The sequence below is a fragment of the Myxocyprinus asiaticus genome, chromosome 29 (assembly GCF_019703515.2).
Source record: "Myxocyprinus asiaticus isolate MX2 ecotype Aquarium Trade chromosome 29, UBuf_Myxa_2, whole genome shotgun sequence".
Taxonomy (NCBI): Eukaryota; Metazoa; Chordata; class Actinopteri; order Cypriniformes; family Catostomidae; genus Myxocyprinus; species Myxocyprinus asiaticus.
The window spans coordinates 18,442,931-18,692,930 of record NC_059372.1 but is presented as its reverse complement, the minus strand read 5'-3'; the positions used below and the strand labels follow the sequence as shown (position 1 = coordinate 18,692,930).

General features: G+C 39.3%; 5 protein-coding genes and 1 pseudogene across 11 annotated transcripts; 3 read left to right on the top strand and 3 right to left on the bottom strand.

The window, feature by feature from the left end:
* The first annotated feature begins 6,145 nt into the window (after positions 1–6,145).
* On the top strand, positions 6,146–9,377 carry LOC127420215 (glycoprotein-N-acetylgalactosamine 3-beta-galactosyltransferase 1-A-like; annotated as a pseudogene).
* Positions 9,378–9,937: 560 nt separating this feature from the next.
* On the bottom strand, positions 9,938–12,557 carry LOC127420162 (tachykinin-3-like). Of its 2 annotated transcripts, none has more exons than XM_051662212.1 (7): positions 12,433–12,557; positions 11,768–11,883; positions 11,560–11,659; positions 11,411–11,437; positions 11,245–11,298; positions 10,513–10,585; positions 9,938–10,281 (listed from the first exon to the last, which is right to left on the bottom strand). In XM_051662212.1, the coding sequence occupies exons 2-7, from the start codon at positions 11,867–11,869 to the stop codon at positions 10,263–10,265; spliced, it is 375 nt and encodes a 124-aa protein (XP_051518172.1). In that variant the 5' UTR covers positions 11,870–11,883; positions 12,433–12,557; the 3' UTR covers positions 9,938–10,262. The 2 variants fall into 2 exon arrangements, with proteins under 2 accessions (XP_051518172.1, XP_051518171.1); XM_051662211.1 differs by having other exon boundaries at positions 9,947–10,281; positions 11,411–11,443.
* A 33,528-nt stretch (positions 12,558–46,085) lies between these two features.
* LOC127420136 (zinc finger protein 385A-like) lies at positions 46,086–207,803 on the bottom strand. Of its 5 annotated transcripts, none has more exons than XM_051662171.1 (8): positions 207,675–207,803; positions 94,888–95,033; positions 83,070–83,180; positions 74,461–74,632; positions 64,634–64,963; positions 54,738–54,922; positions 54,489–54,581; positions 46,086–50,437 (listed from the first exon to the last, which is right to left on the bottom strand). In XM_051662171.1, exons 1-8 carry the CDS (start codon positions 207,781–207,783, stop codon positions 50,210–50,212), a joined length of 1,374 nt encoding a protein of 457 aa, XP_051518131.1. In that variant the 5' UTR covers positions 207,784–207,803; the 3' UTR covers positions 46,086–50,209. The 5 variants fall into 5 exon arrangements, with proteins under 5 accessions (XP_051518131.1, XP_051518132.1, XP_051518133.1 ...); XM_051662172.1 differs by lacking the exon at positions 207,675–207,803 and adding an exon at positions 201,328–201,405; XM_051662173.1 differs by lacking the exon at positions 207,675–207,803 and adding an exon at positions 183,595–184,034.
* Positions 207,794–212,944, top strand: LOC127420145 (baculoviral IAP repeat-containing protein 5.1-B-like). The gene is made up of 4 exons (XM_051662195.1): positions 207,794–207,920; positions 212,234–212,343; positions 212,571–212,688; positions 212,857–212,944. The coding sequence occupies exons 1-4, from the start codon at positions 207,795–207,797 to the stop codon at positions 212,935–212,937; spliced, it is 435 nt and encodes a 144-aa protein (XP_051518155.1). The 5' UTR covers position 207,794; the 3' UTR covers positions 212,938–212,944.
* A 10,634-nt stretch (positions 212,945–223,578) lies between these two features.
* LOC127420140 (neurogenic differentiation factor 4-like) lies at positions 223,579–226,754 on the bottom strand. The gene is made up of 2 exons (XM_051662186.1): positions 226,594–226,754; positions 223,579–225,333 (listed from the first exon to the last, which is right to left on the bottom strand). Exon 2 carries the CDS (start codon positions 225,325–225,327, stop codon positions 224,275–224,277), a length of 1,053 nt encoding a protein of 350 aa, XP_051518146.1. The 5' UTR covers positions 225,328–225,333; positions 226,594–226,754; the 3' UTR covers positions 223,579–224,274.
* A 14,977-nt stretch (positions 226,755–241,731) lies between these two features.
* LOC127420144 (myosin light polypeptide 6) lies at positions 241,732–249,519 on the top strand. Of its 2 annotated transcripts, XM_051662194.1 has the most exons (7): positions 241,732–241,871; positions 242,370–242,397; positions 243,952–244,095; positions 246,058–246,231; positions 247,531–247,608; positions 247,830–247,870; positions 248,979–249,519. In XM_051662194.1, exons 1-6 carry the CDS (start codon positions 241,869–241,871, stop codon positions 247,856–247,858), a joined length of 456 nt encoding a protein of 151 aa, XP_051518154.1. In that variant the 5' UTR covers positions 241,732–241,868; the 3' UTR covers positions 247,859–247,870; positions 248,979–249,519. The 2 variants fall into 2 exon arrangements, with proteins under 2 accessions (XP_051518154.1, XP_051518153.1); XM_051662193.1 differs by lacking the exon at positions 247,830–247,870 and having other exon boundaries at positions 241,733–241,871.
* Positions 249,520–250,000: the final 481 nt, after the last annotated feature.

The following is a 250,000-nucleotide window of genomic DNA, read 5'->3' as shown; positions in this document are numbered from 1 at the left end:
GCTGTCTGTTACAAAACAGTTAATGAGCCTGAATACCTACCACACACACACACACACACACACACACACACATACTGTATATTAACAATGGCTGCAACGTTTAAACTGTATAACACACATTGTAGCCATTGTTTCAGCCAAAATAAATTACTACAGATTATACTGCTGCACAATTATAATTATATAATTTGAGATCTTATTTAAACATTCAACACTTTTTTATTTATTTTTTTTATTTTTTTTAATGTCAGTTATGGCTATAAAGTTACCACAGATTTTACTGTAGTAACAGTAACTGTATTAAACCAAACTATGATATTCCTGTTAAAACTGGTAAATACCATGTGTGTTTTAAGCAGGTGTATGAGTGGTCAATTTGTAAAAAAAATTCAAGGGGGATGGTGGTGTTTTTTTTTTTTTTTCTTTTTTTCTAATATTTATGGTTGTACTTATGTAATAAATAAGGTTGTCTAAGGTGTTAAAATTAGAAATCTTTAAAAAATCTAGTTTAAAGCACTTGTGTCAAGTTCTCAGAAATGTAATCTTTGTGTCAAATTTTTTTTCATACATTTTTGAAAAACCTTTATAGCATTTTCTACAAAAAATAGTTAAAATTTGAAAATTGTCAAGTGGTGTAACCATCAAGTAAAAAATATAATAATACTTTCTTTGCACCTTGACTTCATGAGAGTATAAACAATTTTATCATTAATTTCCAAAATGTTTTCAAATAAATTTTTCAAAGTATTACATATATATATATATATATATATATATATATATATATATATATATATATTATGAATTTGAGTCAAAAAATAAAGTTTTCTCAAGGTTACACCACATGACTTGAACAAAATGTGTCTTTTCATAAAAATGTCAAAATAAACAGATGTTTTTTAATACTTCACGCTCACTCTTGAGGGTCTAAAGGTGTCTGCTCTGTTTTATGGTTTTTATGGTCAACATAAACAAGAAAATGGCTACCTATATGTTGGTTACACCACGACTTTGTTTTGGTGTGCAAAAGTGTTTTTAAATATGAATCATATTTTAAAACACAATTGTTTCACTGCTTGATATTTTAAGAAATAACAATAAAAAATATTATTCTGCACTAGTCATGCCAACATTTCTTTTTTTCAGGAATTTCAGCTTTTAATGAGACTTTAATTCAATTTTATTTTTTATTTTATTTATTTTTTTTTTTTTTTGCTGTCACTGGACACCACGTGATATTTTTTACTTTAAGCCCCAGAAAAAATATCAGTATGACTTGAAAATATGAAAATGTGCTCATTAAAGAAGAGATCTATTCAAGTAAATGGTTTGTTTAAATTGCATCTTTTTAAATGTATTTTTAATTTAATGGATCTGGACCATTTCATTGACTCTTAGGAAACATGGCCATAATATGCACCTGTTACCCTCTGTTCTACACACAAAAGCGTTTTATGGGCGAAACCCTGAAAATTGTTTGAGTTAAAAACATGTTCACGTTGTAACTGAACACTTGTCATAGCAAAATCTTACATTCTGTTCTCTCTCTTTTTTTTAAAAGAAAGACAAAATATTTCCTTCTACTATTCCCTTGGCCATTTTTGAAAGTGTGTGAAACTTTCAAAAACTTGTATTACCTTCAGTGGCGTAACTTTCATGTGAACACTAGGAAGGACAAATCATCCCATTGCTAAACTCCAACATACCTGGCCATATGACAAGATTTGATAGGGGGATTTCACCTGTAGAAATCTGCTAACTTTACACATGTCGAAATCTAATTCTGACTGGCAAATCACTGTTATTTAAAGTCTGTTATTTATCAAATGTAGAAAATTAAATATTCTACTTGCATGATTAGTTCTAAGTAATACATGACACAACCTAAAGGGGATGGTAGATTTACAAGGGGGATGGTTTTTGGTATTTCTTGCAACAAGGGGGATGCCATTCCCTCACATCCCCCTCAGCTCGAGCCCTGGGTGGAGCCATAGCATAACCATAAATGAAAATTCCAAAAACTGTGTATTACCACTCTGCAAGCATCTTTCTTTATTGCCATACAGAAATCTGATATATGGCCATAAATTAATGTATAAGAGGGCCTGGGTAGCTCAGTGAGTACTGACGCTGACTACCACCCCTGGAGTCGTGAGTTCGAATCCAGGGTGTGCTGAGTGACTCCAGCCAGGTCTCCTAAGTAATCAAATTGGCCCGGTTGCTAGGGAGGGTAGAGTCAAATGGGGTAACATCCTCATGGTCACGATTAAGTGGTTCTCGCTCTCAAGGGGGTGCGTGGTAAGTTGTGCGTGGATTGCGGGGTGTCATGCACAGCGAGCCACGTGTTAAGATGCGCGTATTGACGGTCTCAGAAGCAGAGACAACTGAGAATTGTCCTCCGCCACCCGGATTGAGGTGAGTAACCGTGCCACCATGAGGACCTACTAAGTAGTGGGAATTGGGCATTCCAAAATTGGGGAAAAATGGGGAGAAAAAAATAAATAAAAAACTTATAAAATGATTGTTCTCCCAGCTTGGCCCATCTTAAGATCAACTATGTTCCAAAAACACAGCTACCAGCATAAACTGGATTTTCCGTCATGAAAATGGCCATTTTTTTTTGTTTTTTTGTTTTTATGTTTACATGCTGATTTATGTGTTGCATTTATGTACAAGTATGTGACTTTTTATATCAGTGAAAACCTTACATGAACATATATTTTATATACTGTATGGTTTTACATATGGCCATATGTCAGATTTCTGAATGTGTTTTATATTTTATTATTGTTGAACTGTAACAACAACAACAATACTGTTATGATGATGATTATTGATGGTAGTATTTTCTGCTAGTATTGATGCAATATATTGCTCATAGAATTGCCCTGAATGCCTGGAGGATAATTTTTGTCATCCCTCTTCAAAGACACGTCTAGCGAGCAAAAACCCCTAAGTAGGCGGGAACTCCATGACCAGAGATTGACAACAGACCGACCATTCAACCAAACAGTGCGTGATGCTGATAACGGTCCTCGTTCGTGATGACTAAGAGGATCTGTTGTCCAGAAAGGCCTGTTAACGCCACATAAAGGTGAAAACACATTGCTGAAACGACTGTTTAATGAGACAAAATAAGTCGGATGACTGGCACACAATTTTCGTTCTTAAATCGTCTAGGTGAAGAACAAAATACTCAACGTACATCATATCACGCATTCAAACGCCTCTCAGGTAGGCTCGCGGGTATCGAGAGGTGTATAAAGACTGAAGTATGAAACTGAACGGAGGTACGTTTCACAGCGTTCTTTGGGACACTTCAAACGGCCTGTGAGAGGTAGTGATGGGAGGATTGGATCATTTAACTGACTTGAATCTTTGAGTCTCGTTGAAACTTATTCAAGTCATTTCGTTCATTTGAGCAGAATTAAATTAAAATGTTAAATTTTCAATAGCCAAAAACACGTCTGCTTACGCAAACTTTGATTATTAGTCCCAATAAGGAAAAATTGATAATGCAGCCAAGGACAAATTATGAGAAAAAGAAAGATTAGTTCACCTCTGGAATCTTCTTGTCTGAGTCGTTCATTCTTTTGTCACGTGACAGCCGTATGTGCATAGCGTATACGGCTGTCACGTGACAAAAAAACGAACGACTCGGACCAGAAGACTCGAGAGGTGAACTAATCATTTCTGTTTCCTGTGTGAGCAATGCATAGTGTATACGGCTGTCACGTGACAAAAGAACGAACGACTCGGACCAGAAGAGTTGAAAGGTGAACTGATCATTTCTGTTTCCTGTACAGCGCCTATGCGGTTTTCATGTAACAAACGAACGGAGTTTGCACAATGCACGTGTGGCCAACACAAAATGAACAAATCACTCTCTGAGTCTACTCGTTCATCTGAGTCACATAAGAGATTCGTTCAAAATGAACGAATCGTTCATGAACGACCAATCACTAGTGAGAGGCCTGCAGAGTGGAGACAAAGACTGCAAGGAGCGGGCCTTTGTGCTAGATCTCTGATACACGTGCATGGTGTATTTGTTTGTCTTGATGCATAGACCATATAATTTCACAATATTACAGAATGTTTTTTTCTTCTTCTTAGGGTGTATTCACACTTGTATTTCGGTTCTCTTGGTCCGGACCAAAAAAGAAAATGATACTTTTAGTCCTGGTTCGCTTAGCATTCACACTGGCATATTTAACACTGAACCTAACGATACAAAACCAAAGGCATCAGGAAAAAGTCACAACTTGATTGGACAGCTTTTATGACGTATATTTTTTTACGGAACTTGCTGATCATCCAAAATAATGCTGGCTGCTGGGCGAAATGCGCTCGTTATATTTATATGTGTATATATGGTGGTGTTTTTACCAGCTGAGAACAAACGAAGAGCTAATAAAATGTGTAAAGGAGTCAAAACAGCGCCAGGAATTCCTCTGTTGCACGCACAAATGAAGATATGCTGCAAGGACGGCTGACGGCGGTTCTGACGCCTGTACCGAACTGTAATGGGCAACATAGCTCCTATGATGAGAAGAACCAGGTATGCTTGAGGTCAGTATTAGGCAAATTACTTCCTGTTTTTGGTCCGTTTAGATGTCTTTGGTCCATGTTGCATACATATATCAATCGAACCGCACCAGAGTTCGTTTGGAAGCGGACCGAGACCCACTATTCAGGCGATCTCGGTCAGCTTGTTTGGTGCGCACCAAGGTTCGGGTGGCAGTGTTCACACTTATTCAAATGAAACACACTAACAGAGCAATCGCACCAGAGTTCGTTTTAATTGAACCAAACCTGCCAAGTGTGAACACACCCTTAATATACTCCCTGCATAGGGAATTAATATTTGGTGTGTTCTTTTTCATTAAAAAATCCAACTTAGACTTTGCTGTATTTTGCAGGATCTTTGCTGTATTTCCTGAGGACATACTCAGCAACAGGGGTGGACTGGGAAGAAAATTCGGTTGCCATTGGGTTGCTGTCCTTTTCTTCATATCGCTGCCCCCTTCTGCATATCGCAGCGTCGTTTTGTGGTGCGTTCTGCATAACGCAGTGGCCCATGTGGCCCCATTTCGTGGCCGGCCCACTGGGAAAAGTCCCAGTTCTCCCAATGGCCAGCCCGCCACTGCTCAGCGATAGAATATTTAATTAGTCAAAACACACATAGACAACAATAAATTAAAACAGTTGGCTCCTCTGTAAGGAAAACGTTAAATACACACCAAGGAAAATACGTTTTTTTTTTTCTACTAGGCCTAAAAGTAAAAAAGAGTTCTTGTCTATATTTAATATTGTTTCAGAAAGTCTTTCATCTATCTAATCAAGGCCAGCCTGTGCAGCAGCAGAAAAATTCTTGTCTTGTCACTTATTAACTTTTAAGTGAATATTTTTTTAATTTTCGGATGACAGTTTCACACACACTTGCTATATGACTTAAGGCCAGGCAGCAGCAGGTGTCTAATTCTAGGAAATGAGGGTAAGAACCAAGATTTATCAGTCACCCAAGGTAACCAGCTAATGCTGTCGTTTTTTAGACCTAAATGCTAACCGGCTCAATGTAGGCCTAATTGACAAGATTTTGAAAAAGAAAAGTGTTTCTTTAACATGTAGTTAGGTTACTCATTAAGTAACATACCTTTTTTTATATATTTTATTTTTTTACATGCCAATCTATTTAGGTTTTAATTCAAAGAGTAACTAACAGCATATAAATTATTCAAGTTACCAACTGAAGTTCATTTGTTTTTGTTTATACCATATTTTTTCTCACTGTAAATAAAATAAAAGTGAATAACTTGGATGTTCAATGACCTGAATCATTTAAACGGTTAGTTAATCCTATGCTTTATGTTCAATACCTCACAAACACCACATGCTTTCAGATTGTTTTACTGATACTTAATGTAGCTGGTTACACCACAGAATTAGTATCAAAACAGCAAGAAACATGTCTTGCACTAATACTTATAATGGTTAACTTTATTAGGGAGAGATCCTGCTTCTTTTTGACTAGCCTATTTAAACAATCACTGAAAATAAAAAGCTACTAAAGGGGAAAAACTAAAGTAATCAGTGTTCTCTTCAGCCTTGCAGTGACCGTTGTGGGCGGGCTCCCTGAAGGTTCACAATGAAAGGGGGAAATTCAAGGTGTGCTTTTTCTCTGGGCTTCCTGGTGGGCAGCTGGACCTTGTACGTCTTCTTGAGACAGGTGTATTTTGAGGAGAGCTTCACCTGGCAGCGTGATGGCAAGAGCAACCTAACTCCACTGGGGCCAAAGCAAAACACCCACAATCTAACCTGGAGAGTGGAAGGATCTGCCCTGATCAACCTCAGGCAGCCTCACCAGTCAGGTGCAGAGCTGGAATGCCCCCTAGTGCATAATTAATGTAATGCAACATGATATATAAAGCATTGTAACATTATACAGTGGGTGTAGCGCTTTTACTTTCACAGTTATTGTCTGAGGGATGGTTTTCATTTGAGAAATGTTTTATGAAGGTGTATGGAGAATATAGGCAAAGTGGGACAACTGTGTACTGTATATTTTTAAATTACTAAAATCAGCATTAGGTTCATCCTAAACTAGTATGGGAGAACATTTATGAAGCCATTTGGATCATGTTTTAAAAACAATGTCAATGAGAAATAATCAAAAAGTGTCCCAGTTGCATTCACCCTACTCTGTAGTAACAACATGTCAAAGTTATAGTTAACCCAAAAATGAAAAATCAGTCATCATTTACTCACCCTCATGTTGTTCCAAACCCGAATTACTTTTTCTTTTATGGTGAAAAACAGACTGGTTCCTCAAAGCTGACAATGACACGTTCATTGTTGTGGACAACTTGCGCTGGATCTTGTCTAACTACACGGCAGAGCAGCCATATACTTTAACAAGAGGTTCAAGCCATACACCAAGCAGGGCTACATGAGTGGCGGTGCAGGTTACATGCTCGGCAAAGAGGCTCTGAGAAGGTTTATAGAGGGTTTTAGCACTAAAATGTGTACTCATACCACCTCAGTGGAGGATCTTGCCATGGGTCAGTGTTTGGAGAAAATGGGGGTGTTAGCAGGGGACTCGAGGGACACACTGCACCGAGAAAGTTCTCCAAGACCTTCTGGTACTGGAACTACTGCTTCTATCCTATTGTAGAGGTAAGTAGTGTATTTTCATTGTTTATTTAACAACTCCACTAAATATATCAGGTGAACCTCTTGTTTGTAATGCAACATATGCAGTGTGAAGCGCTGAAAACAATGCTCTCATGTGAACACACATGCCCCAGTGAATGAGCTTCTCTCATGCACTCATGAATGCGAAATGGACGTCAAGATTTTCACTGAAAATTACTTAAATTTGGGTGTTTTTTCTCCCCAAAACTTATCATAAGTCTTCTGAAGACTTGGAATATGACGTACAAGGTGCATGGACTATTTTGGGTAATATTTTAAGTTTTAAAGTGAGGCACTATCCACTGACATTTTATTGAAAAGACAGCCTGCAGTATTCATTTAAACATCTCCTGTGCTACGCATAAGAAAATAAGTCATACGAGTTTGGAACAACATGAGGGTAAGTAAATTATGACAGAATTTTTTATTTTAGGCTAAACTAAGATATTATTTTTTCCTTTGTGTGCTTCGTGTTAATTCTCTGTATTTCACTGCTTCAGTGAAGACAAAAAAAAAAGTCTGTATATCTGTTTGCAAGCAACATCGATGACACACTGTGAATGTTATCATTCTAGTAATGATTTCTCACATAAAACTTTTTTTTCTGAAAAGCTTTAAGAACTCGAGGACCATCTGTGCCTAAGAGGAGAAAACAATTGAACTGTCAAAAGTTATTTTCCTTTCAAGATGTAATCTTTTAAGTATGAATAAAAATCAACATTGTTTGAAAAAAAAAAAACAAACACAAAAAAACAGAAGTAATTTAATCTTTTCAGGATAGTGAAAAGGAGAAAAAAAGCTATTCCAGGGTTTTTATAGAACAAAATGTAACTAACCTCATTATTCATGAATAGAATTTTATCTTTCGTTTAAGTATTTCCTTAAAGGCATAGTTCACCCAATTAAAATATTTTATTTTTTTACTCACCCTCATGTTGTTATGAATTCATATGACTTGTTTTTGTGGAACACAAAGGGAGATGTCAGGCTAAATGCTAGCCTCAGTCACCATTCACTTGAGTGGGAAAAAAGGTGCAATGAAATTGGATGGTGACTTAGGCTAGAATTCTGCCTTTCATCTCTTTTTATGTTTCACAGAAGAAAGAACGTCAATGCAATTTTGGGTGTACTGTTGCTTAAAGCTATTCATGGACAACTGTAGCAGCTCTAGCCTCTTTTGTTTAACTTTTGCTTTTGCATTGCTGCTGCAGTGCTTACTTTTGCTTTTGCATTGCTGCTGCAGTGCTTATTTGATGTGGTTGTGATGTGTAGAACTGTTTTGTAATTGGATTTGATCACACGCCATTCTTGTTCTCTTATGTCTGATTTATATTTTCCTACAGGGCCCACAATGCTGCTCTGACCAAGCAGTGTCTTTCCACTACATAGACCCTGTGCTGATGTACACTCTTGAGTACTACACATACCGTCTGAGGCCCCATGGCTATCAACACTGCTACCAGCCGTCAGTGCCTGCTGTACTGTCCCTGGCGTCCCAGACTGTGAAGCCCACCAAAGAAGTTCAGAGATTAAATGAGCGTGTTAATGAAAATTTCTGCAAACACTATGAAGCCCAGACCTGACGCAGAGAACACTACTGAAACAAAGATACAAATGGTACCATGGAGAGAAAAGCAACAGACAATAATTCAGCATCAACACCACAGAGCCAATGATAGCCTCAAGGCTCGAAAATTATTATTTTTAATGTTAATCAAAAGAAAATCTTCAATGAGATGGTATACAAATTATTGTACATCCAGAATGAGAGCAACATGGAGCAAAACATGGAACTTAAAAATGTGAATGGTGAACTTGTGTTGCAGTTTAATTTGTCCAGACTGTGTACTGTGCAGACTGGATGGTGGGGCATGATGGGGTGTAGTGTAGTGCTTGCAGATCTAGCCCTATAACCAAAAGACAGTCCATGAGCTAATGCCATTTTTGCCATTGAGCAAGTCACTTAAACCCAGGTCTCTCCAGAGATTGTGCCTGTAATAAATGCACTGTAAATTGGTTTGAATTGGTTTTACAGATTTGTTGATAAGGTCCCTGCTGCAGTTTATTTTTTTATTTTTTTAATGGTCTGTTTAAATAAATAGTTTGCTGCCTTGTGTTTAGTATGATTAAGGTTCCACTATATGCTTTTTAAATAGCTGTTTTAATCACCTTTGGTGATTTCTGAATTTTGCACTTTTTGTTTAATTGAAAATGTTATTCCCATGAGAATACCCTCTGTTATGTAATATGGCTATTGAGGGATGTTATTAAAACGGGATATTAAAATGTTTATCGGTTCTTGCCACTTAAGTTTTTCCAACTTAGTTAAACTACATGTGTTTTATTAATTGGCTGTATCACTCTATTCTCTCCTCTCCACCAATAGCTGGTGTGTGGTGAGCATACTGGCGCATCATCCAGGTCCCCCTATACTATGTAAAGCGCTTTGAATGCCTAGAAAAGCGCTATATAAATGTAAGTAATTACGTTTTTCCAACTTAGTTAAACTACATGTGTTGCACATGTGGTGTGCAGTTGGTCATTGTTGATTTTTTTTCTTTTTCTTTTTTCTCGGACGGGTACAGGGAAAATAAGTTGACTCCATAGGTTGCATTGCAAGATTTCACAGTCACTTCTATTTTATTGCATAGTCATGATATGATGGATATACCTCTACCCTCTTATTGTGCTGCTTTGTATTTTTAAGTAAAAAAGCATTGTGAGATCAGATAGATATTATTTTTATTTACAAAAATCATGTTTTATACATTAGACAGCAATAATAACTTGTAAATGAATATACTGAAATGCAGGGAATGAAAGTGGAGATTTAAATCTGCTTATATACAATCTAGGTAAATGTAAAATTTGCAGTAGCCTACAATGAAACAAACCACACCATAGGAAATCATGTTTATTTGATTACTTTTATATAAATATTTACTCTCGTTCTATCGATTCTGTAAAATAAATTATGACTTGCTTTTGCCTCAAAGAAATGTCTTGAAAAGAAACTATAAAGACAGGGTGGTGCAGACGATTCACTGGATATGAATATGAAATTCCTTTGCCTATAAACCACGCCGAAACCTGAAACAAAAAAAACAAAACAAAAATAAAATATATATATATATATATATATATATATATATATATATATATATATATATATATATATATATAGACAGTTAGTAATTTGAGAATAATGGGCAGACATGTGGGCACAGATGCTGCAGATTTAGGAAATTAAGTGCTGTGAATGGGCACATATCTTCAAACAACATGGAGGTGGCAGTACAGGCTCACTAAAGTAGTACTTGCCTCAGTTTGCACTTGTTTAAGAAGATGCCCCCGTTTTTTTCTGGATACTCTTTCCTCCACGGACGCCCAGTATCTGATAACAAAAATACAGTAAGTCTGAGATTTGTTGATTCACAGGTTTATGACCAAACACTCGATAAATAATCAGACAGTTAGTTTTGACAGGGTTCAAAACAATTGAAGCTTCATTAACAGCATGGAGTAATGTAACCACAAAAATATTTACACTCGTTCTTATTTAAAATATGTTCAAATACACACAGTTTCAAAAGTACATCTGCAAGACTCATATACGTGTTAGCATGATTTTACAGTGGAAAAATAAGAGATTTACCGGCGTTACATCGTTTAACAAGATTACAGGGAATATCGTTCAGCGTTACGTCGTGTCAACGAAGTTGTAATACTGTATACCTTTACATAGATAATATTAGTAAATCATTTTATCACACTAAAATCATGTTAACACGTATAATGTTTAAGTCTTGTGGCTATACTTTTGAAATATTGTGTATTTTAATGTATATGAACTGGCCCCATTCACTTATATATATAAACAAAGTCGAAAATAATTTTATGTGGTAAGCTAATCAAATGCTGTCGATTGGACTTTCCTTTAAACATTAAGATTGGGCTGCTTTACGTTTGCAGTTATTAATATACATATAAATGCTTTAAAGACCGTCAAAATATATTTCACAAATGTCAGAGAGTTGAAGAGAAATATTTTACCAGAGTCAGAGCTCCGTCGTCCCATGAGCCCAACAAAAATGTCATGCATTTCCCCTGAAAGGACAAACACTTTTTCAAACAATGTTTTTTTTTTTTTTTTTAAATAAATTATTTATATGTTAAAGAACATACAAGGAAATGACACCCAAGGGCCAATATGTCTTACTTTTACGTTGAGGAGGTATGCCATCATCTGTGTCTAGTGAAAATTGTGCAAACATTTGAAACGAGTCTCAGGAGAAAAATAAAGTTAAACTGATTTAAAAAAATAAAAAAAAAAAATAAAAAAAAATAAAAAAAAATCTCTTCACTTACCGGCGTTTCTGCGTCCCATTAATCCGACGAAACTGTCATAATCTATGTCATTATATCTTCTCAGCAAGTTATGAGCCGACACTCGAAAACTTGGACTCTCCTGTGCGTAAACGATAAGAATTAAACATATGATAAGAAAACTTTTGCAAACTTTTGGTTTTACGAAGACAGGCAAGACTATGTCTAGACATTATAGGCTGTCACTTACGTTTGAAACTGATCTTTGCGACTCTGACTGCTGGCAGCTTGATTCACTCCATCGGGTTTCCAGCACCAAAACCAAGAAGAGTAACACTAATCCACGATACATCTTTAGGGGTTGGTCTGAGGGAAAATATGTAACGTCAACTGTGCACATGTTCATTTCAACTGCATTTAGCAACTCGTGCATAGAGGATCATTAATATACACCATACTCCGCCAATTCAAGTCAGAAAATGATAAATTAAATGCACTTTCAAACGTGAATACATTTTTGCAGTTAGAAGTTCCAACTGCAATCTTCCCAAAATGTTATAAATGTTTAAAACTAAAAGAGTGGGCAATACAAATTCTGAAGCAATTTACAACATTTCAAAGTGTGCATTTGTTTTCTGCACTGATTTACATTAAAAATGAGAGCTCTGCATTGCATGTGCTATTTTTAAATTATGACACATGAAGTTTACCATCTCCAATCATTTTTGACTGGAGAGGACATTAGAATTTATGATTGGCTTGTCTAATATCACACAAAAGTATTCAATATAACTTATCTGAACACATTAAGAGGAGAAAAGCCTTTTGATAAATATAAGAATGGATTGTTTTTAATAACAATAATGCAAAATTAAAATTTGAGATATGTACAACCTTTACAGGTATTTCACTTACCTGAGCTGAGGATCTGTAGAAACAGGTGAGAAGCACTGCTGAATTACAATGTATGGTCAAGGAGTTAAATCCTTTTGTCATGAACTATCAGATGAGATAATCAGAGAGACAGTGATTCTCTCCTGTGTGATTGTTAAATGATAGCAACATGTGCCTAAGTCCAATCAGATGTCGCAGAGTAGGTGTGGTTTAAGGGTTTGTAGTCTGCATCAGTGATGGCCATGCAATCAAGATCTTGACATCAGAGGCATAAGGCATTCCTTAAAAGTACAAAATCATAGCCCCTTTTATCAAACCCCTATCACCACTTATTCAGATTTTGAACTCTTTAAACATTATATAACCTTTATTTGTAACTTTGGCAGATTTGTTTTCTTTTTTTTTTTTGGATCTTAAACGTGCCTTGGCAAAGTTTAGATTACACACTTGCGTGAGAGCATATACAAATGTCATGTTTGTTAACATGATTAAGTTGAAATCTATCTGAATGCTTATTTTGTCTGCTAAGTAGGGCCTTATTGTCATATTTTCCTCCTGACTGCCTAATTGGTTGTGTCACTGGCGGGAATGTTATCTCTCAAGGAAGCAATTACACAGATGGAACAGCGAATGATGAGAACGGTGTCTTGCAGACTCTATGGACATCTTGAGGGGGCATCTAACTGGCCTGGCGACATGCAAGGTTAATTAGTGGGAACATCCATTAGTTGCTGCCCACACTCAGTATGCTGCATGCAAAGGACATCTGTGCTTTGAAGTTCATGTTGGAGAACAGACCTGATCCATTCAAAAGCAGTAGCCTGATAGCAACAGCCCACTTCCACATCAACGTATTAAAATATGCCTTTATGACACTATAATCATCATCATCATTATTATTCTTATCATTGTTGTGGTCTTGATTGTTTTTGTCATAACGACTGTCAACTCTGACATTATTTTCGGAGGATGAACAACTTTGAATGGTATTGATCCTTTTCACAGAGTGTGATGACGCATTTCCGCCTTAATTTAGTAGTGTAAATCTACCAAACTTTTTTAATATATATATATATATATATATATATATATATATATATTATTATTATTATTATTATTATTATTATTATTGAATTTAAATCTTTAACATTATTCTTTGTGTTATATTACCGTGGCATTCATAAAAAAATAAATTAAAAAAAAACAGTGTTCAACACAGGGGTTGATACAATGAGTGCTTTTGAGGATGAAATTATTATTGGATTTGCCAGATTAGTGACATAAAATCTTTTAAAGATAATCAGAGTTTCATCTGAGGCACAATGTAGCAAGCAAAGCGAATATCCACAAGCATAACTGTTTACTTAGTTATGTCTGTGAAATTGTCTGTACTGAGGTATTCTGTGCTCTAGATTCTCTACACATTTTCATCTATTTTCTTATTTGTGTCTTCTGCACAATCCCTCATGGAGACTGTTGTGCTATTATACTGTATAAATATATATATATATTTTTTTTACCACACCAGTTTTTTTATATATATATATCTCAGATAATCCTGCCACTAAATGGCATGTAAAGACATAACAGACTGTAATTAACCCCTAATGTGTCAAGTGTCATTTAGATGGCTCTTCCGGTCTAAGTGGCCAGTTTAAACTCAAATAAGCCCCAGACCTTTTGCCATTTTATTCAAAGGTCTGGCTATGTGAGAACCAACCCGATCTCACAAGAATTCATCACAATAGTACATGAGGTGGTGAATTCATCTGAGTTATACACCCACCAATAAGAGAAGCTTCCCTCATGTCCGTGTAGTTTCCGATATTGCGCTTGTTCTGTGTTAACTCAAAACAAAGCCCCATCCCTAAATCTAACCATAAAGTATAACGCCTTACCGTACTCAGAGCATAAACATAACCATGATATTAATGTTAAAAGCCCTGATATGTAAGACGGACGAAAGCGACACTTCTCGGATCTGAACGTGTGTTTGTGAAGTGTATGTAATTGGTTAATATATAAGTATGTTTAGTACAAATGAAGTCGTACAAATTGTTACGAATCCACCACCTCATAGTATTGTGACGAATTCTCATGAGCAAATGTAACACTTTAACGCATGTAATGAATTAATCACGATTTACGCATTTTCCATTAATACAGCATAAACCAGCATAGACACTGGTTGGAAGGGTGGAACCTTTGCAAATTGTCCACCCGGAGTAATTACACTGACGCACACAACACAAACACACACAGCAGTGATTCAGTGTCAGTGATTTGTCATAGAATACAAGCCTAGATGGAACTTGTGACATAATTCAAGTATTTTTCAGCCTATGTAAGGCACATTTGAATTAATGAAGTCTTAACTATCACTAAAACACAGACTGAGATGTTTTTGTCTGCAAGTGCTTTTCAAGTAGAGTTCAAATCGGCACTTGACGGTGGAGCTGGCACCCTGATGCGAATCATGAAAGCAGCTTTACGATTGCTGTAACAAAGCAGATAGGCACAGTCTACCAGCAGATTCATATTGTGAAGGATGAGAGTTTAAGAGATTTATTGCGTTTTGCAATGAATATGCAACCTATGTGGGGACTAGTTCTTTTAATTAGTCAAACTCCCACTTAGACTTTGGGAAACGCTTAATGTTTCTTGAATTGTTGCTATTTTAATACATTTCTATCGTTATACTCTGGAAGGCTTTCTTTGGAAAATGTTAATAAAGCATAATATTGTTACATATTGTTTTGTTTTCTTTCCTAAGAATCAGAATCAGAATCAGAATCAGAATGAGCTTTATTACCGTGTTCTCACGTACACAAGGAATTTTTTTTGGTGATAGGAGAAGTGCATACAGAACATTACAGTGAGACACAGAATATAAAACAAAGTAAGAGTATAAACAGACATACAAATAATAGGACATATAACATAGAATGGCGTATGTACATGCGCAAGTGGTAATGTATATGCAAGGTAGGGGTATGTACAGTTATTGAATTAAATCTGAGTTAATTTACATATGTACATGAGATATGTATTTACATTATTGCACTATGGGAATCCTTAGGCAGTTTAATTGTTCATGTGGAAAATGGCCTGAGGGTAGAAACTGTTCTTGTCCCTGGATGTCCTGGCGCTCAGTGCACTGTAGCACTGGCCAGAGGGCAACAGTTCAAAAAGGGAGTGGGCAGGGTGTGTGGGGGTCCAGAGGGATTCTACCTGCACGTTTCCTCACTCTGGAGACGAACAGATCTTGGAGGGTAAACCCGGAAAGGAAATAAATGCATTTTGAGAGGAAAATAAGTATATTTATATTCAAACTTTAGCACTTTTAAAATCTGTGATTAATCATGATTAACTACGAAAAATTATGTGATTAATCATGATTAAATATTTTAATCGATTGACAGCACTAATGTAAATGCATAAAATTAACCTAGCTTTGATAGGGGAGGATACATATCTGATTATATTATACTCATCAAATAGAGGACACATTATTATTTTCTTTGCAGAACAATTTTTGATTTGGAGCTTTAAAGGAATATTCCAGGTTCAATACAAGTTAAGCTCAATCAACAGCATTTGTGGCATGATATTTATTACCACAAAAATCAGTTTCGACTTGTCCCTCCTTTTCTTTATAAAAAGCAAAAATCTGGGTTATGGTGAGGCACTTAGAATGGAAGTGAACGGGGCCAATCCGTAAACGTTACAATACTCACTATTTCAAAAGTACAAGAACATGATTTACGTGTGATAAAATCACTTACTGACCTTTTCTGTGTAAAGTTATATCCAATTTTACAACTTTGTTGCCATGACGACGTAATGGCGTAAACCCTAAAACATTAAAACAAGCGCAAAAAAACTATTTAAACAACTTTAAAGCTCAAATAATAAACAAGTTTTAAAAGTAGAATTAATATAAGTGCTTTTATAAAATTTTAAGTTTCAAACTTCCTGTTATTAAACCCTCCAAAACATTGGCCACATTCACTTCTATTTTAATTGCCTAACTGTAACCTTGATCTTTGCTTTTTTTAAAGAAAAGGAGGGACGAGTCAAAATGTTTTTTTTTTTTTTTGTGGTAATCAACATTATGCCACAGATGCTGAGCTTAACTTGTATTGAACCCGGAATATTCCTTTAATTCCCTTTTAAAATAGCCAAACAGAGAAAGCAGCAGAGACTGTAGGGCAAAAAAAAATATTGTTAAAAATAATGTTCAAATATTTATATTCCACATTTGTTAAACATGTTAAAACCTGTAACAGGAATGTCTTTTTATGCTGACAAAGTTTATAATAACTATACAATTCAACAGTCAACTGAGCCAGTACAGTTCCCACATTCCAATTATGTCTCACTGCAAGGGATGTGTTGGTGAATACGCTGTACCTCTACTATGCAAACCATGCATGTTTCACAATGCTTTTGATGCAGATGTTTAAGGTTTCATCCCTGGCTGTGTTGAGCCACAGGGGAAAGTCACTGACAATGCTCTATTCAGACTGAGCTTTGAGTTGTGGGGACATGTCGCCTACAACAAAGGGCAGGTCGGAGTTCCAAATGGCTGGCTTTCCCAAAGGTTAACGAATTACCATTCTGATGTTTTAGTAATGCACATCAACCCATATATGTCTCTTCCTGCTCTGCATGGATCACGCAGTGGGTCACATTAAGGATATGGGGAAGGATGGGAGACAGATCTAACAGCAGTAGGGGAAAGGAAAAGTAAATAATTGCATTCTTCCATAATTAATGACTTTTTTCTGTCCCTTAATCACAGAGCCACATCCTGGGAGTATCAATGAGAACCCAGAGGAGAACACCATAGGGCTGTTTATTTAGAGCATGCTAGGGTGGAGGGCCCCTGCCGAGGAGTGGATGATGACAGGAAGAGGGTGCCTTTGTAATAAACTCATGACAACATTGCTGTCAGCATTAGATATCATTCAGACCACTCAAAATATGAGAGGGAGCCATATACTGTACTGCTGCCAAGGAAGAGTTACAACAATTATCTCGGATCGTCATCTAAAGTGTATGTTTACAAAAGATACTCCCGAGAAAACATTAATCTGTATCGAGATCATAAGCAGTCCTGCATGTTTCTATTTGATTTCGTGTGAGACAGAACTGCTTTCTCATTTAGTGTGAAATGGAGTAGTCACTTTATTTATGGAAGCTGGTGTTTGGAAAGTGCATTCTTATCTGTACCTGCCAATGTCATAAGCCCCTAACACTTTTTGTATGAATTGTTTGTTTGAACTAAGTGAACTCTTTGTAAGGGCTCACAGTGAGTTAGTGACATTATTCTGGGTTTTCAAAGAAATCAGAGATCTAAAAAGACCACAGTTTATTCACTTACTGTACCAAGAAACACATTCCTGAGACTGCAATCAACTTCACTATAGTGTGTTGAATAGCTAAATGAATTTGCTTGCAAATAATGGGGTTGTTTACCCAAAATTAAAATTCTGTCATTATTTACTCACCCTCATGTCACTCCAAATATGTATGACTCCCTTCTGTGGAACACAAGAGGAGAAATTGTAAACAATATTGACGTTTATCTTTCCATACAAGGAAAGTGAATGGTTACTGATGCTGTCAGTCCTTAACATTCTGCTAAACATCTCATTTTGTGTTCTGTGGAAGAAAGTCAAATGGGTTTAGATTAGAACAGAATAAGTGTAAGTGATTCTCATTTCTGGGTTATCTGTCCCTTTAAGTTGTAATGCAATGGTGTGGTGTTGGAGAGAAAGCAAATGAGATTTGACACGTGATGGAATAGTTGACACATGATGGAATAGTGTCAGACAAGTCAGATGCTCAGTCAGGAACAGCAGGATGTTGGCGTCGGATCTGACTGGCGCAAAACATCTAGAAAGATCCATATGACGTTAAGTGAAGACTGAAAGGGGAATAAAAACTAGAATGAAATATTACAAGTGGGACAAAAGTTTTTCCACCAGGAAATATTAAACATTATACTGGGGCACAATTCTATTCCATTACAAATACAAATATAATAAAAACTCTTTAAATGTTTATGCTATTGCTATAACATGGAGCAGATATGTTTTTAAAATTATAGATACTAATCTGGGACAATCCCCAACTTTGCGTATTTTACACTTCACACAAATACAGAGGATCTCACATGAGTTGTTTTTATACAGACTTACTGATATCTAGGTGAGACTATTAGCTTAAAGGCATAGTTCAACCAAAAATAAAAAATATCTCATCATTGACACACCCTCATGCCATCCCAGATGTGTATGACTTTCTTTCTTCTACAAAACACAAAGATTTTTAGAAGAATATTTCAGCTGTGTAGGTCCTCATAATGCAAGTGAATGGGTACCAACATTTTGAAGGTCCAAACGTACATAAAGGCAGCATAAAAGTAATCTATAAGGCTCCAGTTATTAAATATATATTTTCAGAAGTGATATGATAAGTGTGGGTGAGAAACAGATAGATATTTTAGTTCTTTTTTACTATAAATTCTCTGCCCTACCCAGTAGGTGGCGATATGCACGAAGAATGTGAATCGCCAAAAACAAAAGAAGAAAAATTTGAAAGTGAAAGTGGAGATTGATAGTAAAAAATTTAGACTTAAAAATTCATCTGTTTCTCACACACACTTATATCACTTCTAAAGACTTTGATTTAACCACTGGAGTCATTCAAAGTTCTGATCACCATTCACTTGCATTGTATGGACCTACAGAGCTGAGATATTCTTCTAAAAATCTTTGTTTGTGTTCAGTTGAAAAAAGAAAGTCATACACATCTGGGATGGCTTGAGGTGTAGGTGAGTAAATGATGAGATAATTTTCACTTTTGGGTGAACTGTCTCTTTAAAGATGTATTGAGAGAAGCAGCCTCAAATATCCTCATCTTTCAAGACCAGAGTAATTGGGGAAATCTACCTCCCTACCCAAAACCTTAAACCTTAACTTAAAAGATAGTGTCATAAAAACGAATGCAATTGCCAAAGCAACCACGCCATTTTGTGGAACTTCTATAACACTTCAGGTTCTCATGTAGACTCACGTGCTCTTCAGGACTTGTACATGGTCCTTTGCATTGCAAATGCAACACTCTATCAGTTGAACTACCGTGCAATTTGATTGCACTCAAACAAGCTTAAGTTGGTTATGTAATGCAAACGTTAAAATTTATAATTTATAATTAAAGTCATATGCTATAGTAAAATTGTTCTGATTTCATAAAATAGCACTGTGTGAGGAAAAGGGCAAAAAGTAAGTGTTTGTGAACTGATAATCTGCCCTTATACACATGATTTGTGTGAAGGAGGATAAAAATCATTGTTTCAGCGCCTCTATTGTTTATTTTACTTGGAAACTGCCACAATGCGAGCCACGGAATAATAATTTTCCAAAAATGTAGATACAGTATAGTAATGTGGTTCTTTGTGCAGATATTACACTAGTCTCTAATTGTAGGAAAATTTACTCCAGTATCTCTTTCTTGTGGGCTTGTTTCCAGATAAAATGCTGTTGAATAGTGTTAAAAAGTTGTGCCCTAGTTTACTACAATGAAACGCACTTGTTCGAGAACATTTTACGTAAGTGGAGTGAATCACCACATACATAAGTAAAATTCAAGAAATTAATATTGGAAACCTAATCTAACATCCTGACCCTAAAGTCTGTGTGCAGATCACTTCTTTAATGTGGCAAATTACGGAGGCAGAAGGTTGTTGTTCCTTGCCTTTGCTGTGTGACAAGGGCTGTGGAAGACCACGAGACCCCTATCTGTACAATATTGTCTTAGACTTTTCAAATTACAGTTTAAAGACTTGTGTCTATTGTAGCTCAAGGACAGAATGACACACTTACTGTCCTCACTTACTTCCACTCTTAGGTTTGTGCTGGCTTTTATGGATGGAGGAGGAGAGCAGCAAAGTACCGAGTTTAAGAAAGTGGGTGGCAGATGCATGAGAGAGACTCAAGATTTATTGAATGCCAGGAGGTGGAGTGTCATTGAAGCTGCGAAGCTTAAGGGAGCTGAATGTGAAGACAGGCTTCAGCAGGGCTTCCAAGGGTTGATAGCCAATGAGGTGTTGAGGGTGGCAGCAGTGTGTAAGGGACGTGTCTGACAGTGGGGTGAGCTCAATGTAGCAGAGAATCCCCCGCTGCTCATGTCACCTAGAGGCGACACAACAGAACCAAAAATAAAACGAACAAGAGGAAGCCCAGTCCTTTCCACTGTATGTGTATCCTCACACACATGCATTATACTAATTTGATTGATTAGCTGTAATAATGTGTGAGACTTAGTCATACCACCTTTAGAGCTTCTCCTACCCAGGGGTCTTTTGGGGTAAACTACTATATCACTTTTTTCCCTCTTGAATTTCCCTCTCGATGTGCTTTCAGAGTTTTATGGTCATCTAAATGTTAATTCAAGTCTGATTGTATCCTCTTATCGAAAGAGTTGAACGTGATGCACTTAGAGACATTTAGGGTTGTTAGGCAGCATAGATTATTGTGCTCTCATGTTGCTGAGACACATCTCCCATCTGTTTTATACACATATCCTCATCTGTGATTTGCCACAGAGTTTAACCTGACAAAAGAATTTAATCATCCCACATAAGCGGAAATGCAACTTTGTATTTTCATTTGGCCCTTCAGAATTCTATTTAAGATGGAGATCTTAGAGTCTTTGCTACATAGTCGACTGAGAACTGTGTTGCTATATCAAAATATGATGGCCCTGGTTCACACACATTTGGCTCTTCAGTAATCAGTGTGTCTTGCTTTGTCTCTAACTAACGTTTTTCACACTTGTTTGTGATTGCTGGGCTTTCTCCTATGAGCAAATAATCATCCATTTAAGATATTTTTTGGCTTATCACTGGATTGCCCCAATTGACCAAAACACTAGAATATTGACTCAGTCAGTTCAAGTGTAATGCAAAAAGAAACCAGTTTTGCCTCACCACAATTGTTGAACGAAATACCCACAAACCTTAATTGATTAGAAAATAAATTCAGAAGTACCATTAATATATTCCGAGAAAATAGCCTTTTTCCCTGGCTCAGAAAAGATGAATTATATTATTATATAATTGACAATCACCAAACCAACTGCAGGTTCAAACCTAGCAGAGGGTGATCCAAGAGCCATCACCATTGTACCCTTGAGCAAGAGACATAATTGCAAGTAGCTCCAGATGATTTTCCTTGCAGCCCAACAAGAAAATCACTTGATTACAACCTGAAATGATTTTGCATTTACTTAAAATGTATCTAAAGTTTTTCCTTGAAATAATGTATACATTCACTAAGCACTTTATTAGGAACACAATGGTCCTAATTAAGTGCCCGACATTGTCTTCTGCTGTTGTAGCCCATCCGCCTCAAGGTTCGATGTGTTGTGCATTCTGAGATGCTATTCTGCTTACTACAATTGTACAGAGTGGTTATCTGAGTTACCGTAGCCTTTCTGTCAGCTCGAACCAGTCTGGCCATTCTCCATTGACCTCTCTCATTAACAAAGCATTTCCATCCATAGAACTGCCGCTCACTGGATGTTTTTTGTTTTTGGCACCATTCTGAGTAAACTCTAGAGACTGTTGTGCGTGAAAATTCCAGGAGATCAGCAGTTACAGAAATACTCAAACCAACCCATCTGGCACCAACAATCATGCCATGGTCGAAATCACTGAGATCACATTTTTTCCCCATTCTGATGGTGATGCAAACATTAACTGAAGCTCCTGACCAGTATTTGCATGATTCTATGTATTGCACTGCTGCCACACGATTGGCAGATTAGATAATTGCACGAATAAGTAGGTGTGCAGGTGTTCCTAATAAAGTGCTCAGTGAGAGTATTTCACATTTTCATAAATTGATTTTTTTATATTATCATTTAAGGCTGAATTTAGAGTAGATATAAAGCATGGTCATATTTTATTTTATTTTTATTTATTTTTTTGTGTCCCTTGAACATAATTTGGGTCTGTATGGGTAAAAGAAACCCATTATACATCATCAATCCACAATAAAATGTATTACACTAGGTATGAAAGAAAGTATAAAAACACATAAACAGCCCTTCGCCATCCTCAACTCCTCCAAATATAATATAATATTAAATCATATTATGTGAGTGCCACAATATCAGCACAGAAAATAAATGATCTCAGAAATCAATGCAAAATTTGTTTCAACATTTTCCTTCGAGCATAAAGCTGGGTGATGTGTATAAATATGAAATATTTCAAATGTAGTTCTCTTTTTGTGGTTAGAATAGTAGTGCTGTTTTATTTAACAATGCACAATTAGAAGAATCTTGGGTTACTTAGAAGCTAAAAATCAATACAATAAATGGAAATTTCAGAAGAAGACCTGTAATACAGCCTCATCTCTGTGTTATCTTACAATTAGGACAAGTTAGTGTTCTTACAATTCTAACAAATAGTGCATTCAAGTGGAAATTTTATCAGGGATATAGTTATCTTTCATAAAATCTGTTGCACTGAGGTGGTTGCTTATTTTTCTTAAATTGAGGCTTATTTGTTGTTACTTTGCCTATTGTGCTGTCAAGCTTTTACCTGATAATTACTGAAAATTTGAATGACGTTTTGTAATGATAAGCTGTTGGAGATCAACATTCCCAATATACCAACAGGACCAAACTTTTTTTTAAAGTACAAACTTTTATTGCAATCAGAATGTACTGTAAGTGCATCGTGAGCCATAGAGACAAAGATCAAGTCAATATGTTGAAAACTCTATGATTCACTCATGATGTCCTTTCTTACATGAAACGCACAAGGAGATGTTATGCAACATATTAGGGACTGACAGCTTCAGTCACCATTCACTTTCATTTCATTGTATGTAAAGAAGCAATGAAATTGAATGGTGACCAAAGCTTTCAGTCCCTAACATTCTGCCTAACATTTCCTTTTGTGTTCCAAGTAAGAAAGCAAGTCATACAGGTTTAGACCAACATAAGGGTGAGTAAATGATCACATAATTGTATTTTTTCAGTGAACAATCTATTAAACTGTATTTATAATGCATTGTTTCACACTTTTGCACTAAAGATTCATTTGACATGAAATTCCTTTTTGTGCCTTCTTTGATAGACTAGTCTTCATGTAGTTCATTGTCTCAAAATTAGATCACAATCCAAAATCAGCCACGAGTCACAATATTCTGCGCAGATCTAACGCCATACAGGCTTTTGATGGCAATGCCCTTTGAATTATTTGCTTTTCGGTGATCTGTAATTAAGGTATTTAGGTGTTGATTAAAGCAGCAGGGACAGGCTCAGTGACAGTGATTGTCACAGTAAACAGATCCAGTGTATTGAGCCAGGTTTTTTTACAGAAGCCAGGCATCACATAGATGACAGCAAGTATGGCTGCAGTACTCTATAAATAGACCGACATGGATTTAAGAGAAGTGAGGGCTTTGTAATGTTAACATTCATGAGTAATAGACAAGGTGGAACTTTGTGACAAGTTTATTTTAATAAAGGCCAATCTGCTGATTGGGGTTTGTTTCTGCAAGAAATATCTTGAAAATGCAGTGGAAATGTCTTTTTGGCTTTTAACCAATTTTATATTGAAAGGTAGATAGCATGTTTTCAGATTGAATTCAGAAGAGTTCACCTTTGTTTCTGTGTGCTGTCCTGTTTCTGTCTGAAGATGAATACATTTAGACAAAAAGGCTCACCAGCCCAGAGAAAATATATTTTAAGTCTCCATGAAATCAAAATTGGAGTGTTGTGGCTTTTTAGTCCATGTCTACAGTTTGTATGCCATTAATAAGCTAGTGTTCTCTCAAAAGTGCACAAAATGAACCAGTAACACTTTACAATAATGTTCCATTTGTTAACATTAATTAACAACATTAGTTAACATGAAATATCAATGAACAATACTTATTAAGCATTTATTAATCTTAGCTAATATTAATTTCAACATATAGTAATACATTTTTAAAATCAAAAGTTGTAATTGCTAACATTAATTAATGCACTATGAACTAACATGAACTAACAATGAACAATAGTATTTTTTATTAACTAGCATTAACAAAGATGAATAAATTATGTAAAAAATATATTGTTCATTGTTTGTTCATGATATCTAATCCATTAACTAATGTTAATGAATGGAACCTTATTGTAGAGTGTTGCCAATGAACCATTAGCAGATATTCAAATTTAAAATTCCTAGTCATTGTTTTCTGGGAAAACACTAAAAAAAATGTTGATAACCACAAAACATTATTTTGACTCATCCCTCATTTTCTTAAAAAAAAAAAAAAAAGCAAAATCTGGGTTACAGTGAGGCACTGTGAATGAAGTGAATGGGGCTAATCCATAAATGTTAAAATACTCACTGTTTCAAAAGTATAGCCACAAAATGTAAACAATTTGTGTTTTAACATGATCTAGTGTGATAAAATTGCTTACTAACCTTTTCTGTGTAAAGTTATAGCCAATTTTACAACTTGCTGCCATAACGACATAACGCCGTAAACACAAAAACCCTAAAACGTCTCAGAAGAATTTATGTAAGTGCTTTTATAAAATTATGAGATTCACATTTCTGCATTTAAACCCTCCAAAAATTTGCCCCATTCACTTCCATTGTAAATTCCTCACTGTAACCTTGATTTTTTTTTTTTTTTTTTTGTGGTAGTCAACATTATGCCACAAATGCTGTCGACTGAGGTGAACTTGTATTGAACCCGGAATATTCCTTTAATCTGTCAAGGAATCCAATTTATTCTGTTTATAGTCTTAGTCTTAGTCTTATTAACCAGTTCTGTCAAACCTTGCTAGAGGTTTAATGATACAGTAATAATCTACATGTATGCTGTACTGCCCTTGTATCCAACCCATTTCACCTAGAAACTCATTGCGAGTTAATTTATTCTCAAAGTCTCAAAGTCATTATGAAGACTTCCTTTGATACCACCTATCTTGATTCGAGCCTATTAGAAGGCTTCATCATGTTACTGATGAAATCATACATCTGACTATCTAAATGGTCTTCAGATCTACTATTTTTTATATTTACTATATTTTGTCCTTTTTTAATGGAAAACAGCAATGTTAATTCACATGGTTCTAAGAAGGAAATGGAGATTCATCCCAATAAGTGTGGCCCAGAATATGATGAAATTCTGCTCTTATTACACCAAATAACCTTGTGGCTTTTTCCAGTGATATAACACCATTTGTGCTTGACCAATCCCTTTCCAACCAGCCCCAACCCCCCAGATAAGGGCCCCAGTACACTCAACTCTTCTATTTATCTTATTCCTTCTGGTCTCATCTAAAATGTTTTAAGGGAAATTGCAATACAACGGGGATCAGGATAGGCCAAGCAATAACTGCAAGTCAGATGGAAAGGATTAAACTTGTCTGCCTGCCATTATGCATTCACTGATTGCAGGAGGGGGATCAATCTTTAGCAGATTTCCTCTCTTCTCTGCATCTTTATAATCAATCTGTTCCAACACTGATGTTGCTCATTGTTTGATACCTATGGGCCACAGTTCTTTCAGTGTCCAATCGGTGGCACTCAACGACACACATTAAATATTAAGATGCCTCTCAATCCTGCAATTATTCAAGAACAATTGCGTCTACGTAACTTTAGATTGGACTAAACCGCTAAAACTGTCCCAAAGCTCCATTTTGTAATGATCAGCATTGTTGGCGTTGGAAACCAAAGAGTTCAATGTGTCTAAGAGATTGAAGGATGAATGCGGCAATAAACAATGTGGTCAGACTTGTGAATAACCAGTAGGCCCTCTGGCTCTCCGGAAGGTGATTTATTGCTATAACAACACACGGCTTCTCTAGGGGTAAAGGCCATGGGTGTAAAAGTAATTTCCAAAGCAATAATACAGCTCTCACCTACTCATTACTTTTGACATTTTTCTCTTTTGTTTCCTTTTTGGAAGAGGACAAAAGAATTGAGTGCCTATTAAAGACATTATTCATGCAGCTCTCTGGACTCCAGATCCATTACATACACATGGGTATGATTATTGCTTTGGAAACATTTGGAGACGATGCTTAATGATTTCTGACAGAACACAGGGGAGAACTCCACCTAAAGTTCTGCCCTTGAATCTACTCATTAAAGTTATCAAATGAAGCAGGGGTCATATTGGACATACAGTTCGAAAGTGAGCTCTGGTCCATCAAAAGAGCTGTCATAATAATGTTTTCCACAAAAAAAGATATTAAGAGATCTGTCTTTCTCATATCTTTGCTTGTTGAGCAAATTCATGGCTTGAGGCAAGGCTTTGCACTCTATGTTCTCTTTATGTCTGCGCTTCCTTAACAGTTAGGAAACAGAATATGACCAGTCGTTTTAAAGGGATAGTTCACCCAAACATTTAAGTTCTGACATTATTTACTCACCCTCATGTTGTTCCAACCTCATTTGACTTTCTTTCTCCAGTGGAACACAAAAGTAGATGTTAGGCAGAATGACAGCCTCAGTCACCATTCAATTTCATGCATCTTTTTTTTTAATTATTTTTTTTTTTTCATAGAAGAAAGAAAGTCATTGGGGTTTGGAACAAGAGGATAAGTAAATGATGACAGAATTTTCACCTTTAGGATAAACTAGTCTGTCATTTTCTAGACAAAGTGCATGTGATCTGTCTTGGCTTCACTTTGTTGTTTGATTCATTGACATGCCTGTCAGTTAGGATAAAGATGTTCCATGATGCCCAGTGTGTGAATTGCTTTTGTAGGACTGCGATATTGATGCTTTCAGCTAAAGGCAAGCTTAATTGATGTCTTTCAATTGCAGGGTCACACTGGTTGAAAAAAACAAACAAACAAACAAACAAAAAAAAAAACATGATAAAATTTATGCAGCCTTGATATACTGTAAATAAGATACCTCAGTTGAAATGTAACAGTGCAAAGATGATGTGTTACCATGGATTGAATTAAATGTCTTTACTGTAATTCTCCAATATATTGTACAAGCTGTTCTATTTGTGAGCACAGTGGAAATGTCTCATTAAGTTGTCTGTGCAAACAATTGCACTCTTTAGCTCATTGTCTTCTGCCTCATTAACTAAGTTAAATTTTCAATTACAGATGTAGATGACAATGTCTCCATGTCACTTCATATTACTGCGCATGATGACAGCTCTGTGTCATCTCATGTATTTGCAGCTCTTGCATTGTTTATTATGCAGAGAAACGGACTATGATGCTCGGAACCAATTGCCAGTTTTGCTTGTTTATTCTAGATCTTTATCGATACATTGTATATTTGTGATGTACATATGGGTAGAGGATCATTGTGTGCTTCTAAAGGTGATCTCATTAGTATTCTGTAGATATTTGTGCATAACGTTTACACGTACATTGTTGCATGTTTGGATAGACACTGAAACGTACAATATGAACGTACTGACAACATCTAAAACGTAGCTGCTTTTAGGTATGTACAGCTTCAGAAATCTACAAATCTTTACAAATCCTCTAATGGCTGGTTAAAATGGAAAAATTTTACAAAAAGGTTCCATTCGTTAACATTAGTTAATGGATTAGGTATCAAGAACAAACAATTAACAATATATTTTTATTTATTTTAGTTAATGTTAGTTAATAAAAATACAATTGTTCATTGTTATTTTATGTTAGTTCATAGTGCATTAATGTTAACAAATACAACTTTTGATTTTAAAAATGTATTACTATATGTTGAAATTAACATGAACTAAGATTAATAAATGTTTAATAAGTATTATTCATTGTTAGTTCATGTTAAATAATGTTGTTAACTAATGTTAACAAATGGAACCTTATTGTAAATTGTTACTGTCTAAACAGTCATTCCTGTAACACACAAATTTATCAGCCTGATCTCAGGAGCAATATGTGACCATGGCAATATTTTTGCAAAACAAAATTACATGCTATATTAAATGTTTCCTAGTGTAATGTCCAGCGGAGGGTGCCAAAAGTGAGTGAAATAGTGTAGTAATCAGACAAGGTTTTTAAGGTAAATGTTAGATAACCTAAATGTAACCGATAATGTCATAAATGCAAATGAGAGGTAAACAAAACAGACATCCTTATCCTAAACCAATACCTGAACCTAACCGATAGTGTGGAACATGCAAATGCAACATGAAAAGCACATTTTCTGAAGCAAACACTTCATTTCACTTTCGTCTCACATGTCAGCTTGCATGTTTGGCTCAGTCCTCTGAATCCAAAGTCCAACACTCTATCAGGTAAGCACACATTGGAATACGTGTGTTAATGTAGTTGGGACTATAATTTAAGCATAAAATTTTATTCTTTTTTAAATGGTGCATTAGAGTACAAGTGTTTCAATCTCATAACATAGCAGTGTGTGTGTCATAGTGTGAAAAATAAATGTTTATAAAGTTAAAATCAGCCATTGCAGTTGTGATTTGTGTGAAAAGTGAATAAATGGCCATATATTGTAGTGCCTCTAGAGTAAATTTGTTTCCTGGAATCTGTGGTGAAACATGTAATGTTCATTCTATGAGACTAGTTTGGAATTTTTTATCATCACAGCTCAAGTATGAAATATACACTCACTTTGCACTTTATTAGGAACACTATTGTCCTAATTAAGTATCGGACGTGGTCTTCTGCTGTTGTAGCCCATCCGCCTCAAGGTTTAAAAGTGTTGTGCATTCTGAGTTGCTATTCTGCTCACAACAATTGTACAGAGTGGTTATCTAAGTTACCGTAGCCTTTCTGTCAGCTCGAACCAGTCTGTCCATTCTCCATTGACCTCTCTCATCAACAAGGTGTTTCCGTCTGCAGAACTGTCGCTCACTGGAAGTTTTTTGTTTTTGGTACCATTCTGAGTAATTTCTAGAGACTGTTGGTCGTGAAAATCTCAGGAGATCAGCAGTTACAGAAATAGTCAAACCAGTCCATCTGGCACCAACAATCATGCCACGGTCGAAATCACTGAGATCAAATTGACCTCAAAGGGTCCTTGCCACTTGGTGAGTATTTTGGAGCTAGACATGGGGAGTAATACGAGTATCTTATCTCCCGGTGCAAATTCCCGTAGCCGAGTTCCCCTGTTATACAGTCGGCTCTGTCGTTCTTGAGCTTGGAGCAAATTCTCCTGTGTTAGTTGCCCCAAGTTGTGGATTTTTGCTCTAAAATCAAGAACGTATTGAATTTCATTCTTACTGTTTGAAGGTCCCTCCTCCAAAGCTTCGCGTATGACGTCAAGCACGCTGCACGGGCGCCGCCCATACAGCAGCTCGAATGGGGAAAACACAGTGGAGGCTTGTATCAAAGACTCGTATTGCGAATAACAGGGGAACTCGGCTACGAGAATTTGCACCAGGAGATAAGTATTACTCCTCACATCAAGCTCCAAATTACTCACCAAGTGGCAAGGACCCTTTGAGGTCACACGACAAGTGGGGGATCTCGATTATGAGGTAAAGCAAACCGATAGAGGGGGCGCGTGTCAAATTTATCACCTCAACCTCCTGAAATTGTGGAGGGAGGCAGCCCCTGTGACGTTGGCTATGGTAATTCCGGAGAGGGCGGAGCTCGGGCCGGAGGTAAACACAAAACACACAAACATAAACACATACAGGGCAGCTGCCCATAGTTCTCACTCCTTCTCGAACTGCCGTCTCCGGTCACCTTTATCACTTGCTCACCTCATCAGGCTGATTGGGGTCCGGGCATGCGTCATTCTGGCCCAGCCCCACCCTCCTCTGCGCTACACTAATAAAGTTTAATGATAAACTTAAACAAAAACACACAAACATAAACACATACAGGGCAGCTGCCCATAGTTCTTCTCTCGAACTGCTGTCTCTGGTCACCTTTATCCCTCAATCATCAGGCTGATTGGGGTCCAGGTGTGCGTCATTCCGGCACAGGCCCGCCCTCCTCTGCGCTACATTCCCCCTTCTAATGGTTGATGTGAATAATAACTGAAGCTCCTGACCCGTATCTACATGATTTTATGCATTTCACTGCTGCCACATGATTGGCTGATTAGATAATCATATGAATAAGTAGGCATACAGGTGTTCCAAATAAAGTGCTCAGTGAGTGTAAGTTAAATGTTGCCGTGTAATATTAATGTGCTTTATATAGGCCTATAAGTGTGCCTTCAAAACTGTTCCAAACTTTATTTTTTTTTTTTTAAAGGATTCATAAACATTTGTACATCTCAAAAGTTATTGAAAGTTGAAAGGTATACGTTTTAGATACTGTAAATACATTGATATTGTATGATTCAGTGTCTATAAAAGTGTATGTATGATAGAACCATACTTTACATACAAATACCTATGCTGGCCTATATGTTCTTTTTAGGCTTTAGAATGTTCCAGAGGAAATGCTGACAAGTTGCTGATGGCATCATCCCATCATTCCCTAACATCTATACTCTGCACGCAAATATGAGAGCACACATACATACACAATGCACAGACCATCACACCGACAGACAAAATTGATTACCACAGACTCCCCAAATGGTTGTCACACTGTAATAGACAACTGCCATCCATAACAAGTAGCCTAGTGCATGGTGATTTGATTATTGTCATAACACACACACAATAGTAAACAGCCTTTCCTCCATCCATCTATCACAGACTGGGGTGTTGTAGGACTGAATGTGTAAAAAAAAAACAAATGGTAAGAGTCTGTCAAGGCTCATGGTTGAGTAAATAACCATTTATACAATAAATTATTATTACTATTATTATTATTATTTTCTACCCTTTTCTCCTCAGTTTGGAAAGCCCAATTCCCAATGCGCTCTAGGTCCTCGTGGTGGCGTAGTGACTCACCTCAATCCGGGTGGTGGAGGACGAATCTCAGTTGCCTCCGCCTCTGAGACCGTCAATCCATGCATCTTATTACGTGGCTTGTTGAGCGTGTTACCATGGAGACGTATCGCGTGTGGAGGCTCACGCTATTCTCCGTGGCATCCACGCACAACTCACCACATGCCCCACCGAGAGCGAGAACCACATGATAGCGACCAGGAGAAGGTTAACCCAACGTGACTCTACCCACCCTAGCAACCGGGCCAATTGGTTGCTTAAGAAGCCTGACTGGAGTCACTCAGCATGCCCTGGATTCAAACTTGTGACTCCAGGTGTGGTAGCCAGCGTTTTACTTGCTGAGCTACCTAGGCCCCCAACAATAAAGCATTATTTAAATCAGTGTTTTTCAAACTTTTTTAAGAGTGACCCTTTTTTTTCTTTTTAAATTTACACGACCCATATATACAATCAAGTCAAGCAATCAATCCAATCAAGTCAAGCAATAAGAATACTAATATTCTTATTGCTTGACTTGATTGGATTGATTGCTTGATTGCTTGATATATTGTTATATACAGTATATATACACACATACGTGTGTGTGTGTGTGTGTGTGTGTGTGTGTATAACTTACTTAATGAGAAGGGTGAACCTGCTTATTCTGAATAATCTGCCGGTTCGCAGGACAACAGGGCAACACGCATGTCCGGAGAAGCATTCAGTTTTTTTCGATGTTTCGTCTTCATTTTGGTTAAAACTGAGAATCCAGTTTCACACATATAGGTAGTTGTGAAGGGCAGTAGCAATGAAATGCTTGCTTTGCTCAGCATGGGATACTCGGTGGAGAGGCCAATCCAGAACGAAGACAATTTTTCTGTTTTGTGTCGAGTTTTCAATGTGCCGTCACAGGTTATTTGCAGCATTTCTGATTCTTCAGGAGTTAAATTCAGTTCAACGATTGAATCAGGAGTTTCAAAGTCAAAGGGATTTTTCACCCACCGTTTGTCTTTTAATTCATTGAACTTCTCCTGGGGAAAGTAGCGAGAAAAATTCCCCATCAGCGCATCCAGATGTGACTTAATGAGGCACGTCAGGCCAGCGACCGATTTCTTTGACACACCATTTTCTTCAGTGTGTTTCATCATTGTTGGGAACATATAGTAGCTTGGAGCTTTGAGTCACAGCTGCCAAAGTTCGAGTGACTTCTGGAAAGCCTGAATTTGTTCGCAATGTCTGAAAATATTGTCCTCCCTTCCTTGTAATTTTAGATTCAGTTTGTTTAGAACAGAAAATATGTCAGCAAGGTAAGACAGGGTTAAAAGCCATTTCTCATCACTGAATGAGCTTGCGAGAGGAGACAGTTTCTCAGTTGTATTTCATCCCTCAATTCATACACTCGGCTGACCACCCTGCCCTTCGACAGCCATCTCACATCTGTATGAAAGAGTAAATGTGTGTGCTCAGCTCCCATTTCAGTACACAGGGCCTCGAAAAGTCGGCTATTAAGAGCATTACCTTTAATATAGTTCACAACTTTAACAATGTCTCTCATCACCACTTCAAGCTCAAGTGGGATTCCTTTTGATGCCAAAGCTTCACGATAAATAAAACAATGATTCCAAACAATGTTCTGTCCTGCTGCATCCTTAATCCTTCTGACAACTCCGCTATTTTTTAAAAATATTTTTTATTAAATGTACCGAACATAAACCAATAACGTAGCGCTTGATGCAATGTCAGTGCTCTCGTCCAGCTGATTAGCAAAATTCTTTGCTGACTTCAGTCTCGCTATAAGCTCTTCCAGATTTTGGGCAATATCCCCAATTCGCCGTGACACAGTATTGTCACTAAGAGGTATTAGTTTTAGCTTTTCAGATGCCTTTTCATCCATAACTGTATTAACTATGTCTAGTGCAACAGGCAATATTAATCTCTCTGCAATTGTGTGGGGCGCTTAGGCAACACGAACATATGTAACTTTATAAGATGCCAAGTGCAATTTGTGATTGTGTGTTACGCTTCCTGGCATGGTTGCACCAGCTGTGCATAAGTTCTCAAGTATGTTAGGACGTAAAGTTCACACTAAGGGTTTAGTAACTACTGGTTAGTTTGTAACTAAGTCAGTGCTTAATTTGGTTGCACCACCTGTTCTTAAGGCAAGACTTAACTAGTAGGTCGTAAGCTCTCCGAAAAGTGATGCATAGTCACATAATATGATGTTTACCTGTATTTATCCAATAAGCAGCCTTAAAATTTGTACACAGAAGTATTAAAAAGCTGTGTATTTCAGTTTTATCTCATTACAGTTGATGTTCAAACCTTGTCACGAAAGACAGCGATCGTGACCATCTGAAATTGAGAGGTAACGACCGCAACCAGGAATAACACACAATCGGAAAGGCATCTTTAAAAAGACGTTCCGTGTGTGCCGCTCTTTTAGAGAAATATATACTTTCAGGAAAATATACTCTCTTTTTTCTGCCGAAGCACCCAGGGGCGTTCTCTGCAGTGCACTAGTGCAGAGGAGGGAGAAGCCGCTGAAATGCGCCGTCAGATCCAGCAGAGGTGAATGAACATGAGAATTCAGCTCAGTGGGCATGACCGTTCGGCTCCGAAGAGAAAATCTGAATGAGTGGTTGCATACCAGCTCCTTTTATACCCATATGTCTGGGGGAGTGGCATGCAAATACCACTCGCCAATTTTCATTGGCCTTTTATCAAAGACCAGAGGTGTTTCGGGCTACCAAGAGTAACCCGTAGTGTCATTACATTGACACAACGTCGAGTGAGTGACGGGTAGGGAACTGAGAGATTCCATAATGCTGTTGTGATTTTATCCTCGGTGAATGCTGGGTGGAAAGCTGTGTCCTTGAGATGTTAACAGATGACATCCATTAGAATTATATTAAGCAGAGTGTATAAGATACCAAAACAAGTCAACTCTTTTCTCAGAAATTGCATTTCACTACAATAATTGGTTTTACAATAAGTCTTGGGAGGCTCAACTGCTTTAATATATTTGCAATGGGATCAAGCTCTGAGACTTTATTTGACAAGTCCATCATTGCAAGCAACACTTTTCAACCTACTGTTCCTGGAGCAAATCTAACAGTATGTAATTTCCTTCTAGCTATGTATACATGTCTAACAATCTAACAATTTTTCCATTTAGGCCCCATTGGGATTGTAACCCTTTTGTATCATCTTCAATATTGGCTGGGAATGTCTTGTTGCACCAAACAGACAAATTTTGGCCTGCAAATTAGTCTATTACAGGCTGATTCATTTGAAGCTTTGGAAGAAAAGGTTTACAAATGTTTGCATGTGCCTGTTGCATCCCTTCTAAGAAGATTGGTCTAATTATCAGTGTAATGAGCACACACCTGAACCTGCCAACTTTTATTGTTTAGCTGGAGTATCTAAGGAAATCTGAGAGAGATTACATATCAGAGACATCTAAAAACCCACAAACATGCACACACATGCATACAGGTAGAAAAATGGAACAACTTCTGTGAGAGGAATAGATAATAGGTAGACAGATAGGAAGGAATATGGGAGGGAGAAGAGAGAGAGGAAAGATATTTCAGTATATTCAAGCTATACTGTACATCGTACAAGTACGTATGTTTCCTGGGAATCACACCCATGTCCTTGGTGTTGCTAGTGACACAGGAACATGGGAGTGAAAGGAGGGGAAAGGAAAGATACAGAAAGGAAAGAAAAGAAAAGAAAAGAAAAGAAAAAAAAGAAAAGAAAAGAAAAAAGAAAGATACGGAAAGGAAAGGAATGGAAATATAAGGAAAGGAACAAATAAAGGGAAGATACGGAAAGGAAAGGAAAGGAAAGGAAAGGAAATAAAAAAAGGAAAGATATGGAAAGGAAAGGAATTGAAAGGAAAAGATAAGAAAAAAGCAAACAAAAGGAAAGGAAAGGAAAGGAAAGGAAAGGAAAGGAAAGGAAAGGAAAAGGAAATAAAAATGAAAGATATGGAAAGGAGAGGAATGGAATGGAAAGGAAAGATAAGAAAAAAGAAAAGAAAATAAGAGGAAAGGAAAGGAAAGGAAAGATAAGGAAAGGGAAAAAATAAAGGAAAGATATGGAAAGGAAAGAAAAGAAATGAAAGGTAAGAAAATAAAGGAAAAAGGAAAGATACAGAAAAGAAAGGAATGGAATGATAAGAAAAAAGGAAAGGAAAGGAAAGGAAAGGAAAGGAAAGGAAAGAAGAGGAAAGGAAAGGAAAGGAAAGGAAAGGAAAAGGAATGGAAAGGAAAGGAAAAGGAATAGAAAGATATGGGAAGGAAAGGAATGGAAAGGAAAGAAGAGGAAAGGAAAGGAAAGGAAAGGAAAGGAAAGGAAAGGAAAGGAAAGGAAAGGAAAGGAAAGGAAAGGAAAGGAAAGAAAAGAAAAATTAAAGATACGTAAAGGAAAGGAATGGAAAGGAAAGATAAGAAAATAAGGAAAGGAAAGAAGAGGAAAAGAAAGGAAAGGGAATGGAAAGATAAGGAAAGGGAAAAAATAAAGGAAAGGAAAGGAAAGGAAAGGAAAGGAAAGGAAAGGAAAGGAAAGGAAAGGAAGAAAGGAAAAGGAATGGAAAGATAAGGAAAGGAAATTAAAAAATAAAGGAAAGATATGAAAAGGAAAGTAAAAAAAATAAAGGAAAGATATGGAAATGAAAGAAAAGAAAAAGGAAAGATATGGAAAGGAATATAAAGGAAAGGAAAAGAAAAGGAAAGATAAGCAAAAAGAAAAAGGAAAGATATGGAAAGGAATATAAAGGAAAGGAAAAGAAAAGGAAAGATAAGCAAAAAGGGAAAGGAAAAGAAATGAAAGGAAAAGGAAAGATAAGAAAAAAAGGAAAGGAAAGGAAATGGAAGGAAAAGGAATGGAAAGATAAAGAAAGAAAGGAAAAAAAATAAAAAAGAAAGGAAAAAGGAAAGATACAGAAAAGAACAGAATGGAAAGATAAGAAGAAAGGAAAGGAAAGGAAGATTGTCTGATTGGTGAATCTCTATAAGCAATACATTTCCAGGATATAGTGAAGACAATACAAATGGAATACAGTCTATTTTAAAAATTGTTCCCTTGAAAGTAAACGCATGACCTTGGAATTAATCTGCCAGTTTAGCTATTATGGGGTGGGGAAAAAAATCGATTCAGTCACAAACTGCGATTCTTGAGACAAACAATTTTAAAATCTACATAATGAAAAATCGATTTTTCATTTTATAAAAACAAGAAAACTTTTAGCTTAATATGCTTATACAATAACTCCCGCTGTGTGTGTGCTTTGTTTATTCCGTGGTATTAAGATGCGTTAAGATGCATATTAACCATCTCCATTTACACCTGGAAATATGTGTCTCTTTTGACCAATTGTGTTTGGATTTCGAGGAGAGGGTCTCAGATTTCTTGACTGAATGCATCAATCATTACATCAGTGTGCATGATAATAAAGCTCAAAAAAGTATAATAACAAAAAGAAAGCGCCAAGGAGTGGTGCATTGTTTTTAACAATTAGACTTGCATTTAATAAAAGTGCAATCATTACATTTAGAGCAGAATTGTCAGTTATTTTAGTAATACCTGTATTAACTGAGCTTCAGAGATGTGTGTGCTTTTCATATGTGACACTTTATGCTGAGATCAGGCACACTGAAAAAGTTCTGTTTTAGCGCAGTGGTAGATTGACTGGTAGAATATTCACCCCAGAACTCGTTGGTTTCACCAGGCTCAGGGGAGTCAAAAAATATATCTCATAGGTCTACCGACTATATATGCCAATATAATGAATGCTATGCCCCTGAATGTAGCACTAGTACTCATAGAATGAAAACTTGTATAATGGAAAAAATAGACCATGAAGGAAATTTTAGTCCATCAGAGTGACGGATAAAGATTTTCTCTACCACAATCTCTGAACATGATGTCATGCACAAACATCCCTAATAATTTCATCTCAGCACATAACACCACTGAAAGGTACACACAAGTTAAAATGTTCAAATGACCATGAAAGCAAACCAGATATAGGCAAATCATCAAAGGTTGTGCATATTATCTCACTAATGCATAACAGCATAACAAAACAAATCAAAACGAACAAGACTCAATATTTAGCAGTTATTGAAATCTAATACAAATCAATGCATCAACACCACAAAGCAAAGACATAAAATTCAATGAAAGGATGAGCAGTGCGCTTTAACTAATCCAACCAACAACATATTAGAATAAATATAGCTTTTAAAACTTACCAAAGAAGTTCACTATGCAGGTCTGCACTCAAGAGCGGTAACTTCTCAGGACCATGTCAGCTTGACATACAAATTATCAAAGCTTTTGACCGGCTAAAGGGCAAAGGCATATGTGCCCCTTAGGTTATAATTGAACACTTGCTGCATATGGCCACGACGTTCTTCAGATCTCCCTTGATTTACATGGAAGATGATGGGCTAGCCCCACACATAGCAAATGAGAACAATTACATGGCTTTAATGCAATAGACCTTAAGGATAATAGAATTTCTCAAAATAGTATCTCTTGTCTCATCTTGTATAATGGACATAGAAAAGGTTTAATATGTGGAAAATATATTTCCTAAAATAAATGATTATGAGTATGATTATGCCATGCATTTTGCACAAAAGCACCACATCTGGTGGGGTGCACCTGGCCCTAATGTAGAGACACCACCGGATAGATAGCTATATCTCACAGAGAAGATTTGTCTCTTTAATTATTTATGTTTATTCCTTTAATGCAAGAAAGGAAGATGGGAGGAAAAGAGAGACAAGAAAAGTAAGGAAGGAAGAAAGGAAGATGGGAGGAAAAAGAGAGACAAGGAAAGAAGGGAAGGAACGAAGGAAGAAAGGAAAATGGGAGGAAAAAGAGAAACATGGGAAGGAAGTTAGGAAGAAAGGAACTAACAAAGAAAGAAATGAACAAACAAATAAATACTTGTGGTAAAAAATATGGAAATTAAATAAATCAAAAGAATGCGGGAGGAAAAGAGAGAAAAGAAAAGGAAGGATGGAAGGAAGGAAGGAAGGAACGAACGAATGAACAAAGAAAGAAACAAACATACAAATAAATACCTAAGGTAAAAGAGATATGGAAATGAAAATAAATGAAAGGAAGGGAAGGATGGAGGATGGGAGGAAAAAGAGAGACAAGGAAATGAAGAAATGAATGAAGAAAGGAAGATGGTAGAAAAAATAGAGACAAGGAAGGAAGGAACAAATAAACAAACATGGGAGGTGTCACACATGAGACTTTTGCCCTAGCGGCCACCAGAGGTCGCTAGGTGTTTAAGATAATTTTAATTTGAAGTTTTGTTTACCTTCTTGTGTTGCTGTTCCTGGTTCCTGCCCTGATTGTTCCCAGCTCTTTCTTGTTTACCATGTTTGCCCCAATGTATTTAATGTCCTTGTGTTTGCTTGTGGCTTTGTCAGTTGTTGTTTCCTGTTACCCCCATGGATGTGACGTTTGTTCTGTTCCCAAGTTTTAGTTTTGTTTTGTTCCTGTGTTTTCCAAGTTTTGTATCTGGACTCATTTTCTCCTGACCCTGTCCCGGCCCTGTGGCAGCCTCCCAGGCCTCCTGACCCAGTCCCTGCCCTGTGGCCACCTCCCAGGCCTACTGACCCAGTCCCGGGCCTGTGACCACCTCCCAGGCCTCCTGACCCAGTCCCTGCCCTGTGCCCGTCTCCCAGGCCTCCTGACCCAGTTCCTGCCCTGTGGTCACCTTCCTGGCCTCATGATTGTCCGCAGGCTCCTCCTTGGTCTTTTGGCTGTCCGCCTGATCTGCTCTGGCCACCTTGGTCACCTGGCTGTCTGCCTGATCTGCTCTGGCCTCCTTGGTCTCCTGGCTGTCCGACTGATCTGCTCTGGTCTCCTTGGTCTCCTGGCCGTCCGCCTGATCTACCCTGGTCTCCTGGCCGTCTGCCTGATCTTCACTGGTCTCCTGACCATCCACCTGGTCCACCCTGTCCTGTTTGGTCTCCTGATCCACGTCAGTCTTCGGACTACCCATCCATTCTGCCTTGGCCGCCTGGTCCGTCTTGCCCTCCGGTGGTCTCTCTGGGTTCACTGGTGGCCTTCAGCCCCTCTCGTTACCCCTGTGCTTTCTGGGACTACCAATTCCTGTAATGTCCTGCTCCTCCCATTAAAAAAATAAAATAATTTTTTGGTCTTAAGTTTAGGAGCACCAGGAGTCGCTCCTTAAAGGGAGGGCTATGTCACACCTGAGACCTTTGCCCTAGCGGCCACCAGAGGTCGCTAGGTGTTTAAGAGACTTTTTGTTTGAAGTTTTGTTTACCTTCTTGTGTCTCTGTTCCTGGTTCCTGCCCTGATTGTTCCCAGCTGTTTCTTGTTTACCTTGTTTGCACCCAATGTATTTAATGTCCTTGTGTTTGCTTGTGTCTTTGTCAGTTGTTGTTTCCTGTTACCCCCATGGATGTGATGTTTGTTCTGTTCCCGAGTTTTAGTTTTGTTTTGTTACTGTGTTTTCCAAGTTTTGTATCTGGACTCATTTTCTTATTAAATCAAAGCTGCACTTAGATCCTGTTCTCCTGCACTTCCTGCATTCGTTACAGGAGGTAAGAAAGAGATAAGGAAAAGAAAATAAATAAATAGAAGAACAAACGAACACGGGAGATAAAAGTGAGATAAGGAAAGGAAAATTAAGAAAAGGAAGGAAGGGAACAAACACTGGAGGAAAAAGAGAGATAAGGAAAGGAATGAACGAAGGACGCAGGAAAGAACCATCTAAAAAAAATTTTTACCCACATTTGCCTCCTCACTGTGATACAAAACATTAGTTTACATGAAGAGATGCAACCCACTGAGCTTCTATTTAATCAAGAGCCTGCATTTGTTTGTTCATTGAAACAGTATGTGGCCCTCACACAGTGGCCACTTAAGGCAGAGCAAACTGCAACCTGGGATATTAATTCATCTAGAGCACTATAGAAGTGTTATATCATAATGAACCTTTTTGCTTTTCATTATATAACACATTACACACTCTCCAATTATCAGGATTGTTCGCTTTCCTTTGAAGCTGGATAGCAAGATAAATGCATAATCCAAATTGATCATTGCGGTAGCATCACTCAAAATAATCATGACGGGGAGAAAAAAATCCTACCAAATTTTCTTTTCAAACTAACATCAGAACACCCCCAGCCACACAGGGGCATGAGTTCCTTCGGTATTGTTGCTCTCTCTCTGAGGTGGGTGTCACACAGCGTAGCTGAAAGCTCCAGAGAAGTGTAGCCTCCAGCTTTCTTGTCTACATGTTTGCTGCCACTGCTGGGATGTGGATGGGGTACATAAAGCCATGGATGGGAGCAATCAGCATGACATGTCAGAGGAGAGCACGTCTCTATGGGAATGAGGAAGTGTGAATAAAAGGAGGTGGGGAAATCAATAGGATACAATTTATGCTATTAGAGAACATGAATGAACTGCACAAACAGGCTAATACAGGGAGTGTTTGAGCCTGGAATTCACAAAGATATGTTGCAGATATACAATTAAAACATACATTTTTGGAAGAGAGTCACTGAGGATTTTAAAGGAATAGTTCAGCCAAAAATGAAAATTCTGTCAATATTTACTCACTCATATGTCATTCTAAACATGTATAACTTGTTTTCTTCCATTTAGGCATTTGCATTTAGCAGACACTTTTATCCAAAGCAACTTACCCTTATTACAGGGACAATCACCCCGGAGAAACCTTGAGTTAAGTGCCTTGCTCAAGGTTACAATGGTGATGGCTGTGGGGCTCAAACCTCCACTGCTTACTCGTTCAGTCGTTTGGCCCACTACGCCACCTACACTCCCAGTTTTCTTCCCTAAAGCATAAAAGACAAATTTTTGAAGAATATCCTGGCCACTCTTTTCCATATTATGAAAGTAAATGAGGCCTGGGGCTGAAAAAAAGCAATATAAAAGTACCATGCTGTCTACATGGTCCATATGACTTATGTTTTATATTCTAAGTGTTTTGAAGGTATGCAATTGCTGTAATAAACAGACCCGAAATCGTGTTTGGAACGACATGAGGGTGACAGATTTTATCACTGTTCCTTTAAGCTCAGTAGCCAAACAACCTCAACACATTTTAAAAGAGGGTCACGTTGTGAATGTGCACCACAGTGAGACATAAAAATCTATTTGAATCACTAAAAGGAAAACAAAGCCTCTTTCAATGGCACACTATGAGGGTTCAATTTCCTGGTAATTATCGAATGTGCAGTGATTTGCAAACACAGCAACTACAATTAAATCCATTCCTTATGAAATTATCATAAGGAAGGGATTTAATTATCATTATTCTTCATTGTTGTGAGGCAGCTGCGTACATACACAAAGACCTTGTCACATGCAACGCTGACACTAGTGCATTTTGTTTTACCATCAATAGTAGAACATTTTGTAAGTAAAGTGTCAAGTATATAATGCATTATTAAACTTACACCTTCAACTGACTCTTTTTTTTTCTCTTGTCTTTCATTCTTTGTGTCTTTCACCTCTCATGGACATCACTGCTCTATGTATGTGTTTTATGTTGTGTAATTATCCCTACAGGCCTATTAGGTTAGCCCTAATATCTTTGATAAAAGCTCATTTTGCAGCTGATGGAGTTTTCCATTTGCCAAGCGCAAAGCGTCAACCATTCAAACTGTGGTACTCTCCTTTCTCCTCTTCTCTGCACCCGTCATCTCTACCCCCATCAGAACGTGTTTTCAGCTGTGCTCTGTCTCACTCTAGTATCATGGAGAGGATTATAGCTGTAATAACGATTCCAACACTGTTTTTATTCCACCTCATTAGTTGGAGCCAGAGAGCTGGATTTGGTATCTCATATTCCTTGATTTAAGATTATGATGATTCAAATCTTGAAGTCAGACTGGTTCAAACTTAAAGGTCATTTAAGGTTAAATTTGGGTTCTCTATCAGAAGAACATAAGACTGCCCACATGTACATCAACACGATTATACTGGTTCACAAGCAGTTATAATATATATCTGGAGAGAGCTATCTATTAGCATTCCCATTAATCTCAGAGGCAGTTGCTCGGCTGACATATGCAGCCCTGGACGTACAGTATGTGACCTAGGTGTTGCAATCTTTGCTTTATTTTTAGCAAATCTCATGAGCCGTAAATGCCATATGACTGAAGACTCTATATTAGAACTACTTAAAGTGTGTTTATTGCTCTTTGAATATGTTTTATTATTATGTATTCATAAAGTTTACAATCACTAGTGCAAAGCTGATGACACTGTTGTGGTAGGTTTCTTTTATAATGGCAAGGCGGCTCTTGATACAGACTCTTCTAACTGTGGCTGTAACATTTAACATGCAAAGTGATTCAATGTTTATAATAACAGAAATTTTATTTCATATTACCCCCTGTCTTGCTATGCTTTATTTGAAAATGAACATAACAAAATCATAAAAAATAAAAACAGAAAAGGGAAATTCCACAAATGAATGCATCCAATTAGCATTAATGTTATTCATTGTCCTGAATGCTAAGCTGTGAGTAAACTATTTCAAAGAATACCATGGTAGAACCATAGTACATGTCCAAAAAACACTTTTGTTAGTGTCATTTTGTTATCAGACCGTAATATGACATACATTTCAGAAGTTTCATCTGTTCTCCTCAATAATAATAATAATAATAATAATAATAATAATAATGAGATGACATAAAAAGCACTAGTTAATATAAACTCAGTTTCATAATCTATTTAATGTATTAAAATAATATTTGGTTAATATTTATTGCAGACTAAAATAAAAATCCACAGTGGACTGGGTGGATCACTTTGTTTTGGTGCTCTTGATTCACTGTGAGTAACCTGTTCTTACAGTGCCATCTAGTGATAGAATTTGCATATGAAGCAGATGGGATGCAAAACTGTTTAAATTATTCACTCTCTGCAATGACCTACTGTCAAAACCAACAACAAACAAAAATGTGTGATCATTTAAATGTATTTATTTAGCGAATGCAAAATCCTCGAGCCAAGCAGTTGCCTCATGATCTGCTGCATGGAGGGTGACAAAGCCTCCTTTTAGTCTTTGGAGAGGGCAAGCTTCAACGATGTATTCCATTGTTTGCTCCTCTCCACATGCACACAGTGGGCTTGGACTGCTTCCCCACCTGGCCAAGCAGAGGCCGTGGCTGGTCCTGAATCTGTTGAGGGCTGACCACTGTCTCCTTGGGAGGTTGGTGCCAGGGACCTGTTGAGTGGGATCTGACACCAGATGTTTGTTTGGGGGATCCTTGGACTCCCATTCCTTTTCCCAAGCAGATTGGGTGGTAAAGTCAGCTGGTGGTGTTTTATTCCAAATTGGTCATCTAGATGGGAGACGGGCAGTAGGTGGATTGAAGATGTCTGTGTGGATTTGTAGATGGGGGAATCTTTGACCTTTTAGAGCATCCTTTGAGTAAGTGCGACTCGTCGGATATGTGGGGGGGGGGGGGGGGGGGTTATGTTGGATAGGACAGGGAGCCAGGGGAGTGGTGTTGAGTGAATAGTGCCGGTTATGATTCGCATGGTTATGTTAAGCTGGGCATCCACATGGTGTGTATGGGATGACCTGGACCAGACAGGGGCACAGTATTCTGCTGCAGAGTATGCAAGGGCCAGTGCTGAGGCACGCAGTGTGAGGGCTGCTGCCCCTAATTTTGAGCCTGCGAGCTTACTAAGCAGGTTGTTTCTGGACTTCACCTTTGCTGCCATTCCTTTCAGATATTCCTTAAAGGACAGGGTCCTGTCAAGGCTCACTCCCAGACAGGTTGGTTTGGGGGTGTGCTTCATCTTAAGTCCGCTCAGTTGGATGTTTAGTTATTTGGCAACATTTGCATTTTGAAGGTGGAATACACTAGAGACTGTTTTTGCTGGGCTTGGTTTTAGGCACCAGGTTTTGCAGTATTGGTCCAGTTTTGAGAGGTCTTCAGTGAGGACCTGTTCCAGTGAATCAAAAAATGGTGCTTGGGTTGCCAGGCAGATGCTGTCGGCGTAAATTAATTTGTGGGATTTAGTGTTGGGTAAGTCGTTTGTGTAGAAGTTAAACAGGGTTGGGTCGAGAACTGATCCTTGTGGGAGCCTGTTTCTCTGTGTTATCCATGTGCTTTTATTCTGTCCAAGTTGAACTCTGAACCTCCGGTTGGTTAGCAGTGTTGCCCAGGCGGGGAGTACTATTGTAAGTTTCAGCAGAAGGCCTTTGTGCCAGACAGTGTCATAGGAGGCTGTGAGATCGAGGAACACTGTTTCTGTCTTCAGCTTGCTCTCAAAGCAATTCTCAATGAAGGTGGTTAGGGCCAGTACCCAGGTCCACCTGGGGAAACTAATGATCCTACCAGCAGACTAAATTCCAAGAGAAGACGCCTTAGAGAAAATTCAAGGAATCCTAGTCACAACCCCCAACCCCCCCCAACGCATTTCTTTAAAGGGATGGTTCCCCTAAACATGAAAACTCTCTAATTTACTCACCCATATGCCATCCCAGATGTGTATGACTTTCTTCTGCTGAACACAAACAAAGATTTTTAGAAGAATATCTCAGCTCTGTAGGACAATGGATCCTCCGTCAGTACCTAGGTCCGCCTGGGGAAACAAATGATCCTTCCAGCTTTCTAAATTCCAAGAGAAGATGCCTGAGAGCAAATTTAAGGAATCCTAGTCACAACCCCCAAGCCAAAAGCAATAACAATAAACAGCCCCAAGAGCACTTAGCAGTAGGACCTGCCCTCTGAATACTACAACTTAATGCTGAAGGCTTGTCTGCAGCCAAGTGAAGCCTCATTGAAGTCCTCACTTCCCATCACTCTATTGATGTTACCTGCCTCCAAGAAACCCACGCTGGTACAGAGGAAGCAGGCCGCTACCCCATCAATGGCTTTGATCTTCTATGCTATTCACCCCCTGCCAAACATGGACGTGCCACCTATGTGTAAACTAACATTGTTTAAATTATCTGAGAGAGACTCATTTTACCAAAATAGCTAAATGGTTTCACCATTACAAGACCGAAAAAAAAAAAAAAAAATCTCTGTGGTAGGCTATTATTTGCAACGCATTTGTTTAAAGGGATGGTTCCCCCAAACATGAAAACTCTCTGATTTATTCACCCACATGCCATCCCAGATGTGTATGACTTTCTTTCTTCTGCTGAACACAAACAAAGATTTTTAGAAGAATATCTCAGCTCTGTAGGTCCATACAGTGCAAATCATATTTAAGTATTTTTATTCTAAATTCTCCTCCCTCTCCGATAGGTGGCGATATGCACAAAGAATGTGAATCGCTAAAAATAAAATATGAAGAATATGAGAGTAAAATTGGAGATTTATATTAAAAAAGGATTAAATATTGACCACCCAGACCTATCATTTCGCTTCTGAAGATATTGATTTAACCACTGGACTTTTATGCTGCTTTTATATGCTTTTTGTACTTTCAAAGTTCTGACCACCATTCACTTGCATTGTATGGACATACAGAGCTAAAAATGTGTGTTCAGCAGAAGAAAGAAAGTCATACACAACTGGGATAGCATGAGGGTGAGTTAATGATGAGAGAACTTTCAATTTTGGGTGAACTATCCCTTTAACTATCTTGCCCTTGTAACATTAGCTCAACCAATGGCGTGATTTTGGGGCCGGACTGTATGTTTGTCGACTAATGATAGATGGGGATAGTGTTCTACTTGGTGACCTAGTGACACAGAAATTACACACTTCACCTAAACAAAAAAGAAAAACAAGTACAAGACATGAGTTTTAATATTCTTTATTGATTTATAGACATTGATTTTTTTTTTCCCCCTGTGGAAACTCCAAGTTTCTCTGATACCAAGTATTTCCATATTGTTCTGTGTTTAATTTAAATTACATCTATAATATTTTACTCACATATGCATCTATTGGTTGATTTCCTTATTTCAGTAAACAAGAGTACCCAGTATTAGTTCAATATTGCTACGTTCCATCACACATACTGTTTTCCCATCTGACAATTCAATTGAAAAATAACTTTATTGGCAAGACGAGATTTTGACCAAAGCTTCTCCATTACGCGTCCGCTCCTGGATAGGCCTGGAGTGGAATAAGGCTAAGGCTAAAATAGACTTCACCGCTAACATCACACCTGCCCTGATAGGTTGAACAAATCTATTAAAGAGCTCTTGACAATTCTGTACAATGATGACGCTTTTTTTTTTCAGAGATGACTACAGGATGAACATGGTCTTTACAGTGTTGATGGAGGGGTTTAAGCAAGTATGTGTTAGCAGTGATGGGCTCTCAGATTTCATCTGACATGGTTTCAAAGGGGCACTGGACACCCAGTTTTAAACTACAGCCTGTGTCAGTGCACATAGTGTTCGTAATATAGAATTCCTTTGAACTGCACATCTGAAATCACACAAATACATTGCCTTCTTATTGTTTTAATTAAGTTTGGGATAGAAACTGCTAATAACAGATTTGCAGTTTAAAGGAATAGTTCACCCAAAAAAATCTATATCCTATTGTCATTTACTCACCCTCAAATTGTTTAAACCCCGTATGACTTACTTTCTTCTGAAAGGAAACTGTTAGGGACTCTGCTAACATGCTTAACACCCTGTTAAACTTCTGCACTTTTGAGTTCCACTGAAGAAAGTCATGCAGGTTTAAAACAACATGAGGTTAAAGGGATAGTTCATTTACTCACAAATTAAGATTTTTAGAAGAATATTTCAGCTCTGTAGGTCCATACAATTGAATGGGTGCCAATATTTTGAAGCTCCAAAAATCACATAGGTCAGCATAAAAGTCCATATGAAAAATAATCCATATGACTCCAGTGGTTGAATCCATGTCTTCTGAAGTGATATGATAGATGTGGGTGAGAAACAGATCAATATTTAAGTTGATTTTTGCTAGACATTTTTTCCCCTGCAGAGAAGGGGGTGTATCCATAAAGAATGTGAATCACCAAAAACACAAGAAGAAGAATGTGAAATTGAAAGTTAAAGTGGAGATTGAATGAGCAGGGAGGAGAATTTATAGTAAAAATTGACTAAAATATGTATCTGTTTCTCACCCACGCCTATCATATCACTTCTGAAGACATTTATTTAACTACTGGAGTCATATGGATTACTTTTATGCTGACCTATGTGATTTGTGGAGCTTCAAAATATTGGCATCCATTTACTTGCATTGTATGGACCTACAGAGCTGAGAAATTCTTCTAGAAATCTTCATTTGTGTTCTTCTGAAGAAAAAAAATAATACACATCTGGGATGTCATGGGGGTGAGTAAATGATGAGAGAATAAAAATTTTGGGGTGAACTATCCCTTTAAAGCAGATTCTGCTTAAAAAGCAATGAGCTCCATTAAGCCCATTGCTAGCCCCTATGCTATCGCAAATGTCTTTTTCCAGACCGGGCTCTGTTTGTATGCACACAACACTACACGATACACACCAACATGAACTACAGCACTCTAGTGCATAAGAAACTAATTAGAAAACAAACAGAGGTAAAGTCCATCAAAAGCACAATGGTGGATGCTAACCACAGTTAGCATGAAGTAATGGCATAATCATGACGTAAAAAACCTGCTTCCTACACAATGCAAACAATGCCACAAACAAACAAAAAGTAAAACTAAGCTACATATGCAAAGGATATGGCTGTACACATTGTTTTTTTTTATATTTATACCACTCAGATATCGATAAGACCCTTTAATATGAAGGGCCAGTTCCTGTGGGTGCCCATTTCTTGCTCAGAATTCCCACCCTCAGTACTGCAAAGGCTAATATCTCTGTGGAAGAACATGGAGGCCTATCAGCAGGCGTACATAACCATTTATAAAACCTGGTACATTATGTTTATGCTCATCTAAAACAAATAATATAATTCAATTGCTTATTGCATTGCAATATCCAAACAACAGTAAGACATTGTTGCACTTTGCTTGTCAATGAAGGGCACTGTGTATCTCCAACAGTACTAGGTGTGAGAAGTGTCCTTGCTTGTTTTTTTGTTTTGTTTTTCCATTCAAAGGAGTATTTCACTTTGTCCACATACATTATCTACAATGAGTAGGCCATTTCGATTTCTCCCAAGTGCAGGTTTTCAATCATCAATAAAAAAATATTCCTATTTTTTCTTCAATATTTTTCCTCAGATTTTTCACAACAATATTTGTTCAACATAACAGTGTGATATGACAATGAACAAAAAATAACAACAAAACATTAGCATTGATTAATCATAATAAAAGAACAAAAATAGTATGCTTTGCATGGCTTTAGATTCAAGACAGGAAGTTCATACCAAAAAAGGGGACATTGCACAGTCATGTCCTCTGTGACCTTGCATCCTCTGTTTCAGCCCACATTTTCTAACTAAACTTTGTTAATTTAATTAATTTTCTTGCAGGCTGCTGGAGTGGCTGACAGTCCTGTGGTGTCAGTCCCTTGCTGGGATGCAGGCAAGAAGTTGGACAGAGAATGAGAAGGGGGCCATAATATTGCTTGTTAGAAGCTTCCAGACTCTTTTTTATTTTTTTGTAATTTTTAATTTTTTTATGGGGTTGCATAATCTCCATTCTCCATAGAACATACAGAGACAGAATGAACTGAGGACCCTATATGTTAGTCCAAGTGTGTGCTTACATTTGTTGCCTTAGTACCCGTCCATCTATTTCAGCGTCAACTAACAGTTACATCATCCTCTACGTACATATTTAATTTCTGAATATTTTCTTTGTCAACCAGCTTGGATGTTTTGAACTAAACTATGCTACACAAGTGACAATAGAATAAATAGACATCTACTGGTCTTCTAAGATTTAAGAGGGGTCAGGGGTGTTTTCAGTCAGACACATTACCTGCTTTTAACACTAAGGGATATAAAAGCTACACAAAAGAGATATGTTATATCTCTTCTATATCTCTCCTTTCCCTAGAGAGATGCAACTGATCTGTCTGAAATCTTGCTTTTTGGAGAGAACATTTTGACAATGCAGTCCACTGTATTTTGCTTCTCACACTAGATTTGGTGAAGATGTGTTGCCAAAGTAGCATCAAGCCAGCATTCAGAAAGTGTTGGGCATCCTTAGACCATGCCTACCCACAGTTTCCAACTTGATATGGAAACTGGTGGAGTTCCATTGAAGATTGTGGTGTTTCCATCTTGTAAAGATGCTTTCTGAAGCCAAAGCCAGACAGGGAACAAGTTGAATAAAATAAACTTGAAACTTAAAACTTGAAACTTGAATACAGCTAAGACTTCTAGAAGCAGCTACCATACTGATGTAACAGGGTTTCTGTTATTTTTGTCAAGGTGCATAGGGTTTAGGATGCAGAACCAGAACGACAAGGTACCGTGGCACACAGCACATACAGTAACTGGAGTCTTTGTGTGTTTGTATGTGTCTCTTTGTGTATTTGTGTGTTTTGTGGGCTCTCTATAAACCTAATGACCTAAGTCATTTCCAGCATGTCTGCTCACAGTATGTGTATAAATAGAGGGAAGAATAGAAGATAATGATCAAGGACATAAAATGCATTCAGCATACAATATTGCTCTATTCCAACAATCCTTGCATTTGTCCATTCATTCATCCATCCATCCACCAATGATAATTACTCTATACAAAAATAACGGAGGAGGCAGTTAAGGGTGATGGAAAGAGGGTTGGAATGCCCGTTGGGTCTTTTCACACCCTCCATCTTGGTTTCTCTCACTTCTTTACCCCTTCTGCTTGTTTTAGTAGTTGACTTTTTTTGTTGATGAGTTGATTTGTGTCATTGCTGTGGTATTTCACTATTATTTTATTCTTCACAGTGTGCTTTTGGAGGTGAGGCTCCTGACTGGCTGTGGTTGGCTAAGGGGGTGGGGGCGAAGTTAGTACGGAGAGAAGAGGATAGGCCCGTGTGAGGTGCGTATGGGCCCAGGAGCTGGTCTCAAGATGGCATGGCTGAGGGGCGGACCCTGCAGGAGGTGATGATGCGGATGGTGGGTGGGAGCTGCTGCACGGAGAGCCAGCGGGTTGGAGGAGGCAGCAGCTGCCATTGCTGCGGCAACAGCCAGAGGACTAGGCAGGAGGCCGGCGCCTAATGCTTTGGTGAGATCCTATGGAAAAAGAAACAAAATTGTATTATTAGATATACTTCCATTCAAATGTTTGGACACACTTATTCATTCTTCTTTAGTATTATTTTCCACATTTTAGAATGGAAGTATGGGAATTATTATGTAGTGACCAAAATGTTCAAACTATTTTGTATTTACGCTTCTTCAAAGTATCCACCCTTTGCCTAGATTATAGCTCTGCACACTCTAGGCATTCTCTCAACCAACTTCATGAATGTGATGAGGAGGAGGGCGGGATAAAGATGAGCCAGAGGTGCCAGTTCGAGTGAGAGAGAGACGCACGTGGCCGTGCTGTGTGTGTCTGTGTGTCTTTATGTTTTATGCTGTTTTAAGTTCATTTATATCATTAAATTTTTTGTTGACTGTTCAGCCAGTTCCCGCCTCCTCCTTGCCCATCCCTTACACCGTTACAATGATGTATCCACCTGGGATGATTTTTTTACTGTATTAACCCTTTAAGCTCTGAGGGTGTTTTTAAAGATTTCCTGTTTCAGTGGCATACCCAAAATTTAAGGCCTATAACTGCTAAAACTGCAAAAAAAAAAAACAACAAAAAAAAAAAAAACCTTGAGCCAAACATTTACTTTTCTTTTCTCTTATTTTTCTGATTTTACATTATATATCTCAGGGTGTAAATAAGGTAGCTCCGAAAAACTTTGTTTTGTTCCCAATCATGACACCTGTAACTGAGTAAAATTTTGTGTTGATATAACAAAGTAATAAAAAGTTCTAGCATTGCAAATATAATTTATTCTAATGTCCAAAAATGTCTCTAAGTGTCCAAAAGACTCTCCAAAAAAATAAAACATAATAACTGTACATAAGAACTAATTACACATGCAAATACAGTGCATCCGGAAAGTATTCACAGCGCTTCACTTTTTCCACATTTTGTTATGTTACAGCCTTATTCCAAAATGGATTAAATTCATTATTTTCCTCAAAATTCTACAAACAATACCCCTTAATGACAATGTGAAAGAAGTTTGTTTGAAATATTTGCAAATTTATTAAAAATAAAAAACGAAAAATATCACATGTACATAAGTATTCACAGCCTTTACATGACACTCAAAATTGAGCTCAGGTGCAGCCTGTTTCCACTGATCATCCTTGAGATGTTTCTACAACTTGATTGGAGTCCACCTGTGGTAAATTCAGTTGATTGGACATGATTTGGAAAGGCACACACCTGTCTATATAAGGTCCCACAGTTAACAGTGCATGTCAGAGCACAAACCAAGCCATGAAGTCCAAGGAACTGTCTGTAGACTTCAGAGACAGGATTGTATCGAGGCACAGATCTGGGGAAGGGTACAGAAACATTTCTGCAGCATTGAAGGTCCCAATGAGCACAGTGGCCTCCATCATACATAAATGGAAGAAGTTTGGAACCACCAGGACTCTTCCTAGAGCTGGTCGCCGGCCAAACTGAGCAATCAGGGGAGAAGGGCCTTAGTCAGGGAGGTGACCAAGAACCCGATGGTCACTCTGACAGAGCTCCAGCATTTCTCTGTGGAGAGAGGAGAACCTTCCAGAAGAACAACCATCTCTGCAGCACTCCACCAATCAGGCCTGTATGGTAGAGTGGCCAGACGGAAGCCACTCCTCAGTAAAAGGCACATGACAGCCCGCCTGGTGTTTGCCAAAAGGCACCTGAAAGACTCTCAGACCATGAGAAACAAAATTCTCTGGTCTGATGAAACAAAGATTGAACTCTTTGGCCCGAATGTCAAGCATCATGTCTGGAAGAAACCAGGCACCGCTCATCACCTGGCCAATACCATCCCTACAGTGAAGCATGGTGGTGGCAGCATCATGCTGTTTTCAGCGGCAGGAACTGGGAGACTAGTCAGGATCGAGGGAAAGATGAATGCAGCAATGTACAGAGACATCCTTGATGAAAACCTGCTCCAAAGCGCTCTGGACCTCAGAGTGAGGCAAAGGTTCATCTTCCAACAGGACAACAACCCTAAGCACACAGTCAAGATAACAAAGGAGTGGCTATGGGACAACTCTGTGAATGTCCTTGAGTGGCCCAGCCTGAGCCCAGACTTGAACCCGATTGAACATCTCTGGAGAGATCTGAAAATGGCTGTGCACCGATGCTCCCCATCCAACCTGTTGGAGCTTGAGAGGTCCTGCAAAGAAGAATGGGAGAAACTGCCCAAAAATAGGTGTCCCAAGCTTGTAGCATCATACTCAAAAAGACTTGAGGCTTTAATTGGTGCCAAAGGTGCTTCAACAAAGTATTGAGCAAAAGCTGTGAATACTTATGTACATGTGATATTTTCGTTTTTTATTTTTAATAAATTTGCAAAGATTTCAAACAAACTTCTTTCACGTGTCATTATGGGGTATTGTTTATAGAATTTTGAGGAAAATAATGAATTTAATCCATTTTGGAATAAGGCTGTAACATAACAAAATATGGAAAAAGTGAAGCGCTGTGAATACTTTCCGGATGCACTGTATTTATACTAAAGTAATATTCAAAGCCGTGCTGGTCCATAATGGTAACAAGTACCCGTCACTTCCCCAGGCTTAATCGGTGTACCTCAAAGAGGATTACAACAGCATCAAGACCTTGCTGGACGCCTTGAAGTATGATGAGTATGGCTGGGAGGTCATAGGAGACTTCAAAATGGTGGCATTCCTAATGGGTCTCCAAGGCGGTTTTACCAAATTTCCCTGCTATCTTTGCCTTTGGGACAGCAGGGACACCAAGGCGCACTACCACAGGTGGGACTTGCCACAGCGGACCGAGTTCTCAGTGGGGAGGAACAACGTCAAGTGGAAGCCGCTGGTGGACCCCCGGAAGGTGCTGATGCCACCACTGCACATCAAATTGGGCCTTATGAAACAATTTGTCAGAGCTCTAGATAAGGAGTCGGCAGCCTTCAAGTACCTTCAAGACTTCTTCCCTAAGCTGTCTGAGGCAAAGGTCAAAGCCAGTGTCTTCGTCGGACCACAGATAGAGAAGGATTCATATGTTGTTTTTTTTCTGACTTTATGTGAACGAGAAGACACAAATTCGCCCGTTTTCTCATTGGAAATAGGTAAATTTCAAAATATCACTGTCCTGGTCACAAAAGCAAAGTTTGTGGGGAATAATAGCCATTTTCTATACTTCTGAGGCATAAGCAATTAGGAAATAACACTTACTACCCAGGAACAAAAATTGTGTTACATAGTGTTATCAAAACGGAACACTTCTGAGTTGTCTGCAAATTTCAAAGCACTTGTTTAGTTTTGGTCATAATGCCAACATGCATTGTAAAGTAGAGCATCTAAGTTTTAAAACAATACCAATTTTGTGTTGGTCAAGACCAAAAATAATTTTTGTTTTCTCACAGGCCCACAGACTGTCGGCAGGCCCATCCGAGCATAAAGGGTTAAAGGAGTTCACATGTCGGCTGGCCAATTTTGCTGCTTTTTCTTCACTATCTGGTCCAACTAATCAGTTTTTTTTAATTAAACATTTGATATTTTTAAAGAAATTAATGCATAGGCACAATTTTTATTTGTCTACAAAAAGTCTTGAGATCAAAAGGTTTTTAGGATTATGAGAAACATAAATTCAGTCAAGTGTATCTGCACATTTGACTGGTAATATATCTTATTTTAAAGCTTAAGTGTGAAATTTCTGCCATTGTGCCACTTGTGCCATTGAACGGAATTGCAAAAATAAACATTGTTTTCAAACAGCCCCATCTTTTGTTGATCGAACAAACAGAAAGTCCCACCCCAAATTCATGCCATTGGTTGTGTCACATCGTGTTATTGTGTCAGCTGGATGGGACATTTCTCAAGAAATTTAACCAACTAATGGCTTACTTATTTTAGACTCTGCATGTTAAGATGGGATAGGAGAAAATGTTTTAACTCAATTCAAGTATTTTAGATAAATTCAATAAAAAATATGACTTTCAGTGCATTTTAGCACATTTCTACTGCGTTGGCAGGTCAGTTGTGCCATGCTAAAGGGATCCAAAGGTTGTAACTACAACTGGGATTGGTTACTACTTACAGCAAGGTCAGCTCCCCTGTGCTTCTTGTGTCGGCTTAGGAGGGGGTTGGGCTTTCCTGCCACCCCATCCCGGTGCCTTCGACTTGATATGTGCTGCAAACAAACCAAATATAAAGGAAATATTTTAATGCCATTTTATAACTTATTATCAATAAGTAGGCATATAAAATTATAATGAACTTTTAAAAGTACACAGATCAGTGGTATTTAATCAAATATGGATTTATGTATCTGTCCAAAGTGGTGCACCTGTTTGAGCTGCAGTTCTGAGTTGACCCGCACGTTGCAGATCTCACAGTGGAAGGTGCGTTCCTGAGTGTTGGGGTCTGTTGCCCCTCCTCCCTGCTCCCCACTGGGCTTCGGACCCAAACGAGGGTATGCCTTAATGGGGCCCAGTCCGCTGCGGGCTTCCAGAATGGTTTTGTGTTTAGTGCCTGAATAGCAAAGAAAAACATACAGGTGGTTTTATAGATTAGTATAATTATATTAAACACATGCACATACAGTACAGTGGCCCCAAAACGTACCACACTTAAAAAATGTCTCAACATAGCTTCTGCAAACAAATTATGCTTTCAAACATTTTTCTCACTTTTGAACAATATCTGTTGTTTTATTATTTAAAACCAAACAAACCTCTTTTTGAGATTTTTTTTTTTTTCTTTAAAAAGTGTGTTTGTACTGTATTTCATTCAAATAAATATAAAACATTCACACACTAGTTGTGTCTTCTGTGTCCTATCTAGTCTCTGCCACTAGAGGGAACTTGAATCCTCCACTTTGAATAGGCCTTGAATGCGGCTGCTCATGCTTGACAAGGAGATTTTTTTATTATTCCTGTCTACACGTTTCCTATTTCATCACCATTCTGATGGGAAGATGCACCTTCCTTTCATTGGAATGTTTTGCATCTGTAAATTACATCCTTTTTTAATGTAAAACACTGACATGCAGGTTCAATTATTATATGCTAATAAATCAGATAAGTCTTTGCTGAAATGTTTCAATTTCAGTCTTTGTTGCTAAACTGAATTCCTCAAGTTTCTGGGAATGTTAAACTGGACTGTCTTTAATACAATGAAGTTAATCAATTTGCCATTTTCTGTGCTTGGAGCTGTGTAACACATGGTTTTCCTTATTTATTAATTATTCCTGGCCTGTCGATGAAAACACAGCTTAGATATGGACAAAAACAGGTGACATCCACATGCTTGGGCTCCAGAATGCTTATGCCTTTGTTTTAATCTCGAACAAACAACTTAGGGAATTTCTACACTTTTTATTGCCAAACCAAAAACAGATTTCATTCTCTCACTTTGACTAAAAGTTTATCCTTTACTCCAGGGTCATAACTTGAAAGCATATGGAGGAGACAAGAAAAGGCAAAACCCTGCTGAAAAGACCAGCTGCAAATATCATGAATTTCCAGGCTGGTTTATGCTAGTTAGTGCTAGTTTGGTTCTGGTCTATACAGTGGATGAGCATAGCCACGATATTTACCAGCAAAAAACAAATGCTTGTCAACCAGCATGATCTTTCTGGTGAAGCTAGTTGACCAAGGAATTCTTGCTGGTTAAGCTAGTTAATAAGCCAGGTAGAGACAACAGCATCCAAAACCGAATTTGTGCTGGTTACCTATTTTCAACACGAGAAATCAGAGTGAATGATTTCTGTTGTCCAAAACTTTGCACTAAATTTTTCGAGTTAGATCATAAAATGGTCATTCCTAACATTCCTGTCTGGCAGTACATTGAATCTGATAAATAAACAAACAGATGATAAAGGAATTGACAGCTGGATATACAGCTGCTATATAAGCAAACAGCCAGTTTTCCCTATCTGTCACTCACTCGACATTGTGTCAATGTAGTGACACTAGGGGTCACTCTTGGGAGCCCCAAACACCTCTGCTTTTTTTTAAAAAGGCCAATGAGAATTGGCGAGTGGAATTTGCATGCCACTCCCCCAGACATACGGGTATAAAAGGAGCTGGTATGCAACCACTCAGTTCTATTCATTGAGCTGAATTCATCCGCCGAGTTCATTCATCTCTCTCTGCTGGATCTTATGGCGCATTTCAGCGGCTTCTCCCCTTCTGCATCTGTGGTTTGCAGAGAACGCCCCTGGGCGCTTCGGCAGAACATTTAAAAGAGTATATTTTAAAAGAGTATATTTTCTTCTGAAAGAGTGGCACACACGGAACGTCTTTTTAAAGACGCGTCTTTTTAAAGATGCTTTTCCGTTTGTGTGTTATTCATGGTTGCGATCGTTATCTCTCCACCTGTGACGGCCACGATCGCTGTCTTATGTGTCTGGGCACTGCCCATGCAGAGATATCATTCGTGGATGAGTCATGTCCTCATTGCGAGAACATGACCATGGCAACGTTGCGGTCGCGGCTTGCCCCGATTGGGCTCTCGCACGAGACCAGCGGCTCGTCTCAGCGCGAGTTCAACTTCTTGTTCGGCGCTCCGGAAGACAATGAGTTATCGAGCGCAGCATCGAAGAGTGGGCTCGTCCAGTCTGACACAGAGGCTTCGGCTCGGCTTCCTCCTTCGGGAGCGGTTGCCCAGCCTCACGCTGACACGGAAATGACGTACGTGCTTTCTTGGGCGGCCGCGAGCGTCAGGCTAGAGTGGAACCCTCCACTCTCCCCTGAACCCTCACGGCTCAACGATCGGTTCCTGGGCACGGGGCGCCACCCACGGCCACGCCCCACCCCCGTTCCATTCTTCCCGGAAGTGCATGAGGAGCTGACAAGATCATGGGAGGCACCTTTTACTGCCCGGTCCAGGTCTTTCAGCTCCCCCGCTCTCGCTACCCTTGATGGCGGAGTGGCCAGGGGGTATTCGGTGATCCCCCAGGTGGACAAGTCGCTCGCGGTGCACTTGTGTCCACAGAGTGCCACCACCTGGCGTGGGCGCCCGAGACTCCCATCCAGGGCCTGTAGGTTTACGTCATCCCTGACGGCTAGAGCCTACGGTGCCGCTGGACAAGCCGCCTCCGCCCTGCACGCCATGGCTCCCCAGCAAGTACACCAAGCCAAGGCTCTAAAAGAACTGCGCTCAGTGACCGACCTCGCTCTCCGGGCGACGAAGGTCACGGCGCGGTCTGTCGCCAGGCGATCTCCACCCTGGTGGTCCAGGAGCGCCACCTTTGGCTCAACTTGGTCGAGATGGGAGAAGCGGACAAGGCACGGTTACTTGACACCCCCATTTCCCAGGTTGGCCTGTTTGGCGACGCCGTCGAGGACTTTGCCCAGCAGTTCTCGGCGGTGAAGAAGCAGATGGAGGTTTTAAAACATATCCTGCCCCGGCATGGCTTAAGACACTGCACCCTGTCTGCTCGTCACCAAGGGCGTCCTCCTGCAACAACAACACCGCCTCCGCAGGAAGCAGATGCCACCTGTCTCGCGGCCGGCCGCTAAGAACCCGAGGAAGGATTCAAAGTGCCCCTGAGACGGGCGACATAGGGCGAGGAGATCCACTTCTCTGGGGCTGGTCGACAGACCACTCCATCCCCCGGTGGAGGGCCGGGAGGAGAATCTTTTGTCGCCGCATGCCCAGGAGGCTGCGGCACCCAAAAGCCTGACAAAAGAATGGTTCCCTTGTCTCCTGGGTCACATATCCGGTGCGCACGGCCGTCGTCACGACCACTGTCCACCATCCCATTTTTGCAGGTATGGTGCTCCAGCGGCAGACCCCCCACCCCTGTGCGCCCAGCTGTGGCACAAACACGCCCACACGGGATTGGTTCCAGTGGACTACGGGGACAAGATTCCTCCTCCCCCCTCCTCGAACAATCTTATGTTGGGCGGCAGGAGCCAGCTTAGTGCTTCGATTTCCCTGGACTCAGCACGGCCATGGGACTCGAGTCCCCTCGACGTAGCACGTCGAGCTCTGCCCCGCCACAAGGCCCGACCTGCCGGTACGTCCGTCATGATCATTCCCTTGGTCCCCCTTGCCCGGAGTTTGGGCGCATGGCTCGCGCTTTCCAACCCGTCACGATGGCTGACCAGAACTGTCCGACTCGGCTATGCGATTCAGTTTGCCAGGCACCCGTCCAGGTTCAGCGGCATCCGCTTCACCTCAGTGAAGGGCGAGAATGCCGCTACCTTGCATGCGGAGATTGCTACCCTTCTGCGCAAGGGCGCGATAGAGCCTGTCCCTCCAGCCGAGATGAAGAAAGGGTCCTACAGCCCTTACTTCATCGTACCGAAGAAAAGCGGTGGGTTGCGACCAATCCTGGACCTGCGAGTACTGAACTGGGCTTTGCACAGACTCCCGTTCAAGATGCTGATGCAAAAACACATTCTAGCGAGCGTCCGACATCTAGATTGGTTCGTGGCGGTAGACCTGAAGGATGTGTCCTTTCACGTCTCAGTCTTATCTCGACACAGACCCTTCCTGCAGTTTGCCTTCGTAGGCCAGGCATACCAGTACAAGGTCCTCCTCTTCGGCCTGTCCTTGTCCCCTCGTGTCTTTATGAGGTTGCCGAGGGTGCCCTTGCCCCGCTAAGGGAAGTTGGCGTCTGCATCCTCAACTCAATCTCGATGACTGGCTTATCCTAGCTCACTCTCGAGAGTTGCTGTGTGCACACTGGGGCTTCGGGTCAACTGGGAAAAGAGCAAGCTCTCCCCGGTTCAGAGCATCTCTTTTCTCAGTCTGGAGTTGGACTTAGTCTCGATGACAGTGCGCCTCACGAACGAGCATGCACAGTCGGCGCTGAACTGTCTGAAGGCATTCAGATGGAGAACAGCGGTTCCACTGAAAATTTTTTAGAGGCTCCTGGGGCATATGGCATCCTCAGCGGCGGCCACACCGCTTGGGTTGATGCATATGAGACTGCTTCAGCACTGGCTTCAGACTCGAGTCCCAAGATGGGCATGGCACCGTGGGACACATCGCGTGGCCATCTCACCGATGTGTTGCCGCCTCTTCAGCCTGTGGACTGACCTTGCATTTCTATGGGCAGTGGTTCCCCTTGAGCAGGTCTCCATGTATGTCGTGGTTACAACAGACGCCTCCAAGAAGGGCTGGGGTGCCGTATGCAATGTGCACACAGCCGCCGGCTCTTGGACTGGCCTGCGGCTGCGTTGGCACATCAACTGCCTATAGTTGTTGGCAGTACTGCTCGCCTTGCGGAGGTTTCGGCCATTGATCCAGGGCAAGCACGTGTTGTTCTGGATGGACAACACAGTGACGGTGGCTTACATCAACCGCCAAGGTGGTCTACGCTCCCATTGCATATCACAACTCACCCACCGTCTCCTCCTCTGGAGACAGCAGCGCCTCAAGTCGCTACGAGTCACTCACATCCCGGGCGACTTCAACATCGCAGCAGACGTGCTGTCACATGAGCTTACCCTCAGGGGAGAGTGGAGACTCCACCCTCAGGTGGTCCAGCTGATTTGGAGTCGATTCGGTCGAGCACAGGTAGACCTGTCTGCTTCCTGGGAATCCTCCCACTGCCCGCTCTGATACACCCTGACCGAGGCACCCCTCGGTATAGATGCACTGGCACACAGCTGGCCCCCTGGACTACACAAATATGCATTTCCCCCAGTGAGCCTACTTGCACAGACCCTGTGCAAGGTCAGGGAGGCCGGGGAGCAGGTGATCCTAGTAGCACCCTACTGGCCCACCCAGACATGGTTCTCGGATCTCACGCTCCTCGCGATTGGAGTTCGGTCCGGTTTACTCTCACGTGATCCTGAGACCCCGACTGGGCTATGTACCCAAGGTTCCCACGACCCCTTTTAGGGATCAGGTGGTGAACCTGCAAGCGCTGCCCCAGGAGGAGGCAGACCCAGCCATGGCATTGCTGTGTCCGGTGCGGGCTTTACATATCTATTTGGATCGCACGCAGAGCTTTAGAAGATCTGAGCAGCTCTTTGTCTGCTTTGGTGGACAGCGGAAAGGAAGCGCTGTCTCCAAACAGAGGATCGCCCACTGGGTCATTGATGCCATCGCTATGGCATATCAAGCTCAGGATGTGCCACCCCCTGCAGGGTTACGAGCCCACTCTACCAGGAGTGTGACAGCCTCCTGGGCCCTGGCCAGTGGCACCTCTTTGGCAGACATCTGCAGTGCAGCGGGCTGGGCAACACCCAACACCTTTGCGAGGTTCTACAATCTCCGGGTTGAATTGGTTTCATCCCGTGTAGTGGCAGGCACAAGCAGGTAAGTTCCGGGACAGCTGGCCATGTGTACCGCTTGCGCATAGCGCCTTTCCCCTCCCTTGAGGGGAAGACGTGCGCTTTTGACTCCCAGTAGTGTTCACAGACTGTGATCCCTGGATGACTTCCTCCTTAGCCCTGTGGCAGTCGAGTTTGTGGAGAAACCCGCTGCCGGCTCAGTAAGTGCACTGGTAAGGCCCTGTACTGAGGTAGGTGCTCCGCATGCAGTGGTTCCCCATAGGTAAACCCATGTGTTATATCTTCCGTAAAATCGTTTCCCTCTTGGTAAACTACATCTTCCTTGAGCAGAGGGCCCTCTGCTCCGGTCGCCATGCTTGTAGAAACTCCTCCCCCCTTGGGTAGGACCTACCGTGCGACTCTCCACATGACATACTTCCGACAAGTCTCGGTAAGACCATGTGATGTATTTCCACTTGAAGTACCCCCCCCCCCCCTTTTTTGGGTGGGATGTGGTCTCCACAGTGTCTTCCCTTGGGAGTGACACCCCCCCCCTGACATAGACATTTAGGGCTTCCAGTCAGTTAACAAATTCCACTCTTTTTGGGGAGAAAAGAGAAGGAAAAGAGGCCTCGGCTGGGCTAGCCTGTCCACCTATTCGTTGGGCAGTCGACTTGTTCCTGAAGGACTGTTCGACGCTCATAAAGAGCATTGGGCGAGGTTACGTGATGGCCTGGTGAGCTGGCTACAAGGCACACATCAGTCTGCCCGTCACACACCACCACTTCACATAACACCATTCAGTTAGTTGTGCCATTTTGTATATGGACCCCTAGTGTCACTACATCGACACAAAGTCGAGTGAGTGACAGATAAGGAACGTCATGGTTACTTTTGTAACCTCCGTTCCCTGATGGAGGGAATGAGACATTGTGTCCCTCTTGCCAAAATGCTGAACTACCCGCTGAAATGGCCGGGACCTGGTCTCGGCTCCTCAGCACAAAACCTGAATGAGTGGTTGCATACCAGCTACTTTTATACCCATATGTCCAGGGGAGTAGCATGCAAATTCCACTCGCCTTTTTTAAAAAAAGCAGAGGTGATTGGGGCTCCCAAGAGTGACCCCTAGTGTCACTACATCAACACAACGTCTCGTTCCCTCCATCAGGGAATGGAGGTTACGAAAGTAACCATGATGTTTTTAGCTTCTCAACCCAAAATTCTCCTTCCACTGCCAAGCTATATCTGTGCTTGTCTGCATAACATATGATTATACTCTTTTGACCTTGGTTTAGAGTTGTATTATGGTACTGTATTGATTCCAGATTGTTCTCCTAAACATAGGTCATGATTATTAATTCACCCTTCCCTTCCCAGAAATATTCAGTTATCACTCATTGCAGTGTCACATAGTTGTGCTCCAAGAAGAATGACTTGCATGTTGCTCCTAACTTTGAATGCTTATTCTTTAAATTTTCAGAGAAGATAAACTGTTGTCAAATACTTTATCTTAAGGCATTAATTTCAGTTAGCCTGTGGAAAAACTGGCTTATGTTCAGATATTTAATGAACAAGCTCAAAATTAGACATTTCTAATCAGGTGCTATAAACATAGGCCTTACCGGGCTTATTCACTAAACAGTTGTGCTACTTTAGTGTGTGCAGTTTTTATACTTCAGCATAGAAACCTTCGTCTTATTCACTAACCACCAGTAAGGCAGTTTAACCAAATGCGCTGAAATAGAGCTGTTCAGGTTGTAGTCCAAAAACCTTAAAAAAAAAAAAAACACACACACACACAGCAGCTTCAAAATTCACGTTGGAGGTTATGAAAGTGTGTAAGTTATGTAACGTCCACATATCTTCAAGTAATGTTTACCACAGACCTTGTTTTACTCATCAATCCAAAACTGCCATTATAAAGATCCATAGGAAATTCCTTAGGGAACCCATGGTGAATTAGCCTTCCAGGTTCAACAGCTCTATAGTGCTGCATTTTAAGTATTTAAACGTTATTTGTATTATTTTCAGAATAAACATGTCTCCTTTATATGTAAAATAGGCTTATTATAGATTGCACCTGATTTACATATCTCAGCGCTATTGGTCTGTCACAATTAACTTCACAATTTCACCGCTCAAAAAAAGCAGGCATTAAATATTTTTGTTTTTTAAATATATGTTTGTATACATTTTCTACTGATCATAGCAGCAGTGAATTATAAAATAATGATAAAATAATGGAGAAAGCTTTATAACTGGTGGAGCATTATAATAAATAATACATGCGATCAGCGGGTGCAATTCATTCTTTGCAAATTCTCCCTTATGTCTTCTAGGAAAAGAGTGACTGCTGATTTTTCTGATAAATAAAAGAGGAGATCAATAATAAATAGCCAGATAGAGTTGTATGCCATTCGGTGCCTTGCATCAGAGAAAACTGTCCTCAACATGCACCTTCGTCTTATCAAACAGGGTTGTTTGTGTTGACACAAACTGAATAATACAGCAGACTGGCATACATCTCTGCTCAGGCATTAGAACCAGAAGAAATCAAACACTACTCAAAACACTACAAGCCACTCTGCAATTCAAAAATCATCTCCCTCATTCATTTTTATGCACACCTTTGGGGCAAACCAAGAAGCCAAGCAGTGTTATAAAGTTGTATATAAATTGTGAGAGAGTAAAAGCTAAAGACGTAAGATGTAACTGATTTCAGAAGTTTAAAGGGGTTGTTCAGCGATGGACATAATTCCTAGTGTTCTCTTGTGAGTTGCCTTGAGCTACGCAAAGCATATTTCTGTAGCTTGCAGAACAAGATAAATCATGCATTTTTTTAGCGAGGCAATTTCTTAAAATAATTATGTCTTCAGAGGTAATTTTCGCCAGTAATGAGATTCGTAAGAAAGACATGTAGTAATATTAACACAGCGGAGAAACACTATATGACACCTTGCATCTGCTCTATCTTTTGGAATACTGTTATGGAAAGTGCTGGGTTTGTTGCAGTTAGACACCTGTGCTGCATTTGAAATTGTGGAGTCCCAACTCAAAATGACTTTTAAAGGTGAAGTGTGTAATTTTGTTCAATGTGAAAATAATGTCTTCTATCCCAGCTTAATATGCAGAGACAACAGGGGGCCTGGGTAGCTCAGTGAGTATTGATGCTGACTACCACACCTGGAGTCACGAGTTCTAATCCAGGATGTGCTGAGTGACTCCAGCCAGGTCTCCTAAGCAACCAAATTGGCCCAGTTGCTAGGGAGGGTAGAGTCACATGGGGTAACCTCCTCGTGGTCGCGATTAATGGTTCTCGCTCTCAATTGGGTGCGTGGTAAGTTGTGCGTGGATCGTGGAGAGTAGCATGAGGCTCCACATGCTGTGAGTCTCCGTGGTGTCATGCAGAGCGAGCCATGTGATAAGATGCACAGACTGACTGTCTCAGAAGCAGAGGCAACTGAGACTTGTCCTCCACCACCCGGACTGAGGTGAGTAACCGCACCAACATGAGGACCTAATAAGCAGTGGGAATTGGGCATTCCAAATTGGGAGAAAAAGGATAAAAAATAAATAAAACATATGCAGAGAAAACTACAAGAAACCCATTGATTTTCCAGATAAATTTAAACATTGTGGCTCTGAGGTGCTTACAAAAGCCCAAAACAGCTACACTGACTCAAACAATGGCACGAGTTTGGTGCGAGATTCTCTGTTTTTCCAACAAATGGACTGTTTAGAAACTAGTCATTATTTTTGCAATTCCGTTTGGTGACGCTAGTGGTGCAGACAATGACACACTTCAGCTTTAAACTATAGCAGAAAAAAGTCAGACCAGTAAGACCTCTCTAATAGGACAAATATACAGGGAGCTTTTGAAATTATGTTTGAGCTATCCACCTCTAACTGTCCAGTGGAGACACTTTATTCCGTTGACGGATGTTTTGTGTAATAAGTCAGCACAGTAAGTTATTGAATTTAGATGAGCTGCCACTAAATTAATCTTCACCTTTATTGTGGGCCTCCAACTGGGAGAGCGAATTGACGGCCACTTTGCACAGTGAGCAGTAAAGCAGCTTTTTGGCTTTGTCCTCTTCAGTCTCAGGGTTGCTGGTGGTGGCTGATGGTGCTCCAGGGACCCCAGTGCCTGCCTGCTCTGGGTTTGCGGAGCCACAGCAGGGGGAGGAAGAGGAGGCTGGGGGCGGTTGAGGGGTAGTAGGGGTTGGCAGAAGGGGACAGGCAGAAGGGCCAGGAGAATCTGGGGTTGAGGGAGCAGAAACAGCTACGGGCCCCAGGCCCACCGTGGATCCATTTAACTGTAGTGTGGGCTGTGTCTCATCTATAAAACAAAGCAAACAACAAAATTACATTCAAATTGAGTATTTATGGAAGTTAATAGTTTTTACATTTTTAATCTATGTAAATAACAAAAGCAGCTGAAATTCAAGTGCATTCAGTTCACGGCACATAAAAGTGTTGTTTCCCGTAAATCTTAAACCAAGCATACCACAAACCTCTGGTCTTGCAGTGCGCAAACCTAGTTTTTATGGACCACATTAAAAACGAGTCTTAAAAAAGTTTACTTCATAAAATATAATTATTTACATATGTTTGTATTTTTATGAGCCTCTCCATGTTGTTAATGGAATATTCCAAGTACAATTTAAGTTAAGCTCAGTCAACAGCATTTGTGGCATAATGTTGATTATCACAAAAAATTATTTTAGACTCATCCCTCCTTTTCTTTAAAAAAAAAAAAAAAAAAAGCAAAAATCTGGGTTCCAGTGAGGCACTTACAATGGAGGTCAATGGGGCCAATCTGTTAATGCTAAAATACTCACTGTTTCCAATGTATAGCCACAAGACGTAAACAATATGCGTGTTAACTTGATTTTAATGATAACATCGCTTGCTAACCTTTTCTGTGTAAATTTAAATCTAATTTTACAATTTTGTTGTCATGACGACGTAACACAGAAAACCCTAAAATGACTGTCAAAATTTAAACAACTTTACAGCCCAAATAATACACAAGTTTTAACATGAGGACTTTTATAAAATTAAAAGCTTCACATTTCTGTTTTTAAACCTTTTAAAAATTGGCCCCATTTACTTCCAATGTAAGTACCTCAATGTAACCTCGATTTTTGCTTTTTATTTTTAGAAAAAGAGGGACCAGTCAAAATCATTTTTGTGGTAATCAACATATGCCACAAATGCTGTCGATTGAGATTAACTTGTGTTGAACATGGAATATTCCTTTAAGGGTTGCTTATCATTTCTCAAGTAAAATAAGAGAGATGTTCAGGAATATGTAACCAGACAAAGTTGAGAGTTCAGGACTCAAAATGTTAAACTTTTTACCAAAGGGACCATTAATCAACGAAGTGGTCGTAACATGTCTATCTGATAAGATGAAACAACCTGGTCTCATGAGTCGTAATAATAGTACGAGATGGTGAAATCGTAAGAAAATGTACGAGTTGAATCATACAAAGATGTATGACTGTAACGTGTGCTGGCTGCTGACAATGATGGCAATGACGAAGACGTGAAGATGAAGAACACAAGTGCAGTTTATTTTCAAACGTGAACACCAATAACCCTGACTACAAAACAAAACATGAACATGGATTAAACTAGACTTGACATGGCTTGACCATGGCTTGACCATGGCTTGACCATGGCTTGACCAACACATCCGATAACATTCAATACTCCACAAATAGACAATGCAAACATGAGGGCTTAAATACAAGACATGGGAGAACATAAACCAATGAACAAACAGAACTGATAACAAGATAATTAAACAATAAACCAATGAAAACATGACACATGAACATGGAAGGAAAACAGAAATCACATGACTAGGGAAACAGGAACACATGACATGAAACAGGAACTAGAATTTCAAAATAAAAGACATGAATCAACAGAATACACCTGACATATCCCCCCCACTAAGGGGTGGCTCCTGACACCCCAACACATAAACAAAACACGTAATACATGACATAATTCAAAGTTCTGTAGGGAGCGGGGGGGGGGGGTGTCTTGAGGCGTGAGGCGTGGCGTGGCGAGAAAGGGCGAGGGGCATGGGACCAGGGCAATGTCCGTGGGAGGTGAAGCCATGAGAGGCTCGAGGGACGGAGCCATGGAAGGTGGAGCCATGAGAGGCTCGACGGGCGGAGCCTTGGAACGTGGTGCGCGGAGAGTAGCCGAAGACACGAAGGGCCAGGGTGGAGCCGATGGCAGGGAGGACCAAGGTGGTGCTAGAGGCTCGAAGGAGCAAGGCGGAGCTGAGGGATCGTAGAGACAAAGCGGAGCCAGGTGACCGACAGACCAAGGAGGAGCCAGAGGGACGAGGGACCCCGGCACAGCCGACAGGCTGAAGGACCGTAGTGGAGCCGAGGGAACGCCGAGCTGAGGCAATGTCGAGGGACCAACAGGCCAAAGCGAAGTCCAGGGCTCAGAGGGTCCAGGCGAGATCGGAGGGCCGAAAGTTCCCCTTGCCTAACCCCCCACGTTTAATGTGTACACTAGCCAAACATAAAGGTGACAAATTCCACGATTAATTTGTTTGTCATTTTATGGGCAAGTGCGAAGTAATAATTTGCTCATAATAAGACGACATCCTCAAGCGCCACCCGCAGCTTAAGAGAAAACTGCGAAAATTCTGTCAGAACAAGATGAAAAGTAGTTTTTCAAGTTAGGACAATAGTTAAGTATTGATGTAACATTGAACATAATCAGAAATACGTGAGTACTGTCTATCAAAGTGTTGCTTACAATAAAGCGCTCTATAGCCTACTGTTGTATGTCATGCACTTAATGTTTCACTGTCCAATCCTAAATAAATAGAAAGACATCAATACAATGAATAGTGGTCAGCTTGACTAATATATAGATTTTTTTTTTCTTTTTTTTTTTCTGTTGAAACTTTTATTCACAAATGAATGAACCAGTTACCATGGTAAACATAGATCTGCCAAAATACTAAAGTTGCTGCAATTATTGTTAACAGTCCTACTATTAAAGCATTCAGAATCTTTCTACTTTTTCCTGAATAAAAGGTAACCACCAGTTTTATCTTTTTAAACACTGTTATTTTATTTTATTAACCATAAGTGTAGTAACTATGGTATTTTATGGTTTCTATGGTAAATTTTTGAAGGGGTTACAACATATAAAAATATATTTTTTCTTTATTTATACAATTTGAGAGTGTGCATGTTCAAATATTTTTTATTAGTTAAAATGGTTTTGTTTTATAGTTTGAAAGAATAATAAAGATTTCTTTAATAGTCTGTCTATATCACAATTATTTTAGACATAAATAAGTGAATAAATTAAAGGATATAGCAAAAATCATATTGCACGGTTTTGTAAATGTGGGTCCCAAGTAAACACAAAAATTCAAATTTGGGTCCTGGGCCGAGAAAGTTTAAGAATCCCTGCTCTCTGGGAATTAAATTCATATTGTACATTTATAATAATACGTACGAGATGGTGAAATTGTCAAATATTGTATGACTTGGTGACTTGGCTTGTACGATATCTTACGATTTCAACATCTAGTATGAATTATTAGTAATTTATGAGATTATGTTGGATGGAACCTAAAGAAAGAGAAAGTAGAGAAACCAAAATAATTGCCTGAGATAAAACAAAAAATATGAAATACACTACCAGCCAAAGGCTTGGAGACATTTGACTGAATTTATGTTTCTTGTGATCTTAAAAACTTTTTTAATTTAAAGGCTTAAAAATTTCATTTAAAAAGAATTTTACTTAAATGGCTGAAGAGTGAAGGAAAAGCAGACAACAAGAGCCCAGCATATATGGGAACTATTATATTATTAATACTATAATATTGTTATTATTTTAAGTAATATACAGTATGTTACTAATATTATTCTAAAATGTGGAAAGCATTTATCATAAAGGATAATGATTGTGTGTCCAAACTCTTGACTGGAAGTATGCATGGGCATGGGTAATTTTAACCATGTAATCAGCGGGCGCAATTCATTCTTTTGCAGAAGCTCTTGGCGCAACCCTTTATGAAGTGGGGCACACTAAAGACCTCCTAAATTTGGTTGGGATTCATTACACAGTTACGTCTGTCAGTAAACACTGGGATATCTTACCACACCATAGGAAATAGCTAAAGGCACAAGGGCAAAATCCATCCCCCAGATTATGGTTTCACAAGGACTATAAAAAAGTGTCCCTCTGGGAGCAAAGTAACAGTGATTTCACTGATCAATTTCCTTGCAAGGATCTTGTATGTTTTTGTCATTTTACACACACTTGACAACAAGGTCTTAGATAAAGTTTTGTCACTCCAATACAGTTGTATCCTTCTCCATAAAAAAAAAAAAAAAAACCTACTGTTAGGATTTTATTCACAATGGCACTTTTAGTCCAACAGCCTCTGCTATGATGGCAAATCCTGAATGGCAGGTGGATAGAGCTGGTAAGAGCCAATCAGAGCCTTCTTTCTATATTTGAAGTTTCCAGGCAGATTTCTCTCTTTGGAACACCATAAGGGTGATTAAATGATGACAAAAGTTTCATTTTAGGTTGAACTATTCCTTTAAGACATGACGACATTGAAATGCCAATTCCCTGGACAGTGCACTGACAATTGAACTAGAGTGCTGATTGAGATGCACCATCTATTTGTTCTCTTGCTCTCTGTCTCTCTCCATGTTTGTAGAGCAGATGAAAGTCTGTGCTTAATTTCTTTTAGGTCCAAGCAGCTTTCAGAGGCTCATAAAGATCATCTGGATCAAAGCACAGGGTGATGACATATTGCTCTTTTGGAAGTTACAGGACATAACAGCAAAGCCCATGACCCTTCTAAAAACACCACAAACTAATGGCTATTACTGCTTTAGAATGGACAAACCGGAGTATTGTACTCAGCGCAGGTGTGGTTCTTAATGGCCTGAAATTTCAACTCTGAGCTAATATTCCCAGTACTCCTTTTCCACTACACAACCATTCCCCTTTAGACCCCCACCCTCTAACACACACACACACACACAACACACACACACACACACACACACACACACACACACACACACACACACACACACACACACACACACACACACACACACAAACACACACACACACACTATGAGTGTGCAATGAAAAATGTAAGTCTGTCTGTGTGCATGTGGCTTGTGTTAGCAGATCATTGTTTCAGGGGGTGGAGAGTGTGTAATGGGGGATTTCAGAATCCTCCATCCTCTGGATGGTCGCCATCCACCACCATCACTGACATGCCCTTCATGTTCACTGCAGTGTGTGCCTGTCTGCCCTCCATTTATTCTGGGCTCTGCATATTTAAAAGTGCACTCTTGGAGGACTCATATTTAATGCTTAATCACACAGGCCTTCCTTCAACTGCTGAAGGAGTTAGACACTGTAAACATTAGCAAGTAATGATATAAATATTTTAAAATAAGTTCAATAGTGCAACCCTAAATATTATGTTCTAACATTGCTTTAAGAAAGCAAGCACTACAAACCAAAAGTGGGCATGGAATGTGATTTTAGCAGAACTACAAATTAGCTTAGTTACAAACTTGACATACAGACGATGCTGAAAAGACCAGTTTAGGTCATCTTGAATTTCCAGATTATTCTAGGCTGAACCTGTGAGAACAATCTCTTGATTTCCAGACAAAGTAAAGTCAACCTGCTATTAATGCTGCTCAGGTTTCACAGCCATTCACAAAGCTATAGCAGAGAAGGTAGTGTTGCAAGGGTCTGGTTGTGACCCGTACAGGTTGATCAGATGTTCTAGGGGTCAGGTAGAAGAGAGGCCGGCATTCACGTCACTCCTACGCAGCCCATCATCAATCTTGAAACAGGACGCAAGATTTAGCACTGGGACTTATTAATTATGGAGTGGGGTGCATTAATTTGCCTCGCTCTGATCGCTGTTTCCCAGAAGCATCTTGCATTCAACAGAGCAGGCCTGTTTACAAAATGATTGTCGTCATTTTTATTGAGTCTGTGTGTAAGCATGGTGATTCTGACACTGTAGCTAAAAGACAAGGAGTAGTGACAGAAACAACAGACAAGGCTAATTTTACGGCACTTCAAAGCTTCTACTGTGAAATATGGAGACGCAAGATTAGTGTCGTGCTGCCTGCTGTCTCTATACAATCTCCAGATGTGGTGCTTGAGAATATCGCTGGATGCGATGATGGAATATGGGCTTGCTGGAGACATATGGCTCTCAATTTTAGCAGCAGCCTTCATTAAAGAGAGCAATTGTGCTGGAGTGGATTTTGTGTAGCAAACAAAGTGTTACGACAGTTCAATGCCAAACTTACTGTGCCTCCAGCCAAGTCTTAGTGGCATTACAGGCCTTGTTAGCCACATTCAAACCTTATAACAAATCCTCAGGGGTGTAAAATTGTCTCCACAATAGGAACTGTAAAAAGATGACAATAAACAATATGCAAAGCCATATTTAGACAAACCACTACTAAAAGGAGCTAAGAAAGCAAACTATAGATTTGGTATTTATATACATAAGAATGTGAGCATATTTTTCCCATTCAATGAAAGTAAATGGTGACTGAGGTTAACATTCTACCAAGCATTGTTAAGAACAGCATGAGGGTAATTATATGATGTTATATGAATTTTCTTTTTGGGTCAGTTATCCCAAGCTGATAAGGGACTGTTTTGTGGTCCACTGAAGAAAAAAGTTATATGGTTTGGAACAACAAAAGGGTGAGTAAATTATCAGAGTATTTTCATTTTTGGGTGAACTATCCTTTGAATGTCAGCTGAAATTTCATTACTGTTCAAAAGATGTTAAGGGAACATGCAGTAGCCAACTGAAACTCAATAACCACTTAAAGGGTGACTACAATGGTCTGAGTATTGTCTTTCTACCTCTGACAAGAAGCTGGCTGTAGAGATGCATGAAAAAAAAATCAAATATTTTACATCTATGGCAGCCTAAATACAACACTGCCTACTATTTCTCCTGAAGCATGGGAATTCTCCTTCTGTGAATTCACACACACACACACACACACACACACACACACACACATGCACACACACACACACAGAGGGCAGACATCAAGATATGTAGGCAAGTGAAACAAACAGGTTAGGGCCGAGCCTTGATGCATACCCAGCATTTAGTCACATGCATTCAAATTTACACAGACTGCAGTGGGAACAAAAGACTGGAACATTTAAGGGGAAAAAGCCTGTGAGCTCCGGACTTGTGCAGATTGACTCTACACTGTTCAATCACACACAGAGACACATTTATTTCTCCTCCACTTATAGGGCTTCCAATGTCCAGATGGAACTGCAGCTGTTAGGACTCTAGGGGTTAGCAGCTCAATGAAGGCTCTGTTGTGAAAATAATATTATGGGAAGGCATCAAAACAAAGCAATTGCTGGGATATACAAGCAACCGAGTGACCGGCCCGCTAGGGGTCGGGGTCACGGGAGTGAGCTTTGGATGGAAAATGGCATTCTTTCAAATGTATCTAGTTTCACATTTAGATCATGGCCGGTTTGTTTTGGCACTCTCCCGCTGGAATTCTTTCTGGACCTTAGGACTTTTCTATGTTCAGGCAAATCCTTCAGTCAGAGACACGGCTATACTGTCCTCCACTGTCCTCTCGCTACTCTGTGACAGAGATGATGAGCAAGACATCAGACAGAATAAAGCAATAGAAGTACAGCCATGCTATATATTGTTGGAGGAGTTCGACTGTCAAGGCGTCTACATTGACCTCCCTGCTGAAAAGACCACCACAGATGGTTAACAGCATACTGTATGCTTGTCTCCAGCATGGGTGTCCCCACCGGGCTTTTTTAAAAAGCTTAACCAGCAAGACTTATTTGGTCAACCATCTTCACCAGAAACATCATGCTTGTTGAGCAGCCTTACCAATTAAAGGAATATTTCACCCAAAAATCTAAGTTCTGTCATTATATACTCATCCTCACATCGTTCCAAACCCATATGTCTTTCTATTTCAATACAATGACAGTTAAAAGCGACTCATTTTAAAGCTTTAAAAAGGACCCAAAAGTAGCCATCCGTGTGACTCATGTGACATATTCCAAGTCTTCTGAAAGCATACAGTAGGTTTTGGTCAGAAACATTCTGAAATGTAAGCCATTTTACTGTGGAAATCTTGAGAGAAAAGCAATCTTGAGAGAAAAGCAAAAGCATAAAGCACTGTTTTTGCTTTCACTTCTTATGAATCTACTAAGGAGAGCTTTGGAAGAAGTCAAGATTTTCACAAAAAAATGACTTAAATTTTAAAGGATATTATTTTTTTATTATTTTTTTTAGGCTTTAAAGTGAGTCTCTATCAACTGCATTTGTATTGAAATCAGTAAATATGACATCCAACTACTTTTATGTTCCGCATGAAAAAGAAACATGACGGTGAGTAAATTATGAGAGTACTTTTTTTTTTTTTTTTTTTAGTGAAAGGCATGGCAATGCTGGTCCACCAGGAAGACCAGCTCTAACATGCATTATCCAGCGTAGTCTAAGTTGGATTTTTCAGGGGTTTTTTATGTCCAATGTACAACTGCAGGATTGTAAAGGTGGCTATAGTACATGCATAGAAGCTGCACATAATTAGAGCTAAAAGGTTGCAAGAGGCGTTAAATCGACGGTCCTTCGGAGGCTTTTAATATGGATTTCTTTGGCATTCATGGATGTAGTTTAAAAAAGGAATCCAAATACTTGTTTTAAAGCCTCTCATAAAAGTTTGATTCAGCTCTGGGCAATGATGGGAAAATGGAAAGGGTATGGAGAGAAAGAGAAAGAAGGTGGACAGAAGACATAAAGAGGTCTATGTCAACTGTAAATGAGTGGCAGGGAACAGACATAAAAGAGAGTCACCAACCCTCTGCCACTTAATGAACTCTGTGCCCCCCTTTCATTTCTCCACCATAATGATCTGCCAGTGTTTAATCACTTTTCATTACAGAAAGATCAGCTGTGATGTTTCCATCCTACCCTCCTAGTTAATCCTCAAACCTCTGAACTTTTTTATAACCACAATCTACCTCTCTCACCAACTCCCTCCCAGCCTTCCTAATCTCAAAGTTTATTCTGATGCAGAGACAAATGGGTTTCTAATCCCTAATAACACTGTAAACAGCTCCATAAACACATCAGCTAGGCCTTTGTATTAAAGCTGTAAAACAAGTGCCATGTAGTGGTGACAGTGAAAGTCACACTACTCGTGTAAAATTAGGCTCTGAAATGTATTGAGGGAGTCTGGCTGAAGGTCTAAAACATTGGCCTCTCCATTCAGAGTAACAACAAAGGAATGCTCTGTTTTACACTTAAAAAATCTGGCTATTTTGAATCTTGTGCTGGGCCTGAGGGATGTTGTCTTTGTATCTCTCTATTAGGGACAGGGCTATAATTGCCCTGTGACAGACCCCAGACCTTCAGTGATGGGAATGTTCGATTGGCTGCTTTTTACAGTACAGTCAGACCACACGCTTGGAGAAGACTGACAATTTGTGGTGTTTTTGTGTCCTAGTTTTGGTGGCTTGAGTCATAGCCTGAATTACAGGGAAATTGTTCTAGCATTGCACATCTTTTGAGAGTTTTTGAGGAATTGAGTAAAAAAAAAAAGTACTGCCTAGAAACATGATTGAGTGCTTCATATTCTTTAACTTAATATAGCTTGCTATTTTACAGAACAGTTCCATGTGAGTGCAGATGGGGGACCAGATTTGTATTCTAATTGTATAAAATAGCTTATGTTCGGTTAACACCTAGAAGTGACAAGCTCTCACCTGCTTTGCTGGGGTCAGTGTCCAAGATGGCAGGCAGGGGTCCTGTAGGTGAAGGGGAAGAGACGGGCCCAGGAGTAGGTTTATCGCTCTCTTGTGGGCGGCTCTTGGAGGTCTCAATGCCTTTGACTCTCCTAGCATGGCGGTTCCCCTTGTAGTGGGCTTCTGCCTGACTCTGAAAAGAGCACAGGGAGAAAAAAAGTGTGTTACAATGCTGTTTGACATTCTTTGACAGCAGCTTTCCAAATCCAAAGGAGACTGGAGTCTAGCATCCCTTAAACCGATCACATTGGGACTTAACCTGCATACAAGCGCTGTCACAGAATGAGGTTGTGAAGCTTTGGACCTTTGTATTCCTACATACTTGTCTCAAGACTCTGACTTCACATGCCATGTGGTTCCAGTGACTGTGATTGTGTGACTCTGCTTTAGATGTGAAGGGAGAACTGATCCGGAGGAATGTTGCTTCAGTGGCCTGCACCATCTTATCCTTGTCCCTTCCTGCTTTTTTTATTTTTTATTATTATTAATTTTTATTTTTATTTGTTTAATTTTTTAATTTTTTGACATTTTTATTATGACAAAGTACATATCTGCCACATTATCTGCCACATTAGTAAGGCAACAACAGCCATAAACACATCCCCCTGTTTATAAACCACAAACAGCTGAACAGTTCTGTTCCCAATGTTACACTTTTACATATGGTGTGGTTTGCCAAGTGGTCAATAACTTTTGGAAACCTGTCTCAAAGCTTTCACAAAGATATTAGGTAGGAACACTCCTTGTAAACCTAATGTTGTGTTAATGAATGATAGTTCAGATTTGAATCTTACATTTAAAGGGATAGTTCACCCAAAAATCTAAATTCTCTCAAAAATCATCCCAGATATGTATGACTTTCTTTCTTCTGCAGAACACAAATGAAGATTTTTAGAAGAATATCTCAGCTCTGTTGGTCCTTTCAATTCAAGTGAATGTTGGCCAGAAATTTGAAGGTCCAAAAAGCATAAAATTAATCCATGAGACTCCAGTGGTTAAATCCATATCTTTAGGATGAGAAACAGATCAATATTTAAGTCCTTTTTTTTTTTTTTTTTTTTTACTATAAATCTCCACTTTCACTTTCAGATGTGAAAGTGAAACTAAACAGCCACCATATGTGACTTTCAGATGTGAAAGTGAAAGTGGAGTTTACTTTTATGCTGCTTTTATCTGCTTTTTGGACCTTCAGATTTCTGGCCACCATTCACTTGCACGGAAAGGACCAACAGAGCAGAGATCTTCTGTTCCCATGTTTAATGTTTATAAACAGGGGGATGTGTTTATGGCTGTTGTTGCCTTACTAATGTGTCAGATAATAGGTGGTTGATATACAAAGAAGAGTTCATGTCATTATTTTAAACATTAGTCAGAGCCATGGTGTAGCGTTTAGCATATATGCGTTTAGCATTATATTTTATCTAACAAAGCAAAATAATCCTTTTTTTTTTTTTTTTTTACAAAATAGTTGACATTATAAAGTTGTTTACAGTAAAATTAACATTGTAATTATTTCATTTTCCTCCATTCACTACACCATTAAGCACATCAAAGAATTTCAGGACTTTTTCCATAGTCTCATTATTGCTTCTATTTATTTGTAAAGATTGAGTTGAAGAGATGCATTTGAAAATGAGACCATTGTTGAGCAAAAGGATACATTTAGCTGCCTCAGTGGTCAGTGCACAAACAGTGGCTTGGTTGAGTCACACTAAGAAAAACACAAAACAGCTGACTATTGTGAAGCTCTAATCTGCATAAACAATTCCAATGTGGCAAAATCTAGCCCAGTCATCCATCAAGTGGTTGACTCGACCTCTAGTAGGAACACATGATGGGATATTTCCAGAAATGCTCGTACAGGAGCTGTCGCCTATAGTCTGTATCCTCGTTACAGGGAAGCAGGCTGCCATGCGGCCTCCCAGCCTTCCTTGAGCTCAAACAGCCCTTGTCCCAGAATGCATTCCATCAAAAGAACCTTGATGATTATTAAGTGACTGGATTATCTGCTGTGTTAAACTGAGAATGAGTTGACAACAGTTGCTGCAGACATTGAAGCTACACTAAGAGAGCCATGCCAGAGTGTAATCCTGGGCTTAGACACTTATATAATTAGAAAAGAGGGCAATATTACATTTTCACAATATTTTTGTGTTCTGCTATTTTATTTGCTGGTGTCTGGTGATCCATCCATCCATCCATTTTTCTATACCTGCTTTTACAATGCAGCCTATCCCAGCTATCTTGGGCCGAGTGTGGAAAAGATGCCTTGATTGTTTTTAATTCTATATATATTTTAGTGTCCTTTTTTTTTTTTTTTTTTTTTTACATTGATTAAACATTTGGAGACCAAATCATCTAAAGGCTGAAAAATATTGTGTTGTTGTTGTTATTTTTTTTTAGGTAGTCCTATTGTAAAACCACAGATCCTCAAGGGAACAGAACAGACTAAGACAGCTAAGATTGGCTCACAGAGGCAGTTAGGGAACACTTGAACTGAGGGAATGGCATTAGGTTGGCCTTCCCTGTCTCTGGTGGCAGGTTGTGGGTTGTACGTAATGGGTGATGACAGAGCCATATATAGCTGGTGGTCTGTAATCGGCACCTTCAGGGCTTTGAAGGAGCTGCCTGTCTAAAGTACTGAGATCAGTGTGGGGGACGCTGAGGAGGTGGCAAAGAAGAGCTTAGAGAGCACAGATCTCTGGGATCATGGAGGAATGAGAAGACATGCGGCTTTCATAGCCTTCACCAGAGCTCCATGGATACAGGGCTAAAGCACAGATGCTCAGAATGTTGTGGAGATAGGGACTTCTCTGGTCAAGTCAAGGTCACACAGACCAAGAAAATGGAATGACAGGACAACAAATATGAGTGGAAGTATGTAAAGCTGATAAAAAAGGACAAGACTTGCAACTCAGTGAAGGAAAAAGGCAGAAAATAGAAGTACATCCAAGAACAAATGAAATACAGTTCATTCCATAACCATATGCAATCTTCTGTCTCAAAACAGTCTAGAGCGGTAATTATAACCATGAGTTCGAGAGATGTCAATATGGGTGATTCCAAGTACATTTTTGTGACAGTCTTTGAGTGACAGCCTGTCTGATAGACACACAATCATTCTTTAAAAATTTTAAACATCCCTTTTGGTAGCTGACCAGTTTTGACCAGTTCTTAACTTGAATTCTTTGTGAAAATGAAGTAAGTAGATGACTGTTAGCAATACAAACTCAATTTTCATGTTTGAACCCTTTGAACCCTCATTCAGAATTCATTTTTTGAAATTCGTGGTGAATGCTTTCCTAATGAAGTGACTTACAAGAGAGTGCATATATTATATGTGAAGAATACCTCAGCCATTAGATATGAATACAAATGGAGTATCAAGCCAAATCCACGATGTGCCAATAAGAATGAAGTGCACATATGAATGCAGTGCTATTTATAGTATACGGAAATGAGCAAAATTTTTGCCCAGATGGCAGTGTTTTAAGAGAGATGAGTTAGATTTGAGAGCGCAAGTAGAATTCTTCTAAGCACAAATATGGAAAAAAAGTAAGCACACAAAATTTTTCCAAGGACAAATTAGGACACAGCATCATGAAGAGTCCAGATTGTCCACATTTTATTGAACCACAATGTGAACAATATGTAAAGCAACATATGGCAACAAAATGGAAACAAACAAACTTCGCCAACCAATTTTGCCATGAACAAGCTTCTCTCATGCACTCATGAATGCAAACGGACATCAATATTTTAACTAAACAATGACTCAGATTTTGGGAATGTATGCTACATAAGACTTGGAATATGATGCATGAGTGGCTTGAACTACTTTTATGATACTTTTCAGTCCCTTTTTAAGTTTCAAAGTGAGGCACTATCCACTGCTATTAAATCGAAAGTGCCGCAATTTCCAATGAAGTCATTTGCAATAATCAAAACAAGCAAGTACTTTTTCATTGTGATGGGTAACCTCTTTGAGGTGATGGGATTTGTACATGCACAGGTTATTCTGTTAATGTATGACACATTTAATGATGTACCTTTAATTACTTTCAAAATGAATTATTTTTATTTTTATCATAGTTTTGATTCTAAATTCTGATTGGAGGAGCCACATTCAAAGGCATTGTAAAATGACTGTAATAGCAACCCTGTGATTAAACATTACATAATAATGTTCTATATAGCACTAATGTGATATACAATTTGCTACATTGCTTGGCAAATGCAAATAGCCAACAGTTTGCTTACTTGATTCATTTATTCCGATAATTAAGAATACATTTAACTGTTTATTGAACATAGTGCTACTATTTTACCATGGGTATGGGAGTTTTAAGCATTCTGCTTCGCTAAGGAGTTTTACCAACAATAATCTATGATAAGATTACTGGAAAGCAAGGCCTCTCCTTGCTTATTGCTTTAGAATAAATGTTTGGTTGCTACCTTCTATGACACTGGCTGCGTAACACACCAGAAATACAAACTGACAAGTTTTAAATATTTAAGTATGCCAGCAGATCAAACAGTTTTTTTAAATGCCAGACAAAGGTCTTTGACCAAAACTTGCATGATTTAATGGAGATTTGATATATTTGATAAATGATATTCTATTTTTCCACAATAAAATGAGAAAGTACTGCACAAAGAAGATTGACAGCATTGGCCATTCCGAGCTCAACACCACACATAGAAGGTTAATTTGCCCAAGTGATGGAAAGCCAGCCAGTGAATGAGGGAAATTGTGAGAGTGAAGGGCCACTGCGGCTCTGGCAGGGGGAGGGACGCACATTCAACCCTGTCCTGCAGAAGCGGTGACATCACTTCTGCAGCGCTGCAAGGTTATACCTCCATCTTGCACTAGAGAGAAAGGGACAGAGGGACACTGGCTACCTGCGACAGCACAGCATAACATGACTGCAAGCTCCTAATTTGATGAATGCATCAGATAATGTATGCCGGCAGCCAATACGCTTTTTCCACAATAAATGTGCTCAGTTATCAGCAACGGGGGTTAGGAATCTATGAATCCATAATGAAGCGTGAAATGATGATGGTGGGGAGGCGAGGGAATAGATATTTTCAAGGAACATATGCATTGCTTCATTCAGAATATAGTAGGGGAAGATAAAGTACCTTCATTGCTCTGTGTAACCATTTAATGAAATATGGCATAGTGTAATTTAATCTCCTAACACTGTTGAATAGTTTCCAGTGCAAAAATACATGGAAGATGCAGCAAAATATCTAATTACCCATCAGAACGTGCAATTCTTTGATGTCTTTTCTTTTGATCTATCAGTCACTGCTGATTTGATGCTTTACATATTTGATGCCTGGCATTTCTTTAAATAAATATACTTTCAAAAGAGTAGTTCACTGAACTAACCCATCATATACTCACCCTCATGTTGATCCAAACCTGTTTTACTTTCTTTTTTCCGTGAAACACAAAAGGAGATGTTAGTCAGAATGTTAACCTCATTCACCGTTCACTTTCATTGTATGGAAAAAAGATGCAATGTAAGTGGTGATTAAGGCTAACTTATGTCTCCTTTTGTGTTGCATGGAACAAATTGAGGGTGAGTAAATTATGACCGAATTTTCATTTGTGGGCGAACTATACCTTTAAATTGTTAAGTTAATGACAAAAGAATGTGTTTGTTGGTATGTGGTCTGGATGGATTGATGTGTATGTGCATCACAGTGTGTTTATGTCTATATGTGCAGTGGAATGCAAAGACAGCAGGCAGGGAGACAACAGGGGTGTTGAAATTATTTGTGTCTTTCACAAACCAGGGCAGGTGCTGGTGTCAGAGATGGCCAATCAGAGGTCATCTGCTTGATATTTTATTGGACAGCATCCATTAGTATTTACAAGCACACTTGTACATCTGTCAAAGCTCGTTTGACTTCAGGGTCATGAAGTTACATCTTGTAACAGATGTGTAAACTGTGTTATGTGTAAATCAGATGTTTATTATAATTGTCATACTGCTATGTTGCTTGGAACCGCACCCAAGACTTTCACCCACTGTTGCACTTGTGCATATGGCTGAGTGACAATAAAGGGATTTGATTTGATACTAAGGGCTTATTTGGATGGCACTCTGGGGTGTGGAATTTATAGCTCAAATAACAAACGATGTCTGGGACATTACTGTAACCCAAAACAAAGCAACACTCGATGATGAAGAAATAATTGCTTTACACAACTTCAATCTAAACTCTTAAAGGGATAGTTCATGCAAAAATGAAAATTAACTCAACCTCATGTTCCAATCCTGTATGACTTTCTTTCTTTTCATGGAACAGAAACGGAGATGTTAGGCAGACTGTTAGCTTCAGTCACCCTTCACTTTTATTGCATTTTTTTTTATTTTTATAAACTGACAGTGAATGGTGACTTACATTCCACCAAACATCTTCTTTTGTGTTCCATTATTTTCACTGAAGTAAATCATGAACTATTTTTCATTTTGGGGTGAACTATCGCTTTAAGTCCAGTTGTTTCACAGAATTACTGTGTTGTCTCAAATTCGCTCCCCATAAATAATTAAAACAGTGAGCTAGACTACCAGCTAATTTTGCAGGTCTCCACAGACAGGCTTGGCCTCTTCGTCTTCTCCTTGTCTTTCATTGTCTATGACTGTGGTTTAAAGAGGGCCATGCATCTGCTTGAGTGGAGGCCTGAGATTACAGGCTCACACCAAGAAAGCCACTTTCTGCCTATGATTACAGAGCTTGTTAGTAAAAATAGTGCACTCTAGTAGGGCACTCCCAGGTCCTGCTCTGTTACTAATCTCACATATGTCACAATGTCTGCACAGCTGCAACTGAATTCAACCCAGAATATTTCAGGCTTAAGTTTCCCTAAACAAGCGTAGCAGCTATTTGGCGCATAAACAACGAGCATAATTGCTTTCATTAATGTGCGTGGAATATTGGAATGACAAAATGCACGATAGGGATCATGAAATAAAAGACTGTGGCATGGAAAAGTTGAACGTTGTTTTCGTAGGAAGGATTTTTGGAATGAACTTATTATGTTATTCCTGGCTGAAATTGTCCGTTTGCTCAAGACCTTAATTAACACTCTATGTCGTGTGGGATTTTATTTGAAAAGACTCTTTAAAATCATAGAAAGAAAAAGAATTCTGTAAGCTGCCACTTTGAAATGCTATGCGGATATAGTACTTCAAAGACGATTTTCCACTGGCTATTTTCAGACTAGAAAGCAGAGTATGCAAAGGATCTCAGCAACTTAAACATAACACCCATAAAACATAAAACTCACATAAAGAGCTCTATGTACAACTCATCTTCCAAAGTTAAAGGGATGAAAATTCTGAAATCATTTACAGTACTCACCCTATGTTGTTCCAAACCCGTATGGCTCTCTTTCTTCTGTGTAACACAAATGGAAATGTTAGGCATAATGTTAATTCTCAGTCACCAATCACTTTCATGGTGTGGAACAAAAATAAAAATGCAATGAAAGTGAAAGGTGGCGGAGACCATAAAGGCCCAGATATACTTCATACGAAATCAAGGAACGAACGGGTATGACGTTATTTAGAACAAATATGGCCAAAAAGAGGTGTTTTTGCGTTCGTTTCAATGGTTCGTAACAGCTCGCCAAGGCGAACTTTTAGGAAAACTTCTAACCATCTGCTGAAAACGTTCTTGCTGCCATTGGTAAACATCATCGGAAGGTGTGACCTGAAGCCCCACCTACTACTTTGTTTATGTTTTTCAGTCAGTATTCAAAATGAAGATCTATAAAAGCAATCAAATCTACTCAAATACTCTTAAGTGCCCATTCACTCATGTGCCATCTGCAGCGAAAGTCATTCACACATCTGCCCAAAAGTAAGATATGCCTCATTCACCGTTGTTTTGTCTTTATTCTGAATATAAACACTCTTTTATAAACCTATCTTTGCAGTAGTGTCAGTGTCATCATAAATTACAATAACAGATTGTAATCGGCGCATATTATGGCAACGTATACGTGTTAGCGCATTATCGTCATGAATTCAGAATCTAAACAAGACAAACTGTGCATTTTCTACTGCATACATATTACTTTAAATCATCATCGAATAAGCATCTTTTACTGACCTCATGTGAATTCTACTCATAGAATGAGGCATAAAGTCATTGATAACACATTTTAATGTCACAGTTATGGTTTTACTGAGCATCCTCATATTTAATTGTACCTCTAAATGCCTCCCACAGTGGTGTAGCATATGTCTGAATGTTCGCAAACAGTATACTGTTGCTCGGCTGTTCATTACTTCTTTTTAGCCCTGAAAGAAGAATGAAGAAGAACTTCTCTGGAAGTATATCGGGGCCTTAACATTCTGCCTAACATCTCCATTTTTGTTACACAGAAAAAGTCTGGAAAAAGTTTTGGAACAACATAAAAGAGTGTAAATGATGGCAGAATCCTCAATTTAAGGTCAACCCCTTTAACAAAAAAATACATGATCCATTTGAGTAAAAGGCCAAACAGAACATGCATAAAGCCAAACAGTCCATGTCAGATACTGTACCTCTGAGTTGAATCGGATCTGGCAGACATTACAGGAAATTATTGGCCGTTTGGTCTTGATTAAAGGGACTCCAAAGGTGTGGTTGATCACTGCCTTCTGGACAGGATCCATCTGTATACATAGAGACAGAAAGAGACAGAGGGAAAGGAAAAAGAGAAAGGATGAGTGAAACTAAACTCTGGTCCCAGCTCCAATTAGACAGACAAGGTCATTAATCACATTAATGGAGAGGTCTAGGTGACAGTACAGTGGCAGCATAGAACATGGCTACGGGCAGCCATATGGTGCAAAAAGTCAGGACAGCTGTGAGATAAATTCTGGGTGAGCAGCTCATCTCTTGCACAAAAAGTTTCCCATCTGTATATACAGTTACAAAATATCAATGTCTTTGCTAATAAAAAAAGACAATCTAATTACTTACTGATACCTGAGAAGTGGCTCTTTGTCACGTTACTCCAGATCATTGCTTAATAAGCTATTAACTGCATAACATAACATTTGTGAGTAAAGCCTATTGGTTATAGGCATAAAATTATTTAAAAAAAACTATTTACTGTACATACAGTATCCCTATCAGCACATGACTTAGAATTGATAACATAATATCCTACTAATGACCCAGTTAAAGACAGCTTAAAACAAGCCAAAGCTGGTTTGCTGGTCTTATCTGGTCTCCCAGCCTGGTCAGGCTAGTCTGCTGATTTAGAGGGGTTTTGGGAACTTTTCAGCTGGTTGGACCAGTTATACCAGGTGAAGCAACATGATCACAAAGGAAATCAACATGCTGCTCCAGAATGTTCATGTACCCTGAAATCTACCCCATTCTTACAAATTAGGCTTCATCCTCCATCAAACATTTTTGCATAAATTTAAATGTGTTTCCCTTTTCCTGTGGCGCTACTAATAGCACGTTGCACGATAAATTTCTGAGACACAGGTTCTGGTTCAATGGAAACCAGGAAGCGATAAGGTTCACATAAACAATGGTGAGCATGATTCGAAGGTTGCATTTTCACTTTAAAATTACGCTGAGTCACCTAATCAGCCAGGAGGGGGATAATGACGAGCCAGGGGCACCAGAGAGAGAGAGAGAGAAACACGCGGCCGCTGTGTGTATGTGTGCGCATCTACGTGTTTTATGTTATGCTTCAGTTCTTTTATGGCATTAAAGTTATGTTGACTGTTCTGCCGGTTCCCGCCTCCTCCTTGCCAATCCTGAACCCATTACAGTCCTGATACCATTTTTTGAGAACAAGTACGAGTACTGATACTTCCTTTTTTTTATTCGCCGATACCTAGTCCGATACCTGTTTTTTTTTTTTTTTTTTTTTTTATTCTGTATCAACAGTTTAATTCAGTTTTATCAACAAAATGGTGTTTAAATAGATGAAATCAAATGAAAATATAACAATTAATTTTTAACATAATATTGTAATATTTTTATACAGTTCTTTTATACAGAACCTCACAGCACAATCCAAAAAACAACATTGGAGTTATATTTTGTCAAATAAAGTGCTGCAGAACAGAGCATCATAGATGTGAGATGTTGCTTAAATATAATGCAATTACTATTGATTAATTATTATTATTAGTAGTAGTAGTATTACAGTAAATAATACATAACTATACAGTAGTGATCTATTTCGGTTGTACTTTTTTCCAATTAAATGTATTTTTTTTTTTTTTTGGCGGTCGCTACATGATTCAAAGAGATTATTAAACCTGCTATTTAATTACATAAATATGTAGTCTGTATGTGCCTCATGCTACAAAGTGTATAAGCGCTCCTCCTGCTGTCATCTGCTACAAACAGAGTGTGCAGTGCTCATGATGGTGTTTTACTTGTATAAATCCAGTAGCACTAAAAGGAATGAGCACTTTGTGTCTTCATGTCGGCACAACATCGGCTCCACACATTCACAAGCACTCACATTTGAAGCATGCAGCACATTCAAACTATAATTTATCTCATTAAATTGCAGTTGGGACATAATGTGATTTTAATTAGTGCACTGAATGTTTACGTAATGACATTCATACGTTAGATAGTGTCGACTTTTTGTATCTGAGTATTTTTACAAGTACATGAGTGCAGTATCGGGCTCGATTCCGATACAAGTATCGGTATTGGGACATCCCAAGCATTATATTATTAACAACTAAAAATATAATCGCAGTGCACCCTGTCGACATTTCACCTCAACAAAACTTCCAGCTTTAGCCACTGGGGGCAGTGGTTTGTATTTCGACAAGTGCAGACCGATTTCAGCAACAGAACTTTTGACCTTCTGTCATTTAATTCACAGTGTGTTTAGTCTCGCTGAAGACTAGCTTGGCCAGACTGAGAAACCAGTTAAAACCAGCTTAGTCTGGTTTAAGATGCTTTTTTTAGCTGGGGAAAAGGAAAAGTTGACCACTGTAGCCTAATGCTTTTATATTTACCCCTCAAACTGTTTCAGCTAAGGTGTCTTTACACAGCCAAGTTAAGGCTGCTTTGAGCCTGCTCAAAATTCTGTGTAAAGACACAATTCCACATAAAAAAACCAGACTAAATTATGCCTGCTCTGACCCTCCTTAGCCCCAAGTATCAAAGGCAGTTCTGATGCTGCTTTGGTTTTGTGTATGTTAAATAAAAAGCAGCATCAGAGCAGCTTTAATCTTAGTTGTTGTCGTGATATAGCATACATTTTATAATTTATAGTTTCATAATTAAAAGTATAATTTCATATTTCCATTAATTTCATAATTCTATATTCATAATTTTATATTTAAAACATTCATCTCATAACATAATTTATGCAGTTGTAATTGCTGTCTAAATGCATTTATGCCACCTCTGTGCAGCAATCAACAGTCTGTGTAAATACACATTTTTATTTATTTATTTATTTTGGGTATTTATTTATTTATTTATCCTTCTGTGCCATTTTTGCAGTGTAAAAATGGCTTTAGATAGTCTCCACCATGTGAGAAATCGGGCTTTAAAATTTATTGAACTGGCTAGCTAAGTATCACAGCCATAGCGACATTGGCTAAGCCTCTGTTTATGACAAGCTTAAAAGCACAAAGCATGATGGTTGTAGTCCAAAAAATATTTGTGGATTGTGGTCTGCATTCATTGTTCTGAATTATCATCATTCCCACCAATTATTTTAACACTACTTTATTTTCTGTTTAATATAGTTGCATATCATTTTGTGGTATGACTTGTAGTGTTTGGGGTGAAATGTTCATTTGATACAAATCAGTTTGCAAATCTGTAGTGATAGTTCAACCAAAAATAAAATTCCTGTCATCATTTCCTCACCCTCATGTTGTTCCAAACCCGTGTGACTTTCTTTCTTCCGTCGAACACAAAATGAGATGTTAATGAGTATGTTAGTCTCAGTCACCATTCACTTTCATTGCATCCTTTTGCCATACAATGAAACTGAAGGGTGAGTAAATGATGACAGAATTTTATTATTTGGGAGGAACTATCCATGTTACATAAATTTAGACAACAAATCAATCAAAGAAAGTTTTCTTTTTGGAAAACAGTTGGACTTACATATAAGAATATATTTTGTTTTGTTTAAGACTAACAAAGAGGAGCTGGCTAAGATGTTCTTACAAACATGCAAAGCAGTTACGTACCACAAATAAAATGTTCAACCTTTCAAAAACAATATTGATCTTACAGAAGAACTTCTCAGAAGAATAGACTATGACAGGCCAGTCTGTAACATTCTCTTTTGGCTGGGAAAAGGGGGGATAAGCTAAAATGAATATTCTCTTACTCAAACAAAAACATTTAGAAAATCTGCACATGGATCGTATCCAGGCAACCCCCTTACTGGAAGTAAATACACCGATGGCTGAGTCATGGAAAATAGTGACAGTGCACACCATCAGAGCGTTTGCGGGTCTTGCACCGGACATCCTCAGATTTTTCCTTCTTATCTCTATTGGCACGGACCCGAAAAGGGGTTTCTGTTCTCTGCTGTAACCGCCAAGGGACCCGATACAGTTGTGCATGTGCAAAGTCCACACTACATCAGTCAGACAGGCACTGGATTAGCCACAATGATGTTGTTTTATGGCTTTGCCTTCATGAATCTCCAGAGGATTAAGTGAAGCTGGCAGTTAGCTGGGTAATCAGAACACCTCCAGCTAGAACACATCAATATATACAACTGTCAGTACTAACAGCCTCAGACAGGAAATAAAGGGGGAGGAGGGCGCTCTGATGGGCTGCACAGGAAAATCAAAGCTTTGTGAAGGCCTCTTAAAAAAGAGATTATTTTTAAAGGCTTGTGTCTTTTTTTAACAGCAAAACTGCACTTTTTTAAGTCCTTCACAATTCACAACGCCCTTGTAATGAAGATTTAATAAAATGCAGAAGTTTGAAGTCAAACTGCACCTCCAGACCAAAATCTTGGGTGTTGGACCATTGTGTAAAAATAGCACTGCATTGAAGTGGCGTTCTGCTTTTTTGTTGCAAAAGATTTATTCCTCAGACCTACAAGAGACATCGTGGTTCATGACTATCCCAATGAATTTCCTTCAACTCAAATGATGTTATGATACAGCTTTATGATACAAGAAGTCAACTAATAAAACTCCTAAACCACAAAACCACAACTGAAAGATGCCCTAAATGCCAGTATGTGAAATATTGCTGAGGATTTATTGACAGCATGCTGTTGTATCTTTATTTTGTTGGCAGATTCAACATCTATGCTAATTATCAAAGCAAGCAATTAACAATGTATGTTACATTTATTTAGTTGGCAAGCAAAGCACAGTGTCTGTCATAAGACCTCCCTCTGCTACTCAAGAAGTCAACCACATTCCAAAAACTGATAAACTAAACATATCGAAAATAGTCAGCTACTTTATATTATAAAAATCCCAGACTCTTAAATGAGTCCTTACAAGAAACATGCCTATAAAACATGTTAAAACAGTGTCGTAATGTAACATAGATAAATAAAAATAAAAAATAAACACCCTCATATTGTTGCAAACCCCTATGTCTAACTTTCTTCTGTGGAACACAAAAAGGAGCCTCGGTCCCCATTTATTTTCATTGTATTGCAAAAAGAGCATCCTCTTTGTGTTCCAAAGAGAAAAAGTCATACAGGGTAGGAAGAAAATGAGGGTGAATAATGACAACAGAATGCTAATTTTTGGGTGAACGTACCCTTTAATTCTAGTTTGATTCACAAGAATCTGCCCTTAAATTTTTTATACAATATCTTTCCTCTCAGTTTCTGTAATGGAAAACAAAGAAAGCACTAAATGCACTAAATAAGCCCCGCAACGAAGGGGCCAATCCAGATAAAACATCCTTTGAAGCAGATGCAAGACTCTGAATGCCATTCAGCACCCAGTGCTTGAGGCACAGAGAAAAGCAACTTGCTTTGCTACCTGCCTGAGCTCCTCATAGCTGCAAGGCACACTCACCTTCATATCCTCAACACCGTCTGGACCTCCCAGCTGCATTGGTGTCCCTGGTGTGGAAGCTCACGTTTGTGTGTGGAAGGGTTTGTGTGAGTGTATCACCCATCCAAAGGGGATCTTCGTTGTCCTAGTACACCACCTGATTCTCCCACGCTCTCTTGTACACACACTCAAACACACTTGCATGCCCCCTTCTGGGTCCAGCAGCAACTCTGTTCTGATCGTTGATGATTTAATGATATCCTCTGAATTTCTGTGTTTCGTTTTCTCCACATTTAGTTGTTACTCTTGCCATTGGGGGTAAGTTTCTTGCTCTCCACTGCATAATGTCATCTTCCTTCCTTCCATTCTTGTGCCCTGATACTTTACAGTACGCCAAGACTACATTCCTGGTTGGATGTTCTGTCTTCCTTTTCATCTATGCCTCTTCTTTCATTTTCAATGTTTTTTTTTTTCATAATGAAACAGTCCTTTACTGTGTCTTTCATCCTATCTCCTTCTCTCTGTCTTACATACTGATTTTGCCCAGATGTCTTGCACTCCCTCCTTTTTTCTTTTTTTTTTTCTTCTCTTTATCCGTTCTCACTCCCCAAATATCTCCTCCACCCCCTCATTCTATCAAAAGCACTTATGCACAAGCTGCAGAATTCACCCCTCCTCCGGCTCCCCCATCATGACTGTTCTCTTGTCACATACCTCTAAAACTCACGTGGAACCAATATAGCAGCAACTGGGTCTCAATTAATAGTTAGAACTTAGATAAAAAAAATAAATAAAAAAAACAAACATATTAAATCAAAAAGCCTAGCGATTTATATCTTCCTGCTATTAAGGCTGATCTAAAAAAATTTGAGTAATTCTGGGAGGGTCATCAGAGGTAAAGTGCATGCAGCCAAAATATTTCAAAAAGTCCACGTGGAGTCACATAATTCAGTGAGGAAAACTGGCACAGGGCTTTGCAAATAAACACTGCCTGTTTTAATTGAGAGAAAGGGAGGATGGCTTGAGTTGAAGGATGCTGCAAGTAAAAGGGTAAAAGTCAGCGCATGAGTAATCTGTTTAAACACCTCAGAAATTCCTGATTCTGCAGAATAAGCAAAAGTCTGGAGAGACTTCCATGCCACAACCAGCTGTTTTGTATAAATTATTCAGGTGCCTCGCTGCCTGCAGGCACATTGACTCAGACAGGCAGGTAGAGGCCAAATCTCATTAAAGTCAAATTACAGCTGGACTGTACAGCTGAGCAAAGGAGTGGATAGAGATAAGATGAGCCGTTCAGCTGCCATAACTCTATACTCACCTGATAAAAATGATCAAAAGTGATTATTTTGGCCAAACCCACAAATTGTAAAATACTTTGAACTGAATTGCAGTTTAAAGTTTGTTTAAACAGTCTGTATTGTGTTTTGAGGAATTCTATTAAAACATGAATTCAAACAAAAGAACTTGAGCAGAGCTGATTAATCTTATGTTTATTAGGTGCTGTAATTCACTCAGTGAAAAATGTATAACTTAGGGCTGTCGATTTGATGCGTTAATTTAGTGCTATAAATTTTTTTTTTTTAAATGTCAAAAAATTTATTCACACCCCCTGACCCATATGTACATTTTGTAAGGAAAGTAGGCATTTTGCTGACATCTGAGCAATTTAAAGGGATAGTTCACCCAAAATTTGAATTCTCTCATCATTTACTCACCTCAATGCCATCCCAGATGTGTATGACTTTCTTCTTTCTGCTGAACACAAACAAAGATTTTTAGAAGAATATCTCAGCTCTGTAGGTCCATACAATGCAAGTGAATGGTAACCAGAACTCCAAAAGCCCCAAAAAGGAGATAAAGTCAGCATAAAATTAATCCATACAACATGAAAAAAAAATAAAAAAAATAAATAAAAAATAAAAACTTGTGAAATGATCCAGTTGATTTTCGGTGAGAACAGACCAAAATACTTCTTTTTCACTTTACATTTTCTCATTGCAGTCTCTAGGCACGGTCATGATTTCAAGCTCGATTACACTTCCTAGCACTCGAAGCATTCTCAGAGTGCTAGAAGGTACTATAGGAAGTGTAATCGAGCTTGAAGTCATGATCGCCATTCACTTGCATTGTATGGACCTACAGAGCTGAGATATTCTTCTAAAAATCTTTGTTTGTATTTAGCAGAAGAAAGAAAGTCATACACATCTGGGATGGCATTTGGTCAGTAAATGATGAGAGTATTTAAAATTTTAAGATTGAAGAAAATGTAATTTCATGCTTAACAGAGCCACGTCAGCAGGGGGCAGTCCGTTCGCCTCATAAAACCTTACAAGCAGCATAGCCACAGAATGGCAATGCGTTCTTGATTGCTGGATAATCATATATTATATAATAGAATGCTCAAGGTCTCGAGACATGAATTTCATAGTTAAAACAACTTTTAACTTTCCAAAGCATCCTAAAAACACAGCGTTTATGATGCTGAATACCAGTGAGATGCCCCAAAATTGTCCATCTGTCGCAAATGTACATAAACAAAAATTAAAAATAGTGCAGACGCAATGCAAGAATGCTTCCTGTAAGAACAGGACAGAGACCAACTCAACTGCAAAATGGATTGCTTTCAACTGTAGACTTGTTCTATTATATTGTAATAAAACAAACAATTTATTGACTTCTAAAGTCACTTTTTGTATTTTCTAATCAATGCTTTACTCGTCTGCCACAACAATACAATATGTTTCAGTCTGAATTATTATATTTATTATATGTACTATATTTATAATTATTTGAATTATAATGTATAAGTTATATTGAATCATCTTTATTTGGTGGCCTTTCTCAGCAAATATTGATATATGCGACTTATTCAATTAATTAATTGGCATGCCATGTAATTCATTCGCTAAACAAATTATAAGTTCTCCTCCCAGGCCGGTAGGTGGTGATATGCACATATAATGTGAATCGGCCAAAAAAAAAAAGAAAAAAAAGAAGAACGTGAATGTGGAGATATACTGTATATAGTAAAAAAGGTCTTAAATAAGTCTGTTTCTCACCCACACCTATCATATTGCTTCTGAAGATATAGATTTAACCACTGGAGTCGTATGGATTACTTTTATGCTGCCTTTATGTGCTTTTTGGACTTTCAAATTTCTGACCACCATTCACTTGCATTGTATGGACCTACAGAGCTGAGATATTTTTCTAAAAATCGTTGTTTGTGTTTAGCAGAAGAAAGAAACTCACATATCTGGGCTGGCAGGCAGGTGAGTAAAGGATGAGAGAATTTTCATTTTTGGGTGAACTATCCTTTTAATAGATTGACAGCCCTAGTATAACCACAAACCCATCTGCTTAACTTCGTTGAGGAGTTCCACCAAACAACAAAGTCCTTGACAACAAAATCAAGTCTTTTGGTATTTAGAAATTCTTTCCCTTCATCTGCGCTAGGTTGGCTGGAGACCTGATTTTAAATGGACCTGAATGTTTTTGCATTACATCATGCACATTTGTTTGAGTTAAATACCATACTTTATGAAAATTATCATTTATGCAACAAATGTATACCCTGGATGAAGAAAATGGTAAATGTTGTTTATACTCATATTTAATCTTAAATCAAACAGCAAGTACATAATAACTGTTTGGAAATGTATGTGCCATAGCACAATATGTACTCATATCCACACATATACTTTAATAAACCACAGGACTCACAGCAGCTGTTAGTTTAATCCTTCAATAAAACCTGTATATTACTACCTGTGTGGGAGAATTCTTGTAAAAGTCAGTATTCCAGACAATGGCGTAAGCACTGCAGTGTGCTCTCAGCAGTGTCCGAGTGGGAGGTCAGCCTGTCCTTCCAGCCTCTCCAACATCACCCCCTACTGGCTGTCAATAGAATTTCCCATTGGACATGCAGCCACTCACATACAAGCCTCCATGATGCCTTTAACCATTCTGATTTATAGCCGAAACTACCACAACTTAAAGATTACAGCTCAGTGCTAGAATATCAAACAAATGGCATAAGTAAAAGAGACAGTAGTTAAGCTCTTAGATGTTGACTCTTTTATGAGCTCATACATATTTCAGAATATTTAAACATCCCTTGGTTTTTACTAAAAATATAATAATGTGGCCAAATTGGAAGGCAAAAGTCTGATGTACATTTATTGAGCTGGCATGGTGTTTTTTGCCTTCTCGTGTTATGAGGCAGAGCCAGGGCAGGCCATCTTTCACACTGGCAACAAGTGCAAGCAAATATTTTAGTCATATAGAGAATTTAAGAGAGGGGATACATAAACCAGAAGGCTCTGCACTGGTTGGTTTAAACATATAGCGGACTGACACCACAGGCACACAGGCTCAAACGACTAAGCTTTCTCTTTCATTTTGCTGACCAGCATCCTCATTTCCATAACAGAATGCAATCTGGGAAATGTGCATATCTGACTCAGTGTAAAAGTGCTGAGAGAGTGAAATGGGCTGCATGCTAATCAAAATGATTAGCTATAAGTCACAGTGACATGAGAGAACTCATACAGTATTCTTCCAACAGAAAGTAGTCAGGCAAATTCAAATAAACAAGCAAGCTGTTTCAAGCAGGGTGAGTAGTGAATATTCAAGGAGTATTAATATTTAAGAGTATCTTAACCTAAGTAATGTGAATAGAACATTTGTATAACCATTTGTACAAATGAAGAAGCGTATTTCGTAATCACATTACTTTTTGGAATTAACGATGACAGTAATGCATCACTTTGTTAAATTGCTGTAATACTGAGTTACTTTTTCAAATAAATAATGCGTGTTACTTTTCTATTCATGTTATTTATTTACAGACAATAGAAGGCAGATATAGGCCCACACAGTGCTTGACATCGTATTTACACTGCAAGAGTGTGGCATCAGGTGACGCAACAAAGCTAGATCTCTCTCATTCAGTAGTGTAGTCTAGGGCATATGCAGGCATACGCAGTATGCCCACCTATCTTTCTTAAGATTTTGCATATGCTCACATCAAATAAGTGATGATGCGTATGGCCGCCAGTACAACGAGTAGGCTTTTGACCCGGAACGTTTTCAATCTAATAGCGCGATGCTGCAGCACCGTTGAGTTAATTTTTATTATTATTATTATTATTTTATAGTGTAAAGAGATTCTCTCTAAACGCGCATGGAGCAGCAGGAGGCAATACAAGATAACACGTTAACGTAAACATTACTACACTCATATAAGCTATACTATGCTTAACCGTTTATTGCATATTATGTATGTATTAGTTTATTAATTACAGTAATATTCATAGTAGCCTAATGAAAGGAACATTAATAAAACCTACACATTTAAATACATATTTAACATTAAGTTACAATACCATGGTTCTTAGTTGTTCTGTGCACCATGCCAGCAAGAAACTTACCCTGATATACATTTTGTATATCATGTGGGACTATAATTAAACAGCAATTATTATTTTATTTTTTTTACACATTTTTTATATGTACTGTATATAAATGTAAATATATTAATTTTAGAGACCAGGTGCATGTTTTGTTTTTTAGGGGGGGTCCTCCATAAATTCACAGTATGCCCACCTCTTCAGACACTACTACACCACTGCTCTCATTGCTCCAGCTAATGATAAGAAGTAAAGCAAAATTAACATGTTCACACTGAACCCGTTATTGCGTCTGTCTGTGCTGTTTCTCAACACACTAGATGGACGTTTTTAACAGCTGCAACGCATCTCGCTGTTTTTCAGCATCTCGCGAAGGAGCGTCACGTTTTGTTAAACAGCATGTCAAGTTAAAAAACACTTGAACTGTTAAAAAAGCATGTCTGGCCACCTGCGTTCATTTCAATTTGTTGTGTCTAGCTTTTTTGAATGCGTTAAGTTTGAAACAAGGTCAGCGATTAAGGGGCTTAGGGCAAAAAAAGCCCCTGTATTGATATCCTGTTTTTCAAAGTATCATCTGATACAGTTCTTAATATTCTTTAATAGTCCTATTTGTAAATATTATCACATAGATGATGTTGCTTTTTTTTGTTTGTTTTTTGTAAAGGCTAAGAGTTAGACATAGAATTACTATTAATAAACTGATTAAATTTAATGAGAATTCAAATGGATGAAACAATGTTTGTTTTATATATTTAGAAACAAAATTGCCCTCATAACAGTAAAAAAAAATATCCCTGGAATTGCCCCTTAAAGTAAAAGTTTCTGACAATGGTCTGAACAGTAAATGTAACATAATTTTTTACTTTTTGGGGATAATGCAATAATGCAACATGTTACTTTGAAAAGCAGCATTCCCCAACACAATGGAGGTGTGTGATGCAGTGAGAATGGACTATTTCTCAGAGGCTTAATCTCACCGCATTGAAATTGTGGAAGAGCCCAACACTGTGTGGAGGAGCAGTCTCCATTGGAAACTGCAGAAAGGGCTTCATATCCAGATGAGGCTGGATCACTGTGGGGGTCCGCAGAAATGTGGGGATGGCCCCTGTTCGATTGATGCTTCCTGCAAAGAAAATAAGAATACATTTTAGTAAAAAACAAGCAAATATGCCATTTCTTACTTTAAACCTGTGTGATAAGCTTTGAATATTGTCATCAAGTTAAATTTGTGCTGTCAAGCTTGAAAAAAACATCCTTTGCTCAAATATTGGCTTTGATGGCATAAAGAGGTGAACCACAGAGGCTCAGAGGTGGCTGTGTTGAAACACTTTTCGTCAGCATAGAACTCATCAGAGAGATGTTAGCCTTTGGTTATGAAACAGCCTGTTCTATCTCTCTCTCTACTTACCAGCAACATGAGTCTCTGTTCCCCATCAGCCTGTCTTCTCTTGTCCTTTACACTCCACGCAACCTTCTGCATGAGAGTGTGAGAGGACCCTCTCTTAAGAATTAAGATTTAGCGAGCAGTTACTTTAAGCTGCTTAATTTTGCTCCTGGATTTTCCTCGCCTCAAATTCCCTCCGGTCTTAAATCTGTTCCCTTCTATCTCTCTCTCTCGTTCTCTCTTTCTCTGCCTGTCTTCTTAATCTTGGATGATTTTTCATCCTTCTCCACTTCTATTTCAAGATTGCTTGTCAAGCTTCTACTGTATTCTCCCCTGATTTCTCCAGTTCTTCTGAGCACTTAAGAGATAGTTTCCTCACTTATGGCAGTGTACATTTTTATATAGTTTGTTGTTTCAGTTATAGCTTTAGTTTAAAATTTCCTTTAATTGTATTTTTGTTGATTAATATGCAAAATGATGTAAAAGTGTAACAAACTGTATTAGACCAAACTATAACCAAATCTTATATATATATATATATATATATATACACACTACCTGCCAAAAGTTTTGAAACACTTGACCGAAATGTTTCCCATGATCTTAAAAATCTTTTGATCTGAAGGCGTATGCTTAAATGTTTGAAATTAGTTTTGTAGACAAAAATATAATTGTGCCACCATAATAATTTATTTCGTTATAAATCTAAAATTTAATAAAAAATAAAAAAACGTTTTTGAAATTGATGACTTGGACCAAATAATTAAGAAAAGCAGCCAATAATTGCCCAACATAGATGGGAACTCCTTCAATACTGTTTAAAAAGCATCCCAGGCTGATACCTCAAGAAGTTGGTTGAGAAAATGTCAAGAGTACATGTCTGCAAATTCTAGGCAAAGGGTGACTACTTTGAAGATGCTAAAATATAACAAAGTTTTGATTTATTTTGGATTTTGTTTAGTCACAACATAATTCCTATAGTTCCATTTATGTTATTCCATAGTTGTGATGACTTTACTATTATTCTAAAATGTGAAAAAAAAAGAAAAAAAAATTATAATAAAGAATGAGTAAGTGTTTCAAAACTTTTGACCCCGTAGTGTATATATAATTCAAACATAAAAAAGATTCCTTAATCTTCCTTATTTCCACAAAATACAACATGTGTCAAAATAAAAGCACATCAAGAGCATACTTAAGTTAGCAAATTTTTGGAGGATATTATTTTTATTTATTTATGTATTTATTTTTGGTTAAAATAATAATAATAATAATAATAATGGTTCCGAGACTGTTATTCATTTTTTATGTTTTTAGACAGTTTAGGATATTGCCTTACATGTAACATTGTTAAGGCAACAGCATATTTCCAATATAAGTTACACATTGTGACTAGCATGTAACTTTGTTAAAGCTGAATTATGTAACGTTTTCTGTGTTAAAATACTTTCTCCTATCCCTGCTTAAAATGCAGAGACCATTATTAAGCCATTCATAGGTTAATTTTCTTGAAAACTGTAAACACTGTGTTTCTGTTGTGCTATGATTATTGCTCTGTTTGTTTTGAGTGACCTGCTTACACCTGTCCCAGTAACGTCACTCGACCAATGGCATGAGTTGTGGGGCAGGACTATTTCTTTGTTTGACCAAAAGCAGATGGGGGGGGTGGGGGGGTGTATTCAGAAAGCTGTTTTGAAGAAAAAGTTTATATTTGCAATTCCGTTTAGTGGTGCTATTGTTGCAGAAATTTCATACCTCAGCATTAAAGTTGATGCTTTTTGTCATCATAATTTCTTAAATAGTATGTTTACTGTAATTAAAATTGTTCAATTGTTGTCATGATGTGTCTTTTCCATCTCCTCTTAGTCAACAGACATTTTTGTCGGTAATTTCGTTTGGGGAAATTAACGCTTCACAGAGGACGTCATTACTGTGCTGTGGTCAGGGCTGTTGTGGGCATTTGTGTCAGGATGTGTCATGAAGGAAAAATGAAGAGAAAGAGAGATAAAATTTGAGAGATATGCTGTCTCAGCCTGGCCCCAGATGTTCCTCCTGCTCTCCTATGCTGGAGCCTCAGGCCCAGACAAGCCCTGGCATCATTAACTCAAATTAGGCATGCAAGACTCCTCAATGGCTGCACAGCACACAGGCAGATAAAGAGTGAGTAAAAAGGGGGAAGAATACGAAGACAGATTGGTTATAGGACTTCTGGTGAGAGAACAAGAGGAGAGAGAGCGAGAGAGAAGTGTCAGTGATCGCTTGTGGGCACTGCTGCTCCCTGATGCAATGATTGGCTAAATCACATGACCCACAATCTAATACTCTCTTTTGCTGAAAACAGTTCTTCAAAAGTGCTGCAGTGTGCCTTAAAGTAATAGTTTACCCATAAATGTAATTTTTGTCACTATTTACAGCTCCTCATTTTGTTTCAAACTCATATGCTGATATTTTTTCCATGAAACAAAAAAGTAGAAATTATTTAGAATCGTTACATGGCTCTTGCCATACAATGACAGTTCATACTGACCACCAAAGCTTGAAAATGACATGTCAGTGTCACTGATCCCCAAAAGGTATTGGTTCTTGCTTGTATAGTATCTAAACACGACGTGCCATTTTTGAATGCTGTACACAATATGTGAGCTTTGACAGATGAGAAGATTATCAGTGAATAACAACATACATTTTGGTCTGTTCCTCACACAAAGCTATTGTACAATTTCAGAAGACTTGGAGTAAAGTGATAGTGTCATATGGACTCCTTTAATGTTAATTTTATGGTCCTTTTTGGAGGTGTGGTTACTTGTGTCTTGTCTGGCATGTGCTGCAGATTCTTCAAAACCTTTTACTTTTGTGATCCATAAAATAAATAAATAAGTAGCATTCAAGTTTGGAATGACATGAAGGTGAGTAAATATTGAGAGAATTTTCATTTGTGGGTGAACTATCCCTTTAACATTCTTAGAGCAAAAAGTGACTTGACATCTGAACTGCGGTATGACCCCTCAGCTCCATGAACAAGACAAAAGGTGCATGCTTTTCAGCAGACTGCATAATGTGTTAAAGTTAAGTGCCACTTTTGCTGCAACTGTGGCCTGTGTACGTCTATCAGGGCAATACAGCATCAATATAATTCTCGACATGTGTGACTGATCCAACGAGACGGTGAGAGGACCCAAACCCATTTAATCAGTTCACATGCCAACTGAGAAACGACACAGATTTGTTGACAGCCAATGGGGAGTGGGATAAGGACAGAAACATAGAGGTGAGGACAGTGTGAGCACAGCAGAGTGCTGGGGGAGTGTGTGCACATTTGTGTGTGTGTGTGTGTGTGTGTGTGGAGGACAGTTTTCCTTGCAGTAGGGTCAAAACACCATGGCCAGCATGCATAAATCAGGTCCAGGCTGCTTCCTGCCCCCAGGGTATAACTACCTCATTAAATTAAAGAACACATTCAGGGCCCAGCTCACACTGTAAATCACTATGACAGGGGAATTGCATGCATGTGTATGAATTTGCGTAGGGTTAGGGGATTGAAAACATCATAAGCTTATATATAAAAATAAAAATATACAGAAGTCAATTGCTTGGTGTGACGAGGAGGAGGGCATGGCCGGGCCATGATGGAGCACGGCCGGCCCTTATCTCGCTCTCTTGCTGATCAGCTGATTCAGTGCCAGCCGTGCTCCATCACGACACGGCCATGCCCTCCTCCTCGTCACACTTGGTCATTGACAAATAAGTTTGTCCAAGATTATAAAAATTTGAAATCTTTTGAAAATCTAGTTTAAAACATGTCAAATTTGTAGAAATTTAATCTTTGTTTACATGTTGGTTTCATACATTTTTGAAAAAACATTCATAGTATTTTCTACCAAAAAAAAATAAAAATAATAATATGACTTTATAAATGTCATATGGTGTAGCAACAAACATATTTTCAAACATAACAGGTACAAATATTTTTCTTTACAAATATTATGTATTTTTGAGTCAAAAATATCAAGAAGTTCTTTCAAGGTTACACCATATGACCTGAACAAAATGTGCCTTTTCATAAAAATGTCAAAATATCAGAAACTTTTTTAAACTTCAAACACTGTCTTGAGGGTCTATTCACCTTATTCAGCCCTGCCCTCTTCCAAATTTTGTCATCTAATTTCCTGTTTGTATTGAAGCTACCGAGAAGAGTCGATCAAAATGGATTACGTGTGGGAGCACAGAAAGTGCCACCAAGAGTTGACGGTGTGAGTCTACACCACTCCTTCACTATGTGAAAATGCTAGTGAGGTGTTTTTTCTGTCACTCAAAAAATGTTGCTGCACCCGCGGAGGTAAATTGGACCTGGCAGATCACATTCAGACAGCTATGACACACTGCATTTTTTCATGATACAAGCGTTAAATTGTTATACATGTAATTCTGCTTAATTTTTAGGTTTCAACTTGTTAAAGTGTAGTTGACATGAAATTTCCAACAGTGAGTCTGTTTACATGCACACCAATATGCTGATTACTCTCTAAAATCAGCTTATTTAAAAAATCTGACAAGGCAAGAAATCCACATTTGAAATAATCGCGTTATTCTCTACTTTTGACGTCAAACTGTGAAGAGGAATGCACTCAACATGTGCGCACATTGGATGAGCTGCTAAGAACACCGGGTAAGATGTTTATATGGCACGCGAAATCGGCATAATGGGCAAAAATCTACCCGGGTTATTCCTAAACAGTTTATGGCCTTTTATGCCGATAAAGGAACGCAGTTTATTGTGTTTACATGACCACACGCTTTGTCGGCTTATTAAGCATACAGGTGCATCTCAATAAATTAGAATGCCGTGGAAAAGATCATTTATTTCAGTAATTCAACTCAAATTGTGAAACTTGTGTATTAAATAAATTCAATGCACACAGACTGAAGTAGTTTAAGTCTTTGGTTCTTTTAATTGTGATGATTTTGGCTTACATTTAACAAAAAACCACCAATTCACTATCTCCAAAAATTAGAATACATCATAAGACCAATAAAAAAACATTTTTAGTGAATTGTTGGCCTTCTGGAAAGTATGTTCATTTACTGTATATGTACTCAATACTTGGTAGGGGCTCCTTTTGCTTTAATTATTGCTTCAATTCGGCGTGGCATGGAGGTGGTCAGTTTGTGGCACTGCTGAGGTGGTATGGAAGCCCAGGTTTCTTTGACAGTGGCCTTCAGCTCATCTGCATTTTTTGGTCTCTTGTTTCTCATTTTCCTCTTGACAATACCCCATAGATTCTCTATGGGGTTCAGGTCAGGTGAGTTTGCTGGCCAGTCAAGCACACCAACACCATGGTCATTTAACCAACTTTTGGCGCTTTTGGCAGTGTGGGCAGGTGCCAAATCCTGCTGGAAAATGAAATCAGCATCTTTAAAAAGCTGGTCAGCAGAAGGAAGCATGAAGTGCTCCAAAATTTCTTGGTAAACGGGTGCAGTGACTTTGGTTTTCAAAAAACACAATGGACCAACACCAGCAGATGACATTGCACCCCAAATCATCACAGACTGTGGAAACTTAACACTGGACTTCAAGCAACTTGGGCTATGAGCTTCTCCACCCTTCCTCCAGACTCTAGGACCTTGGTTTCCAAATGAAATACAAAACTTGCTCTCATCTGAAAAGAGGACTTTGGACCACTGGGCAACAGTCCAGTTCTTCTTCTCCTTAGCCCAGGTAAGATGCATCTGATGTTGTCTGTGGTTCAGGAGTGGCTTAACAAGAGGAATACGACAACTGTAGCCAAATTCCTTGACACGTCTGTGTGTGGTGGCTCTTGATGCCTTGACCTCAGTCCATTCCTTGTGAAGTTCACCCAAATTCTTGAATCGATTTTGCTTGACAATCCTCATAAGGCTGTGGTTCTCAGTTGGTTGTGCATCTTTTTCTTCCACACTTTTTCCTTCCACTTAACTTTCTGTTAACATGCTTGGATACAGCACTCTGTGAACAGCCAGCTTCTTTGGCAATGAATGTTTGTGGCTTACCCTCCTTGTGAAGGGTGTCAATGATTGTCTTCTGGACAACTGTCAGATCAGCAGTCTTCCCCATGATTGTGTAGCTTAGTGAACCAAACTGAGAGACCATTTTGAAGGCTCAGGAAACCTTTGCAGGAGTTGATTAGCTGATTGGCATGTCACCATATTCTAATTTTTTGAGTTAGTGAATTGGTGGGTTTTTGTTAAATGTGAGCCAAAATCATCACAATTAAAAGAACCAAAGACTTAAACTACTTCCGTCTGTGTGCACTGAATTTATTTAATACACGAGTTTCACAATTTGAGTTGAATTACTGAAATAAATGAACTTTTCCACGACATTCTAATTTATTGAGATGCGCCTGTAATCGGTGTAAGAATGTGCATGTAAACGTGCTCAGTGACAGCTCGTATTATTTCACATGCAAGTTCATAACATTAAAGCAAATTACAATTGTACTTTTTAAAATTAATTTGTCACCCTACATTTTTAGTCTTAAAGAGCACCTATTGTGGTTTTTAAACGTGCCTAATTTTGTTTTAAAGGTCTCATACAATAGATTTACATGCATCCAAGGTCAAAAAACACTTTAATTTGCTCATAATTTAAATTGCAGCATTACATTTTTTTCCCAGTGTCAAAAACGACTCGTTCAATGATCCGTTCTAAAGGATTCATTCTAAACTCCTCCTTTCAGAGAGCCTACTCTGCTCTGATAGCTCAGATGTCCCAGTCTGTTGTGATTGGTCTACTGCTTAGTGTAGTGTTTGAGGGCAGGTAAAGCTGTTTGCGAGCAGCCAATGAAGACCAGAGGCGGGTTTTTTAAATATAGTTGCACCCTTCCCCTGTCCCGGTTCTCCAAAAATCTGCTCACCTTAACAATAACACGATGGGTGAATGACACGAAAAGATTGTCATACAGAGATATTTTTAATGATTTTGAGTTGTCTCTTGGAGTTTCATGAGCACAGAGGCAGTGTTGGGGGTAACGCGTTACAAGTAACACACGTTACGTAATCAGGTTACTTTTCAGAGTAACGAGTAAAGTAACACAATATTTTTTCTGTCTAAAAAGTCTGCGGGAGAAGGAGAGCAGAAAGGCTCATCACCTGGGCTGTCATATCAAGTTCCTCGCCAGCAAGTAATCAAGTTCTTTGCCGGCATCCAGCAGAACCAAAATCAGGCCCTCATGGATTTATGCCTAGAGCAGGAACAGCATTTCCAACTCCTGCTCCAGACCCAAGCGGAGGATCGGCAGGTGTTCCAGAGCCTGATCGCCAGAGAAGGGGCTGCAGCTGTGACCCCAGAGCCCACAGTCCCTGTTACCCTAATCAAGATGGGGCCGAGCGATGATCCTGAGGCCTATCTCGCCTTATTTAAAAAGACGGCTGAGGTGTGGAGATGGCCACCCAACCAATGGGCAGCCCGCCTGTTACCTTTGATCTCCAGGGAAGCGCAGCAAGCAGCCCAGCAACTTCCTGCCGCCAGCCTCCTCAATTACAAAGACCTTGTAAAAAAGAAGGTTATCTGGATAATTTTCTATCCGTTCCGGAGTGGAACTTCAATAAATTGCCCTTGAAGGTCTCTGCGATGTTCTGTCTTTTCTGAGCGCTGAAGTAAATCAATTATTGTTAATTCACACATTTAATTCCATTATTCATTTTATCTGACTCCAATTTTATATTAATCTGACTCCAATTTTAAGTTGACCTCTAATTTATATTTAAGCTCTAATTAATTTCTGATCATTCTTTTAATTTAACATTTTTAGGTTATTGATTACTCTAAATCCTCTTCTATTCATTGTCCTTTTGTCAGGTGTATTTTGTTGATTCATGTCTTTTATTTTGAAAAGTTTAGTTCCTGTTCCCTAGTCATGTGATGTCTTGTTTTCCCTCCATGTTCATGTGTCATGTTTTCATTGGTTTATTGTTTAATTATCTTGTTATCAGTTCTGTTTGTTCATTGGTTTATGTTCTCCCATGTCTTGTATTTAAGCCCTCGTGTTTTCATTGTCTAGTTGTCAAGTATTGAATGTGAGTGTAGATGATTATGTCAGGCCACGGTTATGTCAAGCCAAGCCAAGTCAGGTTTTTGTCAAGTTCATGTTAATGTTTAGTTCACGTGTATAGTTAGGGCATTCACTTTTGTAAATAAACTGCAGTTGGGTTCTTCATCTTCATGTCATTGCCAGTGCCAGCACACGGCTGTTATTAAATTACGTAAACCTCCCTAAAATGGATAGCCAATTCCATTCTTAGTCAGCGGTTGTAGGGTTAACTAATATCGTCTGGTTTGGCTTTTCTCATAACCAGACGATATTGCCGCTTAGTCACGTACATACAACTTGCTAAGACGGGCGGTGAGCAGTGACAGAGTCTTTAAATGGCTTTCTCCTACCTGGTTGTCCTGAGTGGTTTCTCTTATATTAAAGCTCCAGTATGGTCTACCCTGGTCTATTGAAATTCAAATCCTACCCGGCTGTCCTAGGTGGTTGTCCTACCTGGTTATCCTAGGTGGTTGTCCCACCTGGTTGTCCTGAGTGGTTTAAATTCAAACTGAGAGTCTTTAAATGGCTTCCTCCTATATTAAAGCTCCAGTTATGATTTCAGAGGAATTCAGAATAAATCAAATAATAACAATTTATTTGTCAGGTAGGATATAAAACATTGTTGTAGAAATTCAAATCAAAGCCAATTTCACATGATCAGAATAAACAAGCATTACTAAAAATAAAAGACAAGTCAAAGAAACATACCTGACAAAACTACATGCAGCGGTACAGCATGGGAGATCTGCATACAGATTCCCAGAGCTTCATGCCAACTTTCCTTAAATATCCAGACAGAATAAACATTGTGTACCAAATGGTATTATCCTTTGAACAATGAGGATTTGGGGGTGAATGGGTTCTTGACTTCCTGGGGTTTAACCTTGTTAACATACAGGAGATCATTTCAATTGTAGGTCAAGGAGGGGGAGACACCTCCAGAATTATGCAGTATTTGGCAAAGACCTTATAACTTTGTTACCATTAGTTTTATCAACATGGGAAAGAGACCACTATACCAGTCACACAGAGACCTCTTAAATGATATCAAACACATACAGTTGCATTCTTTTGTTTTCATGGTATTTGTTATATTTTTACATATAAATCTTGTGTCTTTTGTGTTGGTCCAGAGCTGATGAAGGTGAGTAGGGGGAGAGAGAAGGGGGGGCAGCAAGGTGATTTGCAATTTATCACACTGTGGTGATATTCAGGTGTAGATTTCAGCTTTTGTGAGAGAGTTCTATGACGTTAATTCTCGCAGAGTTCTTTGACTTTTACCAGAAATGGTGCCTTTTGGTTGTAGACATTCTGGTGCCAGCCTTACAACCTGAAAGAAGGCAATCATGCAACGGGTTAGCCATAGTCCTGAGCAGAACTGTCAGCACTGAAGTCTGAGAAGCATGGCTGCCCATTTGCTTTCGCGCAACAGCTCCGGGATGCCTGTCGAAGATGGCTGCTGGCTGAGGAGGCGTGGATATCGTCGATCTGGTGACACTGGAGCAGTTCATCTCTCAACTCCCTCGGGGGATGACTGAGTGGGTCCAGTGCCACCACCCGGTGTCGCTAAAAGAGGCTGTCCAGCTGGCAGAAGACTACATGGCAGCATTTCCAGGAGGCAGCATACCAAAGGCTCTTTCTTCTCTCACTTCTCTCTCTTTCTCTCCAACCTCTCCAACCCCCCCCCCATCCTGTTCCAAGTGGGAAGGAAGCCCAAACCCTTCCCTTTGTCTGTGTCTCACCCTTCCCCTGTCTCCCTCTGCTCTCCCCCCCTAGGTTGTCGAGACCACCCCCATGGGCACGGTAGGGAAACCTGGGCCGGTCTGTGTGTGCTGTGCGGAAGCCAGGCACTGCCAGGATTGGTGTCCAGTTATGGAGGTGGGGACACTGATCTGCATCCCTGGCGCTCCGCAGGCCATCCCCGATTGGGCAGGGACATATCGGATACTGGTACGTTTAAATGGGGATATATATCAAGCATTGATGGATTCGGGTTGTACTCAAACCTCTATCCACCATCGCTTGGTGCAAGGCATGGCAATGGGTTTGAATAAACAGGTAAGTGTGCGATGTGTGCACGGAGATATTCACAGGTATCCGGTGGTTATCATTGAGATACTATTTAGGGGGAAAAAACATAGAGGCCGCAGTTAATTCCTGCCTCACCCATCCACTGATTTTGGGAACTAATTGGCCTGATTTTAGGAATTTATTAAGGGAAATATGTGTGGATGGGTCCTGTAAAATGTTGTCTCGGTGTGTGACGTGCGATGCTATGGCTGGGGAGGTATTGCCAGGGCCGTCTACGTCTGCTCCCCATCAAGATGACACAAGAGGGGGTTCCCTGAGGGGGAATTCCCTCTAGGGCAGTCACCTGACGAGTCCCTCAAACACACGTTTGACCAAGTGAGCGTCATCGATGGTCAACAGCTCCAGCCTGATGTCGCACTCACATACCCATATTTTTCAATGATTAAAGATTGGTTGTATAGAGTGATGCAGGACAGTCAAACAAAAGAAAATACAACCCAATTATTAGTACAGAAGAGCCATAGGGAAACCCTCTTCCAGGTGGCTCACCATTATTTAATTGCTGGCCATCTAGGTCACCAGAAAACGCTTAACCGAATAATGGCCCTTTTTTTCTGGCTGGGCATTCACGGGGAGTTTCGCATGTGGTGTGCAGCATCCCGTGAATGTCAGCTGGTGAATCTACTGGCCACCCCAAAAGCGCCATTGCACCCTCTACCGCTAATCGAGGTCCCCTTTGAAAGAATTGGTATGGACCTCGTTGGGCCATTAGAACCATCTGCACGTAGACATTGCTTTGTATTAGTTCTGGTGGACTATGCAAATTGATATATGGAAGCAGTGCCCCTGCGCAACATCTCAGCGAACTGTACAAATTGTTAGGTATTAAATCGATTCGCACCAGTGTTTACCACCCACAAACAGATGGGTTGGTGGAATGATTTAATAAAACCTTAAAAAACATGATTTGTAAGTTCGTACACGAGGACGCTAGAAATTGGGATAAGTGGCTCGAACCCCTGTTGTTTACAGTGCATGGGAGGAGGGACCTTTAAACAGTAAAATTAAATTTTGTACGTTCTTGATCTTAGAGCAAAACTCCACACTTTGGGTCAATTAACACAGGAGAATTTGCTCCAAGCTCAGGAACTTCAAAGCCGACTGTTTGACAGGGGCATTCGACTACGGGGATTCACACCGGGAGATAAAGTGCTTGTATTACTGCCCACCTCAAGCTCTAAATTACTCACCAAGTGGCAAGGGCCCTTTGAGGTCACACGGAGAGTCGGAGATCGGACAGGGGCTGGGCATATCAAGTTTACCACCTCAACCTCCTAAAATCATGGAGAGGGGCGGTCGCTGTGGCCTTGGCAACAGTAGTTCCGGAAAGGGCGGACCTCGGGCCGGAGGTGACTCTCAAACCAAATTCATTCACCCCTGTCCCGTATGGAGACAACCCCTCTCCCCGTCGCAGCTCACAGACGTAGCCAAGTTGCACGCAGAATTCGCAGACATGTTCTCACTTCTACCCGATTGCACAAACTTCATAGAGCACCATATTGAGACTATCCCAGGGTTGGTGGTTCGTACCCACCCCATCGCCTTCCTGAACACATGAAATGGGTTGTTCAGGAAGAATTAGAGGCAATGCTTTAGATGGGCGTAATAGAAGATTCACACAGCGATTGGGCAAGCCCAGTGGTTCTGGTACCTACGAGCGACGGGAAGGTCCGGTTCTGTGTTGATTATCGCAGATTGAACGTGGTGTCCAAATTTGACGCATACCCATTGCCTCTGATTGACAAGTTGCTTGAGCGGTTGTGTGTGGCTCAATTTTATTCGACACTGGATTTAACAAAGGGTTATTTGGCAGATCCCTTTATCTCCAACTCCTGAGAAAAAAACGGCTTTTTCCACACCATATGGATTACACCAATTCGTGACTCTTCCATTTGGTTTGTTCGTTTCAGCGTCTCATGGTCAAAATTCTCAGACCGCATACAGCATATGCCACCACGTATTTAGATTATATTATTATTTATAGTAATGACTGGCAGCAGCACATTCAACATCTGAGAGCTGTCCTGAGGTTGCTGCGATGGGCAGGACTCACGGCCAACCCAAAGAAGTGCGCAATTGGGCGGGTGGAAGTTCGGTATCTGGGGTTCCACTTGGGTCACGGGCAGATGCGACCCCAGGTTAACAAAACCACAGCAATCGTGGCCTGCCAGAGACCCAAGACCAACTAGGAGGTAAGACAGTTTCTGGGGCTGGCTGGCTACTACCGAAAGTTAGTGCCTAGTTACTCTGACATCACCAGCCCGTTGACTGATCTTACTAGAAAGGGGGCCCCCGATCCGGTCCAGTGGACGGAGTTATGCCAACAGTCTTTCCTAAAAATAAAGTCCACGCTTTGTGGGGTGCTGCTTTTACATGCTCCTCACTTCTCTCTCCCCTTTATTTTGCAGACGGATGCATCCGACAGGGGGCTGGGGGCGGTGCTCTCGCAAGAGGTGGGAAAGGAGGAACGGCAGGTACTGTTCATAAGTCGCAAGCTCTCCTTGAGGGTGACAAAGTACAGTACCATCAAAAAGGAGTGTCTTGTAATCAAGTGGGCTGTCCTCACCCTCCGCTGAGGACAGGTACTCATTGGTACCTGGCACTTCAGCCATTTAAATTTGAGGTGATCCACAGACCAGGGGCACAGATGGCTGTGGGGGGGGGGTTGGCAGGCTGGATGTTGCCCCGGCCAGGCGGTGCGATCTCTGTTACACCATAATATCTGAGTTACTTTTTAAATAAAGCAATGCGTTGCTTTTGTACACCTCTACTTTCCCTGTATTGCAAGAAATCAGGAGTAAAAGTGTGCAAATTTCAGGGAGGAGACTTAGTGCATGATGGGCATTGTAGTTCTATAGAGTGTGAGGCCAGAGACTATTTAGCAGAGACGAGTCACTTCTATTGAAATGAATGGGAGAAATTGGGATGACCAACCAAGAAGCTCTAGCACCCAACAGTCAATGGATGTAGAAAGGAAGTCCCACCTTGCAGGTAAAAAAGTCAATCACCTTTTAGATACAGACATCGCCTGTCAATCAACTTGCTAACAAGATGGGAAAATTGTGTGTTTTAGCATAATATGAGGTCAGCATTCGGTTGAGTGAAATGTGATTGATTCATGTGTTAATACACACTGCATTAAAATACACACGTTTCTAAAAAGTTTCTACAATTTGTTTTACAATAAACAAGTAGTTTGATTCATGAAACAAACCATTTTTATGACATTTTGGTAGCATTAAAAAAATTCCATTCAAGTTGTATCAACATGCACCTTTGAAGTTGTATGCAATCAACCAGTGGCCTCTGTACGCACCGTGGATCAACTCAAAACAAGTGTGCACTGAGATGACTTAAGTGAAAAATATTATTTTATTATCAGACACATTCCTTGAACATGTTAGTCTGGCATTCCCCACTGAATTTCATCCTGACCTTTGAAAAACATCTTAAGTTGAACTCTTGGAACTCTGACATTGTCGATGGGCACAGCACATGATGACATATATGATGCAGGTTCAAGTGTTGGACTTTGCTGCTTTAGGTAAGACAGTGGTTATACTTCATTATTCATATTGGCTGCCATGTTTATGGAAAAACAAATCATGCATATTCATGTTATTGATTCTTTATTATAAATATGATGTGAAGACCTAATTTCTAAATATCTGTTTGTTTACTATGTTGTTTTGACATGAGTGTTGTATAGTAGCTAGCATGACCTGTAATGTCTTTTGTATGCAATGCATGGCTTATTTGTATGGAATGCATAGCATAGCAGAAGAGAAAGTGGCTGTGAGAAAAAAGTAACAAAAAATAACGCAAAAGTAACGTAACGTTTTACTAGCCATAAAAATAAACATTTTAATTAATTAAGTTATTTTTTATGGAGTAACGCAATATTCTAACGAGTTACTTTTAAAAGTAACGTTACCCAACACTGCACAGAGGCATATCAGTATGTCCATAGCGTGAAGGTAGGATCTTGTGGATTTATGAATGAAGTACTCTTGTTTCAAAATCTCCCTGCTCATGTTTTAAAATCTCCCTGCTCTGCTTTCAGTTCTTATGACATCCCCTGAACACTTTAAAATACTCATGATAGCTTTTGACAACTCTATAACCTGTAAATCCACTTCGCTTTCTTTGTTGTTGATTATGTGACAACAAAATGGCAAGCTACATGTTGGTTACACCACATGATTTTGACTTAGTGGGCAAAAGATTTTCAAATATTAATAATATATATATTTTTTTATCTGTTTCACTGCTTATTTTTTTAAAGAAATAATAATAACGTGTTGTTCTGCACTACTCATGCCAACAATTTTTTTTTTTTCCTCAAGAAATTCAGCTTTTAATGAGACTTTTGTTACTGTGTCCTGACGGTTCATTTTTTTTATTGTGAATTACATTATATATGTTAAAAGAAAGCTACATCTGTCCGAACACCCCTATGGGGACAACCTGGGACTTCCTCAATTGGAAAATTGATAAAGAAAATAAGGCAAATACTGTTGTATAAAATTCTAAAGGCAAAAAATAGTGCATTCGGGTTTCGTTAGCACATAGCGCTTTAGTGTGTCTTCCATAAAATATAAATGAATAAAGACAAGTACAGCTGTCTAAGATCACAGGCTTTGACATTAACTCAGACAAGAGCACTGATTAGACCCCACAACACCACCAGATCCTCTGCTGATGGACATAGTGTCTTGATGTTTATACCGGTGGTCTTAACAGCCTAATCAATCCCATGCGGCGCAGACAGAGATGTTGTTCTGCCACTGTATGAGTCTGAATCTCCTAACAAGCTGCAGGAACCTGATCGGACTGGAGCAGGGGAGGGGGGGTGGATGAGCTTTGGTTGTCGTTTAAAGCCTGTGACATGCTAGGAATCCTGCAACACACACCGAGGCCATAATCACCACATTTAAACAGCCTGCAGTGCGGGGGGAGAGCACCAGTGCCACAGCAGCCAAGGACCAGAGACAAACACACACAGGAATAAGGGAGCTGATGTGAATATTCAGTGCAGGTTTTGGAAGAAGATTTTAGAGAGAATGATCCAGGGCTGTGTGTGGATATGGAAGAAGTAGAAAGACTGGGGAAGGAGAGGTTTATAAATAGAGTGAAGGGCACTGGAAGATCAAAGGCAAGGGGAAGTGATTCAACAAACGCAAATAATTCCGAGCCTGTTTGGGCCTGATAAATGGAATCTCAGGCGTGCCTGCCTCTCTCTCTAATACTGAAGTGTGGCAATCCTATTGCTTAGGCTGTGCATTTGCCATTTGCAGAGGGCCGGGGTAATTGTGGGTGATGCAGGGAGAGAGATAAGGATTAAATGGTTTGGAGATAAGGAATGATCATCATGTGGTAAAAGATGACAGAGCAACAGAGGAAATCAGAAAAGATTTCTGCAATGACTGAAAAATAAAAGGATGTTAACATTTAAATATGCACCAAGACATCCTATTCACAGTTAACTCTATGTCATTAACTGGCTGATCACCTCCAAATTGGGAGGTCAGTAGTTTAATTGGTTGCATTAGAATGGAAATCAGTGACTTCATTGCTTCAGGTGTGCAGAGGCACCCAAGGGAACAGCACGTCATATCTGGCCTCAAGCTGCTCCCTTAGGCAACATACAGTACATTTGAATGCATACAGTGCTCTCTAGTGAGGTGAGCTAAACATCAGTGTATCTCCATTACAAGTGTTGAGAAGTAGCTAACTACAATTATTACATGGTGCTTTGGAATACTCGATTTTGATTGGTCAATCTGATATTTCTGAAATGACCACACATCCTGGTCATCCGGGTACTGGGAGTCATCTTTTCTAATTTTATCACTCTGTGTCAATCTTTACAAGTAAGCTAATAGAACAATTTAAACTCAAATCAATATTTCATGTCAATTTATTTATTTATTTGGCAAGAAGATATGTAATAAGCGGGATAATGAATAGTCAGATGGTCATTTTTGCAATATACTTTAAACACCTTAAAGAACACAGACACAACTTGGGGGTTGAATTCAGCTGTTTCTGGTGACTCTGAGGTCTATTTATTCTCATATAATAATGTAATTTCAATGCAAATCTTTTATTCATGTCAATTTAATTATTTATTTGATTGTTTTGACTGGCTGACTGTAGATTATCCCTTACTAATCAACAAACTAAATAAACAAAATTTTCAGTAGCTTTTAAAACAAAATAGCTTCTCCAGTAACAAGCTACTTTTCCAATGAGTAGTGTAGCTTGATAAAATGCATGGATGTTGTGTTGATGTAGTGACACTAGGGGTCCCTATACGAAACGCCACAACTGGCTGAACTGTGTTACGTGAACTGGCGGTGTGTGGTGGGCAGACTACTGTGTGCCTCATAGCCAGCACACCAGGTCAACACGTAACCTCCCCCAACATAATTATGAGTGTCGAACAGCCCTTTCGGGACAAGTCGACTACCCAAAAGATATAGACAGGCTTAACCCAGTCGTGGCCTCTTTTCCCTTTCTCTATTTCCACTCCCTAAAAAAGAAGGGAGATTATCTAACTGGGCCGCCAGGTCTAGTCGGGGGGTGTCCCTCCCAAGGGGAAGACACAGCGGAGACCACACCTCACCCAAAGAGAGGGGGGGATATTTAAGTGGAAGGATACGTCACATGGTCTTTCCATCCATGTGGAGAGTCTTCAAGGTAGATCCTGCCCAATGGGGGAGGAGTTACTACAAACACGGAGACTGGGGCAGAGGGGCTCTGCCCAAGGAAGACGCAGTTTGCCAACAGGGAAACGAATTAGTGGCAGATATATATCGCATGAGGTTAGCCTTACAGGGAACCGTCACATGCGGAGCACCTATCCCAGAACAGGACTCTAAGTTAGCGCGTGTACTGGGCTGGCAGCGAATCTCTCAGATAACTCAACTGCCACAGGGCTCGGAGGAAGTCAACCAGGGAACAAATTTGTGAACACTACTGGGAATTAATGGCGCACGTCTTCAGCTCAAAAGGAACCGGTTCCACCCGGAGGTTGTAGAACCTTGCAAAGGTGTTGGGTGTTGCCCAGCCCAATGCTCTGCAAATGTCTGTTAGAGAGGCATCCCTGGCCAGGGCCCAGGAAGCCACTACACCCCTGGTAGAATGGGCTCGTAGCCCTACTGGGGGCGGCATGTCCTGGGCGACATATGCCATAGTTATGGCATCAATGAGCCAGTGGGCGATCCTCTGCTTGGAGACAGCGCTTCCTTTCCGCTGTGCACCAAAGCAGACAAAGAGCTCCTCAGAGGTTCTAAAACTTTGCGTGCGATCCAAATAGATGCGTAAAGCGCACACCGGACACAGCGACAACAAGGCTGGGTCTGCCTCCTCCTGGGGCAGTGCTTGCAGGTTCACCACCTGGTCCCTAAAAGGGGTGGTGGGAACCTTGGGCACATAGCCCGGTCGGGGTCTCAGGATCACGTGAGAGTAACCCAGACCGAACTCCAGGCACGTTTTGCTGACAGAGAACGCTTGCAGGTCACCTACCCTCTTGATGGAAGTGAGCGCAGTCAGGAGGGCAGTCTTCAAGGAGAGTGCCTTAAGCTCGGCTGACTGCAAAGGCTCAAAGGGGGCACTCTGTAGACCCTGATCTTCATGAAGACGCGAGGAGACAGAGACAGGCCGAAAGGGAGGACTTTGTACTGATACGCCTGACCCTCGAATGCAAACTGCAGGAAGGGTCTGTGTCGAGGAAGGATCGAGACATGGAAGTACGCATCCTTCAGGTCTACCGCCACGAACCTTGATGCCGGACTCTCACCAGAATGCGTTTTTGCGTCAGCATCTTGAACGGGAGTCTGTGTAAAGCCCGGTTCAGTACTCACAGGTCCAAGATTGGCCGCAACCCACCGCCATTTTTCTGTACGATGAAGTAGGGGCTGTAAAACCCTTTCTTCATCTCGGCTGGAGGGACAGGTTCTATCGCGCCCTTCCGTAGGAGGGTAGCGATCTCCGCGCGCAAGGTGGCAGCATTTTCGCTCTTGACCAAGGTGAAGTGAATACCAAGTATTTTATAGTTTACAGATTGCCCCCATTCACTTCCATTGTAAGTGCCTCACTGTTACCCAGATTTGTGCTTTTTTATTAAAGAAAAGGACGGAAGAGTGAAACTTATTTTTTGTGCTAACCAATATTATGCCACAAATGCTGTCGATTAAGCATAACTTGTTTTGAACCCGTAATATTCCTTTTAAGTACAATAAAACAAGCAGACTATGAGTGGTGATAAAAAGGAGGGATGGGATGAATGAAAGAATGAGAGATGAGAGAAAGGGTAAAAGTAAGAATCATATGGCTGGTTTTGGATGAACACAGATGTCTCCTGGCAAGCGGCAGTTGCCCTGAACATATTGCAAAGAGAGTGAGAGAGTGAGAACCAGGTCCCACAGAGCCCCTCACTGAGCACCTGTCATTCAGATGATCCAGGAGAGAGTGAGACTGCTGCAAATGCAGATTAATGAGACGAGAGATGCAGATAGATGCTTAGTGCCCTCTGAATCCACTGCTTGCTCGTTCGAGTATTATCATGACTACCTAGATGAGCTTTAGGGGCCATTTACACGACAATGTTTTCAACTAAAAACGGAAAACTTTTTATGCATTTTGACTGTTCGTTTACATGACAACGGCATTTTGGGGCCTAAAAATGCAACATTTTGAAAATGGGTTTCAAAGTGCACGTTTTTGAAAACAATGCCGTTATCATCTCCGTGTAAACATACAAAAACGCAAATTTGTGAAAACGATGACATCATGCACACGCGTATTACGAGTTCAGTCTATAGGCATGAACTTCGAGAACTTCGTCCTTACCACTAGGGTGAACAGACCAACATGAGATCACCAGTTGGAGTCCTTAAAAAGGTGCCGTGCTTTATAGTCCAGGGTCACTTGTAGTGATAAAGCAACCTCATCGTCCATCCAGACAAAATTGCTCGATACTTTTGCTATCTTCGTTGTTTGTATTCTTTTTTTATTTTTTATTTTTTTATTTTTTTTATTGCTTAATGAACAACAGTGACACAGAACAAAACAATAGTTATAACCAGACATACATAGGGGATATAGTACAATACTTTACATACAACTAGACATATTTTTACAAAAAAGAATTATATATATTTTCTTTCTTTTTTATACAAGTTAGCCTATATTATATTAATTATATTTTTCATTAGAAGAGATGTTTTTATAGCCTTCTTTTTTTCATTGTTTGTATTCACCACTCTGTGGAAGAATGCTTATGTGCGCAGGCACGTAGTGTTTCTTTACAAAGTGACATCGCCAACTACTGGCCTGGCATGCATAATACAGCATTTTTAGTCATTTTCGCAGATCCGTGTGAACGGGGATCGTTTTGACAATGTTGTCATCTGTACGCGAAACTTTTCAAAAACGCCAAGGAAAAACGTTTCCGTTTTTAGTACATCGTTGTCGTGTAAATGTACCTTCAGATTGATCCTAAAAATGGATTCTGAATGTATGGCCACATATATATTTCACATAAGTCAATGACAACAGGTATACATGGCATGACTTCATCTAAATAAATAATTACACATAATTAAGGCAATTCAGGTAAAAAACATAATCAAACTACATTACAGTGGCTCAAAAAAGTATATGGACAAGTTACACTTAGTAAAAATGTAGAAATGTCAATGGATTAAATAAAAAAATATAAAAACAAATGGCATCTGCAAACAAATTATTCTAGAGCATTTCTCAGAACCAATCTTTTTTTCCCAAGCCAATTTTGCAACTACTTTTAACCAGCAAGGTCATTTTTATTGGATGTATGAAGTCAGTTCCCCTCAAGTTCACACAGGTGCCCAAGCAGAGTAACCACAAATGTAGTTCACATTACCTATGGACATGTTCCATCTATTGTTTTATTAACCTAATAAAACAACATATTAACCTTGCTATCTTTCTTTATATCTAACCCTAACCTTTATATTTTTCATTGGACTCAAGGTGGCGCAGAGTATGGCTGCTGTGTTGCGAGCTCCAACACAACATTGCAGTTTTTTGTTTGTTTTGTTTACAGTTCTTATGTTTTTTGTCTTGGATGTTGTCTACCTTATTGTATAAGATAGACAAACACTTTTGGACATCGGTTCTGCAATTGCACACTGAAAACCGGACTTCCAATTCCTCAGTGCTGTCCCACTGTTTTCAAACACGCCAGCAGAGCCTGTAACTGGGCTGCCCGGCCGCAGAAACGCAGAAGGAAAAGGAGAAATAGACCTGGCGTTCTCATCAGAGTAAGATGTCGCACAAATCGACCCCCGCTACCCAGTATTCTACTGGCAAATGTTCAGTCTCTGGACAACAAGCTCTGCGAGCTGAGAGTATGGATCTCTTTCCAATGAGAGACGAGGGACTGCTGCATTATCTGCCTTACGGAAATTTGGATGTCTGCTGAGATTCCAGATTCAGCCATCGAACTCGCGGGGTTCTCCATGCAGACAGAGCGAAACACTTCTTAGGTACAAACAGAGGTGGTGGTGTATGTTTTATGGTCAACAAATCCTGGTGTGATCAGAGGAATGTACATTCTATCAAGTCTTTCTGCTCTCCTGATCTGGAATTTCTCATGCTCCTGTGTCGACCATTCTGGCCACCGAGGGAGTTCACAGCGGTCATTATCACTGCTGTGTACACCCCGCCACAAGCCAAAACAGACCAGGCACTCAAGGAATTGTATGGGAGTATAAGTGAGCAGGAAACCACACACCCTCAGAATGATCCAGTGCTGGTCGGACCAATCAGATTCTACGCTACAAGACTGTTTTGATCACGCGGACTGGGAGATGTTCCAGTCCACCTCTGATGATGACATCGAGGTTTACGCTGATAGCGTAATGTGTTTCATCAGAAAGTGTGTAGAGGACGTTGTTCCGAACAAAACAATACAGATCTACCAATATGGAGCTGCCTCTCTCCCGGATGAGCAAAATACTAATTATGCTCGTTTCGAGGGAAACACCGCCCTCGTGGAGATAGCTCTCGCGGCCGAAGCTACAGAGGTTTGTTCACTCTCCGTCTCTGTAGCAGATGTAACCCGATCCTTCCGATGGGTGAATATCCGTAAAGCTGCGGGTGCAGACGGCATTCCATGCCATGTCATCAGAGCGTGTGCGAACCAACTGGCTGGTGTTTTTACGGACTGTTTTACTGTGTTCTCAGCCCACTCTTGTATTCCTTGTACAAACATGACTGTGTGGCAACACACAGCTCCAATGCCATCACTAAGTTTGCTGATGATACGACGGTGGTAGGTCTGATCACTGACAATGATGAAACAGCCTACAGAGAGGAGATGCACACTCTGACACATTGGTGTCAGGAGCACAACCTCTCCCTCAATGTCAGCAAGACCAAAGAGCTTGTGGTGGACTTCAGCAGAAAAGACAGAGAACACAGCCCTATCACCATCAATGAAGCACCGGTGGAGAGCATCAGCAGCTTCAAGTTCCTCGGTGTCCACATCACAGAGGAACTCACATGGTCCATCCACACTGAGGCCGTTGTGAAGAAGGCTCATCAGCGCCTCTTCTTCCTGAGATGGCTGAGGAAGTTTGGAATGAACCACCACATCCTCACGAGGTTCTACACCAGCACTGTAGAGAGCATCCTGACTGGCTGCATCACTGCCTGGTATGGTAATATTATTTATTAAAATATTTTATTTATCACACATTTGCAAATATACAGTGAAATTCTTTTTTTTTTTTTTTTTTTTAAACATATTCCAGCTAAGCTGGGGTCAGAGTGCAGGGTCAGCCATGCTATGGCACCCCTGGAGCAGATAGGGTCAAGGGCCCAACAGTGGCATCTTGGCAGTGCTGGGGATTGAACCCCCAACCTTCTGATCAGTAACCCAGAGCCTTAACCACTGAGCCACCACTGCCCCTATCACTGCCCACAACCACAAAGCCCTGAAAACGAACTGCCAGACACATCATTGGAGGTGAGCTTCCCTCCCTCCAGGACATATATACCAGGTGGTGTGTGAAAAAAGCTCAGAGGATCATCAGAGACTCCAGCCACCTGAGCCATGGGCTGCTCTCACTGCTACCATCAGGCAGGCAGTATCGCAGCATCAGGACCTGCACCAGCCTACTCCATAACAGCTTCTTCTCCCAAGCAATCAGACTTTTGAACTCTTGATCTCTCATGATCAATATACATCAGCGCTGCACTTTATTAATCTTATTATCTCACTGTCATAAATTATATTCTCTCTTAACAACACCCTGGCAACTGACTATCAACTGACAGCCTGAATGACAATACAGTACAATACAACCTACTGTATATTTTATATATACTTTATATACTATTTTTATTGTATGTGTATTCTATATTATGTGTATGTGTATGCTATATTGTGTGTATTGTATACTGTACATTGTATATTATTATTGTGTTGTGTAATTATGTGTATATTAGATATGCAAATTGTGTTGTGTAAATCTGATGTTTATTGTAAATTGGTATATGTCTCATCACTGTCATGACTGATATGTTGCTCTAAACTGCACCCAAGACTTTCACCCACTGTTGCACTTGTGTAATGGTTGTGTGACAATAAAAATGATTTGATTTGATTTAAAATATACATTTGGTTTGATGTTTTGTCTTCTAAAGCAATTGCATTCATATATTTTCAAGTATGTCTTAAGCAGTGTTGGGTGCATTCCAATTAAAGTAATTTGTTACTGTAATCTAGTTATTTTTAGACTACTTTTCAATGAAGTAATTAGTGAAGTAATCTGATTATAATTTTAGAGACCTAATTAGTAATTTATAGTGGATTACTATTTTTAATTAATTTACCCAACACTGGTCTTAAGTCTTCAAATACTTTCTGTGGCACAGTATATTTCTTACCTGATCTAAAAGTTACCTACTCAGTCAGTTTAACATGGTCCTTCATTTCAACATCGTAAAAAAAAAGCACAATACTATCTCTAAAAGCCACCTGCACTGAGTATTGCAGAACAGAAACTCCTGTGTAATTATTGCATGTATTAAAGTAGACAGGTCAAGGTGCCATCTCCCTCAACCATCAAATGAAAGCTATAAGAAGGAACAGTTGGAGTATGTTTGTCATGAACCCAGTCTCCCAGCAAGCAATGCGGCCTCCAAACATGGCCGCCCCAGACTCCAATTCCCACAACACAATGCACCATCTCGATCCCAATCACCTGAACTCTGATCAGCCTCACCTGCACCTCATCATCACAGCTCTCACTACACCCTTTATAAGGGAGTCTGTCACATTCCATCCCTGTGAAGTATACGTTTTATTCCCTTGTGTTTGATGTTGCCAAGCCTTCATAGTCTGCCTGATCCCTTGCTAAAGTACCATTGCCTGTTTTGACAACGAGTTTGCCTCCATCCCTTTTAACTCTGTTTTCAAATTGCCTGACCTCCTGCCTGACTGATTATTGGATTCTGCCTGTCATTTGAATTGTACTGTTGCCTGATCTTCATTAAACTGCCCATACTGCACTTGCATCCTACTCTCCTGGTGCATTTCCTGACAGAATACTTCGCCCATTCTCATGGATGCAGCAGACAACATTGAGTGGAAACAAGCTTTCACTCATCATGGACAGTTAATGGAATGACAACAACAATACCTCACTGATCTCAGTGCCAAGGTTGATCTCATCACACAAGCTGTCTCTGCATTACTTCCACCCACATGGAACATCGCTATTTTCCCACCGATGCCCATGCTAGACAAATTCTCAGGTGACTTTTCTCAGTACAAAGGCTTTTTGATACACTGCTCCTTGTATTTCTCCAGTCAAGAAGGAATGTCTGAGCCTAACAAGATTGCACGTTTTATGAATCTACTCACTGGAAAAGCCTTAATGTGGGCATCTGCCATATGGGAAAAGGGAGGAGAATCTGTTTCCTCGTATCAGCACTTCACTGAACTATTTAAACTTGTGTTTGATCATTCACCTGATGGCAGAAAAATGGAGGAGAAACTCTTTGACTTCACTCAAGGTAATCGCCGTGTGTCTGATTATGCCTTGGTGTTCAGAACAATCGCCGCTGTAGGAGGTTTTAATGACACTGCACTTAAGTCCATTTTTCTTCGAGGTTTAAACCCAGAGATATTAACAGAGCTGGCATACAGAGATGAACAACTTTCCCTTGACTCACTCATTGATTTTTCCATTCGTCTTGATTGTCTGCTGTTAAATCGTCTTTTGCCTATAGTCAAGAAAACACTGCTACCTCCTAACGAAACCATGGAACCCATGCAAATCGGACATGCACAATTAAATGATGTGGAAAGAAAAAGAGGACACAGAGAACATTGTTGTGTCTACTGTGGTAAACCAGATCATCTCATTGATAAGAGTACTCTTCGTGCTTCCTCTGGCAAAACCATGGACAACAGTCCCAATGCTTCTGCTGGCTTCCTCTTTGTGTAATGAACGGAGGTGGACTCAGACCATGTATCAACTAAGGGGGCTCAACCAATGCACAGTGAAATATCGCTATCCTCTGCCCCAGTACCTTCAGCCCTAGAGGAATTTTCGGAATTTTAGTGGCTCCAGTGGTCTCCGAGCTCCCTTCGGTGGAGGCCACTTTCTCCACGCCTGCCACGGTTAACGAGCCAGTGCCCATGCCTGCCACGGTCACCATCCCAGAGCCAACGCCTGTAGCCTTGACTGTCCCAGAGCCAGCGCCTGTAGCCTCGACCATCCCAGAGCCAGCGCCTGTAGCCTCGACCGTCCCAGAGCCAGCGCCTGTAGCCTCGACCGTCCCAGAGCCAGCGCCTGTAGCCTCGACCGTCCCAGAGCCAGCGCCTGTAGCCTCGACCGTCCCAGAGCCAGCGCCTGTAGCCTCGACCGTCCCAGAGCCAGCGCCTGTAGCCTCGACTGTCCCAGAGCCAGCGCCATTAGCCTCGACCGTCCCAGAGCCAGCGCCTGTAGTCTCGACCGTTCCCCAGTCTCTGCCCATGCTTACGACCACAGAGATCGTTCCCCAGTCCCTTCCCATGCTCGTGACCATGGGGGTCGTTCCCCAGTCTTTGCCCATGCTCACGGCCACGGAGGTCGTTCCCCAGTCACTGCCCATGCTCATGACCCTGGCGACTTCGAAGCCTTCCTCGGGTTCTTAACGGCCAGCCGGGAAATGGGTAGCATCTGCTTCCAGAGCCGGTCTACGGGGGTGGGCTGCGGCGGATACGGTGTTGTTGCTGCAGGAGGATGCCCTTGGTGACGAGCAGACAGGGTGCGGGGTCTTAAGCCGCGCCAGGGCAGAATATGTTATAAGAGCTCCGTCTGCTTCACCGCCGAGAACTGCTGGGCCTCGACGGCATCGCCAAACAGGCCAACCTGGGAAATAGAGGCGTCAAGGAACCGTGCCTTGTCCGCCTCTCCCATCTCGACCAAGTTGAGCCAAAGGTGGCGCTCCTGGACCACCAGGGTGGACATCACCTGCCCAAGAGACCGCACCGTGACCTTTATATCCTGGAGAGCGAGGTCGGTCGCCGAGCGCAGATCCTGCATCAATCCTGGGTCAGAACTACCCTTGTGCAGTTCTTTTAGCGCCTTGGCTTGGTGTACTTGCAGGAGAGCCATGGCGTGCAGGGCGGAGGCAGCTTGTCCAGCGGCACCGCAGGCCACAGTCATCAGGGACGAAGTAAACCTACAGGCCCTGGACAGGAGCTTCGGGCGCCTGCGCCAGGTGGTGGCGCTCTGCGAACGCAAGTGCACCACGAGTGCCTTATCCACCTGGGAGATCACCGAATTCCCCCTGGCCGCTCCACCATCGAGGGTAGTGAGAGCGGGGGAGCTGAAAGACTGGGATCAGACAGTAAAAGGTGCCTCCCACGATCTTGTCAGCTCCTCATGCACTTCCGGGAAGAAAGGAACGGGGGCGGGGCGTGGCCATCATTTCCGCGTCGGCGTGAGACTGGGCGACCGTTCCCAAAGGAGGAAGCCTAGCCGAAGCCTCTGCGTCAGACTGGACGATCCCGCTCTCCGATGCTGCGCTCGATAACTCATCGTCTTCCGGAGCTCCGAACGAGAAGGTGAACTCGCGCTGAGACGAGCTGGTGGTCTCGTGCGAGAGCCCGATTGGGGAAAGCGAGCATGCTGGGGAATGGGAGGTCTGTGGAGGGTACCCGGCAGAGGTGGTCCCATTGATGTCCCCAAATCGCCCCCAGTGCTAACCGACGCGGCCTCAAACCCGTAGGTAGAAGGACCGGTGCGGGGATCCGCTGGGGTGAGCCCAGACACGTAAGACAGCGATCGTGGCCGTCAGAAGCGGAGAGATATCTACCGCAACCAGGAATAACACACAAACGAAAAGGCATCTTTAAAAAGACGTTCCGTGTGTGCCGCTCTTTAAAAAAATATATATATATATTTTTAGAATATACTCTTTTAGTTGTTTCTGCCGAAGCGCCCAGGGGAGTTTTCTGCACTCCACGGGTGCAGAGGGGGAAAATTAATAGAATGAATAGAACAACTCGGCTCCGAAGAGAAAATCTGAATGAGTGGTTGCATACCAGCTCCTTTTATACCCGTATGTCCGGGGGAGTGGCATGCAAATTCCACTCGCCAATTCTCATTGGCCTTTTTTCAAAAAAGCAGAGGTGTTTGAGGCTCCCAAGAGTGACCCCTAGTGTCACTACATCGACACAACATTGAGTGAGTGACAGATAGGGAACAATCAAATCAGCTCTCAACCCAAAATTCATTGAGAAGTAATCACTTCTGCTGATAGAAAAATCACACACATTTCCAGAAACAACCACACCAACTAAATTAATTTCTTCTTTTCATTCATCTTTATGCTGTCAGACTCTGGTCCAGTCTGGTTCGAGATCTGCTCCTGTGTTCGTCCTGTCCTCATCTGTGACTGAGGAGGCAGAAATGGCTCATTCATTTAACCAATTTAGGTCAAATTACTGTGACGGTAGCCCAGCTCTGCTCAATATTCCAGCCCTGTCTCAGAGCGACAGGGAGATGGCCAGCACCATCACCTGACCGCCAACATAATTCGGCATCAAAACCAACCCCAGGTTAAAAAGACACTAACCATAGAGACACACATACAAAAACAACCTTATTAAAGCAATAAGTAAAATCCCTGAAACGTACGGCCTCGTGTGGCATATTGCTTTTATAAAACGGTGCCAACAGCAAAATGATAAAATACAACAGTGTTCAATAAATAATTAAAGATGCACTTGGTAGTTTATTTATTTATTTATAATTTATTTTTTTATTTTTTGCTATTTGCTGTGGTATTAATGCAGAATTCAAATGATGTAAGGCTATAGCTGTGCATACAGTATGTTGTATATTTTGCAGCAGTTTTAAACATGGCTCATCCACTCAAATTTGCTCTGCACTTTGACTGGCTTCTTTCAGCCTAAACGCAAGTGCTTCAACAAATACAAGAGAAAAAACAACAACTATACATACAGTTCTACTTCAAAAGCACATATCACTGCCATTTTACAGTCCAATACAAGTACAAGCAAGGAATGAGAAAATATGAACAAGACAAAACTAAACAAGAACACTGTCTATGTTCAGAATGGCATACTGCAGTATACTGTGTGCTGCCTACTATTGTTTTAAAAGTATTTAAAACAGTTTACAACACTACACTGGAACATTAGAGTACTGCTTACTGCATACTGTGCAGTATACACTCACTAAGCACTTTATTAGGAACACTATGGTCCTTATAATGTGCCAAATGTGGTCTTCTGCTGTTGTATACCCATCCGCCTCATGGTTTAATGTGTTGTGCATTCTGAGATGCTATTCTGCTCACTGTAATTGTACAGAATGAGTGACCATCCAGCCAAACCCATGTTTTTTATCGGCATTGATGTTGATCTAAATTAATAATCTAGAGATGAGGAACACACAAATGAGAGTTATTTATCTGCATATTGTTCTTGATTGGCAGCATTACGTGAAATGCACTGCAGAAAAAAAACAATGGACAATCCTTCTTTTAAGCACACATTGTAACAGTGCTTCACTTGTTTTAAAGTATTATTTATTGCTAAAGTGTAGCATGATTTATTTGCAGTGTACTGAAGTCGCGTTTGTTCCCACGCTGTTCACCTCGTACGACCCGTAGTTTCAGATGCCCACGTGACTAGCTTTGTGCTAAGAAGCATTAAGGCGTGTCCTGTTTTTTTCACTGTACGGCTCGTTAGCATCGTGTATATATTTGACGTGAATGCTGATGCAGAAGCGGAAGTGGTAGCCCTCATGTAAAGCCCTCCTCATGTGTAGACCTACTTGTGTAAAGACCAGCGAGCCTACCTGTGCGAGTCCACCGAGCAAGGACACTGACAAGGCACCACTCACCATAGCACTTAAGTATCTTCTAATTTTATCTCTTTTCTTATTTTCCTTGTACATACTAACATGTCTACTTCACGAATAACATATGCCTTCAAGCACATCCCTGTTATCTGTTACAGACCGTTTACACGATATAGATGCAAGACAAAACGCAACCCACACAACCTATGGCCACTTTGCACTTCAGCACCTGCTCCGCTCTCTTTCTCAGTGGGACTCTGGAACTGCCAGTCAGCTGTGAACAAAGCTGACTTCATTCCAACCTTTGCCACACAGTCCACCCTCAGCATCCTAGCACTGACAGAAACATGGATATGTCCAGAGGATACAACATCACCTGCTGCTCTCTCCAACAACTTCTCCTTCTCTCACACCCCTCGACACACCGGTAGGGGTGGGGGAACAGGTTTGCTCATTCATAACAACTGGACTTTTTCACCACACTCTTCTCTATGTAACAATGCTAATTTTGAATTCCATGCTATTACTACAATGCAACCCACAAAAATAAATTTTGTTGTCATTTATCGCCCTCCAGGTCAGCTGGCAAACTTTCTAGAGGAGTTGGATATCCTGTTGTCCTCCTTCCCAGAGGATGGTAAGCCACTTGTGGTTCTTGGTGATTTCAACATTCACCAAGACAAACCCCAGTCCACTGAACTGAATGCTCTTCTGGCCTCATTTGACTTGGGAAGACTAAGCACCACAGCAACTCACAGATCGGGCAACCAGCTGGACCTCATTTTTACATGTAACTGTACCAACTCAAATATTCTTGTTACTCCTTTACATGTCTCTGATCACTACTTTGTTCAATTCAACATGACTCTCCCATCTATATTAAAACAGTCTCCACCTTTGGTTTCCTTTCGCCATAACCTCCATTCTCTTTCACCCTCTCACCTTTCCACTGCTGTCTCTACCTCTCTTCGCACACAAAATATATTTTCCACCCTTGATGTAAACACTTCCACAGACACACTAAGCTCTACTTTAACAACCTGTCTAGACAACATCTGTCCTCTCTCCTTAAAGCCAGTACGTACTACTCCACCCAGCCCCTGGCTCTCTGACGTCCTTCGTGAACATCAAACTGACCTCAGGGCAGCTGAGAAAAGATGGCGGAAATCTAAAGATCCAGCAGATCTAGGTAAGTATCGGTCTCTGCTTGCAACTGTTTCAGATAACGTTAAATCTGCAAAAATGTCCTACTACCTGAACAACATCAACAGCACTACAGACACTCGCAGCTTGTTTGAACATTCAACACACTTCTCTGTCCTCCCCCTCCACCGCCTGACACATCACTGACAGCAGATGTCTTCACCACATTTTTTACTAATAAGGTTACAGTCATTAGCAATACATTCTCAGCACCTCACCCTGTTGAACACCCGTCTCCTGCATGCAACTCCTCTGTCTCTATGTTCTCTCCTCTGACTGACACTGAGGTCTCTAAACTCCTCCTCTCCAACCACCCAACCACCTGTTCCCTTGACCCCATTCCTTCTCACCTTCTCCAGGCCATCCCTCCGTCCATCTTACCTGCACTCACTCACATAATTAACACATCTCTACTTACAGGCACTTTTCCCACTACATTTAAGCAGGCTCAAGTAACCCTGTTGCTGAAGAAACCTGCACTTAACCCCAGACAAATAGAACACTACAGACCAGTCTCTCTCATCCCATTCATGGCAAAAATACTTGAAAGGGCAGTTTTCAATCAAATCTTTGCCTATCTCACACAGAACAAGCTGTTGGATGATAATCAGTCAGGCTTCAAAAGTGGACACGCCACAGAGACTGCCCTGCTGTCTGTCACTGAGTCGCTGAGACAGGTGAAAGCTGAATCCAGATCATCCATCCTGATTCTACTGGACCTTTCAGCAGCCTTCGACACAGTCAACCATCAGATCTTACTCTCCAACCTCTCTTTGCTGGGCATCACAGGAACTGTGCTTGACTGGCTTAATTCCTATCTCTCAGGTAGGTCCTTCAAGGTAGCCTGGAGAGGTGAGGTGTCCAAGCCACATCAGCTACTTACTGGGGTACCTCAGGGTTCAGTGCTTGGGCCACTTCTCTTCTCTATATACACAACATCACTGGGACCCATCATTTAGGCACATAGTTTCTCTTACCATTGCTATGCTGATGACACGCAACTCTACTTGTCTTTCCAGCCCAACAACACCACAGCAACTGCTCGAATCTCTGCCTGCCTGGCAGATATCTCGGCCTGGATGAAGGAACGCCACCTGCAACTTAACCCAGCCAAGACCGAACTCCTTGTCTTTCCAGCCAACCCTGCTGTTGAACACAACATCACCGTGCAGCTGGGTGCAACTACAGTAATGCCTTCCAAAACGGTCAGAAATCTAGGGGTAACCATCGATAACAAACTAAATTTCACAGACCACATCTCAAAGACCGCAAGCTCATGTAGATTTACACTCTACAATATCAGGAAGATAAGACCCTTCCTCTCTGAACATGCCACACAACTTCTTGTTCCGTCACTTGTCATAACTAGACTGGACTACTGTAACGCTCTCATTGTAGGCCTCCCTGCATGTGCAATTAGACCCCTGCAAATGATCCAGAATGCAGCAGCATGTCTGGTCTTTAATCAACCAAAGAGCACATGTTACACCACTCCTTGTCTCTCTTCACTGGCTGCCGGTTGATGCACATATCAAGTTCAATGCTCTGATGCTGGCATACAAAACAGTCACTGGGTCTGCTCCAGCATACCTAAAATCATTTCTGCAGAGCTACGTGCCCACTAGAAGCCTGTGGTCAGCTAAGGAACCTCGCTTTGTTGTACCAACACAAAGAGGCACCAAAACACTTTCTCGGACTTTCGGCTTCATCATACCACGTTGGTGGAATGATCTTCCAAACTCCATCCGTGAAGCTGACTCACTTTCTGTCTTCAAAAAATGGCTAAAAACACATCTTTTCCATGAGCACTTAACCAGTCACTAAAAAAAAAATAATAATAATAATAATCTGTTTTGAATGTTTTTCTGATGCTTGTGAAATTTTGTAATATGGCACTTTTCGTACCACTATCTCCTTAAGATGATTCGCTTATGTGTTCCTCTTTTGTAAGTTGCTTTGGATAAAAGCATCTGCCAAATGAATAAATGTAAGTGGAGTTTATATCAGTGCATGAGTCTTCATTAAGTTATGCTTTTTATATTATGTTTGTGAGGTAATAGTTTGATCGGTTGTTTTTGCCAATTTAAGCAGATTACTAGATCTGTGTTAAATATGTAAAGCTATTTTTAATATCAGCTCTTGTTTTTTACCTCTATGTTGTGTGCAGTTGACAAACTGTAGGAAAAAAGATAGGTCTGCTGTGTTCTTAGAAGCATTTTACTGAAGTCAATAGATATGTAGACGCGTTTTTTTTAGACATGAAAACATGTACAGATGTTATTGAAACTCATTATAATTATTATAAGACTATTATTGTTGTCTTTTGATAAAAGTCATGCTCAGCAGCTGACAAACTGTAGGGAAATTATAGATTTGCTCTGTTCTTATAATGCTTAAAACCTCTACTAAATTCTCTTTGTAGGTCTGTAGACATACATATTTTAAAGGATTAAAATTTTGTTTTGATTGTTGATTCAGTGACTAACTCATTTCACAGAAGACACTCATTTGTCACTACCTTCTGGCATCACCAGAAATGGTCACTGAATCATTACATGGATCTGAACTAATTTTGGTGAATGTAGTCAAAACACACGAGTCACTTGGATACATTTAAATCCCACAATTAAAAAATAAATTGCACATGCACAATTGTTGTAATTGATTAAATAATTTATTCAGGACCAGCTTGTGCTCAGTCTTTTATTGTTATGTGTGAAACTGTCACGGTCCTGTCACTCTGTCCATCTGGGTTTTGGTCTGCCATGTCTGTTTTGTGTTTCATTGTCTATCTTTGAGGGAGTGCGCGTTTTTGGTTGTATTCCCTGCCGTGCGCTCTTTGGTCCATCTTGTTTCATGTTGGGAGCACGGTGTCTGGATCCTGACTTCCTGTCTGATTCAGTTTCGGTCCATGTCGGGATCTGGACACTCGTGCCCGCGAATTGTCTGGTTCTCGCGAATGCAGATGCGCCTCGTGTCATGTTCCAGTTGCGTTGCACGCCCGGGTCGTGAGCTGCCTTCGTGTTGTTCTGAGGTTCGGTCACTTCGGTCTAAGGTGTCGGGCATGTGTGTGTGGTCAAACTCTTGCACAGGTGTCCTGTCTTGTTTTTGTCACCTGTTGCGTGCTTTACGTAGCGTTTGCCTCACGATGAACGCTCAGGTTTAGTTTAGTGTGAGAATGCGTGTCATCGCTTTGTTTGCCGTTGCTACACATTCTCTCGTCTTGTTTGTCGGTTGGCATGGGCATATATTGCCTTATTGTCTTGCCGATTCTTGCCATTCGGGTGTTTTGTTGTCTTGTGTGAGCATGTGGCTTTGTTTTGTTTGTTTCTGTATCGCCACATGTCTCTCTGTCTTTCATCATACCCCGCCTCCTTGTTTGCCCATTATTACTTTATTAGTCACACCTGCCCTGCCTTGTTAACCTGTTGATTTCTCTCCCTATCTTACAGTCCTCGTGTTTGCTGTCCAGTACCAGTTCGTCTTGTTTCCAGTCTTGTGTGCTTATGTCTCCAGTCAGTCTGTTGGTTGGTTGGTTTGTTGGTTCGTGTTCTTGTTATTCACTGTTCCTGTTTCCAGTCTGGTCGGTCCTGTTATTCCCCATTACCCTCTGCCACAGTCTGGATACCTTTTCCCCCTACGGGGTAGTTTATGTTTGTTTTTCCACCTTGTGGGAGTTTTGGTTTGTTTTTTATTTATTTTGTATTAATAATTCCCTTTTTATTTTCAACTCTGCATTTGGGTCCTGCTTCTGACATTTTCTGACAGAAACAGAAGCAAGTGCTCCACAAGATGCCCTTTATTTTTGCAGCTAATTTTGCAAAATTTTGCAATTATTTTGCATTACTTGAATCTTTAAAATACTACAATAATTATAAGTAAATAATACGTTGTGGCAGCGGGGGCATGGTCAAGCATCTCTCCAGAGAGAGAGAAAGCGGTAAGGGTGCTTACACCTGAGTTAAATTATGTCTAACACCTGTCTCTAATTTCAGTGAGCACGGGGAGAGCGGCATAAATAGAGCCACACAGCAGTTAGAGGGGAGAGAGAGCCTAGGCACAGACTATGAAGCCAGAAGTTTTTATGATTACAAATTTGAGAGTTTATTTTGTAAGCTAGTTTGTGGATGTTTTTAGACTGTGTTTTCCAACAACGTAAAGCCCTGAGAGTGTGTTTGTGCTGCACTGAGGAAAATAAAAAAACGCCTACCTGAACCAGGAAATCTGCTTCTAGCCTCCTCCTTCCACTGAGAAGTGTTACATTGGTGCCGAAACCCGGGATTAAAGTTTGGTTGAAGATGGATGGAAGTCGCCCCGTAGAGTCCTCCCAGTTGGCGGAGATCCTCCAAGCCCTTGCTGGCTTATATCGGAGCCACCAGCAATCCCTGCTTGAGCTCCAGCAAGATCAAGACCGCCGGTTTGTGGAGCTCATGCGTACTCAAGCAGAGGACCGACAGGCGATCCGGAGCCTTCTCAGCCAGGAGGCATCCCCAGCCGTGACCCCGGACACCCACACGCCATTACCCCCGCCTGCGTTACAAAAGATGGGGGCGGCGGACGACCCAGAGGCATTCCTGGATCTCTTTGAACGCACCGCCGAGATCTGGGGCTGGCCGCTCGACCAGTGGGCGGCCCGACTCATACCGCTACTGTCCGGGGAAGCCCAACTCGCGGCTCAACAACTACCAGCGGTGAGCCTCCTGGCCTATGGAGATCTAAAGAGAGCCATCTTGCAACGGGTTGGTCGTACTCCGGAGGAAAGTCGTCAACTCTTCCGGAGCTTGAAGTTGGAGAGCTCCGACTGCCCGTTTGCCTTTGCCCAGTGGCTCTGCGCCGCCTGCCGAAGATGGTTGCTAGCGGGGGACCGCGGCGTCGACGCGATCATCGACCAGGTGGTACTGGAGCAATTAATACGTCAACTGCCAAAAGGGACGGCGGAGTGGGTCCAGTGCCACCGCCCGGCATCGCTGGAGGAAGCTATCTGGCTTGCGGAGGACCACATGGCGGCGATCTCGAGGGCGGAAGAGCCCTCCCTCTCTCTCTCTCTTCCCCCTGTCTCATTCCCCTCCCCTATCTCCTCTCATTCTGCTCTCTCTCCAGGTCCCGTTCCTGCCCCACGCAGATGAGGAGAACTTCAGCCACGGAGACCAGTTCCCCGGGTGTGGGAGGCAACACCTTCCCCTATTCCAATGCCCCGCCGCTCTCCCCCGTAGGGGGGGGCGCCCGCCGAGGCAAGTGCGGGCATAGTGCCTGGGCCGGCCTGCCGGAGGTGCGGAGACCCGGGCCACTTCCGAGATCAGTGCCCTCTGATGGAGCTGGGGACAGTGGTGCGGGTCTCTGACCTCCCACAGGCTGCCCTCGACCGGGCCGGAGCGTACCGGATACCGGTAAGTGTCAAGGGGGGTACTCACCAAGCGTTGGTGGACACCGGGTGTAATCAAACCACTATCCACCTACACTTGGTTCAACCCGAGGCATTGGTCACAACTAAAATGGTGAAGGTGAAATGTGTACACAGGCATATTCACAAGAATCCGGTAGTGACCCTGATGATTAAATTCCGGGGGAAAAAGCATAGAGTGGAGGCCGCGGTTAGTTCCCGCCTCACCCATCCGCTGATTTTGGGGACTGATTGGCCTGATTTTAGAGTTTCATTAAAGGGAATTTGCACGGATGGGTCCTGTACGAAAATAGGGGGATGTGTGATGTGCGTTGCTCTGGCAGGGGAGGCAGAGCCAGGGCCGTCCTCGACAGCTCCACGTCATAATGACGAGAGAGGGGGAGAGGCTGCAGCCCCTCCCCTTCTCAGGGGATTCCCTGAGGGGGATTTCCCTTTGGAGCAGTCGCGAGACGAAACCCTCAAACACGCCTTTGACCAAGTGAGAGTCATCGATGGTCAACGACTCCAGCCTGACATCGCCCTTTCATACCCCTATTTTGCAATTATAAATGAGCGGTTGTATAGAGTGACACAGGACACTCGGACCAAAGAGGATACAACCCAACTTTTGATTCCAAGGAGCCATCAGGAAATGGTATTCCAGGCGGCTCATTATAATCCCATGGCAGGTCACTTAGGAGAAAGGAAGACACTGAACCGTCTAATAGCCCGTTTCTATTGGCCGGGCATTGGCAGCGATGTCCGCAGGTGGTGTGCGGCATGCCGTGAATGCCAGCTGGTTAACCCATCGGTCACCCCAAAAGCGCCATTGCGTCCTCTCTCTCTGATCGAGGTCCCCTTTGAGAGAATTGGAATGGACCTCGTCGGGCCATTAGAACGGTCAGCATGCGGACATCGCTTTGTATTGGTCCTAGTGGACTATGCAACGCGATATCCGGAAGCAGTGCCTCTTTGCAACATCTCAGCACGCAGTGTTGTGGAGGCACTCTTCAAAATAATCTCCCGGGTGGGGATTCCAAAAGAAATCCTCACCGATCAGGGCACAACGTTTATGTCACGGACACTACGCGAACTGTACAAATTGTACAGTGTACACCAGTGTGTACCATCCTCAAACGGATGGCCTGGTGGAACGATTTAATAAAACCCTCAAAAACATGATTCGTAAGTTCGTGCACGATGATGCTAGAAATTGGGATAAATGGCTCGACCCCCTGTTATTTGCAGTACGAGAGGTCCCGCAAGCCTCCACTGGCTTCTCCCCATTCAAGCTGCTGTATGGGCGACGCCCACGCGGTGTGCTTGATGTATTGCGAGAGGCCTGGGAGGAGGGACCTTCAAACAGTAAAAATGAAATTCAGTACGTTCTTGATCTTAAAGCAAAACTCCACACTTTGGGACAGCTAACACAGGAGAATTTGCTCCAAGCTCAAGAACGACAGCACCGACTGTATGACAGGGGAACTCAGCTAAGGGAATTTGCACCGGGAGATAAAGTGCTTGTATTGCTTCCCACATCGAGCTCTAAATTACTCGCCAAGTGGCAAGGACCCTTTGAGGTCACACGACGAGTGGGAGATCTCGATTATGAGGTTAAACGAACCGATAGAGGGGGCGCACATCAAATATACCACCTCAATCTCCTGAAATTGTGGAGGGAGGCAGTTCCCGTGACGTTGGCTACGGTAGTTCCCGAGAAGGCGGAGCTCGGACCGGAGGTGAGTTCAAAACATAATCAGTTCACCCCGGTCATTTGCGGAGACCACCTCTCACCGAGCCAACTCGCGGAGGTTGCTAGGTTGCAACAGGAGTTTGCAGATGTGTTCTCCCCTCTACCGGGGCATACAAACCTCATCCATCACCACATCGAGACCAAGCCGGGGGTCGTGGTACGTAGCCGCCCCTATCGATTACCTGAACACAAGAAGAAAATCGTTCGGGAAGAATTGGATGCGATGCTTGATATGGGGGTAATAGAAGAATCCCACAGCGATTGGTCCAGCCTAGTTGTTCTAGTGGCTAAGAGCGACGGGTCTGTACGATTCTGTGTGGATTATAGAAAAGTCAACGCGGTGTCTAAATTTGATGCGTATCCAATCCCTCACGTTGATGAGTTGCTCGATCGGTTGGGCACTGCTCGTTTTTATTCGACATTGGATTTGACGAAGGGTTATTGGCAGATCCCCTTGACACCAATTTCCCGTGAGAAAACCGCCTTCTCCACACCGTTTGGATTACACCAATTTGTGACACTTCCGTTCAGTTTGTTTGGGGCCCCGGCTACGTTTCAGCATCTCATGGACCGAATCCTCAGACCGCATTCAGCTTACGCCGCTGCCTATTTAGATGACATCATCATTTATAGCAATGATTGGCAGCGGCATATGCAACATCTGAGGGCGGTTCTGAGATCGCTGCGCCGAGCGGGACTCACAGCGAACCCGAAGAAGTGTGCGATTGGATGGGTGGAGGTACGGTATCTGGGGTTCCACTTGGGCCACGGGCAGGTGCGTCCCCAAATTGACAAGACAGCAGCGATTGCGACCTGCCCGAGACCCAAGACCAAAAAGGGGGTGAGACAGTTTCTGGGGCTGGCGGGCTATTATAGAAGGTTCGTGCCTAATTATTCGGACGTCACCAGCCCGCTGACTGATCTCACTAAAAAGGGAGCTCCAGACCCGGTCCAGTGGACGGAGCAGTGTCAACAGGCGTTCACACAAGTTAAAGCCACACTTTGCGGGGGGCTGCTTTTACATTCACCTGACTTCTCTCTCCCTTTTATTTTACAGACAGATGCTTCAGACAGGGGACTGGGGGCCGTACTCTCGCAGGTGGTGGAGGGGGAGGAGCGCCCGGTGCTGTACATTAGCCGTAAGCTCTCGTTAAGGGAAACTAAGTACAGCACCGTAGAAAAGGAGTGTCTTGCCATCAAGTGGGCGGTCCTCACTCTCTGATACTACCTGCTGGGGCGGGCCTTCACCCTCTGTTCCGATCACGCCCCACTCCAATGGCTCCACCGCATGAAAGATACTAATGCCCGGATCACCCGTTGGTATCTGGCTCTTCAGCCGTTTAAGTTCAAGGTGGTCCACAGACCGGGGGCGCAGATGGCTGTCGCCGACTTCCTTTCCAGGAATGGGGGGGGAGTGGTAGGCAGGCTGGATGCCGCCCCGGCCTGAGTCGGGCGGTGGGGATATGTGGCAGCGGGGCGTGGTCAAGCATCTCTCCGGAGAGAGAGAAAGCGGTAAGGGCGCTTACACCTGAGTTAAATTATGTCTAACACCTGTCTCTAATTTCAGTGAGCACGAGGAGAGCGGCATAAATAGAGCCACACAGCAGTTAGAGGGGAGAGAGAGCCTGGGCACGGACTATGAAGCCAGAAGTTTTTATGATTACAAATTTGAGAGTTTATTTTGTAAGCTAGTTTGTGGATGTTTTTAGACTGTGTTTTCCAACAACGTAAAGCCCTGAGAGTGTGTTTGTGCTGCACTGAGGAAAATAAAAAAATGCCTACCTGAACCAGGAAATCTGCTTCTCGCCTCCTCCTTCCACTGAGAAGTGTTACATACGTATATATTAATATAATACTTATATCATACTTGAATATTAATATATACTGTATTATTAATACTGCTCTATAAATGCTTTTGAAGTCTGTGAACCACCCATGTAAAAGACTTTTGGAAAGTGTGCAAAGACACATGAAAGCTGTGACTGAAAATCAGGGTCATTCCACCAAATATTGATTTCTGAACTCTTCCTAAGTTAAAACATTAGTGTTGTGTTGTTTAAAAATTAATATGGACTTGTTTTCGCTTTGCATTATTCAAGGTCTGAAAACACTGCATCTTTTTTGTTACTTTGACCAGTTGTCATTTTCTGCAAATACATGCTCTAAATGACTATATTTTATTTGGAATTTGGAAGAAATTTTGTCAGTAGTTTATAGAATAAAGCAAAAATTTACATTTTACTCAAACACATACCTATAAATAGTAAATCCAGAGAAACTGAACATTTGGAGTGGTCTCTTGATTTTTCCAGAGCTGTATATTTATTTATTTTTTTTGCAGGGGGAGGGGGAAAGCCATTAACCAGGAAAATAAAAAATGGCACCCCATGTCAAAAAGGTTGCTGACCCCTGCTCTAGAGACTGTTGTGTGTGAAAATCACAGGAGATCAGCAGTTACAGAAATACTCAAACCAGCCCGTCTGGCACCAACAATCATGCCATGGTTGAAATGACTGAGATCACATTTTTTCCTTATTCTGATGGTTGATGTGAACATTAACTGAAGCTCCTGTCTGTATCTGCATGATTTTATGCATTGCACTGCTGCCACATGATTGGCTGATTAGATAATTGTATGAATAAGTAGGTGTACAGGTGTTCCTAATAAAGTGCTTATATACTATATGCGTCCTACTATTGTTTAAAAAAGTATTTGAAACAATATATATGTTGCTAAACTGGAATACTAGTGTACTGCTTACTGCATACTGTGCAGTATATACTGTATGCTGTTGATTTTTTATTTTTATTTATTTTTTTGAAGATGAAGTTGAAGTATTTAAAACAGGATCCAGTTATCCACTTATGAACTTATTTTTTTAAAAGGTTTTAAAACAGTATACAGTTTACAATGCTAAACTGGAAATACTAGCGTATTTCTTACTGCATACTTTGCAGTACAGTGCATGCTTTTTTTCACGATGTGCAGTATATACTTTTTGCTGCCTACTATTTTTTTAAATAGTATTTGAAACAGTATACATTATAAAACACTAAACTGTAAATGTTACATGACCTCACTACATTGCACTACATATTATTTTTATATTATTTCTAATCCAATTTTGTGTAAAAATACATCAAGAAATAGATATATCAAAGTACATACAGTACAGTATCTTTCTAAATATCATAATATTTTTTAAATATCTTTATCTTATATTGCTTTCGGAATGTCATGTCAAATGCATTGCATTGCGGGATCCAGTATACATTAAATTATGGTCTGTTACCATATATAACGCTCATTTTGGCAATTTTAGTGGGTCATTTGGGTATTCCATACATGTACAGAAATTTCACAGTTTACATCCTGCATACTACAGAAATAGAATTAATAGTATGGTAGTATGCTATCCTAAACATGGCCTATAACTGCAGAATTCAGTATGAGTTGTTTCAGCCTTACTTTACATCTCAATAAACAATGTTAAAAGCAGGATTGTTTAAGCAAAACATCACTGCATTTAGACTGTATCACATACCACACACACACACACACACACACACACACATTTGTGTAATATAATATACAGTATATAACTAATTTGTCCTTAAACTATAGCCACACGCGTGCACACACACACACACACACACACACACACACATATTGGTGCAGCTATCATTATGAGGACTCTCCATTGACATAATTATTTTATACTGTAAGAATTATAGATTCTATCCCCTAACCCTAACACTACCCCTAAACCTAATCCTCACAAAAAAAGTTCTGTATTTTTACATTTAAAAAACCCCCCAAAAAAACAGCGTTTAGTATGTTTTTTAAGAAATTTGAATTATGGGGACACTAGAAATGTCTTCATAAACCACATTTATAGCATAATACCCTTGTAATTATCTTTGTAAACCACTTAACCCTGCCCACACACACACAACACGCAACACACACAAACACACTCACTTAAAGGCAGAACTATATTTGGCCACAAGGAGGTGCTACTGTGACCTTGCTCACTGACCCTTTTACTGATATCATACAGGATATATATCCCTTTTATCCTTTTTTAACAGCTCTTAATCAGTTAGTATCCCCTTCTCTATCTTTAGACCTTGCAGTCCAAACCCCTCCCCAAGAGCTTCTCATGTTAAGCAGATGTTTTTCAGGGAGATAAAAACTTATCTCCAACTGCATCCCTTATTGCATGCACATAGCACTTTGACATTAATCCCAAATATCATACCTACACAAAGATGCATAAGAACACACTCATACTTATGCACTTTGACTGTGCAGTGCTTTGTCCCTGCTGAAATGTAGCTTAATGGGTAGTTCGCCATAAAATGAAAACTCATTCATCATTTACTCACTCATGTTGTTCCAAACCCATATGAGACAAGGAGATGTTATGCAGAATGACAGCCTTAGTCACTATTCACTGAGGCCAGTTCTGCTTAACATCTCCTTTTGTTTTCCACTGATGAAAGAATGTTGCACGAGTATGGAACAATATGAGTGAGAATTAAAATTTTTGGGTGAATTATTCCTTTAAGAGATAGAGTCAGAAAGAGGATGAGAGAGGAAAAAACAGTGTGGAGCAGTTAAGCAAATTGTGATTCTCTGTGTGAGTGCATGTGAGTGTGTGTGTGTGTGTGTGTGTGTGTGAGAGAGAGAGAGAGAGAGAGAGAGAGAAAGAGAGAGAGAGAGAGAGGGAGCAAGAAAGATAGTAGAAGAGCAGAGAAGAGATAAAGAATGTGTACTAACAGACCTGTGTTTTAAAATATCACCACAAATTATATGCTTATGCAAAATATGCCATCATTTTGGCCCAAGTGTTATTTACGGGTGCTATAATTGTACTGTTTTATTTTGATTTACTCCAACTTGGATTATATATTGGGTTACAGTTTGTGTGCACATTTTCAGGAGGTAGTAGTAAACCTTTATTGTCCTTTCAAAGAGCAATTTTGTTGCAGCATCTGATAAAAAAAGAAACAGTTATCCACATACACAACATACATACATACAGATTTGCAGATATACAATAAATATAGAAATAAATAATACATGAAGAATGACAGCTTCAGACACCATTGACTTTCATTGTATGGAAAAAGATTAAATGAAAGTGAATGGTGACTGAGACTTCCTCTTTCTGGCTTATAATGCCTAACATCTCTCTTTGTATTCCATGGAAGAAATAAACTCATACAGGTTTGGAACAATATGGGGGTGAGTAAATTATGATGGAACTTTGGGGTGAAATATGCCTTTAAAATAAACTGAAAACTACAATACGCAATATGCTACTCACTTTATCGTCCCATGTCTCTAATATATGCATTGACAACAAACACAGCATTTGCTATAAAAGAACTGGAACCTTGTACAATCCTAAACTTAGGAGATTGATATTGCTGCCTTAAAGAAGTTCAAATTCTAAATGAAGAATGTATAGTAATCCAAAATACTCCTTTTGAAGGTCCTAATTCTCACATAGAGCGGACAAAACAAGCTGTGCTGCAATTGTGTGACCCCAAGTTCACAGTGTTCTGCAGTTGAAGTCTACGTTTTGACATTCACTCCATAAAACCAACAAATCATGGAAAATGTTAAAAAAGATTGAATAAAAGATTTATACAATAGTGTCTTATAAACATCAAAAGACTTCAGCTTCCTGAATAGATCATCTAAGGTCACATTATTGGTTCAAATCCAGTCGCAGACTCTAAATTAGATTAAATCAAAGCTGTGTTAAATGAGCTTGTGTTGAACAGGGATTCAGATGTCATAAGTACTTCTACACAGACAAACTGGCCTTGTAAACCAAGCTGTGTGGACCCCTCACTTCTCAAAACCAGAGTTTCACTTACATGTCAGGGGAACAGGCAAAAACATTGCAGAAAATGCTCATTGACACATATAGTTTTCCTTAATACTCATTCACACAAACAAACAGATGTAGCCACACACGCCCTGTTTACAGACAGAAAGGTTTTCAAAGGCTAAATACGAGTGAAATAATGACAGAATACATATGTAATGACACCCCAGTGAGATAATAGACAGCTCAGGACAAAAAGCACCCAAATGGGCCAAGCCTTGATCTTATAAGCAGGTGAATCAAGGCTGAAAGGCTTTAATTACCTGCCTGTCGCTCATGGAAAAGTGCTGAGTTTGATTCCAGAGATACAGGCTAGAATGCAGTCAAGCTAAAAGAACCCTTGCTCTGCAGCAAAACAGATTAAAGTTGAAGAGAACTTTACAGAAACTTTCTGTCTTCATATTCCCCTTGTCTGTGGCCCCTGTGTTAGCACTTCTATCATGGCCCTGGGCTCCGTGCATGTGTTTCAAACAGGGGAACAGATGTACACCACCATGGGGCCCGATGCTGGTTCCTACAGCGAGAATGGCTGTTAGACAGGACGGCTCAAAGAACGGACTGAGCTTGTGCTCAGGCCATTGAAGAACAGTGGACTCATTGTCATGTTCATGAAACTAGTTTGAGATGAATTTTGCTTTGTGACATGGTGCATTATCATGCTGGAAGTAGCCATTAGAAGATGGGTAAATTGTGGCCATGAAGAGATGCACATAGTCAGCAACCAGGGTTGGGAGGGTTACTTCTGAAATGTATTCCACTACAGATTACAGAATACATTCTGTAAAATGTAATTTGTAACGTATTACATTAGATTACTCAAGGTCAGTAACGTATTCTAAATACTCTGGATTACTTCTTCAGCACTGGTAGATTTTTTTCACTTGTTTTGACTATAAAAACTCTGCCAGTACAGTAAGACAAAATACACATGTTAAAAATACATTCTCTGAAAAACCTAAATATCTTATGCAGTGTTGTTTCTGAAACAAGATAAATCAAATTGTTTTAAGGATATTTAGATATTTTTACAGGAAAACAATACAAACATTATTATCAAGAATATGATTTTTGCCCTAATATCAAAGGTCTTACTAGAAAAAAAAGAAATTATGATCTAACGTGAATTTTCTTGATAAAAAAATATGATCATGCCTGGTAACGTGCATGTAAAATGGCTAGAAATAGCATTTTAGCTTAGTATAAAGCTGACAATTTACACAAGGTTTATTTCTATTTCTTCTGCTCCAAACTTACTTCAAACTTACTTCTCTGTCTGCTCGTATGAATGTAACACATCATAAGAAAGTGTTTCACTGCTGTTCAAATACACTTTGGATCGCATCATTTATATGTATAAATGCTTTCCATCTGAAAGGACTAAATATTAAATGAAACAAATGACAATAAAATGCAAAGTAATCTCTTCAGTAATCTAAATACTTTTTGAATGTAACTGTATTCTAATTACCAATTATTTAAATTGTAACTGTAGTGGAATACAGTTACTTATATTTTGTATTTTAAATACGTATTCCCGTTACATGTATTTCGTTACTCCCCAACCCTGTCAGCAACAATACTCAAACAGGCTGTGGCATTTAAGCGATGATTGATTGGTGTTAATGGGCCCAAAGTATGCCATGAAAACATTCCCCACACCATTACACCACCACCAGCAGCCTGGACTGTTGACACAAGGCAGGTTGGATCCATGGATTCATGCTGTTGGTGCCAAATTCTGAACCTAACATCTGTGTGCCTTAACAGGAATCAAAATTCATCAGACCAGGCTACGTCTTCAACTGTCCAGTTTTGGTGAGCATGTGCCCACTGCAGACACAACTTTCTGTTCTTGGCTGACAGAAGTGAAACCCAACATGATCTTCTGCTGTTGTAGCCCTTCTGCCTCAAGGTTCGATGTATTGTGCATCCTGAGATGCTATTCTGCTCACTAAAATTGTGCAGAGTGGTTATCTGAGTTACCATAGCCTTTCTGTCAGCTTGAACCAGTCTGGCCATTCTCCGCTGGCTTCTCACATCAACAAGGCATTTCTGTCTGCAGAACTGCCGCTCACTGGATGTTTTTTGTTTTTGACACCATTCTGAGTAAACTCTGGAGACTGTTGTGCGTGAAAATTCCAAGAGATCAGCAGTTACAGAAATACACATTCGAGCCCTTCTGGCACAAACAATCATGCCACGGTCAAAATCAATGAGATAAAAAAAATTTCCCCATTCTGATGGTAGATGTGAACATTAACTGAAGCTCCTGACACGTATCTGAATGATTTTAGACATTGCACTGCTGCCACACTATTGACTGATTAGATAATCACACAAATAGGATGGTGTACAGGTGTTCCTAATAAAGTGATCAGTGAGTGTTGATATAATGTTGTAATGATTATACGAGACCAGGTTGCCAGTTCTTCCTGTTGCGGCATTATAAATGACCCTTTAATATGTTAAATCAAAAACAGCTCTGAACACTGTGCTCTGGTGCTCATACACTGGCTATGACTTTTTCTGTTTCTGTTCAAAATCATTTTAATCTCCACCATCCATTAATAACAGACACTTTTCAAAGCCTTTAAAACATTTATTTTAACATGACCTTAACAACATCTGATTCATGATGTATCATACACTAAATGCATTCAAAGTGGCAAGTGTATTATTATAACAATTTACTGTGGTGTTACTCATCAGGTTCTGGTCTGTTAAGAGATGATTTCAAAAGGGGCACGACTGCAGTTTTACAGGGAAAACAAATAGATGTACTGTGGTTAGTGCCTACAAATATAACCCACTTATTACTACAGGAGAACATAAAAGACAAGAGTATAGAAAGACCAGCCAAGCAAGAACGTGTCATCTAATATGAAAAGATCACAAGCATTCAAGTATAGCTCACAGAAATACTGTATATCCTGCTGAAAAAAACAACAACTTAAACCAGACTAAGATGGTTTGCTGGTCTTAGCTGGTCTCACAGCCTAGTCAGGCTGGTCTGGTTCACTGGTTTTAGAAGAGGTTGGTGCACTTGTCAGCTGAAAAGCTTGGGAGACCAGCTAGACCAGCTTGAACCAGCTAAGACCAATATTGACAAATATTGCTCTCGAATGCATTCTATGTCAAATTGTGTCCGCACTACATCTGGCCAGTGATCTCCACAAAATTTTAAAGGGCTGCAGAACTGACAGATATAATGTAAACACACTGCTGATTCCCTTTACATTAGCTTTCATTAATCTCCCTCACCATCTCTCATCCCTTTATCCTTTCTGAGCTATTCTTTATCAAGTTTCTCTTTTCTTCCCAATGTTATAAATCGCCCATGTTTGGCTGAGGGTCAGCTTGAATTGTAAGATGATCCGTTCTTATCCATCTGTAATCTATGTGAATGTTCCAGACTGTAAGGCACACAAGAGTCTTTGATGGATGGTAAAGATGGCGTGATGATTTAATGCTGCTTTTATCCGTAGACTCATTGGCAATTGCAAAAAGACAGAGATGGTAACAGATGGTAATACCATGGCATTTTGAAATATACCATGGTACTTAAATTCATGTACTATGGTCCTTAAATTCATGTACCATGGTATTTACATGGGACTCCAAGGTACTTTCAAGAATACTACAGTACCGTGTCCAAAAAATCATGGTAGTTCCATGTTACTTTTTGATCCCTTTTTGTCAGTATTGTACCCTTCCACCAAAAAAGAATCATTGCAGCTTTAACGAGTGCTCTGGAACATAACCACTCCCTCTCTCTCCACCTGTCTGAACCCCCCCCAGCTATTGCCCATCTATCCTTTCTCAATCCATCCATAACCTCCCCTCTCTCCTCCACCCCCCATTAAATACTTAAGGTCTGGGGTGTACACCCAGGAACAACAAAGGCCATTCTGTCTTTCTTGCCCGCTTTCTCAAAGCCTCCTGCCCTCAGGTATGAAATCCTATCACTCAGCACAAATGGCTGGATTAGCCCAAATTCATCTGCGGAGGGAGAGAAAGAAGGCCATGAGATTCCCGCACAGATAGCAGAGAGGAACAAGAGTAAGATGATCTGCCTCTGCCTGTTTTATTACCAGTTCCTGGAGGCCTCCATTTGAACAACTATAAAAGAAAAAACTGCAAAACAAGTACACCAAGTCTCAGTAAGTCATAACGCAGGACGTAAATAATAGAGGAGGGTTTGTTCAGGACAGGCAAGAAGGTTCATATCTGGAAAGGTTGAGTGTTTTTTATGAAGTGGCATGATAAAAAAAAAGTGCATCTTCCATGCAAGAGACTGGTCTATCCATGTGCCATTAGTAGATTCTGTCCAATCTCTTTAAGTGCTCTGGGCTCTTTAAACGTCACTCATCATTGGTCTATGTCCATGGAAATCTGATTGTCCTTAATGCAAGGAGACTTTTGTGCTTACTATAAAGACAAACAACAAGTTAAATGCTATGCACAACTGGAATTTTACATTTTCCTGTGCAAAGCTCACTATCTTAATTTATGAAGTTGGCCTGAAAAACTTTCCCAATATTTGCTAATCCATTACTAATCCATGTTACAGAGTGGTTACCAGGTTCTCACTTTTCTCTTATGTTTTTTTAAAGGTTTTTTTTTTTCATTTGGGGCCAACCAAATCAACCCTTCCTCAATAAGCCACTCAATGTCCATAGCAAATTCCCAACCTTTAAGGTCAAAGTATACTTTGATTTTTCATGTGCTAGTACATCTCACTCAGAATACTGTACATGTGACACAAATTTTGTCTTCAGTACAGTACATGAACAGCCTAGTACAGCCTAGTTTTCCGAGACACGCTGACAGTTTGAGTGTCGTCGGCGCTTGCATCTGCCATTGATTGTGCTAAAAGTGTATCACAAAGCAGTTGTAGTGTGCATGTGAAATACATGTCTGTATGGCCTTATAGTAAAAATAAACTACTTTAAAAAGGCTGAGCACACCATCGTGGGAGAGATGGAACAGCACATGAAGTATACCCTAGCCTAAAGTATGAGCAATAGTAAAAGTACAATTTATTGTTAAAGGAATAACTCCCTGCTCAGTAAATCTCAACTTTAACTTTCACTTTTACATTCTTTTTCTTTTGTTTTTACTCCCCTTAGTCACATCCCTACTATGCAGGGAGCAGGGGCACCTTAACGCACAGGCTGAAGCCCAGCGGCCTTCAACTCCCATGGGGCCCAGCTCGTGGCCATGGGGCCCATTTTCCCCTATCCATGTTTGCGGGTGGAGCATGTTTAAACTTTTTCAGGGGGAATCGCGGTTGTTGACATGGTGACATTGCGCAACAGTTAAAGCGTTGTCGTGTAGTGCTTGTTCAATGGACAGCAGTCATGTATGGACCTAAAGAGCTGAAATATTCTTCTAAAAATCTTAATTTGTGTTCTGCAGAATAAAGAAAGTCATAAAAATCTGGGATGGCATGAGGGTGAGTAAATGATGAGAGAATTTTCGTTTTTAGATGAACTATCCCTTTAAATACCATAGTAACAACAGAAGGCCACATGATGACTTAGAGTAGACCTTCCAGGAGCAATGACCAATACATATGTTGAGACCTCCCCCACACATAAAAACACCATCAGGGTAACACATGGGACACTAAAATAATGTAATAAACATTTACTAAACAACATACAAGATATTATAGAACACCCCAATGTTTTATTTTCATAAAATACAATGAAATGTAATGGATCACAAAAGGACTTCTGGGAATGGCCAATTATTGCTTTTTATTGTGATTTTAAATGTAGTTTCTTGTTCAACTTAATATATATTTAAACCATAAATTTATGGTATAATCATACTTTTTTACATTTTTTTTTTATTTGTATTTTTTTACGATATTTTAACTTAAAATTACATGTATTGTCTTGTTAAATATGTTATACTTTTTATCACTAAAACCAATTTTTTTTTTTTTTTACTGTAGCATTTTTTTAATTCTTTTGTCATTACTATTTCTGTTAAAATTACACCCCGTTTTAGTAATGCCAGCAAAAAAGATTTATGTTGTCTCAATACAAATGGATTAAGTAAACTTACATTTAAAAACTTTTAATGTATTTGTTGTTGTTGTTGCTTTATTTTTAAGTAAACAGAAAAAGCAGAAAAATAAGTTATGTTGGATTTCCTAAACTCCAGCTTAATGTTGACTTCACTCCAAATTATTTGTTGAGTTTCTTCATTATTATGAGTACAGCATAAAATCAATATATAACATATATTGTGCAAATATTGTGTCAAATAAAGAAAAAAATATATTCAAAACATAACTTTATAAGTCAAATTTGTTGAAAATGTATTTATAAGGGAATTTAATTTTATAGACATCTCAGTTTAAAATAAAATTTTAAATGTGAAAATCTTGACATTTACCTTAATTTAAAGGAGAATGGCTGTTTTGTTTTTTGTTTTTTTGTTTTAGCAACACATGCAATAAGTTAACAGGGAGCATGTAAATTTGGTGTGAATACATTTATTTTTAGGGAAATAAAAAAACAAATTGAAAAATGTGGTATGAATGGTAAATTATACTGTATTTTCTCTGAAAAAATATGTTTGTTTTTTTACACTGTGATACAATTATTACACTTATTTACAAATAACTCTACTCACCAAAACTGAACAAGCAGAAATTTGATCTCTCAGACGTACCTAAATGACAGCAAGCACAAGGCAGATAAGCATTATTCAATGGCAACATGTTGAAACATGTTTTAATGTCCATCATAGATGCAGCAAGAATGCATGTTACTGTTATTTTATCATTAGAACTGAGAGAAGCAGACAGCAAGAAAGACAGAGCATGAGTTAAAGAGAAAAAGCAGGGAAGTGGGTTAGTCTGAAAACATATTCTCTTTGAAAATAAAGGTCCCAAAGGCAGCGTGTGAATAAAACAGCAGAGGAAGACAGAGAGAGAGAGGGGGGAATCCTGACCTGCTTCTATGAATCTTCCACTTCCAAAAAGCTCTCCCTGCAAACTGTCAACTAATCAACATGATAACACGGGAAAGTTTCAGTAATCTTGGATAAGCCACATTATGCCCACTCATTGACAAGCACCATGTCACATCAGACATTTTTGCATCGGCCCAAGCATATATACCTTCCCTTGTGGCACGACCAGAAGTGTATTGTGTCAGCAGCATGGGAGACCCAGGTCCACATGCCGCATTGAAACCAGGAAGTAATTGCGTTTTGGATAATCAGTGATGAGCATGAGCATGATTTCGGGGTTGTATTTTTCACCCAGACATTACATTTTCACTCCACTGATGGTTAGGTTTGGGTTGGTGGGGTACAGTTTATAAAATATGCATTCTACTTCACTGTATTACATCCTGTAAAGCTGAAAACAATTTGCTTTACAACTCACTTTTGGCGCCCCTCTGTGGACATTACACCCGGAAAATGCAAGTAGGTATATCTGCAGGCTGGAGACCTCCAAATGGGGGTAGAATCTCCAAAAGAGGGCGGGGTTACTCCAGAATGGGGCATGGTTACTCCAAAATGAGGTTGCAGTAACTCCAAAAGGGGGCGTCACTTCCAGTCATGGTTTATGATAGAGAAAGGGTCAATAATGAGCTCTCTATATCTTTAATGGTTTGGAGCTCCCAACTTTTTTTGGAGCAATGCCTGCAGCTACTGTATATCCTTCTTGGAAAATGAATCTCACACATGCACAGCAAGATATACCGATTTGGCCAGTGGGGCAGTGTTTCGCACAGATCGATTTTAGACCAAAAAAAGTCAACCTATTGTTTCCGATTTCACTGTGAGATCAATCTGTGAAGGAAGAATATTCATTTAACATTCATGTGACGTTGATTTAAGCACACACTGAACAGTGGGTAAAGGACCAGCTATTAATAAGTCTTCCTAAGGCTACTTTTCAACCTCCAAAAAATACATCCACAGCCCCAGGAGGATCTAATCCCCATTTAACCTTGAGTCTGTACTGCATGTATTGTTTCTCTTTCACACTCATAAAATGACTGCAGTAACACATGTTTATATTTGGCAAATGTGTACTGGCAGGGACGATCTTGCAGTCCAGCTGAAAGTGAGTCTCCTCTATTGAGATAATGAGATATTTTGGTACTGGTAATGTAGAACAATAAAGTAATTGTTAAACCTCTACACTGCAAGATATTTAGACTTGTTTTCAGAGAACATAAATTCAAGAAATTATACTTCAAACAATTATACCAGTGCAGAAAGACAAATACATGTATATTCAAGGTATATTCATAGAAAACAAATCTGAATATCTTATGCAGTGTAGCTTCTACAGTCAGTGTATCTTGCCTTTAGGATTATTAGATATTTTACTTGGAAAAAAAGTCAAAAACAGGCTAGATGAAAACTCATTAAGAACTAAATGTTTGCAATAGTTATCTAGCACTAGTACCAGTCCAGAGTGCTGCAGATAGAGACTGAAAACAGAAAGGAGAGGAAAGGTGAGTGTGAAGGAAGAGCTCCACTGCTGTGTAAAACGGGAGGTTTGCTGATGCAGATTTCTTCATTGTTATTGTGATGTATTTTTTAATGAGTGAACTGCCCCCTCTCTGCCATACAAAGGACTGATTAAATGTGGCATCCCATTATCATGTAAAAGAGCCGGGCTTCATCAGTGAGCTGCTGACTGACAGTTGATATCATCTGAGTGATTGCACTGGAGACACACACTCACTCACAGTTTGGAGAAGCTCACAGAGGGAGCAGGGGATCAGAGATTTGGAATTTTCTGGAGCAGGTGTGTGTTTTTGTGTATGGAGGAAGTGAATTTATCTTCAATCATCTCTACTTGGAAGAGTCTGTTGAGATAAGAGCAGTGTTTTGTGTACTGTAAGTGTGTGTCTTGGACTATTATACACAGTGCAGAAGAAATCTCTGTGCACACACATACATTCATATACACTCAGGTGGGCAGTAGAGAAACAGAAAGTCTAAGCATACAGCAGAAAGGTTATTGTGCAAATGCTGTCAGTGCATTAATATTGTACACTAGCCTTTTCTCTAAATATTAAAATTCTCTTTTCTCTGTAATTGTTTTTTATTACTATTCTATGGCCATGATTTACTAAGATTCCAAATAACGGGTACTAATTTGCTTGTGCAATCAATGAAATTGCGTGTGTGCATCATGGGCTATAGCAGTCATTTTAAAAGTGTGTGTGTGGGGGGAACATCAGTAGGTCCCTACAGTTTATGAGCTGCTGAGCATGACTTTTATCAAAAGACAACAATAATAGTCTTATAATAATTATAATGAGTTTCAATAACGTCCGTACGTTTTCATGTATAAAAAAAGCGTCTCTACATGTCTATTCACTTCAGTAAAATGCTGTAAAATGTGTTCTAAGAACACAGCAGATCTATCTTTTTTCCAACAGTTTGTCGACTGCACACAACATAGAGGTAAAAAACAGGAGCTGATATTAAAAATATCTTTACTTATTTAACACAGATCTAGTAATCTGCTTAAATTGGCAAAAACAACCGATCAAACTATTACCTCATAAACATAATGGCTGCATCCGAAACCAAAGGTAGCATTCTTGTTGCCTCGCTGCCCTATCAGTCAATGACTCAACAGACAGCATTTGCATATGAAGGTACCTCCAGGAACTGGTTTTGGACAGGCTACTGAGGCAGCATAAGGTCACATCGTTGCTAGGATACCAGCAACTGTCCACTAAAGGTAACGTGTCTGCTTCAATCATCCAACCGAACTGCAATGCTATAATAATTTAAAACAAAATCAAGAGAGTTTTGGCGATAACCAAGTGTATATTTAATAACTACAATACTACTTTCTTGCTAGAATTTTTTTTTTTTTTTTTTTTTAAGTACATTTAAACACAAATTGGCTATCAACTGCCTCTTCGGCCACCATTTTTTTTCTTCAGCTCAACCACCATGGATTCGGGAGCACAGGATTGTGGGATTTCATAGGTAGCGAAGGATAAATCTATGCTGCCTTCAAAAATCGATCAGATGAAGGTACCTCAGTAGACAAGATGTGTTGCAAACATTGGATTTGGACATGCCTTGATCCTTTCCTAACTCCGTATACAGCCTCCAGAGGCAGCATTTTCCTTGTTTCGGACGCAGTCAGTGTAAAAAGTATAACAATGTTAAAAGTATAACTTAATGAAGACTCATGCGCTGATATAAACTCCACTTACAATGTGTGCTTAAAAGATTGTCATTTGTTTTTGTTTTTTTCTGCAGTGTATTTCACGTAATGCTGCCAATCAAGAACGATATGCCAATAAATAACTCTTATTTGTGTGTTCCTCATCTCTAGATCATTAATATAGAAAACACCAGTGCAAATAAAAAACATGAATAAATGAGCATTGTTTAAAGCAACTTTGTAGAAATGAACGGAGCCACGTTGATTAGACTGTCTGACTGATGGCCTATTACATAAGGGTTATTTCGGCTCATGAAACTCACCTGTGATTGGCTGGATGGTAGCTCAATCAGCCCAAAGTAACAAAATGCAAAGAATACTTTATACAAATCCACCATATGGACTCAGTATGGGTTTAGCTTGGAAAAATGCAGGGGACAAAAATAATCTTTTTAAAGAGTGCGGGGGATGTGTCCCCCACGTCCCCCGTGGCTCTACACCTTTGTCATGGGCTTATTGTGGGTGACTTAAGCCCAAAGTACACTTCGGTCAGATGTGAATGCTAGGCGTCTGCGTACAGGACGCGTGATGCAAATTTCATCATCAGCAGAGTGCTCAAGCACTGAACGTGTGCGGCCCGATTTTTCTAACTGCACGCAGGGTTGGGAGGGTTACTTTTAAAATGTATTCCACTACAGATTACAAAATACATGCTGTAAAATGTCATTTGTAACATATTCCGTTAGATTACTCAAGGCCACTAACATATTCTAAATACTTTGGATTACTTCTTCAGCACTGGAAGAATTTTGTACTTGTTTTGACTATAAAGAAGTTAATAACAAGTGAAAAAAAAAACATCTGCCAGTACAGTAAGATAAAATACACCCTAAAAATAGGGCTGTCAATCAATTAAAAATTGTAATCAAATTAATTACATGGTGTGCTGATTAATTAATCGAATTGATCGCATATATAAATCTTTGCTGAGAAAGCCCCTAAAATAACAATAATTCAGTATATAATGATGAAATAATGATAACAGTTACATTTAAATAATTTCAAATTATATATACAGTATATATCGTTATTATTACAAAAATATTCAGATGACTAAAATGCATTACATTACTGTGGCAGAGGAGTTAAGCATTGATAAGAAAACACAAAAAGTGGTTTTAGAGTACCAATATATTTTTTAGTTGCATATTATTAAATATAAGCCAATCATTGGCCTACAGTTCACAGCAATCCATTTTGCAACTGAATTTGTCAATCAGTCTGATATTTATTATGAAAGCTTGTCTTCATTGTACACCTGCGTCAGACGGATGCTTTTGGGGCATCTTACTTTGGTTGCGCCGTGTCATAAACATACCATTTTTAGGTCACTGTGTCAAGTTAAACATAGTATAAATACTTAGAAAAACTCGTCTTGAGATCCCTAAGTTCAGATCTGCGCTCCATCAAGCTGTGTTTTGAATGCAAGAACGCGTCCTAGTGTTGTGCTGTCTGCTGATGGTTTGTTTGTTCTCTGTAAAATAAGCTGTACGTTGCCTATACAGCTGATGTTTTGCTTACTGCCCCCTGGAGAAAACGGGTGGTACTTTAAGCTTGAATTGCTCAGGAAACTTCCTTATTACGGTCCAAAGACATGATTAATTGCGTACATTTTTTTTAACGTGTTATTTATATAATTAATCACACTGAATTAACAGGTTAAATCAATGGCCTTATTTAAAATAAATTCTCTGAAAAAACCTTAACATCTTATGCAGTTTTGCTTATAAAACAAGGTAAAGTAAATGTATCTTCTTTTAAGGATTTTTAGATCATTTTACAGGAAAACAATACAAAAAAGATTTTTGCAGTAAATCTTTGCCCTAATTTTAAAGATCTTACTAGAAAAATGTATCATCTAATGTGGATTTTCTTGATTGAAAAATATAATCCCACCTTATAACAGGTGCATGTACAAGGGCTAGAAATATAATTTTATCTTAGCATAAAGCCAAGTGTTCACATGTCAGTTTACACAAGGTTAACTGTTTCTGCTGCTCCAAACTTATTTCAGAACCTCACAGGGTATACACAACGACATCATCTTCCTATCGTTTAACATCATATCCACCTTTTCTCTCATAACAGTCTGAAAGTGCTCTCTGTCAGCTTGTTTAAATGTAACACATCATAAGAAAGTGTTTCACGGCTGTTCAAACACTCCTCAGATTGCATCATTAATTTGGATGTTTTCCAACATAGCAGACTAAAAATGTTATGAAACAAATGACAATAAAATGCAAAGTAATCTCTTCTGTTATCAAAATACTTTTTGAATGTAACTGTATTCTGATTAACAACTATTTAATTTGTAACTGTAGTGGAATACAGTTACTAATATTTTGTATTGTAAATACGTAATCCCTTACATGTATTCCGTTACTCCCCAAACCTGATCGCACATACTCTGAATGCGCATGTGCCTGGAATTATAAATAATAATTAGTGGGTCCACAAGGTAGCAACACTCACATTTGAGCTGTTGCTTTCATGAAGAAGCGCTAGAAGATGATGTAATGCCACTAAACATCAGGAGACAAAGGTGGAAACAACAAAAACAGTGGATGTGTACGTCAAGAGCGCATGTGAGGAGGTCTGGAGATGTGTGTGTGTGTGTAACTCGAGTCTGAAGGAATATAAAGACATCTTTATGGGTCTAAACTCCTGAGGAGAGATAGTCCAGTGACTCATAGCAGTCGTAGCATGCATGCACCAACCGCCTGTGAATGCAAGTATACTTTGAAAAACTGCGTTTGACTGTACACAGATGCTAAGCATACACAAGAAGATGGGTTTCCTGATTAATAGCACCCTAGCTTCCACCTTCATGAGCCTCACACACAGCACACACACACACACACACATATGGGTCGGTGCATAATTTCTGCAGCACCGTCCACTGCTTGCCTTTGCATCTAGAGTGATTCACCCCTCTTTTCTTCAAACTCCTTTACTTCCTCCTTCCTGCATCACTAAGCACCCCTCCACTCTTCCTCTCCTTTTGTCTCTCTGCAGTAAATGATGATTGAGCAAACAGCACGCTGGAGGAGGGCTGCAGAGAAGATGGTTATCCAGCCTCTACGTGCCACGTATCCCCAATCAGCCACCTCTCTCTTCTTTTCTATTTTTTCTTCTCTCTTTATTCACCTCTTTCTCCCTCAATTAAAACACCCCTCTGCCTTATTTCTTGATTTTCCATGGCTTTGGATATAAAGTGATACCTTGGCAGTGTGCAGCATGTGACAAAGTGTATACATTAACCCCGGTATCCAGCTTACCCAGGAGAGAAGGAAAAGAGAGCAAGAAAGAGGCAAAGAGAGAAAAAACAGGAAAGAGAGATGGAGAGAGAGAATATAGCTGAGAGATACACAGAGAGAGAGAATTAAATGTTCAGTGATATGCTGTCCCTATGGGTCCTGTGCACCTGTAGGTACATCTACAACACTTCTATGGCTTTGATATTTCTCAGGAGTGGCATGGAGTAGTGGGAGAAAATCATCCTCAATTGGGTGGCTTTTTCTTCTTTTTCTTCTTCTTCTTTTTTGAGACATTTGTACACATAAAAGTATGGTTGTGTTGGTACCTGATTGGTACCTGAGATACAAACTAACAGCCACCTCTGCAAACTCTTTAAAAAAATAAAATTAAACTATTCTGTAATCACATTCAACTGTGACTGGTCCATTAATTTAATCGCTGAAAATGCTAAGAAAATGTACATGCACTACGTGTCTGCGCTGCTCGAACATGAACATTGTCACGCCTATTACACTGCTTCCTACCAAATAAATTACTGAATAGACATGAAATCTTGATTTGGGTTGAAATTATGTTAATTTCTGAGAAGAAAGAGACAGTGAAGTCTCCAAAGAAATTGTTTAATTCACCTGAATTGACCAACTCAATTGCAAAATGGACTGCTATGGGCTGTAGGCTTGTTATATGATATGGGAATAGTATATTGACTTCTAAAAACACTTTTTGTATTGTCTAATTAAAGATTTACTCGTCTGCTACAATGCCATATATTTCAATCTGAATTATAATATTATTTATTTTATATTTGTATTTATTTGAATTATTATCAATTACTTATACTGATTTATCTTTATTTGGGGGCGTTTCTCAGCAAATATTGGTATATACAATTAATGTGTGATTAGTTTTATTAATTAATTGGCATGTCATGTATTTCATTGTAAAAAATTTAATTGATTGAAAGCCCTAAATATAATATAATATAATATATTATATTTTCTTTCCTATTTCTTTGTCTCATACTCATGACTATTTTTGGAGCCACTTTAATGTAAAAACATGTTACATTACTTTAAATCTGTTGATATCAGAAAAGTAAGCATCAACATCCAGACCACTGTATGAGACCCCCTGTTTCATACTAACTGCCAATCTACCAATTCTTCCCATTTGTGTTGAAAACACTGAATGACAGAAGGACTGCAGTATGATCCCATTCCACCATGAAAGACACCTGATCTTTCATATCGCTACAGCTGTAAGCATCTTCAATGGACCTCTGAAAGGAAATCTAAACCTCTACTGAGAGTCACCTAAAGTTCCAAATGTCATCTGTTGTTATTGCTTTAAGAGTTAGTCTATTTGCTTGGAGGAAAAAAACAGTTTACAGATAAAAGGTTTTGCATAGCTCATCGTGCATTAAGAGGATGCATTTGGATAACCCGGTAACTCCGAGAGGCATACGGAGGCTCCCACTTTCTGTTCACTGCCTTGGATGCATAATTCATGTCGCTGAGGCTACAGCTGCACTAACCTCTTACGTTTGCTGGTATTTCTCCACTCCCTCTCTTTTATTTGTTGATCCCTTTTCCTTAATGTGAGATTAATAGAACTGTGTCATATGTACTCAGCAAAGAGGAACTTAGTTACTCTTTCTTTCTCACTTCTGCTCACACTCAGATACCAATGAAATCAATGACTCTGTAGAACTCATGTGGATTAAAAGCAGGCTGCTGCATGTTTTTAATAGCAAACAGAATATTAGCCAGCACTCCAGCATCACTGTAAGAAGATTGTGGTACTTCATAATCTTATCATGTACATTAACTCAAGGAGGAATCTTAAATAGAAATCAAAACTATAATAATCAAAAATTGTGCGGCTTTGGTCCATTTGTGTTTGCTCTGCACTCAAAAAAATATATATTTTTGCTGCTTGTTCCATTTACTTAATTAAATTGAACTAAAGCAACACAATTCTAGAAATTTAAGTCACATTTTGATTTCATTGCATTCTATCCATTTTTTTCTAAATTAAGTGTTATTTTATATGTTTCTGTGCAAGATGAATATAAAGGAGAATACTTGTTAGTGCTTTTTGTTTTGCTATGTTGAGATTTAGAAGAGTTTCTGTCATGTTGGAGTTTTGGGGTTACAAATGAAGAGTGGCGCTTAAGCTAACGATGAAGACAGGTAGATGGCACACATGCAATTGATTGCTCGCTTCGTTGAGTAATTGCTGTGCTACCCATAGCATAGTTACCAAACTACACTGTAGTTCTTCAAACCAGCATGTATTTAGCATGCTAGCATTCACTTTCACTAGGCAGTACATAAACAAATAAAATATATTTATTTGAGTTATATTGACATGTCTAATTTTATTGGGTTTACCCAATTCAATTAGGTTCTTTCTACACAAAGTTTTTGTGTTGAGATTATATAGTAATTTAAGTTAAGAAAATTTATTTCAAACACATGGAACCACTGTCCACGATTGAATCAAGTTCAGGCAAAGAGCTATTTTTATGTGTGTGAGGTAATCTACTGTATATGCTGGTGTACTCTTAAATTTTGGCCAAATTTAGAGTCTTTTTCTTTGGGAAAACGGACCAAAAGTATTGCATTTGTCCAATCAAATGCTCTCTAGAATGACAGTGTCTCTCCCTCTGAAACCGACCAATAGGTAGCAAATCATGGTTTATTTGACTCAAGTGACAATGAAACTCATGTCAGCAGCCATATCACCCTATAGCTCAAGACCGGTTACCCACTGAAGCTAAGCAGGGTTGAACCTGGATGGGAGACCTCCTGAGGAAAACTAAGGTTGCTGCTGGAAGAGGTGTTAGTGAGGCCAGCAGGGGGTGCTCACCCTGTGGTTTGTGTGAGTCTTAGTGCCCCAGAATAGTGACAGGGACACTATACTGTAAAAAGGCATAGTAATTCGGATGAGATGTTAAACTGAGGTCCTGACTCTTTGTGGTCATTAAAAATCCCTGGACACTTCCTGAAAAGAGTAGGGGTGTAACCCTGGTGTCCTGGCCAAATTTCCCCTGTTGGCCCTCATCAGTCATGGTTTCCTAATAATCCCCATCCATTAATTGGCTCTTAACTCTGCTCTCTTCTCTCCACCAATAGCTGGTTTGTAGTGAGTGTACTGGTGCATTATGGCTGCTGTTGCATCATCCAGTTGGATGCTGCACACTGGTGGTGGTTGAGGAGAGTCCCCTGTTCACTGTGTTAAGTGCTTTGAGTGTAGTGTCAGAAAAGCACTATATAAAAGTAACATTCATTCAACTAAAGCCTGTTGGCTATTTCATTTTTTTTTTTTAATGGACGAGCCTATCGATATGTCATGTCCAAACCTGTTTCAACAGGAAATACGTCAACACAGAACTGAAATCTGTAATTGCCAAGCCATTTCATTGACTCTTTAACGCTGGACTTGATCTCTTATTTATACACTCCACCTGCACCATGAAGGACATTGAGGGCAAAATCATTCTGGCATCATTCTGTGAAATCTACCACTCTTGTGCTAAGGCCTGCCGTGCAACACTTCCAATTTGGTCACGCGGGCCATTAAAGTGATCTGTTTGTGTGATCGGTCTTGTGTGGGGCAGACACAACTGGCAGTCCATCACGTCCTCAGTAATTCTCACCATAATGGCTTCCCAACACAAATAAAAAGATTTAGATCTTAATTTTAAATGCCCACGTGTTTGTCTTAAGCATTTAGATCTATCACTGTTACAGTCGCTTAGAGACCGTTTCCATTCAAATCAATTGGCCTATCTGAATGGCCGGTTTATCTGCTACCATTATCCTTTGAGTAATTTCCTTCTCAACATGGGTGGAACAAATCTGAGAAGTCAGAGTATCTAATTCAATGAATATTGATGTTCACCTCTGGCCACTGCTGGCATATGTGGGTAGCATGACTGTTGATCCAGAATAATGCCAGGCTTCATCCTTGTAGCGAAAAACCAGTAACAGAAGCAGAAAGAAAGGCATGCTCTCTCTCTCTCTCTCTCTCTCTCTCTCTGTTTATTTTGGTTTCTCTCTCACTTAGTGTCTCTCTCTCTGATTTATCCCAGTTTCTCTCACTCAGTATGCATAAATATTTCTCTTTTCCATTCTCTTTCTCAGTTTTCCCTATTTATCTCTGTTAAGTTCTCTGTTGATTTTGGTTTCTCTCTGTCTCTCTGCTAAAAAGACCAGCTTAGACCAGCATTAATTTCCATGGTGGTCCAAGGTGATTTATGATAATTAGTGGTGGTATTGTGCTGGTTAAGGTGATGGATCAGCACACTGTTGCTTACCAGCAAAAAAAAAAATGCACAGGGAGGCTTACTTTCAGGGTCTGAAATTAACACCCGGCAAGTGCTAAAAACATATACATTTTCAATTTGGCCAATGAATTTAGCAGATTTTCATGATGTTCGGCTGCGTTAACAGAACTCAAATGTGCATTCTTCCAGCAATGCGGAGAGAAAAGCATACTAAAATACTCACAGACAGTGTTTCCTGCAGTACTATTCAGTGGCATGAAATTATTCTATTAAATTATACTATTCTGCTACTGAATCTACAGCACGAAACCTAAAAAGTGACTAGTGTATTCGCTAGTTTCTATTACAGGAAACTCTTTTTATCCAGTTCTTTTTAGTAAATCAACAACATTAAAGGGATAGTTCACCCAAAAATGAAAATTCTCTCATTATTTACTTGCCCTAATGCCATCCCAGATGTGTATGACTTTGATTCTTCCGTTGAACACAAACAAAGATTTGTAGAAGAATATCTCAGCTCTGTGGGTCCATCCAGTGCAAGTGAATGGGTACCAAAATGTTGAAGCTCCAAAATGCACATAAAGGCAACATAAAAGTAATCCATATGACTCCAGTGGTTAAATCCATATCTTCAAAAGTGATATGATACTGTAGGTGTAGGTAAAAAACAGATCAATATTTAAGTCCTTTTTTACTATCAGTCTACACATTAATTTTCACATTCTTCTTCTTTGTTTTTGCCAATTTGCCTTCTTCATGCATATTGCCACCTACTGGGCAGGAAGGAGAATTTATGGTAAAAACAGACTTAAATATTGATCTGTTTATCTCCCATGCCTATCATGTTGCTTTAGAAGACATTGATTAAACCACTGGAGTCATATGGATTACTTTTATGCTACCTTTATATGCTTTTTAAACCTTCAAAAGTTCTGATCAGCATTCACTTGCATTGTATGGACCTACAGAACTGAGATATTCTTCTAAAAATCTTTGTTTGTGTTCAGCAGAAGAAAGAAAGTCATACACATCTGGGATGGCATGAGGGTGAGTAAATCATGACATAATTCTAATTTTTGGGTGAACTATCCCTTTAGGAAGCCTGGTGGGGATACCAGCATCCAAAACACAGCAATGCTAGTCTTTTAAACAGTGCTGTCTTCTTCTCGTCTCTCTCTGCTGCTATTTTAAGAGTATGTCCTGTCTATCTGTAGCAAAGGACATGCACATTTAATTTAATGCACCTTGGAGGTCTCCCCAGCTTGCCGGCTGTACTGCGGTGCATGGTTTCAGAATGTGAGATGCACATGTTCCTCCAGAGTGAGAGTGAAGAGTCGGGTGAGGAGGATAGAAATAGTGGCAGAGCTCAGAGCAGCTTTGTGAGCTTGCTGGGAAAGGGGGGAGAGAGAGATACTTGTGAATGACTGCATGTGTATTGGAATGCAGCTCTGCAGTGCTGTCACCTCACTGTTGGCCACCTGGAAGAACAGATTTGATGTTTCTTCAAAAAGGATTCCAAAACATAACAGCCCTCTACTTTCCTTTTTGTCCCTGTTTCTTGTGTATGTTGTCACCCTCTGTCCTTCTTTATCTGTTTTCACCCCCTCCCTTCATACTTCCCTCCATGTCTGTGACTGCGGCAATGCGAGGCAGTCAGCTTGAAAATCCACTGATTGTTTCTGACAAAAATAGAGGGGGTGACAGAGAGAAGAGAGATGGAAAAAGAAATTAAAAAGAGAGAGAAATGGGATGGAGAGGAAGAGAATAGATGGCACATCAAACAGTAAGCGAGAGAGAAGAGAGGCATTTTTAGAGGTCACTGGCTTTGTGAGCTGAAGGTGGTGGCGTAGGGAGGGCGGCACCTGTGCATGCTGGTGTGTTTGATGAGATTTGATGAAACCATATCAAGAGTTCACTGCCGAACGCTGAATCAGCATTACACAAGTCACTTCCTTTTCTGCTTCTCTTATCTCATCCATCAAAGATCAAGTAATATTTGATAAGCCCGTCCTCTCTTGACCAAGATCAAACTGGTCAAAACTCCCACTACTGGTAGTTAAATATATACAACATCTTCAACTTCAGTTGTTCGACACTTGTAACATGAAGGTCATGGGTGCATTTCCCACTGAATGCACATAATGATAAAACATACTAATTAACTATAGGTCTGTGATGAGGAGGAGGATGTGGCCGGGCCGTGATGGAGCACAAATCAGCTGATCAGTGGGAGAGCGAGATAAAGGGCAGCCGGAGACACCGGTTCGAGAGAGAGAGAGACGCACGCGGCCACGTTTCATATGTGTTTATTTAAGTTTGTTTTAAGTTGAGTTTCTCATTAAAACTTTGTTTATTGTTCAGCCGGTTCCCACCTCCTCCTTGCCCGTCCTTTAACTGTTACAAGGTCGTTTTGTACAAAAACATCTGCCAAATGTATATAGGTGCCTACACACTAGAGTTTACACTGTCTCAGAGCTTACCATGAATGTCACATCCAATAAGGATGGTCCGTCGCAAGGACGTAGAGGAAAAATGCAAGGCTTTTCAACAGTGACCAAAATGTGAGAATATGTCATTCTTTGCTGCAACGCTTTCAGATGTTGGCATCCGTTGACCAATGAGAATGTCAGAGAGGAATACATGTAACGGGATTACGTATTTAAAATACAAAATATAAGTAACTGTATTCCACTACATTTACAATTTAAATCATTGGTAATTAGAATACAGTTAAAAAAGTATTTTGATTACTGAAGAGATTACTTTGCATTTTATTGTCATTTGTTTCATTTAATATTTAGTCCTTTCAGATGGAAAACATTTATACATATAAATGATGCGATCCAAACTGCATTTGAACAGCGGTGAAACACTTTCTTATGATGTATTACATTCATACGAGCAGACAGAGAAGTAAGTTTGAAGTAAGTTTGGAGCACAATAAATAGAAATAAACCTTGTGTAAATTGTCAGCTTTATGCTAAGCTAAAATGCTATTTCTAGCCATTTTACATGCACATGTTAGCAGACATGATCATATTTTTTTATCAAGAAAATTCATGTTGGATCATAATTTCTTTTTTTTTTCTAGTAAGACCTTTGATATAAGGGCAAAAATCATATTCTTGATAATAATGTTTGTATTGTTTTCCTGTAAAAATATCTAAATATCCTTAAAACAATTTGATTTATCTTGTTTCAGAAACAACACTGCATAAGATATTTAGGTTTTTCAGAGAATGTATTTTTAACATGTGTATTTTGTCTTACTGTACTGGCAGAGTTTTTATAGTCAAAACAAGTGAAAAAATCTACCAGTGCTGAAGAAGTAATCCAAAGTATGTAAAATGTAATTTGTAACGTATTCCGTTAGATTACTCAAGGTCAGTAACGTATTCTAAATACTTTGGAATACATTTAACCCTCCCAACCCTGGATATACTATAACTGGAAGAATCTTCAGAGAAATTAATAGAATGCATGAAGAAGATCTTTGACTGAAACGCTGTAAGATAGTACAGATTTGCAATCTATACGACAGTGTGCAGGACTTTTTCTATTTTTCCCCATTGTATTGTTTACGCACCTGCCCGCGATGTGTTTATTTATGGGTTTAACAGCATTAGCGCTGACCATACGTTATCAACTGAACATGATTTACTGATGCCTATCCTAAATTATGAAACTAGAATTATAGCTCATATCAAATAAAAACATCTGTCCGACCAGTCATGTTAGAGGGCATTAATTGTTTTGAGAAAATCAAACACACTCTGCATATTTCCATGAAATTTTCACCCCATGTCAAGCACTTCTGTTGGAAAAAAACGATAAGCAGTTTAATAAGCAGAGTTGGGAATAAAACTATACTTAAAAAAAAAAATAATAATTATATATATATATATATAAGCAGCAAAGAAACGTTTCTAAATAAGTATAGGCTATGGTTTAAAAAGAAAACAAAGCTTTTTTATTTTTACTCATTTGTTATTTTTTAAGGTTAATTTCATTCATTTAATTATTAGTTAATTTTTTCATTAATTATCTAATTTCACTTCTATCAAAATGTAGTCATGGCAGTTTGCCTGAAAGAACACAACACTATTGGATGTCAAACGCACAATTTACATGTGGTCGGGCACAGGTGTAAATTTTGTTCGTACAAACTAACGTTTTGAAAATACGAAAATGTTAATGAATCCCAGAATTTGCGTCAGAATTACTTTATGAACGATTAACAAAAAGATTAGTTCTGCTTGTGTTTCACGAATGAGGCCCAATCAAAGTAAATGGTGACTGTGGCTAACATTCTGCCTAACATCTCATTTTGCGTTCAACAGAAGAAAGACAGTCATATGCAGAGCTGCACAATTATTTGAAAAAGTAATAGAGATTACAATTACGGATGCCTCGAATAATTAATTGTGAAAACCGGTGATTACAGCTTTCCAATTAAGTCTACTCCTTTTGCGTCAAAGGTTTCTATTTACATGTTTTTGCAGCAGTTGAACATACTAACCAATCTCAGACATGTCCGTTGAGCAATGAAACAGCAATTGCGAATCAGAGATGCTTAAAGTAGTCTATAATCCTTTCAGTATTGACAACCAATTCTAATGTGCAAGTTTTAAACAGTCTGATGCCCAGATGCTTGCTTTATGTTTCGCCTCTGTTCGTGGTGGTGCACGCCACAGTCAGTAATTTGGAAGTGTTTTCAATCCGTTACTTGTCATGCTCCTCACTTGTAAATACACAGCAAACAAAGAAGGCAACGAAAATAGAATGTTCCCATTTGATGAACTGACATCAATAATTGTGATTATAATATCAAGGAAAATAATAGGAAATTGTGATTTTTGTCATAATCGTGCAGCCCTAGTCATACGGTTTTAGAACAGAATGAGTGTGAATAAATGATATTGTCAATGATGAATTTGTATCTTTTAGTGATATATCCCTTTAGGAATTGAGCGATCAGCAAGGCGAATGGCTAAATATGTCATTTCATACCCTGCTTTCCTTCTCCTTCCTTCGTCTCTCACTGTCACATTAGCCTTTGAGGCTCCATGCTGTGAAGGTCATCCTCCCAGCAGCTATGGATTACACAGGCGCGCACACACAGGCAGAATTGGATACCGTCCTTGAGGGGAGATCTGCCCAAAGCCGTCCACCTCCACCAAGGTGTTAATGATAGCCGATCCATTGGGATTCACCCAAGAACGAGTATATATGCTGCACACAGCACATCCTAAAACAATGTTTATCATTTTGGGAGTTGAACGGAAAGTTTTCGGGAGACGTAAATAAATTGTTTTTATTTTGTTCCGTTTTTCAAGCATGGAGGCCTTATGTAAGTGTTCCCTAAGTACATAGACAGTGATAGAAATGTAAGCCCGAAATAGATGCATTGTGGGAGAACTTCAACATTAAGCACCAGTGAGCAGTATGACTCATGCCAACCCCATTCAGAAGTAATACACTCTCTCAATTCTGGTCAATATCAAAAAACACCCCCAGAGCTGCAGTAACATATCTCATTGGGCTTCACATCACCTTTTTCTTTTCCTACTCAAGTTCAAAGACACTCAGCACCTTTCATCATTTCTCTATTCAAACAAAAGGTGATTTGGGCCTCTGGGGAGAGCAGGAGGATAGGGGGCACAAAGGGTCTAGATTAAATGATTATGACTCCCTAGAGTAAGATAGTGTCAGGCCTCAACTGCACTGGCCTTGTTGAAAATACCAGCATTGCTAGTCATGTAGTTAAAAAAAAAAGAAAAAGAAAAAATAATCTGTCATCACTTACTCACCTATGGTGTTCCAAATCTATATGACTTCATTTCTTCCATAAAACATAAATAGTGATGTTTGGCCAAATGTTAAGGACCAACAGACTGTCAATATTTATTTTCACTGCATGGAAAAAAATATGCAATGGAGGTGAATGGCGACTGAGGCTAACTTTCTGCCTAATGTCTCCTTTTGTGTTTCATGGAAGAAGGAAAAAAATTCATACAGGTTTGGAACAACATGAGGGTGAGTAAATGATGACAGAATTTTCAGTATTAGGTGAACTATCCATTTAATTATCTTAACCAGCAAGACTTTCTTGGTCCAGTCTTTGCATTTTTGCTAGTAAACATCATGGCAATGCTGGTCCACCAGTTAGATCAGGGAAAGTTGGTCTAGCACAGGTTCTCTGTGCTGTCCACTGCCTGCTGTGACCTTAATTTGTTATGTCTCGAGTCAGTACACCCGCTGAGCTACTGATGCACCTTCAGGGAAGAAAAGAAGAGCTTAACAGAAGCTAGCATCCTAGTGAGCTGACGTTGTGTGTGTGTGCAAGGGAAAAGCCTAAGTGGAAATGACAGAAGATGAAAAAACAGGCAATGAGACTGGGGTGGAGAAGGAACCGAGCAGGATTAATTTCCCACAGCTAATCTGTTAATGAAGATATGTAGCAGTGTCTGCACTGTGATCCCATCACCCAAGACAGAACACTGAAATATGTAGAAATAGACAACAAAACCACACAGGAATGCGGCGACTGAGTTGAAGCCTTAATTAACTCTGCTTTATGAATTTTGTGCTGTGTAATGTCCTCTTTATTGCAATTCCGGTCCCACTGTAAGGATATTTTTGCCTAATTCCATGGAAGGCCACTTATTCAAGATGAACAGATGCCGTATTGCAGAGTGAAGATTGTCAATTCTTCAGCAGCTCTCTGTGTTGTCTCTGCTCGGCAGGGGATGCTGCTTCATTCCATTTGCTAGGCTAATTTTATGGAAATGGCCCACATCTTTTTCCAGAAGCCGCTTTGCTGTTTTTCATCACAGATTTCTCAAAACATGCTTAAGCAACTGGCAGTCTCAATAAGCTTGCAGGGGAGCACAGTGCTACTGGAGAGCTGTAATAGGACTATTTCCTGCTGAAAAGACCAGCTTAGACCAGCATTAATTTCCATGTTGGTCCACACTGGTTAGTGTTGATTTGGTGCTGGTCTAGCAGGTGGACCAGCATAGCCATGCTGTTCACCAGCAAAAAAAAATGCTGCTCAACCAGCATGGACTTTCTTGTGAAGCTGACTGACAAAGGAAGTCTTGCTGGTTGAGCTAATTAAGATGCCTGGTGGGATCAGCATCCAGAATACAAAATATGTGACCACCAAGACTTTTCAGCAGGGTAGGGCCCATGATTTCGTGGTGCAGAAAACACAGAAAGAATCTCGGAATTGGGACATAAAAATGAAATTAAGAGTAAAACTTCACACACCGATAATCGGAAGATTTTCCCAATGAAATTGGGAAAATATATTTAAATAAATATATTCGATAAATAATTTCGATATTTATCAAAACTGTTTCAGCTATAAATAGGGCTGATCGTTGCACAATAGTCTTTAGCTGTATCCCAAACAACACATTATACACTATGCACTTACAAAATATACTATGCACTCAGCCATGTAGTGTATTATTGTTTCAAATGGAATACTTAACAGTTTTTTCTACACAGATGCAATTGCCATTTAACAGCTAACGGAAGCGACATTTCAAGCGCACGTGATGTGTTGCCGCTAGCTTTAGCGTGTAAGCCAACCTCAGTTCAACACTTGTATCTTAAACAATGTACATATTCACACAGATTGGGGCGATGGTAAAGCATTCAAATCACATTTGTAAGGTGCTGTATCCACTGAAGTTTCGCTAGCTGCTACATTCTTCATAATTTACAACTGTTTTGTCAGACCAGCAGCACAGCCAGGTAACTCCGCCCCTTCCGTGATGCACGGCAAGTCACGTGCATTGAGTGCATCATCTGAGTACTTAAAGTACACTTCTTTTTGCTGCATTTTCAGTGTAAACATACTACTCGCACCACTTATACTACAAAATTGCGTAGAATAGTGCAGAAGTGTGCAGATTGGGATGCACCTTTTGTATTTTCTAACATATTTCAAAACACAACCTTGGTAAAGTGTGAGCGGCAGGGTAAATTAAAAGGGGTCGCACACCAGAAATGTCTGATGGACAACATGGCACATTCTAAAATTCGAAACAATTATTTTCTATGAAGGCATGCATACACCACCAGCGCTCAGCGTCAAAATTCTGCAGTGCCACAGAGTGCAATTCGCATAGTTTTTCATTAAATTTGACCCAAATCATTAACAAAGGACAAAGATTATTTACTCTAGCCATCACTGGATGATATATTGTGTATATGTATCTTTTATATAGCCAACACAATGTATTTTCAGTTATGTCTTTTTTTGGTTTGACATAAGAGAAATTTCATAATAAACGTTACCATATGGAGAAAGAATTGTTGCATATTAACATACTAATGTAAGGAGTTTCACAAAAATTAAATGAGTTCACAAATAAAAATAATGAGATTTACAAATATATGTTAGGAGTTTCACAAAAATAAAGTGAATTCACAAATAAATAAAATGAGATTTGCAAATAATCACAAATATATTTTTTAACTCACAAACACAACTCTGTACGGCATTCATTTGTGAATTGTGCACATTTATTTGTGGATCGCTTCCTGTGCATTCGTGGATTGCTACACACATTTGTCGATTTTGAAACAAAACTAGCATCAAGATGTGCACACAAATCTACAAATAGGTTGACTCCACCCATCGTCTACTCAAGCCCAGTTAGATAACAGCCACATTATTTGCACCAATTGTAGCACGTTCTATCTTCAACCAATGACGCTTCGTTTTACTATCAGGGCGGGACCAGAGTTACAGAGCTCTCATGAGCATGGAATCAAGCACATACAGATAAGTTCCAAGGCCGCAAACTATTAAGTAACTGACATCATCAGAGGAATACTGTGACTTAAGGTTTGTATAATTTCCTCTCAGTTATAAACATGTGTAGTGTCTTCTTAAATGTCGACAGCTGAAAACTGCCCATTTGTAGAGTGTCCTGATCATTAGTTTTATAGCTAACCTGGCTGACTGTATGAGTCTGCTATTTTAATTTTAACCAAGTTTCTTGACTGAAATGTGTCATCAAAACCTTTGTTCTTAATGTTACATGGTAGATCCAAACAGACACACTACTAGACACTACAAAAGATCAGTACTACAGATAGTGCCTTTATAAAACATTAATCATATTAGATGATCTTAGCACAAACCATAAATGAATGCCCTATATTACACAGTGTACAAGATCTGCTATGCCAATACTTTGGTTTCACATTATGTTAATGTATTTAATAAAAGCAGTTGTAAGGTAATATTTATTAGACTTTTAGCACTTTGGTGTGAACGTTTTAGGAGATACTATTACGGGGTCCCTTTGTAAAATACAGCATCATGTTCTGACAGTGATAATTGACTCATAGGTTATTGCCATGTTTTTCAGATGTTTCCCCTGTGTACTGCCCATCAACTTTGAGCACTTGACTCACCTGCTCCAAAACTCAGTGGTTCCAGCTCCAATACAGGACACCTTTTAAAATGTGTTATATGATATTCTTTATTTTCTGTTATGTCAGATTTATTTTAAGTTACATTGTCATGTCTTGAAATGAAAGTGCAATACAAAATTTAAATAAACCGTAACATTGTCTTTGGGTTGACTTACTTAAAAATTTAAATTCTGTCATTTACTCACCCATTTACTCACCTTCATGTTTTTTTTTTTTTTTTTTAAACCTGTACTATTTAGTTTCTTCTGTGGAATATAAAAATACATTGTAAAATGCAGATGCTGCTAATGAGGCTGAAATAAAAGCGAGGCTGTCAGTCCCCTTCATTATTCTATCTCCTTTTGAGTTCTTCCCACAGAAGAAAGTCTGTCGTTTGGGTTTAGAACAACATGAATATGAGTATAAATGATTATTTATCATTATAAATAAATCTCATTTGACAAAATATTTTTTGTCATTTAGTTGACATATCTTTTATTGAGTTCTATCAAGTTATTTTGAGGTAAATAGGTTTTAAAGAGTATCTGTTTTTTTAACACTTTAAAGCAAGCCTGTTGTATGATTTGTTTAGTTACAAATGACAGGTTGTCATGCATGTAACTATAAAAGACAATAAATTTGCGTACATTTTACACACACAAACACTGGAATTGAACATTACAACTGGAGTGCTTGCATTTTGCTTGAGTTTGTTGTACATGAACATCCTCATTGCCATGTCATGGTGTTGTATCAGTTGTCTGGGACAGTTACTCCTAGTCAAGGTAAGGGCATTCTGCAAACATTACTGGAAAAAATAACAATTACATGTTAAAAACAAGTCCATTACTGTATAGAAAAAACATGTTACACAAACAAGATTGGGCCATGGAGCTTTGTGATGTCTTACCACCAGTAGCACAAAAGTCCAACAACTGTTTCCATCTTTTTGTGAAGTGGAGCAGAGAGCACCAGTTCTCTAGTATCCTTGCAACTCTTTTATTATTATTATTATTATTATTATTATTATTATTATTATAGTCCTCCTGTATCTCACAGCCCATATACTTCCTGAGTAAATAAGTGAAACACATTGTTTTACAGGGTTAATAATTATTTCTTGTGAGTAACATTGGACTGGTCTGCCATAACACTAAGCGCTAAAAATATAAATCCTTTGAAATATTACATCAATTTTTTTTTTTTTTCATTGACATAATGTGAAACCAAATGAATGCCCTAGCAGATCTTGTACACTGTGTAATATAGGGTTTTAATTTATAGTTTGTGCACCTAAGATCATCTAATATGATTCATGTTTTATAAAGGCACTATCTGTAGTACTGATCTTATGTAGTGTCTCCAAACAGACACTAAACAGTGTCACTGATATGTAACATTAAGAGCAAAGGTTTTGATGACACATTTCAGTCAAGAAACTTGGTTAAAATTAAAATAGCAGACTCATACAATCAGTCAGGTTAGCTATAAAGCTAATGATCAGGACACTCAACAAATGGGCAATTTTCAGCTGTCGACATTTAAGAAGACACTACACATGTTTATAACTGAGAGGAAATGATACGAACCTTAAGTCACAGTATTCCTCTGATGATGTCTGTTACTTTAATAGTTTGTGGCGTTGGAGCTTATCTGTATGTGCTTGATTCCATGCTCATGAGAGCTCTGTGACTCTGGTCCCGCCTGATAGTAAAATGAAGCATCATTGGTTGAAGATAGAACGTGCTACAATTGGTGCAAATAATGTGGCTGTTATCTAACTGGGCTTGAGTAGACGATGGGTGGAGTCCACCTATTTGTAGATTTGTGTGCGCATCTTGATGCTAGATTTATTTCAAAATCGCCAAATGTGTGTACTGATCCGCAAATGCACAGGAAGCGATTCACAAATGGATGCTGGACAGAGTTGTTTTTGTGAGTTGTAAATATTTTTTTTATTTGCAAATCTCATTTTATTTATTTGTGAATTCACTTTATTTTGTGAAACTCCTTACATTTATTTGTGGATCTGTTCTAATTTGTATGTTAATATGCAACAATTCTATCTCCATATTACCATTCCTAATCATTCAGGTACACCAGTTTCATACACTAAACTGCAAACTCATCAACATCACTTTGTTTGTAACTTTGGACTGACATCTGCTGTGCCACATCAGCTCTTGTTGTGATACTTGTGCCTTGCAATCTGCTTCAGTAAATTCTATATCACCACCTTGTGGTCTCCTAATGCTATTACTCCAGATTGTTAAACAAAAGGCCAGCTGAGTGAATTGGAAAGCATGCAAATTAGGATTCTAATTGAAATGTTGGCAAATTTTGTTATATCAATGTCTCAAAAATATATAGATAAAATAACGTGCCAATCAATAATTGATATATAGATATTTTATGACATCCCTAGATGAAACGAATTAAATTCGACAATTATTCAAATCCAAATGGCAAAACGGCAAAAGTGTGATGATTCAACCGCAAAAGGATGTGTAATTAAACAGATAATAACAGACTTTTTTCATCAGTGTTTTCATTTATACTGTGAAATTCCTTTGCACAGCACTTGAACTGACTAAAATAACTGCAATGTTTTTTTTTAAATTAACAAATAGATTTTCATTTGATTAAAGTTTTATTAATTCATTTGATTAGACAAGAAAATCCAGAAAAACTAAAACATAAAACACAGAATTTGGGAAAAATTAAATGAAATTGAGGAAAAAATAAAGTCACATCCTATATGTGCTCTGCAGCTCAAGTGAAACACCCTAAACATTCTAGTTTACTTTGGTAAGCAATGCTGGAAAGGTATCCTGATTCACCACTGAGCCCGGCTAGCCATGTCAGCCTGGTGCACCTAGCCTGATCTCCACAAAGACATGTGCAAACACAACTGCGTTTACCTCCTAGGCAGGGGCAGGTCTGAGCACAGTCTCCCCAAAATCATCTGCCCTTTGCCAGATCACAAAATGGAGGAGGAGGGGGATGGGAAAAGAGATGCAGGAGTGCATACCACAAACTCATAACTGGAGCATCACTTTTCTTTTTAACCAAGGAAGCTACCTGCTAGCCAATGACTCTGTGGCACTGATCCAAACACTGCTTCAAGCTTTCAGTATATGCACACTGTCAAGATCCACATTCACACACAGACACTTTGTCTTCCTTTATCTACATTTCACACTCACATAAGAAACATTGAGGCAGGTCTGAGCCCAGCCTGCATAGCTAAAACTGCCTCTAAAACCCATTTGATGATCAAAACAACTCTTTACCCATTTCTTAAAAATGGACTTAAAATAAATATTTAGTTAGTTTAACATAGAATTTGGGCACATAACCCCAGTCAAATGGAGGCTCTTGCAAGTCTACAGGCCAAAACAATCATACTACAACAGTTTGTTCCCACTAGCTGTCAGACTACTCAACGTCATTTGGCCAGAAATGATCATACTTAACTGAGTTATTTTTTAATTTTTTTTCAAACCACCATTTTTCTGTCACTAGAAATGTATGAGGCAAAGGAACTTAGGACTTCTTTATAGTGGAGACACAGTACATTTACATTTAAACGAATAGCTCACCTAACAATTAAAATCTCATTTGCGCTTTCACATATTCAAAATTGCCGTTTTGTGACCAGTTAGAAGATATGTGATAACCAATAGCATTTGGCATCACACCTGGTGCAATACGTCTTCATACACCAAGTTTAAATATGTTCGAGTGCGGATGAGATTTAAGAGCTAATGCAGAAGGTTTTCAGTGATTAATAACTTTAATTTCGGATTGCATTCTTACACAAAGCTATAGTATACCTTCAGAAGACCTGGAATCACAAGTTGTTTCAGCTACTTTATTATGGTTTTATGTCCTTTTCGGAGATTATATATATATATATATATATATATATATATATATATATATATATATATATATATATATATATTATTTTTGTGTGTGTGTGTGAACTGTCCTTTTAAGGCATTTTGCAGAAGCACTTATCAAGAGCCAATTACAAAAAGTGATTTAGTGATAAGGTATGAATACATACTAAATAGGCTTGTCAGTCGGCTTGTAGGAGAAATTTCTCCCTTCGTGCTGCAAGCTTTCACATCACCACCCCCCTCTCCACCCTCACACCTCCCACCATGCTTCCCTGCATTGACCTTCCAGAATTTCAAGGAGAATTGATTTTGTTCCTCTTTTTCTGAAACCTTAACAACAGTGGGAAACAATGTCATACCACCCATAAACATCTACAGACCATCGTTCATTGAATTATAAACACTGAATTCTCTCTCTCTCTCTCTCTCTCTCTCTCTCTCTCTCTCTCTCTCGCCAGTCTCTTTTTATTTCCAAACCCAGCAGATACGAGCTTCATAATTCATCCAGACTTCCAATTTTTCAAGGATTTGAGCTCAAACTATTGATAAATGGGAGCTGTTTGTGGATGTGTGTATTTATCATCCAATTGTGTTGACGTATTTCATAAACTGTCTCATTCAAAGGATGACCCCATATAGTTGCTATTGTATAGTCAGGTTTTTATGATTTGTTTGCTCTTGGGAGTCCTGTCTATATAACAAAATAAACCATAGAGCAAACAAGGAGGCTCTGTTACAAAGCTAGGATCCATCCAGCCATGTGCAGCACAGCATTTGAGCAAACACAGATACTAAAGTGAATTTTCCAAGGAAATGCATGATGTTACAAGATCCCACACAGGGACAGCCATGTGCTTAAAAGAGCAGCTCTATGGGACACCTGGCACCAACACACACACATTATACTTAAACCATTAGAGGTTCCATGCAGGCCAGGAATGAGGTATAGTGTGTGTGTGTGTGGGTGGGTGGGTTTAGGTGGTTTACAAGGAAATTGTTTTAGGTTACAAACTGGTAATTACAAGGGTATTATGCTATAAATGTGGTTTATGAGGACATTTCTAGTGTCCCCATAATTCAAATAGCTTAAAAAACATACTAAACAATGTTTTTTTGAAAATGTAAAAATGCAGAAAGTTTTTTGTGAGGGTTAGGTTTAGGGGTAGGGTTAGGGGATAGAATCTATAATTCTTACAGTATAAAAATCATTATGTCTATGGACAGTCCTCATAATGATAGCTGCATCAACGTGTGTGTGTGTGCGCGCACGTGCGCGCGTGTGGCTATAGTTTAAGGACAAATTAGTTATATACTGTATATTATATTACATAAATAATAATAATACAATATACAGTACATAACCAATTTATTTTTATTATTTGATATATATGATATATAATACATTATTTACATATATAATAAAATTTTTATATAAATGTATTCATTTATTCTAATTTATTTATTATTTATTTATTCATAGGTTTAGGCTTTGGGTTAGGCTATAGTATTTATATACAGTATGTCCTAATATATGTCCTAATTTACATAAATTTGATACAATTTAATTTAGGCTAGTAAAGTGTGGCATGGGGGGGCGTGGTCATGTGTTGGTCTGTGGGAGAGAGAGAGTGACCAGAAAGCACAGCAGCCATGAACCGAAAGAGTGGTTGTTAGCTAGAGTGCTTTCTGTTCACTCTCTCTCTCCCACAGACCGACACATGACCACGCCACCCATGCCACATAAAGTTTGTGTCTATCAGGTTTTGCCTACATTGTGATGACCAAATGCCCACAAAAGGACTGTCAAAAATCACCTACATAGTGGGGACCAGCCAATGGTCAGAATTTTAGAAGAAAACTGCTTAATAAAAATTCTAAATAATGTCTTAATGAAAATCTAAAAATGCAAAAAGGTTTCTGTGAGGGTTAGGTTTAGGGGCAAGAAAATCATTATTCATCCTAATAATCATTAGCTCAGTATAAACACATCAAAGTCAGTGTAGTCCCTAACATGAAAGAGAAACAAACGTGTGTGTGCAGATAAAGATACAATTGGGACATTTTCATCTCGCAGTCCAGCACTCTGCTGGGCCACACACAGCCAGTAATGTATTTCCACCTCCCAGAGCTCCTGTTATTGCCAATTCATTAGTGTCTCTTACACCCACTATTGACAGTCTTCTATCACCCAGCCAGTCCATCTGTCCGGCCAAGAGTAATGGCTGGGTTTGAAGGGGAAAGGAGGTAAACCAAGATCTAGGTGCGCTTTAGAGCTCAAGTAGAGTGAAGATCAAGTGCAGTTAACCTGACACATGGAGAAAGAATAAACTGATCTCCTACGATGCACACAGCAGACCTGTCTAAGAGGAAAACACACACGTTGTTTTACTGAGTAATCATTTTTCCCCACCTGGCTGATTTATTGCACTGATCCCCATTTCTTAAAGCTGAAGTATGTTTTCTGTGTTAAAATACTTTCTCAGCATATCCCAGCTTAATATGCAGAGACAACTCTAAGTAAGCCGTTCATAGGTTAACTTTCTCGAAAACTGTAAACACTGTTTCTGTGGCACTATGAAAATTGCTCTGTTTGTTTTGAGCGACCCCCTTAGACCTGCCCCAACAACATTACTCAAACAATGGTGTGAGCTGGGGGCAGGACTATCTCTGTTTAACCAATGACAAATGGGGGGCATTTTCAGAAAGCTGTTTTGAAAACAAAGTTTATTTTAGCAATACCCTTTGGTGGCACCAGTGGCACAGAAATTACATACTTCAGCTTTAAAGATCCCATGAAATCTCTTGACGAATGCTGTTGCATTTTCTTCCAAACAGGAAGTTTTGGTTGGAAATGTAGAAGGGATCTTCCTTTTTTTAAATAGCCAGTAGTCTTTACTTACGTCATGGGAATCATTTTGCTACTTGCTAGTCGTTGCAGGTGGTATTAGGGGGAGGGAGATTCAGATTTGAAAGAAGATTTGATTGGACAAAAAAAAATGTGTAGTGCAGCATGAATCATCAGAATTTTTTTATATATTCGCAGATGAGAAAAACACCTACAGTATACACCGATCAGCCACAACATTACAACCACATGCCTAATTGTGGCGAGCAGGGCGGAGCCGAACGGCGTCTGGGCAGAGTGAGGCCAGGAAGATAAGTAGTGAATGAGTTCCACCTGGGTGCTACACTGGTCTCGCATTCCAGTGAGGGGCAGTGGGAGTATTTAAGGAGAGGAGACAGTGGCAGACGGGGAGAGAGAGATGCACGAAGCTGTCTGTCTGTGTCAGTGTCGATGGTGTAATGCTGAAAAGCAATATGTGTTGCAGCTGCTGCAAAGCAGCTGTGTTGTAGTATTTAATGTACACTGAAAAGTGCCACATTAAAGTGTCCTACATGTTTGTCAAATCGGTCCCAGCTTCCTCCTTTGCCATCCTTGAATTGTTACACTAAAATTGTGTAGGTCCCCCTCGTGCCACCAAAATAGCTCCAACCTGCAGCTCAGAATAGCATTCTGAGATGCTATTCTTCTCACCACAATTGTACAGAGCGGTTATCTGAGTTACCATAGAGTTTGTCAGTTCGAACCAGTCTGGCCATTCTCTGTTGACCTCTCTCATCAACGCTTCCATCTGCTCACTGGAAGTTTTTTTTTTTTTTTTTTTGGCACGATTTGGAGTAAATTCTAGAGATTGTTGTGTGTGAAAATCCCAGGAGATCAGCAGTTACAGAAATACTCAAACCAGCCCGTCTGGCACCAGTAATCATCTATGCGATTATCTAATCAGCCAATCGTGTGGCAGCAGTGCAGTGTATAAAATCAGCTTCAGTTAATGTTCACATCAACGATCAGAATGGGGGAAAATATGATCTCAGTGATTTGGAGAGTGTCATGATTGCTGGTGCCAGACGGGCTGGTTTTAATATTTCTGCAACTGCTGATCTCCTGGGATTTTCATGCACAACAGTCTCTAGAGTTTACTGGTGCCAAAAACAAATAACATCCAGTGAGCAGCAGTTCTATGGACGGAAATGCCTTGTTGATGAGAGAGGTCAACGGAGAATGGCCAGACTGGTTCAAACTGACAAAGTCTATGGAAACTAAGATAACTGCTCTGAACAACTGTGGTGAGAAGAATAGCATCTCAGAATGCTATTCTGCACAGCAGGTTGACGCTGTTTTGGTGGCACGAGGGTGACCTACACAATATTAGGCAAGTGGTTTTAATGCTGTGGCTGATTGGTGTATCTGCTCAAGGTTAATTTTGTTAACTTTTAGAAGTACACTAGTATATAGATCGCTTCAAAGCTAAAAGACAAGGACTACAAAGCCCCTATCTGGTAAATGTTTCCTGGTTTTTTCTAATAGATATTGGATTTTGTTGATGATTATTTTGGACTGAAATCTAGCCAGCTGAGACAAAAACAAAGTCATTTGCAGAGAACACAAACTTAAAGTTTGATTAGGTTATAAAAAGGGAAAAGACTGTGCAGTGGCTAGCCAGAAGTTGTTCAGCCAAACCGCTAACAGGTGCTTAGCTTTAATGGGTGCTGAACCGCACATAAAATCTAACTGAGACTATCTGTCCAAAAGAAAACAGCATGGGATGAACAAGGTAAACAACACAGGCACAGCATAAACTCTGCTTCAGAGTTTAAAAGTGGATTACGTTTAGCATAATACATTTTAAGTTCTGCGACTGCCACAACAGACTTTGAAAATAATAAATTATACATGAGCCAAAAACAAGCCTTCAGCATTATTATTGGTAGTCACTTTCCAAAAGTATAGTTTAGCATTTTATCTGAAGTTCATACTTATACCTACATTATGCTAAAACGAAAGTACAAATTTACCCATAAAAATAATATATGTAAATTGTTTCTCCTAGACTGCAATGAGATTAAATGGAGAGGAAATGGAGTTTGCTGCTTCTCAGATTTGCCTTATGTGAAATAGACCGCATTGATCTCACATGTCTTCTCTGGAGTTTCAGTTGATATCTCAATAATGTCACAGACTGTTCAGTTTTGCAATGATAACAAGTCTGCAAGCAAATGTGAGTGATTTCAATATGAACTCAAACATTTCTTAATTATTCTTCTAAAACCAAATTATCTGTGCTACTGTACGCTATCCATAGAAATTTTATAGCTCTACACTTTTAGGTATGTCAACAACTGTAATTTATGTCTATTTTTATTCCTCCTATTGTCATTATTTCTGCAATTCCATGTGGTAATGCTAGTGGCACAGAAATGACACAAAATCAAATATGACAAATATGGCACGATAAAATCAAACCTCATTGGGTCTCATCATTACAAATCGTGCACGTCATGACGTTTGGTCTCAAGACGTGATGAGAACCAATTAGTTTTTCTGTTATCAACGTTGCCACCATATTTTATTTTAGTGCTTCATAAATTATTTGACTTGAGAGTGAATAACGACTTTAATTTTGATAGTATGATTGCAAGTGCGTTCGAAAAGTGATCTCATTGCTTTATAAAACTTGGAATATAGTGCACGAGTTGTATTGATTATTTCTACGGTAGTGTTATGGTGTGCTATTTTTTTCCTTATTCAAGCATGATTGGAGTCACTATTCACTATCATTATGGCAAAAAAGCCTGTGGAGACAGGCTAAATTCAGCTTTTGTGTTCTATGGTAGACAGAAAGTCATACAGGTTTGGCTGATGTTTGGAATGGACTTTAGAAGACATATTTTATAATTGCTGTGTCATTCTCTTCCAGCCATGCAGAGGAGGTAAAATGCTCAGTAAAATGCTGAGTTGCTCAAACAAACACGTTTTGTTTCTTAACCTCGTGGGACAGGTGAGTGTAAAGGTTGACCACAGCAAAAGAGAGAGAGAGAGAGACAGAGAGACAGAGAGAGAGAGAGCAGATGAGGTGGGAGGGTTGTGTACGACAGATAACCAGGTAGACAGTAAGCGTGAGAGGATGTTGTATCAGAAAGACAAATGTGCTTGCAAGAACAAAAAATCAGAAAGACAGGCAGACAAAGAGACAGCCAACACATTAGAAGAACCTGGGCAGTGTGCCCAAAAGTCACAAAACACAAAACGGATTCCTCTTGGGGAAACGAATAAGGGACGCCACATGTAAATACAGAGAAATATTCTATCTCATTCTTTCCTTTTGTTTGCCTGTTACAGCTCTGAACCTAATCAAAGTCTAATCAAATGAATCCATATAACTTAAATGAAATGAAAACAAGTCAGTTACTTTTCAACTTACCAGTGCATTATTTTTTATCAAATGAAGTGCTTGCAGATCCTCACAGCACATTCAAAAACACAGCACTGGAGTTTTTTTAAATGTTTTTATTATTTACAGTACAAATACAGTATTGCACCATGAAAACACAGTATTAAAGAAAGCACTGATGAACATTTTTATACAGTACAACAACACTTTATATTAATGATATTGCTTATATATAATGTAATACTAATTACTATTGATTTAGTATTATTATTATTATATCTATTAATATTATATTGTATATTACATTTTACTATACAGTAGTAATATATTTATCTAGCAGTTTGTTTGTTTTTTGTTTTTTTGCTTTTATTTCACACTCCTGGTTAAATTGAGCTTTTATTTTGGCAGCTGAATGGTTTTTTGTATGGCAACAGCTTCAGTTCGCTATATGGCTTAATGTGCTTATTAAACCGCTAAAGGCTGCGATTTAATTATATAAATATATAGTCTGCATGTGCTTCGTGCTTAACAGTAAATGAGTGCTTTGTTGGTTGTCATCTATTACACACATGTTGTGTGTTGATTATAAAAAGGTATCAGTGAATGAACATTAAGGGTGTGTGAAGCGTGTGAAGCATGCACCCAATGTGGACTGTATATATTTTTTTCTACATCTCAGCCGTTTGTGGACTAATCATCATACTTGCATATCATGATTTTACCTTGAATATTTGTGCAAACATACATTAATTTGATCTAAAATATGTCAAATTCTGTGACATTCCACGTTTAATAAATAATTAAGTTTTTATGACTGGATTCTGCTGTGTTTTCCATGTCTTGGATTAATGATAACAGAATTTTCCTTTGTGGCTAAATTATTTTAAATGAATTGGCTCTATGAGTTTTACTTATCAGTGTGTGTTCAGACAGACAGTTGTGCAGGTCTGAGTGGGAGGGGTTTGTTCTGACTGCTGACCACAATGGAAAATCCACACTGGGCAGGCGGCAGTGAATGCACATCGCACTGCTGCTGCTCAGGTTACTCACCTTTCCTACAGCAGCCAACCCCACTCTTTGTCTCAGTCCTGCTGATAAAAACACTGGGGCCAGGCGGCATACCATGGCTCCAGAGAGTCAGTGTGTGTGTTTATGGCACTGTGGTCTGTGGCAGAGACTGTATAGGTGTACTTCTGTCTGCACTGAAAATAATAATTTCCTTTATCTTTATTTTTGTCTTGTTTTCCAGTCAAAATATCGAAACATCCTTAAAGCAAGATGAATTAACTTGAGAAGCAAATTGACATCAGAAACTAAGTCTTGTTTTATTTATTTGTTTGTTTGTTTATTTAATAGGGACAATGCACGTTAATGAACATCAGTATTAAAGTACAAGATGTAAACATGCCGGATTTTAGCAACATTGCTAATTTACATATGTAGTCCCTAGGCAGGTAACAAAAACAAAGACATTACAAGTGATAATATACAGATACAAATATACAATCAGGGTTGGGAGGGTTACTTTTGAAATGTATTCCACTACAGATTACAGAATACATGCTGTAAAATTTAATTTTTAACGTATTTCGTTAGATTACTCAAGGTCAGTAACGTATTCTAAATACTTTGGATTACTTCTTCAGCACTGGTAGATTTTTTTCACTTGTTTTGACTATAAAAACTCTGCCAGTACAGTAAGACAAAATACACATGTTAAAAATACATTCTCTGAAAAACCTAAATATCTTATGCAGAGTTGTTTCTAAAACAAGATAAATCAAATTGATCTTGTTTTAAGGATTTTTAGATATTTTTACAGGAAAACAATACAAACATTATTATCAAGAATACGATTTTTGCCCTAATATCAAAGGTCTTACTAGAAAAAAAGAAATTATGATCCAACATGAATATTCTTGATAAAAATATATGATTGTGCCTGGTAACATGCATGTAAAATGGCTAGAAATAGCATTTTAGCTTAGCGTAAAGCTAACAATTTACACAAGATTTATTTATATTTCTTCTGCTTAAAACTTACTTCAAACTTACTTCTCTGTCTGCTCGTATGAATGTAAATCCTCATAAGAAAGTGTTTCACCACTGTTCAAATGCACTTTGGATCGTATCATTTATATGTACACTGCTGTTCAAAAATTTGGGGTCACTTGAATGAAATGTTATGTTAAATCTTAAAAACCTTGTGATCTGAAGGAGTATTCTTAAATGTTTCAAATGAGTTTTGTAGACAAAAATATAATTGTGCCAACATATTAATTGATTTAATTACAAAACTAAAATTGTATTTAAAAAAAAAAAAGTTTTTTGAAATGGATGACCGAATAATAATGAAAAGCAGCCAAGTGCCAGGCATATATGGGAACTCCTTTAATACTGTTTAAAAAGCATCCCAGGGTGATTCCTCAAGAAGATGGTTGAGAAAATGTCAAGAGTACATGTCTGCAAATTCTAGGCAAAGGGTGGAGATGATGCTAAAACTTTGAAGATGCTAAAATATAACATTGTTTTGACTTATTTTGGATTTTTATGGTCACAACATAATTCCCAGGTCCATTTCTGTCATTGCATAGTTTAGATGACTTTACTATTAAAAAAAAAAAAAAAAAAAAAAGAAATAAAGAATAAGTGACCCTAAACTTTCGAACGGTAGTGTATACATTTTTCCATCTGAAAGGACTAAATATTAAATGAAACAAATGACAATAAAATCCAAAGTAATCTGTTCAGTAATCAAAATACTTTTTGAATGTAACTGTATTCTAATTACCAATGATTGAAATTGTAACTGTAGTGGAATACAGTTACTTGTATTTTGTATTTTAAAACGTATTCCTGTTACATGTATTCCGTTACTCCCCAACCCTGTATACAATACATAAGTGACAACATACAGTTACAGATACACCATACTCAAGTAGAAAAGGGCAAAATACATTCTACAACATGTCATGTTAAAAGTGATCACAGATCTGGTTTGCCTTAAACCCTTGTTTGAAATGAGTCATGGGAGATGAGTTTGATATGTAACGTGGTAAAAAGTAAAATACACAAGTAGAGAGAGGCAATATACATTGTGCAGCATGCCAAGTTAAATGTGATCACAAATCTGGTTTGCCTTAAGACATTGTTTGAGTTAAACCTTAAAAGTGGAATATGTAGAGCACTCCCTTATTGCAACTGGTAGGCTATTCCAATATTTACTTCCCTTTACTGACAGCACTGTTTGTCCAAATATGGTGCGCCTATGTGGCACCTCACAGTCCCCTCTAGTGATGGCCACTGTTAGCCCTCTGTTAGCCCTTTGAATGCCACTGTTAGCCCTCTGTTTAATGAATTCATTTAAAGGGGGTGGGGCAAGCCCATGCAAAACCTTATATATAAAACAAGCATATTTTAAACTTTTATAATTCTCAAAGCTCAAAAGATTATGTTTTCCCAAAATGTTACAATGATGAAATGAGAATGTTTTTTTATCAAAAACTTTTATAACTTTCCGTGGCATCCTAAAAAGTGTCGTACCACCTGTAAATGACCAGCTAGTGAAGCAATACTCAATGTGTGAAAAAATCATTATGTGTAGAAACATCATGGTGGCATTAACAGTCCAAAATAGCCTAATTTGCTTAAAATTTTGTAAATTACATTTTATGGTGTTTGACACCTTTTTCACATGACTTTTAAAGGTTAATGTAGAGTCCAATGTGATCCCAAGATACTTGAGCTCATTTAGAATATCAAGCTCCTCTCCTCTCAGAAACACATTAGAATGTGTCACCTCTACTGTTTGTTTTGTAAACATTATACACACCGTTTGTTTGCATTCAATAATAGACTGATTTAGTAAGCCAGTCCTGCACATGGGTCATTGTAGATGTGAGAATTAAGGATGCTTCTTCGATATCATTTGCACGTGTATAACTTTCTGCATCATTGTCAAGGTCCTGTCACTCTGTCATTCTGGGTTTTTGTCTGACAGAACCATGGCATCACCATTCCATGTTTGTCTCATGTTTCATTGTCTGTCTTTGTGTGAGCACGCAGTTTTGGTTGTATTCCCTGCCATGCGTTCTTCGGTCGGTCTTGTTTCATGTCGGGAGCAAGGTGTTTGTATCCTGACTTCCTGTCGGGTTCGGTTTCGGTCTGTGTCAGGATCCAGACACTTGTGTTCCATGTCTGTCTGTTATTGACGTGGGTGCATCGCACTCATGTCATCTTGGCAGCATGCACTCACGTCAATAGTTTGTCTAGCTCTCGCGAACGCGGGTGCGCCTCACGACACGCTCGTGTTGCGTGCCTGGGTCGCAAGCCGTCTTCATGTTGTACTGAGATTCTGAGGTGTCGGTTGTGTGGCCGAACTCTCGCACAGGTGTCCTGTCTTGTTTTTGTCGCCTGTTGTGTGCATCACATGGCGTTTGCCTTGCGATGTACGCTCAGGCTTCGTTTAGTGTGAGAATGCATGGCATCGCTTTGTTTGGCATTGCTACGCATTCTCTCGCCTTGTTTGTCGGTTGGCATGGCCGTATATTGCCTTATTGCCTTGGCTATGTGTGCTCATGCCATTCGGGTCATGCACAAAGTAGATGTCCTAAACGACTTGCCAAAACTATAGTTTGCTAATATTAAATCTGTGGAGTGGTTAAAAAATGAGTTTTAATGACTGGAACCTAAGTGTATGTAAATGTCTGACTTCAGCTGTAAATATATACCACAGAATATTACATCCCATTATAAAAGTCAACTGTGTCATTAACACCACTGGGGCCAAATGTCTCAACTTGCTCTCTTTTTAAATGCACAAGTGCACACACACATGCGGTAAGAAGAGAGAAAGAACGAGACCATGTGAGAGAATAAGAGTTGAGTTAAAGGGCTAAAAGCAGATGCAGAACAAAAAGGAGAAAATAGATCTGGTCAAGGTCATTTAGAGTACATTCAGATAAGAACTGTAAATGAGCAGTTACACGCTCGAAACATATGGCCCGCAAAAAAAGGGAAGTTTATAAAAGCTAATCACACTTAATCAGTATTTAACAATGCCTCCTGTAATGAAGCGTGCTGTTCATCAGAGTGTGTAAGATCATTTTTGTTTACTGGAGTGTAAAATACAAAGACGTGGCGATCCAACTGCATCTGCAATCTAAAGGTCACCACAATGAAAAAAGACTTTGTTTGAAATATCAACACGCTAAAACATCAAATCAGCAATGTCAGAAAACAACTCAGCATGACATACAAACAGAGACCTGACACTACATGGTCACTTAGCTTCGTATGCAAAGCAACACAATTTTTTAAAACCTCATATGTAGATGTGTCCATAAAACAGAAGGTCATAGCAGCACCAAGCATATTTGCATTGATAAAATGGTGTCATGAATAGGTAATCATTTATTAACACCATTAATATGGAACATGGGGTCAACATAAATGAAAATTTGGTAAAGAACACACAGACACTAAGGGAGTGCTTGAAATCATTCCTTCATCAGACTGAGTAACCTACTTGAAAACATTAATTGTCAGACATGACTGATTAGATTGGAGAGACACAGCTGTAATCCGATGGGTTAATGAAGCGATTAGCCCATCTTTCCAGTCACAAACATCATTCCTGCCTCTTTTGATGGGAACAGAGCAGCACGTCTGCGCTCGTCTGTTTGTTCAATGAGGCTAAATTCAAGCACTCCATCACAATTCCACGACTCCTTGCACACAAGGAAAAACACACTCTTTTAAGGTGGAATGTGCGTTACTTTAAAGGTGCACTCAGTAATTTTTTTCTCATTAAAAAGTTTTACTCCTAAAGAAATTAATAGTAATTTTGAAACAGGTATAAAATCATGAGCAATCACATGAGATGAAGACTCCAGTCATATCAGTATCCTTATAAAAACTGTTTTATTCTACATGGAATGGGGGCTGCTATGTTAGATACACATGACCAGCCAAATACTACTGGCTTAATCTCAGTAACCGCATTGATATTGAACACTTTCACTCTTGGATTAAATTAATCATGGCTGACTGTGTATAGTGAATTTCTACAACTAAAAACTATTGATTTTGAATGATGCTGCATCCGAGCCACTAGATGTCACTGTAGGTCCAAGATTACACAAACCCAGATTTACTAGTGCACCTTTTAAAAAGAGTCTATAAAAATGATAAGAAGCAAGAATACATTTTAAAATGAGCACATTTACTTGCACACTCTTAAACAGATTCTGCTTAATTAGCAGACATCATGTAAGGTTATGTAACTATCTTTAACTTTTTTTTTGTTTGTTTGTTTGTTTTTTTTGTTTCTTCACACATAGATTTTTGCCCATTACCCCAATTTTGCGTTGCATGTAAACACCTTAACCAGCATTCTTACTGGCTTATACAAAGCCTGTTTACATTTTGACATCAAAAGCAGAGAATAACCCAGATGATTTCAAATCGCATGTAAACAACTGTGTCTAATTTTTGGAAGGTGATTTTGTGTAGTCATTATCAACATATTGGTGTGCACGTAAACACTCATTTTGGAAGATACTTTGATCCAAAGCGAATTGCATTCAAGGTATACAGTGCATTCAAAGTATACATTCAATCAGTTTGTGTGTGGAATTGAACCCCTGGCATTGCTATTGCCAGCTCCAGCTCCATGCTCTACAACCTGAGCTACAGGACCATACAAACAAGATGATGTGTGTGAATTCTATTGCTAGACATTGACAGAACATGTTGGAAGTGAAGAGAGAATTCTAGACTGATGGTATATCATAGGCCAACACATGCTGCACACTAGAGATTGGAAAGTATACAGCAACATGAGGCTGACTAACTGAGAACCGTACAGCACAACTATAAATTATTTCTGTCTGTAGTAATCATTGTATATGCACACATACATACACACACACAGAGATAGAGAGGGGGAGAGAGAGAGAGAGAGAGAGAGAGAGAGAGAGGGAGAGAACAGACAGATCACACATTACAAGTCCTATAATCATTTTGCCTGGCTCCCTGCAAAACATACCCCAAGGGAAATGCTGGCTAGAAGTGTAGCAGCCCGTCTGTTAAATTAGCCCAGACATGCATTAAACAATGTGGCCTCAACTGGTGTTCCCTCACAGAGCATTACACAAACAAATACACACTCAGCAACACATCCATAACACCAACACAGCACTATGACATGGGGTATAATACAGGTAGACTAAAGCAAACTTGCACATAGACTGTTATTATGATATAAAAAACCTAAAGTTAAGTCACACAATGACAACTTTCTCTTTGACACACACACGCACCACACAGTTGTGTTGCTGCAATAGAGTGCAGAGGCTAAATTCACTCATCCCCTCCAGGAGTGTGAGCTGGCTCAGATGCTGCAGCCTCTAGTCACCACACACACACACACACACACACACACACATATATATTTAGCCTCACAGCAATGGAGAAACTCTGCATAAGCACCCAAAAGACATGTATTGAGGCTGTAAAAAAAACCTCTTATTGTGCACTTGAATTAGTTGTAGAGGTATGGATTTCATTTCAGAACAAAATCATGAAATATACTTGTCATAAAATGCTAAAGAAGATTAAAGGGTTGCTATCTCATGCTAAAAAGATAAGCAAAGACATATGCAAAAACATAATACAATGGAGAAGGCCAACAAATCAACATATTCCCAACCTGACCATATACCTGACAATAACTCAAATAAATTCTGCTGTAAAGTACCGCCATGGAGTTCAACTAAAGTAGTTTGGTTCTTTTGGTGACTGAGATCTTAACCCTGTCCTGTTCCATCTTTGCGTGTTTAAGCCTTCTGAGAAAGGACAAGGGGAGTCTAGCCAGAGGGTGAAACAGCTTGTACAGCCGGATACCCACTACTAGAACTGTGACCTTCCTTGTCAGCCCAAATTGATCTTGAAGAAACCACTTACACCAAACATTACACTAAAGGTATTTGCACTTTTAAGGTTTTCTAATTAAAAAGAGCAGAATTACGGAAGTTAGAAGGAGTTAAAAGCTCAACTGTTAAGAGTTGATATTTCGAAATTCACTTTTGACTAAGGCAACATGGGTGAAGTGAGTAAATCACCTTACCAAAGCTCTGGAGAAGAACGAAAGGAGAACTTACCCAAGATCATCCTGCAAAACCTTGCTCCTGCGATCAGGACCGGCTCTCGCTAAAATTCTAATCCTGGAGAGCACAAGTTCTTTTCTACACTCCTCTGTGTTTCTCCCCCAAACTGAAGTGAGTCAAGCAGCCAGCACGGTTTAAGAGAGAACATAGCGGTCGTCCATCCTGTGTCTCGTATGTTCTCTTTCTTCAGGTGAACGAGCAGTATTTAGAGGGGAGGGATCTTCAGGTCTTCTGCTCTTGTCTCAGGTGAGTCAGAGGGCAATGTGGTGGGAGGGCAACAGATTAGGGGAGGGGGGGGGTCACAAATTCCGAAGCCCAGGTCAGTGAATGAGCTAAATTCCCTGCAGACCGACCAGGACGCACAGTGTTTCTCTAGAGCAGACAACAGATGAAAAGTTTCCCTTCAAGAGGAACATTTCTCAGCAATGCCCCCTTAGTAGCACAGTCAAGCCGGTGTCTGCGCTGCTCTCTCTCTCTCTCTCTCTCTCTCTCTCTCTCTCTCTTTCTCTATCCCTTCCTCGCTCTCTCTCTTTCTTGTTTTAGGGATTGGGTATAACCTAAAGGCACCTTCCCTGCCTGCACTCTGATTGGTGGCAGTCCCAACCAATTGGAGAGGCAGCAGCCGCTTGTCATCCTGCAGAGTGGAAAGCATGGAAGCACTGTTACACTCTCTCTCTCTTTTTTTCCCTCCATCTCTTTCTGTCTCCCTCTCATAATCGGACTGTTTATGACAGTCGGGATGGCGGTCACCTCTCCATATTTTTTGTCCCTCTGTTTCTCTCTTCCTTCTGACACTGTGTGACAGTGAACTCCTCCTCTATCCTTACCTCAAGCTCCATCTCTCCTTTAAATGTACTCTTTCCGTTGCAGGAATATTCATTCTGCTATATTATAGGAGTTTGGGAAAGAGGTGAAAGGGGTGGTAGAGTTTGGAAAAGATGAAATACAGAGCGACAGAGCGGAGGAAGAAGAGGAGGAGAAAGATTAAACTAAATTCAAACTGACAGTCTGATGACATGGAGTGACAAGGAGAAAAGACTGGGACGAAAACGAGAAACTAACAAAGGGAGGATAAATTAAGAGAAAGAGACAAACAGATTGAGAGAAGACGAGAAAGAATGGCATAAGCCACTGTGAGTTATTTAGTAAAGCAGGAACAATTTCAAAACATGTTATTCTCTGGATGAAATGTGCCTCATAAAGAATTCAAAATAGAACATCTTCGGTATGTAAACGATTCAGCTCGGAACTGCGTAGACAACAGCAGCACAAGCAGAGCTTATGGCAGCCTTTCTGATGGAGAAAAGCCATGCTGCAGGGTAGAATCTACCATTTTACAAGAGCTAGAGAATAAAGAGGTGTCAAAAAAGGAATTCTCTAAAGCATTATAATACCACACATAAAGACATGCTCACACACACATGAGCCAGAGGCTAGAAAAATCACGATCTTTTATTTTATCTTCCTGTTTGTTTTCTTTTTTCCCCTCTCCCTGTTCTCCTCCGTTGTCTCTGGCTTGTGCAGTGAGTGGGGAGGTGAATACTAAGGAGGCTGGCTGACACTCTCTATACTACACTGCACAGTCCAAGACATGGAGGAAATAAAGGTGGGTGGGGGGAATTGGATCTATAAGCCCCATTATCATAAGACTACAGGTACATTACACAAGCATTCACACGCATGCTGTCATCTGATCCCAGAAGGCATTCATACACACTATTACACCAGCACCTGAGCAAGCATATATGACCATAATGAGTATGGACTGGTGTGTGTGTGTGTGTGTGTGTGTGTGTGTGTGCCATGATACATCAATGGGTAAACACACTGATACAGGTGAAGCTCTTCATCCAGATCTTTACTGATTAACTGCTCATTGTTGCAGCTTCACTTAATGATTCACTTTGGAAAGGTTAGGAGGAAGGTCGAGCATCCTGGTTCGTCAACTGTGGATACAAATGGTGACAAAGCTAACGCAAAGCACCTGGCTGTGTATCAGAATGATAGAATGAACATTTGTTGACCTTCTGGGCCTGTGAATGTCAAAGCATTAATGTTAGGAAGTCCAACAAATTTGTATGAAATGGTTATTTTAAACAGTTTGTTTCAATTAATTGGTTGGAAAAATTGATTCATTCATGGCTGTAACCAGCTACGAGGATTTTTCATATTCAAAAATAAAATTTTAAGCTATTACTGAACAACATGAGACTGCAATTATAGGTCAGTTAATATCTTATTTTACGATATAGTGCAGCGCATTGAATCTTTAATCGAATACTTATTAAAAAAAGTTTAAATATCATTAATTGCCGTAAATTACTGTCCAGAGGTCCAGGCCGCGGCTAAAGCACCACATACATGGCACTGTCACGTGCCACCTGTCACTCTTCTCAACGCTGATCAGGGTGGAACAATAACAGTCATATATTATTTCATTATATTATTATTATTTTCTTTTCATTTTTTCTGCTTGTCTACATCTTGCATTTTGACTGTGTGCATTAGTTTTCTCCTCTGTGTTTTACACGGATTATTAAATCAATCTCAAACATATGTTAATCAGGAACCAACACAAGAACAGCAAACAATTGCAAGGAATTAGTCAGGCTGATGGAGAAGGTTAATGAGTTAGGAGGCTTGCATCCAAACGCTAGTGGAGGTCAGTGAGAAAAGAGAATCCGGTAGATACTGTTTCGAATGCAGGTAGAACAGCGAGCAACACACACACTTTGGTTCTAGCTGTAGAGCCCCCACAGCAGGGCGTTTGGGCGACATCTCAGCAGCATACTCGCTCAGCAAAGCGATACCACTCTCCCGTTCCTGTTAGGGTTTCCAATCGATTCTCCCCACTCAGTGATGCACCCACTGAGAATCATGTTGTAAGTGCCCTTGTTATTGTTGACTCTATTGTAAGGAACATGGAAATAGAGTCTCCAGCCACTATTGTTAAATGCATTTCAGGGGCTCAGGCGTCTGACATCAGATAATGAAAATGACACATTGGGATTAGCATTTATCGATATTCTCAACTCTCTTGGAGTCTAACAAAATGAGACAGGACCAACTTGTTGCCATAATAAAACACTAGATTTAATATGGAGTTGATGTTGATACTATAGAAATTCTGCCGCAGAGCGATGACGTCTCAGATCATTACCATCTCATTAGCTGTGATCAGCTAATGTTACTGAATCTACACCACACTATTGTTCAGGTAGAACTATTCTTTCAACCACTAAACATAGCTTCACTAGTAGTCTTCCAGATCTATCTCATACACTCAGTAAGCCCAAAGTCTAGAAGAACTTGAAGTAATAACAGAAAAGTTAAATACAGTCTTCTCTAGCACTCGATTATGTCACCACCCTTCAATTAAAGAAAATTAAAGAAAAAAGCCCCACACCGTGGTACAATGATCACACTCACGCTCTCAAGAGAGCAGCTCGGAAAATGGAGAGCAAGTGGAAGAATACAAAATTAGAGGTATTCCGCGGTGCATGGAAGGATAGTGTCTGTAGCTACAGACAAGCACTAAAAGCTGCAAGCACTATGCGGGTCAGCATATTTTAGCAAACTCACAGAAAATAACCACAACCATCCAAGGTGTTTATTCAGTAATGTGGCTAAATTGGTTAGGAATAAAGCATCAACTGAACCAGATATTCCGTTGCAGCATAATAGTAATGATTTCATGAATTCAATCCTTCACTGTTATAGGTCATGAAGAGCTAACAAAACTCACTGAAACATCAAAAGTCACAACATGTATGTTAGAGCCAATACCAACTAAGCTCTTAAAAGAGATATTCCCTGTAATCTCAGAACCTCTTCTTAATATTATTAACTCATCGCTATCCTTAGGACATGTCCCAAGAAACTTTAAAAGGGCAGTTATCAAAACCCTTATTAAGAAGCCACAGCTTGATTCTGGAGAACTGGCTAATTATAGACTGATTTAAAATCTCCCGTTTATGTCAAAAATACTAAAAAGGAAGTGTCCTCCCAATTATGATCATTTCTATAGAGAAATAGTATATATTAACAATTTCAGTCAGGATTTAGACCCCATCACAGTACAGAGACTGCACTTATCAGAGTTACAAATGACTTGCTCTTATCATCTGATCGCGGCTGCATTTCTCTTCTAGTGCTTTTAGATCTTAGTGCTGCCTTTGACACCATAGATCACGACATTCTCTTGAATAGGCTTAAGAATTATGTTGGCATTTGTGGACTTGCATTAGCATGAATTAGGCCCTATTTAGCAGACCGTTACCACTTTGTCTGTGTAAATGAGGAATTTTAAAATCAAACAAAAGTTAAGTATGGAGTGCCACAGGGATCAGTTTTAGGGCTTCTGTTTTTCTCCTTATATACGCTTCCCCTGGGAGATATTATCAGGAATTGTGGAATAATTTCCACTGTTATGCCAATGATCCCCAACTTTATATTTCTTTGAAACCCGACAAAATTTCACAATTCTCCAAAATACCAAATTGTGTCAATGAACTCAAATATTGGATGGCCAGAAATTTACATCTACTCAATTCCAACAAAACAGAGGTACTAGGTAGGGGTGAGTTGGGGTCAGGCAGCCTGAGAAGAGGGTCCAGGAAGGGGGTGGGGTCCAGCGGCCTTAGAGGTGGCTCAAGGTAGGGGGTGGGGTCAGGTGGCCTAAAAAGAGAGTCCAGGAAGGGGGCAGGGTCCAGAGGCATGGGAAGCGGCTCAAGGTAGGGGGCGTGGTCCGGTGGCCTGGGAGGAGGGTTCAGATAAGGGGCAGGGGCAGGTGGCCTGGAAGGAGTGTCCAGGTATGGGTCGGATCTGGCAGCCTGGGAGGCAGCTCAAGGTAGGGGACGGGATCAGGAGGCCTGAGAGGAGGGTCCAGGTATGGGGCGGGGTCTGGCAGCCTGGGAGGCAGTTCAAGGTAGGGGACGGGGTCAGGCAGCCTGAGAGGAGGGTCCAGGAAGGGGGCAGGGTCCAATGGCCTGGGAAGAGGCTTGATGACAGGGATGAGGTCAGGCAGGACAGCGGCAGGCACTGGGAACTGGACAGGCTCAGGGAATGGGACAGGTTTAGGGCACTGGATGGACTTGTCGACAGCCACAGGGAACTGAACAGGCTCATCAACGGCCACAGGGAACTGGAAAGGCGGCTCCAGGACGGGAGCGAGAACAGTCAGCTCCAGGACGGGAGTGAGGACAGATGGCTCCAGGACAGGAGCAAGGACAGACGGCTCCAGGACAGGAGCGAGGACAGATGGCTCCAGGACGGGAGCGAGGACAGATGGCTCTAGGATGGGAGTGAGGACAGATGGCTCCAGAATGGGAGCGAGGACAGACGGCTCCAGGACGGAAGTGGAATCAAACAGGGAAATAGCCTCCTTGGCCGTGAGCACTGGCAGTGACTGGGTAATGACCTCCATGGCCGTGAGCACAGGCAGAGACTGGGGAATGACCTCCGTGGCCGTGAGCATGGGCAGAGACTGGGGAACGGCCTCCGTGGCCGTGAGCACGGGCAGAGACTGGAGAACGGCCTCCGTGGCCCTGAGCACTGGCAGCGGCAGGGGAACGGCCTCTGTGGCCGTGGACACTGACAAGGGAACAGCCACCGTGGCCGCAGTGTTGTAGTTCAGCCCGTCTGCTGTTCTGAGGAACTCGCCGGCAAAAACCCTCACATCCGCCTCCCCCTGATGGAGGGAAAGTTAGTCAGGCAAGCTGGGCTGAACACTCTCTAATTGACCCCCAGGGGGGTGAGAGATGGAAAAATGAAGACGCCCATCGCTACTGCTGAGTCCAAAAATGGCCAGATCGTTTCGTCAAATGCAGAGTAGTGATATGGGCTTTTATTAATTGAAAAAATATAACAAAAACAAACAAAAACTGCCCCAAAGGGGAAAAACGCAGTCCAGGGCAACAAACCACATGACGGGCTGGACTGGAGCAGGGCTGGAATAAGACAAACAGGACAGGACAGGAACCGACTGACAGAGACCTAACCGGGAAACGTCCACAACGAACTGGCACAAGACAAAAAACACAATAGGGTTAAATAGGGAAGAAAAGTGTGAGGGTGAGTAATTGATGACTGAATTTTCAATGTGAGGGTAAGTAATTGATGACTCAATTTTCATTTTTACGTTAACTATCCCATTAAGTTTTATTAATTAGAGTATTTATTGTAATTTGATGTTTTACAGGTCATTTAGTAAGTGAGGTTTTAACTAGAACCAATTCAACCAGTTCAGACAGATGTGTGAAGGAAACGTTCCATTTGTTTTGCGAACTGATTAAACCAGTTCATTGAAAAAACCAACTCAATTCAAAGAATTATTTGTTCATGAATCGGACATCACTACAAAGCACTGATAAGCAGGTTGATTAGGTGGGGTGGTCCTGTACTGGCAAACTGAGTGATGGCTAGGTGGACAATGTGTCGGTGCAGACGGCATTGCAGAGCGCACAAGGTAGTGTGACCGTGTGTGTGTGCATCTCATCAAAAGAGGGGATATGGTTTCCTCATTAGTTGTGTTGGGATCAATAATTCAGAACAGGGCCTTGTTGAGCTCAATGGTCCAAGCGCTAATGTGCTGTCTACCCGTTTGGGACTGGGACCCAGCAGGACTTTAATGGATGTCATGATGAGAGGGTGAAATCCAAGAATGGGGATCCTCTTGCACACCCTGGCTCAGTGTGAGTGTGTGTTTGTGTGTGTGTGTGTGTGTGTGTGTGTGTGTGTGTGTGTGTGTGTGTGTAGAGAGAGAGAGAGAGAGAGAGAGAGAGAGAGATCTGGGATGGGTATGGTCACAGTGGATGGATGGATGGATGGATGGATGGACTCTAAAAGAAAGGAAAATCATCCCACACAATGAATTAATACTGTATTGTTAAGTAGAGGTCAACAGTCTTGTTTGAGAGCTTAAAACACTTGGTTCTTCTATGTTTTGGTATAGTAAATTTTGAATAGTGGTTAAAGATCTAGGTTGTCCATGGAAAGATAGTTGGTTCAAACTCTATAAGGGGCAGTCCAATCCAGGGCAACAAGGACCCTCAGATGTTTAACCCTTAATTAATTGGGAAAATGACAATAGTTGTTGACTGGGGGACTGTTTGTGTAATAAGTGGACTGTAAGTACTGTAAACTCTGTAACAAATGTAGCAAAAGCACAAAACAGATATTGTACATTTCCATCGTTCTTGCCCAGGAAAAAATATACAATTGACCCTTTCGCTAAAATGCCAAAATTGCAAAATAATAATAATAATGTTATAATTGTTTAAGTACCAAAAGTGTATAGGGTCTCTAGAGACCCGAGGTACTGTATGTAAGGGTGTCGTTTCTTTTTTTTTTTTTCACTTCCATAAATCTTTTTTATAATTATTTCATATATATTTAAGTTTACTATCACATGATATCTATTTCTTTGTGTATTACAAGAGAAATGAGTACTATATTCATACAAATAAATACTATCTCACATTGAATTTCTGTGCAACAATGAACTGTCAACAATAGTGAATTATCAGTATTTTATATATGTACACACATACATAATATACATGTTATTTCTTACTCAAGGTGGCACTGTTTGAGTGATTGACTTGATTTATATTTGACATTGCTATTTGACGAAGAAACAACATCTAAGTAAACATATAGCAAGTACAACACATGAACAGTATGATATGACTATTGTCATTTGGGTGTACTACTGAAATAATGTTGTGCATCTATTTTGACTCAACAAGTGCCTGAGAAAATACACATTAAGATACACATAAGCTACACATAAGTTACACATATATTACACGTGTAGATTATGCGTTATATGCAGCTCAATATGTGTTTGACAGCCAGTTGCATCTCATGAAATGTTTAATTTTACACTTTCTGGGCATTTTGTACATCCATTTTGGTAGATAAAAGTGCTGGGTCTCAAAAGACCCAAATATGTAAGAGTGTTTTGGGAAATTACCATGTATTTAAGGGTTAAGCAAAATTTAAAAAGTAAAACAACATGCCCCAATCTGAATTGCATGAAAATTACCTTTGTCCTAAAATGCATATGATCCTTTTAGTAAAAAAAATCTGCCTTTATAATAGTTCATTATAGTTGCCCGTGCCTTAATGTATGCCAGTGTGGTTTTATTATGTTCATTTGTTTACCCAAGAGCTATAACAAAAATATCATGACAGAGAAAATTTATGTTTGAAAAAATATTCTATGGTTTTGAAATACCAGTGTTTAAATTCAACATAGAAAACTTATTTTTTCACTCCAAATCTTATTGGTACTGAGATATATTCTTTGTAGCAACTTCTCAGTGTGACAACTAGCACCTAATCATGTACCAAAATGACACAGGAATAGCATTAATTATGTCTAGCCATTAATTTCATCAGGCGCCCGTTTTAAAGTTGTCTGTGTTATGACAAACAACCAGACGTTGGGGATGAAACATGTACATCCAAGGCTCTGGAATGTGTATAGTGACGAAAGGTCGGAACAAGCATTAAACTGAAGCTCAAACCTGGTACGAGGCCCTATGACCTAAAACCTGCACTCACTCTCTTTATTTACTGTCCAAGGGAGTAGGCCCAGATGCAAATATTGGATATGTGTGATTGCATACTGTACAACAATACTACTCTAACTACAGTATTTTTGCAGTATACAGTATGTATACTACTAACAGTAGGCTATGCAAATTTTCTGAATTCTGAATTCATGAATCTCAACAAATGCCTACATTTGCCAAATTGTGCAGTATACAACCAGAGTGAGCACACTGCTCTGAATACTGTATCTTACAATATAATGTGCTCGATTTGACCTTTAATTTCCAGAGAGACGAATGAACCAGAGGTAATATCAGCAGTGATTTTAATATCTTTTTCTTGACTCATTGTTAACCGCACTGCCTGTCTTTTTTTTTTCCAACACAAAATTGGATTTAAATGTAAAAAACATTTATATATACAAAATAATGTCACCCACTGAATGTACACACTGAGGCCATGTGATTAAAATATAACATTGTTGTCACGGTTTGTGCAGGGGTGAGGTGAGAGAGGGAGGATCCAAATGCAGAACTTTTAATAATAAACAAAAGAGAATACAACTATGAAGGTCAACATAAACTTAACAGTGTATGCTGGCTTACTACGCTCTACATACGAACAAGAACCATCGAGGAACAAGAGAAACATGAGGGTATAAATACACATGGACTAATGGGCTAAACTAGACACAGATAAAAACAATGATGAAGGGAACCAGGAAATAAGACATGAAGGCAAAAATACATTTCAAATTTAAGAGTCCACTGAGAAATGTCAACATAAGTCTTTGCAAACATATGGACGATGATGATGACGATGAAGGACGATGCGACAGAACCCCCCACCCGCCCCAAAGGGAAGGGAACTGGTGGAGGATCAGGAGACCAGGAAAGAACTGGCAGAGGGTGGAGCCGCTGAAGGTAGAGACCCTGAGGAAAGAACTGCCAGGAATGAAGGCTCAGGGGGCAGAGCTGCAAGAGGCAATGGCTCAGGGGGTGGAGCCACAGGAGGCAGAGGCTCAACAGGCTGAGCCGCAGGAAGTTCAGGGGGTGGTGCCACAGGAGGCAGAGCCACAGGAGGCTCAGCAGACGGAGCCGCAGAAATCTCAGGGAATGACGTCACTGGAGGCGGAGCTGCAGTAGGCTGCTCAGGAGATGAAGCCACAGGATGCTCAGGGGATGGGTCGCAGGAGGCAGAGCCATTGGAGGAGGAGTGGGCAGAGCTGCTGGAGGAGGAGCAGGCGGAGCCGCTGGAGGAGGAGCAGGCGGAGCCGCTGGAGGAGGAGTCTCAGGGGGCAGAGCCATGGAAGAATCGAGGGGCAGAGCCATGGAAGATAGAATCTCGGGGAACTGGACAGGCTTGGGGACAGCCTCCATGGTTGTGAGCACTGGCAGTGACAGGGGAGCGGCCTCTGTGAGCGCGGGCAGTGACAGGGGAGCGGCCTCCGTGGCCGTGAGCGCAGGCTGCGACAGGGGAGCGGCCTCCGTGGCCGTGAGTGCGGGCAGCGACAGGGGAGCGGCCTCCATGGCCGTGAGCGCGGGCTGCGACAGGGGAGCAGGAGCCCTTCTCCTCCTCCTCCTCCTCCTCCTCCTCCTCCTCCTGCTCCTGCTCCTGCTCCTGCTCCTCTTCCTCTTTCGGGCAGCTGGGAGCACTGCTGGGGGAACACCCTTCATGGCCGAGGATGCATGCACTGGATCAGACGAGGCTTCAGGCGCTGGCTCGTTGACCGTGGCATGTGTGGGCGCTGGCTCGTTGACCGTGACATGCGTGGGCGCTGGCTCGTTGACCGTGACATGCGTGGGCGCTGGCAACAGCAGGGGACAGGCCTCTGTGGCTGAAAATGTCGAAGGGTTCTCCCAGACCACCATAGCAGAGAGCAGAGGGGCCTCCGTCAAAGGGGTCTCCGGAACCACCGGATCTGTGATCAGAAGTTCTGCCCTTAAGATTTCGGAGATAAAATCCTGAAAAGACAGACAATCACAGTCTAAAAGAACCAGTTTCTTCACCCGGCCATTGAGTCCCAACCAGAACATAGTTCTGAGGGATCTCTCACACCAGTTGGGTGGCCAGACTTCAGAATTTGAGGCAGTACTCAGCTGCAGAAGTGGACCCTTGGGACAATCTCTCAATCCGTTCTGCTGGATACATAATGTGGTTGGTTCTTCTGTCACGGTTTATGCAGTTATGAGACGAGAGTGAGGATCCAAATGCAAAACTTTTAATAATAAACAAAAAAAGAGAATACAACTATGAAGGTAAACTTTGCAGTATGCTGGCTTACTATGCTCTGCATACAAGCATACGAACAAGAAACAAGAGGAACAAGAGAAACATGAGGGTATAAATACATACGGACTAATGGGCTAAACTAGACAAAGCTGAAAACAATGAGGAAAAGAACCAGGAAACCAGACATGATGAAGGCAAAAATACATTTCAAATTAAGAGTCCACTGAGAATGTCAACATAAAAGTCTTTGCAAACATAAGGACGATGACGACGGAAGATGATGATGATGATGAAGGACGATGTGACAGTTGTACTGTTGGAAATGTTTATCTCTGCATGATTTGTACTTTTTCAATCTATTTTTAAGAAAAATAGCCATTCTGATCACAATTTTACAGGCTCTCACTCAAAAATAAAGCAGCGTGTCTGTGCGTGCACAAAATTGGAGCTGTTAAAATTAAAACATACAAAAATTATACAACCCCAATTCCGAAAAAGTTGGGACAGTGTGAAAAATGCTAATAAAAACAAAAATGAGTGATTTGTAAATATATTCACCCTTTGCTATATTGAAAGCACTACAACTAAACATTATATGATGTTTTAACCTGTGAATGTCATTGTTTTATTTATTTTTTTAATGTACAGTAATTTCAAATTAGATGATTGCAACATGCTTTAAAAACGTTCGGACAGTAGAATGTTTTCCACTGTGAAACATCACCATTTGTTCTAATAACACTTATTAAGCATTTGGGCAATGAAGACACAAGTTTGTTAAGTTTAGAAAGTGGAATTTTCCCCCATTCATCCATTATGTAGATCTTTAGCTGCACAACTGTTCGGGGTCTTCGTTGCCATATAGTGTGCTTCATAAAGCACCACACATTCTCAATTGGAGACAGGTCAGGACTGCAGGCAGGCCAATCTATACAGCCATGCACTTGTAATCTGGACAGTATGTGGTTTGAAGTTGTCCTGCTGGAAAATACAGGGACGTCCCTGGTAAAGATGGTGCTGGATGGCAGTATATGTTGCTCCAAAATTTGTACATATCTGTCTACATTCATGGTGTTCTCACAGATGTGTGAGTTACCCATGCCATGGGCACTGACACACCCCTGGCCCATACAGACACTGGCTTTTGGACCTGATACTAATAACAGCTTGGATGATAATTTTCCTCTTTGGCCCGGATAACACGACGGCTGTGTTTTTCAAAAACTTTTTGAAATGTGGACTCTTCGGACCAAAAAAAACACAGTTCCACTGTTCTACTTTCCATCTAAGATGAGACCGAGACCAGAGAAATTGGTAGCGCTTCTGGACAGTGTTGATGAAGGGCTTCTGCTTTGCATAGTAAAGTCTTAACTTGCATCTGTGGATGCAGTGGCGAGTGGTGTTGACTAACAAAGGTTTACTTAAGTCATCCCAAGCCCATGTTCATGATATCCATTACAGATGAATGGCGTTTTTTTAAGACAGTGACGTCTGAGGGATCAGAGATCATGCACATTCAGAAGTGGTTTTCATCTAGCCCTTTCCGCACCGAGATTTGACCAGATTCCTTGAATCTTTTAACTATATTGTGCACTGTAGAGGGTGAAATGCCCAAAATCCTTCCAATTTGTCTTTGGGGAACATTGTTCTCAAAGTGCTGGATTATTTGCTGAAGCATCTCTTGGCAAATTGACAAGTCTTGAATGATCCTTTCTCTTGAAGGACTAGGCTGTTTTTGGAGGCTCCTTATACAGTATACAGTACTATGACACAATTGTCTCACCTGTTTAACATCTCTTGTTTCACATCGCCTTGTTATTTCAACTCGTCAAATTGTTATTAGTCTTAAATTGCACAGCTCATCTTTTTTGGAGCGTGTTGCAATCAACTGATTTGAAATTACAGTACATTTTCAAAAAAACAATGAATTCACAAGGTAAAACATCATATAATGTGTAGCTGTAGTGCTTTCAAAATAGCAAAGGGTGAATATAATTTACAAATCACTCCTTTATGTTTTTATTAGCATTTTTCATACTGTCCCAACTTTTTTGGGATTGGGTTTGAAGTTAATAATACATTATTTTTCCAAATCCCAAATTACCGATTTCAAACCAGCCCAAAACCTCATACTTTTTCAGGTCCCGTGCACATCAAGTTTGGAGACCATTATATTCCCATCTATTATATCCCTGCGACCAGATGGAAAGAACAGAGAGAGAGAGAGAGAGAGAGAGAGAGAGAGAGAGAGAGAGAGAGAGAGAGAGAGAGGAATATCTATCTTAACCACCATTCAACCTTAAAAGCCCACTGCCAGAATGAACCTGCACTGTTACATACAGACTCATGGTTCTTGTTTCCTTCTCTACAGTCCATTCCAATATGATAAAAAAAAATCTTCTTGTGTCTGTAAACTACTGCAAAGAGAAAAGCCCTGTGCTGCCCTCTGCAGGTTCACAGATGATCTCACACAAAACGTAAATCAGCTTAATGACTGTCAAAACAATACATAACATATTCATCATTTTAAAATGTGTCCTCCATTACTGGACTAACTTCCCTGTATCCTGAATTAAAATATGGCAAATCTAGCCAGCCTCCAATATATAACCATTTTCTGGCCTGATTTTAGAGTATGATGCTTAACTGTAACATTTGGAGTCAGTATAGAAAAATCATCCTTGTGCTCACAAAGATTTAAACATATCTGCTATTAAACAGAATAAAATTAAATTTCATACAACTTCCTGTAAAAAGCATAAACTACGCTGAGAACTACTGTTTATTTAGAGAGATATTTTTAGATCCCTCTCATATACTTAAGTAGTGCAGCAGCTTGGACAGCCTCCAGACTGCAAACCAACCCCTGCAAACTAAGCCTCTCACGCAAGCATCAAGCCACCTCCTGCAGGGCAAATCAGGGACATAAACCTGGGACACAAACAAACATGGGAACCAAACCTGAAACCAGCATGCAAAATTAAACACTGTATGCAGGACAAGCTCGAAGCTGCAGCGACATCAAGAGTGAGAGAGAAAAAGAGAGCTTTCTATGTTGAGTTTACGACCCATCTGCGAGGAAAATTCTCCAAGTGCGAGGGGACTGGGCCAAAAACCTTTTAGGACTTAGGCTTCCCTGTCTAGCCTGAGGCCAATGGGTATATTGTAATATTGAGGTTCCATTTTTAATGTGACACAAGAACATAAGAAATAAATGCTGACTAAGTTGGTCGGTGCAAAAGACATAGAGTATATCTAAGGATAGGGTGTATCCCAGTTGTCAAATCTGTGTACCAACACATTTTTTACATCATCCTTCTCATCATCGATTCTCACTTTCTCTTTTATCCTCTGAAGATTAATAGACCAAATATAATTCTCAGTGAACATACATATATTAGCTGTGTTCGTCATTGCACCATTTGGCAAGGATCCACATTGCTAGGCTGAAAGCAGAACTAGAAGGCAAAATTACATTGTCAGGAAGAGACATGGGCGTCACTTAGTTTAAAAAGTGGTGAGGACAGTGTGTAGGGGAGAGGGCGGGGGTGTTGTGACATCACAAAGTGGTGAAACTCATGAATATTAATTAGGCTATGTGAAGATAATGTCAAATAATATTTTACTGTTTTGATAAATAGTCATTCTTGATGACCAATTCAAGCGCTCAAATAAATATTTCACATGATTAATTTGACAACTTCTGTACATCTAACACTGTCAATACTGGGATTGTGTTAAGCAGTGGAAAAGTCAGTAAGGCATCAACCAGAATAACTGATTGGTCTCATAGTAAAGTATTGCCTCTAGTACAATGAGATCTGGGCTCTAATTCACCCTAATATAACTTTTTATTTTAATAAACGAAGATTGCATCTGTATGTTAGTGGATGTACTGTATATCGTGAGTGCATCTGTTTACATTTTGCTTTGCAATTTAACTGGAAAGGAGTGCGAGGTGCGGTGCAAGCTGGATGCTGGATTGCCACTTCACTTATTATACCCCACATGAACTAAATGGAAACTCCTTCTCAAGAACAGGAGATGTTTCTTCTGCATTAGACACTTAAGTGGCGAAAACTATTTCAAAAATTGGTGGGGACAAAGTTGGCGAAGGCAAAAATTATTAGGGATATGTCCCACCCGTCCAACTAATAAATGATGTCTATGGGAAGTGATATTAAGAATAAAAGTAACATTAAATCCTGCTGACATATAAATAGTTGAAATAGTAGTTTACTAGTTAGAGATTTAAAGTGGTAGAGGGGGCTAGGGCAAATAGGATTAGGAGTGTTTTGGGAAACCTTTAAAGGTGAAGTATGTCATTTCTTCACCATGTGTCATCAACCAGAATTGCACAAAAAAAAAAATAATAAAATAAAATAACATTAAACTCCTCCGTCTGGTATCGGATTAACGCCCAAAACTCACGCCATTGGATAAGACAAAGTTGCTATGTTGTGCTGATCCGGATGCTCAAACAAACAGCAATGTTTTGATATATCCACAGAGTGTTTACACTTTTCAGGGAAATCATCCCTAAAATTGCTTGCTTACAACTTTCTCTGCATTTTAAGTTAATAACTGGAAAAAGTATTTTAACATCTAAAATATTACAGACATCACCTTTAAGTTCAATTGACTTGTTTTCTAAAAATACATAAACTATTGTACATTTCCACTAATTAATAACAATCAATTTATTGTATCCTTATGAATCCTTTTGCAAAAAAAAAAAAAAAAAAAGATACAGAGAAGATACGCATAGGTATTCTTTGAATCACCTTTCCAAAGCACTAAAATGACACAAATATACACCTTGCACCAAACAAATCTACATTATAACTCATTCCTTTCAAGTCACCAACAAAGATTTTATACAAGCCACGTTCTATACAGTTCACCTGACTGTGAACCATTTGGGGAAGGCTGAATAGAAGAGGTATATTTCACAGCCCAACTCAAAGTTTTACCTTCCTCTCCTTTTTCCAGTCTTACACTGATCTTGGCCTTTATCTATTGAGAGAGCCGCAGTATATGTGCTCTGAGAACACACTGTATATGTGAGCAGCAGTGTGTGTGCTGGCACAGGGGTGGTGAATTTAGAGACTGCACTGAAAGGTCAAAGGACAGCCAGGGCCCATCCCACCATATCTATAAAAACCCAGACCAATACCGAAAGAGGATCAACAATAATTATTTATCAGTAGGAACTGAACTGTATAATAATGGTGTTATGATAATAATGGTGATTTGAGAAGTCTGAGCTGGCCTTTAAAATATAGTTAAAGCATTAACCTACAGTATGCATGTATTGACCTTTAAAATTATTAATGCATAGATTTATTATTATATAACTTCAATACAACCTTATTTGGTGTATTCACCATTGTCTCCTCACTGAATCTAATTTAGTTTGAAAAGCGGAATAATAATGCATGTAGAGTACAAGGTTAAAGGGTTTAATTTTGATATTCATTAAATATGTGTGAGCCCTTCAACATTCTGCTTCAATGCCTTTGAAAAGCACAGAGCCAGCAGCCAGTATGAGTATCCGTTTGCATGACAGTGGATGATCACACTAAAATTAGAATATTGATTAGGAGTAGATCCATATCAGTTAGGTGCCTCTGCAACAAAAAGGAAAGATTTCTGGAAACCTCTTGTGGGATGAGAGAGATTGTTTGTGTCCTTTTTCAGCTCTACGTATGAGGGGAATGTTGAAGTTGACTGTCACTTTCTCACACAGGGATGCTAATTTCACACCATTGGCAGAAGGCAGAGACCCTCCTAATACCATGTCTACAGCCATCCATCTCATCAAATATACAGTCTTGTACATACAGACACTTACATGCATACACATAGTTACACACACACACATACATCCAAAAGCTTCACAATAATCACTGTGTCAAATGCATCTTGTAAAAGCCAATGTGAAAATTGTAACAAAGTGATTCATTCTAGCAGGTCAGTAAAACAATCCATCACACCATGTCTGCAAACAAAATAAGAACATATGCATTTTTGCAAACTCATTTCAACAGCAAATGCTGATCCAAGCAGTAAAACATGACAGGTTTTCAATTGGCTAAAAAACTTTCCTGAGAAGTTCAAAATACAGAATGTATGAACATTGCCATAAATAAACCCTTCAGTCCAAAGAAAATAGGCTGACCTTTTAAGCTAAGCTCCTTTATTATTTTGCTTCCACAGATATTAAAAAGTCACAAAAATGTGTTCTGATGGTCTTGGCTAAGTTTTTCCTTTGCTTTTTATAGTTTATGACCTTCACATTGGGGAAAAAAATTATAATAATAAAAAATAAAGCCAACAAAGGTATATTTAAAGGTCAGGCCAGTTGTATATTTGACAGTCTATAGTTTATTGATGGCTGTGGGCAAAATTTATTCTGAAATTGTGAACACTCAAATCAAACCATCATATTAGCAAAAAGCCTACAGGCATGTGCGCACATATACACAATTTAATTTTTGATAGCCTGTGCTGATCTGGCGGATATATTGTGTGTTATTCTAGGGCTTAGTGGGCCTGTCGGCCATAAAAATGCCAAATAACACTCATTTGCATATTATTGGTGAGTATTAAAATATACAGTGACAAACCTTGAACACAAGCTTTCTTACTGAAAATGAAGGATGATGAGAGGAAACATAACTCTACTGAAGTGTGTGTTCAAATGTTCAGAAGTATGCACTTTTTAATCAAAATACAATATTGTTAGTGACAAGATTGACATCACTAAATTAGCCCTGGAAATATAGATTCTTACAAACACATTAATTGGTCATATTTTGTGCTGCTGCACATTTCTGTATATTAAAAAAAGAAAATCTCCATGCAAAACAATTTTGTTGTGTATGCGTTTACTGGAGACTGCAAACAGAAATAGATATAGGTGGATGTCCTTACCTGTGCCCCACATTAAACCCTCTTCCTCTGCCTCTTCCCGTCTTCTCGTCTCCACTTTCTGTCTCCAAGGGTCTTTCCACTTTTACCCCGACACCACAATTTTCCAGTAGGAATCTATGCTGGCATGAATAATGAAGCGTCCGAGCAGCTTGATTCTTTGAGACTCCAGTGATCTTTGGATAAGGGGCCAAAATAGTCCCAATGAACTTTGATCAATTATGGGAGTCAAAAAAAGGGTGTCCTGTACAGACACAGTCACACAGTCACTGAGAAGCACATTTCCCCTTCTTGGCCCATCCCACTGTCACCATCTCAATCTCACCACATTGAGAATACAGAACAAGCGCATGAGATTCCAGAAGTTAATCACACCAGGACCTTAATAAGTGCAGAAAGGGGAGAGGAGAAGGCAGAGAAGGAGGGAGCGGGTGAGAGCGAGAGAGAGAGAGCAAAACAAGAAAGTGAGGGTAGAAGAGGAGAGAGAGACAGAGAGAGAGAGAGCACAACATGGGAGAGAAAACCGAACAGGAGAAAGAGTAGAAAAGGAAAAAGAGAGCACAACAGGAAAGACAGAGCAGAGAAGGAAAATAGATTAGAACAGGAAAGAGGGAAAAGAACAGTAAAGAGAGAGCAGAACAGGAAAGAGAGAGCACAATGTGGGAGAGAAAACAAAATATGAGAAAGAGCAGAAAAGAAAAAGAGAGAGCACAACAGGAAATTGAGTGCAGAACAGGAAAGAGAGCAGAGCAGGAAAAACAAATTAGAACAGGACAGAGGGAGAAGAACAGGAAAGTGATAGAGTAGAACAGGAAAAAGGGTAGAACAGGAAAGAAAGAGTGCAACAGGAAAGACAGAATGGAAAAGAGAGAGCAGAACAGGAAAGAGAGAGCAGTGCAGGAAAATAGATTAGAATAGGAAAGAGGGAAAAGAACAGGCAAGCGAGAGAGTAGAACAGGAAAGAAAGAGCAAAAAGGAATTGAGAGAGCAAAACAGAAAATAGAGAGCAGAACTGGAAAGAGAGAGCACAATGTGGGAGAGAAAACAGAACAGGAGAAAGAGCAGAAAAGAAAAAGAGAGAGCAGAACAGGAAATGGGAGCAGTGCAGGAAAATAGATTAGAACAGGAAAGAGGGAAAAGAACAGGCAAGTGAGAGAGTAGAACAGGAAAAGGAGTAGAACAGGAAAGAAAGAGCAGAAAGGAATTGAGAGAGCAAAACAGAAAATAGAGAGCAGAACAGGGAAGAGAGAGCACAATGTGGGAGAGAAAACAGAACAGGAGAAAGAGCAGAAAAGAAAAAGAGAGAGCAGAACAGGAAAGAGGGAGAATAACAGGAAAGTGAGTAGAAAAGGAAAAAGAGTAGAACAGGAAAGAAAGAGCACAACAGGAAAGAGGGAGAAGAACAGGAAAGTGAGAGAGTAGAAAGGGAAAAAAGAGCACAACAGGAAAGAGAGTGCAGAACAGGAAATAGATAGCACAACATGGGAGAGAAAACAGAACAGGAGAAAGAGCAGAAAAGGAAAGAGAGAGCACAACAGGAAAGAGAGCAGAGCAGGAAAAAACAGATTAGAACAGGAAAGAGGGAGAAGAACAGGAAATTGAGGGAGTAGAAAAGGAAAAAGAGTAGAACAGGAAAGAAAAAGCACAACAGAAAACAGAGAGCAGAAAAGGAAAGAGAGAGCACAACAGGAAAGAGAGCAGAGCAGGAAAAACAGATTAGAACAGGAAAGAGGGAGAAGAACAGGAAAGCAAGAGAGTAGAACAGGAAAAAGAGTAGAACAGGAAAGAAAGAGCTCAATAGGAAAGAGAGAGTAGAATGGGAAAGAGAGGGCAGAACATGGGAGAGAAAACAGAACAGGAGAAAGAGCAAAAAAGGAAAGAGAGAGCACAACATGAAAGAGAGAGCAGAACAGGAAAGAGACAGCAGAGGCAGAAAAGAGATTAGAACAGGGAAGAAGGAAAATAACAGGAGAAATAAAAAGCCATTAAAGCATGGACTAGGATGGAGAGAGAGGCACAGACTGGAGAGCATGAGACACATACCTGACAGCTGGGAAGATGAAGCAGGCCTTTCCCTGGGGAGGTGTGATGAAATCCAACAGGAACATCCAGACCATGTCTTATTTCACAATATGGACAACATTACCAGTGCATATAGCAACAATTTTCATATTAGAGCTCCAAAGTGATAAATGGATCCACAGCGCTCTAGTTTATATCAATGACTCCACTAAACTTTCAGAATCCTGCAACTGGAGAAGGATATCAGGAATCCTCCGTTCACTTTTGAGCATAGCATAGAGGGTAGTGTGTTGCTCACAACATATAGGGAATTGAACAGGGATCTGGTTTCAAATCTGTCTTGGGTCATGTGCTGACCCCATTACCCCTCCCTTTCCCTCCACTTTCCTATATAATAAAGGCAAAAACAAATAATAATAGTAAAATAAAAATATTCCAGCCATGTGAAGTCACTTTACATAGCTTTGAAACCAAGCAACAGAAAACAGACGAAACAGAATCAGAACAGCTGATATCGACGTATTCCCACTTTACATCTAGGATAAGTCCTGAGTGAGCGACTGGGAATGAGTGACAGCTCCAGTGTGGGGTTTGGTCTGAAATGAATGTGCCAAATGTCATGTCTGATGTGAAACTCTAGACAGAATATTAAGTTACAAACTATCACCACAAAACAGAGAACAAGCAGCCGCAACTCTTCAAAACCGTAGAGGTTACAAATCATTGACTAAAAAAAACCTACTTTAGAATTAATATGAGCATCCTACATGAGTGATCTTACATTCAGCTTCTAGACTGCTAAATAGATCCACATATTAACAGGAAAATGTGTTTGTGACGCACAACCCAACACTCTCAAGGAGCTTCACTTCAGAAGAAGGGCAGAGAGGGGTGGAGGGGCCACTTTTTTAAGCAGTAAGCACATTTCAACAGCCAGGCGCAGTGAGATACAGTTACAAGAACATGGTGACAGCAACAGGGCCTCCCTCTACCTACCAGTCATAAACAGCTTCCAATCGCTCACACTTCAAACCATTAAAGTTGTCTGCCACTCACAATGATCTCACTTTATGGTTTATGTATTGGCTCACTGTAATTGGCTTAGAAGAGACACAACCTGCTGAGGCCCCCACAGACACAAGTTTTCAGAGCAGTAAATGACGATGAGCAGCCCTGGGGAAATCTACTATTTCTGAACGGCTTCCACAGAACTATGTGTGCAGGCTACAAGTGGTTAGCAATATAACGCTGGAATCTTTATGGGGCTTGTTAAGGATTATCCATGACATAGAGGTCTCCATTGCAAAGCATTTGCTGTGTGATTTTCCAGCAAGGTTACTACTATAGCCTGTTATGCAATGACAAAATCCTTCCACTGTATCTGATATAGCATCGGTGAAATGATGTACATTTTTCCAGATCAATTAATTTATTTGAAACTACAATAAAAATGCAATGACAAACAATGACTTAAATACACCTCTTCTATGATGTTGTCAATTTCTAAAAATAAAATTGTGTCTGCCGAATCAAGTTTATTTATTTTTTACCCCATTACACGAATACTTTTTTCTTGTTTAAAGCATCTATCTTACAAAATGTATACAGTAAGTTTTATGCTAATGAATAAAAAAACATGTAAAAAATCCTAAAGGGTTATGCATACACTTTAAAAACATGTCTTATTAACTTACAAAGTTGTGTAAATTGCAGTGTGCTTGAAATGCCATGTCAATAACTCTTTACCCCATTTTCACTCAATGTTTCTTCATTTGAAATTAAATCAACATGAATACAAATATTACCTTTGTAAGAACTTAGATAGGTGTGTTTTAAAGTATATTTTTATTACTTTCCTTTTCATAATTTTGAACATCCTTATTTGTCATTAACCCTCCTATTGTCTTAAAGGTTCACCCAAAAATGAAAATTCTCATCATTTACTCACCCTCACACTTTATTTGTATTAATATGACTTTATTTCTTCTGCTGAACACAAACAAAGATTTATATATATATATATATATATATATATATATATATATATATATATATATATATATTTCAGCTCTGTAGGTCTTCACAATGCAAGTGAATGGGTACCAAAATGCTGAAGGTCCAAAAAGCATACAAAGGCAGAATAAAAGCAATCCATATGACTCCAGTGGTTAAATCCAAATCTTCAGAAGTGATATGATGAGTGTGGGTGTGGAACTGATCAATATTTAAGTCCTTATTTACGATCAAACCCAACTTTCACATTCTTCTTCTTTTGATTTTGGCAATTCTCATGCTTCGTGCATATCGCCCCCTACCAGGCAAGGAGAATTTATAGTAAAAAAATACTTAAATATTGATTGGTTTCTCACCCACTCCTATCATATCGTTTCTGAAGATATGGATTTAACCACTGAGTCACATGGATTACTTTTATGCTACATTTATATGCTTTTTGGACCTTCAAAATTTTGATATCCACTCCATTGTATTGTGAGGACCTGCAGAGCTGAGATGTTTTTCTAAAAATCTTTGTTTGTGTTCAGAAGAAGAAAGAAAGTCATACACATCTGGGATGGCATGAGGGTGAGTAAATGATGAGAGAATTTTCATTTTTGGGTGAACAATTCCTTTAAGAAACTGCACCCTCCTTTTGTCCTTCAGGTCAATTTTGACCCATATTTAAAACCATTAAAAATTCTTGGGTAGTGTACAATGGCACTAAAAACACCCCTTAATGAAAATCTGTTTTATTGTGGTCCCAAAGTGTCTAATGGCAAACATTTGCCAATGATGTCTCAATTTACGTTTATTTCAATCACCTTTAGATATTACAAATATTACAAAATATATTACAATATATATATATATTATATATATATATATATATATTACTATATTACAAAAATGGAATTCATTCTGCTTGTAGAAAATCAAAAGTGTACATTTTAGAGTTACAATTTTAGTACATGCCTGTTTCACAAATGAATCTCTGTTGCCTTTTCCAGCAGTCACAATGGGCCCACTTTGCATGTCAACAAATCCATTCCTTCCCACTAATGTCAAACAATTGTATTGTTTGCAGTGTTACAGGGGTTTAGGAAGGTGCTGTAATAGTTCTTTCTGCCATCTAATAGAAAATTATATTCATAGATCTTTTACCATTGGGGGTCCTTTAGCCCCATTGTACCCTATCATATAAAATCATGTAAGTAGGCTAAACTTATTTACTAATATCTTACCTGATCATAACTGCAAAAAAATAAAAATAAAAAATAAAACTATTTCTGTGTGTGTGTGTGTGTGTGTGTGTGTGTGTACAAACCTGTTTGAGAGAAAAGTGCAAAAGGTGGCAAAGCTATAGAACAGTATGGGCCTAGGGGCTAAATTTGAGAAAATGTGAACTATTATTAGGTCAAATTTGATTCATAGATGTACAAATAAAAAAAATAAATAATAATAATTAAAGTTGTAAAACATCCAGAGTCTGAAGGTGAAAGGTCACAGCTGGTTCTTCCCAAAGAAAATGGAAGGAACCATTTGTTTTAAATTGCTATTTCTCTTAAATAATTATATACAAAATCTATACATAGTTTGTTTGTTTGGATGATCTTGACAAAGTCACAATGTTTGGTTCCAGTGCCAAATCACCTGGACTTTTGGCTTCACTGACTGTACCTCAATTATTGTAGAACTCTAGTGTGTCTTGAATACTATTATTCTGATACAACTGAAACATTGTAATGCAGCATTTTTCATACTACTGTCTCCTTAAAATAAATCGCTTATGGTGTATTATTCCTTTTTTGTAAGTCGCTTTGGATAAAAGCGTCTGCCAAATGAATATATGTAAATGTACCAAAAACTATCGGTATATATAACTTATTCTTTAACTGTCCCGGGTCAAAAATTACCCTAAGACAATAGGAGTGTTAAAAATGATGTCTCTGGAAAAACAAAGGCTTAGAATTTTTTTTGTCATTGCATATGAAAGGAAAGCATCAATCGAGAGTCTCTGTGCGTTTATTTTCGTCCAGCAGAGGGAGTCATGAACCTGCAATTTCAAATGTGTCGCATAAAATAATCTGATTGCAGTGAAGTGAATGTTTATGTGTGGAATGTTTATACATAATACAGTACAATACAGTTTACTAATCTACATGCTGAACATTACAGATTTAGACAACAAAATAATCGGAGAACATTTTCTTTTCGGCAAACAGTAGTTTGTTAATTTTCTGCTTTATATTTGTTTATTTTCATATTATAGGCTGCTTCATTTCGTATGCCAATACAAAGAATGTACGAAGATTTTGTTTAACGGCACTGACCTTTGTTGATGCGCTCTCCGTCAGCTGTTGGCTCATTATCAATCATTAATGAAGAACACCCAACAGCCACACCCAGCTGAGTCCTTAAGATGCAGGTAGTATGGCCCATTTGTATAAGAAATGTTTCATTCAGAGGTGATTGCTGCGCGGTTTCTGTCTTTTGATCAGATGTACAGTTATGAGAGGCGCCTGCAGACATTTTCTGAATGGCCTTTTCGAGAAGATTGCCAGTGCACACCTGAGCTGGTAAGTGTGTCAGCAAAATTGCGTTGTAATTGGACTGTTTTTACACTAGAGCTTTCGGTGCGTATCCGAGTCCGTTTGAAAGTAGAGGTCAGTTTGTATCAAAGTGGTTTTCCGAATTCAGCAGCGCCCCAATAAACCGAACCCGAGTCCCTTTGAAAAGGTGGTTCAGGTACGGTTCACGTAAGCTCCGCTACCATTCGCAATAAGTCAAAAACATGGAGGTCTGTAATATCTGGAGAGACCCTTTGGCAGTCCCATCTCATTGGCAGTTACTTGATTGACGCATGAACCGATCGTCAGTGTTGCCAGATTAGTTTGATTTCCAGCCCAATGATTGTTCAAACCCGCCCGAATGTATATTTTAAAAAATTAAAAAGAAATAATCGAATTTTGAAGCTAAACTAAGTTACTTTTGGCCCTCTAGCTGTTGACGCAACTGCAAGTTACTTGCTGGGAAACATTGTTTTGGTAATTACATGACTTGGGTATGGGCTCAGCCCTTCTGCGCAGATTAATCTGATGGTTTGAGGCATACCCAGTGGCAGTTCTAGCTTGTATGGTGCCCTGGGTGTACTCCCTCCTTCAGCAGAACCACAACCCATAATAAAATGCCCCATTAGAGTGGCTAATGCTATCTAATGAACAACTGCGCTAATGTTAGAGAGCTACAGTCTGGCAAACTATCAGTATAATAAAATCTCTTACCTGTCGAGCAAGAAAAAAAGCCACTATCCGGGTTGGTTTTAAATCCTTTTTCAGAGTTGTTGCCAAGCCGGTGTTGATGTTTTATTACAGGCTCTGTAACTTTCTCTTTTTGCCTCCCATTGCAGACTCGATTCTCGATTCGAGGTTTCTTTATTTTTACAATGGCTGATTCCTCAGAGGGTTGCCTTTTTGAACGTTCCATGGTCAGTGTTGCTCATTTGTTGTGGCTACAAACGTTCAGCTTCAAGCAAGTACCACACCTTCCACCGCAACATACACGTGCTATACTGTAGTAGCCGGACCTTCTTTTCCTTCTTACAGTACATGTTGAAACCCGCACCTGCGAATGATGTTAGTAGCCTATTAAATTTTCTGGGAAATCCGTCCTGACAGCTCTAAAATATAAATCATTATTATTATTATTATAGGATTGTCATAGTGAATCGTGGTAAGGCAAAAACACTGGAATGAAGTTGTTCGTTTCTAACGAGATCTTACATGGTGTAGCTTTATCAGTAATATCAAAGCGTAGCCATCACAACCTTAATGATGCAATTAAGCAACAAAATGATAAAGTTTCCAACAACCTTTACCCTGTTTTCTTTCTTATCCACACACACACACACACTGAAAAGGAACAAAGATGCTGCCCTGGGATATCCAGAAACCAAATAAAGTATGTCATTGTACTATGACTGAAGTTATGTTTTTGATATTTAATATTTTGAATGTCAAAAATGTAATCTGTTTCTTCCTTTTTACACTGTTACGGTTTATTCCAACTTGAAAATAACTAAATCTTTTGAACAGTCAGTTGAATTGGCTAATACACAGAAGAGTCAAAGTTCCCAGACAGCTGTCAGGGACAACAGAAAAATGGCTGAAGTTCATCGATTCCGTATTCAGGCCTGTGCACTTATCCAAAGAGGAGCTCTATCCACGTGATTTATTTTATTTGGGAAGAGTAAGCAATATGATCCAGAGTGCTAAACTCCCAAAATAAGCATAATTAAACTTCTAGCCAAAAGGCATCTCGGATGCAATTTCTCCATTGGGTTGCAAGTGTCAATTTTTTTTTTTTTTTTTTTTTTAAAATGCACAAGTCCTGGTATTAATCACGACTTGCGGATCACAGTCATTTCCCCATTTTCGACATGTTCTCTAACATTTTCACAGCTTTGTCATTTAGATCCCCTTCTATCACTGAACTTAACAAGCAACACCTGCAGATTGTGTGTTCATTTAGAACATACTGGTGGGTGTGGCAACTGGTTGCTCCTCTGAACAGGATTGAACCCATTTTCTGTCAATCAGTGTTTTGGCTATTTGATTGATTGTTTGGAAACATTTTATTTATTTTAGGTGCATGAGCAATGGAATTGCTCAATTTTTTTAAAACCTACTATAATCATTTCAAACAAGCCCAAATTTTGTCCACCTGCCCAAGCATGTTTTTCCACCACAATTCAATCAAAACTTGCCCTGTTGGGTGGGAAACACATTGACCCTCGGAAGTATGCAATTGTCCAGTTTTGGTGAGCCTGTGCCCACTGCAGCCTCAACTTTCTATTCTTGGCTGACAGAAGTGGAACCTGACATGGTCTTCTACTGTTGTAGCCCATTCGCATCAAAGTTTGACTTGCATTCTGAGATGCTATTCTGCCCACTACAATTGTACAGAGTGGTTATCTGAGTTACCGTAGCCATTCTGTCAGCTCGAACCAGTCTGGCCATTCTCCGTTGACCTCATCAACAATGGATGTTTTTTGTTTTTGGCACCACTCTGAGTAAACTCTAAAGACTGTTTTGTGTGAAAATCCCAGGAGATCAGCAGATACAGAAATACTCAAACCAGCCCATCTGGCACCAACAATCATGCCATGGTCAGTCACTGAGAACACTTTTTTTTTTCTTTTTTTTTTTTCCCCATTCTGATGGTTGATGTAAACATTAACTGAAACTCCTGACCTGTATCTGAATGATTTTATGCATTGCACTGCTGCCACATGATTGGCTGATTAGATAATTGTTTTGTGTGTAAAGTTGTCAGTTCATCTAAAGAGAGAAATACTTCAATTTCAGAGTAAAAATGGCTTTTGCATCATTTATTGTCATTACACAGCGATAAACCGCTGCTGGTAGTATGTGTTTTAAATCAAATGTACTGCAGTTCTGAGCCAAATAATGCATTGTAACTGTCTGTAGGTGCGTACTTCACTACTATATAGTATGCTGTAACAGTATGCCAATGGAGTAGTATGTCCAAATCGGATGACTTTCTATTTGCAGTGAGATTCTGAAGTGCATATTGACTGGATACTTCACTGTCCCATAATCCCTCGAAAGCTGATGAGATGTCATGTTCTGACACTGGATTAAAAAAAAATATATATATATTGTGGTATACACAGGGTTGGGAGGGTTACTTTTGAAATGTATTCCACTACAGATTACAGAATACATGCTGTAAAATGTCATTTGCAACGTATTCCATTAGATTACTCAAGGTCAGTAACGTTTTCTAAATACTTTGGATTACTACTTCAGCACTGGTAGATTTTTTTTTTTCTTTTTTTTTTTTATTAAAAACTCTGCCAGTACAGTAAGACAAAATAAATGTTAAAAATACATTCTCTGAAAAACCTAAATATCTTATGCAGTGTTGTTTCTAAACCAAGATAAATCAAACTGATCTTGTTTAAAGGATTTTTTAGATTTGTTACAGGAAAACAATACAAATTATCAATATGATTTTTGCCCTAATATCAAAGGTCTTACTAGAAAAAAAGAAATTATGATCTAACAAATTTTCTTGATTTAAATATGATCATGCCTGGTAACGTGCATGTAAAATGGCTAGAAATGGCATTTTAGCTTTGTGTAAAGCTGACAATTTGCACAAGGTTTATTTCTATTTCTTCTGCTCCAAACGTACTTGTATGAATGTAACGCATCAAAGTGTTTCACCGCTGTTCAAATGCACTTTGGATTGCATCGTGTGTGTGCTTTCCATCTGAAAGGACTAAATATTAAATGAAACAAATGACAATAAAATGCAAAGTAATCTCTTCAGTAATCAAAATACTTTTTGAATGTAACTGTATTCTGAATAACAATGATTTAAATTGTAACTGTAGTGGAATACAGTTACTTATATTTTGTATTTTAAATACGTAATCCTGTTACATGTATTCCGTTACTTCCCAACCCTGGGTATACATACCAAGAAATTTGTTCCTTGTGCTTAAACAGTGCTTGTAGGTTATTACAACATGAATTCATGTGATGGGACAATGCACAAATGCCCGGATGAAGTATGTCTGGAATCTATTCATACTACTAGCCTGCATACCTAAAGAACATGGTTATTAACTGGCCAAGAAGTGCATCCTTCATCAAATGCAGTGCATTCTCTGACCGTAAGTGATTTCGGGTGCAGCTTGTGAAAAGCACCAAGCAATCAAATGTAGTGTGAAAACGGCCTCGAATGCATCGCTGCTCTGATGCAAGTGAAGCTGTAAAACCTGAACTTCTGTTGGGGCATTGATCAATTAAAATGTCAATATGACATGGTTTGTGTGAAAACTGCTTCCATTTACTCTTCTCAGATGGCCAAGGCAGGTTTTGTTCACTGCCCTAGTGAGAACGAGCCGGATGTAGCCTGCTGTTTCTTCTGCCTCCGAGAACTGGAGGGCTGGGAGCCTGATGACAACCCTTGGTGAGCTCCATCCTGTGGCATTTCTTTATAATCTACTAACATTGTTTAATGTTTTATTTATTTGAGCACTCTCCATTTGTCTACTTGTGTGTAAAACAAACACAAAAAATACATCTCTCTCTCACACAGATTATAACAGTTGTGGAGTGTGTGTGTGTGTGTGGTGTTTTAAGATCAACGGATCACTGTTGAATGTATTTCTTTTAACAAGTGTCTCTTTCACTAAGGTCTGAGCATGCTAAACGCTCCCCCAATTGTGGCTTTCTTCACCTGAAAAAGACATTTGAAGAGCTCACTGCTATTGAGTTTTTCCACCTGGAACTCGAGAGGCTTCGTATCTACATTGTAAGTTTACATTGATTTCAGGCATACTGATGTTTTAAAATGGGTAATCTGTCACCATAAAATGCCATTTTGTTTCTTTGCCATCAAATGGGTGTTTGCAGGTTCAGCCCAATACCTACATATGCAAATTTAGCTTGTTTGTGTTATTCCTAATTTCCCCCAACCCAGAGGAAGATGGCTCACATGAAGATTGCCCACTTTCGTGATGAGGTAGAGGCCATCAGCAAAAATCTCAGAAGTCTCATTTGATATCCAGTGATGATTAGATTTTAATGGTGTAATTAAATTTATGTTTTGGTTTAAATAAAATGATTTTTATGAAGTGTTAACAGTTGTTTTATGCCTCTGACACAATTGCTTTTATTTGACTCTTTGGAAAATAACCAAGTTAGACCACATGGTGGCAATGTCATATAGAGGGCACATGTATGAATTGACATACTGTTTTTCTGACATGCTGAGTTTTCTGAGTTTTTCTGTAAATTATGACCACAGCCCTTTGGTTTAATGGAACACTCATAAGTATTCAACACTATTCTAGCAGTGTAGCTCAACTTGCCACTATTTATTTTTTTTGTGAGACCTTACAACCAGACCTTGACCCTGGGCAGATGGTCCTAAGCCCCTCCCTCTCAATACTAACTGTTGCCTCTATAACATCTGTCACTGTAGAGTTGGGGAGAACTGTGAGTAAATACAAAGTCAGCCGCTGGAGGGGTTGGAATTGAGGATTCACTGATGCAGCCAGGAAAACACAAGGCTATAAGGACTGCAAAAGTCTGAGTTGTAATGTAGGGTTGGTGAAACCAGTTTTTTTTTTTTAACATACTGTGCCATATTCAAAGTAGTGTGTGAGACCTTATATAGAAATCTGTACAAACAACTTTTAGTTTGTGTTTCGGATGGGATAGCATCTCTAATCCCTAGCGTACCCATCTCCCCCTTCCTATGCCCTGGATTACTGGCTAATGCAACGCTCTGGACACTGAGCCTCGATCAACTGCTTAATTCTCCTTTATCCGCTTGCAACAGAGCAAATAAAAAAAAAAATGTAAAGACATTTTCACAAAAAAAGGGAGGAGAAATGATGTAACACTCCTAGAGGAGGAGACCCCTTAACCATGGTGTAGAATCACTCTCACAGTTTTGATTTCGCATAGTTGCATCACTGTGTGGAAGTTTCTCTTTCACAAGTTATGTTGCATTGTCCAGCAACTGCCTGCTCTTGCAAGATATAAAGTATGCACACCTACGCTTGGTATTTCTGTGGTGGCAATTTTTTTTTTTTTTTAAATGATGCATTTAGCATAACTAATTTTCAAGAGAAATGTTTGTTCGAAATGGAATACCAGTGTGCTAAGTGTTTATTTAAAAAAAAAAAAAAAAATAATAGAAATGGTAGCCATTATTCCACAAACTTAAACTGTAGTATGCTATGTTATTACCTCATTTCATTTTTTGCTTAATGTTTATTTTGCATTTTGAAATCCAATTTTGTTTAGTTATGAAAGATACGTTAAACTATGGCTGATATTCCTGTTCATCACATATGAAAATCTGAGATCATGCACATTGCATTATGCCAAATGTAGTAGGTTATCTTTGCACAGTATAATACATTCTGCAGCTATTGAAAGAGTAGGATGCAATTCCGATCATATATTATCATAATACTGGTACACAGTCCATAACTTCCTGTCTCATCACAGGGTATGACAGGTGCCCATGCTCCACACACAAACTCAAACTGACTGGGTTTTCTCCTCTCTGAATGTGGCATATGGACTAACTGACAGATGTTCCCAACAGAAAGTTTACAACCTGAGAGCGCCATTGGGGCCCATCTGTTGCTGTGTGTGGGTCCTCCCCCTCAGCGCTCCTCATCTTACACCAGAAGAGGCACCGCCACACCCCTGCCTCACCTCTGCTCAGCATCCCCTCCTTTTTCACACATAATTCAGCTCACACCCCATTCAGCCTTTGTGAAACTTTGAGCCAAATTAATACTGAGGGACTCACCTGGAAAGGTATAGATTAACTGTGATGTAAGGACAAAAAAATTGATTAAACAAAGACTTTTTCCAGCACTATGTGGAATAGATGCGTTGTTTAAACCATATTAGAATATATTAAAATAATTCAAGCACCAACTCATATAAATCAACAGGCAAAACAATGTGATATACAGTGGCACCATTAAAATGGTGTGAATGTTTTCGTCATTATATAACAAAATATCAAACCAGGTAGCATTTATTAAAAATGATTACACAAGCACACTTTTCAAGCAAAACATTTCACAAAAACATGAGGATAGCTGATTTAATACATTTTGCAGTGACCTTTGAACCAGTATAAATGATAGAAGTTATTAAAAAATGGCTAATAAAAGTGTTTATACTGTATTAGACTATATATAGAAAAACAGGGACACCATTATTTGCCATGTAGATTGTTTTCTGTCATTTAGCTAAATCCAAAAACTCAGTTAACCTTCTGTCATGCCTAGATGTGTTGAACAATACCAGAATCCATACTCAGAGTCCATACTAATCATTGAAAATCAGATTAGTATTTGTTGACTTTTTTTTATTTTTTTTTATTTGTTGATGTTTTCTGTCAATTGTCAACTGACATGACATGAGTCTAGCTTGGTGCTTTAAGACTTTTCCATATAGTGACCCTGATCCTACAGTATGCAACCCCCATTATCCTCTGCTGAGTTTTCCCCACTTTAAACTCATCAAAAGCATCAGTAGATTCAGGCTTATACTGTATTCCATAGCTTAGATGATTACACATCTCGCTAAATCTCTTTGTGACCTTTCCCCTCTCATTTTTCCATCGCTTTCTTACTTTTCCCATTCATTTCTCTTTTACTCTCCATTAGTTTGCATGGCAATCAGTGTGAGCTAACTGCAGGCTCTCTCTCACACAGTCGGACCCTCCTACCTTGCTTTCTTTTTGTGCCTGCTTCCATAGGGACCCCCACCTGTCCCTCCTCTCCAGCCATTGTGGGGGCTCAAAGCCGGGCCACCTCCACAATGCAGTGGGCGTATAGAGGGGAGGCAGGGTAAACACGACAGCAACCCTATCCTATTAGGAGCTCTTTAACTTTGACAAGCCAGCACTCTCACAAAGCTCTGCTGAGACTAGTCTTGCCTCATAATGTCATTTTAATAGCTTGTTCCACCCTTCTGTGAACTCTAACCTCACTTTACTTTTCCTCTGTTGTGGATCATCTTTACATTTTGCTCTACCTGTCACTCTTTAGTCGGATCTAAACTCACAGGGCAGGTGCACTGCTATTTGCTGTGGAAACCTCCTCTCAGACACAGCAAAATTTCGAGAGCAAGATTGATGGCAGAAACAACAGACAACTGAGCACCTGCAGCCAGTTGCAACAGACCCCTCAATTAAGAAACCTGTTAATAATAATACCCTTACAATTATTATTCAGGGTTTTCTTAACTTAAAGCTGAAGTATGTAACTTTTTCATTGTTAAAATACTTTCTCCTATCCCAGCTTAATATGCAGAAACACTGTTTCTCTGTGGCTCTATGAAATGTCCTCTGTTTGTTTTGAGAAACCCCTCTCAAGAGAGACAATATCATTGACTCAACCAATGGCATGATTTGGGGGCGGGACTGTCTGTTTGATCAACAGCAGTAGGGGGCCGTATTCATAAAGCTGTTTTGAAAACAACATTTATTTTTGCTATTCCGTTTGGTGGGGCTAGTGGCGCAGAAATTACATCAGCTTTAAGGGATTAGTTGCAAATGCACTGACATTTTGTCATTGTTTAGTTAGGTGAAGTGTGTAATTTCGGTACCACTTGTGGCATCAAATGGAATTGCAAAAATAACTTTTTTCAGGCTGGTTATTTTGAAGACTCGCCTCATCTGTCATTAGTCACACCCCAAACCCACCCATTGGTTGAGCCAATGGTGCTACATATATAGTTTAACAAACAGAGTAATTTACACTTTTAGTGGAAATCAACAAAAATGCCTTACTTTATAGTATAGTATTGTACAGTTTACTTTGTAGTTGTTATAGTTGACACTAAGGGATAGCAAAATGACACGTCACCTTCAAATCAATATATTAACATTATGACCACATGGGAAGTCGGCATGTTGTTTCCAAGAGTTCCAGTGCCTTTGGATGCTGACTCACAGATAAGTGGCATCGAATATCAGACATTTTTGCATCGGCACCAGTGTTTCCCTTCCCTTCAGATCCCCTGTTGAAACCAGGAAGTAATCGCATAATCAGTGATGAGAGCGATTCGGAGTTTGCATTTTTACTCTAACATTACATTTTTACTCCACAAATAGTTAGGTGTAGGTTTGGGTTGTGGGGTATAGTTGATGAAATCCGAGAGACTATTTGCACTAGGTGTAAATAGCACCTGTCACACAGCGTGGCTATTTGCACTCCAATATTCTGATGGAAACTGCACCTCTAGTGTCACTACAGTGGGGGTTGGGGTGTAATGATGGTGTGGATGTGCTTTTCCGTGCAGACGATCCAGGTTTGATTATGCCTTTTGTCTCACTTTTTCCCATTTCCTGTCTCCAATCTTAATGTTTTCTTTAATACTACTTGTAATAATAATGAATATAAAGGTTGATTTCCTTGCGGTGAGTGGTCTGGGTGAAGGTCAAGGAGTTAGGGTTAGGGTTAGAAAGGTTTCATTCAGGTAAAAGGAACCATGGTTTTACTATAGTAATATTGTACTACCATGTTTTTTTGGCGGAAGCCATAGTTTTAATGCAATTAACCATGGTGTTTCTACATTAATATGGTGTTAATATAGTAATATACCATGGTGATACTATGGTTACTGTAGTAAAACCATGGTTAAATTTGGTAAGGAAAAAGTGGAGCCACACAAAGCGGAGACAAAGTTTGTGTTACCAAACATAAAAGAGTAAAAACATAAAACTTTGCCGATTTCATAATTTTAAAGTTTTGTTAATAAATTCAGCAGGCTTACGCATCATGAATGTCAGACCAAACCTTGCGTTTCTTACATTTAAGCAGATGGAGGGCTATAACTGGGGCCTATAAAATGAAAATGCAAAGACAGAAACTAATAATAAAAGTAATATTGTTATTATATTTCAAAAATAAGTGAAAAGATCAATAATATTGCATATTTTGTCCCACTGAAATGCTAATTCTACATTACAGCATTGATTTTGAGTTGGATGTAGATGTACATTTTCTGGTATCAACAACAGTAAGGTTATCTATAACATCTATAACAAGTAAAAAGTTAACACCTAATTTATGTGACAGTTATTCTAACAGTGTGACTGATTTGGAACTCCTTTCATCAGGTTCTTATTGATTCAAATTAGTCATCTCTTGGAATTTCTGAAGGCAAACAAAATCAGTTATGTTTTCTTACACTCAAACAAAAATAGTTTGCATGTTTAAGTGCTCGAGACTGATCTGTGAGTAAAAACGCACCTGCTTTGCGCTCACACTGTTCTGTCCATTGAGCCATATCCACCTACAGAGCCATACTGGTGCATTAGCGGAGGTTGTGACTTTGCCTGTCTATCTGACACTGCTAAACCAGATACTTCAGATGCTAGACTTCAGAATCAGATGAACCGTGGTACAAATTGAGAACCCCTGGTGTAGAGTGTCTGTGGGACTCTAAATAAACACAATAAACATACAGTAATGCTGCTATATTGTATGTTAGTATTAATTAGTGGTGCATATAGTATCAGATAGCATCTACTGTAATACTATTTACACTTAGTGTAAAAAGAATCTATTGATATTTGCACTTAGTGCAAATAGCCTCTGCCTTATGCATTCCTCTTCACTGTATTACAGCCTGCACAGCTGAAAACTAATGGTTATGTTTAGGTTTTGGGTAAGCGGTTAGACTTTATGGTTAGGTTTGGGTTAGGGATTAGACTTATGAAAAATCATGAGAACACTGGTTCAAAACCCCCATGTTTCTTTTTCTTATATATTAAAATGATGGTTCAGATAGGATTTGCACAAGGGTTTACACTTTATGGTTTGGTTTAGGTTTGAGTTAGGGGTTACACTTAGTTTATTATTTATAACATTGTTCCTTGATTTTTTTGTTTATATGTGAGTAAACATTGTACGTTTTCGCACAAGCCAACTTGTACGATTTCTTACGATTTAGCCATCTCGTTCTAATTATTACGACTTGTCATGAGACCGGGCTTGTTTTATTTATGACCATTCAACATTCTTTTGAATCCCTAATATATTCCAGACTCTGTCCATCCCCTTCTTCCTCCTTTATCTGGCTTGTCATGCCCACTCAGAATTTTTTGTCCATGTTGCTGTCTTTCTCCAAACCTCATCCTCCTTCATCCTCCTTATGCCTTTTTCCTCATCCAGCTGCTTTTTAGTTCACACCAACTATCAGTTTCATTGTGCTCCAACTCTGTACCTTGACCTCACGCTTCTCTGGCCTATCCAGTGTGTTTGTGTGAGTGTGTATGATGTGACTCATGAGGAGGAGGATCACAGTGTTAGCTGAAGCTTAAAGGCAGGGGATTATGGCTGCACAGACACTGATTAAAGCCTTCCAGCCTCCTATGGCCCCATTAATACAATCTTAATCACAATGCTTTATCCCCCATCTCACCCCTATGGATCAGGACCTTTCATTTAGTAGGAGCCTGTGTTGTTTGGCCAGTGGATTAGTGCCAGAGAGACAAAAAAGCAAGGGAGGAGTGAAAGAGGTTACAGACTGCACTTTAATGTCACATCATCCACTCCTCCTCTCAAACTCACTGTAAACAAAAAAAAAGCACACACAACTCAACATGGCAGAGGCCTGGTTTGCATATAACCATCTCTTGCAGTAGCTGGAGATGTGCTAGTGCTGCAGTGGCCCAGAAAGTATTATGGAGCGAACACTGAACAGTTGTCATTTAGATGGCCATTGTAAGTACATATTTGTAAGTGCATTTACATTTATGCACTTGGCAGATGCTTTTATCCAAAGCGACTTACAGTGCATTCAGATTATGCATTTTATCAGTTTGTGTGTTTTTTGGGAATCGAATCCATGAATTTGCCATTGCAGGAAATGCATTTTGTATGTTTTTACAAATTGAGCTACTACTCAAAATTATATTCTGTAGTATTCAACTGCTTGTCACAGATGCTGTAGAGTAGAAAGAGCTTAAATTGTATAAAACTTAGAATATTATTTTAATAATGTATGCATTTCATTGCATTAAATAACAAAACATTAAGTCATGTGGCATCTTCAAACAAATTATGCTAGAAGCTTTCTCAGAACTTACTTTATGAAGTCCATTCCTTTAAAGTTCACATATAGAGTAACTACAGGTGTAATTCATCACATTAATTATACATGTTCCACTATGTTTTATATTTTGTGTCTAATGCAATGACCTTCAGAAGTGTTCAAAAACTTTTTGTATTAATTGTTATTAAGTGACTGTATATACATATTGTAATTATTTTTATATCTTTTGTTTTATTATTTAAAACATAAACTTCTTTTTGTGACTTTTTTAATTTTTTTTTATAAATGGCACTTATGCAATGACATTCATATATTTAAGTGTGACTTAAGTGTCCAAATTTACTTTATTAAAGTGCTGACTTCTGCCGTATAACTTATAATGGGTCAGACCGGATTCAATGTGATCAAAAACAATGAAAGGTTTGGCTGGATTAGAATAAGATTTACATTGCTCAGAAGAAATCTGTGAATTTTGAATGCATTGTACTTAAGTTCTAATATTCTAGACTCCTTTTATTACATAACCCTTGCATGGGTATTTGCTGTGGCACAAAGGTCACAGTGATGATCATCTGCCCTATGGGACAGCTCCAGTGTGCACATAGTCTTTGCACCCCTCTCTCTTCATTCTATTTGTTCCATATTTCTCTTGTGTGCCTTTTCTTCTGTTTTCAAATGATTGTGTCGACAACAGCTGACAACTCTGAAATAGTTCCCTGATTTTAACCCTGCTGAGTTCTGCCCAGTCAGCTGCTGTATTTGTAATGAACAATGTTAAAACTAGTCTTTTGCACTTGTGTAGGTACCAAACTCTGTAGCTTTATCAGTAACTTGTTTAGTTTGCCTTTTTTCATACAGTGGCTTCAGAATGTATTTGGACACTTGAGCCACACTTAAAAATGTATGTCTTTGCATTATATAAAAAAATATTATACCAAGTGTTAAACCAACCATTTGTTGGAAATAAATAGAGCAAAAACAAACTTTCACAAAAAAAGTCTGAAAGAGGTTTAGAATTATGAAATAATACATACGTATATGTTTCTAAATTAAGAAACTATTTAAAGTATTTGGACACTTTCTGGTTGTCAAATATAGTGGAACATGTCCATAAACTACACCTGTGGTTACCCTGCTACCCTGTGTGAATTTAAGGGGAACTGAATTTATATATCCACTAAAATCACCTTGGGACCAGTTACTCAAAAGGGGAAGTTCTAACATAATTTTTTGCAGATGCCACTTGCAGATGCAATGGAATTCATACATTTTTAAGAGTGATGTAAGTGTACAAAGAAGCCATTATAGAATGTTCCCCTTAAATGATTGTGATTTTGTTTCTGCTATTCTTTCCTTCTCTATTTTTAATGCATATGTATAATTTGCAAACATTTCTGGAATTTTTTTAATTGTAGTAAAGTGTCATTTTATTTTTCTCAATCTAATGCCCTAGGTTTTTTTAACCCAATGTTCCTACCAACAATAGACACCCAACAAAGCCTGAAAGCATCCTGTGCACTTGACTCCCTGAATTCTGTCCTTCCATGTCTTTATCCACTCTCACTGACTCTCTGTGTGGAACTATGTGTCATTTAAATACCCGGCTGAGCCATAAGAAGAGAGAGAAAAGGGGTCACTCAAGAATGGGGGTCTTAAGAAAATACCTTGTTCGCCACCTCTGTTTTGGTTAACTCCCTCTACTACTTTCTCTTTTCCCCCTTGCTCTCTTTCTCTCTCTCTCTCTTGGCCCCAGCTGTCTGACAGCCCCCCGCAGTTCTCCCAGCTGTCTCAGCTCTCCGAACGAGCAGCCTCACAACAATGCAGGTCAGAGGTCGAGAGAAAGAACACACTGCACTTACAATAGACCAGTGGCGCCCGCTAAAACAATTGCTCCCTTTTTCTCCTTGACTTCTCTCGCCTTGCCGGGGCTGGAAAAGACAAACCTTTGGAGCGTTGGATGAGGTGGGGTCCACTTCAGGCACAACAGCCTCCGAGGCACCCATCCTTCTAACAATAAACACACTTTCATGCACAATCGTTCTCTGGCTTGTCACTTCAGCCTATGCATTCCATCAATGCCGTTTGACCATTTGGAGAGGCATTTCATTGTCCAATATCAACACAGAGCTAAAGTCAGTGATAACCCTATACTCAACAGCAGTGATATAAAGGTTTGTCAGTGAAAAAGACTGACAGTATCTGCACATGCAGATTCTTTTGGAGCTAAGAGATATGAGTTTTAGGAGCCATTTAAAATAAATTTTTTCACACTTGGGCCTATGTAGTTCCCTTTTATTAAGCTCTTTTTGTGTGTCTGTTTTGTTTTGTTGTTTTCCCCAAGCATTTTGGCAGTGAAAAGGCTGGGAAAACACAAGTGAGAGTGAAAGGGGATCCTATGACACAGTCACCTGTTCCACAGCTATGTGTTCCCATGGATCCACATGCTCTACTGACTCAGTGCAAACCTCCTATCATAACACTAATATTAATGACCAAAACCTGTCAATTTCAGTTGTAAATTTTTTGCCACTTTTTTCATTTTCATCTACAACTTTTTTACACTTTAATTCAAGTAAAACAAAATAATGTATCTGTCTAATGCTATGCTTTTTTTCATAGGGGGTATATACACTTACTGAGCACTTCATTAGGGACTATGGTTCTTAACAATATTCTTAACATCCTAATAATGTGCACAACATGGTCTTTTGCTGGTATAGCCCATCTGCCTCAAGGTTCGACGTGTTGTGCATTCTGAGATGCTATTTTGCTCTCTACAATTGTACAGAGTGGTATCTGAGTTACCATAGCCTTTCTGTCAGCTTGAACCAGTCTGGCCATTCTCCGTTGACCTCTCTCATCAACAAGGCATTTCCATCCACAGAACTGCCGCTCACTGGATGTTTTTTTTATTTTTGGTATCATTCTGAGTAAACTCTAGAGACTGTTGTGCATGAAAAACCTAGTAGATCAGCAGTTACAAAAATACTCAAACCAGCTCATCTGGCACCAACAATCATGCCACAGTCAATCACTGAGATAAATTGTTTTCCCCATTCTGATGGTTGATGTGAACATTAACTGAAGCTCCAAACCCGTATCTGCATGATTTTATTCATTGCACTGCTGCCAAACGACTGGCTGATTAGATAATCGCATCAGTAGGTGAAGTGCTTAATGAGTGTATACAGTGTGTGTGTGTGTGTGTGTGTGTGTGTGTGTGTGTGTGTGTGTGTGTAGAATATAAGTAAAATCAATGGTGAATTAATATTCATAATTCACTACAGAATATTCATTCACATACTACAGAACATTCATAATAGAATCCAATAAGAAAACAATATAGAAGATAGACTTTGAATTATAGCAGTATAACACTTGATTGTTATGAGAAAAGCATAAAATTATGTATTAAATTATTAAGTCAATGCTTTTTTAAAGTGTCGGATTTTACTGTTAAACTGTTCACTCTTGCTGGCATAATTGTTCTTGCTTGATACGTTTCACTATTAATCTCTAAACAAAGTTACAAAATCTAAAAAAAAAGAAACAAACGGGTGTCAAATTGTATAAGAATATTTATTTTCTTATAAGTGCGAAACATGTAAATATTTACAAATGCTTGATCAAAATTACAAATATAGTGGAGAATGGCAAAAATACATTAAACTGAAAAAAAATCCAAATAAATAAATTAGATACTTTATGAGGATTGGTAGTAGTGACTGGCAGTGTACCAAAGAACCAATAAAAACAGTGCTGACAAACTGCTTTAAAACATGGACAAATGTAATCAAAATAAATATTAAATACAGTCATAAATAAAAGCATTAATTATGGCAAATGTATTGTGCTAAATTTATATTCCATTTCCTTCATTCTCTTTTCTTAATTTTGTTTTGTTCGGAGGAAACATTAACCTGCTAAGAGGCCCTGTTTGTTTTTGTATCTATTTGCTGGATGTTTGTGGCATGTACACAAAACATCTACTTTGAGGAGGAGAACATCAAGTGTACAGAGAATACAAATTCCAGAACAAATAAAAAATAACATTTAAAATAGTAACAAACTTTGTCATGACAAAAAACAAGAATAAATTAACGAAAATATGCATCTTTTTCTCTTAAATTGCCACAGGTAGGTTACGTTTTAGATACTGTATGTCTATCTCAGAGATCGCGATGGTCTCTTAAGGGATCAGACAGGAAACATGCAAAGTGTCTCCTTGAATGTGCTGGGCCCCTGGAGGCACACTGAGGAGTAGGAGGCAGACTTGTGGTCAGGAAGAAATATTTGTTCATTCAGTGTAAATGGTGCTCATCTGAGATGTTACCATGTGTGAAGAGGCAAACGTTTTGAAACCCATGTCTAAAGGTAGCTCGTACCGGGATCCTGGGAACAGTGTGTGACCCTGAGGAGCTGGAAGACCTGCCAAGGAAGAGGGTGGATATGGGTGTGAGGAGAGGTAATGGGCGGCATGGGTTGGGTGAGGCGTAAAGTTCCTCTCTGTCTCGTGCGGCGAGGGCTCCTGCTTCAGGGCGAAGTTGCCACTGATACTAAGAGGTGGTGTAAGAGGGCCATCGTAAGGTGGCGTGCCACTGCTACATTCATTAGGTGAGGAATTCTCATAGGTAGCCCCCTTGAAGCCCTTCAGATGTAGCAAGTGTGAGGCCTCCAATGAGCCGTAGGGTGGACTGGGCAGTCCTGGTGAGGGATAGCTAATGGGGTGACCCTGCTGACCTCCTGGTACCCCACACTTGTCATCCAGCTTGTTGAGCAGCATGGTTGAAGGTCCCAATTCGAGGCAGCCAGCTACTAAGTTGCTGGTAGGCTGTGAAAGCCCCTTGCATAGCATCTCCATAAAGCCATGGCTCTCAGGTGACTGGTTGTTCTCCAGAACCTCGGACAGCGCCCAGATGTAGTTGCGGGCCAGCCGCAGAGTCTCAATTTTGGAAAGCTTCTGGGTCTTTGAGTAACAAGGCATGACGCGACGCAAGTTCTCTAATGCATCATTCAGCCCGTGCATACGTGAACGTTCCCTGGCATTGGCCTTGACGCGGCGGGCGCGAAATCGTTCCTGCCTGGCTTTGGTCATTTTCTTCTTTTTAGGACCTCTCCGCTTGGGTGCATTTTCTCCGTCAAGACCAACCTCTTCTTCATCCTCCTCCTCTTCCTCCATATCCTCACTGCCAAGCTCCACAGGTCCACAATTGCTCCTACTCAGTGAATAGCGATCTCCTATCTCAGACATCCTGTCACCATCCTGTGAGCTGAGGTCCTCCTCCATCCATCCAAGGGAGCTGACCAGCTCAGTCACATCTCCTGGCTTTCCATAAGGTTTGGTCATCATTGTGATCTGAAGACATAGGAGATAAGGGGTTAACTCACATGATAAAGAGATAAATATTAAAAACAGTGTTTGGATGTTCACGCTTTTAATGTTTCAGCACTAGGGACTGGACAGCTCAGAGCAAGGACTTCAATTAGTGCTCCTCTGATTGATACATTTTTGAAAGCACTAGTAACACGAGTTAAGACTCTCATCATAGATTGACAGGAAAACGATGATTTTGATGATTATTATTATATAGCTTACAGCTCTAGAATTCTCTAGAGTTTTAATGCGCGATCTAAAGGCAAAGAATTTCAATCTAAACGTCTTTTATTTCCGAACACTGCACAGTCATTTTGGAGATGTTGTCAATCTGGGACACGACTGGATTTAGTCCACAGATAAAGCGCTCGGATTTAATTCGAGGGGAACCTTTAAACCGGAATCAACAAACACAAGACCAAGCCACACTAATAATACTTGAATAGTTTTGGTTTTGATTTGATTTGATTGAAAGGCATCTTTTCCACACAAAAAAAAATTAAATAAAAAAAATTAAATAAAAAAATGTTTTAACAGTTTGAATAGTCTGCCTCTTTATTCTTCCGTTATTTTTCTATTTACTTTCTTATACATTATTAGAACGTGCCTTTAAGAAAAACATTTCAAATCGTCATTACAGTCACATTACAGCTTAAAAACGGCCTCTGTTGTAGTTCTTCATTGGTGCGTGTCATACATTTAGAAGCAGAACGCAAAAGTTTGTAGAAGTAATGAATGCACTATAGACGACCCACATTTCTAATGAATTAAATTATCTATACCCTGCATTGTCTACTTATGCTTAGAGCCAATGCTTCTTATTCTGGCTGTTTTATACAATATTATTATATTATATTATATTATATTATATTATATTATATTATATTATATTTCTCGCTAATTAATCTTTGATTTAAAAATCATGCGAATCATAAAAATAATAAACACAATAGTTTTTTGCCTAAATAGCACAAATACTATGTATATATATATATATATATATTTTTTTGTATCTTAAACTTGTAGAATAGGACTAAATAAATAAGAATTTCATCTGCAAAACACTCTATAAACACTATATAAGTTTATTTTCCATATTCAGAAAAAAATATATAATAATAATAACTTTGATAAGCTAAATTGCTTATAAAACTAGTATATTAGAAATTACCATCAAAACTGATATATAGACTACAGAAATAGGAATAGAGCATTTAAGACCAAATGTTAACAACAACCTACCTGTTAACGTTGCACCTTGAGTCACTTCAATATATCTTGAAATAAGTGGTCAGAATTTCTTAACGCGCTGTCAAAATATTCAAAAGAAATGCTGTAAAAAGAAACGTTATTATATCTCAACAGCACGTCTGCGCTCATTTAGCTCTCCATTGATGCATCAAAGCGCGTCTCGTGTCTCACTGAAGCGCACTGATTCCCGACTTTGACTTTCTAGCTATGCCCGCAAGCTCCTCCCACGCGCACCCCACCCCTCCAGCTGATCCGAACGCGCGTGGCGCGCTCGTGGCCAAAAGTTTCACGAATTAAGTGCTTGCATTTACCCCCCAGGTTTTGTGTGTGAGTGTGTTCGCATTTGTGTGGACGGAACGATGCAACTTCCCATTTATATTAATCTTATAAATATTGCAAGGTGAACAGAGGATAGGCTCTTCCGTTCATTTGTCATGTGTCAAAAGGAAGAAGATTGCAAATGTTCTACCAGTAGCCCATGTAGTAGACCTTATTCAGAGTAGCACCACATTTAATTTTTGACGGGACTGACAACGAAGCTATGAGGAATAGACAGTTTCTTCAATGGCATGCGCTGTATAAAGGTCCTATATCACATCTACAGTTTGGCCAGCTGAACGATTAACACCTATTTAAAGGGATAGTCCACCCAAAAAGAAAACTCTCTGATCATTTACTCAAGATGTGTGACATTCTTTCTTCTGCCGAACAAAAAATGAGCATTTTTAGAAGAATATTTCAGCTTTGTAGGTCCTCACAATGCAAGTAAATGGGTACCAAAATTGTGAAGCTCCAAAAAGCATATAAAGGTAGCATAAAAGTAATCCATAAGTGGTTAAATATATATCTTCAGAAGTGATATAAGTGTGGGTGAGAACAGATCAATATTTAAGTTCTTTTTTTTTTTTTTTTACGATAAACTCTCCTCCCAGCCCAGTAGATGGCGATATGCACGAAGAAAGCAAATGGCCAAAAACAAAAGAAGAAGTGGAGATTGATAGTAAAAACAAGGACTTAAATATTGATTTGTTTCTCACACACACTTATGCTTCTGAAGATGTGGGCTGAGTTCGAAAGGGTATAATATCATAGCCTACTACTCTTACTACCATAGACAGACATGGTATGCCATTCCAAACTCAGCTATGGATTTAACCACTGGAGTCTATGGATTTGTATATGGATTTCTTTTATCCTGCCTTTATGTGCTTTTTGAACTTAAAAAATGTTGGTACCCATTCACTTGCATTGTATGGACCTACAGAGCTGTGATATTGTTCTAAAAATCTTTGTTTGTGTCCAGCAGAAGAACGCAAGTCATACACACCTGGAATGGATGGCATGAGGGTGAGTAAATGATGAGAGAATTTTAATTTTTGGGTGAACTATCCCTTTAAACAACAGTACAACCCACTGAAGAGACTGTATTTATGGCGCTACTTTGAATAAGGTCCATTAAGACAGAAGTTATCCTACATGCTAAACATAAACGACCTTTTTAACATGCTAGTCATAAATGAATGTTTACCTCAACATAAATGCTTGGCTAGTCAACACAGCCTATTACTTTAGTTCACTGTCTTATGTAACGTAATTCACCAGTTTATCTGTTGCTTAGTGCATTGTTCCAAGTTGAAAACTAGCCTATCATTGGGAAGCGACACAAATATCACTCTCCTTTATTTATTTTTTTCGTGACCTAACGTAATTTTCTGCCCCAATTCAGCCCGCTCTGTGCTGGATTAATACCCACGAGTCCTAGTTTATGGCGAGGTCAAACGTTGGTCTTAACTCTAATTACAGTAGTCTAGTCTACAAAGACGCGCGCGCGTCCCAGTAAATGATTGTGACAGCTTGGTGCGGTTTGAGCAGGTGTGTGTGTTGTTCACCCGTTTCATTTATTCGCTTCGTCCGCTCATTAGCGCCCCTCAGCCCAGCAAAACATAGCGCTCAATAACTGCTGGATTAATCAAGCCAAAACGGGTTTGTTTCGCGGAGATAAACTACTCAACCATGCATGCTGTGCCTGAGGGTGTTTAGATTTGACTCATGAAATACACTTTAGAAAAAAATATATTATAGCCTATTACTGCAAATGTATCAGATACTTATACTGAAGATCTTTATATCTACGAATCTATAAAAATGCAAAGGAGCCTGTTCTCTGTTGCGCCTGCTTACAGTTAGTCTATAAGGATGTTTAAACCTGTAAGAATGTAATACATTATAATAACAAACTTGATTTATAAAGCACCTTTCATATAAGTAATTGCTCTAATATATATATATATATATATGATCTTAGCAAATAGCATTTTACATATTTGCATTATTTATGACATTTTGCCCGGTTTTATTGACTAACTAAGTTTGACTTTATTTAGCAGAATAGGGCTACATATGATGTGTTAGTAGGGGCTCTGTTGTAGTAGTGCGCTATTGACTGCGGGGCTTCAGGTCACACGTGTCCTCATAGTGATCCCACTGTGCGCATCTGAGCCCTAGACAGTGAGCTCACCTTCCTTCTACATAAAGTTTGGGTAACACTTTATCACAACTATAGAAGATCACATAATTCATATACTTTAGAATAGTTAGAAATATCATGAAACTTAATCTGTAGGCCTACTACTGATCTATTGTAGTGAGAACTAGACTATAATATGTTAGGCACTATATGATGTTTGTTAATGGCATGTTGTTAAAACATTAAGTGATACCTATTTTTACAGTAACAGAAATATAGGCTATTTTATGGAACATGTAAGGTAAATGTGCTTTTATCTGGTCACAAAGTCTGTGTGAAAATAAATAATAATGGAAGGTTGTTTTGATTGAATTAAATTTTTTTAAAGGTGGCGAGGGTGCCCACAGTGATACAGATATGGGGGGCAGTGGTTATAAGGCAAAATTTGTAAACTTATGCAAATACTTTTGAGACTCAAATTAAGATAATTTCACATAACAATTCTGTTACTTTCAGTTGCATTTGGCATTTCATAACATGTCTATAAACAAATGAATCAGTTGATTGGATCATTAAATGTGAGCCCACTTTGAACATTCTTCATAATAAATAAATTCTCTCCACTTAAGATAAACAACAAGGAGGCTTGTTGCTGAAATACTATCATTTCACTCATTGGACAGTTATTGAAAGACAAATTAGCATTTTGTCTCAAAAGAGATGTAATGGTTGCAACATAAGTAGCTTCATCAGTTTGTAACATTTTACAGATTATTAAATGTTAGTTTAATAATTAAAGGTTAGTTTAATTATCAAATGGCCTCAAAATAAACCTTTGGACATTGAACGCGGTGACCTAATTAAACAGGGATATTTTGCAGTGTATACAAACAGGTGTTTAGGAAAGTGCAGCATTTTTGTTGTTATTTAATGTTTTGTGAGAAAATACAGTTAAAAGGTTCTTTGTACCTTATTCAGATTTCACATAAAAATATATCAGCCTGTCCGTCTGAAATTTGTATTTATTTTTTTATTTTTTATTCTCCATTCTTAAAATATGATATTGTGTTGCTCCTTTAAATTAATTATGCTAAGCATAGTTGTTAAATTTCTATGTGTTAGACCTATGTTTTTGCTTTTTGTTTTGTTTTTCAATAGTGTGCCACCAAGTTACACATTTCAGGCTAATTGGTAGGGATGGACTTGCTAAAGTTAGATGAAACTTTTAAGTCACTAGGTGATTGAGAAATGAACAGATGGGCTTTAGTGATGTGTCTGCTGCACCAGCGCTCACGCGCCAGTCGCCTGCCCAACATAATCTCACGTGCGACAACACACTCGGGATAATAGGACAATATCCATACCGCTAGTTCACTCGGGCGACACTTCTTTCCTCTCACACAAAGGGAGGAAGGCTTCTGCTTGGCCGCATAGAACTCCCAAAGTAAAGTGAAGCTGGAAAACCAACGCTCTGATGAAGATAGAAAGCCTTTGCTATGGTGACAGTCAACAATCAATGTCCAATTAATCATGATTAATTTGAAGGAAAATGGACAGAGTAATGTGATTTAAAGATAACCATAATTAAGTTATTAAAAAAGCTTGGAAATTCTCATCTTAACACTTTCTGAATGGCTCTAATTGATGCAGAGATTCATTTTCCAGTCACAGTGAAACTTTATTTCCTCTTTATTGCTGTAACTTATATGTTTCTGAGAATGTGGCCTTCAGACATCCTGGGTGGGTCCTAAACAGGGTAATTTACATGCTTGAGTGTGTTCAGACATATGTATCAGGAGTGGTGCTGTCCCATATGAACCATGGATCACATGTGTGTCAACGTTACATGCACCTAGTAAATGTGTCATGCTTCCCCAAAGATCCCAAGGTAACCCTGCTTCTCCTCAACCTTACATCCCAGGAGTGTTCCACAATGCTGTGTCACACCTGCAACCTGTATTGGGAATTCCTGTGCAGAGCCAAAAAGCTCCTCCCTTGTGCCCTTAATGATGGACATCTAACTTAGGGACCAAGGCCTCCTGCATTTTCTAGTCCAACTCAACCAGAAGTGAACACTACAATCACAAGAGACCATTTAGTCTTTTTCGCCATCTGACCCTAATGCTGATGGTTTCATGAGTGCTTTCTTAAGCCTTAATGCATTCGGCTTTAAGGGCCTTTATGGAAAATCTATGAATACAGAGCCACGAAAATAGTAGTAAACTGTGTAGACAACCTCCTGTTGAGACAGTTTAGAGTTCCAATTATATCCATTGGAACAGCACAGAGAACTCCCATGACCCATATCATTGTTAGGATTGGCAACTTCACTCCCCCCTCCCCCTCTGTAGTCCCAAGGAATTAGATTTAGGAACAACTATTCACTTATTAAACCTTTTTATTTATTTATTTATTTATTTATTTATTTTTAAACATACACTGAAAGAAATGAAAACAATTAAGTAAAATCAACTTAATTTCATGACATAATATTGAATGAAAGCTCCATGCATGCTATGTAGTTATCAGACAACATCACTCTGCCTTATTGGCAATAAGATCAGAACATAGAGATGTGCATGCAGACCTCAACGCTTGACATGATGATGGTAACAATTAACAGATTATTTTTTTGGAAAATGAATGGGCAATTTTGAGTAGAAAATGGACTTCAGATTTCACAAAAGAAGAAGTTTCCAAATGTAATAAAGAAAAAAATAAAAATGGTGTAAATAAACTTGTGAAACCTGTGCAAGCTCATTAATTATTCAAGCCCGGAGCATACTGGGAACAACAGCTTCGAAAAGTTAAATATGGCGAATAAATATGACAAGGTTTTCTACTTTAGGATTGATACATGATGACGTATTGTAAAAAAGAACAAATTATCATAAATAATATGTACTTATAAGCTAAAGCATAATTTTTTACATGTTTGAATTAAAAACAAATGTAGTATTTACCTAATATTTTCAAGTTCACACATAAACTAACTTAATGTAGAAAGTACTTAATCTTTTCTGCTATATTAGCAGTGGCTTCACCACAAAATCTTTTTTTTTTTTTTTTTTTCAGTGTATTTCAACATAAGGATCCCTGATAAATGACCAATACTCAGCTTCACCTTTAGTCTGATACACAAAATTACCAGCAAATGCCAGCAATCTTCAGCATAAAGCTGACAGGTCATTAAAAAGCAAACCCTAACCATGCACATCCACCTCCTGTCAACAAATCAACAACACATCAACACATTAGTTAGTACAATGCATCCTCTCCATCCTGCAACACACCAACAATTTCTTTACAGTTGTTTACTCGAACTTGTTGCGATGCTGTTGTAGTTCCTCTAGTTGAGAGTTCTTCTCAGTGCCAAAAAAAAAAAAAAAACCCACACACCACAACTATTGCCACAAGTGAGTTATCCTTTTTAGCAGTCCCAAGGGACCTGTTTGGAGTGGGAAGGGGGATTCATCTGCTCCTCTGACAGATGGGTCCTTGTTTCTGTCTTTCTCTCCCTCACTCCCTCTCTCCTGAGCTCAGACACAGACACACTCGCTTAGACTGAGATTGAACGAATACAATAGGAATTAAATCCATGCACACATGCTCCCTCCATGTCTCCTAAAAGCTGAGCCCCTTGTAATAATTATAAAAGCAGGGGTGTGTTTGGGTGATGGGGGGCTGGTCTGTTGGGCAAAACTTTGAAGAAAATTTGGACTTAATGGCTTTTTTGTCTGTTGTAACAAACAAACAACCAACTTTTGAAGTAGTTGTGCTTATATAAACATTTTGTATACATGTCTAATTTTCCCTCCCTGCTTTAAAGAGATATGGTCTCCAAAAAATGAAAATTATGTGATCATTTCCTCACCCTCATGTTGTTCCAAACTATTTAGACTATCTTTCTTAAGTGGAACACAAAACGAGATATTAGGCAGAATGTTAACCTCAGTTACCATTCACTTTTTAATGGAAAAAAGATGCAGTGAAAGTGAATGGTAACTGAAGCTAACATTCTACCTGACATCTCTATTTATGTTCCGCTAAAGATCGAAACTAGAGACTTTAAAGAGAAGCCATCGCTGTCACCGTATCTGATGTTGTTGTAACCATCTACTATAGGAGAATTTCTGCTTTGCCGTATTTAATACTACGTGACAGACTAGGAATCAAAATGTTATGTTTTACAAGAGATGAAGCAAAGTGAGAACAGTAAGTAGCCTAAACATCATATGAAAAACTCATATGTTACATTTGGCAAAAAAACTAATTTCAATGCTTTACCATCACCCCAAGCTGTGTGAATATGTACGTTGTTTAAGATACAAGTGTTGAATTGAGGTTGGCTTACCTGCTAAAGCTAGCAGCAACACATCACATGCACTTGAAACGTCACTTCCATCAGCTGTTAAATGGTGATTGCTTCCGTGTAGTAAAAAAACCGTTAAGTGTTCCATTTGGGATGATACTACACTTTGAAAATTCATTCACTACATGGCTGAGTGCATAGTATATTTAAAAAGTGCAAAGTGTGTCATTTGGGACACAGCTCTAAATCTTTTTGAGGGTTTGTTTACATTTCAATTTTTGATAGTTGGAATTTAAATAGTTTTGACCATTTGAACATTCCGTCAATGTAGGTTTATGTAGGATTTTTGATCATTCACTGTGCGAAAACCATAATTCCAACCAGTTAGAAAAGACGTAACAACCCGAGGTCTGTACCAAGTTAGTTGGATGTAGTTTGAAAGCTCTTGGAGGAGTTACAGTCAGAAATTTTGGTCTTGCTTTAGGGAGCTGTTGCTTTATGTCTCTATTACAAGGTCTTTGAAACAACATGAGGGTGAGTACATACATTTTCATTTTGGGACCTTTAATATAATTCTTAACTTGTCAAAAATACCTTAAAAACTAAAAAACTGAATTGTATTCCCCTAAGGGAATAATAGAGAGAGTCAGAGGGAGAGAAAGAAAGAGTGTCTGTGTGTATCTAAGAGATATGTGTTGTAAAGGTAATCCCATAGCTCCGACCTTATCTGCTGCTTAAAAAAGCTGAATACAGTAGTTCTCTGGGCTGGATCCAGCGGAACAAACGAACAGCCTAACTGAGTCCTTCTTTCCGGCTGGGGAGAAGAGGGGCTGAGCTATATGGGAATGCACTTTTATATTTGTAGTACTCCCTTCTTTAGCACAGTATAAGACCCAAGACCATTTCTTTTCTACATTAAGAACTCAGGGCCAATGAGGAGTGAATGGGGGGAGAACGCAGCAACCTCAGAGATAGTGCTGGGAATAAAAGCCATTCTGCCAGTTTGTGTAAATCAATCACACACTATATCAAGTGCCCACTGCATAATTGGAAGCGTAAAATCGCCCATTTACACAATATGCCACCTGTAACCCTTCTCTAGGCTGTTCAACTGCTCTGCTATTGATATGATGGCTGGAGAGTGTCCATGCAACACCTCTTGCAATTTTTTAGCGATTGCTTGGAAGTAGAGCAAATTCCTAACTCATCCGTCCTGTTGGGGAATTCGAGGGTCACATTTGCTATTAGAGGCGTAAGTGACCAATTTGAAGGAGGTGCATACAATCACTTATAGTTCCAATTATGGTGGTTAAAGAATTCATTTCAAACCACATTTTAAAAAATGAAGTGCTCTGCTCACCCAATTACAGTCCATCCTCTTCCTGAACCTCAACCCTGTTTGAGGTGAGCTGTGAGAGGCGAGGGAGAGGGGGAGGGTGGTTCCATCTGCTTTGCTGGCTGTCCTTTGGGAAATGGGCATACCCCAAGGGGCTGTAGCTGGGAAGGATGGAGGGAGGGAGGATGGGAGGTAGTTGAATAGATTGCACCCATGCACTAATCAAAGGCCATAATCAGTATGCTCAAACACAATAGGCAGATTTGCCCATTCCTTATTCTACCCTCTTCAAAAAATTCAATCATTCATAAGTTTCATAAAACCAACTGAAACTGGCATTCTGTAATTAATGACATGAGCAAGCAAATTCGCAGAGTTTCATTTAAAAAATTTAAAAAAATTGTGTGTGTTTGGCAGGAGGCCATGGATCGTATGTGATCAGGTGCATGTTGCCCACAAGTGGTAGTCTGATTCCCACTGGTTTGCAGCAATATGTCACACAAAGGTCATAAATGGTTTAATTTTTTTTTTTTCTTCAGTAAATTTAGTTTTACAAAAAATAAATTAACTTCAATCTGATTGCTTTACTCAGCACATTTCAATGCAAAAATTCAATTTCCAGTTTTCCTTGAAAATTCAGTATCCAGTATGGTTTTCCTGAATGTGCTCAGAAAATTCAGCTATCTTATACTTCCACAGCTTCAAGAGAATTTACAGCGTGCATTTGTGTGGTGCCAATTTCACACATTTAAATGAGTCTAATAAGTATTTCTCCACTTTTATACAGATTTTTTGATGCAGAAACAGAAGCCAGCTGGAAAATAGCAAGGCTTCTGAATAAATGAGACGAAAATGTATTGTTTGTTTGCTGCACAAAAGACAGTGAGGCAAAATAAAAGGAATCAAGTTACATCAGGTTTCATGGTTTCTCGTCAGCTTGGACTTGTTGAGGGATGCCTAGATCTGAAAGGTGCGGTCCGTGTGGGTACCCCTGCGTTAAGCATCCCATTGATTGAACTGCTCCTCCAGGGCAAAATCAACTTCAGTGCTTAAGTTAACACCCCTCCAGCCAACTGCAGGGCTGTCTGATTGGCTGGCTGCCTCTAAGCTGCCAGTCTTATAAGTTTATTGTTTCATGCGCCCTACACAGTCAATATTAAGTTTGGCTAATGTGATGTAGAGGCAGCTGGAGGAGCCACAGTTATTACCATGACACTACAGAGTGAGGGGTGTAATACCATTAAAAATAAATCAGGTGGTTTGATGATTTGGCATGGTCCAGGGATTGTGTGAGACATTAGGTAGGGCAGTTGCTATAATTCTATTACACATTCTGGGGGAACCTCTGAGGAACAATTGATTCATTTTCCCTTATTCAGCATAATTCAATTTCTTTTCACCAAAGACCTGAAAAGAGCAAGGCAAAATAAAGAAGAAGAAAAGAATTTACTTTTCTGATTCGAAATGATAAATTCTGGGTCTGTGGAGTAAAAGCAGGTGCTTTGAAGACCTTTCACCTAAAAATGCTAGGTTGACTTTGATGTCATAACACAAAACTTTTAGCGATCAAGTAGCCTATTGTTAGGCTTCAATATTAATACAATGTAGAATAAACAACAATAATCAAGAAGTAGAAGATAAAGAATACAGATTTAGCTCATTCTTAACATCTTTAATTAGTTGCTGCTAAATTGTACAGAGAGATTTAGAGAAACGGGCCCAGAAATTAATCTCTTTAATCGGTTCAAAGATTTGCTGTTTGTTCGGCAGACTCTCTGAGCAGGCACGTGAGGTCACCATGATTATACAAATATTTTAAAGACATCAACCATGTGTCAATTTTTTTGCGTTGAATTAAACAAGTCTCGCGATCACATTTTACGTTAATTAATTAATTTAGTGTGCCGCTGGTTGCGCGGTGGGGGTCCCGTGTCATTATTGTTTTGGCGCTCGAGACAGATAAACGGTGATTTCAAGGCCCATTGAGCGCGCGATGGATTGTACGGAAAATCCATTAAGGGTGGGGGAGAACATTGATTATTCGACGACTCCTTCAAAAGACAAAGTGCACTACATTTTTCTGGACTACTTTGACGTATTAGAGGCGTTGTGTTGGATGCTTAGAACGATTTTAACGCACTTTATTTTAAATGGTAATAAGTTTCATAAGTATCAGTTTCAGATTAGTTCAGTTATGTTCGTCTTAGATGATTCAACATTAATAGAGGTTGAAACACTTATGATTAATTTGTCTGTTGACTATTTAATTGGGAAGTAAAAGAGTTATTTAGCCTAGTGTTATTGTTTTATTTGTTTATGTTTCATGTCTGGTTGGTCTTGATTTTGGGCAATGCTGACATCTAGTGGTTGTATTTACAATTTTGCATTCGTGCCATCACGACCAAACCCTGTCCTGATTGGTTAATGAACGGGCGATTACAGTGAATCGAGATGCAACCCATGTCTCAGACATTCCAAACATTGCAATAATCTTTTTTTTTTTTTTTTTTTTTTTTTTTTACATTTGGAACACAATAATATTTAAAACAACACAAAGGCTGATGTACCTTCATAATTCTCATAATTCTCAAAAAGGTATGAGATGTTTGTAACAGTAAATGAAAAAGCTCTATAAAAGCATGGACTTTAATCATGATATCAGACTAATAATCACTTCATAAATGATCAAATTAGTACTCTAGCAAAACTAAGAGATCTTAATGTAGAAAAAAATAAATAATGCTTGGTGAATATATATCAGGATCAGCACAAGGAAACAACTGGGAAGAGAACAATGATCAGGAGATGGAGGGTAAAGGAAATTAAATTTCCAGAGAGGAAGAAAAGAGAATTAAAATAGAAATATCTATAAATAGATTTAGCTAACAACAGTTCCATCTTCCAAAGACACACACACACACAGAAAGAGAGAGAGAGAGAGAGGTTTAGGTTTACATCATGATGCAAATGTAAAATGATGACACGAACACCCCAGCACCCACATATGTACATGATTCTGACCTACATATAAATACAAGCGGAGAGACTGAAACAGACACTGAGACCCTAACTCCTACGCACAATCTCTCCCACATCTCACACATACAGTACACTCATCACTGCATGTATTCCTCCTAGATTATTCCGCCTACCTGCTTGCCTCTCGCATTTTCACTCTTCTCTCATTTCCTATCTTTTTTCTCTATATTTCTATATATATTACACACCTGCAACTAATCTGACTGAGCCTTTCTCTTAATTTTTTGCAAAGCAGTGGACTGGGAGAAAGGACGCATTCCAAGGTTTAGAGATGGCACCAAAAAGAGAACCATCAATCAAGAAGTCACCATCAGGTGGAACATTACCAAGACATGGACCACCGTTTCCTTGCCCAACCACGGCACCTTCGCCTCCCAAACCAGCTCCTGAGTTGAAACCGCGGATGCTGCGTCCCTCTGACTCCCCCTTTGACCCCAGCACATTAGAGGTAAGTGATAGTCCTGCAACATAGCATTTAGAATTTGAACTTATTATGATAACAGTGCTTGTCAAAGCATTCTTAAATTTCATATCACTAAAACAAATAAAATCAATCAGAAATACAACCTGATTCAAAATGCCAGGTTGATCCAAAAGGCTACAAACACAAGAAGAGTTTTATTTAATGATTTAAGTATGTATTAATTGATATTGTCTTACATACAGCAATGTATACTGCCACATTGCAACACACATATTGGAGCAAATCTGAATTTTGAATTGGTTTTGAATAAAACATCAAAGTAATCTCTTTTTATGCAGCTCTTCATTACCTCAGCAGGGCACACTGAAAATGTGTCAACCCAGCCACCAAATCTAAAGAGAATAGAGCTATATCAGGATTGAGAAATGGGGCACGGATATAGCTTGTCCACAGCACAGAGTCCCTGAGCTGCCTTAATATCACCTTGAATTTTACTTATTCTCCATTATTTGTCGTCTTTATTGTACTTGACCTTCATGGTTAGGTTACAACCAACACATCAGTCCATCTTGTAAATTAGACAAATGCTGAGTTTGGAATTGTATACTATCCATACTACTCTTACTACTTCTGCCTTATCTCTCCGTTGCAAAAATATGAAGAGTAGAATGGTAGTATGCCATTTCGAACTCTGCCAAAGCATAAAGACATTGGTTTTTGTGTAGGAATTTAAAAATATATTTTTCCAGCTATCAATAAATTCCCAAAGGGACATTCTAAGCTATCCCAAATATTCAAAATGATTCCCAGATATCCATATAAGTATAACCTACACATTTTTCATGCACGGGCATGCAGCTTTGAAGTGCACAGTGAATTCAACATAAGGGATAGTTCACTCAGAAATTATAAATTCTCTCATCATTTACTCACCCTCATGCCCAGGGCCGCATTAAGGTGGTCTTGGGACCCGGGGCTTATCGTTTCACTGGGGGCATTAATACGGCCCTGCTCGATGTGTATTAATTTCTTTGTTCTGTTGAACACTAACAAAGATTTTTAGAAAAATATTTCAGCTCTGTAGGTCCATACAATGCAAGTGAATGGTGACCAGAACTTTGAAGGTCCAAAAAGCACATAAAGGCAGCATAAAAGTAATCCACACAACTCCAGTGGTTAAATCCATGTCTTCAGAAGCGATATGATCTTTTTTGTTTTTACTATAAATTCTCCTCCTTTTCTTCTTCTCCTTTGCACGAAGAATGTGAATTGCCAAAAACAAAAGATATAGTAAAAAAGGACATATATTGCACTGATTCTTGAGATAATGGACAAAGCATTTTTTAAATCTGAGTTTTTAAATTTTAATAATAAATTCATTTGAAATGGATATATTTGTAGACAAAGGTCTCAGCTAACAAACCATGTAAGGGAACAAGTTTTTATAAAAATGCTTTTTTCTGAAAATTGACATTTATTCACTTTATAACTTTCATCTTACTGTTATTTCTGTCAACTCCATCAGACACACTAAAAGCATGGTATTTTAATTTGATCCATCCAACAAGAGTGTAAAGTCTTTAATTATCTAATAATGGCATTCAGTAAAGGAGTTAAGTGATAAAAATACATTCTAAAATTCTTTCTGTTTTTACACTATTTTGAAGATTTTGACAGAATTGACAAAATGTAATATTTTTCCATCTCAACCATGTGTTGTACACTGGAGCCATTTTGGTTTTTTCCTCAGTAGAAGCTGCCTCTATAACCTAAACTAAAATGCCAAAATTATTCCACAAGTCTTAACAGAATTTATCACATTGGGATGACAGTGTTGACATGTTGAAGCTATGACCACAAAGACTTAAACATTGTTTGTTTGAAATATATAAAATATAAAAATTACCAGACCATGTGTCCTACTGTTGCATCGACCATGAACAGGAAGTGGGAAACGGGTACTCAGAGTTATAGCTGACCATGACATTGTCTGATTTATTCAAAATTATAAATATGTGTTGATGCAAAGTGAGGGCACAACTTTGATAGGTAGTTTTTTATGGAAAATAAATTTTACTTTATGTATTGTTTGATATCTTATAGATCCCTACCTTTCATTTGATATTTATATTTATGAATTTGTTGCATTTTTTAACACTTTGTTTAGCAGTTTAACATTGTGACCTCTTGCTAAGGACCTGTCATGGGCTTCCAGGTATATAGCATGCATTTAAAAAAATTCTAATGAAATGATTTAAAAATTTAAGTAATAAATGCCCTGAGTGTACACATTTCCTTTAGATTTCACTTTTTCAGTATTTTTATTATTATGAATTTCTTGATTTTTAACATAAAGAGGAGATGGGCATGTTTTGTCCCTTTTCTCAAGAATCAGTGACTGATCTGTTTCTCACCTACACCTAATATATTAGGTACCTTATATATTAAGGTATCTTAAAGGTACAATATGTAATATATTTACTGTACTAAAGCATAAAATTGTCATAATATGTTATCAGAGATTTAGGAAACATGCTAAGTTGAAATACTTGGTTCTCCGAAAACAATGGTACAGCCAGTATATTCTACTTTGAAATGTCTGTTCCTGGCCAGAATTTCTGTGTGTGTTTTGGCCTGTGTGGTCCTGCCCACTGCCCATTTCCAATAGTATTTGGACAGCCTGGGTTGCCAGATTTGAAACAAGTTAGCGGGAAAACACAAACTGCAGCCATGGAAGCCAGCAATACATCTAGCTAACATTGACAGAGTTATAAAAAATCCACATGAGTTGATTTATAATTTGCAAACAATAAAAACATTGCAAACGTATACATTAGCTCAGGGGCGGACTGGCCATCGGGAGATTCGGGACTTTTCCCTGAAGGGCCGGCCACGAAACGGGGCCTAATGGGCCGCGATAAGCTGAAATGGGCTGCCGCGTTATGCAGAACGGGCCACAAAATGGCGCCGCGATATGCCGAAGGGGGCAGTGATTTTCAGAAAAGGACAGCGACACACCCACACCCAAACCCCCCGTAAAATCCCAGGCCGATTTCTCTTCCCAGTCTGCCACTGCATTTGCTGATCAATTTACAGTGTAAGTCTTGCCGCTTGCCATTGTCAGTTTGCTCGTTCATGTTGCGTGTCCTCAACCTGGTAACCCGCGTAAGCTTTGAGGAGGGTGCGGGGGACAACTCTCTACAATATTTTGAATTTGGACTGCAGTACCCATTTTAAACGCTTGATGTCAATGTTATATATTGCTCCTTTAAAACATGGATTTAACCACTTGAGTCATATGGATTACTTATTCTTTTTGTAGCTTCAAAGGCCTGGCCACCATTCACTTCCATTGTGTGGACATACAGAGCAGAGATATTATTCTAAAATCTTCGTCAAGTCATACACATCAGAGAATTTTCATTTTTGGGTGAACTATCCCTTTAACTGCACGACTTCACAAATGTACAAAACATCGGCACTGACAATACGTATGCTTTGCATATTGTGTGGTCAATCATTATGCTTTATAAATGAGTGCTGGGCGTGTCTCTATGCAGTTCGGTTACTCTTTGTGTGTAATGAGAAGATTCCTCTCCACCCTTCATAACTCTACAGCGCCAGTGCGAGTCGTTCTCACACTCCCGCCGCGACGCACACATCCGGAAAACACAGCACTGCTGCAAATATGGTATGCATAATTGTGATAATTTAATATAAACATTAAATAGTGATATATATATTTGTATATACTTAACCAAATATACGTTTTCTAACTATATCCACGGTTAGCGTTGAACAGTCGGCAACCAAAGTCTATCGTTAGCCTGTAAGATGCTAGCTAACTTAGTCTTTTCTTTTTAAGGCTATTAAGTGAGCTAGAACGTGCCCAAATCTTCGAAAATTGATAATGGATTTCCTTCACAGAATTCGACGACTTTGGTAGCTAACTTACATTAGTTAAAAATTGTGTTTTGTAGTTAAACTGTCACTTGGTAGCGCGGTTGTGAGTTAGCCGACAGTGTTAGCAGGTCAGTTTTAGCCGGTGAAGTAAAACTTGTTGTCTAACTGGTTACTCGAGCTAAAATACTTTGTAGACGAAGTGTGTTATTAGCAATCCCATTTGATTCACAGCTTTGCTATTGTGCATCATTTCACATTCATTAAGTGTCGCTCTGTCCTCAAACAGTCTGACTTCTCCGAGGACCAGATTCTTGGTGAGTTTGTCTCTTGTCTAGGTGCATGTTATCATTCTGTCTCAAGTGTTTCTTCAAGTATTATTTCCCTCCATTTCATACTATACAGCTTGCTTTCTCCATCCCTGCCCGTGATTCTGCTCTTATGTTGCTTATCTTCCCTGCATTCCTCCTGCTTTCTTTCCTTACCTTTTGTATTGTTTTCCCTTTGGAACTGTTGTATGTCATCTCCAGATTGAGTTTAACTTGGAGCAAATACACGGTGAGTGCACTGAACACCTTTCTGTTCTGATGTTGTTTCGTTTGCATGGTGTTTTGGACAACATGTTGCTGTTTGTGTGTCTGATCACATCTCGCTTCATTTGAAGTGCATTGTGTTATTAACTCAAGTTCAAAGTAATAACCATAATTTGGTCTGGTTGAAATTTAAAAATGCATTTTTGAAGTGTAGGCCGGTTTGCTTGTGTGTTTCCTCTGTGGCATGGACAGTCATATCTGTTGAGGGTGTGCCAGAGTCAGGAAGTGTTGAAATTCAGCTAACAAAAGAGTATGTGCATAGCTTTGCAGTTTAAAACATCTCTATTTAATAAAAAATAAGCTGTGAAACTAGTATATTTAGTGCAGTAAGATGTTTTCTACCAGGTGCATGACCTTATATGGTGGATGGCCGTTTAGGTTAATCTTTATCTTGTTTAAGCAAAAGAGGTTGGCACAATACTGCTCACTCTCCCGTTTTCCTCTCATACCATATATGGTTAAAGGCAAAAATTTTCAGGCTTGCAAGGGAACAGCCACATTCCAGTGAGCAGGAAAAGCGTTACAGTGCTGGGAGTATTTTGGAAAGGGCCTGCCCCAAACGGATAACATTCAGTTCTATCCGAAAACTTTGTCCCAGTGACAAAAAATACTTTAGTATTAACCATACACAGTTTAAGCACTTAAAAACTCAATAATTAGGACTTGTTTTAAAAGGCTTTTTTTTTTTTTTCATCTTTAAGAATGCCTTCTGTGTGAGAGATCATGCTTTTTCATATTAAGTTTTTATATAATTTCATATTTTCTATGATCAAGTTGAATGTCAGTGTTGACATATGATACACAGTTGTAATAGTGGGTTGCAAGAATTTGGTTTGGAGACATTAAGTCCTGCTTAAATAGCAACTTGATCTGTCTAAATAATTTACTAGCTTTTAAAAGCTCTCCACTGAGTACTATGACCTAAGGTGGAAACTAGATAAAATTTCGGTAGTCATTAAACCTGTCCAAACTAACCTGAATGGAGACTGCAGAAAATAGCTTGGCGTAACATTAATATTGATGGCTGGTGCAATGTTTCTCTGTACGCTGATCCATTGGGCACCTTTAAGTTGGCCTCTCAAGGAATTGCTGGTCTTTATGATATCTTTACAATGAAAGGCGTATTATCTGTTGTCCTGTTTTTCATGCAGGTTAAAATCAGCTCTTTGTTTGTCATAGTTTTTCATTTCAGTTTCCCTTTTCTGTCATGCATGTATGTTCTCCTCTTCTATCCTTTCGCCAATTCCCAGCATCTTATGTCTTCAATGATCTCTACAGAATTTAAAGAAGCCTTCCTTCTGTTTGACCGGACGGGAGATGGAAAGATCACCTACAGTCAGTGTGGGGATGTCATGCGTGCTCTTGGCCAGAATCCTGTCAATGCTGAGGTGCTCAAGGTCCTGGGCAACCCAAAGGCAGAGGGTAGGAGCACATATTCGTTGGCCATACAGTGTAATGCCACATGAATATTGACTGACCTGTGTTGCCTTTGACTCTGTTGTATTTCCTATTTCTAATCTGTATTGGTGTTTATATAAAGTCATTAATACCAGTAGTAGTAGGCTAGTGGTTCGTACAACCATGGTAATAAGTGTTGGGAAATGACTAACTAAATGTAGTGATCCCACAAGATTACATTAAACCTAACTAGGAAACCTTTTTTTGGTACTTTTCAAATGCCATTTATGAAGAAATGTTGTTTTAGCATTGTCCCAAACACAGGCTTTCAATATTAAACTATTAAACATATTATTACATGTTTAAAACTGACAATCTAAACAAAGTGTGAAATAACCATTTCAATATTTGTGTTCCTATCAAGTGAAAATTATTTCCAAACAGTTTTGCACCTAAAAAAAAAAAAAAAAAAAAAAGAAAGAAAAGAAAAAGAAAAGAACTTTAAGTTAGTGCACTTTTTAACCAAGTTGACAAAATGTCACCCATGAGCAGAATATTTTTATTGGCCGTGATTTCCAATCAAGCTGTTATTTTGTCAAAATATGCAAAAAGTGTGAAAATATTATTTAATGGTGTGTATTTAGGAAGCATATAATGTAAACTTGTGAAAGTGTGAAACATTTGAGACTTTACTTTCTAGACGTTCTCAGTGCTAAAGGTGCCCAAATTTGAAGAAATGGCCATAAATTAACTGGTTAAAAAAAAAGGTTCATTTGAGTCCCTAGATTGCATCTTATGTCTTTTGTTTTGTAGCAATGGTGTTTTCTCATTTTTATTTAGTGTAAATACCTGTTCACGTTTCATGCTGTCACTCTATTTAAGAATACTTATTGTTTTTGTGCCAGGTAATGCTACTCTAAAAATCTATTATATATTAAAGATAGTTATTTATTTAAAGTTATAATTTAGCTCCACTGTAGTTAGCTACTTTTTGTTAGTAATTTGTAGTGTAGCTACTTTCTTAAAAGGTTAGCTTAACTGTAGTGTAATTTTTTTTTTTAACTATGAATTGTTTGTCAAAAGTACCTTTTTATTTATTTTATTTATTTATTATTAAAAGTAGCTTTCCCAACACTGGTAATTAGACCGATCAGCCACAACAATAAAACCACCTGCCTAAAATGTGTAGATCCCCCTCGTGTCGCCAAAACAGTGCCAACCTCACCACAATTGTACAGAGTGGTTATCTGAGTTACCGTAGACTTTGTCAGTTCGAACCAATCTGGCCATGCTCTGTTGACCTTTCTCATCAACAAGGCATTTCTGTCCACAGAACTGCCACTCACTGAATGTTTTTTTTGTTTTTGGCACCAATCGTAGTAAATTCTAGAGACCGTTGTGTGTGAAAATCCCAGGAGATCAGCAGTTACAGAAATACAATCAGCCAATCGTGTGGCTGCAGTGCATACAATCATGCAGATACGGGTCAGGAGCTTCAGTTAATGTTCACGTCAACCATCAGAATAGGGAAAAAAATGTGATCTCAGTGATTTCGACAGTGGCATTATTGTTGGTGCCAGACGGGCTGGTTTGAGTATTTCTGTAACTGCTGATCTCCTAGGATTTTCACACACAACAGTCTCTAGAATTGACTCAGAATGGTGCCAATAACAAAAAACATCCAGTGAGGGGCAGTTCTGTGGACGGAAATGCCTTGTTAATGAGAGAGGTCAACAGAAAATGGCCAGACTGGTTAGAACTGACAAAGTCTATGGTAACTCAGATAACCACTCTGTACAACTGTGGTGAGAAGAATATCATCTCATAATGCTATTCTGAGATGCGGGTTGGCACAGTTTTGGTGGCACGAGGGGGACCTACACAGTCTTAGGCAGGTGGTTTTAATGTTGTGGCTGATCGGTGTATAGTGGTTCTCACTATTCATGCTTTCTTGTCTGATTGAAGGCTTCTGTATTTGTTTCCAAGAGATGAACCATAAATTGCTGGACTTTGAACAGTTCCTGCCCATGCTCCAGGCCATTGCTAAGAACAAAGACCAGGGCACGTTTGAGGACTTTGTTGAGGGTCTAAGAGTATTTGACAAGGAAGGCAATGGCACAGTTATGGGTGCTGAGCTCCGCCATGTTCTCACCACACTGGGTAAGTTGGCCTGGTCTAAAGAGGAGATATTTATAGCCCACTCCTCCACATCTAGGTCATTTAATAAAAATACTAAATGTAACATTGAACACAATTTCTCCAAGACAGTCTAAAATTCTTGGTTTCCTTTATTGTAGAATGGTATGCAGGGCTCAACAGAGTTTTTAGTTCAGATTTGTACTTGCCCTGCCAACATTTTCACTGACCCCACCAAAAAAAATTATAATTTGGATTTAATTTTTACAGCTATATTGTAACTCTGTGACCCTGTTTACACCTGGTATTAAGATGCATTTTTGGTCATCTGAGAGGTCAGCATTAAATACAGGTATAAACGGGGTGCAAAACTATTTGTGATCGATCACAAAAACCACATACGGAGGTAGTCAAAAACGCATGTAACTACATTGCATTTGAGGTGTAAAAGCTAGTCCGTCCTGAATGCGTCCCAGACAGCAGAGAAGTGCCACCCCTCAACCACTGAGTGAAAACAAGAGTTTAAACTGCCGGTTCAGTGTGGCTTAAAAATAAATTAATCATCTGGTCGGAAAATTTAAAAAGCGAATACATATACTTGCACCAGAACTTCCTCAGTGTGTCTGATATCAACTTACAGTGACACAGATGAGAAGCACACACATCTGAAGCTCTAATATGGGTACTCCACTAAAACAACAAATGCTCAATGTTCCGTTTGTGCTTAGATTAAACTGCATCAACTGCATCTGGGAGAAACCGCATGCCAGTTACGTTTGCCCTTTGTATTTTGCAACTTTTTCGCGGTTTGTCAGGTCATGAAATCAGAAATGCTTCCTTTCGAAATCCTAAAACGTGGTAACAAGGAGACTTATTTAAGCAACCAGGTGTAAACAGCTATGCATCTCGCCTAACCACATGTGATCAAATTACAGCTCAACATTAATTACTTTATTTTCAACTCATTCTAACTGATGCTTCCAAGACTATCACAAGTCATTCTTAATTTAGATCAAAATTAATCTATGCCGGCCAGCAGAATTTGCTGCTGATGTAAACATTGCAAAACACTGCAGAAAACCAAATGTTTAGATTTGCATGGCATTAAAAACACATGCTCATAATCGATCAATGTGAGCTCGTTGGAACGTAGTAACATAAGCACTGACAATGATGGGGCAAGTGACACTTCCGTCAGCTGGTCCAAATCTCAATCACTTTGGTCCCAGGCCATCCTTATTGTTGAGCCCTGGTTTGTAGTGCACTATTTGTTGTACAGTACACACCATATTGTAGTGAAAAAAAATGACATTTTTATTTTAGGTGAGAAGATGACTGAAGAGGAAGTAGAAACACTTCTAGCTGGACACGAAGATGCTAATGGTTGCATCAATTATGAAGGTAAATGAATGAGTCCAAGTGAGTGTCAGATGTGTATATATGTAAACGAAGAGAATAGCACGTCAGTCACAGTGCTTCAGAGTGTTTTAATACAAGCTGGGAATCCAAGACTGACAATTAACATTATATTTTAATGAAAAAGAAAACCGTTCACATGTGAAATTCACTTGCCGAGAATCTGATGGTGAAAGCATGCTGTAACTGTAACTGATCTTCCACAGCCTTCGTTCGTCACATCATGTCTGGCTGAGAGATGTCTCGGGTATACGTCTACCTCCTGCCCTCAACATTTGTAACACGTGAAGCAACAATCCATCCAGGCTTTTCTTTAATGCTCTCAGAGGCACACATGCTTGCATAGTTCACACCTTGTCTATTAGCTACATTCAACATAAATCATATGATCACAGGGTTGCTGTGCATCATGTGATGTCTACAGCTTAGAGAGCCTGGTTGGAATTAGTTTGGAGGTTTTAATGGACTCTTCCTTATCTCTGCAGCAGCCTTTTTTCTGGCCCCTGGCTGCAGCATGCTCTCTGCATGTGGCCGTCTTTGCGACGGCTCTCAGAGGCCCTACCAGTTTAGAAGCGAAAAGGCGACTGCACTCCTTTATACATGAGCACAGGTCATGGATTTGGTTAAACATTGTAATTACACTAAGTCAGGTATTCTGGATGGAACCTGACTGTGTGTGTAGGGTGTATTGCATCAATGGGTTTTTATTCTTAAAGTGTAACTTCTGATAACACAATAGGCACACAACTTCCCTGTGCTCTCAGAGCAGTGCAGTTGCCTTTTTATTTTGAACTAACCAATCAAATTGCAGTGATTGGCTGATCTTTCTCTCCCTTTCCTGATGGAGGCTGATCCATATCTCAACTCTACGATTTCTCATTACTGTAGCTGTGCTATAAAACTGTTTCCACACTTGCCCTGTAGAGGAAAACCAGATGGAGCTTTTTTAACATTCTCTTGAATTCTAGACCTGGTTAAGTCTTTGAGCTGTGGTTTAGTAGGAGCTAGCCATGATCTTGCTCTCACCCTGTCTCTCACTACTTAAGAATGAGTACAACTGGGGAATGGCTTCAAACTACAGCAAGCGTCCCAGAGTATGTGCACTTTTAGAATGGATTGTTAAGGAAATGTAGAGGTAAAGAAGTTCTATGGATTATTGTTTTAATTTATTTTTTTAAAGTAATTTGGACTTTGGAAGGGAAGATTAGGGAATCTAGAACAGCAGTGTGTAACAATGTGTTTTTAATGTTCTTTTACATACTCTGCTTCTCATGTTAGGCTGCATGCTGTAGTTAGGGTCGATTCCCCTTTTTGATGCTAAATGAGACCCTAACTTTGTCTTCTTCTTTTCACAGAACTCGTCCGCATGGTCATGAGCGGTTGAAGATAAAGAACACAACCCATTTGTTTGTCTTATTTTCTATGTAATTTCATATATATATATTTTTCCTATTCATTCCATCACATTCATTTGCTTATTTGCCACAGTCCTCTTGTGTTTGCACTCATTTGGGTATTATTATAAGAAGTGCCTTTTATCTTCTTTAAGTTCCCATATGACTGTCCCCAAGAGACACATATCCTGTCCTGTGGTATTCAAACCATATAGCGATATGAAAAGGACCTCTTGTGTGTTGACACTGTCTGCAATAAAACCTCTTGATGCAGCACATTAGCAGAGTGTATGCAATATCCAATGTATCCTCCGGCATCTTTGGTGGACAGTGCTGTAGTAAAAAATGGTGTGTATGGTCAGACTTTAATTTTTGGCCTTTTCAGAACGAGAACTTACCTTTTTCAAATTGAGAAATTATGAATCGGAAATGCAATAATATTTTCATTTTAATTATCTTGGAATGTTTTTGCTGTCCAATAAAGTACATTTTAAACAGATAATACTTTTGTCTTTCAAAGTTCATTTCTATGTGGGTGTTTCTTAACTTTGGGCAATTTCATGTCCCAGGGGTTTTCTTTTTGTTATAAGAAAACTGACGTGAAACTTTTTGCCATGCCTTCATTTATTATTGGAACTTTCCAAATGTTTTTTTATGGTTAGTTTGTCTTAGCCTTGTCCCAGACCAAGACTTTTAAATTATAAAAATCCAAATTAGGCTATTAGATGTTTAAAACTACATGGATCTAAAAATGAACCATTTCATTATTATCAAGTTTTCAAAAATGAAGACTTATCCATGATTGTGGTGTCATTTCTACCACACCAAAATAATTTTGCACCAAACAGGGTTTTTATTTTTTATGTGTAGGCTTCTTGTTAAGTCCACAAAAGTATCAGTAAAGAGCATGTTTGAGATGAAAAATTAGACTAGGAGTATGATTTATTAACCAACCTTGGGGTAAAACAGAAGGGTGCACACAC

Excerpts from the sequence above, each read along its gene's own strand:
- LOC127420162 (XM_051662211.1), bottom strand. The coding sequence starts at position 11,869 with ATGTATCGTGGATTAGTGTTACTCTTCTTGGTTTTGGTGCTGGAAACC. Across the intron at positions 11,660-11,767 it reads CGCAAAGATCAGTTTCAAAC|GAGAGTCCAAGTTTTCGAGT; the intron begins GTAAGTGACAGC and ends GTTTACGCACAG. Across the intron at positions 11,444-11,559 it reads AATGGGACGCAGAAACGCCG|ACACAGATGATGGCATACCT; the intron begins GTAAGTGAAGAG and ends AATTTTCACTAG.
- LOC127420136 (XM_051662171.1), bottom strand. The coding sequence starts at position 207,783 with ATGGGCCATACTACCTGCATCTTAAGGACTCAGCTGGGTGTGGCTGTT. Across the intron at positions 54,582-54,737 it reads CAGAACTGCAGCTCAAACAG|CACATATCAAGTCGAAGGCA; the intron begins GTGCACCACTTT and ends GTTTGTTTGCAG. Across the intron at positions 50,438-54,488 it reads ACAGGGGAGCTGACCTTGCT|GATCTCACCAAAGCATTAGG; the intron begins GTAAGTAGTAAC and ends CTTTTTCCATAG.
- LOC127420145 (XM_051662195.1), top strand. The coding sequence starts at position 207,795 with ATGTTTCATTCAGAGGTGATTGCTGCGCGGTTTCTGTCTTTTGATCAG. Across the intron at positions 212,344-212,570 it reads GAGCCTGATGACAACCCTTG|GTCTGAGCATGCTAAACGCT; the intron begins GTGAGCTCCATC and ends TCTTTCACTAAG. Across the intron at positions 212,689-212,856 it reads AGAGGCTTCGTATCTACATT|AGGAAGATGGCTCACATGAA; the intron begins GTAAGTTTACAT and ends CCCCCAACCCAG.
- LOC127420140 (XM_051662186.1), bottom strand. The coding sequence starts at position 225,327 with ATGATGACCAAACCTTATGGAAAGCCAGGAGATGTGACTGAGCTGGTC.
- LOC127420144 (XM_051662194.1), top strand. Across the intron at positions 244,096-246,057 it reads GGGCAACCCAAAGGCAGAGG|AGATGAACCATAAATTGCTG; the intron begins GTAGGAGCACAT and ends TTTGTTTCCAAG. Across the intron at positions 246,232-247,530 it reads CCATGTTCTCACCACACTGG|GTGAGAAGATGACTGAAGAG; the intron begins GTAAGTTGGCCT and ends TTTTTATTTTAG.